Source organism: Calliphora vicina, chromosome 2 (genome assembly GCF_958450345.1).
Source record: "Calliphora vicina chromosome 2, idCalVici1.1, whole genome shotgun sequence".
NCBI classification, from domain to species: Eukaryota; Metazoa; Arthropoda; class Insecta; order Diptera; family Calliphoridae; genus Calliphora; species Calliphora vicina.
The window spans coordinates 143,463,914-143,738,358 of NC_088781.1; the positions used below are offsets into that span (position 1 = coordinate 143,463,914).

Here is a 274,445-nt window from a genome sequence, read left to right on the forward strand (position 1 = left end):
CACGCTAGATTACCTGGGATGTATATAGTAACAAAAATCACATAAGTCTACATATCACATACAAATTACCCAAAATATGTAAATTGGAGTCATTCTAGTGATCAGGCATTAGTGACAATTACTATTTCTAAGGGATACATTGACTAATTGTAAAACTGCTGGGATATGTATTTACATAGATATTCACATACATATGCATGTTTGTACATATGTATGCATGTATCTAGATATCGTTACGAATGAAAATAATTTAAATTTTTTTTTCTTCGTTTCTTACTTTACTTCAGATATTTCTTTATTTTATTATGTGTTAACCGCCAACACCAAGAGACTGAACGGGAACAATATGATATGGATGATATCAAAGGAATACATTTAGAATGGAACAATATGTGCTCATGTTTTTATTTTGAAAATACAAACGTGACGAATTGTATGCATAATGCATTGCATGGTATTCGGCAAGTATGCACTTAAATGGCTTAGGTGCCATTTTTGGTCCTTTAATTAAATAATCGCACATATTATTTACTTGATACAGATCTAAAGTATTGTAAATTGTGTGAAGAAAATCTCAACAATTTTGGCCATTTTAGTGGTTTCTTGGTATTAGAGACTCTAGTTGCAACACTTTATATGAAAGACGCTTGTCACTTCATCACGACGTTATCATTCACGAGGAAAATTGACATTTGTTTTCATATACAATAAAACAAAATCCGATGTAGCTAAAGGAATAATAACTACGGAATTGAAACCATTCTATGTGATTGTACGACAGGCTTGAATTCAAATGTAGTTTTTAGGTGATATGTAATTTAATAATTTCTGATTTATTTATTTAAGTCCTAAAACCGACAATTATTCATCGGTTCTTTAATTTTCAAATATTTTCAGTAGAAAAATTTAGAATTGTTAAATGAAAAAGAAACTTTTTGTTATATTATACGGTAATTTCCATAGAAAAAGCTGACCTAATAAGATTTTAGATCCTGATGATTTATTAAATTTCTCTAAAATCAAATCGAAGTAAAACAAGTAAGAAAGTATGGTCGGTCAAGCCCGACCATATAATACCCTACACCAAGTAAATGAGTAAAAATATTTTTCTTTTAAAATATCAATAATTTATATTTTTTAGTGATTTTCGGAAGAGGGCCTTATATGGGAGCTATGACCAATTATGGACCGATCACCATAAAATTAGGTCGTGTTATTTATGTCTATATTAAAGTTAACTATGTTGAATTTTGTGTGTATACCAACATTTTTAAGCGATTTATGCACGTTAAAGTGATTTTCGGAAGCGGGTCTATGTGGGAGCTATGACTAATTATGGACCGATCGTAACAAAATTTGGTGACATGAATTTTGTATATATAAAACTTATTTGGAGCGAAATTTGTGTAGATACATAGATAAATTAAACTTTTATGACCGATAAAGTCCAATTTCGAGGGGACATTTGTATGGGGGCTAGGTGAAAAAATGGACCGATTTCAGCCAGTTTCAATAGGCTTCGTCCTTGGGCCGAAAAAGTAATATGTACCAAATTTGATCGAAATATCTTCAAAATTGCGACCTGTACTCTGCGCACAAGGTTTACATGGACAGCCAGCCAGCCAACCAGACGGACGGACGGACGGACATCGTTTAATCGACTCAGAAAGTGATTCTAAGTCGATCGGTATACTTTAAGGTGGGTGTTAGACTAATATTTTTGGGCGTTACAAACATCTGCACAAACGCATAATACCCTCCCCACTATGGTGGTGTAGGGTATAAATATCATTTGATTACAAAAATTGCTTCGATGTAGCATGCTGCCTTTCGTAGTTTTTTTTTAGTTGTATCGAATAATCAAAAGTATTATTATGGTATTTTTAAGTGTATTTATATAGCACTTTTCAATATTGTCAACTGATTTCGATTATTTAATAAATTATACCAAAACTGATGAAATCCGAAACCTATCGGTTTTCAATTCTTTAAAGCCGAAACCAGGATTTTAAAATTCGTCGAATCATTGAAAACTAACATAAATATTTATTACACGAATTAGTTGCTTGATGATACATACGATAGTTACAGCCATTAAAGTATTCTTCTCTTTGATAGATAGTGAATTACAATTTGGTTTATAAGTATGTAACGGTTTTTTGTTTTTTTTTTATTAACCTGGCCTTTATAACACCAACAATGGATGGTAGATAGTTCCATTGTTGGTGTTATAAAGGCCGTTAAACGGTGTACTTACTCGTGTGTATTTTTGTGTGCATTTGGGCGTTTACTGCACTTTTTCTTGTTTTAATTAAGTTGTTGTTGTAGTCCTTGCAACGACTACTACCTATTGTTGCTGTTGATGCAAATTTTCCAATGAATCTAAAACTATGTGTAGCACTGCTTATAGGTCTGCAGTTCATTTTGTTTTAATTCTAAAGTGAATAACGCTGCTACAATTTTCATGCATGCATTCATACAAGGGTGATCGAGTATTCAGGTTTTTGATATTTGAAATATATCGGTTGCAATATTAACTGTTTTTCTAAAATAACAGAATGTTTTCCCACAGCGGTTGTTATTATGGCTCATAACCTTTAAAATAAAATTTATTAAATATAATTATTTGGGGAAAACCTTAAGTCTGTATGTTCTGAGTGTAAGGTTTCACCCAAAGAATAATACAAATTAGATACTTTAGAGTAAAAATAGACCTACTCATTAAAAACGAAATCTACACAGGAAAATCACGTCAGATCTAATGTTATTTTGCATAATTTTAATAAATTTTTGTTACCTACTACTAGCTAATGGCTTCGTTCGATCTTACACTAAAATATTTTTTTTAATTTTAACAAACTCAATAAAATTGTAGTTTTCAACACACAAAAAGTACATACAGTGGTGGCCACCAATTTAAGACAAATACTTGAATTTTTTTCATCAACTGAATTTTAAGTGCGATAGAGCCAAAATAAAAGGAACTCTAAGGATATGAAATTTATTATTAATGTTTCTAGTTTCTGAAAAATGTTTGGAAAAATCAGTAAAACATATATGGACAAAGATATGTGGAAATACGTTGACCCACCTCAGCGAACATTCGCTGTTAATAACATGATATGACCGAAACTAATGGAACTAAAAATACGAAATTTGGTCCGAATATTTTATAATAATAAAATTATAATGATTAAATGTGAGAAAATAAGTTTATTAAAAAAAAAAAAAATTTGGTCAAGTTGTAGAAAAATTTTATGTGTTCGTGGTGAATATGTATGAATTAACACAGTCGAATAAAACACGCTTGTGTGTTAAAACAGTCCTCATGCATACATATGTGTGGAAATATTTGAAAAAATAATTGACAATCACGTGGAATTTAGCAAACAATTTTTGTCTTAAATTCGTGGCCACCACTGTACACACAACGAATACATTTTATTAAATTGTAAAACACATGCAATGCTGTCAATTTGGGTGGCAATGATAACCTTCACCATGAGTGGCAAGGGTACATACATATGTAGAGTAACTTCGGGTAATGTGGACTACCGTTTTGTTTTTTCTAAATTTTGGCCATAATATACATATGTATATGGATATTAAAAGAATTGTGAACCAATAAATTATCACACGTATTCTCTAATTGTTTTGTAGTTAAAAATTGTTTGCGTCAAACGAGAACAACAAAAATTGGAGGGTAATGTGGACCAGTATATGAGGGTAATGTGGACTAGTATTTAATACATAAAATTAAGTACATAGTTATTTTCGGGTAATTTGGACCAGTAGTACACAATCAAGTAATTTAAGTGGTCCACATTACACGAACTTGGGTTACAGTGGTAAAAATTATTTTTAGCTAATAATCAAAATGTGCTTAAATACTTACCAAATATGTATTTGCAAAACTAAGTGTCCACTTTAACTATATAAAACAACCAAACATTAAATTCTACCAAGTAACTGTATCAAATTTTGTTACTTGGGCCGAAAAAAATGTTGAGCACGCGCATTAATTTCAATACAAGAACAAAAAGCTAACGTATCAATTATTCATGAAAGTACATGTGCAATTGACGTTTCAATCATACGTTAAAACGTACGCCAAAGCAGTGTTACTATATCATCAACAAGTTCTGAAAAAAGACACTGGTCCACATTAGACGCATAGTCCACAATACCCGATCTTACTCTATTACTTATATACTTATAAGTTTGTTATTCCGTTTGTAATTTCTAGTTTATAAAGTATATATGTATGTATATTCGGGATCGTTATAGATATCAAAGTCGAAATAGCTATGTCCGTCTGTATGTTGAAATCAACATCTTATACTCAAGAGTTTTTTATAGAAAATACATATAAATATGTAGTAGTTATACACAAGATTTTGTATAGAAAATAATTTGAATTTCTGTAGAAAATATTGTTATAAGGGTAAGGCGAGGAAGTTTGAAACAAAATCTTCACTTTTTTCTCTACATAAATAAAAATGCATTTTCAACCTGACGATGTTGAAAATAGGTTGCAGTTCGAAATGGGTAAGTACATACATAACATTGACTTACATAACATAACTTTAAATCATAATTTCGTACACATTTCTATATTTTTAAATTTTTCAAGGTTTTGCTATCATATTTTGGATAATTCAAAAAAGTTATCACCCTAATGTACATACAAATGTATATTAAAGAGTGGTGGCCCTCCTTTTAACTTTTTCCGATTCATATGTCAATCTGTACTACTATTTTAAAAACAATATGATGGTGACGAGAACATTATTTCATTTATTTTATCAAGTAAACGTTTACATACCTTCATATATTAAAGTACTTATGTATGTATGTACAAACAACTAAAGTGTCATTGTCTTTATCATCATTTCCTTATTGATGAAATGAGATTTACATGAACATTTCGATTTGTTCCTGGAGTTTTGTATAAAAATGTCTGAGTATTGAAAATTGTATGTAGTAGTTTGTTGCTTTTTTGACAGGTGTCAAACTTGAGTTTAGTTTCATTTTGAAATGTTTCAGTTTTTATGACTTTAAAACACGAATCCTTATTACAAACATATAAGACGGTCTCTTTATACACGCAGAGAAAAAATATAATTGGGCATGGTTACTGTAACAATTTAAATAGTGTTACAAGATTTTTAAAAATATTATAGTCACAGTAACCATTTACATGATTGTGGTAACCATAATATGGTTAATTTACGATTCACATGATTGTATCAACCATATATATGGTTACAGTAAACAAATATATGTTTGTGGCAACCATATTTATGATGAATAATTTTATCATAATATGTTGTTCTCAGATTATGATAAGCCTTAAGCCGAGAGCACCATAATATGATAAGTCCTTCATCATATGAATGGTTGTCACAAACATATATTTGTTTACTGTATATGGTTGATACAATCATGTGAATCGTAAATTAACCATATTATGGTTACCACAATCATGTAAATGGTTACTGTGACTATAATATAATTAAACAACTTGTAACAATATTGAAATGGTTACAGTAAACATGCAACAAGTTTTTGTAAAAATTTTGCCATTAAAAAATTACTTTTGCAATTTAATTTAAAAAAATAGAAATGTGTACGTAATTGGTCAATAAATGTTAAAGTTATTAAAAATTCGCCAGGCCATTAACGTGTTTCAGGCAACTAGAACAACAAATGTAGGAACAAAATTAACATATTTTGATAAATATTAAAATAAAAGCTAATTTTTACTTAAAATATATCCATATTTACTTGTATATGAGTTTTTGTCTTCGTAGGATACCGTTAACCTATTCGCAGGTATGACCAAAAATATAAAAATTTTTAACGGCAGTTTTAAAACTCCATTTTCAAATTTTTAAAAATTTTGTTATACAAATTTCAGATTTTTTTGATCATCTCATTGGGATTTATTGAGAATATAATAGGGAATAAAAATGTGTGAAAAATTATGAAAATATCTCTTATAAATTTTGAAACCAATTATTTGGCCATGAAAACCAATTATTTGGCCATTTTTTGCGAATGTGCTCTATATTTCCTTACTGTTATGAATTTTAAGTAAAACCTACTCAGAATATTATACTCCAGGTAATTCTAAATACACTCTGAAATTTTTACTATGATTGGAAAACGTTAAACCTTAAATCGTGAAGGTCAAATGTCAAATTTTTCAATATTTGGAATTCCTAATTTAAAGATATAGAAATGTTATTTTTTTTTGGTCCGATTTTGATGAAACTTAAGAAAAATATACTATAAACTCTAAGGTTTATAATAACAGTACACGAATGGAAATTAACCCTTAATGACAATTGGGGTTAAAATAACCCCAAACTTTTAAAATCATAATCTTTTTTATGTCTTAACCCCAACCGATTTACCTAAAATTTTTTCAGGATGATTTTTTTACTAATGTTCACCAAACTGGGGGGTGAGAATGGCCAAAATCCAACTTTCGTTTATTAAGGGCCACCCTTATACATATATGCAGTACTTTTATCCTTAGTACAGTGGTTTTCTCACCCACTCTCAAATTATAATGGTTTTTACAGCCATCATATAACAAGTAAGGAAAGATATTTAATTTAATGAAACTTGTTTCATTTAATTCTGTAATGTAAATTTAATAAGTACTAAACAAATGTTTATTGATTTTTAATTACATTCAATATATTAGTAGATAAAAGTGAGATACATTTTTCCTGTATTTTTACTTTGAATTCAATTTGAGAACATAAAAAACGTAAAACATAATAATCTGCTATAGTTGTAGGTCATTAAAACAAAACTAAACAAACAAAAATTTACACTTTAATGGTTTCTCACATATCGATTTCCATGCGATTTAAAGAAACCTGACATAATAATGAATGAACAATTTATACAAATTTACGTACATATTGAACATATTAGGAGTATAACCAAAATTTTAATTACATGGTAGCCGGTGATTTACTAACAACAAACACCATTTATAAGTTGAACAAATATTTATGGTGAAACAGAGAATCACATTTTATAATTATTAATTTTAATGTTTATATCTTTTTACGAACGTATACGTAAATATAGAGATCATGATGTCGTTATGTTGTAATTTTTAAACTATGTTGTCATTCTAAAATGTGTTTTCAAAAAGTACAATTTCAACTTGCCTTATCTGGGGCCTATTTCACTAAGCTACAAGTTCACAATTACAAGTGTTTTTGCCTGTAAAACTGTGAACTTGTGAATAATTGCGTTTCATCAAAATACAATTACAAGTTTGTAGATACAGGTGAATTTTACAAGTCACAAGTCTACAAGTCATACTTCTACAAGTGGTTTTGTTTCACTAAACTAAATTTGCTCTTGTAAACTTGTAGAATTGTAGAAAAAAAGCTTAGGGTCGACGGAGACCCTCAAGTTACAAGTGAATGATAAATTGAAATAAAATTGGATTTTTAACTATTTTTTAATAAAAATTAGTTAAAATAAACACAAAATCCAAAATTTTTAATATTAATTAGCATTTGGTTACCTTAATATAGAAAGGCCCTAACTCGATATATGATATATGATTGGACCATTTATCGAAATAATCAAAAATCTGGGCTTATAAAAAACACGAATTAGGGGCTTTTTATATTAAAGTAACGATTTATTTATTTTGTTTACTATTAAATAGGTTTAATATATGCAGAAGTTATGCCACCTAATTTTAAGGCGATTGATATAGAGTATCATATGGTCGGGCTTCACAGACTATACTTCCTTACTTGTTTTTTTTTGCCTTTGGGAATAGCCACAAGTGCAAAAAGCTGCAAGTGTTGTGAAAATTTTAATGAAACACAATTCTTCAGCACTTGTAAGAATTAGACTTGTGATTGTAACTTGTAAACTTGTAGTTTAGTGAAATAGGCCCCTGGTATATACATATGTTTGTATAATAATGTTGCGTCCCGGGGGTAATCGTAATAAAAATACTGGATCTTAACAATCAACCGATTCAGAAAATATTTTGGAAATGTTTGTTCTTCAGCCATCTGCTGGCTGGAAATCCATGATCAAACTACAGGTCAGAGCTTTGAATTTAATTCACAAAAATCTTAATCTTAAATCTGAAAATTGTCAACCATAAACAATTTTTAAAAGATTTATACCTTCTTTATATAATAAAATTTTTAATTCGAACTTTTTTCATAAACCTTTGATAAATTCAAAAATTGTTTATGAATCAAAGGTTTTTATTTAAATAGAATTCAGTCATCGGAATTAATTCATAACAGAATTTAGTCAAATTACTTCACATTTAATCTAATTTGCTATGGCCCATAATCATAGTCAAACATTAAAGTCGGTTCTTTTTAAAAATAACTTTAAAATAAAAATAGTCAAAATTAAAGTATGTTTTAAATTGAACCGACAAAATATAGACAAGTGGCACCACTGAACAGCTGACGTAGAAAATTAAAAAAAAAGTGGTAACCAACAAAAGTAACCGGGAAATCTAAAGAATAAAACAGTTTGTGGTGGAAAAATGAAAAAGGTAAGATTAATATCATATTTCGGCTATTTTGGTACTAATTTTATTGATAACTGTTCAATAATTGCAAAATCTCGGCCAATATTTTGTAACTTAAACTTTTTACTTGGCGAAGAACAGTTGATGGTGTTGTTAAATGAATTAAAAACAGCTTTAGCTAGTTTTATTTATACATAGAGAAGACTTTAACGTCAAAAGTATACTTTAGCCTGTCTATGATAGACCTAAAGACGACTCTTAAGTAAAATCGACTTTAGTTCTCTTAATGTATAATGATTATGGGCCAATATGTTTGCAATAGTACCAAAAATTCTTCTCTTCCAACAAAGATTCCAGCAGTAATCTGCCATTATATGGAGGTCCCGTCTTAATATTGTTCTTCCATTACTCGTATATCTTGGTTAAAACTTTCACCGTGCTCCTCACTAAAGTCTCCAAGATTTTCAAGATTTTCACGAGCATGAGCTTAATGCTCATGCTATAGCCAAGATCTCTCAAATTGCACAACATGTTCTGTTTCAACTGATCAACCTTCTAATCGAAAACACCACCTTTTAACATACCAGCACTTAGCGCAGGAAATTTAATTGATTTACATAAAAGCCAAATTATTTTGGATGGATTTAAAAATGTAAATTTAAACTAATGTTAAATGTCAGCGGACAAAAATTTTTTTTTGACAGAAAATTTACATAAATAATTACATTTTTATGTATTATTTTACTTACATTGTTTTCATTTATTTGTTTTGCTTTGCCCCAAAACGGTAGTGTTTGTTCGTTTTCGATAATATACTTCGAGTATATACTTTTCGATAACGACTGCCGTGATCCACGTTAACTACATATATTTCGATGACGAAGAACTCGTTTTCATATGCGCTGATTTACCCCCCTCATCAGATGAAAATATATAAGGATCAGCTATTTTCGTTTCAGAAAATTTAACAATCTTAATTTTGTTGCGCTGAAATTCGGAAAATGTTGTTTTGTACATATCATACATACTTGTACTTTAGATCTATAACCACGCGATCGCAAATGTTGTGTTATTTACGATACATTTTTTTTCGTGTCACTTTGGAATAAAAACCTCACCCACAAAAGCGATTTTTTAAAGTCAAAATTTTCTCAAATTTGTATTACTTTTGTTTTTATTTTTTTATAGTAAAACAGCAGATTCATTCCCGTTACCGCAAATTTTAAATATAGATTCCAACCAGGTTGATATTTTTATATAAAAAAAACTATTTGATTTTTTTTGGATAAAAAAAATAAAATAATTATTTTTTTGATAACTTTACTTTTAAATAACTTTCAATGGCCTATTCCACAATACCAGGGTTATTTTTATATTTGCAAAAAGTGTAAAAAAAGTTATAGCCCTATTGTACATATGTATATAGCATATCGTTACCTCAAAATACGTATGTCGTATGTGAAATTTTTCGATTTTGAGATTACTACATATTTATAATACACTTCGCAATCTCTTTCTACCGAGATATTCAGTATGCATTTCACCGTAAGTCGTATTTTGTCGTATGTGCATCAAAAATAGACATACGACATTTTTTGTATGCAAAATGATGATTTTTCATATTGAAAATACAATTGTTGTAGGTCATACAATTTTATTATTTTTTTTAATGAAAAAGTGAAGAATATAACTAATAAAGAAAATAATAATAAAGAGTAACTTTTTAGTTTGATAAAATTCTTAAAAGAAGTATTTAAAAGATTTAGAAATCACATACATATGTTAAGGAATGCTGAATACGAAAAAAACGTAGCTTACAATTTTAGAAATTCAAAATTTTACGTTAAAAGCAGACACGTGGAATTTTAAACGCATTCCTTTCAGTAAAATATAATATATTGAATACAATAATACAATCATTTATCAAGTCGACTATAGACTGATGCATGTAAGGATGATTTGATTTATAAAACTGTTAAAAAAAAGAAAATTTGCGACACATAGTAGGAGAGAGAGAGATACCGGATAACTTCTTTCAAATAAAATTAAATGATTTAAAAAGCATGATGTGCTATTGTATGATCAATTCACAAGGTCTCCTATCATGTCATAATGTCCTAATATTTCAAGACTCGGCGGCTCGGCTTAACCGCCTCTAGGCGTTCGGCGCAGGTCTCTGCTAGTTGGTTACGATAACACAATAAACATAGTATACAGAGTAGTATCCAAAACCGAAAACCGGTCAACCGGTTGTGAAAAAATTTAACATACGCTAAATGTATTCTGAAGCAAACTGGCTAATAACGCCTTTGTAATTATAAATAATTACAATAAATTTTACTTAGGCTAATAAAAATAAAATATTCAATCCAAAACTGAAGAGAATCCATAGGGCTATTTTGAAGAATTTTTATGTTAAACATTCAAAGCCGTCTGTTGAAAAGTTAACTTTTGCTACATACGACATCCGTACTTTAAGGTAACGATATACATACAGCTGCGAAAAAAAATAGCACCCCTTCATGTTTAATGGTTTTTGTAGTATATTGTGGATTGTATTCGAGTTTTGAGGACGTCTGACGTATAAGCGAGAACCTTTTCCACCAAATTTACTCTCATCTATTCATAAAATATTCATCCACTTTTGGACTGGCCAATTTTGATGTTCCTTTGGGAACTTCATGCGCTTGGCGATATTTTAAAAGATGGGCCATTCTTGGACTGCACGCTTTTAAACTATGTTCTCTGAGACATGTGCGAACTGTTTGTACTGTCGCAGTTATATTAAGGTCCTTTATTAGTTTTGCCGTGAAGCGGGGTCATAACTTGTTTTCTTCCGCGTATTTCAACCTTTTCTTTGTAATTAATTGCGTTGTGAATCATTTTGTTTGAAAACCCAAACAATCGACCAACTTCTCTATAAGATTTTCCATCCGATATTAGTTTATTGAATTTTTCGCGTTTCTTCGCACTGCAGTCTTTTCCACAATCCATTTTATTTAAAATATTAGCTTTTTGTTAAACTTTCTGATCGAAATAATAAAAATAAAAATCAAATCTTTTAAACACGTGCTTTCCATTAAAGCAATTTTGCGAAACAAATCTGTTTTTATAAAAAATGTGTAAGTGGTGCTATTTTATTTTTCGCCATTTTTATAGTGGGGACATGCTAAGCTATTTATTAAATATCAACATTTGAAAAAATACCAACACTAATTATATGTTTTTGGAAAAATAAGAAAAGTGTCCTAGTGGTGCTATTATTTTTTTCCCAACTGTATTAATGTAGTCTAAATTTTTGTTTAACATTCGACTATACGTATCAGAGATGTGCATGAATACCATTCTAATGACATATTTATTATTTTGCAAAAGTAAATATTGAAGTATCACTATACATAAATTAAACGACTACTGTCATTGCATGATTCACCATAGCAAATGTTCTGTAAACTCTTACCGTTCACAAAAGCAGTGAATGAATCAATATGAGTGTTTTGAATATACGCGGATTTTTTGGAGTATATATACACTTTCCTATATGAGTATGTTTGAATTAATTTAAGACCGTACTTAGAAGGATTTTTCTTGCATTTAATTATATTTTTTCAATAATTTTTATTATTTCGCAGTTCATTGTATCAAAATAGGACGAAATTTAATTCTTGAACCACGCACCATAATTTATTTAAAACAAATTAGTGCACTGATTTTGTCTTATGCATTCAACTTATCATGGAGCTTTTCTGAATCATTTGAATACTTTGCATACAAATCAAAACACAGTAATCATTTTTAATTTAAGTTATTGTTAACGGCATTTAAAAAAGGATTGAGGAAATGGCAATCAATTGTGAGAGTGCAAGCCCTGCAAGCAGTGTTGCCGGTTTGGTTATTTATAACCAAAATTGGTTATTTTTTTCCTGATGTGTAGATGTGTATTTATTTTTCATTTTGGTTATTTTTATATTATAACGATATCGTATATATACACCAAAATATGTGAGAACGAATAATTATTTTAAAAGATATTTACGATTCTTGTGATTTAGGGATGTAAATGTGTTCACAATATTGGTTTAATTACACATGGGAAACGAAATTTTGGTAACGGAAATTTCAACTACGTTTTGTACGAGTTGATGAACCCTCAGTACAATGTTAAATATGTTTTTTTTCCAGTCTGCTCGCGTTTTCGAAATATCGCGGTTTTTATATTCACATTACATACCCTATTTTTGGCATTTTTCTTATAAATTTTGGGTAATGCAGCATAGAATATGAAATTTTTTTAGCATTAAACTGGTCTACGTAAACATATGTTTCTTTTGAGTATAATAATTCTGGTGTATGTTTTGGAATATTTGTCTGATATTTCAAGAATATTGAAATGTGACTCCTTTTGCTTTATTCTCACTAAAATGTTATATTCCGAAATCGATAAAAAAAAATAAAAATTTAACACTTCACATTCAAGTGAACATAGTTTTTAATTAAAATTAAAAATTAATTAAAAATGTAATGAAATGTTTGGATAATACCCCGAAATTTTACATCCTAAAAACATTTTTATTATAAATTAATTCTTTAGGTAATTTAAATCAGTTGTGGCAACACTGCCTGCAAGCAATATAATTTGCACATGTTGATGTTTGAAAACACAACAAATGCAGTGATTTCATACATATAGAAAAAAAGCGAATCAACTCATGTATGTACATCTCTGATACGTATTTATGTATGTACATATTTCGATTGTGCAGAAAAATAAATGAGACGCATAAAAAACTCTTTCTAAGTTCAGACACCCAAATCGCTTCTATTTTTGTTTTGTTTTTGTTAGTACCCTACCTACCCCTTTAGAAGAAAACAGACACACGTTTTTATTAATAATTTTTTCTTATCTCAATAATAATTTTATTAGTCTTTTTCATTTCTTATTATTTTCCATTTCTTTGTTTGTTTGTTGGTTTGTTTTTAATAATATAATTTAAATATATATGTATGTATATTGTGGTTTTCTTCATTATACATATTTAATTTAAATTAATTGTTTTATTTTTACTCAAAAATTATATATGAGTTGCTGTTGTGTGTGTTTACGTAGTTTTTTTTTTATATAATTTAATAATTAAATATAATAAAGATAATACAATTATATATGTATATATGTATAATTTTTTTGTTTGTTTTGTTTTTGTTGTTCTTAATTAATAAATGGAAATAATTTTTGAATGCAATGCCACACAGGCAAGCTTTTTAAATGAAATAATAAATAAATTAATAAATGAATGATGAATGGAATAATAAATACTACACTCATTAAATCAAACGATGTTTGTCAAACACATTTATTGTTGATACGAGTATAATGATTTATAATATACATACATACTTACACCATTAACAATAAAAAGATAGCCTGCAGTTAGCATTAAACAAAATTTCAAATTTGTAATTATGATGAGTTTCACATTGTCTTTGCTGCCTCTGAAAGTCCTTTGATGGGGTGATTTTATTAAAAATCAGTATTATTTTTTTATTTTAAAGAGTAATTAGTAGTTATATTTTTAAAAACAATATACATATGTATGTATTTGATTTGGATCTACTAAAGGTTATTACGGTCTATGAATAAAGTCTAAAAATCATCTTCAAATTGTTTTTCAAATCCAAGATATGTTGTTTACTGATACAATTTATTTTATGTATTTGGCAAATGTATGGTTCATTGCTAAAGGACAACAATTTGAAAAATCTCTCAAATATTCTTCAAATATTTAATAGCTTTAATTCGCAGCAAGAATTAAAGCTATTATAATTTTTTTATTTTTTCTGAGTTTGTCGCATTTGTTAATAAAACCGAAAATGAATTAAGTCATATCATTATTTTCGTCTGCATTATCAGGCCTGTCACACATTTTTTTCGGAACCGTCTCAATTCCATAGTTTTTATTCCGATCGATTTCGGGTTAGGTTCTTCAGATTCCGTATAATTTGTTAATTTAAAAAAAATATTTAATAATTCTGCAATATATTTCAGATTTTAAATTGACAGCGTTTAAACCAAAAGGAACGATTTTGTACAACAATTGTATAAACATTTTAGAAAAACAAATATCAATTCCACATTGAAAACTGAAAGAGGTTTCATTTAAAATTTGGTTTGGTACTTCTACCTAAACTGGGGATTTCATGATTAATTTGATGAAGGAATTTGTATTTATAATTTGTATTTAGATGAATCGTTCGTAAAGACATTGATCTTTATATTTATGTGAATGAATCAATTTTCTTTTTTGGGGACAAAATTGGAGATTTCAATTTCGAAATGGGAATTTTTTGGGGACATCAAGGTTGCCATTTTAGTCATTTTTTGGACTATAGCTTCGTTTTATCTAGCCAGATGATATACATAGATGATATATGTTCTGGAAAACGCATTTCAGCATGTTCTGAAAACCACTCGATTTGCTATTCGTTTCAGTATGCACTATCAGAACACCTGTTTGGCGTTTTCAAATCGAAAACGCAAATTTTAAGCGATATGCGTTTTTCAGAACATGGGTGCTAAATATATTTCGAATAGTAATGTATGGATATTAAATGAAAGGTATTTCAAAGACCTTTCCATCGACTTACATAACACCATAGAAATTTCGACCGACAATCGGTCGAAATGGGTAAAAAAAATAGTTTTCAATCTTCATTTTAAAGTGTATTTATTGAGAGCCGGTTATAGCATTTTTACTTGTTATTCGATTTTTTCACTTCTATGTAGCTTTTTACAGAATATTTTCCAAATTTAGAGTAGTAGTTAGTACTAATGCCAGGTTAAGTTTATATTGTTAAAAATATGTAATATGTAGAAACAAAACAAAAATAACTGTGTGTATGTATGTAGTTTCGTATTATAAAATTTAACTATGATTTTTGTTTAATAATGCATTCAATCAGTTATAAAAAATTGTCCTAATAATGCTTAAAAATTAAACTAATTTAACTTATTGTTTTTGTTTTTGGTATAAATACATACAAACGATTTCGTAGTGAGAACCTAATAATTACTTTAACATATTTATAAATTTTCATGAAAATAATTCTACATATTATGTATGTGTGTAGTTATGTGTGTATCTTTTTAAACTTTTTTGTTTTTATAAAAATATTTTACAAATATTTATACATTCATATCGAATTTTGCTTAAATATAATATAATAATTGTTATTATCCATTTTTAATAAATTAATATTGATAAAACTTTAAACATAAATTACATTGATAGACATTAAATAAAACATTTAGATTGTAAGAAACATAGACAGACAGCCACACAAACATTGTTAACATTTACACATTCAAAACTTGGTTTTATTTAATGCAATTTTAGTTTGTTAAGTATGTACTCGTATGTATAATTTAAAAATATTAACAAAAAATATTAAATTAAGATTCATATCGTCACCAGAAAGTTAAAAGGGCGTAACAACCAAAAAAATCAAAATTGAGTTTTTAATGGATATTGGTACAGCGCATCAAGGCACATGTCTTCGCAAATTTTTAGATTTCTATTTTTAAAAATTACGGCTTTATTAAAGAAAGACCATCATATTTGTAACCACAACACTTTAAATTTTTTATTATGTTTTTTGTCTCTCCTGAAAAATATAAAAAAGTGTTGATAGGCCCTTTTGCATTTTAGGCGACGATATAAATTTATAACAAATAATATTAGGTACCTAAGTCGGATGTGCTGGTAAATGTGTTTATGTATGTATGTATGTACCCTGGAGTTCATTGAACAAATAACGCCACGTTTACTACTAATAAATTTTCAACCCACTCGCAACATTATTGACTGGTAAATTTAACATGGGGATGTCATTACAGGTGCTCGATTGGCACACTCTGTATAACACATCACTATTTAATTCAATAGTACAGATAATCCAGTATTTGAGAAAAATAAATTTTTCAGAGAGCGGGATTGAAATCTCGGTTCAATCCCTCGGTTTTATAGTCCAATGCGCTAATAACTAAGCCTTATTTTTACTGTTTATTTATTATTACAAATTTTTGTATTTTCTGGATCAGCCATTCAGCATTACATGTTGTCATCGTAGTGGCACATGTTAGAGGATTTTATTTTACTTTTATATATTTCCTAAACACTCCTACTGAATACGCTGGCGAAATATATTGCAAATGATAATATTGCAAATTGTATAAACTGCTGGGTATTTATGTGTTTATTTAAGAATTATAATATTGAATTTATCAATTCTATCGATTTTAATTATTATAATTTTGTTCTTTAATATTTAAAACAAATTCATACAAATCATAGTTAGTAGTTTTGACGGCAAAGTGCTTGAATTGAATTTTTTTATGATCGATGTTAATGGTTTATATCTTTTTAAAGAGTTTATTTTATGCAAAATGTAAATTATGTTATTTGCAAATAAAATATATAAATTTGTACTGCATACTTTAGGGGGCTTTTTTATTACAGTGGACTCAAAAAAAGTTCGAGTTTTACCCGGAATTTTTAATTTTTTTTCTTTACAAACCATCACCTGAAAATTTCGAATCGAATGAAAAAAAATCAGCAAAATCGCTGCAGCCGTTCTCACGTGATGCAATTACATACATGGACCATTTAATTTTTGTATATATACAGTGGTGGCCAGGAATTTAAGACAAAAATTTTTTGCTAAATTCCATGTGATTGTCAATTATTTTTTCAAATATTTCCACAAATATGCATGAGGACTGATTTAACACACAAGTGTGTTTTATTCGACTGTGTCAATTCATACATATTCACCATGAACACATAAAATTTTTCTACAACTTGACCAAAAAAATTTGTTTTTAAATAAACATATTTTCTCACATTTATATCATTATAATTTTATTATTATAAAATATTCGGACCAAATTTCGTATTTTTAGTTCCATTAGTTTCGGTCATATCATGTTATTAACAGCGGATGTTCGCTGAGGTGGGTCAACGTATTTCCACATATCTTTGTCCATATATGTTTTACCGATTTTTACATTTTTCAGAAACTAGAAACATTAATAATAAATTTCATACCCTTAGAGGTCCTTTTATTTTGGCTCTATCGCACTTAAAATTCAGTCGATGAAAAAAATTGAAGTATTTGTCTTAAATTGGTGGCCAACACTGTAGATAAGATGACATAAAGAAAAAAGTCAAAAATGTATATCAATTCAAAAGTTTTTACATATTTTACAGAAAAATTTACATTCACATGTATGTATATTAGAGTTCTCCAAGATTATATGGACGAAAATAAATTTCAAGGTACAGGCCGCCCCCCCTACTAGAAGAGTTCTTTGTATTGTTGAAACACGTTGTGTAAAATATACGGATGATAGGATAACGTTAACTGGTGGCGCAACGACGCACAGTGGTATGAGAAAAAAAAGAGGGAAATAAATTTTTAACTTCTACACCCTTAGTCCGATTTGAATGAAATGCGCAAAGAAGAAGTGTTGTTGAGTTTATGTTTTGAATTTTGACTGCATGGGCCCACCAGGGGTGCGGCCAGGGGTCCCCAAATAAGGACACCTCGGGTATGTTCAATTCTTAAAACGATCCTATTTCTTCCTAAAAGTATGCTTCTAGTTAAATTAACCAATACTCATTCAAATTAATTTACAAAATCCGGTGTTCACAACCATAAAAATAAGTACACAATCCAAGCGAACTATTTGGTGCTGCTGTTATCTCTGCTACAACCGTTTCAAAGGAAATATTAAGAATTGAAAATAGAAAAAATTCGGCTGTCATAACAAATTTATTTTCTCTGTATACCAATAAAGTGTCAAAAATTCGGTAATTGCAACTGATTTATTTGATAGTAGATGTAACCGACTAAATTCGATTGGCGACAAATTCGGTTGCCATAACGAATCTGTTTTCTCTGTGTACACTAAATATGCTATATTGTTGCAAAATATTCCCATTCGACTTTAAAATCAAATTAATGAAGTTTAAAACACGTGATTTTAGAAAAAAAAATAATTTATAACAGATCGCAAAAAAAGTCTACCACAAGATCTCGCTGATTTTTTACAACTGAGATCATAAAACTCTTAAGCGTGGTACCTTTACCCCTGTGATCTTAGTTTTAGAGAAAAGCAGCTATACCACATTACCCGTCTATACCAAATTATCCGAACTTACTCTAGTATCGCCATGTTTGAATTTTCTTCCACTGTGTGTATGCTTAATTCAAACTTCATATATGAAAAAAAAATACAAAGATTGAAAAAGATTGAATTATTTGAAAGATTTTACATTTCAGTTTGCAGAGTGGGATTGATATTTGTTTGTAATTTATTATTTTTCTAAAATTTTTAATCAATTTCTGTACCAAAAACTTCACTTTGTTTTCGTATAAAAAGTGCTGTAAATTTAATGGTCCTAAAGTTCTTCGCTATAAAATTTAAACTAAGTGAATTGTTTTAAAGATATTTATTAACAGCTATGTTTAAGTTGATAATTAAACAGATCTCTAAAAAATCAGATTTACTCACTTTAAAGATTTTGCAACATCTGCAGTAAATTTTTTAATTGAAGTTGCAAACATTTGTTCGCATCTTTTTCAAATGTTATTTTTAATTAATACCCAATACTTTTTCGTACCTTTACATACCTATAAGCTAGTAACTAAGTTGAATACTTATCAACTGATTTTAAGTTTCTCAGCGGATTTAGAAAGATAAAACTGCGACCTCACGAATGATATATGTATGTATATTAGGGGGGTCGATTTTTTTTTCACGAAAAATCGTATAGCATAAACGCATTTTACGGAAAATTCAAAAAAAATTTCCCCAAGAAACCATAGGTCTAAAATCAAATCCTATCTTGTGCATTTCGTGTTTTATCCAATGATATTTCAGTATTTATTTTTTTAATAGTTTTTTTTTGCATAAGAGACGAAATGCGCAAAATATTTGGAAAATGGTGAAAAAATAAGTACGAAATATTCATTAATTTGTCACTCATGTTCAAGAAAAGACAATTTTAATTTTTGTTGTGTTATGTTATGTTTTCTTCATGTATGAAGAGACAAAAAAACTGTTTGCTTTATTCATTCATGTATGATAGGATTTTTATTTTTTTTTTATTTTCATTAAAAAATGAGAAAATAATAGGAACTTTTTTTTATACACATGAGCATTTTTGAGAAGTAACATTTTTGTAAATTGTTCACAAATGAAGAGCATGAAGTTTTATTTTGCACAAACGTTCAAAAAGGAAAAGCAAACAAATGAAAAATGTTGTTTATTTACGCTGCATACATGAAGATAATAAGAATGCGTGTAATTTTTGTTTTGCTTTGTTGAACAGAGGTTTAGAAAAGATTTTTTTGGAAATAATTCGGTATCTCGCAAACTAGTACATATATACATTGTTACGAAATTTAATATGGTTGGAGTAGATTTCGAGTAGATTTTCAGTTGTTCAGCTTCCTAGGGGTAATGGGGGCCAGTGCGTGGCCCATCAAAGTTGGTCACCTCGTGTCTCACATTAAAAAAAAATCGTTTAAAATCCATATCAGTTGAAGAGATATTTGGGTTTATTTATTTATTTTTAATTTTGCCCGATCTTTTTTTTTGTTTTTTAGACATGGAGGGCCTACGGAGGGTCGATTTTTTTTACATATATGATCAAAAAAACCAACAACATTAATGTGTATGAACATTAATGAGCGCGATGAGAAAGCCTCTCAATTTAGAGCATTGGACATTTTTTATTTCTCACTATTCACATACGTATATGTACTTTAAAGAAAAAAACAGTGTATTCATTTATGTGTGCTTAAAATTCAAAAAATTCTTAGCTACTCATTTTCGAATGTGAGTATAAAAAAAAAATTGCAAATTTCATTCATGATAATTTAACATGAATGAATAAATTTAAGTGTTCATACATGGATTCTTCTGAACCCTGCCATTTTCTAATGTGTTTGACGATCACAAAATAACAAAAATCATTGCATGTTGCAATATAATAAAACAATAATGTTTGGTTTCCATTTTAACATTTAATAAAAAAATATAATGTTTAAACGAACACAAAGAAGGGTAAAATACAGAATAATGTCATAATTTATGCCAGAAAGAGAAAATGCCATAAAATATTCAAAATACTTTTTATTTTAATTTTTACTTTAATTCTTTAATTTTAGAAAAACTAAGCATGCAATTAAAATAAGATTTAGCATGATGTTTCTGACAGTAGTGACTTATGTAAAGACTAAAACGGTAAAAATTTCACGTATGTATGTGTAAACAAAGTTAAAAACCTAAACGTATGCTCCATTTTTTCATGCGCACCCCTTATTTGAAATTAAATAAGTGTTAATTTAACTCCGAAGTTATTCCATTGCATTCACTTCTCTTAATAAATTTTAGAAAATGAATTGATTCCCTGTATAAGCTTTTTCTTTTAAAATAAGCCAAATAAAGTCTTTTAATTATTAATACATTACTGGTACATACATACATATATTCATTTACATACATACATACATACATACATACATACATACATACATACATACATACATACATACATACATACATACATACATACATACATACATACATACATACATACATACATACATACATACATACATACATACATACATACATACATACATACATACATACATACATACATACATACATACATACATACATACATACATACATACATACATACATACATACATACATACATACATACATACATACATACATACATACATACATACATACATACATACATACATACATACATACATACATACATACATACATACATACATACATACATACATACATACATACATACATACATACATACATACATACATACATACATACATACATACATACATACATACATACATACATACATACATACATACATACATACATACATACATACATACATACATACATACATACATACATACATACATACATACATACATACATACATACATACATACATACATACATATTTATATGTTTGTATGTATTATGTACATATTTCTCGTAATATTTATTTTTCCTTTTGTTTTGCTTAATTTTCAGTATTCAATTTTGGTAAAAATGCTAATTTTGTTTATTTTTAAATTATTCGCAATTCATTTCGTTCTTTTTATTGTTATTATTAATATTATTATTCAACAACTCCTTAAAAATTTAATTTTTTGTTCAGCGTTTTAATATACTTTTTAAAATGTATTTTATATATTGTGGTTGGTTTTAATGCACTTAAAAATGTACTTTATGGGTTTTGTTTTAATATTAAACTATTATTTTAATTGTTTGCCTAAAGACTAGAGGTTATTTTGTGTCAGTGTATTTTTCAATATGGGATTTGCTTCGCAAAATTATAAATATTTTTATTATTATATATTTTTTTTATTTAATAAATGGTGACTTATTACAATTTACAGTACGTGACGAAAGTATGCGTAACATTTGTTTATTCTTAATTAGTTTATGTTAGTATACTTTTTTACACTTTTTAAATGAGGTTTATGGTTTTACAAAATAACTTGTTCCTTTCTTTTAATACTTGGAATCATGCTTTAATAGATTATTTTATTTCAATAAGAACAAGCCTCATGAATTTAACTTTTTAGAAAAGTATTTTATTTATTTATTTGAAATTCTGCTAAATCTTTTTTTTTTTTTTAATTGTAAACAAGTTTTTGTTTTTATTAAATGCAAATATTTACATACATTCTTTCATTCCCTTAAGGTAATTTTTAATTCTAAATATTATTTACTCACTAATGAGGGGCATCCTATTTGGTTAATTATTTATTTATTTGTATTCAATTGTTTGTGTACTTTTCAATCAATTACATATTTGTTTAATATTTTTTAACATTATAATTTGAACTTAAAGAGAGGTATTTCTATTTTCCCAAGTGTTAATAATATCAATTTTAGTTATGTTTTATCTATTGTAACAATAATTGCTTTCAGTGCAATAATTTAATTTGGAACATTTTTGAAAACAGTGTTGTATGTATTTATATCTATCTATCTATCTTTCAGAATTCCAACAGAATAGTTTTAAATTTCAACAAGTATTTAATTTCAAAATTACATTGCATCATCTTCAACTGTTCCGTATTAAAATTTTTAGTTTTAAGAATTTCTACGATGAAATAAAACGATATTGAATTAAATTATTACAAATCCATACTTACTTTAAACAATTTTTATAAAAGTATTAATGTCAACATATTTAATCTGGAGAAACAGGAAATGTTTACTTATAACGAGCCGATATCATCAAATTATCGTAAGCGATTTTTGCCATGTTGAAAATATGTTATTGTTGAAAATAAAATTTAATGAATCGACTGATGTTTTAAAATTTCTAAAAAATAGAAATATCGAAAGTCAATGTAGAACATTTGTGTCCGCCACTCTACCATCTTCTGTAATTTTTTTAGTTTTTCGCTTCCTATAATTTGGTGCTTAGGGAGGGCATTTAATGTTTATTGGTATTTTATCGAGTGTTCAATTTAGCCCTTGTCTAACTTTACCGTATGCCTTGGCTGTTTATTGGGATAAGCCACATTATGTTTTATGATGTTTTTCAATTTTTTAAAATTATATTTTAATTAAAATACAATTCCAAATTCAATTTCTTATTACACAGAAAAAAGAAATTCATAATTGGAATGAATTTTGTTATAAATATTATAATCGAACTTGACTTTTTTTCCCAAACTTTTTTCATTCAGAATAAGAACATGTTCATAAATATTATAAAATTGTTCATGACGGAAATTTTTGCTTTTTTTGCATAAATTTAATAATATTTTATAATAAATTGCATTATCTAATGAATTAATTTAAAACTATTTGCTTAATAGCCATATATTGGCCAATATTTTAAGATAAATCAAAGATACATATCTGAAACTTAAAAAATATTAAACATAATAAAATATCCATAAACATTAAAAAAATTTAATCAATTTCGCGCATATTTGCTCATTTTGTATATAATTGAAAATCATTAAAATAAAGAAAAACATTTCCAAAGGAAAATTTCAAACATTTTTCAAAAACAAAAAATATACATACAGTTTGTCAAAAATATCTTTGCACAGTAAACAAATTTTTAAAATTTTATTTTCATTTAAGAATTCCAAGAATAAATTCATTACATTTTTGTTTTTTTTCACACATTCCGTTATTGGACCTATTACGAGTATCTGACTCCACCAACATATTTAAAATTGACAAGCGCGTTACAACACCAAAACAAAAATATATGTTTTTTCAATATGGTTTAATGGTTTAATTTGCATACTGAGTGATGAAAATAAAAAATTGGTTAAATATACTCGAATTTTGTGCGAATAGGCCTTTTTATGAATGTTATCGCATTTGAAAGAGGTTGCATAGTGTTTAGTTAAAAAATATTTTTTTTAAGTTCTACAAGTGACTTTAAATAAAAATAATGGCAGGAAATCGCATTTCGAAAAAGATTATACTTTTTGTATTATAAAGGAAAATCTGCAAGTGGAAAATGATTATGGGCTAAGAGTATCACATGAAACACTCCGAAATGTGCTACTAAAATACAAATATTCTTCAGGAATGGCTAGGAAAAAACCCCTGCTCTAAATCACGACTAAATTTTTTCTGATGAGACAGAAATAATGTTGTACTGTCATGATGGAATCCAAAAAGTTTGGCGAAAACAGCTCTAGAAAACAAAAATTTAATTCCTACAGTTAAGTTTGGAAAGTTTTCATTTATGGTATGGGTTGTATATCCAGTAAAGGAGTAGGGGTAATCAGGATTTTGGATAAAATATTGACGAAATAAGTTTATCTTGATGTTTTAAAAACCGATTTAACCGCTATCATTCTGAAATTCGGTTTTGTTGACCCGGTAAATTCAAACAAGTTTTAATACAAATATTACTAGACAATGATCCCAAACATAACTCTTATTTATTTGGTCGTGGTTACTGTATAACTGTACAAAAGTTATTGATACCCCTGCCCGAAGTCCTGATATTAATCATATCGATAATTTGTGGTTACATTTAAAGAAAAATGTGCGAAAAATATCGCCAAAGAATCAAAACGAATAAATTAAAGAAGAGTGGGACAAAATACCCTTGGAATATGATATCCCTAAGCTAATTAACTCAATGGGCAGCCGTAATTGATGCTCAAGTTGGACACACAATATATTAGCAGCTAAAACCCTGGAAATGTATCACAAACTTAATATTTTGTCGAATGTGCAAACATTTATTTGACAGTATAAAAATTGATTTTTTTTGTCCTTTTTTATTATAAATATGAACAGTTTTATTGAAATTGATTTTTTTTTGTTATCTATTATAGTAATAAACATATGTTTATAAAAAATGTGTTGGAAATAATAAAGAAGTTGATTATTTATATTAGTAATCAATGTTTTCTTTGAAATTTTGTTATTTTTTCTCTATGTGCAAAGAATTTTTTGATAAACTGTATGTATGTAAATGAAATTGAAATTATATTTCAATTTCATTTCAGAAATTATTTATAAATGTTATGAATTGAAATCAATGAAATCAAATCATAATATTTATGTTGAAACTTTTTTCTGTGTAGAAATATCATTTAAAATTCTTATAATTTGTGAAAAATCACTTTAGTTGTAATTTTTTTTTTGGCTGAATAATTGTTTAAAAAAGTCTTCCCTTTTTCTAACTTTGAATTGCGATAACATTTTATGACACACTTTTCGAAAAGTTTATTTGAGATAAGGATGAGGGATACCTTCAGTTGAAAGTTTTTATTTTTGTCCGAAAACTGTTTTAAAATATTATCGTTTACCAAGAAGTTGCTTTTGGGTCCAAAAACCAACAAAATATAATAGTTCAAGAAAAAAAAATACAGTTTGTCAATAAATTGTTTTCAAAACTGAAAATATTCAACATATTTATAATTTAATTGATAAATAAAAACAATATTTTTTTATTTTTTGCAGATTTTTTCTTACAATTTATCTTCTTTATTTATTTTAAAGTAGTAAGACAAAGGAAACCTAAAATTCTAATTATAGTGAGGAAGAATGTAGGAAAAAAGAAAATAAGACAGTATTCAAGAGTGTCAAATAATTGTTTTAAAAATAAAGTACTATGGAATAATACATCTATTTTTAGCGATTTGGTAACGTAATCTTCTAATATTTTGTGCGTACACCTTTACCATCAATCGCAGATGCCAATCTACTCGGCATCAGTTTTAGAATATCGTATACAAGGGAAATTTTTAACCATTCTTCATTAATAAATCTAATTAACTCATTTTTATTCCAAGGGCTTTTTGCCACCATTTTATTCAGAAAATTTCATGTTTGGGAATCAAATCTGTACTTGGGGGAGGTGTATCAATAACCTTTTTGCAGTTATAAAGAAGCACGGTCGTCATAAATATGCACACCTATCGCGAATCAATATTTCACATGAAATATTTTCCCTTTTCCTTTTTTCGTTCATCAACTTTGTTCACGTGAAAAAAATCCCCTTGTTGTGAAATTTTTAGATGGAATTTTGTACACAAAAAACAGCTGTTACAAACAAAATCAACTATTGTGAATGTAAAGTTCATCGTGATATTCCCGATAGCAATTTTCCCTTCGAGGGAAATGAATATTTCATGGGAACAAAATTTCACATGTTATTGCCGATAGGGGTGATGATTTATGTTTTGGATCGTTGTCATGGTATAGTTTGTTTACTTGAAATACAAACCCACACCGTTACAGACAATTTTCAAAATTTGATCGTGGGTATTATATTTTTGTTTTCAAGGGCAGTCAGTGGTTTTCTCCAAACCATGTTTGGTCCACCGGGGCTGTAGAGCATTATTTTTGTTTCATCACAATAAATAACGTCATCCTAACACTCTATTGATAGAAAAATGTGATTAATAGCAAAGTGTAGTTTTTAATCTACATTTTGCCTGAAAGTAACGGCATCTTTATAGTCACTCGCGATGAACATTTGTTTTTATTTAGACATTTTTGAACTGTTTCATGCGAAACTGATAGTCCACATTAATTTTTAAGATCCTTTGCATGCCTGTTTGTGTATTTGTTTCAATAGTTATTATTATTTTCTTTCAGTTCGTTTTGTAAGAGCCTTTTTTCTGCAAGTTGATTTATTTAATTCCAATTATTCTTCCTTCCCAGCACGGTTGATAATGTTATACACAGTTCTTAATAATAATGCAAATAAAACATTTTCTAAATTTTTTTGTGAGATATTTCTTATAATATTGATAATAAACTAATTGAATAATTTTCAAAAAGGTTCACTTCCTGGCATCTTTATATTTTCTTTTTTTGTTACAAAACTTCGTATTGTCCAAATAAGAAAAAAAATTCTAATTAAAATTGTCAGTGTAAAAATTTGAATACAATTGTTTTATTATTGATGTTTTTTCCTATTTATCCTTTTTCTTACAGTTTCGTTTTGATAATAATTTATTTTTTTTCGCATATTCATACTTAAGATAAATAAATTAATAATCGTACTAAGATGAATAATAAAAAAACTTAATATGTGTTAGTGTTTGTCTTCATTCAAATTAAATGCTTTACAATATTTTTGTTTTGAAAACAATTAGTTGACAAACTGTACATATATTTTTTAACAACACAACACAAATTGCTCTTGAGACCGTTTTGTTGCCGCATAAGTTTGGTAATATTTAACTGCATTTCTAAAACATGAAATAGCATTTCATGAAATTTAACAGTATTTTTTAAGGAGATCGAAAAATTCTTAACACACGTTTTTCATTAAAACTTTTAACCCAAGTATTATTTACCCCAAAGTCTGCCGTCAAACTGATTGAACAGCTTGTTCAGGTAGAAGGAATGCTCCACTTGATGGTACCCTTTATTGCGTTTTCGCATCGCACAAAAAATTAGTTTAAAATGATTTTATTTACAAGTTTTGACATTTCATTTTGTCATTCTTCGCTATTGTTTATTTTGTGGTGCCTGTGTTGCTTCTTTATGCGAAAGCGTTTGGGTAGACGACTCAGAGTACCAAATTGTATTCTTCTCGCATTAACCTTTCATATCGAAATTGCTTACACATCGCAATAGAGAGTAACCCCCAGGTCTCGTTTTATGCGATAGATATGTTCCAAAAAATTGCATAAATTGAATTCGCATCGTTTTGGAATTGGTCCAACGTCACTTTCATCACTAGATGATATGATCTCATTGTCATCATATGGTAAAATATCATTTTCATCACTAGAATTAATCTAGTGAATAGGGGACGAGATCAAAGATTTTTTATGGGCTTCAATTGTTTCTTTTCTTGCAAAATAATTTGTCCGGAAAACGGATCAGTCAGTCCGCGGTGAATCTTTAATTCTCTTTCTGTAGCTGGATTTGATTTTGTAAAAAACAAACTATAAAGATTATATCAGTTATGCAAACTTGGTTTAATTTAAAAACGGTAAAGAAGCTTTAAAAAATCTAAAATTTCAAAATCTTTTAAAATTCTAAATTTTTTTTTTCAAAAATCGCATAAATTTTAATCCGCATAAAACGAGACCTGAGTGTAAATAGAAAATATTTTCAAAAGAGCTCCCAACACGAGACGTAGGTATGAACATTTTTCGCAGCTGATGTTGGAGGGAATGTTGTAGAATAGTTTAGGACCCAAAAGCAGAAAACTTTTCGAAAATGTTCTTGGTATGGCAAGCAATATGCAGTTGCGGCAAAATAAGCCAAACATTTGTTACAAATACCGAAATCTACATCAAGGAATGTTTGGTCTTGAGTGGTAAAAGAACAATAATGTTTACCAAGAGAGGCAAATCCTCCAAACTTCATGGATCTAAGGCCAGTGCAGGGATATTGGGTCTTGTTAAAAGATAATTGAAGTGCTCAAAAAAGATGTCCAAAAGTGTGGTAGATTTTAAACGGAGATGGACAACCTTTTCAAAATGTCACTGTTGGTTTAAATACATTTATTAAACTGCAAACGATCTTACAATGTAAAGTCGTTAGTTCAAAGATATACAGAGTTGCAAAAACAGAGTAATATATAAAGTAGCATAACAAGTTTGCAAAATAAAGTGCAGGAGAAATACAGTATATCGTACAAATATTCGTTCATTCTCAACATTCACCACTAGTGATTACAACTATAAAAATATTTTTTTTTTTGTAAATTGTAATAATATTTTCAATCAAATAAAAAAAATCAAAACTGTAAGTTTAGTGGTTTCATTTTTATTAACATATACAGTGGTGGTCAAAACATATGCAACCAGCAACAGAATTTTACAAAAGTGGTTTAAACTAGTTTAAGATGTAAACAAAAATATTCATTTGCTTATAATATTTTTTAATTAATGCTTTATCGTTAATCAAAGAATCGACCCCGAAAATTGCACTAATTCAGATATTATGTTTCAAGGATTGGTAGATGCTTGGAACGCTATTCCTGCAAATTTTATTACCAATTTGATAGCTTCACTGCCTTGCCGATGTAAGGCCGTCATTGAAAATATAGGATTTGCCACGAAATATTAAGTTTTATAGACAGAAATGTTTTAAAAGCAATTAGTTGCATATGTTTTGAACAATGAAATATCAACCCATACGTAGTTTTTTAATTTTTTTTTCTTTTCAATGCAAACAATTCTGAATTAAATTTCATATTCTTATTTTTAAAGCATTAATTAAAAAATATTATAAGCAAATGAATATTTTTGTTTACATCTTAAACTAGTTTAAACCACTTTTGTAAAATTCTGTTTCTGGTTGCATATGTTTTGACCACCACTGTATGTAAGATAAGAATTTTTCGATCTCAGTGCTTAAGTACACTCATGTGATGAATTCCAAATAACAATTGCGCCTTTTTGTCGCGGCACATTCTCAATGTTATTTGAAATCAGTCTGAACAGATTTTTTTTATAAATACACCTCCAATACACCAAAAACAAATTTAAATATTGAATTGCAGTGAAGATTCTAAATATAATTCAAAATTTCGTAAATATGTACAATTATAAATTTATATTCAATTTTTTGATTTCGAAATACTATTTAATCTGGAAATTTTGTTTTACAATTTCCCTTAAATTTCAAAGATGTAAATAAAAAATGTATAAATGAAACAAACGTAAAACCCAATTATATGTACGTATTTTTTAAAATATGCAAAAATGTTTTTTTCTTTATTTAGTAAAAAATTTTAGAAAAAAATTACTTTGTAGTTTATTTTTATATAATTAAATATAATGAACTTGTTATAATAATTTCTTTAATTAATATTTATAAACCCAACTTAACAAAACGTATTATTACAATAAAAATATTTAAAACAAATAATATTTATAAAAAAAATAAAATAAAAAGAAAAACACAAAAATAATAAACAAAACCTGTAAAATAGCCTTCTTTTGAAAAAAAACAATATTTTTTTTATAAAAAGTAATTTTGTTAACTTTCTTACAAGTTTTAAATATTTTAAAAATATTTTATTTATAATCAAAAATTATAATTATTATTTAAATATAAAATGAAAAATTATAGAAAAAACTAAATGACTTAAACTTGTAGACAACATTATAATAAATTTAAGAATATTTTATGCATTTATGTAGTATGTATGTATTACTATGCATATTTTTCTGTTTTGTTTTATACACAGCATATTTTATATATATATGGGGGATTTCATGTCAAGTGAACCAACTTTTGAAATCGATGTCTTCCGATCGGGATGAAATTTGCACCAAGGTTAGCTCTATTGGATAGTAACTCAGACACAATTTTTCAACAACATCGGTCGAGAACTCTCTGAGTTATAGGGGGTAAAATTTTGACAATTTGGTCAAACAGGGGTTTTTTCTTATCCATGTAACTTATTACCTATTGTTCTTAGCAAAATGTGTTCCAAATAGTATAGATAGCTATTTCTTCGATCTTTCGAAAAAAAATATTTAAAAAAAAAAATAAAAAATTTTTAATATTTTTTTTCCGAAATCAAAAACTTTTTTGACTTTTTTTTAAAATACGCTATTTTTTTTTATTTTTTTTTTTTTCTTAAAATAAAGTTTAGATATTTTCCTTGAACACCTACTTGGTCGCTTAGTGGGATGCGAGTGGGATATCTATCAAAATAAATATTTTGTAACTCAAAACATCAAATTTTTGACTTTTTTTGCAAAATCAAAAACTTTGTTGACTTTTTTTTTTCAAAATGGACCCTTTTTTAATTTTTTTTTTTAGGTCAAACAAAAGCTTAGATATTATCCTTGAAGACCCTTTTGGTCGCTTAGTGGGATGCGAGTGGGATATCTATCAAAATAAATATTTTTTAACTCAAGACTTACAATTTTTGACTTTTTTTTTTGCAAATACGATTTTTTTTCCAAATGGGCCCTTTTTTTAAAATTTTTTTTGTAGTCAAAAGAAAGCTTAGGTCCATTCCTTTAAGATATTTTTAGTCCCTTAGTGGGATGCGAGTGGGATATCTATCAAAATAAATATTTTGTAACGCAAGACATACAATTTTTTAATTTTTTTTTGCAAAATCAAAATTTTTTCCAATATGGGCCCTTTTTTAATTTTTTTTTTTGCTCAAAAGAAAGCCTAGGTCCATTCCTTTAAGATATTTTTAGTCCCTTAGTGGGATGCGAGTGGGATATCTATCAAAATAAATGTTTTAACACAAAAATTGTATGTCTTGAGTTACAAAACATTTATTTTGATATATATCCCACTCGCATCCCACTAAGCGATCAAAACCATCTTAAAGGAATAGGCCTAAGCTTTCTTTATAGCAAAAAAAAAAATTACAAAAAGGGCCCATTTTAAAAAAAAGTCAAAAAAGTTTTTGATTTTGCCAAAAAATCAAAAATTGTATATCTTGAGTTACAAAATATTTATTTTGATAGATATCCCACTCGTATCCCACTAAGGGACCTAAAATATCTTAAAGGAATGGACCTAAGCTTTCTTTTGACTAAAAAAAAAATTTTTAAAAAAGGGCCCATTTTGAAAAAAAATTCGAATTTGCAAAAAAAAAGTCAATAATTGAATGTCTTGAGTTACAACATTTTTATTTTAATAGATATCCTACTCACATCTTCCTAAGTGACAAAATAGGTCTTAAAGGAAAAGACCTAAGCTTTCTTTTGAGCAAAAAAAAATTTTTAAAAAAAAGTCCCATATTGGAAAAAAATTTCGATTTTGCAAAAAAAAATTAAAAAATTGTATGTCTTGCGTTACAAAATATTTATTTTGATAGATATCCCACTCGCATCCCACTAAGGGACTAAAAATATCTTAAAGGAATGGACCTAGGCTTTCTTTTGAGCAAAAAAAAAAATTAAAAAAGGGCCCATATTGGAAAAAAATTTTGATTTTGCAAAAAAAAATTAAAAAATTGTATGTCTTGCGTTACAAAATATTTATTTTGATAGATATCCTACTCGCATCCCACTAAGGGACTAAAAATATCTTAAAGGAATGGACCTAAGCTTTCTTTTGACTACAAAAAAAATTTTTAAAAAAGGGCCCATTTGGACAAAAAATCGTATTTGCAAAAAAAAAAGTCAAAAATTGTAAGTCTTGAGTTAAAAAATATTTATTTTGATAGATATCCCACTCGCATCCCACTAAGCGACCAAAAGGGTCTTCAAGGATAATATCTAAGCTTTTGTTTGACCTAAAAAAAAAGATTAAAAAAGGGTCCATTTTGAAAAAAAAAAGTCAACAAAGTTTTTGATTTTGCAAAAAAAGTCAAAAATTTTATGTTTTGAGTTACAAAATATTTATTTTGATAGATATCCCACTCGCATCCCACTAAGCGACCAAGTAGGTGTTCAAGGAAAATATCTAAACTTTATTTTAAGAAAAAAAAAAAAAATAAAAAAAATAGCGTATTTTAAAAAAAAGTCAAAAAAGTTTTTGATTTCGGAAAAAAAATATTAAAAATTTTTTATTTTTTTTTTTAAATATTTTTTTTCGAAAGATCGAAGAAATAGCTATTTATACTATTTGGAACACATTTTGCTAAGAACAATAGGTAATAAGTTACATGGATAAGAAAAAACCCCTGTTTGACCAAATTGTCAAAATTTTACCCCCTATAACTCAGAGAGTTCTCGACCGATGTTGTTGAAAAATTGTGTCTGAGTTACTATCCAATAGAGCTAACCTTGGTGCAAATTTCATCCCGATCGGAAGACATCGATTTCAAAAGTTGGTTCACTTGACATGAAATCCCCCATATATATATTTTAGTTTATAGAAATTTATCAGCATGAAATTAATAGAAAAATAAGCAACAATAAAACAGATTTTAAGACAACTTTAAAAAATAATATATAAATTACAAATTTTACTAAAAAATTAAATAAAACATTATAAACCAAAAATAACATTGTAAATTATCAAAATTTTATTTTCTGGTTATGCTAAATTATAGTATAATAAATTTATTACATTATTTAGAAAAAAAAAATAAAAAATAGAATAGAATAAACAATTATTATTTGTTTAATCATCTTGATTAGTTTTGTGTTTTTAGTAAAGCATTTTTAATGTTTTCAACATCATTATTAAAAAATTAACTAATTTTTATTATTTAAATAAAATATGTATATGTATATATGTATTATAAATTTTCTATAGAAAAAATTATTTACAAGATGTTTTATCTACTAACACATTTCAACAAACATTTATAAGCCCTAATGCCCTAAGATTGTTTTTAACAATTTAAATTTCCCTGAAATATGTAGGACAATCAAAATTAACTTTCACTATTCATTTACTTCATCATATAAATCATATAAAATAACTAGTCTGAGCAACTAACTTTTAAAAAAATCTAACAAAAGTTGAAAATATAGATGTACCTAAAATCGATCGACTCTTTTAATTTAATAGAAATACAAACATACATGCATGTAGTACATTAGACATGCCCTTAAAAAATAGATTTGCTTTGGATGGGTCTTATTTTGTTGATTAGCAGCTAAAACTACAACTAACTACTGCAAAATGTAAGTGCAATCGGATAACTAGAACCCGTGCAGGAAATTGGGTAAGTAATGGTAATTTTTTTTTTGATATCTTAAAAAAAAATTATTAGAATTTTAAGTTATTAGCATTTTCCTATGTCATATATTCAAGAAAAATTAAATTTTTGTATTATTTACTCACTGTTTTGCATGCAAATGTTTTGTAAACAACTATGTTCTACACATAAATGCGATAAAAATATGCAAAAAATCATTCGATATTATTGTTTTATACCTTGTTAGAAAGACAATTTTCTCTAGAATATAAGATTTATTACAAATTTTTAGAAAATATTATTTAAATAGAGCTTTTTTTTAAGATATCGGAAAAAGAACCCAATTTTACAACTTTCAATTGATTTCGGGCACGGGTTCTAGTTATCCGATTGCACTTAAATTTTGCTGTAGTTAGTTTTAGCTTCTAATGCACAAAATAAGACCCATCCAAAGCAAATCTATTTTTTAAGGGCATGACTAATGTACATACATACATATGTATGTTGTATGTATCTATATTAAAATAAATAAATAAATTTTGTGTTGTTCAACATAAACGTGTTGGAATTTAATATTCTTACTTATGTTTTGTTTTCGAAAATGTTAGTAAATAATTTTTGAAGTAGATTTTCAGATTTTTTCTACGTTTATGGATTTTTAAAATTACCGTTTTAAAGAAAATTATCACACTGAAAACATTTTGACATTCGTTTAATTGATATAATTTTTTTTTTTTGCTTTTTTATTTTTTCTGGTTTGTTTGTTTTTGCAATAGCTTTTCAATACAATTTTCTAATAGAAGTAAATATTTTTAAGGAAAATAATACGAAATAAACAATAAAAAGTGAACAAATAAATAACAAAAAATCTACATTTATAAAGAATTTTTTTTTTTTAGAAATTACAAAAAAAATGTTCATAAACAGCCAGACAAAATCATACATATTCATAAAAGTTGTATACATACTCGTACCAGAGCATGCTTGTACGCAAATCGAATTCGAGTACGAGTTTCGAAGGTAAATGATTTAAAATTACTTTAAAAACTTATTATTTTGTGGATTTCCAAACTATAATACATAGGGTACAACTAGAGGCGCAACTGAGAGTAACAATAATTACTCTCTTCATACGTACTTGAGATATGTGAATTCGACACACTTGTGAGAGAATTAAACACACAAAAATACATGACATTTTTACATAGATTTTCGGACTAAATACAGACCGAACCACTTTATTACACTTCTACACAATATTTGGCAAATTTTTTGAATACTTTACAGGGCACTTTTTTCCGAAACACCGACTTAGATTTTTGACAACAGACTTAGGTTTTTTCCCTCTCATTAACTCTTCTATGGATATATTATTCTATGCTATAATGGGGAAATCAATCATTGTTGTGTGATTGTTTTAATTCATTGTCAATATTTCTACAAGTACGATAATATTACAACTTCTAATATGTATGTATGTATGTATATTATTCACTTGTGTGAAAATATAATTGGTCTAACTTAATTTTTGAAATTTGTTTGTATCTTGATTTGATCACAGGTGAAGGGAAAATAATATGTTAACTCACGATATATTTGCAAATAAATTTATGAAAAATATTTTGTTTAATTTTGTTAAAACTTTACAAAAACAAATTTTAATTTAATATTTCATATTATACAATATAATGTATATAAAGATAAGCTCTGCTTTTTATTTTGTAACATTATTTCTTAAATAAAAAGAAAATAAATTTAGAAAATTATTCAAAGAATAACAGAAATAGTATAATAAGATTTTACAATAACATAGATATAATAGAACATGAATTAAAACGTTTTAGACTTTTCATTATTTAAATATGTTTTACTTGTTTGGTATACAGTAGAGTGTGTAATTAATATGAAATTATGTGTCTTAATACAATTTCACGCGTTCTTAAATATTTTTCTTATATATTTATGCATGTATGTTACATATAAATTTACTTGTAAGAGTAAGTAACTTAATTTAAAATAAATTTTGTATATAATATATAATTATTTATTATTTTTTTTTTTAATTTTCATTCGCATGACTGTGTGTGTTTTTTTTTATAATAAATTTGCTATTTTAATATTTAAATACATAATAACATTAATATGTAGTAAATATATAATATATTTTTTATTAATGTTTAAAAATAGGAAGAGGGAATCTGTGAAAATTTGGGACGCAAAAAAAGGTATTTGTTATTTTGTTAGTCCCATAATTATTTTATGTATGTATGTACATATATTTATAATTTGTTTAATATTAAAAGTTCTTAGCATTACAAAAGTATTTAATAATTGTTTTTGTGTTTTGTTTTTTATTTATTTTTGTAGAAAATTACTGAAAAATTATTTATTTTTTTTTGAAAAACCCCTATTTCTTCTAGAGTGCATTATGTTATCTTGCTGTTAAACGTTAACGTAATTTATGAAATGTCAATTATATATTTAAAGATTCAACTGTTTTTAGATAATTTCGTATCGGTTTAAAAAACGTTTTTCGTTGAAGTTCAACCCTTACTTTTAATTAAAAAAATGCAGTAAATTGTTTTTTATTTTCCTTTTTAACTTAATTTTAAAAATGTTTCTCTTTTTTTGTTAGTTTTAAAGGCAAAACAATGAGTGCTGAGTTGAATTATAATTTTGCCTTTAATGATTTATTTCACTAAATTTAATTTAAATAAATGCTAACGCTGTGTCTGTATGTTTTGTGTATGTGTGTGTGTGTGTGTGAGTATATAAGAATAGTAAGTTTGTTTTTTTAGTTTATATATTAAATAAAAAAGAAAATAAAAATAGAAAACGGACTATTGCACCTTATTGTTACGTAGTATGTTGTTGTAGTTGTTGATACATACATATACGATATACATACATATGTATACCGTAAATATTTGTATTTATGTTGTATATGAATGCATCGTACATATGTATCAGGATAAAGTTGTATGCGCATCAGAGTTGTCGGCATTGAATGTTGACACATTAGGGTAAAAATACACTTTAGGGTCACCTTGTTGAGTTGCTACCAAAAAAATCCTCTACAATTATTTCAAATAAAGAAAAAGTACAGATTTAATTAGTGGTTTAGAAAATATGAATTAATTATAATCGTTGTGTAAAAATATGATTAGCCACAAAATTAAAATATGGCTTTAAATTAAGAAATATATTTCTAATTTACGATAAGAGGACACTATTTTAAGAATGACACTCAAACGTGTAAGAATGCCATATACACTGCAATCAATTGAACTAGTTCCTCCACGTCGAATTATTTTAGAATTGTATTTCAGAATTTTGAATTTATACTTAAAAAGTTTCTACACAGAAAAAAGTTTCAACATAAATATTATGATTTGATTTCATTGATTTCAATTCATAACATTTATAAATAATTTCTTAAATGGTATGATTTATTTCATATTTTATGTTTTCAAAAAAAAATCTAGAAGGCTTGAAAAATATTATTTCAATTTCATTTATATTTTTATGTTGTTCAAAAATGTTAGAAAATTTTTTATTTTTTTATGATTTTCAGCTACAAAATGATAAAATATGCGCGAAATGCACTAAATTTTGTTAAAAGGATGAAATGCTTTAATGTTTATTGATGTTTTATTATGATTAATGATATTTTTTAAGTTTCAGATATTTATAATTCATCATAATATATTGGCCAATATATGTCTATTATGCAACAAATTTTTAAATAATTTATTAGATAATACAATTATAATGGAATTTATTATAAAATAGCATACAATTTACGTAAAAAAGCAAAAATTTCCATCATGTATAATTTTATAATATTTATGAACATGTTCTTATACTATGTTCACATTTGCAGAGTTAATCATCTCAAACGTGATTAAGCTCTAATCACTTCAAAATCGAGATGATTATCCATACATTTAAATGATTTGTTAATCACTTCAAATTGATATGATTAATCTTAATCACGTAGAATTAACTGAACATACCTCAAACTGATGATTATGTAGCATCGGCCACCTTTTAGTGTAGTACCGATAAATAAATTTTGACAGAAGTTTTTTTTTTTCTTAAAAAACCTTAAATAATTCATCAATGTTCACAATTTCATAATTAAAAAGTTTAAAATAATCTGCTGATATATTTAATAAAGTATTTATTTCCATATTTAATGCCTTAAAGAAATATAAATTTGTTTGTTGTTTTTTATTTGTCAACTTAATTTTAGTGTCAACTTAATCATCTCAAATGTAATGTGAACGGCTTTGATTAACTTAATCAAAATTTTGCTTAAACGCGTTATACATAGCATTATTCTGAATGAAAATAGTATGGGAAAAAAAGTCAAGTTCGATTAATAATATTTATGTATGTATGTATTACAAAATTCATTCCAATTATGAATTTCTTTTTTCTGTGTAATTGTATTTCAGAATTTTTGTAATTGTTTTTCAGAAATGTCTATTTGTATTTCAGAAATTTCCATTAGTATTGCTATTCACTGGTGTTTACACAACTTTTAGGCTGTGTATATATATATACATATATAAGAGCTTTTGCGACTGAATGAATATTTTATAAATTACAAAAGGAATGAGAAACTTATATATCTTCACTTAAAATGAAAAAATAATTTGTTGTTTTCTGAAACCAAAATAACGTATCATCAATATTAATTTGTATGAAAAATAAAAATTTTATGGTTACATTAAATTTTGAGTCTTTTTTATTTATTTTTTTTATAACTAATAACTATTTACTTAAAAGAAAAACGCAAAAAATAAAACGATTCTACCAAAAATTATGTAAAAACTATTTATTAATTAAATACTATAAAGTAATGGAGTCAGCTTACAGAAAAGATACTCTGTTATTTTTTATTAACCATGAGTAGAGATGCTAATCGGGACTGATAAAGAATCGGGATTTGGTAAAGAATCCAAAGATTTTGGATTTCCCGAAAATCCCGAAAGAAACGTACATAATTAAGTCTTTACAATTGAAAGTAAATTTTTTATTTAGCAATTAATTTTTGTTGGACACTAAAAAGCATAAAATACTTGCATGAGTACATTATATAAGAAGAAATAACATTAAAGTATGTACAATGTACATTGTACATACTGGTAAAATACAGTACCATAGTAAAAAAAATAGTGTTTATTTTAAATAGCTTCTTAAGAATACTATTGCATCTATGGTTTCATCTGCCATTCTGGAACGAATTTTGTTACATTTATTAATAATATCTTTTAGCCTTTTAGCAATCGAAATATTCTCATTTTGTTCGAGCTCCTCATCTGAGATAAAATCAATTTCATTTGAAGAGGATTTAAATTGAGTTTTGTTAGATAACTTACAAAAAAAGGTGAAGAATGGATTTTCTAGAGCCTCACTCAAGGAAACCGTAAATTCCGTTTTCCTTTATTAACTATATTGTAGCAGGAGTTAACAACAAATGCCAATTTGCCCTATATATTTGTGAAAAACGGGATTTGGAAAATCCCGAATACCCCGGGATTTTCGGGAACGGGATTCCCCGTTTGGCATCTCTAACCATGAGTGATGGATGATACGTTTTTTTCGTTTAAGAAAATCACTTGATACTTTTTTTTTAATTTTATTTATAACTTGTTTTGAAGATACGTTATTTCACATTTTAATTGACAATATATAGTTTTATACAATTTATTATTTTATTTAAACATTTATCATAATTTTAAATATAGCAGAAACGCAATCTACGGAATATTCTAGAAAAGTTTCCTCAAGAAACCATAGGTCTAAAATGAAATTCTATCTTGCGCATTTCGACTTTTTTCCAATGATATTTCAGTATATATTTTTTTTCAATAGTTTTTTACTTGATAAAAGTCGAAATGCGCAAGATAGGATTTCATTTTAGACCTATGGTTTCTTGTGGAAAATTTCATAGAATTTTCCGTAGTTTGCGTTTCTGCTATACGATTTTTTATGAAAAAAATCGACCCACAATAATATCAATATTCAAATCATGCCATCATTATGAACAATACGAATTTTAAGCTATCTTAAAATAGGATTTGTTCGATTAAAATGTTAAATAAAATTTTTCATATATGTACATAAGTATAAAATCAGCATTTTTACTTACGTGGATCAAAATTAAAACCCATTGTTGGATCTGGTCCTGGTGTATTTAGCAACGTACTGCCATTTCCAGTACTACTTCCTACTGACGAATTATTGGTAACATTACCACTACTAATTGATGTTTGTGGATGTTGTTGTTGCTGCTGCTGTGTCATGACCATTGAATTCGAACTATTTGTACCTAACATTGGTCCCTGAGAAGTTTGTGGTACATGTGGGCTTTGTGGAGTAGCAACTCGTAAACCGCTGGGTATACCAGCCCCACCTCCTGGGCCATTGCCGCTTCCACCTCCTGGCACACCATTTCCACCCGAATTAGCTGCTGCTGCAGCTCGGCCACTTACAACAGCACGAAGTTCTTGTTTAACATAATCTGAAGAGGCGGGATTACCAGCTAAAAAATATTCAAATTATGAAACACATTAAAAATAAATATTTTTTTTAGTTTCCAATAGATTTATCATAAAAATGCAGCTATTCATGAAAAGGTTTTAACTTTTAAATTGTATATGTATATGTCAGAGACCTGAAATAACTCGTCCATATTATCGAAATACCCAAATTGTGATTTATATTTTGTTAAAAAAAAACTAAAGGCCCAACTATAATATGCATACACTAGTTTAAGTCAGCTTAAGCAACTGTTCGAATACATATAAAACGTATGTGACAAACTATAATGTACTTAAGAGAGTTTCGTCAAGTTTCGTCAAATTTTATTTGCTTAAGCAAAGAGCGAAGCTGGTCGCACATTCCGTAAGTTTGTTTATTGTATACAAAGAAAATAAAGAAAAAATTAAAAGGATGAAGAAAATTAATTTATTTTCATAAAATAATAAGAAATACGTATTTTTTTTTAATTACGTGTTGCACATAAATGTGCAAATGGGGCTAAATTGTTTTGAATGCACATAAGTACATTATGGCCACCTAAAAGTTTCTTCGGATTTTCTTAAGCATTTGACAGTCTTTTCGTTCGGTTTTGACATTAACTTAAGCTAGTTTATGCACATTATAGTTGGGCCTTAATAGTTATGAAAGGATTTTTGTTAACATGGTTTGGTATGACCTTTATTAGTCTTTGTTGTTTATTTAATGCTTTGATGTGGTGATCTTAATAATGATTTACATCAAATGCATTTTTGACATTTATTTTTCAAGTTCTCAAATAAAAGTTAAAACCAGACCTTGGAAAAAAAATCATATTAGCGTTGTTCACTATTAAGTGCGAATGGTCTAGCATCATTGCAAATGCAAAATTTTACAGTAATCCAATAACAAAATACACACAAAATCCTATACAATTTTGCATTTGCAATGATGCAATACCTACCATTCGCACTTAATAGTGAACTCCGCTAATGATTACTCGTGTTTTTCTTTTCTGTTTCTCGCAATCACTAACCTAAAATTTTCTCCTATAAATCACTCTCTCAGACTGTGAATTTACAATTGAAATGAAAGTGGACCCGTTATTTTCGGTCTCTGGTATAAGTATTATTTACATTTAAGGGATTTTTATATATTTATATTACAGTAAGGGAGACCAACACAACAGTAACAGTTTTTGTTTATATGTATACGATATAGGTATAATAATTATTTTAGAAAATGGCAAAATGTATAATTTATTGGAGTGCTAATTTCGATTTAATTAATTATAGAATTGGAAGGCGTGTGCAAAATCGGATTATAAAATTAAATTATTAATCGCACATAATAATGTATAAATTAAAACATAAAATATAAAAATAAACATAAAATATGGCTGGAGTATCGTGAGAGTTTTCACAAAATAAACCGATAATATATTTGAATTAATACTTTACAAAACTTCGAAGTCGATAAAATTATAAAATTGGTATGGTTTGATTGGTGTATTATAAACAAGTGTGTTATGTAGATTATAAGTGGTGTCCCGCAAGGATCCGTTACAGGTATTTAATTTAATTTTCTTTTTATTTGCATTTAAAAAGGACAATCTGCAGGTTTTTCAAAAATGAATTTTTGATACCAAATCCCTTTGAATTTTTTCTTTAAGCTATCTACAAAACATGTTTATTTAAATCGAATCGTTAGATATATTTACAGTAGGGAGCAGATATCAGATTAATTTTGATATTTATTATTTCACCAGATTGTATCTGCCCTATACGAAAGATCATTTGATGAAAACAAGTTACGTTTGTACTATACATATTGTGTACATTAGGCCGGGTCGATTTGTATGGACGATCAAAAAGTAAAAAATCGTATAGCAGAAACGCAATCTACGGTAAATTCTAAGAAAGTTTCCTCAAGAAACCATAGGTCTAATTTCATCTTTTATCCAATAAAAAAACTATTAAAAAAAATATATATATTGAAATATCATTGGATAAAAGACGAAATGCGCAAGATAGGATTTGATTTTAGACCTATGGTTTCTTGGGAAAAATTTCTTAGAATTTTCCGTAGAATGCGTTTCTGCTATGCGATTTTTCGTGAACAAAATCGACCCACCCTAATGTACATACATATAGACTGATTGATATTTTTTTTTAAATTGATTTCGGACTGCATTTTACCAATTAAATATCTAACAACCTATTTGTTTTATGTAAGTTTTGTTCGCATACGTTTGTGTTCAAAAATATCAGTTTAGTAAAACACAAGATGAGTAGCCCAAAAATGTCGAAAGGTTTTAGTTAAAAATTTTACTAAATTAAATAAATAAATTAAATTAAAAAAATTATTGTAATTCTTTAAATTTTATAAGAGGGTTTCATGCGATGACAATCCGATTACACAAAATGTTAGGGATTTCCTTAAATTTCTTAAAAGATATATATAGTGCAAGGAAAAATATTTTAATTGGACTTGTGGCGGTGTGTATGTGTGTAAGATAGAGACAGTGTTTTTTTTATATTGTATAATCAAGTGTTGAAGTAGCACCTTGTATTTATCATTATATTTCTACACATAAGGGGAGAATCATCAAAATATTTCGACAATAAAACAACAATTTCTTACTATGTGGTGTGATTGTATTAAGCTTTGTAGAGATTTGTGATTGAGTGTTATTGACTCATGACAATGCACGCTCATCACCAACAACATTTTTTTTAAGATTTCTCATTATAAAGCTCGAACGACAACGGCAACAAATAAAAACTTATAATTTCTTCCAAACTTAAACTAATAAATATTTTTATTTACTAAACTAAATATGTAGTTAATTTAGTATGAAGATTTTACAATATTACTAGTTTTTCTGATTTTAAATTAGCGGTATTCACAATGTAGAGTACTTGGCCTGGTAATGTAGTAAAAGAGCACAATAGCAAAAAACTAAAAACAAAATACATTAGCGGTATTCACAATGTAGAGTACTTGGCCTTTTGTTTTTAGTTTTTTATATTGTACTCTTTTACTACATTACCAGGCCAAGTACTCTACATTGTGAATACCGCTATTAGAAATTGAAATGTTTGTCAATAAATAGCTTTTCTGCTTTTTTACTAGCCCAAGTACTCTACATTGTGAATACCGCTATTATAGTTTTTTGTTCTTCTGAAATCATATTTCTTTGAAAAACCAACATTAAATAGTTATTTTATTATAAAAAAATCACAATTGTGCTTTAATAATAAACGTATTTACGGATGACAATACTGAGTATTAATATTTGTCAAAAATATGTGTATTGTAATGCAATATCATTGTCTAAACAAATATTCTATTCGACTTTCAAATAATTCAAATGATTTTTTTTTCTGATTTACAGTCGTTAGTCGTAAATGTTTCAAAAAAATATGTAATTCAAAAACTTTTTATTTTTATATGTGTTTTTTACAATGATTTCTTGACAAACCCAATGGATTTAATCAAGGTCTATTAATAAGGTCTGTGCAACTGATCAGCTGTTCATTTTTTGCCCCTGTTTTTTTTACATACTGTGCTTGTCAAAATTTGTTTACATTTTTAGAGCGCCATTGTTTTTTTTTCAAATTTGTTTACTTTTGTGTTGTGAAATTCTCTAAAAACTTTAATAATGAAAACTAAAAAAATAAATTAAAAATATAAAAAAGTAATAAAAATGCGTTGCTGATCTGTGTGCAATAAAAATTATATTTAGCTGACATTTTATGAAAATATACCAGTTTCACAAAATAAAAAAAATTAAATTTCGCAAACAAAAAAATGATATGGTTTTTGTTGAGAAAATTCTGTTGCTGGCCAGATTTCTGCCAAGGAAAACATTAATTTTTTGGACTTTATCCGCTCTTACATCAGCCGCATCAAAATTTAAAACCTACAATTTTTGACCGCACTTCATTAGTTATTATTTCATTACTATTCCCCTCGAAACTGTGCTCCATTGACGAGTCTCCTATGGCTATTAAATCATCTAAACGATTTATGACAGCTGAACGCATTTGTGAACTGCAAGATTCTTCATTATTCTCCAGATATACTCCGCGATTTGTGAAGCCATTATTGTATAATAGTAAATTTCTCATATATTTAGAAAATGATCTGATCATTATGGGTATCATTGAATAGGGCTTCAAAATACCTTTTATATGATTTATAATATGGTACTGTTTATTAACATTGTGAACCAAAAATTCCTTTTTGAATTTATATATATTTTTCAGTACTTCAGAAAATTTTGATATACAGAAAAAGTGATTTTAGCGATGACGGTGTTCGATACACCCCAGAATTCATAAAATATGAATATAAACAGAAAAAAAAAATTATGAAAATATAAACATTAACTGGGACCTTGATTTGTTCCAAATTTTCAATGTGTGATTATTCTAAAAATAATGCTTTAATGCATTTTAAAAGAAAATTATTAATTTTTTTTCTAAAACACTGGAAATATATTTTTTTCTAAAAACAAGTAAGCTATTTTCGGCTGAGCCGAATCTTATATACCCTTCACCAAATTATACTTCAAAATAAAAATTTTAAATATTTTTAGGTAAACAAATTTTTTTTCCAAATGTTTTTTTTAATTTTTTGGGAAAAAATTTTTCTAATTGATATTTAAATTTTAAAAACTTTTTATTTAAATTTTAAATTTCTTTTCTTTAAATTAAAATTTTTTTTTTCAATTTTTTTTTTATGGTGAAAAAAAATTCGGGTTAAAAAATATTTTTTCCGATTTCCACGTCATTGCAAAGGTCTTTGAAATATCTATCATTAGATATCCATATTGTCTATATTAATGACTTAGTAATCCAGATATAGGTTAAAAATCTAGGTTTTTCTTGTTTTTTCCTCATATCTCAACCATTTGTGGACCGATTTTGCTGATTTTAAATAGGAAACTTCTCGAAAGCATGTCTGACAGAATTATTGAAGATTTGGATCCCTAAGATATCTGGGGATTTTAGAAAATTTATTTCAATAGGCAGACTGACGGACATGGCTTAATCGACTCCGATATCAATAAGGATCCAGAATATATATACTTTATAGGGTCGGAAAATTATATTGTAGAAATTACAAACGGAATGACAAACTTATGTATATATAACCTTCTCACGAACGTGTAGGGTATAAAAATACACATGTGTAAATAAAACATTTCTACACACATAAATGGTTCCAGCGGCGCAGCTTTTAAGCCGATTGCAGTCGGCGGCGGCGTGTTAATGAAAAATTTGCCAGCGGCAGCTAGCCGCCGATTTTCAGCCGATCGGCTTGGTTCTCTGGTATGTTGTTTAAAAGAAAATATAATATAATTTTCTTGTTTTGGTATTATAGTCAGCTGTTTTTTGACAAGTTCAGTATAGTTTTACACAAACAAAATGCCTGTTTTTCTTTTTGTTTTTCAATTGTTGTAGAGTTGCACAGACCTTATTAATAGACCTTGGATTTAATAATATTTTTAATTTGAAAAGTATTAACACAGAGTATTGTCGTCCGTAAATACCTTTCGAGACAGCTAAATTATTTGTGAAATATGTCGATTCTTTCCCACTGTACAGACAGATGAATGACAGATACACGATATATACTTTGTATGTACATACATATGTATGTAAGTACATATGAGAATTTTTTTTAATATTTTAAATGTTACGTTTTGTTTTTAATCTCCGCTTACCGGTCTGCATGATGCGACCATAAAAATCATTTGTTGTCGATGATAATGATGACGATGACGACAGTGATACTTGTTGTTGAGATGTGGTAGATGTTGTAGAGTTATTAGCAGATTGATGTAAATTGGTATACATGATGTTATTAGAAGACGTAGTGAAACCGTTTATATTGACATGTGGACCAGTGCCGCCAACAGCAGCGTTGTCATGACTTCCACTACTGCCGTTAATTTGATGAAGATGATGTGAATGCTGATGTTGATGATGTTGGTGCTGATGACTGTTATTATTGTTGTGAATGTGACTGTGATTCTGGTTGTGATTTGTACCAAATGAGCGTGGAGATCCTAGATTTGTTTTTGATTTTACATTAATTAAAATTCAAATTTCTACATTTTAAATTGAAATAATTATGGAAAGATCTTATACATATTTCCTTCGTTCGTCTTAAGTTTAGAGCTTTAATGTTACATATTCATATTACATGAATCAGTATTTGAATTAATCCCAATTGCTATGCCTTAATAATGTAAGTGGTTTAACAGATTCATTGTACATATATTTAAAAAAATGGACTTTTAACTCGAATAGACAATCGACTTCTTTTTGATAGAATTTGGAACCGCAATGTTACATAGTACATAGTTGCTGTATTTCGATTCCTTGAGAAAAACCTTAATATAATAATATCTTACCTGGTAGGTGTTGTGAAGCTTGCGGTATACTTGTTTGTCGTTGCATGCGTTGCATTTGTTGCTGCTGACTCTGTTGCTGTTGGAACACATTACCAGCTCCATACGGAGACTGTGGCGAGGGGGAATTTGGTGTTGTGGATGCAAAACCACCACCGTCATTAGTTTGAAATGAATTTTGACGCTGTAATCCAGCAGCTGCAGGACCTTGTGGACCAGACGAAACACTTGGACCGGACGGTACCGCTCCACCAGGAGAATTTAGGCTTCGTCCTCGTTGTTGGTACTGGCGGGCATTGTAAGGACTAACACCCTGTTTTGGAAAAACATCAGTTTTATTTATGTTATTTGTTGCTTGATTGTAAGTTGCTGTTAACCTACCTGTAATTGAGCACTTAACATAGGGTTATGCTGCTGTAGCGAATGAGCTCTTTGTTGGGGATTAACTGGAGCCTGTGCTGACCACTGTTGTGTCGAAGCATTCTGTGCTATACCAGGTGAAGGTATGCCAGCATTTCCGGGAGTATTAGATCCTTGGTTGCCGAAATGCGGTTGCCTTGGTGATAATTGGGCGGCGTTACTACTCTGGAATGCCATTTGTTGTTGTTGCTGTTGTGCTGAGGCTTGTTGCGATAATTGCTGTTGTTGTTGAGGTGACAAGCGCTGTCCACTTTGGGAATATTGAGGGCCATAGCCTGGAAATTTAGTTTGATGTCACATGTATTATTTGATGACATTTAATTTAATTAATTTATATTTACGTTACCTGGATTAGATTGTGGACTAAAAGGAGCATTTCTGTGGCTCGGACTTAATTGTTGTTGCAGCATGGTTTGGGCAAAATTTGGACTTAATTGTGAGTCGGGTGGCATATTTGTGCGTGACAAGGTAACATTTGGAGCGACAGTGTTGAGCAGAGTACCGATGTTGGGATTTAAGCCTGAAATAATTAATTACATTAATTGAATTAGTTTTTGGAAAAAAAAAAACAAAAATTATAACTGAAAAACTTACACAACTGGTCATTGCGTGCAGTTGCGTTTTCTGGCACTAACATGTGTTGTTTTTGCTGTTGCTGCAACAGTCGTTCCTTTTGCTGTTGGACAATTTGTTGCTGAGCCAAAGTCCGATATCGCTGTGTTGCAGACATTACACCACCTGGTGTTGCTACAGCATTCATAGGAGGTGCCCTACCACGTGCTGGATAATTTGGAGGAGGTCTTTGGAAATTTTGATTGGCTCTCATAGTTTCCAACATTTGCTGCATGCGCATCATTTGTATTTGTTGTTGCTGCAACTGCTGTGGTGTCATGCTACTTGTATTCGCACCAGTTCCTGTCATCATACTGCCCGGGTATGCAGGGGGCTGTAGCTGGGAATGCTGTTGTTGTTGCTGCATTTGTTGTTGCAACATTTGTTGGGCGGTTTGATTACCAATCATGGCATTAGGACCATTTCTAAATGCTGAAGTTTCGACCATAAGCGATTTTTGTATTTCGCTTATAGCTAAACGTTCGTTAATTTGTTGAGGTGTCAAACCGGTAGGGGTAGTGGGTGCAAACTGCTGATCATCGGTTACGTAGTCCATAACACTATCAAGTATTTTGGAGAGTTCGGAATCCCCATCACCCAAGCCAGCTAAGGAGGTACCAATTGTCACATTAGAAGTTGAGGTAGATGTTGTTGAGGGAGCCGTTGTATTTAGAGGAGGAGTGGCAAACGGGTGATCCACCGTGGTTGATGAGGATGAGGAAAATTCCATTTGTCCATGCGTTTGCTGGTGCGACTGAGGTGGTCGTTGTAAATTTGTTCCACCTGGAATAGGATCTAAACCTTGTTGCTGCTGTTGTTGCTGTTGAGTGAGGTAGACGTCGGAAGGCTGTTGTGGCTGAAGCGTTTGCTTATGTTGTCCTCTGCCTCGGCCAGTACCCGCCGGAGCACCAGACCCTGCCATTGTTGTTATTGCTGAACTTTTATTATTCATAGATGACATACTGCCACTACTATTGCATGTAGACGCGTTGCTAAGACCACTAAGAGTCGAGGAAACACGACCGACGGCTGCTGGTACTTTATCAGGAATTATCTTGATACCCGTTTGTATATTCATGGTGATATTCTTTGGAGGATTTCTTAATAAACGTGCCAACATTTTATTGGTTTCACATAATTTCGAGGGGCGATCGTCGCTTCTTTTGGCCGACAGACCATCATCAGGATCATTTAAAGAACGTTTGCGTGTCATTGCAGGATCACCCTGATGTTTTAGGATGCGCCTTAAATCTTCGGGTGACAAATTGTTCGGATTACTATGTGCACCACCATGAGATCCATGAGGTTCATCTTTGATGCGAACCATATCACCAGAACGCCCCATAGATGGACCTCCTTTTTCGTCATCTTCAGATTTAAGTAACTGCAATAAAAACAACGTAAATTTGTGTTATAACTTCATCCTCCAAAAAAATATATGTCTCACAGCTTATTTGATGCAGGTAAATTATTTAATGTTCAAAAAAATGTTCGATTTTCTAAAATAATTTTACCTGCATCAAATAAGCTGTGAGTGTTTCTTAAAATTTCCAAAAGTAAAACTTACCGATAATAACATAGGATTACTTGAATTGGCATTTTTTTGCATACTAAACATACGAGAAGTTCCCATAGCTCCTTGACCAATAGAGCCTTGTCCCATTTTGAACATTCCAGTCATGTTGGATTGTAAACTTTCCTTGTCGTCTTCTTGTTTGTAAAACTAAAAAAAGTTTACGAAAATGTTTAATAAGTTGTCTTTCAAAAACATTTCAAGTTTTTTCAAATCGGGTAGATATATTGTTCAATAAGGTTGAAAAATATAAATTAGATTACGTTCAATTCCAGGATACTGTCAGTAATTTAAAATTAGCTTTAGTTTCCAAGTTATTTTATAAAATTAAAATCTCATAAAGAATGAAGAGGCATGAAGAATTCTCACGCTGTTATTGATTTATGATGAATCACTTCTGATTATTATTTATTTTCTTTTTTTGAACTGATTTGAATTATGACTACTCACATTTCTTACAAGAACAAAATAAATAAATCGTACGAAAAGTTTTTCAGTGTAAAATATCCTAACATTTGGTCGAAACAGTTTCATATACATATATAAATATTGTGGTAGTGACAGAAAACTTAGGTCCCAAAATTTCAAACAGAAATTGGCGCTTACTTTAAACAAAAATGAGTTACAATTTATGCATGCTAAAGTAATATTTTAACAAACCTTGGTATCATCACCATCCGATCCATGTAGAGATGTTGTGGCAGAAGAGTGAGTTTTATTGGTGAGTAAATGCCTTAGCCGTTCTGATTCCGTTGATGGTTTTTGGGTTGTATGTTGTGGTTGGTTCCGTTGCTGTGGATTAGTTGCTAATACGGGACCTCCAGCACTGCCTAACATCATTTGATTACCCCCGTTAGATACGCTTCCAGTCATGCTGACACCACTTCCACTCGACATGTTGTTATTGTTACTACTACCGGTATTGTTGTTGTTGTTTAAATTATCCTTATCCACTTTCTCACTAGTATTTTCGAATGAGGGAAAACCGAAACCAAATGGACCTGGCCCGCCTCCTACTGAAGCTCCCGATTGACTCGCATTCGACTGCGGAGAAGGCAAACTAGCCGCTGAATGTGAAGACAACTGATAGGGTGTAGATGGTGACGGACACACAGCTGGACTAAAGCCATGCCCCGCCGAAGGAGGCCTCGGTGTACTTACAGGTGTAGTCACAGATGCACGGGAATTTGGTCTCGAATCATTCCATGCCGAGACGGATGGATCAATTTCAAATGAGGAATGTGGCAAGTCTAATTCGAATTCATTACTATAAAATGAAGGACCTTCATGTCCAGCAGGTGAAGCTGTGAATGAATTAACTAACGAAGAATTATTAGAAGCAACTCCTGATGTAGTAGCAGTTGTGTAAGCAGATCTTTGGGAACTCATACCAGAACCGTTATTAACAGTCACTGGACCTCCCCCACCGGTACCACTTCCACCACCTCCATTACCATTAATAACTGCCGATGTCATTAGAGGACCACCCACATTTGTTGTTTGGGTCGTATGAGGAGGCATGCCGCCTCCACCAACTAATCCCCCCAAACCAGAGACATTAACCAGAGGTGAGGAAACTGAGTTGTTGTTAACAAACGAGTCCATGGACAAATTGGAAACCAACGAAGATACCAATGAAGATCCAGGAGACATGGCAGCCATACCGGTGGTTAACAGTCCACTGTTTCCAGTCATCATGCCGGTGTTATTACTATTCATATCATTTTCCGTATTTAACAAAGTTTGGACCGACATTATAAAGTCACTTTCTCCAGGTGTGTGATTAATAAATAATCTTGAATTTGCTTTCACGTGCACATAAACGTCTGGTGCACCCAAACGTAAACGAAATGGTTTAGATGTAACATTCGATATGGGTGGATTAATGCCTACTCCACTTCCAGGTGACTGCGACGCATTTATAGAATTAAGGCCGGCGGTGGAATCTTGTATATCACGTAAATGTGTCTTTAAAGCGGACAAATCCTGAGGATGACACAAATCTTGCAGCAATCGCCCTGACCATTGCGATAGATGCATTTTAAAAGGCTCCCTTAAAGTGGTGGCATCTAATGTTATAATTTTTCCATGAATATCAAGTTTAAAGGTTACTTGTTCGATAGTCGGATGTTGAACATGCTGTTGAATGTTCATTTCCAATGGTGATTCATCTTCAGGCCTTGTTATAAGACACAAAACCGAGGACGAATCGCCATCGTCTAAAAGAAAAACAATGAGATCCATTAATAAAAACAATCGTGAAATATCATTCTTTGTACATACCTTTAACAGGAGCAGCCATTAAAACAACTTCCTCATATTTTGGTTTTTGGTCCATTGAATTACTATTATCATTATTTGTGGTTGTTGAAGAACCTGAGGTTTGTGTTGCTGAACGCATATCTTTGACTAGCATTCGAACTTTGGTCGAATTGCTACGCTCCGGTTTACTACAATTACTAGTATGATCCTCCGTTTCACCACCCAGACCCCATGCAGAATTGACATCATGAATGCCACCATTACCACCTCCACTGCTGCCACTGTTCCCACCCAAAGATGATGAAGACATATTTCTTATAATAGGGTCCAATTTGGCATGATCTCCAGGATATAGGTACATATACAACGGTTGACGATATAACTCTTGTTTCTCATAACCAATCAGTTCTCGTATATTTTGAGTACACGATTCAATAATGCCTGCTGAATTAACCTGCAACAGAACCCAGCCCACCGATGAGATGTAATGTTCTAATGCTTCAAAATATGCCGAAATTTCAGGCACTTGTCCGTTTAGCAGTGATGGTTCTGGCAGTGGTGGTTCTGTTGATGACACTTCACCTTGTTGCACCGGATGTATGGAGCAGTTATCAGTGGCACAACGACTGCAACGTGTTGAGGTGTTTTGGTTATTACTGTTATTTTTATTGGTGATCGCGCTATTTGCCGAGGTCGCCGTTGTTAAAGAAATTGTTGTTGTTGATGGAGATGATGTGTTTCCTGCCGATGCCAGTGTTGACGATGACGAAGAAATATCACGACTTTGGCCTCTGTCACAAATATCACGATACTATAACGATAAAAATACAAAGAAATTATAATTAAAAAAAATTCACCAAAAATTGTACATATTTTTAACAAACTATAACCAATTGTAATAAAATCAAAGCGCAATTTTCCATTTTTGTTTTAATAATCGGAAAGAAATAATAAGGGTCCTCGTGTAAACGCATAAAAGCCTCGCAAACTGTGCAATATGTGCATTTTTACACTCTCGCAAATGAACTGTCAAAAAATGTATGGAAATTCGTTTGCACAACTCCGATGAATCAGCTGCTTTTGTTTACTTTTATTTATGAGAAATAAAAATCAAATAAAATACATATGTATAAAAATTGTGTATCTTTGGAACAGAATGATTGGATTGAATATTATTGTGTATGGAAACATTAACCAACAGCTAGAACATAAACAAATTCTTTCAAACTATGTATACCATCGTTTGTTCCAAAGATTTAACTTTCATTCAACATTTCTAGAATTTAAATTTATACAATTTGAAAAACTTTTTTTAAAGCTTTTGTTGAATTTATTTTTTTTTTACATTTTTATCAAATAGAGAGAAATTTAATGTATTAACTTGCACAAAATTGAAAAGGTGGGTTCATGAAACACGTCGCGCAAATTTGCACAATTGAACAAATGGGAAACTTAGTCTGCTTTTACACAGGGCAATTTTTCTTGCCCTGTGTAAAAGCAGACTTAAGCGTTTAAATGAGTACCCTTAATAACAAAGAAAAACATAACGTGATTAAGACATTTAGTAACACTTTTAAAAAACAAAAACAAGAAAAAATAAAAAAAGTTGTATTTTTTTTGTGGAATTTTGTTCAAGTTTTTGTTGTGTAAAAGTGTAAAAAAATCAGAATGTAATTTTCCATTTTTTTGCTAATAATAACCTTATAATATATCCGAAATCGTATTTTCACTCTTTAGAAAAAGTACCAAAAATCGGAATACGCATTACGGATGAAAGAAGAAAATATTACGAAAAATTTTAGTGATTTTAAGAATTATGTTATAAAAATGCGTATTTTATATTCTAAGTATGTATACTAGGGATATAACTACTGACATTTTTTGCAAATATGCAAATTGGCATAGCTTAGTCGGATAGAGCATTACAAAATATGAAAAACCACGGTATTATGTGTAAAAGTGTAAAAAAATCAGAATGTAATTTTTAATTTTTTTTTGAAATTAATAACATTATAATATATCCGAAATCGGATTTTCACTCTTTAGAAAAAGTACTATAACGTTATTAGTTTTTAACCGATTTACACAAATCAAATTTTGTATTTTTTTTAAATTGACAAATAATCACAGTTATAAGAGCGTTTGCGTGTTATAGGTCCTTTTTTAGGACTTGGAACATTTTCTGTTTCAAATCATAAAGTCGAGGTGATAATAAATTTCAAAATGATCAAATTTTAATTATGATTAGCATGAGATGGTTTTTACCAAAAATCGGAAAACGCATTAGGGATGAAAGAAGACAATATTACGAAAATTTTTAGTGATTTTAAGAAGTATGTTATAAAAATGCGTATTTTATATTCTAAGTATGTATACTAGGGATATAACTACTAGGGTATTCAATCGATTAACCGTTAATCGGTTAACCGAATAATTTAAAATTGTCGATTTTCGAATAACAAATAAACCGATTAATTTGTGTCGATTAACCGATTAACCGAAATTCCTTTTTTTGCACTTTAACAGACATATGTTTTTGTACTTATTTTTCCATTTCAATTAAAAAACAAATTTCAAATTGAAATTACATATTTTTTCGAACATTCAAGAAACATTTTTAGTGAGTATAAAAACTGACATATTTAATTTACATGTATTTGAAACTTTGTTTGTATTTACATGTATAGACGAAATTTTTTTGGAAAAGAATTTTTTATCAGAACTTAACGAAACTATTAAAAGTATTCAATATCTAAAACAATCCAAGAAGGACTCCAATGGTATAACTAAAAAAGAAACTGATATATTGGATATTCTTTATCATGATTTCGATTACTCCAACAATACAAGAGAGATTTTCCAAGTCAAGTTTTATTAAATCTAAAGAAAAAAATTGTTTAAAGGAAAACATTTAAATTATATTGTTTTTTTAAAAGATTATTTCAGATGTTTTCATTAAAACCCTAAAAAACTCACATGTGTATACAAAAGGATCTCTAATACCATATTTGCTATTATTTTTTGGTTGAATTGTTATGTTTTTGTACACAAAATTCGTTGTTGTATTTTCAATTTAAAATGAAAATATAAATTATTCGGTTAATCGAATAATTTTAAATTAACCGATTAATAACCGAATAAATCTAAACCACGATTAATTATTTGCTCGATTAACCGATTAAATCAGAAACCCGATTAATTGAATACCCTAATAACTACTGACATTTTTTGCAAATATGCAAATAGGTATAGCTTAGTCGGATAGAGCATTACAAAATATGAAAAACCACGGTATTATTTTTTCGCGGTTGTTAAAAAAAGTTCACGCACCAAACGCAATAAAATTTTTCATTAAATATTTTAAATTATTTTGAAATACAATGGCCCATAATCATAGTCAAACAATAAAGTCGGTTCTTTTTAGAAACAACTTTAAAATAAAAACCTGCTTTTAATTATTTTGCAACTATAGTCAAAATTAAAGTGTGTTTTAAATTGAACCGACTTTAACTGGGTGCCACCTCAAATGTAGGAAATGCTTTCATACAATATGCAACATAATATAGACAAGTGGCACCGCTGAACAGCTGATATAGAAAAATGAAAAAAAAAAAAAAAAAAACAAAAAAAGGTAAACAATAAAAGTAACCGGGACAACTAAAGAAAAAAAGTTGTTTGTGGTGGAAAAATGGAAAAGATAAGATTAATAACATATTTAGGATATTTTGGTACTAATTTAATTAATAAATGTTCAATAATTGCAAAATCTCTACCAATATCTTGTAACTTAAACATTTTTCACATTTTGTCGAACATTTTTACTTGTTAAATGAGTTAAAAACAGCTTCAGCTGGTTTTATATTTACAGTCGACTTTAACGTCAAAAGTATGTATATTTTATCTTGTCTATGGTAGACCTAAAGTCCACTTTTAAGTAAAGACGACTTTATTTCTCTTAAAATATACTTTATTTCTGACTATGATTATGTGCCAATATATTTTATTTTAATAATAACTGCGGACATACTTCAAAAGATAATTTTTAAATAAGGGAAGTATTCCTCATACTTGCAAAAAAAAAAATATAAAATTATTTATATGTTTTTTCAGAAAAAAAAAATTGGTTTATTTATTATATATTGGTTTTTCAGTACTTATACAACATCGGCCATGATTTGGTGGTATTTATTATAATTAGAGACAATTGAGGACATGTCCGTGTTAAAATGACTAGTCACGTTTCTATTGAAGTAACTAGCTCCCACCCTAAATGATGGGTAAAATCACTAGTTCGGTACTGTCTCCTAGAACTGCTGGGTAGTTTTTAAAAATGTTTATGTTCTTTATAAAATCATGAGCCACAAACTAAAACTTCTGCCTATACCACGAAACCGGATATGGTTCTGGACTAACTTTTTAAAACAAAACGTCATATGTTTGGACCTGTTTAGGGTCTTGAGTCATGATAACTGTGGTAAATTTCGTTAAAATCGTAATTGAGAAATCCGAAAGTGCTGATTTCTGTCAGCTTTGTTAAAAAAACTGTTTACTTATTTAATTTAATTTACAGAACAACATTGCTTAATGTGTATATATCTGACTCACTGGTTGTCACAAAGAGATAGAGTAGATACATACGAATATGTATATGTATAAGAGACCATGTGTAGACCACAACAATGGTAATTTAATTAAAAGAATGTATTCATGTAAACGTATCTAATAAAAAATAATAATTTTATCATATTGCAATTTGCCACACGCAGATTAATGTTTATAATAACAATAAAACTGATGGCATACATAAATTTAATTATTTCAATAATTAGATTTACTATGCCATGTCGAACAAACTGCAAACAAATGAAAAGGGATTGTTTCTCCAGAGAGATACGCTTACCGTTTTCACAACTTGATTTAGTATAGCCGCCTTATCCGGTTTGGTTGAGGTCATATCACCTCGTTTATTAAGTTGCAAAAACTCTGAGAGTTGCTCGATATAATTGTTTTCCAACTCACGGCGTCGTTTTTCATTATTGCACTTATTTATTTGGGATTGTGGCTGAAAAAAACGAAGAAAGATGTAATAATTTATTGAAATTTTAAGAAGAATTTTTTGAATATGCGTTTTGCAATTAACTTACCAAATTAGCTTTTGAATCGTTTTTCCTTCGTATTTTTCGATTCGACGACGTCGTTGAATTGGTTGAGATCGGTGATGCCACCGCATTCATATTGGCAGAACGTTGTAAAGCGGCAGCTATGTTGGCAGCTGTTGTAGCAGCTTTATGCAATGAAGGATGTTGCTGTTGATGATGTTGCAAATGCAAGGGCAACAAATTGTTGCTGTTATTAAGCAATGAATTGTTGTTGTTTAAAAATATGTTGTGTTGCTGCTGCTGTTGTTGGTGGTGCTGGTGTTGTTGCTGTTGTAAAGCAGAAAACCTAGCTAAAAACACATTTGCAGCTGCCGTTGGCGAAACGCTGTTAATGGAATCCGTTGTTGTTGTATTGTTTCTATGGTTGGCAATAATTGATGATGTTGTAGCAGCCCCTCCACCGCCTCCCGCGCTGCCAACACTACCTATAGTGGTGGGGAGGGGTACAACACCGGCCGAGGTTGGAATAACCGGTGCCAGCCCTAACACGGTTGAGCCAGCGTTTGAAACCGTTACAGCAGCAGTTGCTGCAGCCGGCGATGAACGCGGCAGATTGCAAATGTTGTTAATGGTTGCTGAACCAGCACCTGTTGCTGACGTTGTGTACGTTGATGCCGATGTGTATGTCGAAATTGTCGTTGTTGTAGCTGCTGCTGGTAGCGTCGAATCTGTTGTAAAATTATTTGTATTATTAAGGGAGTTTGCTGAACAGTTAGTTTCTGCTTGTGTTGTACTTGTTGATGATTTTGTTGCTGTTGATAAAGTTGATGCCCAATGGTCTGGTATGTCAGATGGGCCAAGCCTGTAATCCAAGAAAATAACATCATATTTTATAAATTTCAAAATAATGAAACAAAATAAATGCTAGGCTAGAACATAAATTTAAGTTTAGATACAGTATTGTTCGAAACCTAAGCAACTTTTCCGTATAAAACAATCAAAGTTATTATTATTATAGTTATATAATTATAATTATTTTTAAATTGTTTTATTAAGTATACACATCTGCTCAAAATAATAGATACACCAAAATTTATTTTTTAAAAACGAAAAAAAATAATGGTATATTGTAAAATTATAAAAAAAATTCAGTCGATTTTTATTTATAGTTAAAAGGAGAGTAAAAAACAAAAACAAAATATTTCATAATTAATAATAAATATTATAAAGTAAATTAAATTTCTTAAATTTCGAAAAATTTGGTGCTCATAATAATAGATACATTTTTAAAAATTCTTATTAAACAAAAGCTAATAAATTTTATCTTAAAAAAATTAGTTTATTATTAAAGTAAAGCTAGTATCCAGTATATCCACCTTTGTTTTGTAAAACTTTCTCCACTCTTCTGGGCATACTGGATATCAAGTTCTGACACTTCTCCAATGGAATCTCGTACCATATTTTTTGCGTTTTCTCCCATAAATCGTCTTTATTTTTGAAAACTTCCTTCGAAAGCCTTATCTTTAATTCACTCCACAAGTTTTCTATTGGGTTTAAATCAGGGGATTGGCTGGGCCAGCTTAAAACAGGTACGTTATTCTCCAAGAACTAGTTTTTAACTAATCTTGAACTATGTTTTGGGTCGTTGTCCTGCTGGAATGTCCATATTAATGGCATATTTTCCGATGCATATGGAAGCATTACGTTTTCCAATATGTCTCTATACCCACTAGCATTCATGGTATCTTCTATTCGGAATATCGGACCAACACCATTCCATGAAAAGCAACCCCAAACCATTATGTTTCCCCCGCCATGTTTTACCGTCTTTTTTGTAAATTTAACGTGGAATTCTTTTCCTTTTGGTCGGCGTACATTTCTTTGGCAGTCGTTTCCAAACAAATTTATTTTTGTTTCGTCGCTCCATAAAATATTTCTCCATTTTTTTTCGCCTTCACACCCGGACCATTGTAAGTGCTCTTTAGCAAATTCTAATCTTGTCTTGATATTTTTTTGGCGCATTAGTGGCACTTTTCTGGCAATTCTTCCCGGCAATTTAGCTTGTAAAAGACGACGACGAACTGTTTGTGGACTGATTTCGTTACATAGCTCCGCAGAAATAGCTTTCGATGATATGAAAGGGTCTTTTTTAACCATAAGGACGATCCGCCTATCTGTTTCTGGACTGGTTTTCTTTGGTCTACCGCGAGTTTCTCTTTTTTGTTTTTTAGATAAAGCATTTTGGACAAAATGTAAAGATCTTCCTATGCTCTTTGCTATTTCCCGTAATGATTTTCCTTGATTTCTCATCGTTTGAACAATTTTTTTCTCATCTTCGGTACAATGATGATTTCGTCCCATTTTCTTCAAAAGAGTCCTATTTTTTATAAAATTGTTGCTAAAATTTAAATTAAACTTACTGTTTCACGTAAATAGGAACAAAAAATTGCACAAAAAAAAAATTGTATATAAACAAATTACAAATTACTGATGTGTATCTATTTTTATGAGCAAATAATTTTTTGTAATTCAAATAAATTCGTTTTTAAAAATCAACATGAAAGCAAATAGTTGCCAGATTTTTGACTGACATGACATTGCCAGATAGAAATTTTAATAATATGATGTATTCTTAACGCTTGCGAGGAAATTTTCAATGTTACCGCCATTTAAATTTTTTCCAATTAGGTGTATCTATTATTTTGAGCAGATGTGTATATCTATAAGACATTTATTGTATAATGTACCTACATTATAATAATAAGAACAAAAGTTGAATTCCATTTCATAGGAAGTAATAATAAAACCAAAACAAAAATACCCTTCATTTCTTATGACATCCGCACATCGTTTTGGCATAGATTCTATATGATTTGTTAGTAATGTGATTGGAATTGATTCCCACTCTGATTTTAAGCAATTCATCAGCTTGTGCTTATTTTTAAAACGACGAGTTCCGATACTGTGCTTTAAAATGCAGAAATGGTTCTCTATGGATTCAAGTCTGGAGATTGAACTGGTCAATACAGGACTTTAATCCCATTAGCTGATAACCAATCTTTAGCCAACTTTGACGAGTGTTTGGGGTCATTATAATGCTGAAAACCCCATCGAAGTATCATTTCCCATTCGGCATATTGAAGCATTTGGTTGGCTAAAATGTCCATGCTAACAAAACGATCTATTTTTGTTTGTATTTCAACAAGTCCACACCATTACATTTCCATCCCCATGCTTTATTGTGGCTTTACAATAACGTGGATGTAATCGCTTTCCCTAATCGATCTAATCAAGGTGATATTTTCTTAGGATGTCCGGTATTGTGTTCCTCTATTGTTCCAGTAGCCTTATACTTTTTAATTAATCGCGAAGCTATTGCTATGCTAATGCTCTGTTTGTTAGCTATAGAAATTTGGAACTGACCATTATTAAAATAATTGTATAGTTGGTAGTCTAAATGCTATTCCGAAACGCGTACGCGCCATAACTGCACTTCTAAATAATTGGTACCAAATATGCAGAAACAACCAAAATTTAAATAGTCTTTGTCAAACTAAACGGACCTTAAAGAACTGTTTCAATAATGTTGTTTATGTTGTAAAAAATCATAACAATAAAATAGTTGCTTAAGTTTCGAGCATTAATATATGAGTTCATTTTGTTTTCGTTTTTTATTTCGTCGGAGAAAATGAAATTAAACTGTTGCTGATACTATTTTAAAGCAGGTATATAATATAATAAAAAATTAATGTTTTATATTTAACTAGCTGAACCCGGTCCGCTTTGCTGGTCCTTACAATAATTCTGTTTTATATTGCATCTCGATTTGAATATACAGTGTCGGACAAAAAAAGCACGGACTCCCCCGACTTGACATCGCACCCGAAAAACTGAGGTGGTCATTTGACAAAGTTGTAGCAGATATCTATAAGTACAGTGGCATGCCATTAAGAAAAAGAAACGGATGTATTTAAGGAAAATGGGATATTATATTTATGAATTCATCTTAAGGACAGGGGATATACGTTTCTTTTTTTTTATTTACTCGGGAGCAAACCACATACAAAACATGATTTTCAAAATGTAAGCCAGCAATAGTCAACGATTGGCCTTATGCTTTATCGTTGGAAATCTTTGGTATGCGTGAAATCATTACGTCTTCGCAAAATTGCACGTTCTCACAGCCAATCCGAATTTTTGTAGTTGGTTGTAAGACTTGTGAATACCTTGACGACAAAGGATTGAATATTCATTTGCATTTGGCAGAAGTTCGGCGGGAACGAAATCTGATTTGTCGACGTTGTTTACTATATTAGTTGTACTTTCGGAAATTTTGTTTATCATCGGTTGATAAATATAAAAGCACTTTTATAGTACAATGTTAACAGCGGCCTACTTGTTTTATCGAACGATATGAAAATTTGGTATGTACCGGACATGTTACACCAAATCATTCGCTTCAGAGTAAAATATGCTCTTTTAGAAAATTACGAATAGTGTCGAAAAGGAAGTAAGGGTTTCAATTATTGCGGGCTTTCGAAACCGTATTAAAAAGTCCGAATATTTAGGTTTTGATGTTGTATTATCAAGCATGTTTAATTGTTTTGTTTATCATTAATTATAATACGAATGACTGAAAATCAGCTTTATTTACTTAGAGCCAGCTCACAGAAATTAAAAAAAAGAAGAGAATTTGAAGAAATGTTTAACGATCTGTTAAAAATGTCTTAATCTTAACGGATTGAATGATGATGTCATAATAGATTTAAGTAAAGAATAAACAAAAAAATAAAAATAATGAATAACTTGAAATGAATTTAATTTTCGATTTAGTTTGGAAAATCCAAATTTTTATTGGGCCGTCCTATGTATATGTATGTATACAAACATGTCGCTAATATACTATCAACCAACCAACCATATAAAAACTATACGTTTCAATTCCCGCCGAAATTTACAGGAATTTTTGAATCCAAGAATAGCAAATTTAGAGTTATTACTGTCTTGTCACAAATTACGTTTGCGTATGTTTGTATGTACTCGTATGTTTGCTTCTATAAAAATACGAATTAACGTTAAACAAAAATATCACGTTTTTGACCCTGAAAACACAATTGTTGCGTTTCGTTAATTTTTGACATTGATTTTTTTTTATTCATTTTATACGGTAGTTTTATTTTTCTTGATGATTCAGTATAAAATTTTTATAATCAGTCATAACTTTGTAAATATATATTTAGCATGGGCTAAGATTTGTATATGTAGTTCTGACTAAAAATCTATGAAATTCAAATTTAAAGTCACATATTTTTGGACTCGTACAAGATATAAATTTGAGATCGGAAATTGTCTATTTTGTTTTTCTAAGCAAATTAAACAATTTTGCAATAAAAATACTGCATATTTAGACAACAATTTTAAAATAAGAGAATACAAGACAGCGTAAAAAAATCATTTCGATGTGTACAAACATTTTATAGAATGTTTGTACATATTGCAATTAATTTTTTTTACTATTTAGGAAATGCAAATCGTAAATCCTAAAAAACAAACAAATAAATGAGTACCAATTTTCGCATTTTTGAAATTTCGTTTACAAAGTCCACATTTAATCCGTTGCTGTTAAAAGTATAATATAAATAATTTAGAATACATCATATTATCTAAAAATGTTGCCAATTTTGGAATCGGATTTTTGAGAAAAATACATGAAATTCGGAATGGCCTAGGGAAACTCCCGTTATCATACTGCGTTTTCTACATTACAGATATCATCATTTTCTTATTTATTGTTTAAATAACAAACAAAATTTAATGGAATCATTCATAATCGATTATTTTTGGACTCGTAAAAGATATTGCTTTGAAACTCATATGATTATCATATTTATTATTAAACAATATCATATCTTCAAAAAAATAAACTCGAATTCACTTCTGCTATGCCTAAATAAAATTTCATGTCAATCGTATGAGACAGTTGAGACAGATGACCGTTTTATTTCCAAAATATTTTAATTTTGCCCCACTGTGCAACACTTGGCAATACGAGTACTTTAACAATATTTAATGTGTTTTTCATTTTTAAATAATAAAACACCCACTTGAAATGATTATTTTAAGTCAAATGTACAAATTTAACAAACTGAATTAAGAAGTTTATTTTCCTCTCAGGCTTGATGATTTTATAATGATGAGAAATACAATGAAGATCGCTTATAACAAACGCCGATTATAACGAATTATCGCTTAAAACGAACAACTTTTCCAGGCCCAATAACAAATTTGATAAACTGAGAAAGAAAAATATGAATTATATTTATTTTCATCTCAATTTTACTATCAGTCCTGAAGTTTTTATCAGTACTGTTCTGTTCGCTTTTAATGGGTGTTTACCCATTATAACGAATTATCGCATAAAACGAATAACTTTTCCAGACCCAATGATTAGCTACACGCAACAGTTGGAAAAACTCAATACATTCACACTTTTTCACTAATACAATCTCACTAAGAAAGTTTCATCAAGAAACCATAGATCTAAAATCAAATCCTATCTTGCGCATTTCGTCTTTTATCCAATGATATTTCAGTATTATTTTTTTTTTTAATAGTTTTTTTTTTATTGGATAAAAGACGAAATGATAGGATTTGATTTTAGACCTATGGTTTCTTGATGAAACTTTCTTAGAATTTTCCGTAGATTGCGTTTCTTCTATACGATTTTTTACTTTTTGATCGTCCATACAATTCGACCCGGCCTAATGTATATTGAATCATACAGCAAAATCAAAACAAATAAAAAAAAATACTGAACATTTTTGCAAACACAAAACAATATAAAATATTAACACGCAAAAACAAAAAAATAAAACAAATATACCTATAAATAAGCAAAAATTCGAAATACACTTGAACGTGAGTGAAACAATATTCATGACCCACTTTACAGCGCTTTTTCTTTCATCCATGACCTAGATTTGCAATGAGGCAGTCAGCATAAGCATAGCAGCAATGGCAACAATAACAACAAAAATAATAATAATAGTAGTTGTTGTATGTCGATCGATTTGTCAGTCGTTCGCTATAGTTTTGTATGTAAAAAACAGAAAATCGTAGTCATAGAAGTATTAGCTTTAGCAAACTTTGTTGTATAATTTGAGAGGTGTTTTTTTTATTTTTTATTTTTAACTATTTTGCAGCTTTGTAATTTGCGGATTAGACAACACATGTGGTTGGTTATAAATAAGAAATATTTACGGACGCACCATCTACGGGAACGTAGGAATTTTTGCTTTAATTTCAAGTTAAACAAATTAAAGCAACTAAAATACCATACAGATGTACTGGTGACTAATGAAAAAATAAAAGTGAACACCCCAAAATATGAACACTTGATTGACAATATGTTTATGTATTTTTTAAAAAATTTATTATTTTTAAAATAATTTATGATTTTTTAAATGAATTTACTATTAAAATGAAAGTTGACTCGTTATTTTCGGTTTCACCAAATATTAAAATATGCTGGCTTTATTAGATTGGTCAATCAAACAACTTCTTTTTAATTTAAATAACTTTACATACCGTCAACATTTGTTATGTTACGGTCGTCATGAGACTCATCATAAAATTAATCGTTGTCGTCATCAGCAACATCGCCGTATCTTTGCCTCAGTCACAAAAAGGTTATCGCCCTTTATTCGCCTTGTTTTGATTTTATTCTTGCTGTAAATTTACTTGACTGAAAAAGGCTTCTCGTCTTTTATTTTTGTAGGTCTGTAATGTACAAAAAGTATGCTGTTTTTTTTGATTTACTCTTTAAATAAAAGCTTCATGTATTTCACTACATGACATGTTGGTCATGTCAGCCTATCCTGTTTTTTTTTATATGTAAGTAAGTATGTATTTATATTTTTTGTTATTGCAATACAACAAACTTGTTGTTGTTAATTTTTATTGCATTCTTTCGTCGTATATTTTATTTAGTATTGACGTCATATTCGTTTATATATGAAATGCAGAATACAGCAGTGCAACAGAACATCAGAAAAGAAATAAAAACCTAACCTAACGCAATACAACGCAACAAACTCGAACCAAAACTTGCAATGCAACTAAAAAAGCAAGAACACAAAACATACTTTACACTGCCATTCATTCTATTCACACGTACGTACATACATGAATAAAAACAGTAAAATGAAAATGAATAAAAATAACAAAAACAAAAACCAAAACAATCCAAAGCTTAAATAACAACCAGTGACACATTTACTTTACTGTACAACAGTGTATGTATGTACATACAACTGGTATCTAGACATACTACATACATACATATGTACATCCATACATCCATAGATACATATTCTTATATGCAAACATATCGCATACCCAGTTCAAAAGTGACACAATTCAAAATTTAAATTTTTCAGAAATCGAAAAAAATATACATATATCAATTGAAACATAATGAAAGACATAACAGTTTTCGTTTTAGCAACAGTTAACAACAAAATACACTGATATTTCTTTTTATACATAACCATAGTTTAAGCATATAAACCTGAAAATTAATTTTGAGTTGAGTCACTTTTGAACTGGGTGTGATATATTTGTATGTAACTATATATTAGGGATTCCAAACGGAATTGGATTTTTTCAAGATTTTGGTTATAATTTTGTTATTGCAATAAATTTTTAGAATACGGAGATAAATATTAATATAGTACATACATATTACTACTGTTATCAAACATATTTATATTATATATGAACCACCTTTTCATTTCACAAATTTTACAGGAACAGACGTAGGACATCGTTTATAGTCAACGCGAAATTATTAATAAACTAGTATTTAAGCCTACTAGTTTATTGAAATTTAAAAATCACGCTCTGTTATGATTTGAAGCGCGATTATTAACGAATGATTCAGAAGCTCCCAAAATATCAAAACATTTTTAATCCTGTGATGGGGATCCCTATTAATTGCATACATAGGCTGCTCTGCGATTAACAATAAATACAATGCAACAACACAATGCAATGCTATGTAATGCAATGTAATAATCGTCGTCATTATTACCGTTGCATTCAAATCTATGTTTCCTTAATGCATTCCCGATATTACATACTAACACTCATATACACCCAGCAAAAATGTTGTGAATTTTTGTAATGACAACTAGTTATTTCATGCATTATTTTGTAATGAGTGGTGGTTACCCAGCACATTATTTTATTTACTACAATAAGTACTTATTTTTATACAGGTTGGTAATGAACTTTTGCATTTAGCACAGCTATCTAGTGTGTTTATAAGTATAATTGGAGCAAAGCGATAACTACTTATTATTTGACTGAAACACTACTTACCGTTGTTCGAGATTTTTAAAAAATTCAGGGGTCAAGCTTACAAATGTACTTACAATCAGTTGAGAAATAAGTAGTAAATTCACAACAAGAATATGTAGCTAAAAAAAAAACACAAAAAATATTGCCTTGTGTGGGAATCGAACAGTCACATTATTTGCTTGTGTTTGATAGTCAAGCTGCTAACTCACTGCTCCATGTACGAGTTATTTTATTGTAAGTTAACAATAGTTTTAATATCAACATATAAATGAATATGATATGAACAAAAAAATTAATGGCTTTGACAGGTGGCGAACCACTAACCTCCCGTTTTCCAGGCAAACACACTAGATAGCTGTGCTAAATGCAAAAGTTCATTACCAGCCTGTATAAAAATAAGTACTTATTCTAGTAAATACAATAATGTGCTGGGTAACAACCACTCCTTACAAAAGAATGCATGAAATAACTAGTTGTCATTACAAAAATTCACAAAATTTTTGCTGGGATAACATATTGGTATTATTTATTAGACATCAAAGGTACAAGTTTTAAAAAAAGTATTGGTAAATATAGGAGATTTGTCACATTTTCAACTAAAAATCTTTTTCATTATTAATTCGCCCTTATGTCGACTTAAGCTACTATTCCATATGACCACAGGAATATTATACCAAAAGTGATAAAGTTTTGTTTTTATACTTAAAAACATGATTGATACATCAAGAGATCGGATATAGTCCTGCTTTGGTAGCTATTTAGAATCGGCGGCCCACAAACAGCTGTGATATAAGCAAAAAAACATGAATACTCCGACTTTTTACCTATATCTCGATTACTGAGTCATGTAAATAGACAATATGGATATTAAATGAAAGGTATTTCAAAGATCTTATAACACCATAGAAATTCGTACCGATAATGGTTAAAACTCGGGAAAAATATTTTTTAATTCGATTTTTTTCATTCAGCACAACCGAATTCACTAAACGTACAAATAGTAAAAAAAAAATTGAAAATAACCCAGCAAAAACTTTGTGAATTTTTGTAATGCAACTAGTTATTTCATGCATTATTTTGTAATGAGTGGTGGTTACCCAGCGCATTAATTTATTTACTAGAATAAGTATGTACTTATTTTTATACAGGTTGGTAATGAACTCTTGCATTTAGCACATCTATCTAGTGTGTTTGACTGGAAAACGGGTGGTTAGTGGTTCGCCACCTGTCAAAGCCATTAATTTTTTTGTTCATATCATATTTATTTATGTATATGTTGATGTTGATGTTAAAACTATTGTTAACTTACAATAAAATAACTCGTACATGGAGCAGTGAGTTAGCAGCTTGACTATCAAACACATGCAAATAATGTGACTGTTCGATTCCCACATATTCATGTTGTGAATTTACTACTTATTTCTTAACTGATTGTAAGTACATTTGTAAGCTTGACCCATGATTTTTTTAAAAATCTCGAACAACTGTAAGTAGTGTTTCAGTCAAATAATAATTAGTTATGCCTTGGCTTCAATATTACTTGCTGGCTTACTAAGTAAGTAAAGTTTTTGCTGGGAACTAATACGTCTTTCAACTCAACTTTCGTTTCAGTTGAAAACATGGACACAATTTGTTTGGACCGTCCTATGGATTCCTCTTCTTTCATCAGCACCAACAACATTATTATGATTTTATTTTAAAGATAAATTGCATTTTTAGCACATGTGCTTAACGAATAAACAAGTAAATACAAACACACACAACGAAAAGTGAAGTAGTGCACTGTTGTTGCACAAATTTTTTTATTTTGTTTCATTTTTTAAGCGTTCCTTCCACCATCAGAGGAAGAATAAACAAAACATGCCCCCTACGTTTTTGATAATGTTCTCTCTCCACCAACATTATACATATGCGAACATTGACAATAAAAAGTGCGTTATGCAAGTTTACTTTTTTTTCTGCCCTGTGTGAAAAATTGCTAGGGTTTCACTTTGCAGGCCTGTTTACACATTCTATAAGATCCGATACTATCCCTTCTCTCAGAATGTGTGCTAGAAGGATTTTGCTTCTCCCATAAAATTTCATACACATTCAAAATTTCATTAAAAAATAAAGATTAACAAAAAAAAAACTATATGTATTTAAGAATCAAACATAATTGGTTTTGGAATAATTACAATATACTAGGATCGCCTGGTGGTCAAAATTCGACCACTAATAACGAAATTATACAGTTACTTTTGTTTATACGCAAAAATATTTTTCACGTTTGTGTACAAATGCACATGTATGTATTTAGATGTGCATAAACATGTTGTTGTTGTTTTTCAAGCTAATTTAAAATGCTTTTTATCACTTTTATGGAAAGAATTTTTTAAACAAAAATTTATTTATAGTGTGCACATCTAGAGAAAATAACCTTTTAAACCATATCAAAATTGGTGGACAATAACATATTTAAAAGTGTACCACAAAAAAAAAGTGCGGCCTATTTATATATAAGATGTTGTCTCTATAAAATAAAATTTATTTAGCTCTCTTTGTTATAAACCGTTACATGAAACCAGAAGTGGGTAGTACAGAAGGTAAAATAGTCGTTAATAAAATTGTTTGTGTTGAAGTTAGCTTGAAGTGTTTTCTTTATATAGTATAAAACTACACACGTGATTCTTTATAGTCAATTATTTCAATGGGCTACCATACGTCTGCATAATAAGGCCTTTAAGAAGGCCTCTTTTTTCTGCTAAGTGGTTTCAGCATGCAACACATACGAAGAGATTGTCATTGTATACGTATTCAATAATTCTTTTATGATATTTTCGAAATGCTTAAGGGGTTTTAAACAGTTTTTTATTTTCTATTTACGTTTAAGTATTGCATAATATTTTTGGGGTAGGTTCGTAAATAAGTGCATCAAGTGAAACATTTGAAAAATATTGAAAACATAACAATGCCGGTTTTAATATTTAAACTTAGAGAATACTTCACTGGAAAATTCTGCATCTGGGGTTTTCAAAATCGCCGATATTTAAAAATTATTTTATTTTATTAATTTAAAATTTCATATTGAAACTGTCGACTACAAAATTTGTCTTAATTTTTAGTTTTCATTTCGTTTAACCTTCGCTTTACCAATACCTACCCGGGTGACCACTTCGTTTTTATTGGTTTAATATTTTTTTTTTTTAATTTTGTTTCGATTTAAATGAAATTTATACTCACTGAACAAATTTTAGAGTTCTATAGAATTTAATAGAAACATTTTAAACTTTTTATACGGTTTTTTCGATTATTTAAAATTTCGTTCGTCGCATATATTTATAGAAGTGCAGTACCATGTACATAAAAAAAAACTTTGGTAAAGCGAAGGTTAAATGAGCTTTAAACACGGCTATTAGAAACATTGTGTTCTGGAGTTACAGATTACTAATTTTAAATTACAATTTGAAAATTGACGGTGAACAATTTTTATCTCAAAAAATTTTTTTAATCATAGAGGAAAATTTTGTACGTAGCGATAGTGAATATTAAAAAAAGATTTTTAAACTATAAATTGCAGTATTTATTTTGACAATGAGCATATTTATTTATAAACATCCATCGACTACTATAAAACTATATTATTTTCAATCTACCTAAGAATACGTGTAAAATAATGCAAAAGCTCATTAATTAGGTCATAGCGAAAGACCTACAAATATCCATCAGCAATGTTTTGAAATGTTCTATAAAGAAAACATTAAGTATTAAAACCGCTCCAAGATGTAAAATGTTTCAAAATCAAAAATCGCAATATACATATGTATTAGGGTATTCAAATTATTCGATTTTTCTCTTGTTCGAATAAAACGAATAAGAGATTTAAGAATTAATCGAATTATTCGAATAATTTAAAGTTTTTTAAAAAAGTAGGGTCAGTGATCGGCGGGTTACCTGTCCACCGGTAAATGTTAGATCGGTAAAAAAAAAGTTATACGTGTCCCGGCGTTTCGCTGGGTCAGGTCTAGGAATCGATATATATATATATCGATTTGAAATTAGTATGTATCGTATAGGAAAAATTTTAATTTGTTTGTCTTTTTCATGTAATTTGACCACTTTTTATTATTTTAATATATAGTACATTCTGAATGCAACATAAAGACCAAATTATTTTTCAGATACTCTTATTTTTGCAAAATCTATTACACTCTATAGGTGTACAAATGTCACGTATGATGATATGGAATTGCCCATATACGTTATTTTGTTTAAGAAAATCATGTACTTGATAATACTTTAATTTTAATTTTAGAAGGTAAAACATGAGTAGAACAAAAAAATAGTCAGCTGGCGTTACGCTGCCACCTGGCTTGATTTGTATTAAACAACAAAGTATGTATTTATTAGTGTCTACTAATTTCTCACTATATTATGTCAAAATATGGTAGTATTGAATCCAGTTCAATACAGCGAACCCTACATTAAATACATACAAACTTAAATACACACATACATTTGTCCATGTACATTAGAGTGCTCCAAAAAAATAAAATTGCGAATTTTGACCTCCCCCCTCTAGAATGGTTATATGTATTGTAGAAACACGTTGTGTAAAATATTAGGATGATATGATAACGCTAACTGGTGCCGCAACAACGATGAAGTTTTGTGGTGCATTTACAAGGGGGAAAAATGCACTTTTTTCAGTTTTTGTAAAAATTTTGGCATTAAATAATTACTTTTGCAATTTAATTTAAAAGAATCGAAATGTACACGTAATTGTCGTTCTAATAAGATATAAAAGACAAAAACTGGTTAAAAAATTATAAAGTTATTAAAAAATCGCCAGGCCATTAACGTGTCTCAGGCCACTAGAACAAGAAATGTAGAAACAAAATTAACATATTTTGATAAATATTATAATAAAAGTACATTTTTACTTAAAATATATCCATATTTACTTGTATATGCGTTTTTGTCTTCGTAGGATACCGTTAACCTATTCGCAGGTAAAATTTTTTTCGTCCATACAATCTTGGAGCACTCTAATGTACATACAGCATATTTACCCAGCAGTCTTAATGTATTATCCCTTGGCTGACTCCAGTTTATTTGACACATATGTACTCTTTGTAGTGCAGAGAGAAGACAATTAGTTACATACTTTATACAGCCCAGGTAATCTATCGTGAAATCAGAAGCTAGGTTACATGGGATGTCGCATAATTAAAAAAACTAAAATAAACAGTATGAGAATTATATTAACACAATTTGTATAAAATCAGTTTGTACAAATTACTCACAAGTCCTTAGACTTCAAGCGAGATTACCTGGGATCTATAAAGTAACCAATTGACTTCACTCTGCACTACAAAGAGCACATACGTGTCAAATGACCCAAAATATGTATGTATATAAATTAGAGTCAGCCAAGAGGTAAAACATTAATGACAATTACTGTCTGTAAGGGATACATTGACTACTTGCTTAACTGCTGGGTACATATCAAAAGTATTGTATGGATTGGATTTGTATTTGTATTTAAACTTGTTTATGTATATGTGCGTATTGTACAGTACGTACCAAAGTATACCAAGTAGTCCAAGTCTCAATTTTTTCAAATTACTCTCTCACATATACGGGTACCGTGTGAGCTCAGAGAAATGTAAACAAATGAAATGTCTTGAAATTTTAACTTTTAATTTTTGATAAAATAACGTTCTATTACACATTATTACTTTAACACATATAATTTTATATTTTGTTTAAACACTTTTAGCACATTTTCATTGTTAAAAAGTTTCTATTTTGCACAAATCAAGAAAAAAATATTTTTGGAAATTCTGACATGTAATTTTTTGTTAGAATTTAAACTATAGGACAGAGTTACAATTTTTGGTATTGAAAATTCATACAAATTCAAATTTAGAACATATTTATAAGACTCTGTTGCTTGTGGAAAATTTAAAAGTTACCAACACATGTGTAATTTTGTTACTCACACATGTTTAGAGTTAGGTACTTTTTTACTAACTCATGTATAGAGTTAGGTACTGTTGTCAAAGAGTTGGACTACTTGTTATACTTTGGTACGTACATTTTAAAATTATAAAAGATATTTAAAAAATAAATTAAATGTCCGTAAGTATTGTTTGCTTTAGTGGAGTTTGACGATTTCGAATGAATATAAAATAATAATTTATATTCAAAATGTTTGTTTATGCGATGGGAGGGATTTTTTCTTTCGTTAGCTGCTTATTCTGAAATTCAATTATACGCACACATATAAAAAACATACAGAACATACGCCACATTCAAGTTAAATAAATAAATTTTTATGTTTAAAGATTTATAGCTCAAAAAATATAAATTTTATTTTATTAAAATGCAGAAGATTTTCCCGGTTTAAAGGGGGGTCAGACGGCATGTATTGCTTGTGTTTTGTGCCATGTATTGGGACATTTTTCCATATGTAAACATATACATGCCGTGTGATCCATATGAAACTTTGTGTATGTAAAATACATGTGTATTACTCGTGACATTTTTGGCAATTAGAGCATGTTCTATTTTCGTGTGTATAACAGAGTTGTATTTTGAAATACAACACTGTGTGAGTGCAAAATAAAAAAAACAAAACAAAAAATAGTAAAGAAAAATCATAACAAAATAAATTTCATTGCATTAAATATATATATTGTGATTTAAAAATGTTTTAAATAAATATATTGTTAAAAACAACAAACATATAAACTAATAGAGGTTATGTCACATGCAATTACATATGTACGTTTGAACGTGGAAATTATGAATCGTATGTATAACGTGAATTTTGACATACACATGGAATTCCATATGTATCGAATACATGTCCCAATACACAAGCAATACATGCCGTCTGACCCCCCTATTAACGAACGAATAATGTCGCATAGTCCAAAGGGCGAATAAGTCAATTTAATAAAAATCTTTTCAAATTTACCAATTTTTATGGAAAAATAAAAACTGCATACAAACATAATTACAAATAAGTGTAACATTTAATTAATACACAATGTAATAATTGTCCACAAGACTAAATAAATAATTTATTTTTAATTATTTTATATCTGAATAATAGAATCCATCCGAAATCCGATTTTTAAGACCAAAACGGAACAGCACCAAATAATCGGCCAAAAACTTATTATTCGAAATACTAACAAACTGTAAATTTTTAAATGCTCTATTTATTCGGACGGGCTCGATTAAATAATTACAATTACATTACAATGATTAGATAATGAAACAAGATTTAACTGTGATACACATTTTATTTTCATAGGTACAATTTAATTTTCTGAAAATAAATTACCTTTAAAACGCGATTCGAAGAGAAGATATATTATTTAATTGTAAAATATTAAATTAATTACATTATGCTATACCAAAAATATGCATGGGTTCTGATATAGCAATTCCGTTTAATTGGAGTCCTTAGTATTCAAAGTTTTTCTCGATCACTTCGATAAGTCCTTTTTTTATTAGCAAATGAGTGATATTCTTAAAGTTACCACTTCAAAAAATCATAATTATGTTGTTTTGGAATTTATTTTAAAATTGTTTATTTTATTTAAAAAATATACTACATATGTTTTAACTTTTACGTTTAAGTTTCAAAAAACACATAGCTGACAGTATCTTTTATTGCTTTAGCTGGGGAGCATCCTGACTTTAAATTAGCGTAACTCAGACATTTTCCAACCGATTTTCGGAAATCCTTTTGTTCAAGGTTAAAAATCTTTTCTGACAATCTAAAGAAACAATTTAAAAATTAGTTCCTAAAGAACATATTTATGATGATTTGAAGTTGTAACTTTAAAAGAACCGTTATTTTACTAAAACGAAGTGAATGAGAAAAACTATCAGTCCAATTATGAATAACAAATTGTTTGTTCCCCGGGAGTTTTTTTCCATTGAATTTGAATGGGAAAAATGAGAAAAGGGGACAAAAACTCCCGGGGAATTTTTATTCATAATTGGGCTGTATAAGTATTTTCGTACTCTATTAACTCTAACAAAACAGAATTGCCACACGAGAAGTCCTGGATAATTTTTTCGTTCACTACTTTCTGTGTTATCTTAAGAACCAAAACACAGTTACTAACATAAAAAATTTACTTAAGTTATGTATACAAATTATTCAAATAGGATTTAAAATTTGATTAAACTAATATAAAGGTTATTTTAAGAAATACTTTTTTTCTTTTTGGAAAAGTGATTGAATCGTAAGAAAATAAAGCAAAAATCTTTATTGGAAAATTTTCAATTATTTTATTTGCTAAAAATACAAAGATGAATATAATATTTACCAAAGAATTTTAATAGTTCATTGGTTCGATACACGTACATTCTTGTGTTTTTTTATTTTTTATTTTACATTTTAACACGTACTACATACATTGTAAATAAGTACTTTTATTATTTTTAAATATTGATGCAATGTACTATTTTGTATTTCTAATTTTAGATTCAGCGGATGAGAATATTATGACGCTGGTTCTTGCAAAACTTAGAGCCAACCTAAATGAAGAGACTATAAACATAGTTTATGAAAGGATGTAGGAAAAATGTTATGCCCTATTGCATACGGATCTTCCTGCTGATCACAAATTCGTAAGTAGGCAAAAATCATGCATTAGAATCACTTAGAAATTGTATGAAAAGTAACATTTTTTTTGATTATAATCATAAATTGTAATTATCTATATATTATGTTATGTATATAGATTAGGGTTTCCTACGCGGGAAAAATTTCCCGGGAATTCCGGGGAATATTTTTTTTTGTTAATTTTCGGTAAATGTTTGTCGGGAATTTTTTTATAAGTTTTCTTCTAAAAGTTACAATTTTCAGATTCGTTTCGATGGCCAAATTTGTTGCTAATTAAATCATTCTATTATATCCATAGATTTTTAGGTTCTAGCAATAGATAGACAGTTGGCAAAGAAGTATTACGGTTGAAACAATCGAATTTTTTCAATCAACTCAAGCCACAACAGAAAAAATTGGTTATTAAGAATGAATCTAATTTAAAGTTAATGCTCTTAAACATAGTCGAAATTCGTAAGTTTTTTAATTAAACGAATTTATTGATTTTATACTGATTAAAACTACGACTGTGACAATGACGATATAATGCCACTATTAAATTAGAAGCCCTTATAAAGGCTGGACCAACATTGTACAACCAAATATATGTACATAGTTATTTTATACTTCTTTTAAAACCCTGGAACAATTATAAGTCAATTTATTCGAAAAAAAATTTCTGGTTTTTGGTGTAATTTAGTGTAAAAAAATTCCCGGGATTTCCCGGAAGTCCGGGAAATTAGGAACCCAAAATAAATTTACTTTTCATACATTCTCTAAATACTTACTATATTATTCTAGACCATTACTTCGGATTATAAATAAATCCCAAATATTATACAGCAAATCCACCAATTAATACAATGAATCATCGCTTAGGACCACTTAAAATAATTGGATACCTTAAATACAAATCATCTCATACCCGTCACTAAATCTAAATTAATAACATTCAGCTATGTATAATAACATCTAACCTCGAAAAACTACAGATCCCAATGCTGATCACAGGATCTCTGTAATATGTTGGAAATTACAGGAAAAAACGTATACGATGAAATGTGGAGAATACAAATAATTAATTTTGGGAGATAATGATAATGTAGTAAATAAGTTTGGGGTTTGAATACTTTTTGTAAATTAAGCAACGACAAATTTAATAAAGTAACTATGTATACAATGAAAAAATTTGTTTAAACACCCTAAATTATAAACTATTTTCGGATAAAAATATATTTTTACTACAATTTGAATTTTATTACAATTTAATATTGTTTTTATATTTTCTAAATAAAAAGTGAAGAGATTATTTTCAAACGCGCTTCTTTTATTGATATCAATTTGATACATTGCGACTAGTCTCGATTGAAAATGATTGCGACTAACGGAGGGTTAATATAAAAGTGCATTCTGAATGCAAATGCATAATAAAAGGTGAGATGAAGGTCTACTATTTATATTCATTTTTTTTTAGAATGTAGTCCACCTCATTTCTTCCTAAAAAATTAAACTTTTTTTATTTATATAATAAAGTTTTTTTTTATTTATATAAGTGTTTAAATATTTCTATGTATTTAAATAATTTAAAGAGGACAGCCAAATCCGAACACAGTTTTACAAGTAATGAATACATAAACATACATATGTATATAATTGTCGAATAAAAAAAAAAAAAAAACATGAAATAAATCGCGTGTTTTTCAAAATGGCTCCATATACAGGTACAGGTGCCAAATTTTAACAAAGTCTGAAAACCCTTTGCCAAAGAATCAATTTTTTTATAAATCTTCCATGGAATGAATGATATACATGTGAAAGTATTACAAATAAAAGTTTAAAGTATTTCAAAGTGAATATCACTTTCACGATTTCTTAAGCAATAGTACATTAAAATTAATTTTGTCAATAATGAAGTTCATAAAATATCACCAGTAACTGTTTTTTATATCTAAATAGTTATAAAAACAATAAGAAAATTAAAAATGCTAACACAAAACTTACGTATGTATCACATAAATTTCCAAGTATGTGTACGGAATAAAAGACAAAACATGGAACTTACCTGAAAATAAAAAAAAAATTCATTAGATATAAATTTATAGATAAACTTTGTAATTCAAAACACTGTGTATATACAAGTAAATAAAACTCGCCGAAGAAAATATTCCGAATAGAGAGTGAAGATAAATTCGAATTTATATAACACAGGCAAAAGCACTGTAAAGCACTTTACAGTCATCATAAATAAGTAAATAATAATACATAGAATATATCTGAAATAATTTCAGAAATATAACAAATAATAAAAGATTCAGAATATCAGAAGTAATATTGGAATTAAAATAAATTTAAGTTTTTTGAAAAGAAATACTTATCTGGGAACTTAATGTGGATTACCGTTTTGTATTTTTTAAATTTTGCCCACAATATATGTATATGGATATTAAAAGTTGTGAAGCAATAAATTAGCAAATGTATTCTCTAATTGTTTTTTTAGTTGAACATTTTTTACGTCAAAGGAAAAAAAATTATGCGAAAATATTGCAAGGAACCAAAAAGCCAGCATTAAAAAAATTGGAGGGTAATGTGGACTAGTATTTAATACATAAAATTCACGAACCTGCAAATCATGAATGATTAAAAAATTAAATAGTCAGGTATTGTTAGACGCATAGTCCACAATACCCGAAGTTACTCTATAGTATGCTAACCATTCACCCAGTTCCCAAAATGTTCACATTTCTTCTCAAGCATTTAACAGAAGCTAACGATATTGTACAATGTACCTATCTTCTTCTTCTTCTTTATATATATAATTCTTCTGTACGTGTGTTAGTAACTGAACTCCTCCTTAACGGCTGGCCGATTTTGATGAAATTTTTGTGTGTGTTTGAGTGGGTCCCTGGATGGTTTAGATTCACAATTGATCTATATAGGTACAATGTGCGTGGCATATCCCATATGAAGTAAACATTTATTATTGCATATCTGGAGTACTATTATAGTGGAAATGTTCAAACTTTGTGTGAGCTATGGCAGAACAACGTTTGCCGAGACAGCTAGTTAATTATACATATTCAATTGTATTATGCCCTTCTCCTTTGAAATATAACATCAGCTAAATCTGACTACCTTAAAAATTAAATTATGAAATTTCCCAGATATTTAAATTTTTGTTGTTACTGCACATTTACCAATTTTTATCATGCCGTCTAAAAAACCCATTCTGACAAAGAAAAGTAGTTTGCCTAAATGATAGCAAGTATTCGTTTATTTTCATTACTTTTTGAAATTTTAGGTTGGATTTTTAAAAGCTTACGCAAATTGGACTGTGTCAAAATTGAAAACAGTTTTACTTAGGGACGAGTCTAAATTTAATCCTTTAATGCATATTGTTGCCAATTGTCTACATTCCAGTTCCACTTAATTTTAGACGAATATAATTCAGATTCTAATTCAGAAAAATCAAATGGAGTACGAAAAGTTTCAGCTAACGAAATTCTAAATCAAACTAAAGCTAAATGAAATATAATAATTGGGATTAAAGTCTTGGATTGGCTTATTTTATAATGAAAAGTTGCTTAGGTTTCGAACAATACTGTATATCGAGGGCCTATATTTAAACCCTCTATCTTAAAAAACTAAACTTTTCAAGGGAACCAATTACTTGAGTTATTAAAATTCAGTATTCTATTCTGTATGTATGAAAATGATAACATAGAAGATTTTGCATTTGAATAAAATTAAATTTTTTTGATTTCATTTATTCCATATGCAAGTTTTTAATAATCGATAATACAACATAAGATAAAAACATTAACAATAAACAATATTAAACAAAAATGTCTTTTTTTTACTTTTTTAAGTTTTTTTTGGAGTTTGTTTAAAAGTATACAATTTTTTATGCAAACTCCAACTTTAACCATTTATTTTTATGCCATGGACATTATATTTTTCAAAAACAAAACGGTAAAATATTTTCATGGTAATTCAATTTAGAATCGGCATTCGCTATTTTGATAAATTATAGAAAAATTTATTATTCCAAAAAAAAAAAATATTTGAACATTAATTATTTGAAAAGATAGAGGTGTTTGTTATGAAATTCACACCATAGATGAGGGCTGTTTAACTGGATATCGGGTGATACAAAAAAATTACATTTTCATATAAGGTATAAACCCGAAAATAAATTTAAAATCCTACAAAAATAAGTTTCGTATGAACTGAAAACATATCATACTACTTTCACCACATTAAGCCCACTTCTGAAATTCTCTTTATCGAGATTAATTTCAGGATCAAATTTAACACAGTATTTTTTTAATTACTAAAATTATATGACGTTTGAAATGTATGTGCTAGCGTATCGGACTTTTCCAAAAAATTTCACATTTCACATTTCTTTTGAATTTCCTGGTCTCTACATTAGAAGCATGTAATTATTATATACTTCTAACAGGTGGTAAATTAAATAAACGTACTAATCTAATACGTCCCTAATATTGGTCTAGGCACAATAACTCTAACTTATTGCTAACATTAAAAAGTACAATAAATTAGCAAGTGTTATTTCTTAACAATGAAACTGTTTTATTAAGTAAATATTCTATTTTTCTATTTCTGTTTCCACAAAAAATGAAAACAAAAAAATAATAAGTACGCCTACTTTCATTCGAAGCACTTATGTAATCAAATTAGTTTATATTATATACACAGGTATGTATATTATATCGCACACCCAGTTCAAAAGTGACACAACTCAAAATTAATGTGTCAGGTTATATAAACCCGAAAAATGAATTTTACGCTTAAACTATGCACAATACACTTGTTTATGTATACAAAAGATATCAGTGTATTCTGTTGTTGTTAACTGTGGCTAAAAAAAATCCTAATGTCTTTCATTATATTTAAATTGGTATATATGTATTTATTTTCGATTTCTGAAAAATTAAAATTTTGAGTTGTGTCACTTTAGAACTGGGTGTGCGATATGTATCTAAGTACATACATACTATGTTAACTGATAATAAATTTCAAGTACTACACATAAGTACACCATTTTACAACCTTTTTTTTAAGAATTACAACATTCAATACCGCCTTGTACGCGTAAAGAGAAGAGAGAAATGAGGAAAATAAAAACAAAAAATGTTTAGTGACGTCAATATCAATCGTTGCTCTCCAGACTTGCTTATTAAATGTCCCAGTTGTTATAGTTACACATCGTTAGTTGTTAGTTTTCTAAAATGAATATTGAAATACTAATACATAATTACGAAGTAAATCATGACTTTTTATCAGAGTTCGAAAAAAAAAACACTAACATACCGTACGTTAGTGTATTGCACTGTACATCTTCATGTACAGTACACATACACATTCGCTACAAAATGTACGAAATACCTTAAAAAACTTTTAGAGTTTGCGAACATGTACATATACAATATACCGTACACTACGATTGCGAGATGACGTTCGCAAACACTACGAATAAGGTACGGTACATTGTACACATTCACTACGTTTAGTGTATTTAGCGAAGATTTTGTTGAACATGTGGAGTATTGATGAAGGCAGAAATTGATATATTTGATAAAAAAAAAAATAATGACGGAGAAGTAAGAAAATTGAATGATATGTATTTATAAATTGTAAAATTGTAAATTCATTTCTAATTTTTATGTTGCGAAAAATTTTATAATTTTTTAGGATGTTTGTAGATTTTTACTTTTGAATAGGACTTGAATAAAATATGGAAATTAATTATCGAAAATCATTTAAAGATTTTTATTTTTTAGATAATTATTATTATAATTTTGATCGAAAATAATTTATATTTTGAATTTTTATAGAGAACTGTACATAGAGCGGAAACTAAAAAAAAACACAACAAATTTACATATCGATGGCTTAATATAAAAAAGGCGTAACTCGATTTTTTGTTTCTTTACAGAAGAAGGAAAAAACTCAATAAAATCCATAAAATTTTAGACACAAAAAAAGCTTTAATGCAATTTTTAATAAGAAAAGATATCACATTTTATTTCTCATTTAAAATTTATATTTTTTTATTTTAATGAAGTTATTTAATATAACCCTTTTTTCATTGATATTTTTTAAATAAAAAATTAGTTATTAGTTTTTTATATTAAGCCATCGATATGCGAGTGTTGTTCCCTAAAAAGTTCACTACATGTACGCTAAAAAGAACACTAAACGTAGTGTACATTTCGAAAAGTACATAAACGCTATGAGGTACTGAATGTCTAGAATGTTCCGTACCTTATCGTAGTGTTTGCGAACATCATCTCACAAACGTAGTGTACGGTATATTGTATATGTACATGTACGAAAACACTAAAAGCAGATGAAGGGAATGTGTTCTTTAAAAGTACGGTACGAATAAGGTACGGTTTATTTTCGAACTCTGCTTTTTATACCCTACTTTTAATTTCAGGCAACTGACATTGTCTACACTGTCACCAATTACCAAATTGGCTAAATTCATCAGTAGCAACCTTGAAAAAAAAACTAGAACTAAACCTATGATGCAAATTGTTTCGATATGTACAGAGGTGTAATTGTTTCGACGATATTTAAGTCATTTTGGTCATTTCGCAACCGAAAGAAATTAATATTTCATTTGTTTAGGTTTCAAATTCTGCACGTAAGAATGTTTGCCATAGCCCGACGATACAGCTAAATTAACTCAGATTTCCATAAGGTCTTTGTTTTAAATGAATATTTCTAAAGGTGGCTTAAGACGATAAGACTTTTCGCACGACTTTACAAAGAGAAAATAAAAATTTATATGATCCGTATGCAGTCAGATGATAACAGCTGTTAATTTTTTTCTTTTTTGTTTACGTAAATGCCTATGAGGAATGGAAAATACAATTATCAAAGATCTCAATGAAAGTCGTCTAAAGAAGGACTGTAGAAAGACATATGTATGAAGGACACTAATGTTGAGTAAAGTAAAGCGCATAAAATTGCTAAATTATTATATTTTTAGTCACAAATTATATTTTAAAATATATTTATTTTATTTATGATATACCTCGGTATTATTTTTTCGCGGTTGTTAAAAAAGTTCACGCACCAAGCGCAATAAAGTTTTTCATTCAATATTTTCAATTATTTTGAAAAACAATATATTTTATTGTAATAGTAACTGCGGAAGTATCCCTAACACTTGCAAAAAAAAATATGAAATAATTTATATAATTTTTCAGAGAAAAAAAAAGTTGGTTTATTTTAAAAATTGGTGTTGATTCCAAATGACCTAAAACAATGATTTTCATTATTTATACAATATTGGCCATCACGTGGTGGTATGCCAAAAATATAGCCAAAATTAGTTATATCCCTAATGTACATTAGAGGTGCCCTTAAAAAATAGATTTGCTTTGGATGGGTCTTATTTTGTTCATTAGTAGCTAAAACTAACTACAATAGAACAAAAATCATTACATAAAAAGTGGTACATTTCTAACCCTTTGATAAAATTGAGGTTTAAACATGTAGCAAATATTCAGGGTTTTAGAGTAACATTATTAGAAAAGAATACTGCCAAACTACATTTTTTTAATAAAAGAACACAAAGAAGGGTAAAAGGCAGAATAAATGCATTATTTATGCCAGAAAAGAAAACACCATAAATGTCCGAATATTGCAAAGTTATGTTCAGTAAAGTTGTTAAGATTAACGCCGGTTACAATATATTCAAAAAGGAAACGCGGAATTTTTGGGTTTCATTGAGATAACTAATGAAAAAAAAATATGAAAAACTGATTTACATGGTCCGCAAACCAAAAATACCACTTTTCTTTATTGACTATGTTGTAGTCGGCGTTGAGCTTAGCAACTTTACTGAACATAACTTTGTGATATTCGGACATTTAGATGATCAAATTGCATGAAAAAGGCAAACAAAAAATAAAATTTCCCTATACGATACTTACTAATTTCAAATCGATATATCTCGATTTCTAGACCTGACCAGATTTATATTTTTTTTACCATTCTAACTTTTATCGGTGGGCAGAACCCCCGTCGATTTGAGCTGTCGCACAGCTCAATTAATTAAAAAATTAAAAAAAAAACACACTCAACTATGTTTGTTTATTTGTGATTCTCTAATTTGATGGCCAATATAAATGGTAAATTCTAGGTAATAATTGTATGCATTAATGTCGTCAATCATGTAACTTTACACTAAAACAAATTGAAACAACTCACTAATATGCATTTTATTATTTGTTGTAATAAACCGTAATACATATGTATGTATATGTACATATATGGCTGTACATATTATGTATTTTACTAAAATTCCTTGGCCTTAAACCATGGGTATTTTTCACAGAATGTTGTTTAATATAAATACGAGTTGTTATTATGGCTGTATGTATATAATACTTTTCAAGAAAAACCAGCTTTTAAGCTTAAAGTTGCAGTCGCTACATATCGGAAAATATAAAGCTTTATCATTTAAAGTTAATATGTTCATTAACCGGCTTCAAGTCTGGACATTTAATTTTGGCTTACCATACATTCCGAAAATGTTTGTTAAAAAACATATTTGTCCAAAAAAAAGAAGATTTTAAATATGTAGTTTTATAGCCAGTGTCAATATAATACGACTTACGGTCATTTTCATAATGTACGATTATTTAATTTTAAACGAAAAATTAACTAACTGTCGGTTTGTTTAACGGGGACCATTTAACCAACGGTTACCGATTTACGTTTCACCATCATTTGATTACTTAACAAAAGCATTCAGTAGAAAGTATGGCAATACTTTCTACTGAAATTTTCTAAAAAGGCGGCATAAAAATAATAATTTCTGATTTATTAACGTATGGTGAATAAAATACGAACCGGTGTTAAACTAGTGTTAAAATAAGACACATGTCAATTGCAACTGTCACAAATTAATTTTTTAATTTTGTGAAGATAATACTAATAAAACAAAAAGTGAAATTTTTAGGCAATTATCTACAGGACAATAAACTGTTTAAGAATAACAAATCTATCGAAAGAAAATGTGGATCAGGTCCGAAATGTAGTTTGCAAGACTGCAATGTGGAGAAAATAAAAGCACCTCTCCAGCTGCTGATAATCGTATAGTCTTTTAAATAAATGAGGGCATAGCAATTACTCTAAAAGGATTTTAAGTGTAACTAGGAAGGTAATATCATTCCTAATGGCCCAAAAAAGAGTCGTCGAAGTAAAATTATCGATTGGAATAGCTAAAACCATTATCCTGCTTATTAACGGAAATTTTAATATGAGGTAATAGTTTGGCTTGGCGGTTGAAGCATAGTGTAGACAGGAAGACGACAAAAAAGACAAAATATCCTTTTGAAGGACGAAACTAAAAAAAAAATTATTAGTTTTATATTTAGAATTGACTTCAACATCAGAAGAATACTTTAACTTGTCTATGATAGACCTAAAGTCCACTCTTAAGTAAAGTTGAGTTTTATTCTCATAAAGTATACTTTTTTTGACTATGATTATGGGCCAATATCTTTAACCTTAACCTCGAATAAAATTACAAAACCTTTTTTTTAATAAATAAGATTTTGTTACCTGTTTAAAATCATGTATACTAGTGGCGCTATTATTTTGACAGTAACTGTATGTATTTATATAGTCTGGCTTCATCTACATAGTTATTTTGACTTTTTTACATTATGTATGTACATATAAAAAACATTGTTTAGTGTAGAGTAACTTCGGGTATTGTGGACTATGCGTCTAATGTGGACCAGTGTCTTTTTTCAGAAACTATTGAAGGTATGATACAACTGATTTGTCGTACATTTTACAATTTGTTTGAAACGACAATTGCACATTTGCTTTCATGAGTAATTGATATGTTGGCTATTTATTCTTGTATTGAAATTAATGCGCGTGCTCAACATTTTTTTCGGCTCAAGTAAGAAACTAAATTTGGTACAGTTACTTTGTAGAATTTAATGTTTGGTTGTTTTATATAGTTAAAGTGGACACGTAGTTTTCCATATATTTGATAAGAATTTAAGCACATTTAGATTATTAGGTAAAAATATTTTTTTACCACTGTAACCCAAGTTCGTGTAATGTGGACTACTTAAATTTCTTGATTATGTACTACTGGTCCATATTACCCGACAATAACTATGTACTTTGTAAGCAATCTATCTAAGCCAAGAACGCGACTTTTTAGTTTGTATTAATAAAAATATATTGAAATTAAATTTTTTAATCATACATGATTAGCTGGTTCATGAATTTTATGTATTAAATAGTAGTCCACATTAACCTCATATAGTGGTCCATATTACCCTCCAATTTTTTTAATGCTGGTTTTGGGTTCCTTACAATATTTTCACATAATTTTTTGATCCTTTGATGGAAAAAATTTTCAACTGCAAAAACAATTAGGGAATATATTAGCTAATATATTGCTTCACAACTTTTTTAATATCCATATATATTGTGCCCAAAATTTAGAAGAAACAAAACGGTAGTCCACATTACCCGAAGTTACTCTACTTGCAGCATCTGCGGCATCTTTAGTAATATGTATACAATAAATTAGAAAAACTTGTTTTCTAATACTGAACCATTGCACATAGGTCTGGCGAGCCACTTTTTTTGTGGCCAAAACTAAAATATTCACTTATGTATATACACAAATCATACAAAAGATACAATTAATGACAAAAAACATAAATTTTATTAAGTTTTTAATTTAATTTTTTTCTTGTTTTTTACTTCCACTCTGCCAAACTCTGAGTAAATCACAATTTTTGAAGCAAAAGTTTCCTGAAACAAAAATTGATTTCTTAAAATTAAGCAAAAACTAGCAGAAGTTTTCGTAAGCACAAAATATCACTGTAATTTTGTGCGTTTTTGGTTTCGTTGAAATCGTTTGAAATTTTGTAAGTTATATACTATATTTTTTTTATAAAAAGTTAAAATCACTGATTTTTAGGTTATGAAAGTTTTTTTTATGTAATTTCTTATTGCCAAAATTTTTATTGAATATTTCACTATTAAAAATTTAAATACTTACCATCGTCATTAATATCCATAAATAACAGATTTAAAAAAGTGTTTTTATTTTCGTGTAACATGTGACTCAAATAAAACAAAAACTGGCATGACCAGTGAAGTACAAAAATAAACTGCATAAGTAACAAGATTTTAATTTTCACAGATCATATTTTCGCAGTCCTTGCCACAACAACTCATATAGTACACTGAAAAAATAAAATGATTTTGTGTGGAAATTGGGTTTAATATCTTTACATATTCCCAAATAAATAAAATATATTGTTTATTTGACCACGAAGTCACGGACTGTTCAATTTATCTACATTTATCAAAATCAAAAGTTTTGAATTTTTTTTTTTTTTTCAAATGAGTAAACATACTTTTTTGTTTATAAATGTTTCTTACTAAAGTTTTCTATTAACAGCTATTCAGTTCCCTAGTGTGATTTCATTGACAGATTCGTATGTACAAACATATAAGAAATTATGCTGGGTTTGGCATAGAAAATGTCTCAGAGAGGTCGCAGAGCAAATGCCTTGGAAGCAGTGTTCCCTGTTTTTGCAAGATTTTTGAGATGCAAAAAGTTTTATTTTTTTTAAATAAAGTTTTTTGGAAAATTCTAAATTTATGATATCAATAAGTTGAACCGTTAATTTCAAAATGATAGTCCCCAAATTCATTTACTAAATGGGGAGATTGATTTGAAAATATTTAAAGTAACAGCACTAAATTCACATACATTATCTTAGTCTGATTACATATACACACCGTTACAAAAGTATACATACGATCGACTCATTGGTCTTTTTTGCAAACATCTATTATGTAAAAATACAAGGCCTGACTCATTCACTGACTCATCAGTGAGTGGGTGAGTGAATGAAAGAGTCAGGCCTTGTATTTTTAAATATACAGATGTATAAAAAAGCCCAATACGTCGATCGTATGTATACTTTTGTAACGGTGTGTATGTACGAATTGGGTTTTGTAATTTTTGTATGTACTTAAAAAATGTTTTTTTTAGAAACAAAAAGTTTTCTTCAAAAAATATATGGCAACACTGCTTGGAAGTCAACAAATAAAAAGTAGAATATTAAGGAAATAACTATGTATTAAGGAAATAGTATACTACTGGTGAATTTTCAACCCACGAGCAACGTTATTGACTGGTGAATTTAACATGGGAATGTCATTACAGGTGACACACTTTGCATAACACTTCACTATTAAATTCAATAGCATTTGAGAAAAAATAGGAAAAAAAAAATCATAACCTCTCGTTTTATAGTCAAATGCGCTAATCACTAAGCCACAGAGCTATTATTTTTACTATTCTCTATTTGTGAATCTACTCTCAATTTTTGCATTTTCTGTATCATCAGTGAGTATCGAAATACGAAGGATAGGAAATATACGAATTTATTTTTCTTCAATTTATTTCCTAATAACTAAAGACGGATTTAGCAACCACACAGCGAACTAGCAGTAATATAGTTAGAGTAATGTTTCCAATTGGCACTTTTCAAACTACTGGGTAACTTATAAATACATACATATCGTCACCTAAAATGTAAAATAACGTAACATCACTTTTCATAAGTTTATAGGAGAATCAAAAAAGATATAAAATGAAAAGTACTTGAGATATTGAAACAAAATTTTCAAATCTGAATTACAATGACACTAGAAATATATTTTATAAAAAAAACTAATTTTTTCAATGAACACTTTAAGATATGTGGCTTACGTTGTTTTGAATTATTGTTTTCTGAAACAAATAAACATATCATCAATATAATTTTTTATGAAAAAAGAAAAACTTAAATAAAAATATTGGCCCATAATCATAGTCAAACACTAAAATCGGTTCTTTTTAAAATCAACTTTAAAATAAAAACCTGATTTTTATTAATTTGCAACCATAGTCAAAATTAAAGTATGTTTTAAAAAAAACCAAAAAACGTAAACAATAAAAGTAACCGGGACATCTAAAGAAAGAAAACTGTTTGTTGTGGAAAAATGGAAAAGATAAGATTAATTAATAATAATTACGATATTTTGGTACTAATTTTATTGATAACTGTTCAATAATTGCAAAATCTCTACCAATATCTTGTAACTTAAACATTTTTTACTTTGTGAATTATAAAAAATTGGAATTATAAAAAATCGTGCTACCGTATTCATTTATAAAATCCCATTTTTTGTTTATTTAAAAATAAAACAGAAACAAAAGCAAAAAATTTAAACTAAAGAAATTCGTTTTTTAAATAATTTTAAAATAAAAAAGAAAAAACTATGTGTTTCCTTTACACAGACTCCAAGAAAGAAAAGACACAAAAAGCTACAGATGGCAAGAAACCGAACCAAATTGTGTAAGATTTTGAATTTTTTGTTTTGCAACCAAATAAACAATAGTCTCTCTTCATTAAGATGGACATGTATTATATTGTTAAACACGTCGAAGCCTGAGGGATGCCCCATCATAATGGTCGTCTGCGAATTGATCAAGAATACTTCCTCTGGTTCTAGTATGACTCAAAAAAGCTGCCAGCAAGATTCGGTGAAATCCCGTTATAACTGTAGAAATAAAAGTTTATTTCTACAAACGGACGGACAAGCTCTCTGACGGACTACGCCTCCCCTTTTCTAGACAAATTAATATATATATTATAAAACAAGTTGACCTCCCCGGCTTCGCCCGGTAGCATTTACTAATGTTAGTTCGTCAAGTTTCTCCAACCCTGCCTGTTCTTATTTATTTGCAAATAAAATATCTAAATTTGTACTGCATACTTTAGGGGCTTTTTTATTACAGTTGACTGGACTTAAAAAAGCCGGTTTTAGCCGTAATTTTTTAATTTTTTTTCTTTACAAACCATCTCCTGAAAATTTCGAATCGAATAAAAAAAAAATCACCCAAATCGCTTCAGCCGTTCTCACGTGATGGCATTACATACATGGACCATTTCATTTATATATGTATATATAGATTACAAGGCGAATAGCTAACTTATGTATAACCTTACTTATGGTGAAGGGTATAATAAAATTTTTATATAATGTATTCTGAAATTTATAAAAGTATATGTTAAAATGAATTCTTTAACGTTTATTTCAACATGGACATAGATATATGGACGAAGCAATATTTTCTAAGGTCAGTTTAAATGGTCGCTTACAAAATGTTTTTGATTTTACAAAATCTGGATGGTTAACAAAAGAAAACAAATTCATTAAATAGGTATGTATCTTTTATGAATTAATATAAATTACACATTAAAATTAAAAATTTCTTAAACATTATATCCCTTTTTCCATATGTGGCAACGATTTTTTTTATTGTTTACAAAAAACTGATTTCAAATAATTCCAATAAACTTCAAACATATTTGTGTGAGAGAGAAGTGGAGTAACCTTGTATATTTGAATCATGCTTTAACTTGTCTATGATAGACCTAAAGTCCACTCTTAAGTAAAGTCGAGTTTAATTCTCTTAAAATGTACTTTATTTTTGACTATGATTATGGGCCATTTTTTTTTTTATTTTAATAAAAGTATTTTTTTAAATATGCATTTTTAAATTTTTTATGTTTTTTTATTTTAATTACTAACAGCTACTTTAAATTCTCATAGACTGGAAAAAATTTATTAAAAAAAAATAGGAAACTACCTAAAATAAGGTAAAAACGAATTAATTACTCAAAGCGTATACGTTATTTTGTTTAAGAAAATCGTGTACTTGATGACACTTTTGTTTAAATTTTGGTTATAACTTGGTTATTTTTTATAGTAAAAGTTTAAAATTTTTTACACATATGTATGTAATATGATGTAGTGAATCGCAAACAATAATAAAATCAATTTTGAATTTTTTGATGATACGCTGTTTTGCATTTTAGGTGACGATATGTACTTACCATTATCCATTCATACCAATTTTCTGTTTCCACTTGCTGAGGAACCCTGTTAACATAGTGGTAACTTCAACTTTATCGACAAAATAACTCTTGCAGTTGCTGTTTGTTGTTATTGGTTGACTAGGTCAGGAATGTTATAATATTTATGTTTTGTTGCTATTGCAGCCTGACTGGTTGCAAGTACACACACAAATATACTACATATGTACATAAGTTGTAGATGTGCATATGCAGCAATCAAGTACATATGTATGTTGCATCTACGTATGCATGTAGATTAGGGTGGTTACATTTTGATCAGTTTAGCAAATTGGTTGCCATTGTACATGCCACAGTCTGGTGGTAGAGCATACAAAATAAAAATGTACATCATAAACATAATACTTTTTACCTAAACATATTTATAAAAGTTTACATTCGCACAAACTGATGTCGAGCAGAAATTCAGAGAAAAAGATATAACCGCCCTAATGTACATACTACATATGTTTCAATGTATGTATAAAAGTTGTTGCTATTATTGTAGTCGCTAGCCCCAACATTACAACAAACTTCAACCCAACCAAAGCCTCAGTCATTGCCACAATAACTCACATATTTACAGTTATTTTTGTTTGAGGTTGACTAGTTTGTTATACTCGGCAGCTAAAATGCAAACGGACGTAACTACACTTTTATCTTTTTTAACAGGAGAAGCAAAAAACGTTATACAATCAATAATAATAAAATCAAAGTTGTAAAGTTTAATAAAGTTGTAATTTTTGATCGCAGGGGTCTGAAAATTTGCCTGAGCATGTAGTTTGATAAAAATATCCGTAATATCCGTAGTTATTGATTACTCGATTTTGATTTTTTGTGTAGTTACGTCCGTTTGCATTTAAGGTGACGACCGGTCCATAACAGACAGATTTACTTTGGATGGGTTTTATTATGACTTTATTGTATACAAATAACTGGTGCAAAATCTGATAAAAAAAAAATTTTCAAATAATTCTTTTACTCCTACAACTATATTTCAATTAAAATAATGTTTTTAAAATTTTTGTTTTAATTCTTGTAAAAAACAGGAATCAATTAATAAAAAAATGTAAAAAAGTTATATTCTGCAGAAAATTATCATTCGAAAATTAATGTGGAATAATATTCCCCGACCATATAATAAACAACACGTTTAATTACGTATGTACATTAGAGTTCTCCAAAAGAGTTCTCCTCTTGAATTGTTCTATGTATTGTAGAAATACGTTGTGTAAAATATTAGGATAATAGAATAACGTTAACTGGTGCCGCAACGACGCTGAAGTTTTGAAGTGCATTTACAAGGGGAAAAATGTAATTTTTTCAGTTTTTGTAAAAATTTGGCCATGAAATAATTTCTTTTGCAATTTAAGTTAAAAGAATCTAAATGTGCACGTAATTGTCGTTCTAATAAGATACAAAAGTCAAAAATTGGTTAAAAAATTTAAAAGTTATTAAAAAATCGGCAGGCCATTAACGTGTCTCGGGCCACCAGAACATGAAATGTACGAACAAAATTAACATATTTTGAGAAATATTAAAATAAAAGCTTATTTTTACTTAAAATATATCCATATTTACTTGTATATGCGTTTTTGTCTTCGTAGGACACCGCTAACCTATTAGGATCATCACATTGGGATTTATTGAGAACATAATAGGGAATAAAAATATAAAAAAAGTATGACAAAACTTCCTATAGTTTTTCCGTACCTGCGATTTAAATTTTGCGATTTTCGAGAAAAACTAATTTTTTGGCCATATTTTGGCGAATTACTGTTATGATTTGTAAGTAAAAGCAATTCAGAATATTATAGTCCAAGTAATTTTAAATATAGTCTGAAAGTTTTACTGAAATCGGGAAACATTATTTTCTAAACGCCTACATATACATACCATAAAATTATGATTTTAAGTGTTTGGGTTCATTTTAACCCCAGGTGCTACATAGGGTTAATTTTAATTTTTCTGTCGTTTTTATAAATACTAGGCTTTGGGTTATATTTTTGTTAAGTTTCATCAAAATCGGCCCAAAAATATACAACATTTCGCTCTTTAAATTAGAAATTCAAAATATTGAAAAATTTTACCTTTGACCTTCACGATTTAAGATTTAACCTTTCCAATTTTAGTAAAGCTTTCAGAGTATATTTAGAATTATTTTACTTAAAATTTATAACAGTAAGGAAATAGAGCACATTCGCCAAAAAAATTGCCAAATAATTGGTTTTTCTCGAAAATTTCAAAATTTAAATCGCAGGTACGGAAAAACTATAAGAGATATTTTCATAATTTTTTCCTATTTTTATTCCCTATTATGTTCCCAATAAATCCCATTGAGATGATAAAATTCTGAAATTTGTTTAACAAAATTTTTGAAAATGGAGTTTTGAAACTGCCGTTCAAAAAAATTTATTTTTTTTGTCATACCTGCGAATAGGTTAACGGTATCCTACGAAGACAAAAACTCATATACAAGTAAATATTTTAATATATTTTAAGCCAAATGGGCTTTTATTTTAATATTTATCAAAATATGTTAATTTTGTTCCTACATTTCTTCTTCTAGTTGTCTGAGACAAGGTTATGGCCTGGCGAATTTTTAATAACTTTAACATTTTTTGACCAATTTCTGTTTTTCACGTCTCATTAGAACGACAATTACGTACACATTTCTATTCTTTTAAATTAAATTGCAGAAGTAATTTTTTAATGGCAAATTTTTTACATAAACCAAAAAAAAAACATTTTTTCCCCTTGTAAATGCATCTCAAAACTTTACCTAAAATTTTTTCAGGATGATTTTTTTACTAATGTTCACCAAACTGGGGGTGAGAATGGCCAAAATCCAACTTTCGTTAATTAAGGGCCACCCTAATATACCTGCATACATTAGGCGCATCGTTATTCTTGTTCTATGAATCATTCCAAGAAACTATAGCTCAAATATTGATTTCAAGCCCCCGGATTAGTTGTTGTTGCATTTTATTATTTTGCATCACAATTTGCAGGTAACAAAAGAATTTCGCCTTTTTTAAAATTCCAGTTAATTTTTGTTATCAGTAATAATTTAGTCCTTATTGTGGGTGGTTTTGAAAATCTTTGTGTTACGAAGAATTTAACATTTCTGAGGAATAAATTTGTTTACACTTTTACAACAAGGACAATTCGAATAAATACATTTGTGATATGTTTAATAGATGACGTCAAAAATTTAATAAATTGGTCAATATTAAGCGAAAGCTAAATGGAAATTTACCTCTGAGTGGTCGCCCAAAATTCATGAATGCAAAAAATGAAGAACTAATACTCTGCTCCAGAGAGCAACGACAAACTAAGAACACTATGTATAAATGTAAACTACGAAACAGTCCGTATTGTGCTGAGATTTTTGTTTCAGATAGGAAACGTGTAGTTTGGAGGAAGCCAAATGATGGTTAAGCATGATGGCGGTTGGATGATGGTAATGGGGGGCTGCATCTCTGCCGATGGAATTGGTAATTTATTGATGGAATCTTTGTCCATTCTGAAAGAATATCGTAAATCCAGTGCCGAAAAAGTGGGTCTACATAGAAACAGCTTTCATTTATTTGAGGGTTTTCCTCATTTTACATAATGTCTGTTATAAAGCAGTAGAGGCATAGAGAATTATACATAGAGAAACAAAAATAACGTAAATCATATGTCTGATACAACAACAAAATATGTGTAATATTATAAATCATTTCAAACTTTTGTTTTAATTCAGGATGAAATTACCGTTACCGCTATAACACCGTTGCGGAGATAATCCGAATTAGCGTCTGAATCGGTAGCCAACCTTGAAAAATATGTATTCTTAAGTTTTGTGTTACGATTGTACGATTTTATAAGATAATACACGGCAACTCTGCTTGTAACTAACTACATTTACATTGACAAATTTGTTCTCTTTATTGCGCTCTCTTGGTCATTTAAATTGAAAATCTCTCGCTCATTTTCTTTTTTATTTTATTATTAACAAGTACTCGCTCCACCAAAGCTTTTTTCCACAAAGATTTCATTGTCATTGTGGGGTTTGGCGCTCTAGAAATTGTTCGCCATCGCAATTATCTCATTTTGTCAAGGTATTGGTGTTTGGATTTCATGGCGTTTACGAGTACTTTGTTGCTATTTGCGTCGTTTGTAATACTTTTCGAATTTATTCTCAGTGTTTTCATTTTTGTTTTTTTAATCACAACAAAAACAACAACAGCAGCAACACAAACACAAAAAAGCATGAATGGGTGGGTGAATGAAAAAGTGAAAAAAAAAGTAAAAACAGAATTGAAAAATGCCGGTTGGGATAGGGTCGCGACATAACCCTCATTTTCTTTTTTGTTACATACTATGTATTGCTGTTTCTAATAAGAAAATTTGTATTTATCTAACTCTGTATTCCATATCAGACATATCCCCACATAAACGCCCACAAACATTGTTTATTATGGAGTTGCCGAATGCTGGCAATTGAATATGGGAATTATTCGCATCTGTTTTGCCATTCACATTCGTTCTTTAACACATTCCTTAAAATGTGCAAATGTTTGCAAAATCACAAAATATGAGAACATTATACATTTAAGAGAAAATAAAATCATTAATACGTACAAATATTTGTAATAAATTATGTAATAAGAAATCGCTGTCCTTTTGTTGCAAATTCTTTAATTCTGAAAAGTTTTCAGTTAAATTGAATTGTATTTTTGTACATATTTACTAATGATGGCTCTATTTGTAATGCATGCGATAAATGCGTTCAAAACGAACGGAAATACAAAAAAACTAATGGGCAACCATAAATTTCTGGTTGCCAATTTTTGCAACAGAAATGATATCTGTAATACCATTTAGGCAACTGACAATGCAACTAAAGTTCGGTTGCCATCCATATTCGACCCATAAAAAAGGTGATGGTGATGATCACATTACAAAGAGTTTCATAGATCCAACACACAAGTCGCTATCGATAACACAAACATTTTTAGAATTGGAATCATAAATCAAGTAAAACTTTTATTTTAGTTAGAACGTCGAACGTTATCTTTTTGGTCCATCCTAATGTCCATAAAGAATACATTTAAAAACAACAAACGAAAAGCATTATTAGCTGATTAATTAAAAATTTGATTAATTAAAGAGAAAAACAAACAATGAACCATTTAATATACATATTTATATGTACATATTTCTGTACCCACTTAGTTTTACAGTTACATATCCATACATATGTATGTACAGTGGTGGCCAGGAATTTAAGACAAAAATTGTTTGCTAAATTCCATGTAATTGTAAATTATTTTTTCAAATATTTCCACAAATATGTAAGCATGAGGACTGTTTTATCACACAAGTGTGTTTTATTCGACTGTGTCAATTCATACATATTCACCACGAACACATAAAATTTTTCTACAACTTGACCAAAAAATTTTTTTTTTAAATAAACATATTTTCTCACATTTATATCATTATATTTTTATTATTATAAAATATTCGGACCAAATTTCGTATTTTTAGTTCCATTAGTTTCGGTCATATCATGTTATTAACAGCGGATGTTCGCTGAGGTGGGTCAACGTATTTCCACATATCTTTGTCCATATATGTTTTACCGATTTTTCCAAACATTTTTCAGAAACTAGAAACATTAATAATAAATTTCATACCCTTAGATGTCCTTTTATTTTGGCTCTATCGCACTTAAAATTCAGTTGATGAAAAAAATTCAAGTATTTGTCTTAAATTGGTGGCCACCACTGTATGTATTTACATGTCATATTACATGTTGCTCCACTCGAGAATGGAAAATATCTCACATATTTATATACATTAATTGTTTTCTAATTCAATTTTCGCATCGAATTTATTTTTATGTTTTGAAAATCAGATATTTTTATACCTACCTAGTAATTATTATCTATTTTAAATAATTTTAAATTATAGAAATATTTGCTTGCAATAATGGAAATATTATGGAAATCTACAGTTAAAATGTAATACATATGTATAATACAACATTTGTCAGCATATTATGTATGTAAATTTGTTTAATACAAAAATTAAGTCAGACCGAAACTACCGTTATTATTAAAATACCGTTACGGATATTAACGTCACCTTTTAAACATTTCGAATTTGAAGCCAACCATGATATTTATAAAGGTAAAATTCAATAAGCTGTTTGATTGGATTTGCAAACTATTTAGCTTTGAATCTGCTTAAAATCATTATGGAATAAAGGACAGTAATACATTTGTATAAATAACATAACTTAGAAACCTCCAGAAAACGAAAAATAGGTACATATAGGTATGTATTTCGATAAATAATATGACGATTGTTGTGCTTAAATCCAAAAAATTACTCCTCTCGGAATGATTTAATACCAGGGCTGGCTACCGTTACACCTAAAATACTGTTACCGAAATAAAATGTAAATAAATTTAACACTGAATACCTGAATTATAAAATTTTGATGACAATAATTGACAATAAAATCGGTACTATACCAACCTATACATACATCAAATAAATGATACTATGACGAGATCTCAATATAGAGACATCATCCAGGAGAGACTTCCAAATCAAATTAATCATAATTCCAATGGATATTCAGTGATTAATACAGATACAGAATTTAATAGAATTGTGCTAACATTTGTAATAAAATTACATACAATAAAAGAATTCTAAACAAACATTGATCAAAACTTGTCGGTTTATATAATTGTCAATTTTGTTGTATTCAATGCTCTCGAAGAATACGTAAATAAAAAAGATGCAGAAACCAGTGCCATATAGCAAAACAAAAGCAACATATTTAAGAACAAGTTCTACATAAACAGTTTTCGCATTTGTTTAATGTTTTTGTAGGTATTTCTTCTTTTTTTTGTATCTTTATATTGTTTCAAGCATTTGGCAAAGAAAATACATATTCATACAACAACAAATTGAAGAACAGAGCATAGAAGCAGGAAAAACAAAAACACAGAACAACACGACAAAAACCCCAATATATTTAGAGACAGTATGGAATTGAAACGAATATTTTAACGAAACAAAACTGCAAAATGTCAATGTCCTCGCGACTCACTGACAATTCTACACTCTATTCTAGTGTGAGTATAAACCGAAAAAATACGACAAAACGAGCAAAACAAAATAAAACGAACGGAAAAAGCTTACAAGAGTACGAATACATATGAACGTATTCTATACATACATACATACATGCACATAAATAAGTCAGATACAAACTTTTCTGGTTGCTTCGTTCGTGCTTTCTTGTATTGCGGTGTTGAATTGTTTTGTTTTTGTATTTAATTCTTCTCATTTTTATTCCATTTTGTTTTCCTTTTTATTTCTTTCATAAATGGATTTTTGTACAAAATCATTTTTATTCTGCGTCGCAAGTTTTCTTGTTTTACTAAAACAAATAATATAACAACAACATACGAATGTATGTATATACATATATATATACAAAATATATACATACATATGTATGTACTTACATGCATAGATACATTGTACATACTATACATATGTACAGTCAGCGTCTAAAGAAAGTGTACAACTTGTTTTTACATTTAAAACATTTTATTTACATATTAAAAAACTATTTATTCTCCAGTTCTAGTATATTTAACAAAACATTTAATTGTTCTCTTGCAATATATAAACAAAAAACTAAACTAGTTCAACTGCAACAAAAACAGTAACAACAAAACCAAAAATACTCCATTTTTAATGCGTCAAAAGAAAGTGTACAGTTTAGGGAAATTAGAAGAAAAAACGTGTTTAGTATTTTATTTGACATCTTTTGGGTTTTAAAACAGTTTCAACCCTCCTTGGCATTGTTTCTACCAATTTTGATGTCACCGATGTTGGGATGTTGAACCACTCTTCCTGCAGGATTTCGTGTAGAGAGTCATTGCTGGTAATATTTCGTTTTCTGATCTGTCTGTCCAAATGTTACCACAGATGTTCAATGGGATTAATGTTCGGTGACTGTGGGGGTTGTTCCCGTTGTTTCGGTGTATGATGCAACAACCATTCTTTAACAAGTTAAGAAGTATGCTTCGGATAGTTGTCCTGTTGGAAGTTCCAGGTTCGGTCTAGATTTAATTTTCTAATGATGGGTTCCATATTTTCTATAAGAATGTTTAGGTAATAGGTTTTGCTCATCAAACTATCAATAAATATGAGTTTTCCCATGCCACTTGCCTCCATACACCCCCACACCATCACCTAACCACCACCATGCTTTACGGTGGATAGTACATTTTTTGGTCGAACTCTTGATTTTTGCTTCTCCAAATTTTACTCATTTTTTTACTTCCGAAAATCTCAAACTTGCTTTCGTCCGTAAACAGCACATTATTCCAAAACAATTTTCTTGGTTTTTATACCTGTTTGCGAATTCTCGAAGTCGCTCCTTATTTCGTTTGGAAATGTGGGGTTATTCTCTCGGAACTCCACCATATAGAGCATTTGGGTGTAGCGCTCGGCGAACCGTACTGTTACTAACTCTCACTCCAGACGATTCTGTTAATTCTTCGCATAATTTTACTGCACTTACTGTGAATACTTTCTTCACTGCTCTCACAATCGACCATATTTCAAGGTTGTTAAGGCGTTTTGGTGTTCCGGCACGTTGCTGATCTTCTAAAATTCTAAATTTGTTTGTTTGTCTATAATTTTTTTTACAGTATTATGGCTTCTTCCTATTATAGAGGAGATTTCACGTGACGATTTGCCTTAATTTTTAAATTTTATGACTTACTTTCTTGTTTCAATTGCAGTTTGTTTTCCCATTTTGGTTTTAAAGTTCTCGCGACCAAACAAGAAAAGCTACTATCTTAAAATCTCATGAGACTAGCAGCAAGATCCACAAAAAATTATAATCTAGGCAAAAATAAAGAATAACAATATATTTTTTTATGTAGCTAGAAAAATCTTATTGCAATTCTAAATGTGTACACTTTTTTCTGACGCGTTAAAAATGGAGTATTTTTGGTTTTGTTGTTACTGTTTTTGTTGCAGTTGAAATAGTTTAGTTTTTTGTTTATATATTGCAACAGAACAATTAAGTGTTTTGTTAAATATACTAGAACTGGAGAAAAAATTGTTTTTTAATATGTAAATAAAACGTTTTAAATGTAAAAACAAGTTGTACACTTTCTTTTGACGCTGACTGTATGTATGAATGTACAATATATTTCTTGCTTACGTTTTGCATTTGTTGTTGTCATTTATTATACCCTACACCACCATAGTGGGGAGGGTATAATGCGTTTGTGCAGATGTTTGTAACGCCCAAAAATATTAGTCTAACACCCACCTTAAAGTATACTGATCGACTTAGAATCACTTTCTGAGTCGATTAAACGATGTCCGTCCGTCCGTCTGGTCGGCTGGCTGGCTGGCTGTCCATGTAAACCTTGTGCGCAGATTTTGAAGATATTTCGATGAAATTTGGTACATATTATTTTTTTGGCTCAAGGACCAAGCCTATTGAAACTGGCTGAAATCGGTCCACTATTTCACCTAGCCCCCATACAAATGTCCTCCCGAAATTGGACTTGTATCTCCACAAATTCCGCTTAGTTTTATATACACAAAATTCATGTCACCAAATTTTGTTACGATCGGTCCATAATTAGTCATAGCTCCCATATAGACCCGCTTCCGAAAATCACTTTAACGTGCATAAATCGCTTACAAATGTTGGTATACACACAAAATTCAACATACTTAACTTTAATATAGACATAAATCACACGACCTAATTTCATGGTGATCGGTCCAAAAGTGGTCGTAGCTCCCATATAAGGCCCACTTCCGAAAATCACTCAAAAATATAAATTATTGAAATTTTAAAAGAAAAATGTTTTTGCTCTTTTACTTAGTGTAGGGTATTATATGGTCGGGCTTGACCGACCATACTTCCTTACTTGTTTTTTTTTTAATTATGTTTCTTGTTATTGATTCACATTATATATAAAGTGGAAATGGAATGGAATTGAAACAAAGTACTCATTCTTATTTACATATGTACATAATACATATGTATGTATGTACATTAGGGAGATAACTAATTTTGGAGAAATTTTTGGCATACCACCACGTGATGGCCAATGTTGTATAAGTAATGAAAATCATTTTTTTAGATCATTTGTAATCAAAAAAATCACGCACCAACACCAATTTCTAAAACAAAACAAATTTTTTTTTCTCTTGAAAATTATATAATGTATTTCATATTTTTTTTTGCAAGTGTGGGGGATACTTCCCTTATTTAAAAATTATCTTTTGAAGTATGTCCGCAGTTGTTATTAAAATAAAATATAATGGCCCACTAGCTTGAACCGGTGCGCTTCGCTACCCCTATCGTAGTAAAATAAAAAAATATGAAAAGATTTTATAAAAAATAAATGAATATAATTGCATACCATGCCTTTGCATGTATAAAAAATCCTACGATTTTAAAAAATCTTTATTTATTTTCCTAAGACATTCGCTTTCAATATATGAAAGTAATTTATAAAAAAGTTAGAAGACTCTACATATAAAAGTTGTTTAGATATTCGAAAAGTACTATTTACTTAACATGATCTGATACCACCCATTTGAAATACGTCAAGGTACCAAAATATCTTATGCAAAATATTGAGAATTGCATTATTAGAGTTCTCCAGATATTCGATAATAAATATTTACTTTGTATGGTAGGGGCCAAGTACACCAGATATTCAATTATAACTATTTTTTTTATAAGCCGATCCCACTAAATTACAGCGTAAAAATAAAAGAAAGTGATTCAGACAAAGCTAAAAGACTCTCGGAATTACAATTTTCTTTGTAATGTAGGTCCGATTTAGCCCATTTTTTGCTAAACTTCGTACAGTGGTACTTACTAATCTTAAAGACTTTCACAATTATTGTTCTCCAAATATTCGAAAATAATTAATACAATCCAGCAATTTCAGCCAAATATGTAACTGTGGTAACGAAATAAATCCTTCACAGTTTTCAGATATTCGATAAATTGTCCAGTTCCATGTCCACTATTAATAACCCGCCCATTTTCAGACACATTACGTAAAATTATAAAAAGATGTTTCGGACAAAGTTTGAAGAATCTTGCAATTTTCGTTACCCAGATATTCAAAATTGACTAAGTACCTTGTATAGAAGGGCCCATACGCACTGTTCCAGCCATTTTTAGCTAAACTCCGTACAGTGATGAAAAATTAATTCATACAAAGTTTAAATACTTTTACGGTTACAGTTCTCCAAATATACGAAATTAATTATTTACTTTCAAATGGTCGAATTCCGTCCATTTCATTCGGACAAAGTTTTATGACTATTGTAATTATGGTTCTCGAGTTGTTTAGAAATAACTATTTACTTTGTTTGGTAGATCACTCATCCCCTGCTCCGATCTCTACCATTTTTTGTTAAACCGTATGCAGTGATAAGATATTGATTCGTATAATGTTTGAAGACTCACAATTATAGTTCTGCAGATATTCGAAAATACTTTGCACGGGAGGCGCCTCGGCCACTAAATTAATTTTCAGAGAGATATTCGGACAAAGTTTGAAATATATCGTAATTATAGTTCTCAAAATATTTAGAAATAACTATTTACTTTGTATGGGAGGTGATTCACCCCCAGTTCCAATCCATCAAAATTTTCGTTGAACTTCATGCAGGGATAAGAAATTGATTCGTATGAAGTTTGAAGACTTTCACAATTATAGCTCTCCAGATATTTGAAAATAATTATTTACTTTGTATGGGTGGTATGGGTTTTCGGTTAAACTTCATGCAGTGATGAGAAATTGATTAGTTTGAATATTATCACAATTATAGTTCTGCAGATATTTGAAAATAACTGTTTAGTATGTATGGGTGGTGCCACGCCTATTTATACAATCCCGCCCATTTTGATGCAAGCTGTTCACAAGGTACCAAAATAAATCCCTCAAAGTTTTGCGACTTTCATAATGATAGTTCACCAGATATTCCATAATAACTATTAACTTTGTATTTGTATAAAAACAAAATGCAAAATGGTTGTGTTTTGAAAAGAGCGACAAATATATTTCACACTAGTTGCCTATTGAAAATTGTATTTTTTCTCTCGCTATGCAAATCACAATCATTGAATACTTGTTTGACAACTGTCTCATATCTGTAATAATCTGTGGTGCATATTATAAGCTCATATTTAATAAGCTTTTTCCAGCTAGATTGGCCAACTGTGACGGCGCGAAAAATTGAGAAAATACGATTCAGTTTAATGTGTTTGATTTGTAAATTTTAGAATATACCCTAGTTCGCGGTATGCTAGTTGTTATTGAGTTAGTCTATCAGATTCGGGTTGGATTTACACTAGATGATCTGGTCTGCATCACTTTTCCCAATTAAACAAAAAAAAATAATAAATAGAAGATATAAATCAATTGTGTATGCTATTCCCATAGTAAAATTTGAAGAATAAGAATAACTATAACTCTGTTTGCGAAAAATATTATTTAGAAATACATACGTGTTTAATGCAAGAGAGATAACTTACATACGTATGCATATTTTTCCATAATCTCCGTAAGGACAATTTATATTTTAAATTTCAGCTCATTTAAAATATTATTGGATTTTTGGCGATTTTTTTAAAAATGTGAGACCCGAGATGGCCTGTAATTTTGCTTATTAAGCGTAAAGCGCTTTATTTACAAATTTTGTATCTTTGGTGACCCCCATTGAAATTTTTCGGCAAACATTTTCGTAGAATATTTTAATCCTTAAATGACCTTTTTGAAAGGATTTTTTTTTTATTTTCTCGAAAAAAGTTTCAAATTGACCCCATAAAATTCCACAATATAACTCTGACAATAAAAATTCTCTCAGATATTAACTAAAAACATTAATTTCAGTTAGTATAATGCTCCCTTCGATCAAAAAATTAAAATTTTGACCCACTGTAAAAAAAATTCAGACCAGCTGGATTATAAGTGTATTCTACAAAAATGATCTACTCAACATGCCCTTTGTGACAAAGCTAACTAGATGATGGAATGATTGTTAAACAACAATTCAATTGAAATCAATTTTCAATTTTGTTATTAGGCTTATGTGGTGATGTACTTGTTGTTGCATAGCTAAGGATTCTAAAGCATAAACAAATACTTTTAAGGAGAAAATGTAGAATAATAATAACGTTGGCAAGGAGCGACCATCGAAAACCTATAACAGTGGCAGAAACGACACAACAAATTGGTTGATAGGTTGTTTAATTCAATTGTATGTTCAGTAAATATTTAACAGAGATAGGGATGATGCTTGTTTGTTTAAATGTTTTGCTGTTGTTTTTCGTTAATGGTGTTGATTGATGCTCCTTTTAATGTTCGCTGCTTTATTGGGTGTCGGGTTGATGCCTGCCTGACTGTTTGTCTTTCTGCATCAATGTGTCTTGTTTTTATTTTTCGATTGACAATAACTGTTTTACACGAGCGTCTCAAACGTCTCGTTTAGATCACTTCTGGACGATAGTTGGAATTTTGAAATTTACAAAAACAAAACAAATTTCCGGATGACAGCAGGAAGTTAATTCGAATTTAGCAAAAGCATTACTATCGCCTGAACTACTTCTGAATATGGTTTGGAAGATTGTCAGGAAACAGCAAAAGAACAGATACATGTAAAATCATGTTTTGTTTAGGTATTTATTATGGTAAAAAAAGAAAGACAAACAATATTCAAATTAATGTATGATTATGTACAGCGAATCACAAAACTATATTGCCAAAAAGACAATTTTATGAAATGTAAAGAAAATGTAAAATAAACATTTTTTTTAAATTCATATAAACTAAAGAGGTCTTAAATTAAATTTTAATACTATTTGAGATTTCCCACTTAACATAAATATATCCAGCCTTTAGCGCCTAATTATCGTAAGCGACAAAACAAAATCTTACAGGAGAAGAGATTTTTAGATTTTTGGCTATAATACAAATACATATAACTTGAACTAAGTCAGTATTTTTAAACAATTCTTTTTTTATTTGACACTTACTTTTCTTGTTGGTCCAACAAAAGAAAAATGGAGAAAACCTGGAAATATTTGGGCCCGCTGTTATAAACTGGAGTAGAGTGAGTACAAATTTTAAAATTTAATTTTCAAATGCGAAGTGTGCTAATTTGTGGACCCCTGCCCGCGCCCCTCATGGGCCCATTTAGAACACTTCCTCTTTTTATACCCTACACCACCATAGTGGAGAGAGTACAGGTCGCAATTTTGAAAATATTTCGATCAAATTTGGTACATATACTTTTTTCGGCCCAAGGACCAAGCCTATTGAAACTGGCTGAAACCGGTCTATTATTTCACCTAGCCCCCATACAAATGTCCTCCCGAAATTGGACTTTATCGGTCACAAATGTTTAATTTATATATGTATCTCCACAAATTTCGCTCCAAATAAGTTGTATATATACGAAATTCAAGTCACCAAATTTTGTTACGATCGGTCCATAATTAGTCATAGCTCTCATATAGACCCGCATCCGAAAATCACTTTAACCTGCATAAATCTCTTAAAAATCTTGCTATAAACACAAAATTCACCATAAATAACTTTCATATAGACATATATCACACGATCTTCGAAAAAACCGGTTAAACCGGTTAACCGACATTGAAAGGAATTATTTTAACATTTTAAACAATACAGTACATAGCTTTGAAAATTGTTTTTAGTAGTAAGGAATGGTTAATATTAAATAACTATAAATATGGAAAAGTGCTAAGTCCATTTTATTTTGTAAAAAATTCAAAATTATTATCTCAGTCAACTGTTATGTTATATGTTAATAAATATATACTTGTTTTATTGTTTTATTATTCATTAAATTTCAACCAAAAAATGTAAATTAAAATTTTTTTAATTAAAGATTTGATAATTTTGAAATTTATTATTACTACAACTTTATGATATGAAACAGAAAATGTTCGAAGTCCCAAAAAAGTACCTATAATGCAATCGCACTTCTTAAATGTGATTATTTATTTGTCATTATAAATCATACCAAATAAGTAATAAAACTACATTAACAGATTTCAAAAATATTTAAAATCAAGGGCCCATAATCATAGTCAAAAATAAAATACATTTTAAGAGAATTAAACTCGACTTTACTTAAGAGTGGACTTTAGGTCTATCATAGACAAGTTAAAGTATACTTTTGACGCTGAAGTCGACTCTAAATATAAAACTAGCTGAAGTTGTTTTTAACTCGTTTAACAACAGCATCTGCTGTTCTTCGCCGAGTAAAAAAGTTCGTCGCAAAGTAAAAAATGTTTCAACTTACAAGATATTGGTAGAGATTTTGCAATTATTGAACAGTTATCAATAAAATTAGTACCAAAATATCGTAATTATGATATTAATCTTATCTTTTCCATTTTTTTTCACAACAAACAACTTTCTTTCTTTAGATGTCCCGGTTACTTTTATTGTTTACGTTTTTTGGATTTTTTTTTTTAATTTTGTATGTCAGCTGTTCAGCGTTGCCACTTGTCTGTTTTTGTTATATATTGTATGAAAACATTTTCTACATTTGCGGTGGCACCCAGTTAAAGTCGTTTCAATTTAAAACATACTTTAATTTTGACTATGGTTGCAAATAAATAAAAAGCTGGTTTTTATTTTAAAGTTGTTTTTAAAAAGAACCGACTTTAGTGTTTGACTATGATTATGGGCCAAGGATTTTAGAAAGTATTTTTTCTCTCCAGCAATATTTCTGAAAAAGAACTTAGCACGTTTGTAAACTAAGCGAACGAAATGATTAATAAAAGTCACTTTTGTTGAAAGAAGGTATGAACATCAAATTCAATTTAACGTTTAGTAAAATAATCACTAAGTTTTTAATGAATCTTTAGTAAGGTTTAGCCTAGAATTATTCGGAATTTAATTTTAATTTTTCATAGTTTCATTGTATGTAATTGATTTTGAAGAAGTTTTTAAGTAAACTCAACGTCCTCTAATATTCAGAATCATTGTAATTCTTAAAAATTTATATCGAAAGAGGTTTATATTGTATATCAACAGTTTAAGTTTCAAATCAGACCAAAAAAATCGGTATCTTCAGAATTTGGAAAAACGAAGTTTTTTCGGAAGCTGACAATCTGCTCTACTCCAATACAATTGGGTTTTTCAATTGGACATTTCGTTTTCTCGACAGAAGCGCCAGAAGTTCAACAAATTTTGCATCATATTTTCGTTAAATTTTTTTAATATTTTACTGCTTTACTAAATTACATATATCTCAATTATTTTACCATGTAGAAATTCATACTTCAAAACATAGATAAACATTGATATAGACTTTTATTAAGTGTATATCTTATATTTATGGGCCTCTCCATTTTCCTGTTATAGTCCTTTAAACTTGGGTCTCAAATATACTGATATTTTTTTTCTAAGAATGTTATATAGCTATGACTATATACATCATTTAAAAAAACTTCTGGGGAATGTCTTTATAAATAATTTTTTTTTTTAATTTTTACGGCATGGAATTTTTAGAAATATTTCTTTATTTATTATTGATTAGTATATATCTAGACCCTACTGTAACTTCCAATATAGTAAATACAGATCTTTTTAAAAATCTAGTTTCAGAAACACATGAGAACGTATTTTTTAATTTTTTATTAATGATCTTTATATGTACATATATCTAGACCCTACTGTAACTTGAAAAAAAGTTTATATTGATATTTTAAACATTTTTTTAGAATCGGAGATACCAATTCTATATAAAAAGAGCGCCAAATAATTTTGTCCACCTAGATTTTGATTTGGAACCACAGTGCAAATGTTTGATAAATGATTATTAAAACTTCATAAAAACATGAGATTTATTGATTTTAGTCCCAAATTTTAAAAACCGGTTAACCGAGTGATATAAACCGTATAAACCGGTTAACCGAAAATCGACATTTGAAAATAACCGGTTCTCAAAAAACCGACATTTCGAAGAAATACCGGTTTTTCAGTTAACCGGTTTATAAACACTAGTAAAATGTAAACATTGATATTTTGAGAACTCTAAAACATCAGTCGGTCCATAGAATTTTAATTTCTGGAATAAAAAATGTCGCTTACGATAATTTGGCGCTAAGGGGTCGATATGGATATTATACATGCCCTTAAAAAATAGATTTGCTTTGTTCATTAGTAGCTAAAACTAACTACTACAAAATTTAAATGCAATCGGATAACTAGAACACGTGCCGGAAATCGATTGAAAGTTGTAAAATTGGGTAAATAATGGTACTTTCTTCTTCATTTAAAGATTTTGTCAAAGCTTCGTCGTACTATTGATCAATTTATTAAATTTTTTATTAAACATATCACAAATGTATTTTATTTATGACTGATGTCAAAGATATCTAATGAAATGAATTATTATTTTTATAACAATATTGAGCATTTGAAATAAGAAAATTCGACATTTACGAAACAAAACAATAGTTTTGGTCACATTTGAAAATCACTAAGACGTCAATTCTCGTACTATCATCGTTTAGGCGTACTTTAGCGATAATTTCAGTGGTGCCTTTTGCGAGCGAGGAACAGTTCTTCCCAATGGAAGGTGACTTGGCAATATGATTGGCCATCCGTTTAATAACATTTTATATTGGTGGATTCTGCAATATAAAATGTTTGTCGGGTTGTATTATATGTACGTATATATGTGGATGTGAATGCGAATAATGGATGGATGGATGGTTGATTGGTTGGTTGGATGAATTGTTAGTTGGTAACGTTTGATTCGGTGCGTGTTATTTTCACTTGTACATGATGTTTTGCTAATAACATGGCTTTATTATATGTTAATTATTTTTCATTCATAAATATTTATTTTTATTTCTTTCTAAAATGCACAAATAAAGTGCATTTTGGTCTATAAGTTTTTAATTGTGGAATATATGTATAGAGACCTGTTGTTCATTTAGAAATGTAAATGATTGGTATTTTGCCATTAAATACATATTTAAAAAACTCATTTCATCAAAGATGAAAATATCAGTATTATCTTTTAAAGTTTTTAGAAATAGACAAATATATTTTAATGTAGAATAATTGATATTGTTATATGGGGCATTTCATGTCAAGTGAACCAACTTTTGAAATCGATGTCTTTGGATTCACCAAGGTTAGTTATATTGGATAGTAATTCAGACACAATTTTTCAACAAGATCTGTCCAGAACTCTCTGAGTTAGAGGAGGTCATAATTTGACCCCCTTGAAGACCTATTTGGTCGCTTAGTGGGATGCGAGTTAGGTTATATCAAAATAAATGTTAAATCAAAAACGTTGTTGACTTTTTCTTTCAAAATGAACCCTTTTACAGTAAACAAGTATGTATGTATATGTTTGTGACAACCATTTATATGATGTATATAATCTGAGAAGAACATATTATGATAAAATTATTCATCATAAATATGGTTGCCACAAAGATATACTTGTTTACTGTAACCATACATATGGTTGATACAATCATTTTAATCGTAAATAAACCATGTTATGGTTACCACAATCATGTTAATAGTTACTGTGACTATAATATTGTTAAAATAAAATTGTAACACTATTTAAATGGTTACAGTAAAAATGCACAACTATATTTTTTCTCTGCGTGTATGTTAATATATTATTATAAGTTGTATGTCTAATATAGAGAAAATCATCTTTACATCGATACCATAAGTTTTGCCCTAACTTGCAACCTTCCACATTTATGTATGGTGTTACGTAAACTCCAGTGTACTGTTGCATTAATAAAGTGTATTTTTTTAAGTCCTTACGAAAGGGTTAACTGTCAAACAAAATGTCATACTGCGCGACATCAAACACGACGTATTTTTGTGTAAAATTGGAGTAGTTGGCTTTAATTTCAATATTCTTAATGTTGCATGGAAAATTTAATTTCTAAATTGCAACTGTCGCCAGATTAAAAACATTTGATTTATTTACAACAAAAAACAGCATTTTAATTAATTTCCATATAATTTTTTCAAGAATAATCAAGTGCAACTCTTTAATAGCATCTTCTATATAGTGTTTCTAATATTTAAAACAAATTATCGTTTTTCATAAATTAAATAAATTTATTGATTTCAGTGTTACCGTTTGGTTATTATTTTGAATTAAAATGAGCTAATTTTTTTGTTTATGTATAGATATGAACTTTTGGTAACACTTAAAATTTCATACATTTAAAAAACATATGTAAAAATGTTATAGGTCTTGTACAAAATATTTATATAGAAATTATCAACAACATTTGTACAACTATTGTAAATTCTGACGACTTATAACTCATACGAATGTACAACGTCAGTTGTGAATTGAACAAATTTGTTTAGTAACAACATTTGAAAAATAAGAAATATATAAAATTTTTCAAGAAATGGAGTAAATTTTTTTTTTTCATTTTTGCTTTGTGTAGATTTCAATTATTTAAATATGTATGTAGCACTACAAGAGTTTAACCAGTACATTATTCAAAGCAATACAAAGCTATCGTTAAAATTTAAATAAAATACTTTTTAAATATGATGAGATGACATTGAATTCATTGATGGAAGGTGTATGCAATTTATTACTTTCTTCATGAGACCCATTCAGTCCTGTTTTTTATGTTTAATTTTAGCAAGAATAATAAAAAAATACATACTGCATTTTTATATTATGTTTATTGTAATAAAAAATCACACAGACTCTATCGGAGAAAAATAAAAATACATCTACAAAATATTTTACTACTCGACCAGCAATGTGAAATAATAATACTTTTTGCCTTGTGGTAGGTCGCTCTGGCAGGCTCTTTCTTTAAATTTTATACAACAACGATTGTCCATCACATGTGCAGTAGGGATATAACTTTTGCTTCACGCACCAAACGCAATAAAGTTTTTCATAAAAGATTTTCAATTATTTGGAAATACAATATATTTTATTTTAATAATAACTGCGGACATACTTCAAAAGATAATTTTTAAATAAGGGAAGAATCCCTCACACTTGCCAAAAAAAAATTAAATTATTTATATAATTTTTCAAAGAAAAAAATGTGCAGTTATTATTATTTTTTTTATATTTTACGATTTTTTTATTACAAAATATTCATACCTACATATAGACATGTACACTAGGGTGACCAGATCTCATATAGGGGGAAAAAATTCGGATTCTTGTTCGTCTGGACCCCACAAAATGATTTCCCTTTCCAGATATTGAGATAGCCGAAATTTGAGCTCGATTAAACGACGATAACCCGTCGCTCAAACTTTTGAGGTGCATTTATAGGGGAAAAATGCAATTTTTTAAGTTATTTTAAAAATTTTGCCATTAAAAAATTACTTTTGCAATTTAATTTGAAAGAATAGAAATGTGTACGTATTTGTCGTTCTAAAGAGATATAAAATACTAAAATTGGTTAAAAATTGTTAAAGTTATTAAAAATTCCCCAGGCCATTAACGTTGCTCAGGTCATTAGAACAAGAAATGTAGTAACAAAATTCACATATTTTGAGAAATATTAAAATAAAAGCTTATTTTTACTTAAAATATATCCATATTTACTTATATATGAGTTGTTGTCTTCGTAGGATACCGTTAACCTATTCGCAGGTATAACCAAAAAAAAATAATTTAACGGCATTTTCAAAACTCCAATTTCAAATTTTTTAAACAAATTTCATAATTTTTGATCTTGATTGATTTGGTGACATGAATTTTGTATATATAAAACTTATTTGGAGCGAAATTTGTGTAGCTACATACTAAATTAAACATTTATGACCGATAAAGTCCAATTTCGGGAGGACATTTGTATGGGGGCTAGGTGAAATAATAGACCGGTTTCAGCCAATTTCAATTGGCTTCGTCCTTGGGCCGAACTAATTATATGTACCAAATTTTATTATGATCGGTACATAATTAGTCATAGCTCCCATATAAGACCCGCTTCCGAAAATCACTTTAAAGTGCATAAATCTCTTAAAAATGATGGTATACATACAAAATTCATGATATATAAACTTTTATATAGACACAAATCACATGACCTAATTTCATGGTGATCGGTCCATAATTGGATTTGTAATCCAGTTATTGAGCAAAAAAGGTGAAAAATTGGTAAAAAAAAAATTTTTCCAAAAAATAGCACTTTTGCGATTTTTAAGGCACTGGATGTACTTTTTTCGGATAGGTGTGTTCCGCTTTTTTTTCTCCTATTCAATATCTACAACTTTGCTTCAACCACAAAAGAGATATTCCTTACGGTATACCGAGATATAAAGTGATAAAAATCCACCTTGAGCCAAAAAACTTCGTATGGCCATTAAATTATTATGGCAGCCAAACTTGACAAAACTAATGATGCAGAAGTTTTTATTTTTGGGGCTACTTTCACGTGCAATTGTCAGAATTGAGTCCCAAAATTATGTGTTGTACTGTGTAACGTTATTAATATTTTATTGAGGATTTTTGAAGAATAAAATTGATTTTAACCCTTTATTGTACTTTTGATTTATTTTTTCCCCCTGTAAACGCACCTCAAAACTTTAAGCGACGTGCGGCAAGGGTTATCCTCGTTTAATCGAGCTCAGATCTGGAAATGGGAATCGTTTTGTGGGGTCCAGACGAACAAAATTCTGCCATCGATTTTTTTGGTCACCCTAATGTACACAGAAACATACAACGTACATAGATAGATACGTTTGCAAATACATACATATTCATGAAGGGATTTACAACTTTTTTTATTAGTGTTTTGTTTCAAACCAAACCACCAAATGAAAACGCTGTATGTAGAAATGCTTAAAGAACTTTTATCTACAAAAATAAAATGATTTTCTCTTATGTTTTGTTTTTGGTTACTGTAAAATTTATACCCTACTTACCCTAATTTTTAAAATTTTCTCTTGCGACCCAATCGAGTATATAATATGCTGGATCCTTATATATCCGATTAATATGTATACCCCAGATAACGTATAGTCATTAGAATATGGTATTGCTAGTCAGCAAAATGGTTCAAAAAGTTACTGAGATAAATAAAGGTAGTGTATACTAGAGGGCTGCACAAGCACATTCATTTTGTCGTCTTCTCTGAATGATCTGCTTCACATCACTCGGCAATACTGTAAAATTCCTACACTTGTACTCTATATCATACACACATTGAAAAGTGAATGAGTATTGTGCGCAACAAAAATAAAACGAATGTGAGTTTGTTTTGTATACGATCGTATTATACCATGCCCTGCCGCAAGGCGAATTTATACAAGGTGGAATCAGTCAAACAGCTGATAACTTTTTTTGCTTTTTGTTTCTAACAATTGTCAAAACTTGTTTTTATATTAAATACACACAGTTACTAAAGTATACGTACGATCGACTTTTTGGACCTTTTTTAAAAATCTATATATTTAAAAATATAAGGCCTAACTCATTCATTCACTCACTCACTGACTCATCAGTCATGAATAAGTCAGGCCTTGTATTTTTATATATATAGATTTTTAAAAAAAAGCCCCGAAAAGTAAATCGTACGTATAATTTAGTAACTGTGTGTATCTACATGTCGGTGATATCGAATAAAATGTATAGAAAATTATAATGATTACGAGTGGTAAAACTTGCCCTTTTTACCCGTTTTTACTACACACTTGACGCTTTTCTTCATTTCTAAAATGGCAACACTGGTAACGACAATGACAGACATTCGGTAACTTCCAAAAGCATGGTTGGTATCTTTTTTAACTGTAATGTAAGATTTTTTTATATAAATTCCGATGCACAGAGTTGGTGATTTAACCATGCAGACCAGTGGTAAACATTTATTTAAGAAGAAAAATTATTAGCAAATCTAATATCTTTTAAGTGCTGATTGTGCAAAAACCTCCGTTTTATTAAAAAAAAATACTCATTTCAAATTTTCGCATTTAATGATTTTAAATAAATAGCGGACAAACACTATTTCAGATATTTATTGGCACTTGTATACGTTATCAACTTTGTCCGAAATTAAATAGATCGCAAGGATTGATTGAAAATACAACGGAGACTCTTTATGGGTGAATGTATAAAGTTAATGTCGTTTTAATTTTAAATGTTCAATTATATTTCACCGTATGTTTAGTAAATGTTACTTTTTTAATTAAAGTTTTTGAAAGTACGAGTATGTAGATTATATGTATGTACAGTTACGAACAAGAAAATAGCATTACCACTAAGAAATTTTTTTGAAACGTCGTGCAAGGTCTTTAAAAATGTTAAACTTAAAATTTTGTTTATACTCATAATCGGTCAAGCCTGTACATTTTTTGTGAGATATTCTTTTAAAAAAATAATGATAATTTCGGAAATAAACGCTCTTATATATGACAATATGTATTTTTTTATTAACATTTTTTTTTTTAAAGAAGTCAAATATTTTTTAAGATTAAAGTAAAATTTAGTTAAATATGCTGAATTTATTGTATTTTTAATGTTAAATATAGTTCTTTTTTATATAATTCCTGTTTTAGTGGGTTGCGCAATACATAGCACCATTGCTTAGCGAAAATTAATTTTAAAGTAAAAAAAAATAAGGAAAATCTTTTCCATATTTTCAACTTTATATCAAACGCTATTGAATAGAAAGAAAAAATAGAAAATATGAACTGCAAACGGAAAACTGCACCTCAGGAAGATTGAAATATCGTCAGAATCATCAAATGCAATCCATTTAAACTGGTTTTATTTGGAAGTTCAGGCTGTAGTTTATATATTCGACGTCCACTCTCATTTGTATGTCAAACACAGTACACTGTGAAAAAAGTTAAAATATTTCAAAATTTCTATTACTGCTATTATCTTGTTCGCAACTGTATATGTCAAGTTTATATATTTGAATGGATATTTGTTATAGGCCCACATCTATGTGCATTAGGGTGGTTTTAAAAAATCGATGTCGGATTTTTTTTGGGGCACCCAAGGCATATTTAACCAGGTGGCAGCGTAACGCCAGCTGACTATTTTTTGCTCTACTCGTGTTTTGCCTTGTGAAATGTCAAAAGCTTGTTTACAAAAATTTTTAAATTTGTTATAAGATTAAAAAGATTATTTTATATTTAAAAAAGTGAGTATTTGTCACCCTTTATGTGTATAAAATATTTAAAAGTGTTAAAAAAAAACTATTTCATTTATAAAAGTGCGTTTTTGTGAATTTTTTTTGACACTTTACACGGTTTTGCACAAACAAAAATGATTATTGTTCTTGTATTGTTGTAATTGTTGTAGTTACGCTACCACCTTGTTAATACATCTTGGAGGCACCCGCCTAAAATGTTTAATTTTGTTAGATTTTAAGATTGCCAAAGTTTGAGCACTATTGAAAGATGTTGTAATCTGAGCTTGACTTTTCGCTATTGTGTAGAATATAAAATATTATAAACAGTATGGCCTTTAATTTGATGTATGACACGGCCAAATAGCTTTAGCCGTTCCTGAGATATAGGTCACCGAAGTCGCCAAACTGCCAAAAAATCGAGATTTCATAACTTTAAGGCCCCAGTGACACGGGTTAACATCTTTCAATTGTGCTCAAACTTTGGCAATCCTAAAATCTGACAGAAAGAAACATTGTTTTTTAACCCAAATACCTGACATAAAAAAATTAACGGTATACCATAGCAAACATATTTAAATGAAATGGGATTCCAAAGTACAAGTATTTATCCATAATAAGCAATAATAATACATACAAATAACGCATCTTCGCATTTTTTTACCCTATGAGATAAAACCACCCTAATGTGCATGCATAAACAAGCAGAGTTTAAATAATTTCGGTTTTGCTTTTATTTCATTTCTACTTTACTCATCACGTAAATATTCGTTGTTGTGTTACGATGATAATTTTATATGGCCTACTTTCACTTTCATTTTCTATTTTATCACCACATTTTTTTTATTTTATTTTTATTTTTTCGTGTTTTCTTTTTCAACTGAATATAGTGGAAAGTAATAAAAAGTAGAAAATGACGAAAGTATGAATAAAAAATAAATTCAAACGCAGACAATTAATCGTTAGGCCTAATAAGTTGGAAAACGACCGGTCGACTAGGTCGCGACCTACCGTGGGTTATAGGACTTGCTGAGTACATTACAAATTGTGTCAAAAAATCTCAGAAACACCCTCAAATTCAGAAATTATTCTGAGAAAACCGTTTTCAGTAATGTTCGTCAACTTATCGATCTGTAACTCAGTCAGATCAATTTATGAGTTATTATAAGCAGGGCAAACAAAAATATGCAATATCATATTTTTTGCTGTGCGTCGTATATGAGTTAGTTATTTATCGATTTCAGAAAATTTTAAGAATTTTGGCATTGATTTATTTGTTAGTGCATATTTTTGCATTTTTGGCTCCTTACAGCATATTTTAATTTTTATAGCATATTTTTGCATATTTAACTCATAACTGCATATATTTTTTTTCATTATATTTTTTTAATATAATTTTATTGTTTGCAATGTAATTTTTTATGTATTTCTATATTTTACTATTTTGTTAAAGTCCAATGTTAATTGGCCTAACTAGTTAATGAAAATGTGAGAGTACGCACAATCGACTTATCTTCATTGAACTTAAGGGAGCTTAGTTTCCATATATTTGAATTAAATTAAAAATATACACACACAAATATCGAAAGTAAGAATATAATAAGAAATCATTAAAAAACAATATAAATGGATATCGATAAACGAAACAGTGGATGAGAACTGGAACAAATCATTCCTTTAGAGTTTGTGAAACATAATTAAAATTATAAAAAAGTGCTATTTAAAGCTTTATGTAGAATAGAAACACCTCAAGAAGTTTATACGGAGCATCCTCTCCCTACTGATCCTATAAACATTGGGATTGAGAAAGTAAAATATTATGCTACTATTTACTAAACAAATTTTCAAGTATTAGGCAGTTTAAAGGATGAGTCAAATCAATCGATTAAGATTGTCTAGGAAACTCTACGGAAATCTGAAACAATGATTTAGTTTGAAAATTTAAGTAAACGCCCCCGTATTCATAAACAATTTTTAAATATAAACAACATTTTAAAATCAAATTTTGTACGAAAATTTTGCTTTAAAACATTTGTCCAATTCACAACGTAGTTGTATGTTGTACGTTGTATGATACAACTTTTGTCGTTGTGAACACAGATTTAGCAAAGTCGTATGTTTACATTGTCAAGCCTTGAAAATGCCAAAAGAAACAGATCAAAACAAAACATTCCAGAGTCTATTAATATGTAAAATTAATAGTGTAGCGAACAATAGCAAACTAATGTCTGAATTGTGTAAAAATGCAAAAAATTGACAAATATTTAAAACAAATTATCGTTTTTCATAAATTAAATAAATCAACTGATTTCAGTATTACGGTTTGGTTGTTATTTTACACTAAAATTAACATTTTTTTTTTGTTTATGTATAAATATAAACTTTTGGTAACACTTAAATTTTCATACAACATTCGAAAAACATACAGTGACGGACATTACAATAGAATCACTACCAATATTTCATATAAAACTATGATTTATATATAATATATTAAACTCTATTTTTATTTTGCCTTTGAATTTTGTTATAATTACAATATTAATAACATTGTTACTTTTCAAATTAAATGATATGAAACGAAAATTTTGTTGAATACATTGCGACAATAAATAGAATCACATTTAAAAAATTAAATTAAAAGTTGGCTCTGACTTTTCATTTTTGGATTTTTTTGTTAATGAGAAAATATTTTAATAGTAATTATTAAATATTAGCTATCGGTAATAAAATATTTATCAAAAAATGGGTCGCGCAAAACATTGCACTGAAGAAGAAAGGAAAATTATTAAAAATTTAAGTTGTTCCGGCCGATCCCAGAAATTAGTTTTCAATGCGTTATCCATCCGCAAGCCGCCACGTTCCATAGGAAAACCATGAAAAACTAGTCATCATGAAGATAATTTAATTGTTATAATATCCAAACGAGATCCATTTAAGTCCGCTGACGCAAGTCGGAAGGAGGTTGGTTGTGAAGTATCCACAAGAACTATTCAAAGAAGATTGGTGGATGCTGGTCTGCATGACAGAACTTCAAGAAAAGTTCCTATGCTCACTAAAAAGCACGTGGCAGCAAGAAAGAAATTTGCCAAAGAACATAAGGATTGGTGTGGCCCGGAAAATATAAAAAAGTGGCGAAATGTGTTGTGGACGGATGAAACAAAAATTAATTTTATTGGTAGCGATGGTAAAACATGGGTCAGACGTCCAAAAAATTCTGAATTAGATCCTCGGTATACAACAAAAACGTTTAAACATGGAGGTGGAAATATTATGATATGAGGATGCTTCTCTTGGTATGGCGTTGGCCCAATTTACTGGATTAAGGAAAATATGGATAAGCACCTGTACGTGAATATTTTGGAAAATGTTATGAAGCCACATGCAGAATGGAGTATGCGTTTTTAAGATGTTCTTTAATTTTTATAAGTATTAGACTGATTGATTCTATTTTAATGTCGCGTATCTCATTTAGTTTTTTTAAATTCGTCATAGTTTTTAACATAAGAATGTGTTATTTTTTTATTTTAGTTTTATTTAGTTTTTGAACTAAATTCTGTAGTTTTAATGATTTACTTAATTTTATATGTAGTGATTCTATTGTATTGTCCGTTACTGTATGTAAAAATGTTGTAGGCAAGGTGTATTCAATAAGGTGAAGTTACGAGCACAGCTGATTTATGTTGTGTTTAAAAATGTCAAAAAGTTGTTCGACATATTTAAAATGAAAATAATAAAAAAAACTGAAAATTGTTTAAATATGTATGTATGTATATTTGTTCAAGCAACCAAAAACAATAATATCTGCAAAAACAAAATATGCAATATTGGAAATTGTTTGGTGAAAATGCATCACATTTATAGCTTTTGTTGAATTTCAATACCAAACTCCTTAGAATTTGGTTGTGTATTTTGGACGTGGTTTTGTATTTAAGACAGACGGACATACATAAATGGATAATTTGATAGTTCCGCTGGAATCACCCAGCTTTCTATCCCCGCTCGCAGTTTTTAATATTAAATCTTCAAAAAAACAATAGAAAATACAATTAATTGATTTTTTATTTGTTTGTTTTTTATATTTTTCATACAAAAACTTATAATTTATTTATTTTTTAATTGTTTGTTTTTTATATTTTTTGACATTTTCAATCTCTTGACAAATAACAAATATTGTCTTTGTTGTATTTGTTGCCGAGACGCTCTCACCTGATTAATACGCCTTGGTTGTAGGTGTTGTACAAAATATTTATATAGAAATTATCAACAACATTTGTACAACTATTGTAGATTCAGACGACTGTACAACTTCAGTTGTGAACAATTGTTTAAATTTTTTTTTTTATAAATAAAATTTTATTTAAAATACTGTGCAAAAAAAATAGTGTTTCATAGAAAAAAATTAAAATAATTACCTATGCTCGAAATTGACACTTTTTTCTGTAAAGAGGAGCAGAAAAATTTCGAAATTTTTCAAAAAATATTCCATAATATTTTATCAAAATACATAACTCGTAGTAATTAGCTTCCAACTAGCACAGTGTTATTGTTGAATTTGAAAAATTACGAAAAAAAATAAAAAAGAAAGCGAATCTATTTACAAAAACTTACACAAATTCTTGGAATATAGATTATGCATACATTTTATGAAAGCTTAATTCTTTACCAATCCATAATTGTTTAAAATTTTTAAATCGGTCTAAAAATTTGTGAGTTAAAGGTACTGAAGTACTATGACCTACAGTAAAACAGTATTTTTCAAAATAAATTAAAATGTTGAGGGTGTTTCAAAATCTTTGAAAACGGTTTTAGTATGTCCTCACCTAGGCCTACAACCTCCATTATGTCGCTTTTCAATTTCTGACAAAAACTGTTATTTTATAGCAGAGTGTAATAATTAGAAAAAAATACAAGTTGGACCACCAATGCACTATGTTTTAAGATCAATTTTATTAAGAAAATGTACGAATGACAAAAATGCCAATCAAACTCACTAGTTCACTGCCGGAGGAATATCAAACAAAATCATATACATACTATATAATTTCCAGCGGAGTGGAAATTGTGTTTAGCAATTGCAATAGTATCGTCTATTATTCCAAATTTATCTTTAAAATCATCTTTTTTAAGATAAAAAGTAAAAAGAATTCCTTAAAGTAGGTTTAAAGTGGGATCGAAACTACTTTAAAATTTTTACACTTAACAATTGTTTATCAAAGGCATCTTAAGTAGAGTGTCCAAAAAACCGGCAAATTTGAAAAACCGGTTTCCGGTTTAACCGAAAAAGTGTGTTTTTGAAAAGACCGGTTTTCATTATATTATTTAAAAAAAAACCGGTTAAACGGTTTCGGTTTTTGTCTTCAAAAAAACCGGTTAACCGGTTTATATTCAATTTTTATTTAATATGAAAAAGTTCTCCTTAAATTTATTTTTATTTGTGGACGCTATTGGGAAATGTGTTATGAATTGTGTACTAAATCTTCGGAAATTTTGCATTTTTTAATTCTTAATAATCTATCTTTATGTAATTATTTTATATCTTTTACAAAATATTGTCAAATAAAATATATTTCATTAAAACCGGTTAACCGTCTTACAAAAACCGGTTTGTAAAAAAACCGAAACCGGTGGAGTTTACAATGATGAAAAAACCGGTTAACCGGTTTTCGGTTTCGGTTTTGGATACTCTAATCTTAAGCTTTTAATCGTTTATGAACACAACTTTATGAACATTTTCCTTGGTTTATAAACCTTTTGTAAATTTTTATGGTTGGTAATTAACTAAATTTATTAAAATGAAATGAAAATTATTGTATGTATATTATAAGGAACATATGAGTATGAGAAAGTATAGAAAGAATTTATAATGAAATTTGCTTTCCAATTTTATATTTATTGTGAATTAGTGAAGTCCACGTCCCCATGGAAATTGTATTTGGTCACGAACTAGCATGAATGTTAAAACCATTGGGAAACAACCAGCCAACAAGAAGTCCTACATAGGAGTTCATATGAGTTTCTCTAACAAAGCACAGTGGGGCAGAATCAAATTTTTTTGGAAAAAAATCTGGTATTTCTAAACGGCTGGTCCGATAAAATTTGAAGTGGGCGTAGCCAAGGAGTATTCGAGTTTAAGTTATTAAAATGGGCCCATCCGATTTCAAAGATTTTTATATTTTTGGAAAGAGCTTGGCTAAAAACATGCTTGCGTGAGCTATATATCTCTTATAATTTCCGAGTTATATTTTAGTTTTAGAAACTCAATAAATATGTAATATGTAATACATATTTAACTCGGAAATTATAAGAGATATATAGCTCACGCAAGCATGTTTTTAGCCAAGCTCTTTATTTATTAACAAAACTCAATGAAATTTTCAACATTTTTGAATTTTGTCATTCTAAATAAGAATGTGTAAAAAAAATTGTCCCTCAATTCCTAAAAATTGGTGCGAAAATCCCAAAAATGGTATTTTTTTTACAATTTTACAATAGTGTCCACATTTCCTTCGGGGCTGGGAAAATACTTTGGGGATAAATAGGAAAGATATCAGGGTTTCAAAAGCTGTTTTCCATTTTCTGATCCCAGCTTTGGGATTTTAGAACATATGGCCCAAAGTTGAAATTTTGATAAAAAAATAGGTCACATTCCGAAGGGTGTAGAGGCGACAACTTCGGAAAAAATGGGACATGTTTTTTATATCAGAATATTCTCCGTAAAGATACCTTACAGAAAAATATAAAATTGTTATACATATGTATTGTTAAAAAAAATTTATTTTTAATAAAAAAAAGAGTTAAGTCCCCTTTTCGGCCTAAAAACAGCAAATATTAATTATTTTTTGAATATATAAATTGAAAATCGTTTATTTTTGGATCCATAGTTGATATTGCTTTTAAATCTTTTGTAAGTTATTCGTAATTTAGTTGTCTAACTAACAAAAAAAGCAGACCAAGGTTTCGCAAAATTTTAAAATTTAAATTTTGATATGTTTTTTCAAGACCTAGCCAAGCTCTTTCCAAAAATATAAAAATCTTTGAAATCGGATGGGAAACAAAAAAATACACGTGTTTAAAAATTTTACATGTCGAAGGTACCCTATTTTAATCCCCCATAGCGCCGCCCCTGGATCAGTTTTTGGCTACTTATGACAGATTTATTTCCAAAAATTTTTGATTCTGCCCCACTGTGCAACGTTTCGAGAGAGTTTGCAAAATTACACATTAGACTTTTTGTTGGAGCAACGACAAAAATCGTTTGTATATATACGAGTACAAAACATACAAAATAGTTCAATGTCAACTGGGGATGAAATGTTTAGTTCGCATTCATTTTATTTGTATGGTTAAGGTTGGTTTAATGTAGTGGTAACTCAAAACTTCAGTTTTAAGATTTATTTATGTTTTTAACCAAAAACATACAACGCATTTTGTAATTTAAGACGAAGGCAAACATTTATTGCATTGTGAAAAAATTATCATGATTTTCAAACATTAAAAATGTTTATGTATGTATGTAGGTACGTACGTATGTACGTACGTATGTACATGTACATTAGGTGGCGCAAAAAAGTTGTGGATGTTCCTAACTAAAATAAAAGTGTTACTCATCCAAGTTTCTCGAAATTTCGGCTTTGGCTTCAGTATTTGGAGAGCTGGATCAAATGTTTATTTGATGCAAGTATTTAATTAATATAATATGTTTGCATATGTTAAAATGCAATGAATGCACATTGGTTTAGAAACTATTTGAATGGGCTCGTAGCTCGAATGGGGGGTGGCCTGTTTCAGCTTTTTAAGACGATTAACCGGTTTAAACGAAAAATATTTTCTAAAGCTTATTTGTACATACAGTGGTCGACATAAGTCTACGTACGACCACAATTTTTGCCACTTTATGAGAGAAAACCCGGTAAATAAAAAAATAATAATGTAGTTTTGTTTGAAATCTATTTTTATTGCTATGCACCAAAAAAAATGTTGTTGCAATGTACTTGCAAAATTATTCATAAAAAAACAATAAAAAAAACATTGACAAAAGTCTACATACGACTACAGCATGTCCTGTTTTTTTTTTGAATACTAAGCAATGCAATTTATTAAGTCTACAGATCAATAAATATTCAGTTACTTCGAAAACACTGGTACAGTTAAAAACAAGCCGCGAAGTGGTCGCCCAAAGAAACTACATCGTAGAGATGTAATCTTGATTTTAAAAGAATTCAACAAAAACCCAAACGTAAATACCACAAAATTGGCCGAAGAACTCGCAACAAGATCAGATCGTAAATTAGCGAACGGATCGCAAACTTCGTTTGGAATTCGCCCAAAAGCACTTTGAAAAGGACATGGAATTCTGGAAGCGCGTTTGGTTCACTGATGAGTTGAAGTATAACATATTTGGAAGTGTTGGAGAGAGATAAAGTATGGCGCAAAACAAATACAGCAATGGATCCGAAAAACTTACCTGCTATAGTTAAGCATGGTGGTGGCAGTTTGATGGTTTTCTGGAGTGGGAAAGTTAGTGATTATTGATGGTAATATGGATCGTTAACAGTACAAATCCATTTTGGAACAAATTTTGAGAGCACCAGTTGATATTTTAACTCTTGGTTAAAGTTGGATATTTCAGCAAGATAACGATCCGAAACATACGTCTCAAACTGTCAAAGATTGGCTACTCTACCATGCCCACGACACTTGTACACACCACCTCAAAGCCCGGACTTAAATGTTATTGAGCGCGTGTGGGAAATTCTACAACGGAAGATCCGAAAACATCTTATTACTTGTGAACCAATGTTAAAAGAGAAGCTTCCACAAGAATGGCAAAATATAACGTCCGCAAAACTGTAAAATTTAGTTACTTCGATGCCCAGACGCTTGTATATGCCCGTGGTGGCCCAACGAAATATTGAATTTAATGAAAATTTGTATTCGCTGAAAAATGTTTATTTAGTGTACAGATCGTATGTAGACTTTTGTCAACATATTTGTTTTAATTTTTTGTGAATAACAGTTTATATTAATTATAAATTTAGCGATGTTTTTTTGTTATATTAATAAAAATGCATTTGAAATAAAACTGCATCATTACTTTTACTTATTATGGTTTAGAAGTCCGCGAGTTACGAAAATAATTGTCGTACGTAGACTTTTTTCGGTCACTGTACATATTTTTGAAAAACTTTGATAAAAATATTGCACTATTTTGTAGGCTATCATTATCAATACAAATATAAATATAAAGCCGAATATAGCTCTCTTACTTGTTTTAAACTAATTTTAGTTGACCATCCTAATGTTCATACATTCATACTTAGTTCGTAGTTATTTACTAGTTTGAGAGCTAACAATCAAATTGTATTAATAATATCAAAACTAAAGGTTATTATTAGTTACGGTCTAATTATGAAACAAAAAATAAATTAAAAATATTTAATAAACTTAAATTTGAAAAAGATCTGCTTTTATATAATGTGACAATGTTGAGTAAAGATGTCTTTTCTAATTTAGGCATTCTACTTTTTTATGTCTTAGAACATTTCTTTAAACATTTACCATCATTATTATATTTTTATTACTGTCAATGTCAAAAATTAACTAAGAATGAAAATCAAATAAGAAAAATAAAAAACAAGAAAGAGTCTTATATTCGGCTGTGTCGAATCTTGTATACCCACCCACCATCAATATGTGACAATAAAATATTTTTCAAATATAGGGGTAACATGGGGGTAGGATCAATTATGGACCGATCCCCACAAAAGTTGGAAGACAGATTTAGGTTCATATAAAGCTTGTTTATTTCCAGTTTCATGACTACATTAATTATTATAAGAAAATTATGAATGTTCAATTAATTTTCTGAGAGAGACCTTGTATGGGGATTAGGGACAAATGTTGCCCGATTTTCGCCATACTTTACGATATAATTTCAGGGAACTAATTTGTACAAAATCAGGATTGCCTGGGGCTAGGTGAAATCATGGACTGATATTGCCCATTTTCAATATTAAGCAAACCTTATCAACAGCCATTAAACATCTTTCGTTTGCGCCCAATAGTGTTGTTAACAGACAGACAGGCTGACGGACATAGCTAGAAGTGTGTGTTATAAAAATATATGGCTGTTAAATACATTTGTATTTGTAGAAGATGCATCGAATTAAATTCTATAGTCTTAATTATAATTTTTTTCATAATTTCATGTCACCTACCTGCAAAAACATATATAATATCAAAAAAATAATCAACAAAAAATATGTTTTTTTTCATATTTTTGAAATCGATAGTTTTTGAAGATTTTCCCTACAAAATTAGATTAGATCATTGTTAAGGTACTTCAAATAATTTATAATAAATAGTTTCTCATTATATTATTACAGTTTTCTTTTCATAAAAATTAAATTTATTTACAATTATGTATGTGAATTTGTTTTATTGCAATTATAAGTTTTTACTGCTTTTTCCCCCTCCTACCAATTATAATTGCAGTTGTGTCGACTAATGGTGAGGTTGTGTTTATTGTTGTTACGAATGTCTGTTAGTTGTCAATTAAAACACACAATACACTACATACTGAACTACAGCATGAAAAACTAAACTACTGTAAACAATTACATTTATTTACTTTATATTTCTATGCAAAGCTCATTTTCTATTAAAAAAAACTTTCACTTTCAATGATTACAATTAGAAAATATTAAATAAACTACAGAGATAGATACATTGTGCTGCTCTCATACCGTGCATTGCAACAGACATCAACGAGTATAAACCTACATATTAATTAAAATCGTGAACAAAATTTAGATTTTATCGAAATAAATGAAACCAAACATTCAAATGTTCAAATAACTCCAATGTACGTATATTATTAGTCAACTAGCCTGATCCTTAAATTGGACTTTTCTAAAAACCAAATTCCAATTTTAGAAAAATTCGATGTTTACAGTTTGAACACTTGATTTGATGTTTTAAGTCAAAGTACTAAAAGCTATATTTCTAAAACATTCGAAATTCAGCGAAAAAAAAAAGCATTTAAGTTTTTATTTTTAAAATTCCATAAACGAAATTTCAAACATTTTTAAGAACAACCCTCCTCGTGCAAAAAATCTTTGTTATATAATTTTTTCACGATAAATACAACTATGTGTGGTTTCTACTTTGTCCATGTGTATGGAGGGTAAATTTTCGCTTGACCGACAAACCGGTTTTTTATAAACTCTATCTTATAACAATGAGGATTCACCCGTTCTACATTAAATCATCGGTATTATTAGTTTTACATTATTATAAGAAAATCAATCGTTGTTTGTTAAAACTTACCCTGCATTTTCGGCTGCAGCAATTGACATGTGGTGTTGGGGCTCATCTGTTAGCTGCAGCGTTAGATAAGCCCGTTTATTTATTGTTGAGTGATTTAAAGGTGAATTTATTAACAAACACAAATAATAAACTTTTTATTTAAATTTAACACGTTTACACACTAATTGTTTAAAACTGGAAAGAGAAAAAATTAAAAAATTTACATATTTATTTTAAATTGTGTCAAGAAATATAAAAACATGTAATAAATAGGCGGACTGCTTTTTTAAATACATACTTTAGGGTAGTTCAAATTGTAGGGGACCGAAAAGGCATATCGCACATTCTTATTCCATTCGAATGCATTCCAAGAAACTTTGCCGAAGAAACCGTAGCTCAAAAATTAATTTCGAACCGTCGGATTTCATTAAGAGAATGTCAAATATTCGTAAATTTTCCGCTAAAAAAGTCGATAAAATCCAAAAAAAAATATACGAAAGCATATTGGCTTCAGGAAATAACATTTTTTTATTGCCTCGATTCTTGAATTTATGGAAAAGTGTCTATTTTAAAAATTACGAGGGCTTGCCATTAATTTTTGTGCTATGTTTCTTCGGCAAAGTTCCTTGGAATGACCCGTAGAACAATAATCGCGATGTGGCTTTGTCGCAAACAATTTTACCCACCCTAACATACGTACATATGAATGTATACAATTATTCGAATAGTCAATCGACAAAATTATTATAATAAACGAGTAACTGTCAACAAATTAAATAACCTACAACTTGTGAACTTTTTTGGAAAATAATTGCAAACATATTACACTGTACAACACCAAAAAAAATTACGAGGTCCGACCAATAAATTTTGATAGAGGAGACAAGACACGTGTATCGGTGTTTTGAAAGTTTACATCGGAATTTCATTTAAGGGGGGGGTTAAAGTTTCCCATCTCTGGCACATTCTTATTGTTAATCGTCATAAGAAACCATGTGATCCTTACATTTTAGGCATAAAATGTGTTCAGCAAAGTTATGTAAAATGTTACGGAGAATATTTTTGTGGAATATGTTAACCCTCTAAATCCTCAAGGCATGGGTCTTTTTTGTCCTTCTTTTAAAAATGAGCAAAAAACACCATTACAACAGGGATTTAAGGGGTGAAAATGTTCCGCAAAAATATTATCCGCAAAATTTTACTATAAGTCCCTAAATACACCAAAGCGGAAAATTCAACCCGAAAGTCAGAAATAAGACATAAATTAACCGTAAGCTCTCTTTTGTTGTGTGTTATTTCTGACTTTCTAGTTAAATTTTCCGTTTTGGTGTATTTAGGGACTTTAGTAAAATTTCACGGATAATATTTTTGCGGAACATTTTAACCCCTTAAATCCCTTTTTAATTGTGTTTGCTCTTTTTAAAAAGAAGGACAAAAAATACCCATGCCTTGGGGATTTAGAGGGTTAACATATTATACAAAAATGTTATTCGTAATATTTTACATAAATTTGCTGAATACATTTTATACCTAAAATGTTCTTTAACACATTGACTGCCAAGGCACTTTCAGCAAATAAGATGCTGGGGGCCACAGGCTTTTCTTTGGAATTTTTTATGGGATACTGAGTTAGAAAAAATACTCAGTACAAGTTCTGAAAGTGATGAAGAATGTGAAGATTACAGTTTTGATGAGAAACTTCCAGACAACATCGAAAAAATTCTTAAAATCTAGCACTATTGTCTGACATGGCTAGAGAGAATAAAAGTCGTGTCGGACATATGTGTCCGACGTGGCGTAAACCGCATAGTGCAGTGTCACACATATGTGTCCGACGTGGCAGTCAATGTGTTAAAATAAAATTCTTAATAAATGCGAAGTTAACCCTATGCTCTCTTTTGTTATGTCTTATTTCTGACTTTCTGGTTGAATTTTCCGTTTTGATGTATTCAGGGACATATAGTAGAATTTCACGTATAATTTTTTTGCAGAACATTTTAACCTTTTAAATCCCTGATTTAATGGTGGTCTTTGTACTTTTTTAAAAGAAGGCCAAAAAAGACCCATGTCTTGAGGATTTACAGGGTTAACATATTCTACAAAAATATTCTCCGTAACATTTTACATAACTTTGCTAAACACATTTTATACCTAAAATGTAAGGATCATATGGTTTCTTATGAAGATTAACAATAAGAATGTGCCAGAGTTGGGAAACTTTAACCCCCCCTCAAATGAAATTCAGATGTAAACTTTCAAAACGCAGATACACGTGTCTTTTTTTCTCTTCTATCAAAATTTATTGGTCGAACATTGTAATTTTGAAAAAAATTTGATTTTTTTGTATAGTGTTATTTGTATAAAAACAAAAATTGGTTGAAAAAGAAAAAAAGAACAAAAATTTAAAAAAAGAAAAATGTAGAACATATTTTAATTTATTTATTTAATTTATTTTTAATATGTATTAAATTTATTTTTATAAACATATTTGTTGAGTAGACATTTTAAAAAGTATTACATGTGTAATTGAAATATAAATAGATTTTAACATAAAATATTAAATTTTTTTTATTATTTTTGTAGAACAATGCTACAAATAATAAATAAACTTTTTGACTTTAATTCCATGTGTCATTTCTTTTCTACATAATGTGTTTGTTTACATTTACCATTAAATACAAATATCTAAATTTAATCGTTATTATTTTACCAAAATATTTAAGTTTTGTGGACACTAATAAGATATATGAAATTCGATATTTTTTAATATTTGAGGCGTCTTTATGCAACTATTTTACATCTTTTGCGAAATATTGTCAAATGTTAAAATTTTCTAAAAAATAAATACTCTGGATGCTCTAATGTAATGCTCCACTCTACAATGTTTTAAATCCAAAGTCTATTAAACTTAAAGTTATGTAAGCAGGTAAAACTCAATTTCAGTAGTTTGGTCGAATTCAAAACAAAGTTGAAATTTTATCCGGAAAGACATACATATGTAATAATATGTATAAAACTTGTAATCAAACTGCAAATCACAATTTCGTTTATAACTCGATGAAATTGTGAGGATCGGTCCTTATTTGACATAAACACCTAAATATAATTCTTCAAAAATAACTCCGAAAATCATTATAATTTAAGTGGTATGGATTTATTAAAAACTTTGATTGTATACATATTGCATAAATTCTTATTTCCATTCCGCCATTTTTCATATATTTTGTAAATTACCCAGCTTTTTGTAAAAATAAAACTGGCAACCCTAATAGATACACAAAAATCGTCTTTATTATTTCCTTCTTTTTGAAAGAATTTTCGTATTAACGAAAAAGGTAATAAAATAAAAGATATAGTCATTCGTATACATATGTATTTTCTCTGGTTGAAATGTTGAACGTTTTCGTGAAGTTTGCTTCTTGTGTTTATTTTTTTTTTATTAAATTCTATTACAAAACTTTAGTTTGAAGTATCAAATATAAATAACCAGTTTCTGTTAAGAGCGAAGTTTCTTTTATACATTTTTTTAATCACGTTTTTCGTTTTTTTTTCATTTTATTTCCTATGTTATTTCTGTTATATGTATATTTTCTTTGTAATATTTTAGCAGTGAACTCAGAGTTGCGTAATTTTCTAAAGAATTATTATTTTTTAAGTTTCTTTTTACTCGAACATGAAACGTGTTGGTTGGCCATATTTTAGTTTTATGTCAAATTAAGATTTTTCAATGAAATTATAATTAGTATATTATGTGAATTATACATACATACATACATATAGATTAATTTATGTTAATAGGTATACAGCGTTTAACTGAAATTAGAGAAATCTTGATTAAAACTTAAGTGCATTCAGTTTAAAGCTTAAGCTCAAAAACACAAATCTATTAAACATTAATAATGACAACTATATCGGTTTTAACTGAAAACGAAAATGGATTTTTTTCTAGGTCTAAACCGATCTATGCAGCAGAAATATTCGAAATTTAGAAATGCAAATAAAACTTTTTAATATTGTATAAGGTGAATTTCTATAATATCTCAACTTTTTATAAATTATACCGCTTACAAATGATAAAATGTTCACAATGTTCTTTTAACCAACATAATGACAAGAATCGGAAATCGAAATATTCATCGCAGATCCACAAAAGTATATACATAAATACATATTTATATTCCATGATTTCAATCATATATACATATGTTGATTATGCGGCAATCCTTATAGAATTTTGCACAAATTGGTTATAAGTGCTCTGCAATTATAATGTAAAGTATGACAAAAATCGGGCAACATTTGTCCCTAGTTCCCATACAAGTTCCCCCTCAGAAAATGAATTGAACATTCATAATTGCCTTATAATATAGTGATGAAATTGTTTTATATGAACCAAATCTGTCTACCAACTTTAGTGATGATCGGTCCATAATTGTCCCTATATCAGAAAAATAATTTATGGTAACACATATACAATTTGGGCACAGGCCCAAACACTCTTACTTTTTTTATAATTTCTTATCACCATATGTTTTTAATTACATATTTTGTTTCTATTAGTTTTTCCTCCACTGTTTCAATATTTTCTGCTATGACACAACTTGAGACATAACCAATAAGATAAATATTGATATTATTTAAATTATGTGTGTATTAAAAAAACAAATAATAGAATTTAGAATAATATATGAGAACAATAAAAGTTGACTGGTATGTACATTAGGCCGGGTCGATTTGTATGGACGATCAAAAAGTAAAAACGCAATCTACGGAAAATCCTAAGAAAGCTTCATCAAGAAACCATAGGTCTAAAATCAAATCATATCTTGCGCATTTCGTCTTTTATCCAATAACAAAAACTATTAAAAAAATTAATACTGAAATATCATTGGATAAAAGACGAAATGCGCAAGATAGGATTTGATTTTAGACCTATGGTTTCTTAATGAAACTTTCTTAGAATTTTCCGTAGATTGCGTTTCTGCTATACGATTTTTCGTGAAAAAAAATCGACCCACCCTAATGTACATACTCGTAGTACAATTTTATGTAAAGAACAATCAATCACTTAGCCCCTGTATGTTTATTAAACAAACTATTCTACATAAAGTCTGAAACCATAGAATAAACGCATAGAACCGAAGGAGAGAGGAAAAAATTACTCTCTTTTCACACATACGGGTGATACATCAATAAGGTTTTTGACAACAGACTTCGGTTTTTGGCTCTCAGTTACCTATCTAGTTGTTTTTGTTTTTTACTACATAATATACATACATATATAGGACATTAGGGTAATATCAATATGCTATTTACGATTTAAGTTAATACGTGAATTGAACGATCTTCTGCCAGAAAGACTTTTGTGTAGTTGAAAAGTAAGTACATATGTATGAGGTTCATTTGGCCATTTGGTAATGTGAATTGGTAAAAGAACCAAAAGTTTATAAGTTGTTCAGTTATTTTACGCAATATCATCATCATACAATACCAAAAACATTGATCAATTTTATTTTAAAATGCATCACAATATTTTAAAATATGGTATTGATTTTCTATTTGTTTTATTATTTCTTAATTTCAATACAGATACTATTTCGTTTATTTTTCCATTGTCAGAGTACAAAACATATTTTTTTATTATTAGATAAATGTATGTACATTAGGGATATAACTTTTGAAATTTTTTGCAAATATGAAAATTGGCATAACATAGTCGAATAGAGCATTCAAACCTTTTTTTAGGTAGTATCCTAATTTTTTTTAATAAATGTGTTGCAATTGAATATTTTTTGCAGTCTTAATGAAAATTTAATGAAGAACCTTTTTTAGTTTAAAAAAGTAGTTGTTAATAATTAAAATAAAAAACATAATAAAATTAAAAATGTATATATAAACAGCTTTTATTTAAAATAAAAAACATATTTTTATTTAAGTTTTTATTTTTTCATAAAAATTTATATTGATGATACGTTTTTTTGTTTCAGAAAATAACAATTGAAAAAACCGTAAGCCACATAACTTAAAGTGTGCTTTGAAAAATGTCGTTTTTTTTCATAAAATATTGTCATACAATTTCAATATCTCAAGTAGTTTTCATTTTATATCGTTTTTTGCTTCTCCTAAAACTTATGAAAAGTGATGTTACGTTATTTTGCATTTTAGGTGACGATATGTTGCTCTTAGTTTATGGTTACCACAATCATGTTTTTTCTCTGCGTGTACTTAAATATTTTATTAAAGAGTGCAAACTATTTATTTTATATATTTCAATATAAACAAGTAAACCCCATTTTCTCAATCTCTGGTTATCGTTTTTCGTAACGATATACATACATACTTCGAATTAATATAATTTTTGTATTTCAGTATATTCGAAAAGTCTACATTCGGGAAACCCGACAGCTATAAAGTAGAATTAAATGGTTCCAAAATCGTATGAAAACCCAAGTAGATCACCCTAATATATGTATGTATGTATATTTCTGGTACGTCTTGTTTTATATTTGCCACAATTTTAAAATTTCACTTTAAAATATCTGTTAAACAATTTAGGTCACATAAAACAATATTAAAAATAATTAAATAGTATTAATTGAATGTATTACACATTTATAGGTATGTACATTAGGGCGGAGCGATAATGTATGAACATTTTTTTTTTGTTTTTTTGTTTTCAATGGCATATAACGGCGATATAAATTTTAATGAGTAAGTTAAACGTACGAAAGTTTACATACCTGTTTTGATATTTTGAGGTGCCCCAACACAATTGAAAATCAGAAAAGATGCTTAGATTTAATATTGTCATTAAACAACCTTATTTATACATTATAAACTTTAGTTTATGTTGAATATAAACATTTTTCTGTATTGTTAGATCAATATAATTATATCCAATAATTAAACAAAAAAAAATAAATTCATATTTCATATAGAGGGTTTATATTCAAATAGTGCTATTAGCAAAATCAACATTTTATAGGAGAGCGAAAAAACTGTTTTTTTCTTTAACTCTAAGAGTAATAACGTATGCGTAATGAAATTGCAACAAAACAGAAAACGCTATATTTGTTTTCAACGTTAAAACAAATAATATATACAATTTTGGTCCTTTTGGTATCAAAAATCTGTAATTTTTGAATGGAAATTTTTTCTCTCTTGAATGGCGGGACTTTAAGCTTTAATTCGTATTTTCGAACACAAAAAGGGAATCATTATAAAAAAAGTTAGGAACGTAATTTTTGTATAAAATTGAGATGTTAAGTAAAATAGGTGTTTTTATGTATTTTCTCATTAGATTTATAGGTCTCGCTGAGTATATTAGAAATTGTGTCAAAAAATTTCAGAAACACACTCAAATTCAGAAGTTATTCTAAAAAACCGTTTTCAGTGATGTTCGTCAACTCAGTCAGTTTTTGCTTATTTTGATATGCTTAAACAAATTTATATCAATGTATAAAGAAAATTTAGTTCTTAACAAAACACGGTTTTAATTTTTCAAATCGGAAGAAAATTTAAAAAGTTATTCAACTTTTCATTAACACCTCTTTTAGTATTTTCTCCCCCAGTGCGTAAGAATAAAAAAATACAAAAAACTATAAAAAAAATATTTGTAAAGATTTTAATTTTCAAGGTAAATTTTTTCGAAAAAGTTTAATAACTTTTGCAAATATAAACAGATTTCTGCAAGTGATGTCTCGTTTATTTCTACATAAAATTATGTTTAAGACACTGTGCAAAAAAAAAATAGGTTTTCACAGAAAAAATTCAAATTACTATTGTTGAATTTGAAAAATTACGAAAAAAAAATGAAACAATATGCGAAACTTTTTAAAAAAAACTTATATAATTTCTTGGAATGTGCATTTTATGCATATATTTTATGAAAGCTTAATTTCTTGTCTCTCCTTAATTGTTTAAATTATATTCTTGTTTAATAAGAAATACAAAACTGCCAAGATAAAAAAGCTCTTAAAGTTAAATGTTTTATGTTTTAATTTCTGAGTTGCTCAACATTTTTGCATGCCATTTGTCTATAGGAACGAAAAGGCAGCTAGTTTTGATATATATTTTAGATAACAAGTTAAGCTTTAATTCTATGATAAAAGTAGATCGGCGGCAAACGGCGCCAACAGCTAAAATTCTAGTCAAAGTTGCGTAGGTAAGCCAAAAAGCATTATATATTTCAAATGAATAAATTTCGAATCTGCTAACAACATGTACAAAACTCATAACGAAAATAGAATCTGGACAAGATGCCCTTTCCAGCAAGGTATAACAATCTTAAAAAAATAATTATAAATATTAAAAATACGCTCTTGAATATTGTATAATTTTAACTCCCCAAATCTTTAAAGTCGAAAGTAGTGTGTTTTGTCGCCATTTTCGAATACTTCTTTCTGTTGACATAATAACTATCATTTCTGCAAATAATTATTGCTTGATATCTTAGCTTTACGATAGAACTTGTTTTATGGATAATTTCAAACAAAAAATAATTATATTATATTATCCACTTTGCACTGTATTGGTTTAATGTAAGCAAACAATTTATTTTGTATAAGTAAAATCGCTAGCTTAACATGAAAAGGCTCTAAGTCCATGTTTTTTAGAAAATGAGATTTTAATGCAGTAATGTACAATAAGTAAAAATACATTGTACAAAGAAAAAAATTGGAATTATCGCGCTTTTTGTTGTTGTTTTGTAGTGATGAGCAAAAGCTCTAAGTCCCTATAAAAAGTACAGTTTAACCATTTCTGTCAAGTTGTTCAATGACATGTATTAAAACAAGTTGGTCAAGCCATTTAATTCTCTACACTAAGTAAATGAGCAAAATTATTTTTCTTTTAAAATTTCAATAATTTATTTTCGGAAGAAGGTCTTATTTGGGAGCTATGACTAATTATGGAATTATGGAATTTTTAAGAGATTTATGCTCGTTAATGTGATTTTTCGAAGCGGGCATTATATGGGAGCTATGACTGTTATAGACCGATCGGCATGAAATTAGGTGATATGATTTCCATTGTATAAAGTATTTCGGGATGACATTTGTCTAGGAGTTAGGGGAAATAATGGACCTATTTCAGCCAGTTTCAATAGGCTTCGTCATTGGGCCTAAAAAAGTGTATGTACCACATTTTATCGAAATATCTCCAAAAATAATCGACTCATGAATAGCTATTCTCCAGAACATTGATCCTTTACATCTCCTTTCTAATCCAACAAATAACAATATAGCACTACTGATTAAGTTCCTTAAAAACTCTATGCTTTATAATGAAATATGAAAATACACTTGTAAATATCCAAAAAAGTATTAAAATTATGTAGTATTACTTATACAAACTATTAGTTATATGATATTAATTTTGAGCTGAAGGCCTATCATGTCATTGCCCTTAAGTAATATTAGCTTATAAATTTAATTATAAGTTCAATAAATAAATCGACTCATAAAGTGATTCTGATAAATCTAAAATCTCGAAAATTATAAGAAATAAACGTATATGTATACGTATATGTCTTTACAATTGAAAGAACATTTTTTATTTAGTAATTAATTTTTATTAGACACTAAAAAGCATAAGAAGAAATAACAATAAAGTATTTACATTTGGATGGGTCAATTTTTTTCACGAAAAATCGTATAGCAGAAAGGCATTCTACAGAAAATTTCCCCAAGATACCATAGGTGTAAAATCAAATCTTATCTTGCGCATTTCGTCTTTTATCCAACGATATTTCAGTATTTATTTTTTTTAATAGTTTTTTTTATTGGTATTGGATTGGATTTGATTTTAGACCTATGGTTTCTTGAGGAAACTTTCTTAGAATTTTCCGTAGATTGCGTTTCTACTATACGATTTTTTACTTTTTGGTCGTCCATACAAATCGACTCAGCCTAATGTACATACTGGTAAAAACAGTACCTTATCTTTTATCTTTTAGCCTTTTAGCAATCGAAATATTTTCATTTTGTTCGAGATCCTCATCTCAGATAAAATTAATTTCATTTGAAGAGGATTTAAATTCGTTTAACAAATAACAAGACAACTTACAAAAAAAAAGGAGAAGAATTGATTTTCTAGAGCCCCACTCAAGGAAAGCCAAAAATACAGTTTTCCTTTATTAACTATATTGTAGCAGGAGTTGAGCTTAACAACTTTTCTGAACATCACTTTGTGTTATTCGGACATGTAGAATGTCAAAATGCATGAAAAAGGCACACAAAAATCACAATTTTTCCTATTTATTTATGAAAAGCGGGATTTGGAATCCCGAAAACCCCGGGATTTAAAATTAAAAAATCTCGAAAATCCCGGGGATTCCCCGTTTGCATCTCTAGTGTTAGACTATTATTTTTGGGCGTTACAAACATCTACACAAACGCATTATAGCTAAGTATATTCGGCTGTGCCGAATCTTATATACCCTTCAACATATTGTACTTTAAATATTTTTGGGTATACAAAATTAAAAAAAAAAAAATTAAAATTGTTTTTAAAGTTTTTTAAATTTTTTTCCAAATCTTTTTTCTAAAACTTTTTAAAAAAATTAAAAAAAAATCCAGAATATAATATATACTTTATATAATATATACAAATGAAAAATGTGGAAATTACAAACAGAATGACAAACTTATATATACCCTTCCCACTCATGATGAAGGGTATAAAAAGTAGTAATAAAGAAATGAAAGACTAGTTCTAAGAAAGATACCTAAGTCCATCAAAAAATACAAACTAAGCAATAGAAAAAGCTCTAAGTCCAAAAAAAACCTTTCATCTCTCCTGTAAAATTTTAAAATATGGATCTAGAACAAATTTTTAGTTACAATTATAACTGAAGAGCAAACTTTTTATAAGATCGTCCTCATCTTCTTTATATGAAACCAGCCGACCGCCCCGGCTTCGCTATATATATGATTCATATAGAATTAAAACACAAAAATTTCAGTAAAAGAACAAATTGCTAAATTTTTATCAATTTATTGCTTAAAAAGTTGGTTCTTATTAAGAAAAATGAGAAGTGAAAAAGGAGGCATTAAAATTTAGTTCTTTGAGTTTTCCTACAATTTGTTCATACTTAGTTCTTCAAGTTTCTCCAAAAATGTCTCTTATTAGGAAAAATCTATCTCTTGAAAATTTCGAAGCGAAATCGCTCCAGATGTTCTCACGTGATGCGATTACATACGTGGACCATTTCATATACATAGATATAGATATAATCGTTTGTAACACGCTATAGGGAATTCATTTTGTTGGTTGATCAAAAATTACAACGTACATAATACATACATACATACAGTGGTGGCCACGGACAAATACTTGAATTTTTTTCATCAACTGAATTTTAAGTGCGTTAGAGCCAAAATAAAAGGACCTCTAGGGTATGCAATTTTGTATTAATGTTTCTAGTTTCTCAAAAATGTTTGGAAAAATCGGTAAAACATATATGGACAAATATATGTGGAAATACGTTGACCCACCTCAGCGAACATCCGCTGTTAATAACATGATATGACCGAAACTAATGGAACTAAAAATACGAAATTTCGTCTGAATATTTTATAATAATAAAAATATAATGATATAAATGTGAGAAAATATGTTTATTTAACCCAGATATGCCGAAGGCTTGAGATTGATCATTTTAAAAGTACTTTTATATTATTTTGGAAGCAAATGAGAAATAAAAAACAGTACAATTAGAGTTTTTTAAAAATTTATTGAAAAAAGTGTTTTTTTAAGTAGTCCAATATAGAGAACATTGGGGTCACAACAACAAAACTAAAACGCAATAATGAAACATTCATGCATATAACAATCAAGCTACTCTTCATAAATATAAATTCCCAAAAAATATAGTATTTATTCACTTTTAAATGTACAAAATTTTACTTTCCGTACAAACGAGATATGTCCATAATGACTGAATATGGGCATTATGAAAATATCACAAATTAAAAATTCAATAACTCAAAAATAGTAGCAAAAAATAATGCGATCACACAATCTCCCATGAGGTATTTCTGAGTACTAAGTATGTGAACAAAAACAATGGTATTTGGATAAACGTGACGTATCCTGTAAACAAGAATTACATGTACTACATGTAGTACAGTCGGCATATCTAGGTTAAAAAAATCTTATGAGTTCGTGGTGAATATGTATGAATTGATACAGTCGAATAAAACACACTTGTGTGTTAAAACAGTCCTCATCACTGTTGCCAGATTTGCCGATTTATCGTCATTTTGACGATTTTTGATTGTAAAAATGGCAAAGTGCGATTTGCCGATTTTAGTCCTCAAAATGACGATTTTTTGAAAAGTCTATATTTACATCAAGGTTTTCATATAATAATTTAATTAACAAATATAATAAATACAAACTGAACTATAATTGTTTTTGTAAGATAGAAGATGATATATAAAAATATAATCTGAATTTAAAGAGCGTAAATTACTTGATTTTAATAATTTAATGAATCAAAATGAAAAATGTTTGTTAGATTTTGGAATAAAAATTGTTAAATTTTTAGCCGCGCCAATATATGCGGAACGAATATTTAGCCAAGACAAATTAATAAAAAAATTAAATCGTTTATACAAACAGTTACTTACTTGAAGGATGTCTATAAACCTATACTAAAGACCTTTTAAAATTAATAAAGCCTGATACTTGATTTTTTCGAAATTGACTTATAGTATGTTCGAATATCGCATATGTCTTTGACATCCCTTTCATATGATATATGAATTGTTTATGTACATGACTTAGTATTCGAAATATATGTATGTAGGTGGAAATATGAAAAATACAAACTGAATTATAAACTTATACATAGAGTATACAAATATTTAATATTTGTATAGCAAATATTAAATAATTCTTATTATATAAACCTATTTTACAACATTAATTGTTTAGATATGTGAAGTCTTTATTGGATTGTTAGTTTTTTTCTAAAAAAAAAACTGACAAATTTCACAAAAAAGTAAGTATTTTTATTTTTTCCGATTTTTTGACGATTTCAAAAATATTTTGCCGATTTTGACGATTTTTTAGTCCAATTTTGACGATTTTATACCAAAATTATCTGGCAACAGTGGTCCTCATGCATACATATTTGTGGAAATATTTGAAAAAATAATTGACAATTACATGGAATTTAGCAAACAATTTTGTCTTAATTACCTGGCCTCCACTGTATGCATATGTAGTATGTATTTTAAAAAAACAAATTTTATTATTTTATTGTATACACACATATTTTTTACTCATTTTCGAGAAAATGTTTGATAGCAGTATTCGATATGTTTTACAACCCACATACATATGTCGAAGTGGGTATTTTTATACCCAAACCACAAAATCGTACTTGTAGCATAGGAAAGTGGTCCTAATCAATTGGTTATTTTTTTTACTGATAGTGGACATCCAAGACTACTAGACATAAGGAGGGCATTGAGGACGTCCACTCCAATCGTTTTCTGGAGCCATTTATTTTTTTTTATTTTTAAAATGACGTTGGGGCACCTCTATATGTACCACCCACCAAATAAATTTTTTTGTGTATATTTAGGAGTTAAGAAAGCAACTTTTAACGGGTATTCCAAAGCGATTGCGAAAAAAATCACTCCACCCTAATGTAAATATGATGTAATTTAAAAAATATTTATTTACAACATTCATAACTAACTTTCGTTTGCATTTTAGTATAGAACGGAAAATATTGGTGTTTTATAAAACGGAAATATATTTGAGTTTAGAATCAATTGTAATTGAGTTACCAAGTTAACAAACAACCCAGCAAAAACTTAGATTGAAAAGTAATGAGTTAAAAAGCTAATATACCTACTATTCACTACTTACACAATAGCTTTTTAACTCATTATTTTAACACGGTGATGTCATTGGAGGCAAGTACTTACCACCCTCGCTTACAAATATGCAGTTAAATAAGTTGTTTTGTTGTAGAGCTATTTATAGAATTTTGTATTTGCAATCAAAAAATAAAAAAAAAAAATAAGTCGCAGCCAAGAGTCGAACCAATAACTATCCGTTTGCTAGTCTGCTGTTCTACTCACTACACCACTGCTTAGTTATTTTATTGTGCATCAAATAATGGTTTTCACTCAGTATTATTATTATTATATTATTTTCTGTTTTTCTAAAAATAAACATGCAATAAAATAAATGGGCAAATTGAGAAAAAGTAACTGATTATTTGTTTTGTTTGTTTGTTTAATTTGTTTTTTTTAGAATTTAGCTCATAAACAATTACTTATGTATCAGATTATATGCAAGCCATTACTTAACTACTTATATGTAATGCAGGTTGTATGTAGTAGTCATTGAAAAGTAAGCTGTTCAGTAATTGCAAGTCAGTACCAAGTTTTTGCTGGGAATATTTGGAACAAATTTTTAAATGATTAATTGTTTTTCACATTTGTTTAAAAAATAATAATTTTTGTTTTATGTTTTAGCATGAAAGAAACATGTACATGACATGTACTCACTCATTTAAATGATATTTCTTTGAAAATTTTAAAATATGTAAGTTTAAATGATTGCCCCTGAGTACGTATAGTTAGTTCTCTTTCATAAAATTCAGAAACTAAAGGTATGTTTTTTAAATTTTATAATAAACTAATTTTTAAACAAAAAGTAAAGATGTGTTTTAAAAAAACGTAACATTCAAATGTCTCATACTTGTATCAACTTACAAAATTAGGACATTAAAGTATTATTTTTTTTTCGAAATATACAATAATCTTAAGAAAATAATTCATGACTATTGGAATTATTTTTATACTTACATTTTATTTCAATTGCAAACTATTATAAACAAAAACCAAGCAACATATTTACCTGCAAAGAAAAAAGAGAAAATAATTTATTAATGAAATTATACAAACCAGCATTACGAAAGTTTGACAGGCAAGCCAACAGAATAGTTGAAGAATTAAAAGAAAAGAGAGCTTCAAAACGTTTTTAGCATATTAATTTTATAACACGATAAACTTCAAGCCCAATCGTAAAAAGCTTCAAACAAACCGTACCCGCATTCAACAAATGCAGCTAAACAAGGAAGTAGTTTTTTTCAACGTTATTCCAACAAACTTCGCTGTTGTCGCTTTTCAAAGGCGAACAAAAGCAAAAACTGAAAAATAGTAATAATAAGGGTCTTAACAACAACAATATAACACCTAATGGTTGGTCCTACGTTGGGTTGAGTTCATTATTTCGTCATGGTCTCTAAAGCAGAATGTAACCGGAGAGGACGGTCGGTCGTCTTGGCTTTGCTGTTGTAGTTTGAACAAAATTTGTCATCCCACCATACCCATTCGATTCGATTCGATCCCACCACCAACCACAGTTTGTGTTTCGGTTTTGAACAATTGTGAAACGTTAACTACAATCAACGAAACATGTTTTGCATATTGATTTCTGTTTTATTTATATTTAATTTGTTTTTTAATTTAATTCGTTGAGCTTATCATAATAAAAGCCTAGACGACAGACATTAAATTAACCTTATCTTGGACGGATGACGAAAATGGTGTATTTTAATTCACAATTATTTTCAGAAACTATTTATTGACCAATTCACAAAGTCTGTTTCGCAATTTTGAACTGACTATGAGAAAAATATTTGAAATTTGTTAGTCAGTTGTTTACTATTTTTATCCCACAGATAACACTAAAAATTATTTTTTATATTGTATTATATATTACATTAAATATTTTAAACGGAAACAAATTTGAAAACTGTTGATACCGAGGGAACCTGGTCCATCCAAAAAACGTCTATAGTTTAGAGCTTTTTTGTTTGAAACACAACCACATTTTTTTGTAAACTATTATAATATATTAGGACATTATGACAATATGACCTAATAGCAGAATGTTTGAATCCCCCAAATATACATATATTTTAAATTTCATTTGCCACATCTGTATCTGTTTCCATCACTTAAAAAACAAAACAGTTTATATTAGGGGTGTAAATTATTCGAGTTTAATTTTGATTGAATAATGTATTACTATTTGTTTATTATTAATTATCGATTAATTACTATTGAACTGCAAAAACATGGTCAGTCACCCAACTTCATTCGGTCGACAACTTAAGAAACTAGCGAAAGTTGTTGACGTTGCTAGAAAATATGGTTGTCACGTGAAAAACTCGGTTAAGGGTCGCAAAAATTGTTAACGGAGATTTTATTAACATTGTTCAAAGGTGCCCAAAGTATTCCAATATAATAATGAAATAAAGACAACAAATTTGTGCGAAATTCACAAATGCATTTCCAATAGGACTTAAATATGGGGATAGAATTAATAGTAAATCGACTTCAATAGGCTTAGTCCTTGGACCAAAACAGAAATTTCAACGTTAAACTTTGTTTGTTTGTTTTGTTTAATTCCTCAATATTTCTATTTACATAAACAACTTTTAATATTTTAGCTTGCAAATGAATTTATTCGAGTATTCGATCGAATAATTTTATATTCTAAGCTAGAAAATTTTATTCATTCGAATGTACGTTCTGACGACTTACAAATACAAATATTTATTTGCTTTAAATATTAATTCATTCATTTTGTAGATTTTTTTTCACTCCATCGATTAAAATACAATTTTGGAAGTGAAAACTGGTGTGTGTATGTATGTGTGTGTATGAATGGCATAACAACATGTTTATCTATTTTTATTTAGGAATTTTTTAATTTGCATTTTAAATATGTATTTTATTTTGTTTTTCTACTTTGTTGCTTTTTGTGTGTGTTTTATTTTTTGTATATTTTAAATTCTGTATTGTTATTGTTTTTATATAATCTTAAAATTTGTTGTTTATGTGGCATATTTAAAAGAGAATTATTCGTACGTTCGTACGTACTATGATGCTGTATTCTGGAAATATGCTGCTTTATTATAGCTGCTGCTTTTAGTTCTATCGATGGAAGATGCAGATGACGAAACAGAACGTAAATAAAAACAATAAATGTAAAACGATGTAAAAAAAAAGAATGGCGGATAAAGCCCACCATATACAGAACACCCTACAGCTTTGACAAACGACAATTAGAACCGAACCGTTAAACAATTTTATGAAATAAAAATTTAATAAAAAGTGATTATGTCAACATTGCGTTCGTAACGAATTATAATTAAGAATTATCAACGAACTATTTTACAAAATTCATCCTATCATCTCTCGTTACAGAATATAAGCTTCGGCTTTAAAACTAGACCAACGAATATTCTATTATACATTATTACTCTATACTATACTATACTATACTATACTATACTATACTATACTATACTATACTATACTATACTATACTATACTATACTATACTATACTATACTATACTATACTATACTATACTATACTATACTATACTATACTATACTATACTATACTATACTATACTATACTATACTATACTATACTATACTATACTATACTATTCTATACTACTATAAACTTTTCAGCTATACCAAACACTGATCATCGTTAGATGGACTCAGAATCAAAATTTTGTATGTATACTAACGATCGATTCTTGTATATCTAGGGATATTATTGCTCGGTGTTTTGTTCAACATATAAAAACAACGTCGACAACAATTCGTGGAATGCATAAGTGTGGCATACATATATTAAAAAATTGGATATTTTTTCCAATTAAATCTCTAAGCCCCATTTTCTCAATCTCAGCTGATACGCATTTTATAAAATTTACTTAATATCTTTGGATAGATTGTAAATAAAAAGAACTGAATAAAAAAAAGGTGATACGCATTTAAACAATTATGTGCTCAAATATTAACAAAACTCGAAGAAGTAAAAAAACAACTTGATTGTGCCAAATCGTATTCAAGCACATCATTGAACATCTTGTTGGAATTTGACTTGAAAGCAAATATAATTATGTTTAAACTTTTTTTGGTTTGAAAAATGTAATTTTTGTTACAACAAACACAAGACAAAAAATTTAACCAAAAGTTGCATATTCAATAAACTATCAAATCAGAGTGTAATTTTTCATTCTCCAACCAAACTAATTTTGAAATGAAATGAACCCTCAATATATATTTTGTCTATATCAATATTTCCAAATTTTTAAAAGATTCACTTGTACCTGCAGAATTATATTTTATTTAAGTGAGGATTTGGGTCCACCGAAAATAGTAGTTTCAATCAATTTCAGTGATAGTACATATAACTGCCTAAATTCGATTGGCGACAAAGTCGATCAAGCCGGACCGGACCATATGAGTAAATGAGCAAACACATTTTTAATTTATTTTCGTGTATAATTTTCGAAAGTTGGCCTAATATGTTTTATGTATGTATGGAACTTATTCTGTTGATTTTTATGTGGATACTAGAGTATCCAAAAACGGAACCGGTAAACCGGTTTCGGACGATATACATCGCGATGTATGCCGTCCGACACATTGTTTAAATGACTCAGAAAGTGATTCTGAGGTTGGTGTTAGACGAATATTTTTGGGCGTAACAAACATCAGCACAAAAGCATAACACCCTCCCCTCTACGGTAGTATAGGGTATAAAAATAAAAAAAAAATTGCACAATTTATTAAAATAGTTAAGAGAAACACATAAAACATTTTAAAATATGTATAAGAAATACATTTTTTATAAAAATATTTATTTCGATATCACTTTGAGTGAGACGAATTTTTGCAAGAAATTGGTTTGATTTAAAACATACATTTTCATTCACACATGTGTATACATTGTGTCATGTATGACAAATCCAAAAGACCGAAAATAAAACTTTGAAACCAAATACACAAATAATTTAAAGCAAAATTCAATATAAATTTAAATAGGCGTAATAAATAAAACGAAAACGTATTTCAGGTCAAAATATTAAACAAATTACACGCAAATAATATAATATACGTTCTTCACAAGTCTTAATAATAAAGAATAAAGCAACAACCTTTGTTGGTAGAAAAAAATCAATGAAGAAATGTTCTTAATATACCAATACGAATCGATTGACAGCTTTTTGTTATTGTAATTTCTCACATCCAAGGTTTTAAGAGGACATTGTCTGATTTATTTTAACCCACTTTAAGGTCACCAATACAAGAAAAACACACGTAGGAAATAAAAAATTTAAATAAATTGCCATTTGCTTGAAAACAAAAATATGTACGATTTATTTATTTCTGTAGTTTTTTTTTTATTTAAAAATTATACTGTATACGCTACAAACAGTCATCTCTCTCGCAGCAAATCTTTTATTATTGCCATAATTGTGATAAGTATCACTTTTATCTTTATTACAACAATGTTAAATGTTAAATTAAAAACAAACAAAAAAACGTTAAACAAATAAAATAATACTCAAAATTATTTAATTACAAAATTATTAAATAGAGAAACATACATATTTTGTTCGGCCTTAAAAAAAAAGCAAACAATAATTTAAAAATTTTCCAAAATACATAAAATTATTGTGTAATAACATTATTAATCATATACACATTGCTATTATTTATTAAGTACTAGTGCATACTTATAAGCCTATTTTGCATAATGATTAATTTATAACAATATTCCGAAAATATGAATGATATCATCAAAATAAAAAATTAACTAAACATTTTATTATACCACCAACTTCAACTATACACTATACACAGTGGGGTAGCAGCCCTAACAAAAAACCAGATTAGTCGCCTGTGCCACTTTTTATATACCCTTCATCACCTTCTTTGTACTTACACACAGTTACTAAAGTATACGTACGATCGACTTTTTAGGCTTTTTTTTTAAAAAATCTATTTATTTAAAAATACAAGGCCTGCTCATTCATTCACTCACTCACTCACTCACTCACTCATGACTGATGAGCCAGTGAAACATATAAACAAGAAAATAATAAAAATTATTTCTTTATGTGAAAAATTATTTTTTTTTTTTGTTATGAACCGGTTTTGGTGCCAATTTGTTTCTGATGTGAAAAATCAGATTTTTGGCGAAAAATTTTATAATCTAGATTTTCAGATCCAGAATAAATATACTTATTGTATATGGTCGCAAATAAATATCGTAGATATTACTAACTCTCAAGCTTCAGAACGTATAAAATGAAAACTACTTGAGATATTGAAACAAAATTTTCAAATCTGAATTACATTGAAACTCGAATTATAATAGTTTACATAACAAAAATATTTGTTTCAAAGTACACTTTATGTTATGTGTCTTACGTTTATTTTTTATTTTTTTTTGAATCGTTATTTTCTGAAACAAAAAAACGTATCATCAATATAAATTTTTATGATAAAATTAAACCCTAAATAATGTTTTATATATTGTTATATATACCATATATATTTTTATTTTTTATGTTTTTCATTTATTTTAATTACTAACAACTACTTTTTTAAACTAAAAAAAGGTACTTTATTAAATTATCATAAAGACTGCAAAAAATATTCAATAGAAACAAATTTATTTATGAGAAAAAAAACAGAAGCTACTTTTTTTTAGTGAGTTTGGCTGAAATTGACTACAATATATAAATGTTTGATATTATACAAATAGTTTAGGTCCATGGTAGGCGTTCATATTGTTCATTTTGAAGAGTGCCGGGTGGAATATTGTGACACTAGGCCTAAAGTTAAGTGCTGAAAATTTGAGCCAAATCGGGCAACGATTTCTGGACGCGCATCGAGGTCAAAGTTCAGATATATGCAAAATTTTACTATTTATATGGAATAAATAGGTGAAACTCGTTAAATTTCTGCATTGTTTTCTAGAAATGTATAGATTTATTTATATTAACGAATGTTACATTAAAAAAAAATTTTGGAAGTTAACCCTGCATCTCCTTTGGGTCAAAATGACCCAAAAACTGTATTATCGCCAAAAAAAAAATATAAGCAAATTTTTATTTAAAATATATCCCTATTTACTTGTGTATGTGTTAACCTATTCACAGGTATGGCCAAAAAAATATATTTTTTTAACGGCTGTTTCAAATCTCCATTTTCAAATTTTTAAAAATTTTCTTAAACAAATTTCAGAATTTTTTGATATCACATTGGGATTTATTGAGATCAAAATAGGGAATAAAAATATGAAACATTTATATCAATACCTCTTACAGTTTTTCCGTACCTGCGATTTAAATTTTGCGGTTTTCAAGAAAAACTAATTTTTTGTCCATATTTTGGCGAATGAGCCCAATTTCCTTACTGTTACAAATTTTAAGTAAAACCTATTCATAATATTATAGTCCTGGTAATTTTAAATACGGTCTGAAAGTTTTACTAAAATCGGAAAACGTTAACCTTTAAATCGTGAAGGTCAAAGATCAAATTTAACAATATTTGGAATTTATAATGAAAAGATAGTGAAATGTTATATATTTTTGTGCCGATTTTAATGAAACTTTTCAAAAACTGAAAAATTTGCATTTTTCTTTAATTTTGGCGATAATACAGTTTTTGGGTCATTTTGACCCAAAGGAGATACAGGGTTAATTTCCAAAAATGTTTTTTAATGTAATATTCATTAATATTAATAAATCTACATATTTATAGAAAACAATGCAGAAAGTTAAATAGTATAATTTTGCATATATCTGAACTTTGACCACGATGCGCGTCCAGAAATCGTTGCCCGATTTGGCTCAAATTTTCAGCACTTAACATATAGGCCTAGTGTCACAATATTCCACCCGGCACTCTTTGAAATCTAAAAAAAAATCGGCTGTCACTCTAATGTATATGTACATTAGAGTGTCCCAATTTTAGAACGCATACCCTCTCTTTTTTTATATACAGTCAGAGACTAAAGTTTAAATACAATCTCAAATATTGATTGTTTAAAGAAAAGTAAGAGTTTAAGGAAAACTTAAAGTATACAGTTTTAAGTTTCATAAATAACAAAATACAATAACAAACATAACGGTAATTCTTAAAAAAAATTTTTTTTTTGTAAACAAAAAAATAATTTTTGTAACGGCAGTTTCAAAACTCCATTTTCAAATTTTTAAAAATTTTGTTAAACTAATTTCAGAATTTTTTAATCATCACATTGTGATTAAAAATATGAAAAAATATGACAATACCTCCTATAGTTTTTCCGTACCTGCGATTTAAATTTTGCGATTTTTGAGAAAAACAAATTTTTGGGCTATATTTTGTCGAATGAGCCGAATTTCCTTACTGTTACAAACTTTAAGTAAAACCTATTCAGAATATTATAGTCCATGCAATTTTAAATATCGAGAAGGTCAAAAGTAAAATTTTTCAATATTTGGTATTTCTCATGGAAAAATAGCGAAATGTTATACATTTTTTCCCCTTGTAAATGCTCCTCAAAACTAAATCGCAAGTCGGCACGGGTTGCATTCATGATAGAAGACAAAATTTCATATTTAACTACAGTTTTAAATATATATATAAAAAATAGAGGTTATGCGTTCCAAAATTAAAAAAAAAATTTTTGGTACACTCTAATGTATGAATAAAATGGTCTTATTCGAAACAAGCATGTTATGGAATTATATGGAGAAATATGTATATACTCGCATTAACAATCAATCTGCTTTATTCAATTAAAACAATTCCGAATTTTTTTTAAATAAACATATTTTCTCACATTTATATCATTATATTTTTATTATTATAAAATATTCGGACCAAATTTCTTATTTTTAGTTCCATTAGTTTCGGTCATATCATGTTATTAACAGCGGATGTTCACTGAGGTGGGTCAACGTATTTCCACATATCTTTGTCCATATATGTTTTACCGATTTTTCCAAACATTTTTCAGAAACTAGAAACATTAATAATAAATTTCATACCCTCAGAGGTACTTTTATTTTGGCTATATCGCACTTAAAATTCAGTTGATGAAAAAAATTCAAGTATTTGTCTTAAATTGGTAGCCACCACCAGTGTATATATTGCGTTTTAATCGGCTCAGTAGTTTCGGAGTTATAATAACAAATTGAAGCAAAAAATATATTTTTTACGTGAAAATAGCTAATTTTTTGATTTTAAAAAACTTATGAAAAAACGGAAACGGCAGAATTTGTTCAGGTTTAATGCTTTATCGTAAACCCACATATGAAAGGAACTAAATGAGATATCGATCATAAAAATCGATTGATTCCTTTCGAATTTATTCACAGTTAAGTGAATTCGTTCATTTTCACAAAATTTTACTTTTTTGTTTGATATACATAAAATTGAGAATTGAGAAATCGATTTTTCATGAGTTTCTTAAAACACACAAATTTTCTACATCCACGTAAAAAATATATTTTTTGCGTCAATTTGTTATTATAACTCCGAAACTACTTAGCCGATTAAAACGCAATATATAAACAGATTAATGGTTATGTAAATTTTAACTATTCTAAGATTACTTCAATAATATCTAAGCTAACCCTTTTGAGTTATATTGAAATCTAACAAATATCTGTTTTTCTCCAATAATTAATGGTTTGGTGAGAGAATGACAGAAGTCTGGAAACAGTAGGAGGATTAAAAACATATTTAGTAACTACAAAATGAAGTCGTTATAGGTGAGGGACAAAACAATAGAACTGTATGCAAATAAACGTTTTAGATTTTTATATAAATCGAAAAAAAATTGTTGACGAACTATGAAGCTAGTTCTAGCTATGAAGCTAGATTTTTTTCCTGGTTATCTATCTTTCTAATCAAGAGCAATATAAAACCTTTTATATTTAAAAAAAATGTACTAACACTGAAAAACAAATGAATTTGTTAATTTGGCAACTCTGGATCGTAAATGTATCTTTTGAGAGACATAATCGAGATAGAAAACAACATCCGTACACTCGCAGAAAATTTTTAAATTTGGTCTAAAACGAATAATGACAGCAGTAAAAAAAACAAACCAAACAACTGGCAAGTATTCACCGGCAAATGACAACCAGCCACTGCCAGGAGAAAAATTCGAAACTAAAAAAGTCTGACTGAATGCAAAAAAAAACAAGTAAGAGAGCTATATTCGGCTGTGCCGAATCTTATATACCCTTCACCAAATTATACTTCAAAATAAAAAATTTAAATTTTTTTAGTTGAACAAAATTTTTTTTTCAGTTTTTTTTATTTTTTGGAAAAAAAATTTAAATTTGTTTTTTTTTAAATTTAAAATTTTCCAAAAAATTGTTTTGATTTTTAAATTTTTTTAAAAATATTTTTTCTGATTTTGAACCATTGTAGGTCCAACTTACTATGTTCTTATATACGTCGTTGCAAAGGTCTTTGAAATATCTATCATTAGATATCAAGGTTGTCCTGGTTTTTTCTTCATATCTCAGCCATTTGTGGACCGATTTTGCTGATTTTAAATAGCAAACTTCTTGAAAGCATGTCTGACAGAATTATTGAAGATTTGGATCCCGAAGATATCAGGGGTCTTCAGAAAATTTATTTCAACAGACAGACGGCCATGGCTTAATCGACTCCGCTATCTATAAGGATCCAGAATATATATACTTTATGGGGTCGGAAATGAAAAATGTAGAAATTACAAACGGAATGACAAACTTATATATACCCTTCTCACGAAGATGAAGGGTATAAATAAAAACATCTAATAAAAATACATAGAAACTGTGTGTGTACGTACAAAAATAAATAAGAAGAATCTAAAAATCAAACATTGTTTTGAAATTTAGTTTTTGTATTCTTCATTTAATCTAAGAGTACATATGGACGAACATATTGGTCTGATTTCTGCCTGCCTGCCTGCTCCTCCTCTCTTAAGTTAGATTGGTTATACTAATAACAAAAAACAAACTTTTTTGTTCTTGTTGTGTTGTGTTTGTTTGTTTTGTATTTTATTATAATATAATAAAGCGCGGAAAAAAGTTGATTGCACTCAATTTTTAGATAAAGCTTTTTCAAGGTCATCACCGAAAAAAAGTAAAAAATATTCTTCATGTTTTGCTGCTACCGCTTCTTGTCGCTGCTATTTGTTTTTTTCTGTTTTTTTTTTGTATTATTGTTAATGGCAGTTTATAGCGTAGTATGATTAAAGTTGAGTATTAATTATTTTTCACCAGGTTTATTATAATAACCACTACAACAACTCAATTTTATTTTTGTCGAAAATAATACATAATTTTATTGTATTTTACTTTATTTACTATGTAGTTAGTTAGTAGATAGGAACATACATGCATACATACATACATATGTATTATTTTCCACTCTTATTCTTAACCAACGAAAATGAGCTAAATAGATGCCGCTGTTAATGCGAATACAATGTATGGATTTTTATAAAATAAATGAAGAGATACAGAAGATCAATGTTTTTTGAATTATTCCAATTAGGAATTAATATTGCTGAGAGATAAAGCTATAATTTGGAAACTACTCTGACATTAAAATATTCAGACTAACTATAAAAGCCTTAAAGTCGATTTTAAGTCAATAAAGTTGACTATTATTTTAAATTTCGTACCATAATACAAATTTCAAATATAATTTAAAATGCTGTTTTATTATTTAAAAAAAGCTTTTTGTTTTGAGCTTTTATGTACATTTTGTTTTTTTAATTTTTTGAAATTTCCTTTTTTTATTTACATTAATTGAAAAATATTTTCAATGTACATATATATCACAGATTATTACAGATATGAATCAGCTGTTTTTACGAATATGGCAACCAAAATACAACCTGTAAATAAATGTCAAAATGGTGGTGGTTTGAAAAGAGGGACAAATATATAATAATGTTTGTTTGTCCCTCTTTTCAAAATACGTTACTATCAATTTCAAAAAAAAATCAAACATTATTTATTGTCAATAAATTTAATATTGATTTGTGAAAAAATTGTATTAAAAATTAAACAAATTTAAAATTAAAATTCCTAAAGAAAGAATTCCCAACAGCATCTAGCCAATATAATAGGTAATAATAAAACTTTTCTAATAACAACATTAAAAGTAACAATATTAATTTCTGCAGGAAAGAACTTCCGGTAACAACTACTTCTAACAAATTTCGCCAACAACAGACCTGTTACAACAAATATAAGACCAAACCGCTGTGTTCAACTTTTTCAAAATGCCGTAAGTGCAGCAAATATATTCCTCCGTTCTGCAACACGCTAAATCTAAGAATTTCCCGGATCTTTTTTGCTAATTTTTAGGAACAAGCTTTTTCCTAACAGCCAAAAGTTCACCAGGTTCTTCTTTAATTACATTACATATGTATGTCGTTGGTGGTTCGTCAACCAAGTTTTCTTGCAGTAAATGCTCACCAATTCCATTGTCTCTGAATTTTATTTCTTTATTTGATTTTTACAATTTTATTAATATTTTTTTTATTTACAAAAATGATTAAAATTTACTTCAATGTTTATTTTTGTTTTCATTTTCTTACAGTCATATGTATGGTCTCTCACACTCATTGCTTATATTGTAAATTATATTTTTGTTCTCGCTCTGTAAACCACGACCAAAATAAAATGGTTTTAAACGTCAATATAAACATACGGTGCGAAATTACTTATTTGACACCTATCATTAGTTGCATATCTGTATAATCTGTGGTATATATCATAGAATAAACACAAAGAACGGAAGGAGAGAGTAATATATATGGAAAAATTACTCTCTTTTTACACATACGGGTGATACAATAACAAAATACATGCAATGCATTCTCATGAATTAGATTTTTGACAACAGACTTAGGTTTTTGGCTCTCAGTTACCTATCTAGTTGTTGTCTATGGTATATATGTTTGAAAAAGTTTTGAAGCTTTTTTCAAATAAAAACAAAAGTTATATTTTAAAATAAAGTCGACTTTAACAAAAATTAACTTTAAAATTTCTTTCATAGTTAGGGTGATTTAGTACAAATATTCGAAAGCTTTGTTCGAATACATTTCCCGTAAAACTAGTGAAAGAACAAGTTTAACATTTTCATTGCAATCAAATTATTTTCCTAACTGCCTCATATGACCATCATAATAAAATCATTATAATTTTAAGCATATTTTAAACAAAACCTATTTGAATTGAAAATTGTATATTTTATATTATAATGTTCTATGGTCGTAGTTGTAAAATGTATTTATTTCATTGTTGTTCCAAACATTCGAAATTGTTCATACAAAAATAATTTTTTTTTTTTCAATAAATGACGCTAAAGTTCAAATATATTGGCCCATAATCATAGTCAAAAATAAAGTACATTTTAAGAGAATTAAACTCGACTTTACTTAAGAGTGGACTTTAGGTCTATCATAGACAAGTTAAAGTATACTTCTGACGCTGAAGTCGACTCTAAATATAAAACTAGCTGAAGTTGTTTTTAACTCATTTAACAACAGCATCAGCTGTTCTTCGTCGAGTAAAAAGGTTCGTCACAAAGTAAAAAATGTTTAAGTTACAAGATATTGGTAGAGATTTTGCAATTATTGAACAGTTATCAATAAAATTAGTAGTTATGATATTAATCTTATCTTTTCCATTTTTCCACAACAAACAACTTTCTTTCTTTAGATGTCACGGTTACTTTTATTGTTTACGTTTTTTTGGATTTTTTTTTAATTTTGTATGTCAGCTGTTCAGCGTTGCCACTTGTCTGTTTTTTGTTGTATATTGTATGAAAACACTTTCTATATTTGCGGTGGCACCCAGTTAAAACATACTTTAATTTTGGCTATGGTTGCAAATGAATAAAAAGCAGGTTTTTATTTTAAAGTTGTTTTTAAAAAGAACCTACTTTAGTGTTTGACTATGATTATGGGCCACTGTGTTTAGTGTTTTTACTAATTATTTTCAATATAATAATTTCATATTTATACAAAACATGTTATGTTTAGGAAGACAATATCATTGTTTTCTATGTCATATCTCTATATAAAATACAAAAAGCGTCATTTGATAATAAGAACTAGAAGCTAATGGACGTTTAACACACAAGTTAAAAATAAGTGGAATTAACCTTTAACTTATGACGTGAAAATTTTTAACATAGTCACAGATGTGGTGTATATTTTACACCTTATAATTTTTGCGAAAAATTTTACTTTAAAAAACTTTTTTCGTTAATATTTGCTTTTTAACAAAAAATACAACAATTTTAATTTAAAAAAATTTAAAAAAGAAAGCAAAATGTTATTTGCAACAAAAATGCAGGCACTTTATTTTGCAAGCCTTTTTGATAAAACTTTAAAAAAATTAAGAGAGGGTGTAAAATTTACCACCACCTCATAAGTTAAAGGTTAAACTCGTAAAAACGGAATTAATTGTTGTTAATTTTGATGAAGACGTTGGTTATGATGCATTTATAAAACAAGTTAGAACGGTATATTCGGCTTTGCCAAATCTTAAATACCCTCCACCTGCATACATATTTGTTAGGTTAATATACATATATGGGAGCTATAACCAATTATAGGCCGATCATCATAGAATTAGGTATACCGATTTTGGTATATATGGGGATTATTTATGACGAATTTCAACTTAATAGCGATATTTATAAGATATTTATGCTAATTTAAGTGATTTTCGAAAGTGAACTTTATATGGGGGCTATGGCCGATCCACAAAAAATTTAGTGTTGTGATTTCTTTTAGCACGAAACTTATTTTTGCTGAATTTTGTATGGGTACTGCAATTCTGAAGGCATTTATAGACCATAGAACCATATTTCGGGAAGAAATTTGTATGGGGGCTAGGAGAAATCATGAACCGATTCTTATAATTTTCACCAGAGTTAGTCCTTTTATTATAAAAATAACGTGTGTAAAGTTTTATGGTATATTGCAGATAATATATTTACACAAATAACCAAAAATATGTGAAAAAAAAAATTGTCAATTTTGTTTAGGTTGTCTCACATTTTGGTTCATAGCTCTGGTTCTAATGAACCGATTTTGCTGATTTTCAATACCAAACTGCTTAGGACAACAATAAACATATTTTTTGCAAGTCTACCAATTTTGTTTGCGTATTTTGGACGTGAGCGTGTTTTACACAGACACACATACGGACAGACAGACGGATATGGCTCAATCGACTTAGAATTTCATAAGGATCAATAAAATAATTACTTTGTTGGGTCTCAAATGAATATTTCTCAATGTTACACACGGAATGACAAACTTATATATACCCTCATTCACCACTTGTGGTGGTGGAGGTGTAATATAAAGTACTTTTTTACATTTTTGCAGCAAAAGGTGTCTACAAAATTCCAACGAAAGTGGAAATTTATATTTTAAACAACAACTTTATAGTAAAGCCGGATTACTTTCTATATACAATTGAACAGTATATAAATTCAGTTGATTTTGTTCTTAAAATAAAGCCAGATAAGTGTGGGTCAATTAAAAAATAAAGTGTTTAACAAATTCATATAGCAAATTTATTTTTTTTATTTGTTGGTCATTATTTTCAAGTGTTTAAAATCATCTTCAAAAATGAAAAGTACTAACTTGACAATGCATATATTGGTATAAAAAGCAAAAAGTAGAACAAATGTACTTTTTACTCGAGTCTACATCACATAAAGTAAATCTGCCAGAACCTCCACCGTCTGACTACACAATACATACGTTTTTTCAAGAAGTACTATTTAATGGAAACAACGCTGATCTACAAATGGAATTGTTAATGAAGGGAACACATATTTAGCAACGCAACAAATGTTGGCAGATCTTCATCAATATAAGTACGTATTTACATATAAATTAAAAAAAATTGTATTAAAATAAATCGTGATCCCAACAGAAAGCATAAACCAGTAATTTTAATACATGGGGCATTTCATGTCAAGTGAACCAACTTTTGAAATCGATATCTTCCGATCGGGATGAAATTTGCACCAAGGTTAGTTCTATTGGTTAGTAACTCAGACACATTTTTCAACAAGATCGGTCGAGAACTCTCTGAGTTAGAATAGAATCGGTTATGTAGATTCTTATTATGCAATAAAAAAATAATGGTGTATAAGCTTATACACTATTGTTTTATTGAGAGGGCGATATGTCCTTTTTTGGGACTTGGAACATTTTCTCTTTCATATCAGAAAGTCGAGGTGACTTTCTTTAAAAAAAATTGTGATTTACATATTTTGGTTGAAATTTAATGAAGAAACCAATAATTAAAACAAGTATTATATATTTAGTAACATATTTATATTATACTTAATTCCATTTGAATGAGATAATAATTTTGAAATTTTTACAAAATAAAATGGACTTAGCACTTTTGCATTTTATAAAAAAGCCCAATTTTCGGTTAACCGACAAACCTATAAACATAATAATGTATAATGTAATTTAATGTATTTTAAATGACTAATAAAATAATTAGAAAAATTAATATTTTTCACTTTATTTTGATTCCCTTTATTGTGTAATTCCCCAAGTCCACTTTATTAAGCTAAGATTCGGCAATGTTGGTAGAGCTTGATGTATAATTAGAGATGCCAAACGGGGAATCCCATTCCAGAAAAATCCCGGGGTTTTTAATTTTAAATCCCGGGGTTTTCGGGATTTTCCAAATCCCGTTTTTTCATAAATAAATAGGGGAAATTGGCATTTTTGTGTGCCTTTTTCATTCATTTTGACATTCTACATTCCCGAATATCGCAAAGTGATGTTCAGCAAAGTTGTTAAGCTCAACTCCTGCTACAATATATTTAATAAAGGAAAACGGTATTTTTGGAAGTTATCTAACAAAACTCAATTTAAATCCTCTTCAAATAAAATTGATTTCATCAGATGGGGAGCTCGAACAAAATGAAAATATTTCGATTGCTAAAAGGCTAAAAGATATTATTAATAAATGTAAAAAACCCAAATAACAATAACGAATCCAAATTATAATGTAGATTTGCAACTTGCAAAAGAAATAGATCATTTTATTTCAGAAGGAACAAGAGGAAAATACTAGCAGATTTGTTATAAGTATTTGCATACGGGTTTTCCAATGTGAAAGACGAAATGTGAAAGAAGGTTTTCTGCAGCAGCATATGTCGGAAACAAAATTCGTTCCAGAATGGCAGATGAAACCATAGATGTATTCTTAAGAAGCTATTTAAAATAAACACTATTTTTTTGATTAAGGCACTGTTTTTTACCAGTATGTACATTAGGCTCGGTCGATTTTTTTCATAAAAAATCGTATAGCAGAAACGCATTCTACGGAAAATTCTAAGAAATTTTCCCCAAGGTCTAAAAACAAATCCTATCTTGCTCATTTCGACTTTTATCCAATAAAAAAACTAATAATAAATATATACAGTGGTGGCCACCAATTTAAGACAAATACTTGAATTTTTTTCATCAACTGAATTTTAAGTGCGATAGAGCCAAAATAAAAGGACATCTAAGGGTATGAAATTTATTATTAATGTTTCTAGTTTCTGAAAAATGTTTGGAAAAATCGGTAAAACATATATGGACAAAGATATGTGGAAATACGTTGACCCACCTCAGCGAACATCCGCTGTTAATAACATGATATGACCGAAACTAATGGAACTAAAAATACGAAATTTGGTCCGAATATTTTATAATAATAAAAATATAATGATATAAATGTGAGAAAATATGTTTATTTAAAAAAAAAATTTTTTGGTCAAGTTGTAGAAAAATTTTATGTGTTCGTGGTGAATATGTATGAATTGACACAGTCGAATAAAACACACTTGTGTGATAAAACAGTCCTCATGCTTACATATTTGTGGAAATATTTGAAAAAATAATTTACAATTACATGGAATTTAGCAAACAATTTTTGTCTTAAATTCATGGCCACCACTGTATATACTGAAATATCATTGGATAAAAGTCGAAATGTGCAAGATAGGATTACATTTTAGACCTATGGTTTCTTGAGAAATCTTTCTTAGAATTTTCCGTAGATTGCGTTTCTGCTATACGATTTTTTACTTTTTTATCGTGTATACTTTTTTATCGTGTATACAATTCGAAAATTTACTTTCAATTGTAAAGACATAATTATGTACGTTTCTTTCTTATAATTTTGGGGATTTTAGATTTTACGAAGAAAAAACTAAAGGGTTTTGTAGATTGTTCGGGAGTTAATCTGATCAGAATATTTCTGATGAAAAATTAATGATGGTCTTTGTTTTCGAATGTTTTTTAACATTATCAATACGTTATTTTTTATTTTTCTTTTACAATAAAATATTAAAAAACCGAAATCAAAACTTCATTCTTTACTTTTTTAAAAAAATTTATATTATTCGAATAATTCGATTAATTTTAAACTTCGAATTATTCGTTTTACTCGAACAAGAGAAAAATCGAATAATTCGAATACCCTTGTAATTACTACTCCAAATCACGTTCTTTATATCCTAATATATATAATATATAATATAATAAACAAAATATAACAGAATTATTACCACATCACGAGATTTTTATAAAAAAAAATAAATTTATATGTATATGTACAGACATACATAAATATAAGGGTATCCAAATTATTCAGTTATTCCGTTGTTCGAATAAAACGAACAATTGGAATAAGATGTTTAAAAGTAATCGAATTATTCGCCAAGTCGTACGTAAAGCTGTATCGTCCAAACATCACTTATATACATTTAATGTTCGTCGTCTAATTCAACACTGTCACTGTCGAAAACATTTTCTATATCATATTCACCATTACTAACGTCCATATGTATAGCGTGGTTAATATATAATTACGATTCCACCAATATTTCAGCGCTATACAATTCTGGTTCAAAAATTCTGATTCTAAATAAATTCCATGATGACACCAAATCATTTATGTTTATGTGTTTCTGAGAAAAACTTGGTTAATAAACACAAACCCTGAATTTGGTAAAATCTATTCGTTTTTATTTTATTACTTATTTAAATTAAGAATTATGAAAAATTCTTAAAACTGTTCGAATTAATGGTAATTTTAAAATTATTCGTTAGAAATTCTTCGATCATTATGTGAATGGATACCCTAACACATAGAAATAAAGTAGATTATTTTAGTATGAAGACAGACAAAAACAACAGTGAAAATGTTACTGAGCGAAAATACAGCCATTTTTTGATTTCGTAAAATAAAAAAATAAATCTAATGAAATACATACAAAAAAAAGAAGCAAAAATCTATTTAGAAACTGAAGTAGAAACTAAACAGCAGTAGAGAAATAATAAAAATAAAACTTAAAAATAAGTAAATTAAATAACGCATAATTATAATTAATGGGTGACTTGCGGCCAATATATACAAACTAATATATGTATTAGAATGACAATCAGTTGTAAGGAAAAAAATTTTTGTTAAAATTTTAAAGAGTGCCGGGTGGAATATTGTGACACTAGGCCTAAAAGTTAAGTGCTGAAAATTTGAGCCAAATCGGAAAACGAGATCAAAGTTCAGATATATGCAAAATTTTACTATTTATATGAAATAAATAGGTGAAACTCTTTAACTTTCTGCATCGTTTCTGGGTCAAAATGACCCAAAAACTGTTTTATCGCCAAAATTCGGAAAAAATGCAAAATTTTCAGTTTTTGTAAAAATTTTGCTACTAAATAAATACTTTTGCAATTGAATGCAAAAGAATCTTCATAGAAAATTTTCTTTAAGAATAATGTAATAATGATCTCATTTAAAATATATTTTTTTTCTTTTAATTTTGTAAATCTTTATACATATATATAATTCTTCTGTACGTGTGTTAGTAACTGAACTCCTCCTTAACGGCTGGGCCGATTTCGATGAAATTTGTTGTGTGTGTTTGAGTGGGTCCCTGGATGGTTTAGATTCAAAATTGACCTATATAGGTACAATGTTCGTGGCATCTCCCATATGAAGTAAACGTTTATTATTACATATCTGGTGTACTATTACAGTGGGAGTGAGTCTCAAACTTTGTGTGAGCTATGGCAGAACAACGTTTGCCGAGACAGCTAGTGTACCTACCCAGCAAAAATGTTGTGAATTTTTGTAATGACAACTAGTTATTTCATGCATTCTTTTGTAAGGAGTGGTGGTTACCCAGCACATTATTTTATTTACTAGAATAATTACTTATTTTTATACAGGCTGGTAATGAACTTTTGCATTTAGCACAGCTATCTAGTGTGTTTGACTGGAGGTTAGTGGTTCGCCACCTGTCAAAGACATTAATTTTTTTGTTCATATCATATTCATTTATATGTTGATGTTAAAACTATTGTTAACTTCCAATAAAATAACTCGTACATGGAGCAGTGAATTAGCAGCTTGACTATCAAACACAAGCAAATAATGTGACTGTTCGATTCCCACACAAGGCAATATTTTTTGTGTTTTTTTTAGCTACATATTCTTGTTGTGAATTTACTACTTATTTCTCAACTGATTGTAAGTACATTTGTAAGCTTGACCCCTGAATTTTTTAAAAATCTCGAACAACGGTAAGTAGTGTTTCAGTCAAATAATAAGTAGTTATAGCTTTGCTCCAATTATACTTGCTGGCTTACTAGGTAAGTAAAGTTTTTGCTGGGTATATATTTTCATTTAAAAAAAAAAACATTTAAATTCATGCCAAATAGTTGAGCCTCATACGAAAATCTACCTCAACAATAATGACTGCGAATGTGTAGTTTAAATAGCAGTTAGCCAAACATCTTATTATTATTAAACAATATTACGTAATTCTCAATTTATTAGAAACAAAAATACCTAAGCCAAACAGAATTTGAAATGAAAACAATAATGATAACAAAACTTGTATCGTACAACCATTCCAACTTGATTCTCTTTTCATCAGATGGAATATTTAGATAAAATACTAAATCTGATAATTTCTTTACATTGTAATTATTGTTTTTGTAAGCAATTACATAAATTTTTACTTAACTGAAACATCTGGCTGGGCCTTTTATAGACAACTAATCGCTCACAAAACAAGCAAACAAAGAGACAGACAGACAAACAAACAATCAACGAACATATTTTCGCAGACAGTCGAATGTTTTTTTTATTTATTTATTTTACTTTTTCAACAAATTCGAATTTACTATGTAGACATATACGTATGGATTGATGTAAATACGAGTACTTACGAATGAGTATCTATCTATTTGCGAATATATTCAAACACATACACAAGGCGAATTCATATAAGGTGGAGTCAGTCAAACAGCTGATTATTTTTATACACTTCACCATGAGTGGCAAGGGCCCAGCGACGAAATTTTTGGGGCCTTCAGCTATAAGGCCTTCTGTAAGACCTTCCTAGACCTTTTTTAGATCCAGTACTCATGCTCGTTTGCTCTTTAAGGAAGACCTTATGGAAGGCCTACCTGCTCCCTTCTTTTTGTTGCTACAAACGTAGTACAAGCAAAAAACTCACATTCCAAAGACAAAACAACAAATGCAAAAAGAAAAAAGAAGTAAACTTAAAATAGTTTTGCTTAAATTCTTTGACAAAACGGTTGTGCGTTGTGTGTATTTTTTACGTGGTCATAATTCAAGTTTTTATTATAAAAAAATTAAAATAAATAAAAGATCGCTTAGGCCTGATGACAGGCCTGTTGAAGAAGGCCTACTATCAGGCCTGTTGAGGAAGGTAAAGCAGAAGGCCTTGGCTGGCTAGGACATCGTGTGTAAAAAATGTATGAGTATGGAATGGGGCAATAATTCCTTGTGCCTCCTAAACAAGGCCTTCCAGAAGGCCTGCTTACTACTACATGTATGTATGTATGTATGTAAGTTTGTCATTACGTTTGTAATTTCTACATTTTTAATTTACGATAAAGTCTATATATTCTGGATCGTTATGGATTGCAGAGTCAATATAGATATGTCCGTATATCCGTCTGTTGTGTTTTTTTTACCTATTTTTGAACTATGTATATCTGGATTACTAAATTATTCATTTAAACAATATAGATGATATCTAATGATAGAAATTTCAGAGACGTATTTAAAGCTATTGTAATTCGGACTTACAATAGGTCAAAATCGGGAAAAATATTGTTTAACCCTATTCAGCAAAGTCGAATATATTTGGATCTATCTGATGTCAAATACTTTTTATATATTTTAATATCGGCGCTATTCTAGCTTATAAAAAAAATACTTAGTTTTTATATAAATAATCGTACTTAAACCACTACTATTCAAATATCCACAATACATATTTTAAGTTTTAATACATATTTATTTAATTTTTCATTTCTGTTTTCTAACATTTGCTAAGACCAGTTGTTGTTTTTGTAGAACTGCCGCCACCTTATATAAATTCGCCATGCATATACGAACACATAATAAAGATGGTCAGTTACTCTCTCACTCTCTGCATACCTATCTCTCACTCGCTCTTAAAACTGTTGAACTACATTTATGGCAAGCAGTGTTGCCAGACAAATATTACATCTTGTCGCCAATCGATATCCCCATTTCAAAATTTAAATCCTCAAATTTTGTCCAACAAATTTTATTATTATAGAAACATATTATTTTTGAAAACATGAATTCTATTAAAAAATAAATTTGTATACTTTTCGACTATATTTTCTTATCCGAAATCTCTCACGGTGATTAAAATAAAAACTACATATTACCCAACAGAGTATATTTTTGAAAACTTTTTTTTTACAAATTACATACAATTTTATTTTTCCTAGTAAAAAATAAAACCAAACGGTTCGTTTGACAGTTAACACTTGGATAAATTGCTTGTAATATCCCTAAATCTATTCCCACGAAATTCTGTCATCTGGCTACACTGGTGGCAAGTTAAGTTTTCGATTATTCTTTTAAACTATACAATGAAATTATAAAAATATCTATGTAATTAACCAGTGCAATTTAACCAGGGACATTCTTATGAAAGAACTTTTCGTGGATCCATGTTCAATTTGTTATTTGACAGTTTTTTCAATAAAATTCACTGAGAATTGCAAAGTTACCGAAAACATTTCCATAAGTACATATTATTTATATCTATGTATGTGGGTATGTATGAATGGATGTGTGCAGTATATAATATATATTTTTAGTACCTTGTTAAATATTCCACAAAATTGTTGCAAATAAAAGAATCCAGCAATTAGTTGTTGCTACTTGTATTGCTTGCTTAAGGGAATGACAGTAAATGAATCCGATTTTAATTATAAATTTTCCATTTTAGTTTTGCCAATAGAAGAGCAGCAGTGTGTATTTGAGAATTGTATTTCAAGTAATGTTTAATTGTAAGTAACTATGATTAATTTATTTTTGTTGTAAATATAAATACACTTTTTATTTGGATAACAAATTGTAATAATTGTGAACAAATTTATATGTATATTTTAATTTGTTTAAAATATTTAGGCGACTTTGTATAAATATGAAACCGTTGCAATTATAGGTATTTTATACCCATGTATGTATATTTTTATAATTTGTATTTTCGACACTTTTTTATTTAAATATACGTATATTTTCAATTATTTATGACCTTTTTAAATACATTTTAAAAGATTTCGTAGATATGAAAATATTTTTCAATAGATTTTAAAATTTTTTTTTGCACTTTATATATGTATATGTATATTTTGTTAAATATTATATTATTTTGTAAATATACACTTTTTATAGAGATTATTTATTTTTTTAACTTTGTATTGATTTTCACTAATATTTGTAAGATTTATTTCAACATTTTTTTTTATTTATTTTGAACAAAATAATATTTTAACGAGTCATCAAAATCTGCGAAATAAAATTTATTGTTATACGTTTTTTTTTTCTGGAACTGAGAAATTTTTATAAAAATACGTCAAGAAAATGTACATATAAAAATAATATTAAAACAAAAATAACATTTATTGAGAGAGGAAGTAAATTAAAACTCTCTCATACTCATAAAAAAAAAGTATAAAGAAATCACAAGAGTTACGAAACGGAAACGAAAGCAACACACGAAATTTTTGAGTAATTTCAACACAACTCAAACCACATTTTAATTTTTTTTTTAATATTTTGATTTACAAAATTAATTAATTAAACACATCTTCATTATTTTTATAACTAAATGAATTTATTTATTATTTATGCCAAACTATATTTTTTATATTTCGGTTTTTGTTCTGAAATTCTCAAGTAGCAACACTCTCTCAATTTCTCAGAGAGTGGGAGGAGGCTTTAATACGCGAAGATAACCTTTAAGTTAAAGGCGTAACGGAACGATGTGGTATAAGAAACACTCAAAAATTCCGTAAAGTAAAAAAATAAAAAAGAAATCACAAAACGACAAAAAAAGTTTCTAAAACCGAAAAATATAAAACAAAAATTTGCGTTTTAGCAAAAAAGAAAACAGCTAAATTCACTTTATATTTAGTATATTCAAAAATCTTTATCAAGTGAAAATCTATAAACGATAGTAACGCGTTACAAAAAAACTAAGAAAATATTTCACAATTTTTTTTTGTTTTCTCAATATTTTTCACAAATACAAATGTTCCTTCTTTTTTTATTTTAATTATATAGAATATATTATGATAAAGTCGCGTACGCGCGACACGTCAACTTCATCCCATCCGTACCAAACGAAATACACACTCGAACTAAATATTTCAATAAAATATTGTATACGAAAAATACACACACACACGCACACACAAACACACTCGAACCAGGGATGGCAAAGTTAGCTAAATTGTACTTTTTTGTTACAATTCGAAACTGAAAAGTACAAAGGAACATATACCAATAACGAACTTGAAATTAAATTGAAAAATTACAGTTTATCATAAATAATATTTTCTACATTGATTTTTTAACAGATTTAAATGTGACGAACTTTTTTTAAACCAGATATTCCGACTGCACTACATGTAGTACATATAGTTCTTGTTTACAGGCTACGCCACGTTTATCAAAATACCATTTTTTGTTCATATACTTAGTACTCATCAATACCTCATGGGAGATTGTGAGATCGCGTTATTTTTTGCTACTATTTTTGAGTTATTGAATTTTTAATTTGTGATATTTTCAAAATGCCCATATTCTGTCATTATGGACATATGTCGCTTGTACGGTAGGTGAAATTGCAAGTGAATAAATACCATATATTTTTTTAATTTATATTTATGAAGAGTAGCGTAATTGTTATATGCATGAATGATTCATTATTCCGTTTTAGTTTTGTTGTTGTGATCCCAATGTCCTACATATATGACGACTTAAAAAAACAATTTTTTCAATATATTTTTAAAAAACTATAATTTTATATATATATGTATATATATATATTTGAGCACATTTTTCTGTGGAGCAAAAACGGTTGAATATACTGCAAATCTGATTTCACCAATGGATTCTGCATCAACAATTAATACAATTGATGTTTTTTGAATCCTTAAAATAGTTCCACTAACCCACAACAGGGGGCGCAAATCTCATAAAAAAAAGAATTTTTAATTTTTTAAACATGCACGATGAAAATACATTTTAAGCTTATGAAAACGGTACCAATATTTCCTTTCTATGACAACCCGTTAAAAAGTTATGTGGCTTTAAAAATGTTTTGCTAAGGCAAACTAATAAAAAAAAATTCTAAACTTTTTTTTACCAAATTTTATTTTCTTGTAAAATAAATAACTTTTATATATGTATGTATATTCCAACCCTTTTAAACGAACCGCAAAATGAAGACACACGCATAAGCAGTTTAAAGTTATACCTGTTTCGCCATAACTTTTTATAAATTTTAAATTTCATTTGCCATCCCTGATTTAAACACAAATGTATCTATAAAATACAGTGTACATATAATACACCATCACTTGCACTCTACTTGCTCTATACAACTACAATGCTAAGAAATAGGAACATAATGCCTCTCTCAATCAGTGTTGCCAGTTAAGGGGATTTATCCCCAAATAAGAGACTTATCTGTAAAATTGTGGGGAATGACAAAACATTATTGTGAGACTTTTGAACGCAAACATTAATGTTAAAAAAAAAATCTTTTAAATTTTAAAAATTTGGTTATGTAATAGTATGTTCACATTGGCAGAGTTAATCATCTCAAACGTGATTAAGCTCTAATCACTTCCATACATTTAAATTATTTGTTGTCATTGACAAATTGACATGATTAAAAAATAATCACTTCATACCGACTATTATGTATCATCGGCAACCTTTCAGTGTAGTACCGATAAATAAATTTTGATAGAAGTTTTTTTTTCCCTTAAAAAACCTTAAATAATCCATCAATGTTCACAATTTTATCATTAATACGTTTAAATAAATCTGCTGATATCTTTAATAAAGTATTTATTTAAATATTTATGTTAATTTTTACTTAAATTTAAGTGGTATTTAAATACAGTTTGAGTTTTTCAGTACTACATATATAATTTTTCTTATTTAAATAAGATAAAAGTATGATAGCACTACTAAATATCAAAAATTTATCGATAGTTTTGCATAATGCAGCTGTTCAACCAAAACTAAAATTGATACATTTTGCCCAATAAGAAAAACTATTGAATTGTTAGTAAGAAAATGCACAAAAGAAGCTCCAATTGCCCCGCATCGGAATTGTAGTTTTTGTAAGACGCTGTAAAAAAAATACAGCGCTACAATAGAGTAAATAAAAACCAAACAACAAAAGTCAGCTGTCAAAAACATATGGTAGTTTATGAAACTTAAATAGAATTTAAATGGCCAACAACTAACCTGATATTCATGTAAGTAAACATGTAAGTCATACATTTTCACAACCATTGCATTGCACTGTAAGCATAAATTAATTAGTATTACTATGAAATTCCATTGCCAAAAAAACAAATCACAGATTCAACTCTGTCTCTGTTTGATGTTTTCATTTGTTTATTTTGAATTATGAAAAGAAACAAAAGAAAAATATAAATTAAAACTCACCAAACAATTCAGCAACTATGAAAAATAAAAGTCAAATGATAAAAATTAAAAAAAATACGTTAATTTATCAATCAGCTGTCGAATTATTCGAATAATTTAATTTTTTTTTAAAAAGTAAATAATGAAGATTTGATGTCGTTTTATTAATATTTTATTGTTAAAGAAAAACCAAAAATAACGTTAAAGTTAACAATTCAAGTATTGATAATGTTAAAAAACATTCGAAAACAAAGTCCATCATTAAATTTTCAAAAGAAATATTCTGATCAGATTAACTCCCGAACAATCTACAAAACAATTGACTAGCAAACCCTTTAGTTTTGGAGCTATGCTTTAAAAAATTGGAACTAGTTGGACATGATCCTGAATTCAAATACAATATAAACGTATTAAGATCTGCTTTATATCGTTCATTAATTCGGGTTTTAAATTGAGTAACTAATTCTTTAGTAAATTAATCATTCACTATTTCTAAATTATTTATAACAAATTGTATTATACATCAAGCTCTGTCAACGTTGCCGAATCTTTTCTTAATAAAGTGGTCTTGAGGAATTACCCAATAAAGGGAATCTGTCCAAAGTTTGATATCATCAAGTCAGGCAGTGCATGATTGACGCATTTACAAATACGCAAAAAGTTTAGTACCATGTTAGACAAAGATGCTCAACGATGTTCAAAATCATGTATAAGACGAACTCCATGCTTTTCTTGCAACAAAACGTTAGTTTGCAATATTTGTGTTTATCATTCGATTTATTAAATATTTTGCAACACTTACGTACGCTGTTAATAACATCACTTATATACATATATTTTAACATCATGGCCTTCATTTATTTCAATGTAATCATTATAAATATCATCCTCAATACCACTTTCGACGACCGTTTCAAAATCACATTCTCCATCACAGTCAACTCCACTTTAATCTAAGTTAATATTTTGATTATTAGTTGCGATTCTTCTAATATTTCGCCAGCTAAGTAATAAATATTTCATTCCGTACCTTTTATTTTCATTGGTTCAAGTTAACAATTTTGAAAGATTTGTTTTTAGATTGTAACTTCTTGCAGTAATATATATATGTTTATAGAATATGTATATATGTTTATACGGAAAAAAAGTACATGAACAATAGACAAGTTCTTGCACGTGTACGACAAAAAAAGAAGTACATGAACGTAACATATTGTGATCTGTAGAAGAGTGCAGTGCACAGTGGCTTAGAAATGTTTTTTTTTTGGAAATAATTCGGTAACTATTGGAGATATTGTTACGAAATTTCACATGGTTGGAGATGAAGTGTTTTGAATTGATTTACAGTTGTTCAGCTTCCTAGGGGTAATGGAAGCCAGTATGTGGCCCCTCAAAGTTGGTCACCTCGGGTGTCAATTTTTTGTCATCAAAAATACGAAACGGAATATTTTTTTTTGACACTAGACCAATGCAACATTTTAAGAACTCTTCTCTTTTTAACGTTGTGTTTAATTTAGTTGGAGTACTTTTTTTGGTAATACCCCTTGGAAGTGTCTCCACTCCATCAATGACAATTTTACTCACTAGTTTATAGTGTCGTTTAAGATTTCCATTAGTTGTTGCACTCAGTTCTTTTTTTTGCAGGTTTCAACGAGACATGTAAATTTTTTTGTTTCGTCATTAAAAGTTGCGAATTTTTTAAAACAAAACTTTTTTATTTTATTGCTTTCCATGTTTTCACTAGTCAAAGAAATATTTTCAAATAATTCTTTAAAGTTTAAAACACATAAGCGAAGTTCATGGCCTACCAAAATTGAAAGTGCAAAAATACAATAACAAAATACACACAAATAACTGAAAAATTTCGGTTTCGTAACGTTACTAAACCATTCGCATTTAACACTGCACTCTTCTACAAACACATGTACTTTTTTGTCGTACACGTGCAACAACTTAAACTTAAAAAGTACATGAACAATCGAACATGTACATTTTTTTGAACACGAACAATCGAACCTGTGTATTGTACATGTACTTTTTTTCCGCACACGAACTTAAAGTCTATTGCACATGTACTTTTTTTCCGTACACGAACTTAAAGTATAGCTACACTCGAACATGTGTGGTTAAAGAGTGTTCCGATCGAACAGTACGTGTACTGCTCATGTTCGTGTACGCAACCAAATATTAAAACATTCATGATTGCGGTCGGTACTGTTCAAAATTTAGAGACACACATAAATGATATGAAAATAAAAAGATGTGTTGGTTGCTTTTGAACAGTCCATTGTGTGTACGGTGAGTGTGTTTTCAGAACCCTGGTAAATACTGCTGAAAATGTCTACAATTTTCATTAAAATTTTGTCTGATTATTAATTCTGCCTTTATGAGATCAAACGACATTATATTTCTGCCTTTGGTGTACAAATTATTTAGAATGCTAAATGTTCTTTCGCAATAAGCACTGTTTATTGGAATTGAAAATACAAATGATATTTATACAGATTTTCTAATTTGTTTCTATCACATATTTTAATGATGGATGTGTCTTTTAATTCTTCAAAAACTACCCAAAGGCAGCAGTAATCTGCATACAGCATATCAGTATCAATTAAATTTTTAAAATATTTGACACCTCTGTTAAATTATTCCATGACAACAACGAGTTTTTAATATTTAAGACAGAAATTTGCTTAAAAACTGATTTTTCTCCAAAATCACATATTTTTTTAAATATTTCTAAAATTGCGTTTTAGCTTGACAAATGAAATTTTTGAAAAATCACGCATTGAAAAATCTTGACAATCAAGCCAAATCAAGCCCGTCTGGCAACCCTAATTCTCTATGATTGTAAGTTTGACAGTCCGTATGTAATTTCTACAATATGCTTTTGAAACCCAATACAGTAAATATATACCGGATCCTTCTATATAGGAGTGTAGATATAATGATGTCCGTCTGCCTGTTTCTTGACCAACATCCCAAAAACAAAAGTTTGTTTAAGTGAATTGCAAAAAGTCTGATTGCAAAGCAATTTAAAAAAAAAATCATGTGTTTCTAAATGCTACTATACAAACTTTAACAATGTTGTATGTTGCAAAATGTATGAATAAGTAAAAAATAAGTTTGAGGTTTTGGAACTCGCCCATTATAAAAAAAAAATTCATAAAAAACCTACTTTTTACCAAAAAAAAAAAATGTTTTACCCACATGATTTATTAATATTTTTGGCACAGCCTAATATCTCTTACTTCGTTGTTACTGGTTACTTTAAACCGAAATTGTCTATCAATCTCTTTATTAATAAAATAAGCAGAGTATCGAGAATGCACGAATTGATTTCATTCACGAGCGAATTGAATCGAAGAATTTAATTAGAATTTTTCTTTTCGATTCGCGAATTCAAAACATACAAAATAAAATAAAGAATGCCAAATTGATTTCATTTTTGAAGTTTTAAGAACTTTTTGCGAATTTCATTTCTCTACAAGAAGTATGTGAATAAGTATCTGGACTATATGTAACCGGAATGTGAATCCAATGCGTTGACTACTTTGGATTAGCTATCCGACAGTGAGCTTAAGACACGCACGTGTTAAATGATATGTAATATCACTAGTTCGGGATAGTCTCCTAGAACTGCTAGGTACTGCACGTTTTGCATTCGCCGGCAAACTGATTTTATAGACACATGTAGTAAACAAAGAATTTACATAAAAATTATATATTTATAGTTGGACAAAGTCGGTGATCCAACCTTCAATGTTAATACATGTGGTGGCATTTCGGCTGGTTCCAATGAATTCAAAAATTCTGTAGGATAATTGACGGCTTATTCTTCGTTCATTACTGTATCAATCGATTTGTATTTTATTGATTCGCCAGGCACTTTCAATTCTATTTGGTCATCGAGCTTGTTAACATCATAATTTTTTGATGCCAAAATTGCACGTTCCCACAGCCAATCCGGTAGCGATTTGGCTTCTAGTCTTTCGATATGCTGTTGAGGTGATTTTCGTTCTCTGCGGCTCTAGACGTAGAGCAGCATAAACGGAAACAAATTTTATTTGAAAAAACTGTTATTTTTTATTAAAAGTGGAATGCGGAGAATTATTTAAAAATTACTTTTTTTAACAGATTTCATATGGATTTTTTCACGAAAAATTGTATAGCAGAAACGCATTCTAAGGAAAATTCTAAGAAATTTTCCCCAAGAAACCATAGGTCTAAAATCAAATCCTATCTTGCACATTTCGTCTTTTATCCAATGATATTTCAGTATATACATATATATTTTTTTAATAGTTTTTTTTTTATTGGATAAAAGGCGAAATGCGCCAGATATGATTTTAGACCTATGGTTTTGAGGTAACTTTCTTAAGATTTTTTACTTTTTGACCGTCCATACAAATCGACGATCAAAAAGTAATAGATACGTCGGTGAAATAAACAACAAAATCAAGTTCAAGGCAATATCATTAGCAGAGTTGGGGGCAGTGCACTAGCACTAAATATTATTTTAAAAAATATATTTTTAACTAATTTTCATCAGCTTTAATGGTAGTGAGGCTTATATTTTTATCACTAATATTTTTTAGTGATAGTGATATTTTTTTTAACTATAAATCAATTGAGTGGTAGTGTAGAAATAAGCACTAAACTCAAATAGTTAAAAAATTTAACAATAACTAAAAAAAAAAGCTTCAATAATTTTCTTTGCACTAATATATTCAAAATTAGTGATCATGAAGTTATTCCTGTTTAAACTAGAATATTAAATATACAGATGTTTGTTGAGCAAGCTTCAAAGTGTTTTTCATCATCCGAAGAAACAATAACACAAAAAAACACTGATAATGTAGGATTCTTAGATTTTGGGGAAATTGACAGTAAGTGAAAAAGTTATTGAAGAAATTACTTAGTTTATTAACATCTTCAATATTAGGACCTTCGACCTTTGTGCAGAAAGATGGCATAGAAAGTGAAATACGTGCGTTCCTTTTAAGCTCGGACACTGATATTTGCAGTCTCAACAAATATCCAATAATAAGGCAAATGTTTTTTAAATTTAACACGCCTTTGGCTTCTTCTGCTCCAGTAGAGCGGTTATTTTCTTTTAGTGGAATGGTGTATTCTCCTCGGAGAAATAAATTAAGTGATTCGAATTTCGAAAATCTTGTTTTACTAAAAGCCAATAATCGCTAATTATTTTCTGTGTAATTGCTTATTTCTCTTTTTATTGTAATTTGTGTATTTATATACCGCTTTTACGTTTTTTCCTTAAATATATTAACTTAAACTATGAATAGAGTAAAACATTTCTTTGTTGAAAAAAATAGTGCAGGAATATTTTTTTAACTAAAAATTTTAGTGTAGAAAAAATTATTTCATTAGGCTGCAAAAAAAAATATTGTAACTACATATTTTCAAAATATTATTTGTTAAAAAATTTTAACTACACTATCACTATTATTGAGTGTGGCTTATATTTTTCAACTCATCACTAAACATTAAAAAAATTAGTGAATTATTTTACACTACCACTAACTATTAGTGATAGTTAAAAATTAGTGCACTACCCCCAACTATGATCATTAGAAATGATATGAGTACTTTGTTAATACAGCATTTAAGGTGTATTTTGTTTAATTTGATATTCTTCTTGAATATCAAATAACCGGTTTTTTTTGGTTAACTCGGTTTCGGATTTTTTGGAAAGCTCACATTTCGAATATCGAAGAATAACCGGTTTTCTAAAAGTGTGTTTTTATGAGTTTTAGTGTATTAAAATCTTAAAAAAATATTCAAAATCCAAAAAACTTTAAAAGAAAAAACTTTAATTATTTTAGAAGACTTTAGAAAAAATGTCACAAGCGATCTATATTATATTTTATATATGTATTTTTCCATTTTTTTTAAACCTAATGCAGTGGTTGACTTTTGACTTAAATAAAAATCGTGAAATATCAACCACTCATTTTAGAAAAAACTCAATTTTAATTTCAAAATGTGTAAAATTTGACCCGAATATCTTAAGAAAACAATAGCTTTGGTATTTACAAGGGAAATATAATGTTCAGCAAGTATGACGAAAAGATACGGATATATGTTAGTGCTACCAAAGCTCTGAAAACATTTAACTTAATTGTGCGTAACAAAAATTTAAGATTTTAGCTCCAGGTCAAATTGGACCCAATGATATTTGTGTTTCTAAAACGTACATAGTTGTATTTTTGAAATTAAATAAAATTCATAAAATATCAAAAATATCAACTACTCACTTTAAGAAAAAATTCAATTTCAATATCAAAATGGGTCGAATTTTACCCGAAGACCTTGTGAACGTTAAATGAAGTAATCATAATTAGAATTAAAAAGTATTTAAGCGTTTTAAAAAGGCATATTTTTTGTAATTAGAATACATGTATATTATTTATCATGAGATCTTTAATATAAAATAAATAAAAAAATGTTCTTCTTATTTCTAGGCTTTTTAATATTTTGCCAAAAACCCGGTTAACCGGTTATTATTAAAAAAACCGAAACGGAAACCGGTTTATATTAAATTGCAATTTTTCGAAGAAACGGAAAAAACCGGTTTCTAAAAAATGTCGAAAAATCGATCACCCTAATAGATATGGAAACTTCAATTTATGAATACGCGACAGTCAGCTCCACCATAGTACTAAAAACAAGTAAGAAAGTATAGTTGATCAAGAGCGAACATATGATACCATACAGCGAGAATATTTTTATAAACAGTTTTCTTTTAAAATCTATATGAAAGCTTGAATAATTATGAATCAATCGCCATAAAATTAGGTGGCATGTCTTCTGTATATATGAAACGTGTATTTGTGTAGAATTTTATTTGGATACTAAGATATTTTAGAGATTTATTTTCATTAATGATCTTGTATAAAATAAAACTTACAATTTACATTGTAAGTAAATAGTTGGCTTAACATGCAAAGCCTCTATTTACAGGAGAGACAAAAACAATCAAACTTTATTTGGACTTAGAGCTTTTTCTTGTGTATGATCATAAGTGAAATAAAGTTCTAAAATTTACTATGAGTCCTTGGCACACAGTTTATTAATACAATTATAATAATACATATACATACATTTTGAATGTGTTCTTTGACCAGAATAATATAAGTACAATTACAAGTTTAAGATTGAGGATATATGGAAGGTAGGCGAGTCCTTACATCGATTTTATTGAAAATTAAAACATTTCTTAATTAGACTATCAGACACTAACCTACCAAATGGGACGGTCAGGCGGACGGACGGACGGACGGACGGACGGAATGTCGGACAGACACGCTTAATCGACTCAGAAAGTTATCCTGCGCAGATTGGTATACTTTATGTTGTGTGTTGGGGCAATATTACAGCACGTTACAAACATCAATACTAGCCCAATATACCCACACCACTTAGGTGGTGTAGGGTATAAATATGTCGCTATCTTTTCAATAATATTGTACAAAATATAAGAGAAAGACACAAGTCACAGATAAATTTATATTATGTATTTCCGAAGAGGAGAAAATAATTTTATCTTAAATTCTCTCCCATTTATTTACAAACCACAGTAAAAATGTAGTCATAACGCAAACGATGTAGCAATGTTCCATATTTCAATAAATTCCTAAAATTAATCACTTTTTTTGTGACCCGAAACAGAAAACAGCTGTTTTTGATTTATTTTCTTCGGTACGAAAGAAATGAAAAAATAAACCTGGTTAACAAAAATTAAAAACTTACTCCAAACATACCAGTGTTACCAGGAGTTTGTTTGAAAATGTTACGTTTTACATTTTTTATGGACAACTTATTAAATAAAGTATTTTATAATTTTAATTGAATTGAATTGAATCCTCGTAATAGGGAAATAAAACTAATTAATATTTGGCTAATAAATAATAATAAAAAAAACCGATATTGGATATTTTTCAGTATTTCAGTGACTTATTTAACAAGTTGGATAAGGATGAAAAAGTTTTCCAGCTTGATATATGTAGATCTTGGTGATTGATACGGTCATTAACGTCCACACATTTTTCATGAAAAAAATAATAGTAATTGATGAAAAATGCAATAAAAAATAATGTTCTGTAATAACGATGAATAAAGATGAAATGTATGTATGTATGTAAAAAAACTGAAATATTGTGTTCATTAAAAAATTTACATCGATTATTTTTTTAATATTTTTAAGAGCATTTATCTAAACGAATGAAACAAACTTTAACTATATCCAAAAATTCTTAAGCCAGCATTTTAAAATACTTTATCTGTAATGTAATGAAATGAAAAATAATTACTAGTTCCAAGTATGACAATTTCGAATAAAAAACAATGTTGAAGAGCTGATCTTAAGAACCGTTCTTAAGAAGTTGTATTTGTTATATGTATATCGCTTCCGTTGAACTATCATTAATTTGACAACTGTTCCAGAACCGTTCCAAGATAAGGGTAATTACTGTAATATCATATTTCGGTTATTTTGGTACTAATTTTAATGATAACTGTTCAATAATTGCAAAATCTCAGTCAATATGTTGTAACTTAAACATTTTTGACTTTTTGCCGAACTTTTTTACTTGTCGAATAACAGCTGATGCTGTTGTTAAATTAGTTAAAACCAGCTTCAGCTGGTTTTATAGTTACTGTCGACTTTAACGTCAAAAGTATACGTCCACTCTTAAGTAAAGACGACTTTATTTCTCTTAAAATATACTTTATTTTTGACTATGATAATGGGCCAATGAATTTCAGAACGAACGAATGAATCGAGTTTTGGGTTTTATAAAACCCAAGAATTTGACCATAGACAAAAAAAAATGTTATTGAAATTTTATTGATGTTTTTTAATTTCTCTATCATAAAAAAAGTTATTTCTGAATGAAAAACACCCTATCTTTTTGAATAATTACTTTTTTGAAAATCGAACTGGCACACATACATTTTTTTGCAAAACTTAAAAGGATTGGTCGTAGATCGCTAAAATTTGGCACCGAGAATTATAAGAAAAAAATAAAATTTTATCAAAATCGACCACGCCCACTGCCCATACAATCCAATGATTTTTTCGCATAAAATTTTTCCGATCCAAGTAAAAGTCTAGAAATTTGGTACATACATTTTCTGAAACAAAAGAAGAACGTATGCTAAATTTTATTAAAATCGGCCATAACCCACCGCCCACCGCATGCGCACCGCATACCGCCCATGCAATACATATTTGTGCAAAAATTATAAGGAGTGGTCGTAGAGCATTGAAATTTGGCATCGAGAATTACAGTGGTGGCCAGGTAATTAAGACAAAAATTTGTCAATTTTTATTATTATAAAATATTCGGACCAAATTTCGTATATTTAGTTCCATTAGTCTCGGTCATATCATGTTATTAACAGCGGATGTTCGCTCAGGTCAACGTATTTCCACATATCTTTGTCCATATATGTTGTACCGAATTTTCCAAACATTTTTGAGAAACTAGAAATATTAATAATAAATTTCATACCCTTAGGTCCTTTTGTTTTGGCTCTATCGCACTTAAAATTCAGTTGATGAAAAAAATGCAAGTATTTTTCTTAAATAGCTGCCACCACTATATAGACTAAATTAAAAAAATGAAATGAAATCAAAATCGTCCACGCCCACTGCCCATGCAATCCAAAAATGAAAAATGAAAAATCGGTCCGTCCACCGCCCACGAAACCCATACATAGATAAGAATTTTTTGATATTTCGTTTATTATTCGACAAAAAATTTTAAGTTTTCATCCTGTTCCGAAAACTAGTTTTTTTTATCGAAACAAGACACTTCCAAATTTTTTTTCTCCATGGAAAATCAAAAATAAAATAATTTTTAGAGACTTATAGATTTGGGCATATCTTCTTAACGGTTTATGATATCCCCATAATATTTTTTATTGATGGGGAAATGTTATAGTTTTCAAATATGTTAAAGGTATTATTATGGTATTATTAGGAAAATTATACATATGGGCAATTGATTTAGTAAAAATAAGAGTATCTGAAAAATAATTTGGTCTTTATGTTCCATTCAGAGGGTACTATATTTTAAAATAATAAAAAGTTCTTTCGAAACATTGTTGTCCAAAATATCGAGCGAAATAAGGGTATATCGTAAATGACATAAAACGAAAGTCATTTTGAGGTACATGTAGAAATATGCGAACATTTTCGAATCGTGAGAGGCTTTTTTTCTTTTAATTTCTTACACTAAACGAAATATTTTGCCTTTACAATCCGTCATATTTAAATAAAAACAATCTTTGGATAATTTTATAATAAATAAAATGTAATATCGTACGTGACAGATTTTTCTCTTATAATAAAACAATATATATTCTGTAAATATATGTATACAAAAACAAAAAAAAATGAATATTTTAGTGTTTTATTCTATTCAAATCATCTTAAAAAAAAAGTTTCAAGGGTTTTTGGGTTTTCGGTCGTGGTAGTCATTCTCGTGGAATTGCCCATATATAAACCACTGAATTGCGTGAAAATATAAGTAAATTTTAGCATAACACCCTTGCATGGACTTTACTTCAATTTTTTAAAAATAAAATTTTTTCTTAAAACTAGAAGAATTTTCCGCTGGAAATTTTTAAAATTTTATTGCAGATTCTTATTTGGAAAGGCGACATTACTAGACTAAAGTGCTTTCAAAATTATTACTCCTTCTACGAGAAAAATTATGGGACAAATGTGTCCCATTCGTCGGCAAAGGTAAAAATTTGGGAACAAATGCATTGAACAATTAAAAGATTTTTTCGTTTCAAAAATTAGAGTACTGCTTTATTTACATTGCAAAACGAATGAAATCGAACAATGGCATAAGGTGTTCCTAAAGCGGCCAAAGAATTTTAAGTTAAACTTCGGAGGAAAAAAGACAATCAAAATTACGTTTTGAAAGCTTATACCGACCCTGATTGCATATACGGGAAAGTTTTATACCCAAAGATATTTTAGATTTTATTATTATATAAACTTATCAATCGAAGATCAGATTTTATGATCGTCTGTTTTTTGATGGCTGTAGCTGGACATTATCAAACAAGATAGAATGGAGGAGTCAGGACAAAAAACTGAATTGATAGTCGAACAAACACAATTTGTTTCGCATGTAAAAAACCAATGTCTCTTACTGGAACAGAAATTGTTTTGAATTTTATCACAAATAAGTTCGATTTTGATTTAGATTTTATGAACCATATACAGGATCTCATAATTTTAAATGAATATTTAGTGTTTTTAATGTTTTTTACTGAATTGTTTGTGTTTTCATTGTTTATCAATTATAAAATATTAAATAAAATAAAAAAATTTGAAAGAAAAAACTTTTTTACCTTTGACGACGAATGGGTCACATATGTCCCATCATATTTTCTATCCCCCCAGGAAAAGCATAGAACCGATTAAAAATGCGTTGGTCAATAAATTTACATAAGGCATTGGTACATCTAATACTAAAAGTTTATCCAACAGTATCAATTAGAATTCGAGATATAAGAAAACAAAAATTGTCCAAAAAAATACGAATTTCTGACTTTTTTTATCCAACAACACCGCTTAGATGAAAATCCAATGAAAATTGTGGCTGTAATGACGAAAAAAGCAAATGGGACATATGTGTCCCATTCGTCATCAAAGGGTTAAATATTTCTCTACAAAACTGCTTCATTTGATTTTTGAAATTTAGTGTTGGAAAAATTTACTTTTTGACATCAAAATCCCTCTGTGTGGCATGCTGATTCTTTTTTAGTGTTTTAAAGTCTAGCTGCTTACTCACTGATGAGTTATTTTATAGAGACCGAAAATAACGGGTTCACTTTCATTTCAATGGTAAATTCTCATTCGCAGCCATTTAAAAATAAGTTTTTGTGATATATCACTGAAAGAGTGAGAGTTGAGAGAAACAGAAAAGAAACAAACACAAATAATCTGGATGAGTGATTTATAATTTATTTTTTTCGTAAATGTCAGCTTGTGACTTATATTTGCGAACATGAAAAAATAAATCGCAAAAATGCATTTGATGCAAATCAACGCTTAAATATATAAAATTTATCAAAAGATTAATAACAATTTAAATAAAAATGCTCATTTCTGTTACTCAGACTTCATTGCTTCATACTTATCATATTATGCATTTCCATAATTTGTTAACAATTACTAATAATATGTTTTTGTATGTAAATAAAAGAGAAAGTAACAGTTATTAAGAACAAGAACAAATGCATTTTTTATCTCACACCAACGAATTATTTTCGATCTCTGTTATTTTATCGTAAGTTAACAATATTTTTAACATAAAGATATAATTTAATATAATATGTATGGACAAACAAATTAATGGCTTCGACTTTAAATAAAATAATGTCCTGGCTAACGACCACTCATTACAAAATAATGTATGTGGCAACAAGTTGCCATTACTAAAATTCACATATTTTTAGTCTACGGCAACACTGATATAGACTCTATATTATAGAGAGTAAACTGAAAAGAGAAGAAATATTTTATAACAAACATTTCGTTAAAAATCAATAAAAATTATTTTACTCAAATACGTAAACCTAAAGATTTTTTCATTTATTATTTATTCGTATACCTATTTACTAACTTGTGGATACGTTACTCATTATCAAATTCTTTTTAATTTCTTAAACACTTTCACTTATACCGTTGAGAACTGTAAAAAATATATATTAAAAAAAACTAAATGAGTTGAAAATATTTCTTTGTGAATTGTTACTGTGTCGTTGTTACACCTGACTTACAATGTGTGTGTGTTGGTCTACGCTCGATCGTAGTCGTCAACGCCTTCTTTGTTGCTATATATTTTGTTTTTTTTTTAATTTATAAAAGCGAAAGTATATTTTGTAATTTCTATTTCATTGCACTGATCACCGTCACGATGTTAAACTGACCGAGTGGCTGTGTGACGAGCCAAAGCATGGAGTTCGATCATGGTTTAATACGTTTCAATTCAAAGTATTAAGAAAATGCCGTTTTTAATCATGTGAATTAAGTTAAGTCCTAAAAACCATGCTCCGCTTTTGGGTCAAAATGAAATATATGCTCAGTTATGTACATCTCACAAAAAAACTGATGTAAAAATTTCAAGTTTTAAATGATATACATAATTCTTTTGGATACTCTGTAAAAAAGATTTGAACTAACTTAATTTTGGGTCGTAGAATCCAATGATATACGGTATAAGACGAAAAAACAACTGTTAATGTCAATTCAAATTTATTTGGAAGTTATGTAAACCAAATATATAAATATAAAACCAACAAATGTTGCGTTTTTTTTTTTTTTTTTTTTTAAAAAAATTCAACAAAATTACACCAAATTTTGCGTCAAAATATTTCTAAAAAACTTTGTTAGCGTTCAATTGCCAAAATATTGGAAAGAAAAAATAGATACAAAAAATTAATGTTAACAACCCATAATTAGAGATAAAATGCTGATAATATATAAATATATTCTATTCTAATTCGTGAAGCAAAATATTTTTTATGAAATAAAACGTTCTTTTGCAAAATATACTTTCAGTAAAATAAATCTTTGAATATGGATTCTATTACTCGAGGTGTGTATTTTTAACTGTTGTAAAGATATTTTGTAAATGTTTGTATTTAGCACTTATTTTGATGTTTTTACTGGGTCATCTTTTTTGTGAAATTGTGAATAGTGCTATCGTCTTTTGTGGAGTAGAACTCCTGTGGATAACAACCGTGGACCGCCAATTTTAACTCAAATCTAATATTTCGGCAGTAGTGTGACGATATTTCAAAAAATTGATTAAAATAAAAAAATATTAAGAAAGAAGCTACCTTCACACACATAACAGACAACTCTGAATGAGTGGTATCAATTTGTATTTCCTACACCACCATAGTAGGGAGGGTATTTTGCGTTTGTGCTGATGTCAGTAACGCCCATATTGGTCTAGCACTCTCCTTAAACTATACCGAACGACTCAGAATCGCTTTATTTTTTATATACAAATAAAGCACATCTGAAGACTTTGATGTTAAGTGCATTTATAGCTACCACGTAAGTAAGGTCCATTTCCGAAAATTACTACGAGCGAAATTATCACTCTGGAAAAAATCAGATAGGGTATTAACGGACTATACTTTCTTAATTGTTTTGTGTGTATTTTATAATTATTTACGCATAATTCGTTCAAATAATGAAATTGTAATATATATAGTACTAGCTGTCCCGGCAAACGTTGTTCTGCCATAGCTCATACAAAGTTTGAAGACTGCCACTATAATAGTACTCCAGATATGCAATAATAAATTTTTATTTTGTATGGGAGGTGCCACGCCCATTGTACCTATATAGGTCAATTGTGAATCTAAACCATCCAGGGACAAACTCAAACACACACAAAAAATTTCATCGAAATCGGCTCAGCCGTTACGGAGGAGTTCAGTTACTAACACTCGTACAGAAGAATGCCATATCTCCGGAACTACTATGCCGATTTCGTGAAAACTTCACATAAACCATCTACAGACCATTCCCAACGTACCCTGAAATTTTGGTTGAAATCGGTCGACCCGTTTGTGGTGACGGGTGGTGACATCAAAATGTACATTTATTTTTATATATAAGATAAATCAAAATTGTTTCCCTTAAAGTCCCATTTATAGATTCCTAATTATAATAAACTTTCGATACAAATATTATCTGGAATGGAAATAAACATTAATTATTTAAACAAGCGAAGCCCTTTAAATAATAAATATACATACATAACGACGGCATTTATCCAAAATGGTTTATCTGCAGATTTTGTAAAAATTAGTTTTTGATGCCAAACTATTCCCCGTGATGCACTTTTCCTATGGTATGAATTTCCGATCAAAATGTTGATTTGTTTGCGACTTATTCACATTTTTTGTTTAGTTTATCTACATACAAAATGGTTTATCTACAAAGTATTTGCGAGATTTTCATAGCTGTCGTATATTAAAAATCTGTAAGAACGTAATTATTTTCAAACGTATTCAACTTCTCTAATGAATATTAATACGCTGATTTAAATATACTAGCATAACCCGGTGCACTTCGCTACCCCTACCCTAGTAAAATTAAAAAAATATGAATGGAAATGCGAAAATAACACATACAAAATTTGAGAATCTCTCAATTACAGTTCACTTGATAGTCGAAAATAACTATCTAATTCTGTATGGGAGATACCACTCCACTGCTCTGATCCCACCCATTTTTAAACCTTTTATGTAAATATCAAGCTTTACTTTAACTTTCCTTTATAAGGGAGGGGTCATTCCTACTAAGCCGATCATGCTTAGCTAAACTTCGAACAGGGATCAGGAATAAATTCGTTTTTAGCTAGAATGGTAATAAATTGATTGAGTTTAAATTCTTTTAGAATTATAGTTCTCCAGACGTTCAAAATTAATTATTTACTTTGCGCCATAACCACTAATGCAATCCCGACAATTTTCAGCCAATCTGTGTCAAATGGTAAGAGAGCTATGCGGACAAAGTTTGAAGAACCTTGCAAAAATTATACAAAGTGGGAGGTGACTCACATCCTTTTCCGACCTCTCCCATTTTGGGTGCTATGCCCTCTAATCTAATTCCGTCTATATTCAGCTAAACTCCGCACAGTAATAAGAAATTAATTCGCTAAAAGTTTAAACACTTTTACAATTATAGTTCTACAGATATTCGAAATTAATTATATACTTTGTATAGGTTGTGCCACGCCCACTATTCCAATCCCGAACAATTTCAGCGAAACTATGAAAATTTATAAAAGAGCCATTTAGACTAAGTTTGAAGAATCTTGCAATTATATTTCACAAAATATTTAGAAATAACTATTTACTTTGTATGGGAGGCGACTCACCATTTTTTCCGACCCGTCCCATTTTTCATTAAACTTCATGCAGTGATAAACCGTTGAAAATCGTCACAATTATAAAATAACTATTTACTTATCTACAATTACATATTTACCCCCATATGCATAAACAGTTTTTTAAATTTGTCAAAGGTTTGATAAATTTAAAAATTGTTTATGCATATGGGAGTTAGAAAATAAAAAAACACCTTCAAAATATATTTATTAAAGCGAATTTAAATTACTAAATTCTTCTTCTTTGTTTTCTATAACAACTCTCACTTAAAACAGAGCGAATTCAATACTGTTTAATTGCTTCTCCTATTTATTATTGAACAAACACGCATTGCTTTGTTTACATTTTAGCTTAAGGTTCACATGTACACGTTTTTGCATATGTGTTTTTAAACGCTTATAACTCCTAAAAAACTGAACAGATTTCAATAAAATATATATTCTGCACTTCTGCGAATAAATCCCTTTAAAATGGTATATTTCTTGCCCAAATTAAATGTATAATGTGAGAGTAAAAGGGGTCTAAAGAAATCGACTTGACTATTAATATTCGCCCTTATTCTGGATGTCGTCGTCGTCGTCGTTTTTGAGTCGACATCACGTTCTGTCGACGTCGACGTCACCTCGACACTATTTTGGTATTCTGTAACCGTATTGTGTCGACGTCGACTGTTTATCGAAAAATGCAATAACACAAAACACACATCTCTAATATTTAAGTCAGCTGATTCATTCTGTTTTATATTTAACAAAAAAAAAACTTTTATTTCTATTTTAAATTGTGCGTTATTTTTTAAAAATGTTTTATGTTTATGATTCAAAACAATAAAGAAAACTTAATTTTACAAAGAAAACAACTCCTGCAAATTCTGATATCTTAAAACTTCCAGATAATAAGTGAGAAAAAAAATCAAAATATGATACCTCCATATTGCTTATTATATTTTTTTCAAAAGGTTTGAATGCTACTTTCGACTAAAAAGGCAGCCTTTAAGAATGTTCTGGAAACAATATCGCTTATTGAAAGATGGAATTAAATCATCATATATTTGAAAACAATAAAATTGACAACAACATTAAGATTTCTGGCACAGGGTTCGTATCAGGTTAGTGTTGGAAACGATTTTAGTTTGGGTTTGTCGCAACCTGCCATTTCTGGCCGAAACTCTGGATGCTTTAGAAATGAGAGTTTTTGGAAACAGAACTGGTTCTTTTCCTTTTCGGAGTACAATATTCTTGTTGAGGATTTGAGCTTGAAGATACTGAATCCACGTTATTTCGCGATGAAGGTCCAGGTATCTCTTGTTCAATGGGGGCATCTATTGTGTCCAATTCAATAACATCAGACGACACTCCTTCCAAAAATCTTGCCAACTGTTTAAATCTACCGCCACCTCTTGCATTACACTCACTTCTGTTAGTTACCATTTTTTTTTTTTTAAATTTAAATTTTAAATCTCTCCATACCTAAAAAATATATATTTATGATACATATACATATATAAACATCTAATAATTTCCATACATTTTGCCATCCATCGGAAAGTCTCCTGGGTGGGCCAAGATCATTTAAAACTTTGGTCATATCTTCTCATTGAACTTTAAAATTGCTTGGAACATTTCCTCGATTAAATCCTCATGCGAGAGATGGATTTTTACGCAACTCCTCAACAAGTTTTTCAAATTGGTAAGAATTTGATTTTCAAAATGTTTCTATCTTCACACAGTTTAACGAAAAAAAAAGTTCGATAACTCGGATGTGTGTTTATTACTTTAGCCATAAATATTATATGTATGTTAACATAGTGTTTATATAATATGTGGAGACACTTTGTTTTACATTATTTTATTTAATCGAAGTTGTTTTTTATTTTATTTTAAATTTGAAAATAAATAAAATTAATTTAGTTTTTGTTATAAAATTCAAGAAAATGTATCATACATTTATTTTCCCAAAAATATTATTGAGCAAAAATATCTGGAAAATGGACACACTCAGATGGAATGTGACAGTTCACATGCAAAAATTTAAAAAAGTTGAAGGACCAATCCATATATGTATGTATATATAACGAACGAGGCGCGGAAAAGTGTAATAGTAGGTGCCAAAAAAAATAAGCAAACAGCAATTTTTTCAAAAACGTCAGCGATGAAAATATTTTACGCTTTTCCAGAATTCGTCCTACGTAAAATACAAAGTCAGTTTAAATGATGAGTACAAAGATCTTCCAATACGAATGAAAAAATACATAGGATATATAGATCCACAATCACTTCATCAAGAATATTATTTGGACCTGAATAAGTATCATTTTAATCCTACAATTTTTTTTAATCCGAAAATTATTTAAAAGTGAAAAACAACAGTATTTAAACTTAATTTTGTTTTCAAACAAAATGGTTTATCTACTCATTTTAATATTTACATCGAAAATTTTCTAAGACAAAATGGTTTATCTACCGTAAAAATGCGAATAACGGGTTTTATTTTATAATTTATATTTTAGGGAATTAGTAGAAGCCTATCAATCATATTGTAGAAGATCGATTTGTTAAATACTCACTAGTTAGGGAATTAAACAGTTTTTCGCTTCTCCTGAACAATCAGAGTTTTGCAGATAAACCATTTTGGATAAATGCCGTCGATATGTATAAACAAATGTAAGTATGGATGTATGTATCGTTCATTTCTATTATCTACTCAAGACAGGTTTCAAAAAACATAAAAAAATACAAATAAACAAAACAAAATACAGAAAAACGTACATTTAAAATAAAATTTATAATTGTATTAATATTTTTTGCTGACTGTACACAATACCACAAAAATATAAGTATAATACTTGAGCTTTTCCTACACTACATAGAAATCATAGAAAATAACTAGAAGCAAAGGTGATAGTACATAATTAAAAAAATACTCTTTTCACAGCTACTGGATGTGCTACAATGACAATGAATACATAATAGGTGACTTTAATACACCAAAAAATAATTAAATACATAAGTTAAAAATGGTGTGTAAATAAATAAATTGAAGACCATGTCTCAAAGACTAGTCTCACCCTATAACAAGAAGGAAATGTTCCATTGTCCTTTCTATGATCTAGTTGGTGTTCAAAAGGACCATAGAAATAATTTTGCAACATCGAATTATGTTTTTTATTGTCCAGGTATGAGTTTCTATGCCGATTAAATGGATCTTGAGTATTTTGGTTTGGTTAAACTGAGAGTTTTTCATACAAATTTTTTCGACTCATTTTTCTTTCGACATTGTGGAACAGGCATTTACAATCTGTCCAAAACGAATAATAACAATATTCCATTTATGAAATGATCGCATATAAATGGCAACACTGGTCAAAGCTACGGCCAAGCGTGCGAGAGTTGCCAACATAAATAGTTAATTAATGTAAATGTTGACATTTGAGAACATTATTTTCATTTAACATACATATGTATATGTATTTATTATTGGCCCACAATTAACCTTTACAAAAACTGTATGATGGCAGAGAGAAAGAGAGCGAGAAAAGAAATAGGCGATAGTTGGTTAAATTTGTTTCTATGAAAAAATTATCCCGAGTTTTTATGTGTTTGTTCTTTACATATACATATTTTGGAAATAGTTTAGTTGTCAAGAAATTGTAGACAGCAGTCGATTTAACAAAAACAAAGTTATTTGCAGTTATTAGTATTAGGGCCATTATTACAACGTTCGTAATAATAAAAGTTAACTTTAAGCAATAGAAAAAGGTACCCTTAAAGTTAACTTTTACTATTACGAACTTAAAGGCAAGTTGTAATAATAGCCCTAAAACTTATTTTTAAGTTCTCGATTTTTATTATTTTTTTTTTTTGTCAAAAATATTTGTCAGTTTTTAATTTTTATTTTCAGACTTTGATTTTTATTTTTTTGTCAGAAATAATTTTTATTTTTTTGTCACACATATTTGTCAGACCATGATTTTTATTTTTTTGGCAGATATAAATATTATTTTTTTTTTATTTTTTGGCAGATATAATGTTGCGAGAGATATGTTTTTGACAACAGACTTAGGTTTTTGACAATTACGTCTCGTCTCTATGACAAATATTCTTGACTAAAAAATATAAATCAAAAACTGACAAATATGCAGTGTTGCCAATTTAGCCCTTTTCAATCTTGTTTAGCCACAAAAAATTTAATTTAGCCTTTATATATTTACTCTAATGATCTGAAATTTTTGCTGTTGAACATTAGTAAAATCAGTTCAAAAAATTGGCAGGAATATTATGACAAAAATTAACTAAAAATGTTGAACCAGCAAACAATTTAAACGCATACAAATTGTTGGAACCTTCCATACATTCTTCAAAATTGCTCCAGTTCTCAAATTATATCTTTAAATTTTTGCTCAAACATTTTATTCAAAATACATATTGTATTCTTGCATGGTTGCTCAGGATTGTGTTTCAACGGCCAAAACTCTGTAACTTTTGAAACGATTGAGATATTTTTGTATTTTTTAAATAAATTTAAAACAGATAAATTCTTGAACACCAATAGTTAAATGGTCATAAAATCATATATAAGACTCATAAATATGAGCAGGTAAAATAAAAACGTCTACAAAGATTTAAATTAAAATGCCATAACTAATATAGAGAATAAAAATGGTTAATATTAATATTAATGTTCAACGCGCGAGTCCGGGCGTTTATAAAATTATATATAGGTTTAAAGAGAATAATTTTTAAAATATTTTTTCTGTATTACATGAGAGGCACATTTTCTCCATCGATTTGGAAGTTATCACAAAGGATTACTTTATATATACTTTGTCTTTCATATACAAAACTTGCCAAGGAGCATTTTGCAGGTCAGGTGATAAATACGAGTTTTATAAATACTGATAAATACTACAAATCATGTTATTATATGAAAATATAGTTGAAAACGATCCAAATGGTATGCTTGACTTGGCTCTCCGATTTTTTCTTGTTATGGCTTTTTTCCTTTGAAATTTCAAGAATAATTATGATTTTCGGTCCCTGGTTAAAATACCTTGCCAGAAGCTTAAACAATATATTTTTTAATGTATAAGAACGATATTCAGAAAAGATGGGGGTTACACTTTATCGCTTTTAAAACTAGATAGTTTATATAAAATAAAAAAAGTGTATTTATTTAGAAGAACATTAGCAATATAAAGCAGTTTAACATTTAAATCTGAAAAAAAAATGATTGGACATAATATAAATACAACACGTGTATTCTCTTTGAAGAGTTTAGAAAACATACTGCATGCAGCCCACCGATGTCGTTTATAAATAAATTTAAAGCTTGTAATTTATGTGACAAAGAGATAAATTCAAATTTTAAGAAAACAACTTCTTCGGTAGCGAGACGATTCTTGTATATAAATATGTTACACGCTTCAACAATTAAATAAAAGGGGGGAAAAGTAGAACTTGACCGAACTAGTCTTGTGTTAGTCATATCCTTCGGTTGGCAAACTAATTAAAACTCTAAGTAATTTTAACGCAAAATAGCAAATAAGCTTTTTTAAACATTGACGTTTATTACTTTTTAAACTGATTTTCGTGGTTTCAATGTTGAGCTCAACAGACCATTTAATACTCTTTTAACAATAGTATTCCATAACGCTTTTTAAATTTTGTTAGCCAACCTTCACTGGCACAAAACTGACCATTGTAGAATATTTTGTGCAGCTCCACAGCTTTGCATTTTAATTGTTCTCCACCGACTGTGATATGTAATTTTCATTGAGCTAAAAACCACTCGTAAAGTGCATCCTCCATTTTTTAAAATCACCACTTGTAAGTCTATACCGATTTTTTAACGAACTCATGGAATTATCCAGCAGTTGCGTTTTTTGTTTAATGATTGTACATATAGCGGATTTGGATAATCCATATTTATTTGAAATTTCAAACAACGATGTTTTATTTTCGTGGTCTGCTATAATTTTTAATTTATCTTGCAAAGCAATTGGCCCATAATCATAGTCAAACACTAAAGTCGGTTCTTTTTAAAAACTACTTTAAAATAAAAACCTGCTTTTTATTAATTTGCAACCATAGTCAAAATTAAAGTATGTTTTAAATTGAACCGACTTTAACTGGGTGCCACTGCAAATGTAGAAAATGTTTTCATACAATATACAACAAAATACAGACAAGTGGCAACGGTGAACAGCTGACATACAAAATTAAAAAAAAATCAAAAAATCGTAAACAATAAAAGTAACCGGGACATCTAAAGAAAGAAAGTTGTTTGTTGTTGGGTTAGCCGACCGTTGATGTAATGTAACCGTAATGTTGACTTAACGTAACACTTTAGTGCGATTATAGAACATTAAAAACGTGTAATATGTTTTTGACATAAACAAACAAATTTAAACAGCTGTTTGAAAGTGTTATCAACACAATTGTTTTAAGTACTGTTCAAGCGATTTTATAATTTTTTTCTGCGATTTTAAAAAAAAATTATTAAACTTTTTTGGTAATAGTACTTACATATAAACCGTATTTTTTTACACATAATGTATTCATCATCATTGTGAAGTGCTTCGAAGTGACAGCATATATGTTTATATTAACCCATTAGGAGACAATTATAAATATTATTCATTACCTTGTCATACAGACTTTATTTATTAAAGGTCCGATAACTTAAAAATTAATTAATATTGTATTGTACTTTATACTAAGGGCCATTATTACAACTTGCCTTTATGTTCGTAATAGTAATAGTTAACTTTAAGGGTACCTTTTCTATTGCTTAAATTTTCACCTTTCACTATTTCGAACATAAAGGCAAGTTGTAATAATGGCCCTAATTTGTTAATTTAATTTGTCTATACAAAATATTAATTTAATATTTTCAAACTTATTACTTTCGACTATTATTAGTATACATTTTATAAATGCTTGTGTGAACTAATTTGTATAATAAGTAAATATTACCATAACAATAAAAAAATTTAGTTTTTAGTAAGAATTGTGCTAAATTTCCCAATTATTGATAAATTCACTGACATTTATTGTTGTGGGATATGCTAGTTCCTTTGTCCCCTTTTACAATGCAGAAATTGAAAGGCAGACATTTTTCTCATTCTCTTTTGAACTAACCTAAACCTGTGTAATACACACTGTACCTCTTCAACACCTCGCCTTCAAACTTCGTCTGTTTATCTTTTCTTACATTTTGTTTTTTATTTATGTATTTATATTGAAATATTTAAAACATTTTTAGAACATTGAAAATATTGTTAAGCGTTCTGAGCAGAAGTATTTTTTATACAAGACTTTTAAAATCAACAAGTTGACAACACCGTTAGTAAATGTCACGTTGAAACGTAAAGAAATTCTGTTTTTAACAGGTTCAGACGTTACAGTTACGTTACATTTTGTCACTATAACTGCTTTAACTACTTTACACACAATAGAAACCCTTAACTTTGTGACGAACTTTTTTACTCGGCGAAGAACAGCTGATGCTGTTGTTAAACGAGTTAAAAACAACTTTAGCTAGTTTTACATTCGACTTCACCGTCAGAAGTATACTTTAACTTGTCTATGATAGACCTAAAGTCCACTCTTAAGTAAAGTCGAGTTTAATTCTCTTTATTTTTGACTAAGATTATGGGCCATTGTCTTTTTTTTACATCGTTTTACTTGCAACATTTTGACAGTTAAAAACACAAAACGCTTTTAAAAATAAAAAAAAAAACTTCACAATAACTTCGCTAAACGTGGATGACCGCGAAAGAATGAAGTAAAAACATAATAAAAACTTCATTCATACGTAAATAAAACAAAAATTCTTATAAGAAACCACCATTCCTACTATCGAATAGAAAAAATGCCCATCTGTTAGTACTATAGAGTAGTCAATGCAAAAATTTTGCCATTCGTATTATTGGAAATTCGTAATAAAGAGCGTTCGTACTACTGGACGTCGACTGTACATAACTGACGAAAAGGTAAAATTTTTAAATTTAATTTGTCATCCCTGATTGTCATACACAGATTTCTATGCATTGAATTTATTTGTGTGTACCAGTGTTGCCATGGGTAGCTTGGACAAAAGTTAGAACTTTTCTCATTAAATGTTAAATTTTTTCATAAAAAATTACGTTTACGAATTTTCCCAAATAAATACTACCTACCTACCTTAATATAGAAAGGCCCTAACTAACATTTTCCTTACTTTACAGGCGAAGGAAACAACTTAATAAAACTTAATGTTCTGCAGATGCGATTTTTTTAACACAAATTTTTATGAAGGTCTTCATCCAATCCGAATATCGAATATCGAATAACGAATATCGAATAATTTTCTTATTCGAGATTATGGCATTCGATATCGAGCAAGAAATATAGTAAATTTTATTATAAACCGTTGAAAAGTGCTAGAGTGTATGAAAGGAACTCCAAATATATTTTTGTTATGCCGATGTTTAAACAATCAATTCTCCGCGACAGTAGGGATTTTCAGCGAAAATTTGCCTTTACATCTGTGTGTTGCTCTAGAGTTCCGTCTACACTTGTTTTAAATGAAATCTATCTTAAAATTGTATGGTTGTCTAATTAAAAGAAATGTTTGTATTTTGAAATTTATATAACATTTTGGAGTTTCAACAAAAATATGCCGCGATATTTCTCATCATACCTCAATCTAACTTCTAGCATAATTTTAAGGCCACTAGGTGACAGCTATTCGATTTCGTTTTAATTCCAAAAATATTTCATAATTCTATATTTATACCCTACACCACCATAGTGGGGAGGGTATTATGCGTTTGTGCAGATGTTTTTAACGCCCAAAAATATTAGTCTAACACCCACCTTAAAGTATACCGATCGACTTATAATCACTTTCTAGGTCTTCTAAACGATGTCCGTCAGTCTGGCTGGCTGGCTGGTTGTCTGTCTGTCCATGTAAACGTGCGCAAAGTACAGGTAGCAATTTTGAAGATATTTCGATAAAATTTGGTACATATACTTTTTTCGGCCCAAGGACCAAGCCTATTGAAACTGGCTGAAATCGGTCCATTATTTCACCTAGCCCCCATACAAATGTCCTCCAGCAATTGGACTTTATCGGTCATAAATGTTAAATTTATATATGTATCTACACAAATTTCGCTCCAAATAAGTTTTATATATACGAAATTCATGTCACCAAATTTTGTTACGATCTGTCCATAATTAGTTATAGCTCCCATATAGACCCGCTTCCGAAAATCACTTTAACGTGCATAAATCTCTTAAACATGTTGGTAATTCCACTTTCGATCGGAATGGAATTCTGTGACAGGCCTGAATAATTACATACATTTTCCGCAGACTTCTTTAAGTGTATAAAAACAGAGTTACAATTGTTGTATCTGGCGAAATTTCGCATTTCCAGAGTCTGTCTCAAAATTATATAAACCTAGTTGGTAATAAATTACAAATAAGTCACACTCTTGTTTTAGAAACATCAGTGGCACCACTGGTGTGTACATATTTATTTTAAGTGCATAATTCTTTATTTTGAACGTTTTGCTATATTTTTCTTTTTTTTCAAATTTTATTCGTTTCAGTTTTATTGGTAAAATTGTTTCGTATCTATTTTGCTTCATAAGCGTTATTTATTTATTTATTTATTTATTTATTTATTTATTTATTTATTTATTTATTTATTTATTTATTTCGCTCTAAATGCGGAAGTTGTTTGTTAAGGTTTTATTTTTGGTGTTGATTGTATGTTCATAATTATTATTATTATTATTTCTCTTTTTTGTAAATTATTTTCGAGGTATTTTGACTTATTGTTAATGTTGTGCAGCGGTATTATATTTTATTATGTTGGTGCAAATCTTGGCTTGATACTGAAATTTAGTGCAGCGTTGGCACTTTGGTTCAATTGGACCAAAATTGGTAGTTTCAAGTTACTAAATTGCCTTGTGGTAGTTTGGTTGGTTTGTTCCGTTTTTTTATTACATTTTGGTAGGTTACGGTCATAACATAAAAAACTCTGTTATGGCAAAATAATATAATTGTGTGTAAATATTAGAGTTGTCAATTAATCGAGTTTAATTTTGATCGAGTAAAAGTTAAATTTTTTTATTATTCAAGTGATCAATTAATTTTTAAACTTTCTTCGATTATTCGAACGAATAATAAATAAAAAATATTCGAAACACTTTACAAACAGAGCAGGAGAATAAAATATTACTCCCATATGCATAAATAATTTTTAAATTTATCAAAGGGTTATAAAACAAAATTTGCATACGAAATTTGATTTATAAAACTTTAACAAATATAAAAATTGTTTATGCATATGGGGGTAATATTTTATTCTCCTGCTCTGTCTGTAAAGTGTTTCGAATATAACATCAACTTTTTTAGCCTGTGGTTTTTTTCTAAATTGATAAATCCATAATTTTTTAATTATTTGTAATTGTTCTATATGTAGGTACTAACATCAAATAAAAAAATATTTATTTTGGGCAAAATAAGTAGGCAATAATGGACTTTGAAGTATCCTCTATATGCATCGGTATTTTTTGGAGAAAAGAGCGATTTTTCTAAAACTCTTTTTTTAATATAATTTTGCAATAAAATTATTTTTTTTCATGATATACATAAAAAACATATTATTTTATGGAAAAAAACATAAAACAATCAGGGACCGTAACGGTTATAAGGGATATCAAAAAAGTTATTTTATAACCCTTATTATGTGACTTTAAAAATAAAAATCGATCTAAAACTGTTATTTTTCAACGTAAAAATTAAAGTTCCGATGAAACTGTTAAAAAGAGTTTTAAATATCCGTCATAAATAAAAGTCTTTTGAGGACTTTTATTTTTTCCGTCAGAAAAAAAACTCATTTGAGGACTTTTTTTTTGTCCGTCATAAAATAAAAGTCATTTTATGTAAATTGCTTGTCGTTGGTCAGATCATTACAATTTGTAAGCAACTTGCAATTTTTAGACAAATTAGAACGGCGTGAGCAAATGCTGCTAAATAATCCAACATTTCTTGCAGCTTTATATTTGGATCCGCCTCTTCATTGCATCATAGCGAAAGAGCCTTTAAAATTGATGTGTGTTCGAACTCATCTTAAAGAAGTGATTGTTCGGATTTTTCAGTTGGAGAAGCAAGTGAGTTTTAATATATATTTAATAATTTTTTCCTAAAAATGTGTTTTATTTGGTTTTTTCTTTGCAGATAAATAATACCCAATGCGATGATCGACCATCGACAAGCAAGGAAGCTTTACGATCTTCGCCGGATGATTGCGATACATCTCAGTCTCGTACATCGCTTTTGGGGCAATATTTGAACTCCCTAAATGTAGATAGAGAACAAGAAAGTGAAGACAATGATAATAAGGATGAAAAACAAGCTTTCTATGAAATAGATAACTTTTCTCCAAGGCCCTTAACAATTGATAAATCTCTTCTTGAGTTTTGGGAGGCAAAAAAATTACATTATCCGTACTTATATAAATTGGCAAAAACTGTACAATGTGTTCCTGCAACACAGGTAAGCGTGGAAAGAGCATTCTCTGCTCTTAAATTGGTTTTGAGTGTACACTAAATAAACATTTTTCAGCGAATTCAAATTTTCATTAAATTCAATATTTCGTTGGGCCACTACGGGCATCTACAAGCGTCTGGGCATCGAAGCAACTAAATTTTCCAGTTCTGCGGACGTTATATTTTGCCATTCTTCTGGAAGGTTCTCCTTTAACATTGGTGCACAAGTAATAAGATGTTTTCGGATCTTCCGTTGTAGAATTTCCCACACGTGTTCAATAACATTTAAGTCCGGGCTTTGAGGTGGTGTGTACAATTGTCATGGGGCATGGTAGAGTACCAATGTTTCGGATCGTTATCTTGCTGAAAAATCCAACTTTAACCAAGAGTTAAAATAACAACGGATGCTCTCAAATTTTGTATTTGTTTTGCGCCATACTTTATCTCTCCCATCACTTCCAAATATGTTATACTTCAACTCATCAGTGAACAAAACTCGCTTCCAGAATTCCATGTCCTTTTCAAAGTGCTTTTGGGCGAATTCCAAACGAAGTTTGCGATCCGTTCGCCAATTTACGAGGAGTTCTGCTTTAATTACCATTATTATTTAAGGTTCTTTGAATTGTTCGTGGATGAACAATAACTTCTGATCTTGTTGCGAGTTCTTTGGCCAATTTTGTGGTATTTACTTTTGTGTTTTTTTTTTACTTCTTTTAAAATGAAGATTACATCTCTACGATGTAGTTTCTTTGGGCGACCTCTTCGCAGCTTGTTTTTAACTGTACCAGTGTTTTCAAAGTTACTGAATATTGTTTGAACTGTAGACTTAATAAATTGCATGCTTATCTGTTAGAATTCACAGGACATGCTGTGGTCGTATGTTTTGTCAATGTTTTTTTTATTGTTTTTTATGAATAATTTTGCAAGTTTACATTGCAACAAAATTTTTTTGGTGCATAGCTATAAAAATCCAAACTGCATTATTATTTTTTATTTGCCTGGTTTTCTCTAATAAAGTGGCAAAAATTGTGGTCGTACGTAGACTTATGTCGTTGTTCCATATGGAATCAAAAACGGCTCGACCGATTTTGATAAAATTTTCACGGAATCTTCAGAAAAGCATAGCGGGTAACACTGTATAGTCAGATTTTTGACGGAATGGCGTGGCAAAGTGGCTAGTGACATAAAAAAAGATTATTGTAAAATTGTTGATTTTCAATTCAAAAAAAAATTTGTTGACCAAAATTTTTTTTTTTCAATTCGAGAAATACATAAATATTTCTTTTTTTATTTCCAACGTTCAAACAATGACAATTTTCATTTCGTTGCTTAACATCATTCTAAAAATGAATGATTTGGTGTAAGCGAATTATATTATCAATCTATGATAAACTCTTTTGTTTGCTCTTGCAAATTAGGTGCATGAATAAGAAATTTCCATATGAAATCTATTAAAAACAAAATATTTTGAATAACTCTCCGCATTCCACTTTTAATGAAAAATAACGGTTTTATTCGAATAAAATTTGTTTTCGAAAGGGCATCTTCGTCTAGAGTCGCAGAAACGTGAAGAGAACGAGAAACACGGCTTCAGCAAATGCGTCGCAGTGCATCTTCATCGAGTGCTGCAGAAACACCTCAACAGCACATAGTTTTTCGCTCCCGAATGGCTCGATCAAGAGAAAGAATCGAAGTTGCCGGGATTTTATTACAATAAGTATGATGACTATAGGCATCACAAGGATGCAACGATTGGCGCAATGAACAAACATTACTTACATTGCAGCATTTTTGAGTTCCCTAAGGAATCCCCGGGAATGTGCTGTTCGAACGGTAAAGTTATTCTGCTACCAGTTATTGAGCCGTCTGAGCTGCTTCTAAGTTACATTTCCGGCGCCAATCCTATTTCCAAACACTTCCTTCAAAATATCCAAAAGTACAACTCATGCTTTCAAATGACGTCGGCTTCATGCACACCTTTAAAGTTCAAGGCCAAATGTACCACAGAATTGGATCATTGCTCCCGCTCCCAATGACGATACGAAGTTCCTTCAAATTTATTTCACTGGAAATGAAGCTACAGAAGCCGAACGCTATCAACGAACATGCGTGTGCATTTGCTGCAATACCCTTCTGCCGAAACTGTGGGAACATGCAGTTTTGGCACCAACAAAAAGCTCAATAAACAATTGAAACTGCCTGGCGAAACAATAAAATACAAATAGATTTTTTTTGGAATTCATTGGAACCAGCCGGAATGCCTCAACATGTATTAACATTGAAGGTTGGATCACCAACTTTGTCCCACACTGTATATTAAAATCGAAATGCAATATAAAACAGATGTTTTCTAAGGGCCAGCAACGAGGGCCGGGTTCAGCAAAGGTTAAAACGTTTTCGATTAAAAAAACTATTAGAATCTTTCAAAAGTAATATTTAAAATGTTTTCAATTTAATGTAGTCTGTAATTCTGTCTGTTAAAAGCATTGTTCCAAAAATGTATAGTGCATTGTTAAATTTATAAAATTTTCTTATTACTAATATGTATAAGAATGTCGCTAGAAAGGATTTTTAAATACCTTTAATATATGGTCTATATACATAACTTAGTATCCAAAATAATATATACAAAAATATAATGACAATGTAATGTCCAGGGAAACCAAAATATGCAAATGCATGTTTTTTCTGATGAGTCTAATGGGCACATGGATAAGATATTTACACGTTTCAGAACTATTTAAGAATTTTGGCATATTTATGTCATATTTTTGCGTTTTTAGAGCATATTTTACTGTTTAATAGCATATTTTGACTTTATCAAAAACAAATTTTGTTTTACTTATTTTTCGCTGTTGTGTTACATTACAGGTTTTTACTTTCTTTGTTTAAAATTCAAAATTGAAAAATAGATGGTTTTTTTGTAATATAAAATAAGCACTATTTTAATAATAGCACCATATAAATATCAAATTTGAGTTCTAATTCAAACTTAACCGTTCTTTAATATTAAGAGAATGTACAATAGTTTTCATGGTTTTCATCGTTCGTGTGAACGTATATGGGACTCCTACAAAAAAAAAAAAAAAGTTAAAAGATTAAAAGCTGTTAATTATTACGCCAACAATTTGAAAAAAATTGTGAAGTTATCAATGTTTTAAATGCTGAGGAGTCTCATTTTATTAACATTGCTAAAGATGCTTTAAATATACCTACAATAAAATTTTGGATTTATTGAAACATTTATTAAAAAACTTCAAACAGCTGGTCTTACAATGACCGAACGGTATAATTTAGTGGAACAAACTTTTAAAAATATTGATAAAATACCAAATTGTGTTAAAACTAATATTAAAATAAAATTTGAACAAATAATAGGAAAAAATTGAGGATTCAAAATTATAGAAAGCATTTGTAAACAGTTTAAAGGACTTTCCTCAAATCAGATTTCAAAATTAAGAGTTAAAGAAATATTATCTTTTAAATTTGCTCCTATAACATCAGTTGATGTCGAAAGGACATTTTATATGTATAAAAATGTTTTCAGATCCAATAGACAATGATTTTTATTTGAAAATTTAAGTCAGCATTTTGTAATTTATTGCAATAATAACCTTAATTGAAGAAGTGTCTTCATATTTATATAAAATATCATTAAAAAATACCTCTCGAGGCCTTTTCATAACTTAAGTTCCTATTGTTTTTGTGTTGTATTTATTTCTTGTTATACTTGTTTTAGTTCTTGTTATTTTTGTTTATTTTATGTTACTTTACCTTTTTAGAAATGTATTGTATTGATTTTTTTAAATAAAAGTATATTTTTTGGTTAAAAATGATGTAAAAGTTGGTTTTTTAAGAGCATATTTTTTAAATTTTAAGATCATATTTTGAAGTTTTTACTGCATATTTAAAGCGCTTAAAATGCTTATTTTAGATCATATTTCCGGTTTCCCTGGTAATGTCTAATTTTTCGACCTTTTTTATTATTAATTTTATTTATTTTTTATTTAAGCTTGAGGACACTTTTTTTATAAATAATTATATTTATTTATTTTCAATATTTCGCTACTCTTTGTGTAATATTTAAAATTTTTCATTTTGGCAATTTTTATTGAAATATTGAAAAAACAATTTGTTATTATAATTAATTTATTAAACTATTTTCCTGATGATGCTACACAAAGAGTAACGAAATATTGAAAATAAATAAATATAATTATTTATAAAAAAAGTGACCTCAAGCTTAAATAAAAAATAAATAAAATTAAAAATACCTTTGAAAAAATTAACAAATAAACTAAATTTCCTATAGTTTAGTAATTATTGTGATCTTGAGTGAACTTTATTTGTTTTATTTCACCTAGTACATTTTAATTTTTCCTTATTAACGAACCAAGCATCAAAAATCTATTAATAGATTAAATAAAAATCAAGCCGGACTTAAAAATTTTTTATTGAGAAGGTTATATTCACTTGATATATATCTTCCATTTTCTATTAGAATGCGTGTCGCTAATGCTTTATTAATGCCACATATTTATAGTATTTTCTGGTACTACGGGTCGTGTATTTGCTACATTTAAAATAATTTTCAATAGAATCGTAAGATTTGTTTTTCATTTGGGAATACGTCACCATGTAACTCCCTTTGTGGACAGATCTTTTTACACGATTTTTGTAAATGGTTTCCCTGATTATATAGTAGACAACTTTCATTTGATAAATTCTGATAGGAACCCTCAATTTTTGTATCCACTTTTTCATTCCGCAATATTTGAAAGATCATTCCAGATAAGATTATCAAGAATATGGAATACACTACCTAGGGATCTAAGATGTTTCTCATTTTCACCTTATGCCTTTCGAAGGAAACTAATGAATTATGTAGTTACACATGATTTATAATTTTTTCTTCTTCTCTTTAACTATTCCTCAAATTTTAAAAGATATGCACTTTCATGCATTATAATTTTTGATTATCTTAATGATTTTAAAAAAAGGGTCTGATAAGTAAATTTTTTTTTATATTTGTTATTAAATTATATATACATTTATATTTATTTAAATGTTTGCTTAAAAGAAAAAAAATGTTAATAATTTTGTAATTAATTGTTTTTATGTATACTATTTTAGTTAAATGTTAATATATTTAATTTAGTAGAATTGCGCGAATTGTTTGTTATTAGCAGTGTTTAAAAAGCTACGATAACTAACAAATTTTTAACTGTTGCTACAACTACTGCTTCAAAAAAGTGTATGTAGCGGTAGCAGTAGCATTTGTCTTTTTTCGTTTTCTTGTTTTTTAAAAACTACTGCTACCTTCAAAATATAAAACTCTTAACAGAGCAGCAGTAATAAAACATGAATTGTAAATGGAGTAGTAGCATAAAAATACAAATCATTGCTACTGCTCTATATCGAGTTTTAATTTTTAAGGTAGCAGTAATGTAGCAGTTGATGTAGCAGTTAAGGTAGCAATAAAAGTAGTCAAAAAAGAAAATCTTCAGTCATAACACCAAAATTGACAGAATTAAACACTGTGTGTTGTTGTTTCTGTTTTGAGAGAGTTTGAAAGAATTATTCGTTTTTATACGTCTCAGATGTTCGTGTTGCTAACAGAAAGATAGTGTTTTCTGTGTGTATAACAAAAAAGCCGAACTTTTGTTTACAACACGACCAACTTACACAAATATACATTCACAACAACAACACATAATATACATTTTTGGCTGAAGATTTTTATTTTTGACTTATTTTATTGCTACCTCAACTGCTACTTAGCTGCTACTTCAACTGCTACTTAACTGTTACTTCTTCTACTACCTCAACTGCTACTTCTATTACTACTAAATTTTAAAAGTAGCAGAATTAAAAAACTAATGACTGGTACATCAAAACTTTTTCTTTTTTAAGGTAGCAATAGAAAATAAATTACTCTGCTACTTTTAAATTTTTCTTTTATTAGTACTACTACAACTATTGCTACCAAAATGTGAAGGTAGCAGTAGTAGTAGTAATTATTGACTCCGAGTTTTTATTAATTTTTTAACTAGACTACTTGCGTTTTTTCGTTGCTACTGCTACTTGTAGTCTAGTTTTTTAAACACTGGTTATTAGTGCAAGTTGCAGCGCCTCTGGTGGTGAGATGGCGCATTAGTCAAGCCAACAACCTATATTTAATTATTCTACTTCGGTGGCGTTTTAGTGTTATACCACCGAAGGAGGGCGCCGTGATAAATATTAGTTATTAGCAGGGAAACCGGAAATATGCGTTTTAAGCCCTATAAATATGCAGTAAAAACTTTAAAATATGGTCTTAAAATTTAAAAATTATGCTTTTAAAAAAACAAACTTTTACATCATTTTTAACCAAAAAATATACTTTTACTTAAAGAAATCAATACAATTCATTTCTAAAAAGGTAAAGTAATATAAAATAAACAAAAATAACAAAAAATAAATACAACATAAAAACAATAGGCATTTGAGTTATGAAAAGGCCTCGAGAGGTATTTTTTGATGATATCTATATATATAAAAGAGTAACGTTACTGACTGATTCATCATCCCACAGCCCAAACGACTGAAGCTAGAATCATGAAATTTTAACTGTGGGTTCCTCCCTCCCCAAAACGATCCTCCCTCCCCAAAACCACAGCAATGGGGATAAAAAAGGTACCAAAAAGGGGATAAAATCGGGAAAATACATTTTATTGCAAATTATTAAGCCGATTTTGATAATTTTTTTAACATTGGTTCCTGGATTCATACAAAAATTAACTAACGGGTTGTTATTTGGAACTTGAGTGCCATGGTGTATTTTAGGCCAAATCCGGGTAAACAGTTTGGTACTTTTTTTAAAACATATTTATTATTGGGAACATTAACACAGATTTTAATCGATTGAGACATGTCTGTAGCATAAACAACTTTTGCAAAATGGAATATTTTTAAATTTCAAACTTGAGGGGTGTTCAAGGAGGAAAAGGGAAATTGGTACTTTTCTCCTAATGGTACCTTTTAGTATTTTAAATTATTTCACTTATCGACATTAAAGTTAGATGATATGTATCTGAGTGAAGTTAGTGTTAGAAATAAGGGATTATATTTAGGTACCAAAATGTGAGAACTGAACTATAGGTACTTTTTCATTCTTCTAATGGTACTTTTTGAATTTTATATTACAATGGACTTAGAAACATGAAATTAAGCATATATGGTCCTAAGTGAGTGAGAATTCTAGGGGGAGACTTTTTGGTACTTTTTCTTTATTCGAATGGTACTTTTTGTAATTTCTTCACCAATCAACCTCGAAACATGAAATAAAGCTTACATGGGCCCGAGTGGGTGGGAATCCACAAGTGGCTGCTTTTTGGTACTTTTTCAATATTCTAATGGTACTTTTTGAATTTTCTATTATAATGGATATGAAATTAAGCGTATATGGTCCTAATTGAGTGAAAATTCAAGCGGATACTTCATGGTACTTTTTTTATTATAACGGTACTTTTTTAATTTTCTATAATAATGGACTTAGAAACATGAAATTAAGCATATATGGTCCTAAGTGAGTGAGAATTCTAGGGGAGACTTTTTGGTACTTTTTATTTATTCTAATGGTACTTTTTGTAATTTCTTCACCAATGAACCTAGAAACCTGAAATAAAGCTTATATGGAACCGAGTGAGTGGGAAACTACAAGTATATGTGGTCCTAAGTGAGTGAAAATTCAAGGGGATACTTCATGTACTTTTTCATTAATCTAATGGTACTTTTTTGAAATTTCTATAACAATGCACTTAGAAACATGAAATTAAACATATATGGGCCTAAGTGAGTTAGGATTCTAGGGGAAGACTTTTTGGTACTATTTATTCGAATGGTACTTTTAGTAATTTCTTCACCAATGAATTTAGAATTTAGACCCAAGTGAGCGGGAGACTTAATAGTACTATTTCTTTCTTCTAATTGGGGTGGCGGAGCGCACCGGGTCAGCTAGTTTTATATAAATATAAAGTCATTTCTTCAATTAAGGTTATTGCAATAAACTACAAAATGTTGACTTAAATTTTCAAATAAAAATCGTTGTCTATTGGATCTGAAAACATTTTTATACATAGAAAATGTACTTTCGACATCAATTGATGTTATAGAAGCAAATTTAAAAGATAATATTTCTTTAACGCTTAGAACGGTTAAGTTTAAATTAGAACTAAAATTTGATATTTAGATGGTGCTATTATTAAAATAGTGCTTATTTTATATTTAAAAAAAGCCATCTATTTTTCAATTTTGAATTTTAAACAAAGGAAGTAAAAAAACAGCGAAAAATAAGTAAGACAAATTTTTTTTTTTTTTGATAAAGTCAAAATATGCTATTAAACAGTAAAATATGCTCTAAAACGCAAAAATATTATAATAAATATATGCAAAAATATGCATTTAAGGGTAAAATATGCAATAATATGCACTAGCAAATCGATGCCAAAATTCATAAATAGTTCTGAAACGTGTAAATATCGTATCCATTGGCCCATTAGACTCACCAGAAAAAATATGCTTTTGCATATTTTGGTTTCCCTGGTTATTAGTAAACTAATAATTATTATAAGCTGATGTTGTTAATTGGCAGCGGCTGGGAATCGAACCCAGGCCACAAATACCATATCATGCTTAATGATCAAACGCAACGCTAACCAATTACAAGTAAATGAATTCCTTGTTTTTCATCATAGTCTACTGAATTTTGGATTTTAAGTAGGAGGACTATTTTAAAGTTAAAAAATGACAAACATATGTAAAAAAAAAAAATTGTGAAAAAATTTGTTACGTCCTTTCTTTTTTAAGCCGACGTTATTATGTAATTGTAACATATGATTAAAATGACTTGCTTAAACACCACAGGAGGTTGATGGATATTCAGGATACTGTTTGGAGCAGCTTTTCAATGACAAACAAACACAATAATAACTGTGTAGTTAAAAAAAAACAAATAGATTTTGATTTGACAGTTTGTTTATTTATTTTCGCAATGGCAGCCTTTATTACTCTGTATTCTTTGGCTAGAATACAAGCACAATAACAAACCCGTGGTGATTAGAAGAGCTTTTTGTAATCAAAAGTATAAATATTCGTGTGTCGTTTTGTCATTGATAAGTATTTCAAATATTATTCTTTGACCTACAAATCTTCAAGTGATGTAGATAGATGCTGTTTTTACGAAGAATTTCAACTAAGTATACAAAATTGTATGCACATTAGATCTGGCCCTACAATCGATTGTCGGAGTTTTATAAGCTAGCTCAAAATCAAATTGACTTATTGCTAACACATTTACAACTGACTTCTGAAGTAACTCAAAAAACATGCAGATATGAGTTATTCTTTTTTATTTCAACATCTGACTTCTTTCGGATAACTTAAACTGATACAGAGCTAACTCAAAATCAATTTGACTAGAGCTAACTCATTCACAACTGTCTTTAAAGTAATTCAAGCCTCTTAGTCACTTGTGACACATTTCTGATTGATCATAAGTTAGTTTTAACTTAACTCAAAGTCCGACTGGGACAATTGGTCTTACTAAAAAAATATCAATATCAATAAAAAGTCAATAACTCAATTAGATTAGAAAATATACCACTTTAAAACTCCGTCCTTCAAAAATATTGCACTTTTTCATATTTAGTATAATATGTCACAATAATAATGTTGAATAACAAATTAGAAAATTTTTTATTTCGAGGGCCTATATTAGTGCTTATAAACCGGTTAACCGAAAAACATGTTTTTCATCGAAATCTCGGTTTTTTGCGAACCGGTTAATTTAAAACGTTGATTTTCGGTTAACCGGTTTATATCACTCGGTTAACCGGTTTTTAAAATTTGGGACTAAAATCAATAATTCTCAAGTTTTGATAAATTTGTTAAAACATTTGGTCTGATTTGAAACCTAAACTGCTGATATACAATATAAATCACTTCCAATCAATTTTTTTAGTAATTACAATGATTGTAAATAGTAGATGACGATGAATTTACTTTAAAACTTTTTCAGAATCATTTATACACAATGAAACTATGAGAAATTAAAATAAATTCCGCATAATTTTAGAAGTTTAGGCTAAATCTTATAAATGATTTATTTAAAACTTAGTGATGATTTTACCAAAAGTTCAATTAAATTTGATATATCTCCTTTCAATAAATTTGACTTCATTAGTGTGTTTTGTTCTTAAAATTTTATTGTATTTATCATTTCGTTAGCTTAGTTTACAAACATGATGAGTTCATTTTCAGAAATATTACAGGAGAGACAAACGTTCTAAAATCATTGATTTTAAATATTTTTAAATCTGTTAATACTAAATTAAACCAAAAACCATTAACATTTTTTTCGAATAAGTAGTCTTAAAATTTTACCAGCGTTTAAAAAAAAGTATAAAATAACTCTATTTGGTTGTACAATCTTAATCCAACTCCTTTAAGAGTTTATACTATAATAGTGGCATTTGAAATGTAGTTGCATTTGAAATGCAGTCACTTGTAGATGCCCACCCACTCTGGCCCATGTATGCTTTATTTCATGTTTCTAGGTTCATTGGTAAAGAAATTACAAAAAGTACCATTCGATTAAAGAAAAAGTACCAAAAATCTCTCCCTAGAATTCTCACTGACTTAGGACCGTGTATGCTTAATTTCATGTTACTAAGTCCATTGTTATAGAAAATTCAAAAGGTACCATTATAATATAGAAAAAGTACCCACTCGGGCCATGTAAGCTTTATTTCATGTTTCTAGGTTCATTGGTGAAGAAATTACAAAAAGTACCATTCGATTAAAGAAAAAGTACCAAAAAGTCTACACCTAAAATTCACACTCACTTAGGACCATATATGCTTAATTTCATGTTTCTAAGTCCATTGTCATATAAAATTCAAAAAGTACCATTAGATGAATAAAAAAGTAACTATAGTTCAGTTCTCACATTTTGGTACCTAAATATTGTAACCTATACCTTGGCACTCGATATACACCTTGGCACTCGAGTTCCAAATAACACCCTGTTTGTTAATTTTTGTGAATCCAGGAACCAATGTTAAAAAAATTATCAAAATTGGCTTAATAATTTCAAATAAAATGTATTTTCCCGATTTTATCCCCTTTTGGTACCTTTTTTATCCCCATTGCTTTGGTAAAATTTTATTCAAATAAATTTCTGTATCGTGGTGGGAGATCATAATAAAATATTCGTATTTACATATATGTCAGATTATAGAAAAACATATTTTATGAAAAAGTACCAAAAATAAACACAATTTTTATCCCTTAGGGTTCGAATTTCCAAAAAGTACCAAACTTATATTTTTTATTTTTTGATAATTAAAGAATACGATTTAAAATTTGTTTCTATGTTTATTGGTTTAAAATATACATAGGGTGCAAAAAAAGTACCAAAATACACCGAATTTACCCGTTTTACCCTTTTTTACCCCCCAAACGTTTGAATTTCCAAAAACCCCTTCTTGTCGGATCGTTTTGGGGAGGGAGGTACCCACAGTTAAAATTTCGTGATTCTAGCTTCAGCCGTTTGGGCTGTGCGATGATGAATCAGACAGTAAATAAAATAAAAATTATTTTTCTCTCTTAAAATTCGATACGAATATTAACTCTTTTTTGGTTTTTTAAAATTAGTTATTTTTTTTTAACAGCTAAAACTTAAAAGATAAAAATAAAATGACTTGCTTCATAAACAGTCTTTAAAGATAATCAGTCAAAGAATATAAAAGTAAAAACATTTTTAATTATTTGCCTTATTTTAAGCATGAGGCTAGAGATGCTAATCGGGACTGATTTTAGAAAATCCCGGGGTTCGGGATTTGGAAAAGAATCCCAAAATCCCGACCCGGGGTTTCGGGATTTTCGGGAAAACTAAAACCCCGAAAATTATAAGACGAAACGTACATAATTATGTCTTTACAATTGAAAGTAAATTTTTTATTTAGCAATTAATTTTTATGACACTAAAAAGCATAAAATAAAAATACTTGCATGAATACATTTTATAAGAAGAAATAACAATAAAGTATGTACATACTGGTAAAAATAAGTACCTTAGTAAAAAAATAGTGTTTATTTTAAATAGCTTCTTAAGAATACTATCGCATCTATGATTTCATCTGCCATTCTGGAACGAATTTTGTTTCCGACATATGCTGCTGACGAAAAACAAACCCGTTTGCAAATACTTATAACAAATCTGCAAGTATTTTCCTCTTGTTCCTTCAGAAATAAGATGATCTATTTCTTTTGCAAGTTGCAAATCTACATTATAATTTGGTTTCGTTATTGTTATTTGGGTTTTTTACATTTATTAATATCTTTTAGCCTTTTAGCAATCGAAATATTTTCATTTTGTTCGAGCTCCTCATCTGAGATAAAATCAGTTTCATTTGAAGAGGATTTGAATTGGGTTTTGTTAGATAACATACAAAAAAAAGGTGAATAATTGATTTTCTAGAGCCCAACTTAATGATAACCAAAAATACCGTTTTCCTTTATTAACTATATTGTAGCAGGAGTTGTGCTTAACAACTTTGCTGAACATCACTTTGCGATATTCGGGCATGTAGAATGTCAAAATGCATGAAAAAGGCACACAAAAATCACAATTTCCATCACATTTTCGAAACCTTCCTGCGGATTATGTATTATATATTGAATTCTTCTTTACAGCCTCGAGAGATTCATGAAAATCTTTCAGATACTATCGTCGATTTTCGAATTTTTTACCTTTATGGAACATATTGTCTGCATACATGACGTAGCAGTTTACAAAAGCATTATTTAAATTTTCGTCAGCACTTTTACTCTATCTCCCAGAGAAAAAGTCATACTACAGTTACTCTTCGTCGTTGCGACGAGTACACACTAGAGATGCCAAACGGGAATTCCCGAATCCCGAAATTCCTGGTATTTTCGGGATTTAAAAATCACGAAACCGGGGACTTTTTAATTTTAAATCCCGGGGATTTTCGGGATTTGATAATCCCGTTTTCTTTTAATTTATTTTCTCAATACTAATATTGTTTTTGTACATTCTGTAAAAAAATTAAAATTTTTGATACAGCCTGTTAAGAACATTTTAAAAAGCAACTTTATTACACTGTTGTCTATAAATACAAATTGAAAACTTAAGAAAACAAAAAGAGAAAATAAAATTTAATTTATACAAAATAACAACGAACTATGAATTTTGTCATAACTGACGTTTACAAAAATGGTGTATCAGCTTTTCTTCATTTAACCCCATCAAAGAAAAAGGATAGCGATACATTTTTCATACATATTTGCTATTCCTTACTTACGTTGGGGTTAAATGTGTGATGCCACTTTGATACATTTTAACACCGTGACGTATCTGCAAGGGTTCGGTTTGGCATCACTTTTTGGTTGACTCTAATGGCTCTCCGAATGGCAAGTTCAAATTATGCCACAAAATCTTAAAAACCAGTGGCGGATCAACAAAAGGTCTTTTAAAACACATAACCTGTGTAAGAATATGGCAAACAAATCATTGGAATAAAAATAATAATATACATATATATATTTTTAGGTTCATTTAATTAAACTTCAAAAAACAGTTTGTGATGAACCACAGCGAAAGATTAAAAAAATTACAGATTTTGGATTTTTACAGCATGAGGACACTTTTCCTGCGGTTATAAGTCGGTTGGTCGCACTTGATGGTCTACCGTTTTCATTATTTATAACATCCAAAGAGCTGCGTAAATCACTACAAGCTCGTGGATTTGATGTCCCAAAATCTAAAGAAACCATCAAAAGCAAATTCGTGGAATTCTATTCCAAGTGCAAGGAAAATATGAAAGAAGAAATTTGTAAAATAAAAACTGAAGGTAATAAGTTTAGTATTACATTTGATGAGTGGACGTCCATTTCAAATAAACGGTACATTAATATTATTGCTCACACAAATGGACAACTTCTTAATCTGGGTTTGGTTAGATTAAAGAAGTCCGGTACGGCTGTTAATTGCATAAATTGTATAATTGATAAACTCAATGAATTTTAAATTTCCCTGTCATCCGACGTAGTCGCTTTTACCACTGATGGTGCATCTACCATGCAGAAAATTGGGAAGCTTATAGCTCCAAAACAACAACTTTGTTTTGCCCACGGTTTGCATTTGGCGTTAATAGATGTTATTTATAAAAAAACTGCAATTATATTTCCAGAAGAAGAATTCTCATCTGATGATGATGAGGATGTTGGTGAATTGGAAGTTGTTAATCCGGAAGATAATTTTAAATTATGTTCATATGAAGAAGAAAATAACATTACTGACAATTTTCATGTTAAGCCATTAATTGACAAAATAAGAAAAACAGTAAAAATATTTAGAAAATCGCCTACAAAAAATGATATTCTACAAAAATATGTGAAAGACGACAAGGGAAAAGAATTAAAATTATTAATTGATTGCAGAAGAAGATGGAATACTTTATTCGAAATGTGCCAAAGATTTTCAGAATTAGAAATTCCTTTAAAAAAAACCTTCATAGATTTAAAGTGTGAACAATTTACTGACGACGAATTTCGTTCAATTAAAAAAATTGTTAATGTTTTAAACCCAATAAAAATCACTCTAGAGGCATTATGTCGCAGTGACATGACGCTATGCAAAGCTGACGCTGCTTTGACATTCATGTTGAATGAAATATCAGCAATGAAGTGTGATATGGGCGATAATTTATGTATATCCCTTCGAAAAAGAATCGACGAAAGACGTTCTGTATATTCCACAATTCTAAACTTCCTACAAAACCCAAACATGAAGTCCATCTTTGACAAAAATGTGGATATCACCAAAATAAAATATGAGATAAAAAAATTAAACTTAAGTTTAAATCAAAATGAAAATTCTAATGATTTGAATGCAGAGAATGAAATAAATATTGCATCGGACGAAGAATTAGAATGATGATAATGTGTCAATAGCGCAAAAATTGCAAAATGCTATTGATCAATGCAGAAGCCCCATAAGACAAATTAGGAAGTCTGATGAGGATGAGTTCAATTCAAAGCTAAACAACGAAATCGAAATGTTCGTATCTGAAGGTATAAGGGGACAAATTTTAGATACCACATACAAATACTTGCACACTATTTTACCTACCAGCGTAGAGTACGAAAGGTGCTTTTCTACAGCGGCCTACTTAGGAAACAAAATACGTTCCAGATTGTCTGACGAAATGCGTTGATTTTTTTAAAAAATTATTTAAAAAATTAATATGTACTTTATTTTTTCTTTAATTTTTAATTAATATTTATGTAGATCTCCAATGTGATTTATGAAATTTGAATTCTTATTTAAAATAATTATTTTTTGTTAATACTTTTCTAATTTTCACTAACAAATATTAAAATATTTACTTTATTCTTTACATTATATTGATGTAGATCTCCAAATGTGATTTATGATTTTTTAATTTTAATTGAAAAATAATTTATGTTAATGTTAATGTAATATTACATTATTTTTCGTTTTTTTACATAATATTTAAAAATAATAAATTTTTTTTAATAAAAGTGAAATATGTTATTTGTTTTAAGTATTTTTCACATAAAAAAAAACTTTTAAATAAACATTATATAAGCAAAAATTCTGTTTTTCTGTTAAAAGTGATAAATTTCCGGAATTTTTGTTCTGGACTTAGAAAAGAGCGTAATTTGAACTCACATAGAAAAAGTTATATGATAAAGAGTAAATGGGTTATTGCAGTTTTATTAATCATTCGATATGATTTATAATGACAAATAATCACATTTAAGAAGAAGTGCGTTTGTATCTTGTAGCTCTTTTTTTGGGACTTGGAACATTTTCTGTTTCATATCAAAAAGTCGAGGTGATAATAAATTTCAACATTATCAAATATTTAATTAAAAAATTTATGATCTACGTTTTTTGGTTGAAATTTAATGAATAAACCAATAATTTAAACTAGTATTTTATATTTAGTAACATATTTATACTCAATTCCATTTGAATGAGATAATTTTGAAATTTTATACAAAATTTTCAAATTTTTTTTTGGAATAATTTGTGAATGAATTTTTTATTTTTTTTTTTTAAATTTATATATATGTATTTAAATATAATCAATTCATTAAATTTTAAAATGTTTTTGTTTTTTTAAGTATATGGGTACTTCCATATATAACCAAGCAACAAAATATACATTGTGGACTTGACCCTCTCCAATCTTGACGAAATTCGGTATAAAAATTATATTCTACATGATTAAGACAAATACAAACTTTTGGATTACTGGACCAAATGGTTCCGGAGATACCAGGTCATGAAAAGTGAAACAAATATTTTATGTTAATAGAATAGTAAAAGTGTATACACTTGGAAAGACCTCGTTCGTACCTTTTTAATGTCGTCTGAAATATTAATATCGGTTAAATAATGACTGAGTTTCAAATGTTTTAATTTGCGGGCCCAGACAAATATACTTTTGCTCATATCTCGGAAATTTGAGGGTGTATTGGAACTTTTACCTAGACCTACAACCTGCACTAGGTCATTTGCCAAGTTATTTTTGAGTGGTGCACAGTGTAATTAACTTAAGGTTACGCAACAAAATTTGGAAAAAAAAAATTTGTAGTCCCCAAACAATTTCGAAAATATTCAAATATAGGTTTTTTTAAATAAAATTATGATAGTTTTTATATTATATCGAAGAAATATTTGTATGTACTAGGACCGCTTGGTGGTCAAAATTCGACCACTAATAACCAAATTATACAGTTACTTTTGAGTATACGCAAAAATATTTTTCACGTTTGTGTACAAATACATATGTATTTAGATGTGCATAAACATGTTGTTGTTGTTTTTCAAGCAAATTTAAAAAGCTTTTCACCACTTTTATTTAAAGAATTTTTTAAAAAAATTTTATATTGTGCACATCTAGAGAAAATAACCTTTTAAACCATATATGTTTCATCAATATTGGTGGACAATAACATACTTAAAAGTGTACCACAAAAAAACGTGTGGCCTATTTATATATAAGATAATATAAAAAGACATAACCTGAGGGAAACGAAATACACAGCTATTTTCTTAAGTGCTTTCCTTAATGAAAATGTTTTGTGAACAAAACAAAATTTAAACTTGTGTTAAGTATTAATTTACAAGTTTATTTGTCAAAATAAATTCCAATTAAAAAACAACAAAATACACTACTTTGCTGATTCTGAAAGGTAAATGACTTGTAATGAAAGAAATATCTACAAAAAATAGAAAAACAAATTAATATACATACAAGGTGGCGCAAAAGTAATCCTCCTATCAGAAAATGCTATAAATTTGCGATTGGCCCCTAATGTCAGTTCTGTTTTGACATTTGTATAGTAAACACATGCGAAATACACGTTAATAAACAATGTTACGCTACACTGCTCCACTACACAAATGTCAAAACAGAACTGATATTAGAGGCCAATCGCAAATTTATAGCATTTTCTGATAGGAGGATTACTTTTGCGCCACCTTGTATATGTATGTATTTTTTTTAATAGTTTTTTAATAGTTTTTTTATTGGATAAAAGACGAAATGCGCAAGATAGGATTTGATTTTAGACCAATGGTTTATTGGGGAAACTTTCTCAGAATTTTCCGTAGATTGGGTTTCTGCTATACGATATTTTTACTTTTTGATCGTCCATACAAATTGATCCTGCACATATATATGTATTTATATATAAAAGAGTAACGTGACTGACTGATTCATTCATCATCGCACAGCCCAAACCGCTAAAGCTAAAAACTTGAAATTCGGGTAATGGGTTGCTTTTATAACAAATAGATCCACTAAGAAGGGATCTTTGGAAATTCGATCGTTAAAGGGGATAAAATGGCCAAAAACTGGTAAAACCTGTTCCTCTATACCTCCATAACAAATAAGCCTAGAAGTAACATTCTAAATGTGTCCGCCTTTAATAAAAAAAAAAAGCCGACAGGTGTCTGGTACTTTTTGAAACTTCGAAACTCAATTTGTCATAAGGGGTAAAAATAGTCCCCGCAGAACCCTCTGTTAACATGTAGGTATATCTCCTAAATAAATAAAGGTAGAACAAAAGTTACATTTTCGCATCTTATAAAAAATTGGTTTTTTGGTATTTTTATAATATTTGGGTTGAAATCTTCTAGAAACAATCAAGTCAGCAACATTTTTTTAATTTTTTTACTAATTAAATGGGTTCTAAAAAATTTGTACTTAACAAAACGTACAACTCTAGTAAAAAACGAAAAAAAAATTATTTAATTTCAATGTGTAATTTGTTTATATATTAGATCAGGATTAAAAACATTCATTTAAAAGCCTTCGAGAAAAGGTTTCCTACTATACGTTTTTTATTAAGTAAATTTACTATACATACAGTGGTGGCCAGGTAATTAAGACAAACTTTTTTTTTGCTTTTTTTCAAATATTTCCACAATATGTATGCATGAGGACTGTTTTAACACACAATTGTTTTATTCAACTGTGTCAATTCATACATATTCATCATTCGAACACATACGATTTTTCTACAACTTACCAAAAAAAATTTTTTTAAATAAACATATTTTCTCACAATTATATCATTATATTTTAATTAGTAAATTTACTATGTTCGTGGTAAATTTACTATGTATGTGTAGTAAAATTACTATATAAGTGGTAAATTTACTATGCATATTTACTATAAAGTGTAAAATATAATAATATCAAATTTAGAATATAAATTTACTACTAATCAGGGTTTCGATATTCAGCTGTAGCAATATATTTCTTACATTTGACTATGTAATAAATATGAAATTATCTAATTTCATCATAATCTACTAATATAAATATTCATACTGTTCGTTCGTATTACTATTAAAATTGCAATGCTAGTCTGCAATTTTTAGTAGCAAACACAATCCATTGCACATCCACCAAAATATGTGTTCGTGCTTTAGTAGCACACACAGTTTTTTGTGGTGCTAATATTGCACGTCATTCGTTTTATTTTGTTATGCTGTCAAACTTTTATAGCAACTTTACACACTTCTGAGGTTGTGATATAGCACAATTGACATTTTTGCAATTGATGCTATTAGTTGTTGTTAATGCTAAGTGTATAACAACATATAAGTAAACACACCCAATGCACAGTTGGGCTGGCTACTCGCCTAGGTCTTGAAAAAACATGCTCGCATGTGCTTTTTATCTCTTATAATTTCCGAGTTATAGACATTTCAAAATTGAAATTTTAAAATTTTGACATACCTTGGGCTCAAATTTTTTTGTTAGTTAGACAACTAAATTACGAATCACATACAAGAAATTTCAGAGCAATATCGATAATGGATCCAAAAATAAACGATTTTCAATTCAGATATTTAAAAAATAGTTGATTTTTGGGCGAAAAGTTGACGTAAATCTTTTTTTATTAAAAATAAACTTTCTTTAAGAACATATAACTATTTTATATTTTTCTGTAAGGTATATTTATGAAGAACATTTTGGTATAAAAATACATGTCCTATGTTTCGAATATGTCGCCCCTACACCCTTCGGAATGTGACCTATTTTTTATCACAATTTCAAATTTGGGCCACATATTCTAAAATCTCAAAGCTGGGATCAAAAAACGAAAAGCAGCTTTAGAAACCTTGATGTGTTCCCTATTTATCCCCAAAGTATTTTCCCAGCCCCGAAGGAAATGTAGACCCTATGGGTAAAATTGTAAAAAATACCATTTTTGCGATTTTCGCCTAAATTTTTAGGTATTGCGGGACCTTTTGACAAGTTTTTTTACACTTTATAATTTGGAATGACAAATTTAAAAAACGTTGAAAATTGCATTGAGTTTTGTTTATAAATAAAGATTTTATTACATATTTATTGAGTTTCTAAAACTAAAATTTTTATCAACACTTTAATAGGATTTCGAATACATATTAGAAACAATTTGATCCACATTTATTCCGAACAATTTTTTTTTTGTTTAGATATGTTAATTTTTGGTCTTACAAAAAAAATTCAAGTCAATATCTCAATTAGATTCAAAAACATTTGCTTTAATGAATAATCGTTATTTCGTATTACATATTTGACAATAAAATAACTAGCAGCAACCAAATAGCAAAAAAAAACAAGAAATATCAATGCAACCATAGCAAAGCAACCAAATAAATGTAAATTGCTGCTAGAGAAAATTGCTAGCACAATAAAACAAAAACGAATGCTGACGCGCAATATTAGTTGGGCAAAAAAGCTACAATAACGAGTTGACAACTGGTTGTATATTAGAGTGGCTCAATTTTTTTTCTCGACAAAGCAGTTATCAAAATCGTAATCTACGATGAATTCTAAGAAGTTTTGCCGAAGAAACCATGGGTCTAAAATCAAAATGGAGCTTCCCATTTTTAACGCGAAAATTATCCTTTCGTATTTTATATTTTTGTTTAAATATGCTAACATTTTATTGAGCCTTTTTAGAAACTTGACTATGTTTGGGCTTTTTTAAAGGAAAGAAAGGCAAAAAATATGAATCTTTGCAAAAGGAGAAAATTAACAATAAACTTCACCCGAGGATGGTTACAAAATCTCATATTGTGGTTGTGCGAGAACCTAAAACCGAGCTTTTGGGTCACAGTGGGGGAAATTTTCATTTCATAAAAAAGGTGCAAATAAATTTGTAAGTTCTAAACCGATAATCCGATTTTAATAAAATTTCTCACGGCTATAGAGGAGTTGTTACTGAGCTTAAGTTTTAAATTCAGACTTTCAACATTAAGGTGGGGCGGAGCCTCTCGGGTATATTAAAAATTAAAAATGATGCCAAATTTTTGTTCTCTATCCGATTTGAAAGATTTGTACATATGTAGAATCTACAAGACAAGAGTTACAAAACATACTACGATAACTAAATTTAAAGTTTTATAGTTTACGAGATATTTACCATTGAAATTTAAAATTTTATATTTTTTTCCTACCTTGGTCATTATTTTTGCAAATACCGGATCCAAATCTCTCTCGATGTTTTTCAAATATATATTTTTTAATTAACAACTAACTTAGTATCGATACCAAGTCAAAAGTTATGTGCACTTAAATTAAAAAAAATTAAAAAGAAATTTTTTTTCGCGATTTTTTAAAAAATCCCAAAAATGGTATTTTTTAGATTTTTGACTCTGTTGACGGGACCGAGATGCGGGCTATAAATAGCCTTTGCAAAATATTTAAAAACATATTGGGGCCTACAAAAGAGGATTTAATTTTTTGAAAGCAGCTATGCGATAGGAGAAAATTTGGCATAAATTTAAAATTTAGATAAAAAACAGGTCTATTTCGCAAGGCTCTTGACCACGCACTATTCAACATTCAAATATTGAAATTACTTTTCTTCTATAGTACTTCCCAAAATCTTACCGTTGAGAAAAATATAAACGCATTATTTATTTTGTTGTTATTTTCTGTATAACTAAAAATTAATGTAAGTACTTTTTTCGAAAAAAAATCGTGAAAAAACAATTTACAATATTTTTATTTTTTTTAATTTAAGTGCACATAACTTTTGACTTGGTATCGATTTTGAAGTTGGTGAATATGTCGTAAACTATTAAAGATAAAATAATGTTATGGTAATGTTTTTTGTAGCTCTCTTCTAGTAGATTCCACATATATACAAATATTTCAAATCGGATAGAGAACAAAAATTTTGCATCATTTTTAATTTGTAATATACCCGAGACACCCCAATTTGGGTTCTTGAGACTCCGCCCCACCTTAGTGTTGAAAGTCCAAATTCAAAACATAAGCCTAACAACACCTCCTCTATAGTCGTGGGAAATTTTATTAAAATCCGATTATTGGTTTAGAACTCACAAGTTTATTTGCACCTTTTTTTATTTTTCATTTCCCCACTGTGACCCAAAATATCGGTTTTAGGTTCTCGCACAACCACAATATGAGATTTTGTAACCATCCTCGGGTGTAGTTTATTGATAATCTCCTCCATTTGCAAAGATTCATCTTTTTTTCAATTCTTTCCTTTTGAACAATCCCAAACATAGTCAAGTTTCTTAAAAGGCTTAATAAAATGTTAGAATATTTAAATAAAAATATAAAATACGAAAGGAAAATTTTCGCGTTAAAAATAGGAAGCTCCATTTTGATTTTAGACCTAGGTTTCTTCGGCAAACATTCTTAGAATTCATCGTAGATTACGATTTTGATAACCGCTTGTTGCATTTTTTTGGCTCCATACAAATTGACCCACTCTATTGTATATGCTACTAAAAATTGCAATTTGTATAGTAATATATGAATAGTAACAGCAATTTATATTAGCAGAGTTATACAATATTATAATAGTAACTATATTATTAGTACGCAGATTGATAAAAATGTATATTTACTACAATTGACGGCTAATACAGTAGCATTTGTAAACCCTGCTACTAATAGTCAATTTGAGAGAAATTTACTATCAGCCCAATTATGAATAAAAAATCCACGGTATTTTTTTTGTTTCCCGAAATATTCTTTTGGTGAAAAGTACTTTCATTCCTCCTTATTCAACCTTTTGATGTCATGATTTTTGCTTCATTTATGTAAATTTTCTATCTTCTGATGTTTTTAATTTTTTTTATTGTAAATCAATGCAAAATTATATTTAGCGTATAAGTTTGTTGAGTATATTAAGATTTCAGCCAAAGAAGACATAATACACTACTAATTTTTATCTGACTTTAATATATTTTAGCATTAGTGACATTTATGGTACCATTTTATATTGATTTGGTGATATTATTTATTCATTAATTTTATTGGAAAACTAAATTTTCTACATAGATTTTAACAAAAAAAATTCTATAAAAGAGACAGTATTACTTGGTTATTAAAAAAAAAATATTTGTTTTGGTATTTGATTCTGGATATTTTCAGAAGGTACTTTTTGTTTTTACTAAACAAATAAACGAAAAAACATGGAAATTCATATTTAAGGCATAAGTGAAATTAGAATGCAAATTTAATGAACTTGTATGCACCTTTCGACCTTTTTGAGTAAGGTAACAAGCTGCCAAACGATGACTTAGTAGCACTTTTTCCCGTCTGATTGTATATATCTCTAATGTGTAGTAATATAATAAATTAGTATTAATGTGTATTAATATCCCATTTATTGATTTCCCTGATTTATGAACTTAGTAACATAAAATATTCAAGGTGTTTCAAAAATATGGCAATAAAGACTAAGTTGCACACTATCTTCTTCTAAATCCATTAGCTTTATATGTATTATACATACATATGAGGAGCCTCAGAACAAAAGGTTTTTTGGTATTTTTGTAATATTTGGGTTGAAATTTTCTAGAGACAATCAAGTTCGCAAAATGTGTAAGTAAATGGGTTCTAAAGAAATTTGTGCTTAACAAAACACTAGTATAAAACGAAAAAAAAATATTTTTTAGTTTCAATGTGTAATTTGTTTATATAAAAAACATACTTTTTAATTATGTTTTTAACAAAACGTACTTTTTTATCTTTATTTTTTAACAAAAGGTTCTTTTTCCGATATTAAAATGGTTTTATATCAAACATCCTTAATATTTAATGTGGTGACTTATGGCAATTAGATGTATCTATTGATAAGTAAGAAACTAGTTACCATTTCCATGTTCATGCAGTTTTTTAAGGGGGCGAAATAAATAAAACTCAATTTCCCAAAAATTTGAAATGAGCGAAAAAGTACCTTTTGTTCTGAGGCTCCTCATATGTACCTAAGTTTAGTATGGTTATAGGTAAAACGGACTTAATATTGTTTTTTATCAGAGACTGATTTATTGCATTAATAAATCTTCAAAATTGATTCTTCTAGAAACATTTACCATATACAGGTTTGCGATGTAATATAGTATTTTTTAACCGCTACGTCGTTAGCGAAGCATAAACGAGTTAAAAACTACTATTTCATAAAATAAAACAGCTACAAACCTTAAAAGCATAAATACACACTAAGAAAATTATATGGATTATTTAAGTCTTCAGCTGTAGCAGAAAATAATAATTAATGTGCTGTTTCACTTTAGTCTATAGGAACTTGTAAATTAGTCTTTATACATAAAATACTGAAAATTGTTTCATTATTATTATATTGATTGAATCTCAAGATATGAGTACATTTGTAAAAAGCTTTTAGTGCATTTTAGAGAAGAAAATAAGTTATAATGTTATTTTCTTCAGTGCCGAATCTTATATACCCAGCACAATTATAATACACTCATTTTGGACATTTTGTATAGAAACATTTTTTAAACAGATTTTACCTATTTTCAATACAAAATTTTTAAAGGATACCCCTATTCTATAGAGTAGACATATTCCGAGAAGATATTTGTATGGATGCTGGGAGAAATCATTGATCGATTCTTAACATTTTCAACACTAATTGTTATTTTATAACAGGAATATCAAAGTGTTATCTGCAATACATTTAAATATAATTGAAAAAAGTTTTGAATTTTTTCTAAGTATTCTTTGTTAATCAGAAATGCTTCGTATTGAAAATGGGATAAATCGGACAGGTAGAAACATAGTTATGGACCGAAATGTAAGACAACCTCCAAAAAAAGTTGATATTTTATTGAAAATTTGCACACTTTTTCTGTTATAAAAAACAATTTGTGTTGAAAATAGTAAGAATCGGTCCTTGATTTCTCAAAGCCCCCTACAAATATCTTAAGTGCTATAGAATAATGGTGTCCATACAAAATTTGATATAAAATAAATGTTTTTGTACCTAATGTACAAACATCGGTCTCGATTTATTTAACCACATTTCGAGTAGGGGAAAATCCAACGTATCTTTGATATTTTTAAAAATAAAGCTTTCGTATCCGTAGTTCTAGTTCTCTCTATAGTTTTATTTATATAATGTCTTTAGCTTACCTAAAACCCTTGTGAATAGTTTTCCTAAAGATCTATGCGTATAGTGACAAATTATAAATAACGCGAACACAACTAATATCTACAAATGTAGAATTGCTTCTTTTTGGATCGGCCTCTAATAATTAGAATTATTAATTTTTATAAAATAGATATCGGAACTATAAAATGTGATAAAAATTACATATAAAATTTTGTTAAAATTTTTTATTCATACATTATTATTTATTGCATTTGGTTGCTTTGTGGTAACTTAATCGCTATTTTGAAATAAATTCCCAGAATTGTGTTGGCTAAATTTGAAAATCCTCTTTCACTCTTTCACAAACGATATTTTTTGTCAACAAATACATTTTTTTACTAATTATAGTAATAGGATATTATATTTAAGGTGCTGTACATTTTGGATTAATCAGCAGAAAATTAGGACAAAGCACACGTTCACATGCAAGAAAAATTAAAATTTTATTTCACAAGCAAATTCATAATATGTATTAGAAATCTTAAACCAAACAAAGTAAACGTTGCATTTATGTGTTAAATGATAAAACCATCAACTCATTTACCATGAGTGGTAAGAGTGGACTTCTGCTTAGTATTTATGTAGTTTAATTCAATGACAGATCATTTTAATTCATAGTTCAAAAATAAACTAGGTAACTCTTCTAGTTATTTTTTTTACTTTTTTTACTATCCCACTAATAGTGCTCCATTAGAAAACCCCTGGGATACCAAACCTACATAGTGTGTAACGTACACATTCTAAAATTGGTAATTTTTACCAATTATCCTTTAAAGTATTTGTATTCGATACAGTCATCGAATTTGCATATTCCATAAATATTTCAGTTATTCCATTATTAGTAACCTCTTGGAATGACACACTAGTTTTAGTTATAGAACTGGTTCCAATCTCCTGTACCTAACAGTACACTGTTAACTGCAAAATAAGCTCTGTTACAAAATGTGACATTTGGCTCTGCTAGTTAAATACGAATTTGCCTGAACACTAGGGTTCCTAACTTGTCGGACTTTTTTCTTTCCCGGGAGGAAATTAACAAATTGTTTCATTCCCGGGAATTTTTTAACACTAAATTAAACAAAAAACGAAAAAATTTTTTCGTATAAATTGACTTATAATTTTACCAGGGTTTTAAAAGAAGTATAAAATAACTATATTTGGTTGTTGGTCCAGCCTTTATAAGGGTTTCTAATTTAATAGTGTTCTGATCGGTATTGTTACAGTCTTAGTTTTAATCAGTATAAAATCAATAAATTCTTTGTTTAATTAAAAAACTTTTCAATGTTAAATCTATAAAACATGCGCAGTTAGAGAAATGTTTCAAATCTGATTGTAGATAAAAAAAATTTAACCACTATTATTGTAATTATTTTCTCTAAATAATTCGTTTAAGAGCATAAACTTTAAATTTGATTAGTTGAGTGAAAAAAATTCGGTTATTTTAACAGTAATACTTCTTTGTCGACTGACTATCTGTTGCTAGAACCGAACAAATCTATGGATATAATAATAATTCAATTAGCAACAAATTTGGCCATCGTAAAGTATCTGAATATTGCAACTTCTAAAGAAAACTTATTAAGAAATTCCCGACAAACATTTTCCGAAAATTAACAAAAAAATATTGCCGGGAATTCCCGGGAAATTTTTCCCGCGTAGGAACCCTACTTCACACACATGTTCGACATACCTCAGAGTTTAGAAGCATTCAAGGCCATTGAAAGGAAACTATTCTATGCGAAGCACACATCCCTTCAGCTGGCCGTAGGCCGCTTTTCATGAAAACAACTTCCAACACTGGGTTGATAATACAACAATGAATGCAACAGCTGTAAACAGCTGAGCTAATGAGGGAGGCCACTTTTTCCAATTAATTTGTTAGAAAAATGAATAGACAAATTTTATTATATACCGCTGTTGCAAAAATAAGGAATTTGTACAATAATTATTTGTTGGCTAAGACTTATATGTATATCATATAGCATTCGAATTTTATCTAAAATTATCAAAATTAAAACAATGGCTGTGGGACAAGTCCAATCATGCCATAATTTTGAACATAAAGGCATTCTTCAAATATTCTTCATATGTATATATTTGTATAATAATAAAACTTACCATCTTCGCCAAGATTATAGTTTAAACTATTTCCACAAAACACTTTATCATTTATTTCTTTACTTAATCTATTTTTTCTTAAATGTTGTCTTTGCATTGGTGGCAGGTACCTTTTGTGTGTGCCTTTTCTTTTTCTTAACACTATAAAAAACTGTAATTTTATATCGTTATTGTTATATAAAATTATTTAAAGAATTTAGATAGACTTTCAATCAGTTTTATCGTGTTTTAATAACTTTTTGCTTCTATTTTAGCATATTCTTTATTGCACTTTTTCACTTGTTAACAAAAATATATTTTCTGCACTTGAGAAATTTTTTGTTGTTTTTTTATTTCCCAAGATAATTTGACAGTCTACGTTCCTATATATGACGCTAGGTGGCGCCAGATCACACCACATAAGTTGCTGCTTAAATCAATAAAATCTATAGAATTTCCATAAAACTACATGAGAACATAATATTTAACTTAATGATTGATCTTTTATTATAAAATATCCTTTGTTACGTATCGAACTTTTCCACAAGTACGTCGTTAACAATAATACAGTTCAGGGCACATTTAAAAAAGGTGACTGCGATGAAACAGCTGATTATTTTTTTTATTCAGTTTGAATTGTCAATTCACATGTGGTTGTTCTGTCGAAAAATACAACAAACCCAAAAGCAACAACAACAGCCAACTTTGACAGTTCACCTACGTTTTAACAAAAACAAAGTACCAGTTGTGTATGTATTGTTGTAGTGATGCAGTCACCTTTTTAAGTGTGACCTGATACAGTTTTAGGCAGCCGAGAACGGAGACCTGCGCCGAGCCGCCGAATAATTTCACAAGCCACCGCCGCCGAAAATGTTCCGGCTTGAAAATAGCCGCCGTTTTTGATAAAAGTTGCTTAGTAATTTCAGAAAATTTTCGGAATTTCAGTTTTTTAAATTTTTTACAATTTGAGTAATTATTTTTTAGTCGGCAGCCAGCCTGCATTGAGCCGCAGCCGAGAATTTTTGGAGTCAGCCGTCGCCGCCGTAAAATTTAGTCGGCACAGATCTCTGGCCGAGAATTCATTTTTTTTACTCTGGAAGATAATTTGACACTAATAGTTTACAAGTCTACAGATGGGTGGCGCCACCATACATTACAACAGCGTGATTCATAAAACTATTAAATATATGAGATCAATATTTGGTTCAATAGTCAAAAGTAGACTTTTTCCATTTTCCAAGTCGATTTTTTGAACTTTCGACTGTTTTAAATAGACGACTTTTCGCCTTTTGCTTATTATAGTAGTCTTCTTTTTTAAAGGTATTATTTCCCTTTAAATCAAAATAATTTGCGGTTTTCGTTTTTTTTTTGTGATATGGTTTTAGGGAAATGTTTTTAAGAAAGTTGACAACAGTGGAATGCAAAACGAAAAGCAGTAGAAAAGGAAATATATGAAATGTCAAAAGAAGAGACCGGAAAATACCAAAAATAGAAACATTTCTTAACATCTTTGAAAGTAATTAGAAATTTATTGTGGACAAAATCCTAGAAGAAAAATATTAAGAAATATAAAACAAATTAACATATCCACAAGTATAAGGAAGGGTATTGTATTGTAGAAGCTATTGCATCAAATATTCAATGGCTGTCTCTAGCAATTTTGCCACATGGCTGAACCACAAATTAAAAGAACTAAATACAGATGAATCCGTATTTGGTTCTTATATATTGGGAATATTAGAAGGTGATGAAACTTATGAGGATAAGCATGAAGCATTGGAGGGAATTTTAAGTGAAATTCTGGTAAATACTAAGTAAATATATTGAAACTAAGAATCTTATGAGATTTACTTTTTCTGCTAGACCGATAATATTGAGGAGGTCGTCCAAAGTATTTTGAAAAAGTGGTCAGAGTGCAATGAAAAAATAGATGAACCTTCAAAGCAGATCTTAGATTTAAAGGTAGAAGAGCAACTGGTAAAATTATTGGAGACGACCAAGGTTCAATCTATTGTAAAAGAACGGCAATATACGGAAGAAGAAAAGAGAATACGGGAACAAATTTTGGCCCAGTACTCACAGGTAAATATTTTAAAAAAAATTTATCGAATACGTTACAATTCGACAAAATGCTGTCAAGTGTTGAATTGTGGATACCGAATATTATTTGTATACATTATACCGCCATAGTGTGGAGGGATCTATACGTTTGTATTGATATTGTAACGCTAAAAAATATTAGTCTAAAATCAACCTTAAAGTATTCCTCAGTACTTTTAGAATGTTTCCGTCTAGTTGGCCATAGTAGGTGGGGTATTATTTAAGGCCCACTTCCGAAAATCACTTTAATGAATGAATAAATGTCTAAAACATGCTGATAGCTAAATGAATATTTCATATGAAATATGTTCCCTTTTCCTTTTTTCGTTCATCAACTTTGTTCACGTGCAAAAATTCCCCATGTTGTGAGAATTTTACGATAGCAACTTTCCCTTCGAGTGAAATGGATATTTCATGGAAACAAAATTTCACATGTTATTGTCGATAGGGTTGAATGGTTTTATATAATACCAATAAACGTCAATACGTTAATATACAGTTTGTCAACTAATTGTTTTCAAAACAAAAATATTGTAAAGCATTTAATTTGAATGAAGACAAACACTCACAAATATTAAGTTTTTTATTATTTATCTTAGTACGATTATTAATTTATTTATCTTAAGTATAAATATGCGAAAAAAATAAATTATTATCAAAACGAAGCTGTACGAAAAATGATAAATAGGAAAAAACATCAATAATATGGTGTCAAACAATTGTTTTCAAATTTTTACACTGACAATATTAATTAGAATTTTTTTTCTTCTTTGGACAATACTGATAATGCCAGTTGACATATATTAACTTTGAACTACAGCAATCAATATAACGAAGTTTTGTCATTCCCACGACAGCCGGTTCTACGCACCGGAATGACCCGAGTTCACTCGGCCAAGGGCTGTCAACTCAGCAAACACTGCTGCTACAACAACAACGAAGTTTTGTAACAAAAAAAGAAAATATAAAGATGCCAAGAAGCGAACCGTTTTGAAAATTATTCAATTAGTATTTTATCAATATTATAAGAAAAATCTCCTAAAAAACTTTAGAAAATATTTTATTTGCAACTAAGAACTGTGTATAACATTATAAACCGTGCTGGGAAGGAAGAATAAATGGAATTAAATAAATCAACTTGCAGAAAAAAGGCTCTTACAAAACGAACTGAAAGAAAATAATCACCCGTATCGGCAATAACATGTGAAATTTTGTTCCCATGAAATATCCATTTCCCTCGAAGGGAAAATTGCTATCGGGAATATCACGATGAACTTTACATTCACAATAGTTGATTTTGTTCGTAGCAGCTGTTTATTGTTTACAAAATTCCATCAAAAAATTTCACAACAAGGGGAATTTTTTCACGTGAACAAAGTTGATGAACGAAAAAAGGAAAAGGGAAAATATTTCATGTGAAATATTGATTCGCGATAGGGGTGAATAACTATTGAAACAAATTCATAAAGAGGCATGCAAAGGATCTTAAAAATGAATGTGGGCTATCAGTTTCGCATGAAACAGTTCAAAAATGTCTAAATAAAAACAAATGTTCATCGTGAGTAACTACAAAGATGCCGTTACTTTCGGGCAAAATGTAGATTAAAAACTACACTTTGCTATTGATCACATTTTCTGTTAATAGAGTGTAAGGATGACGTTATTTATTGTGATGAAACAAAAATAATGCTCTACATCCCCGGTGGACCAAACATGGTTTTAGAGAAAACCACTGACTGCCCTTGAAAACAAAAATATAATACCCACAATCAAATTTAGAAAATAATCTGTAATGGTGTTAGTTTGTATTTCAAGTAAACAAGTGGGATAAATTAGAATTTTAGAAGACGTAATCACCATCAAAAGGTTTACTGACTATTAGTGCTCAAAAATTCGGTTTCTTTACCGTGAAAATGACGAAAAATATAAATACAAACTATACCATGACAACGAACCAAAACATAAATCATATTTATGACGACCGTGGTTTCTTTATAACTACAAAAAAGTTATTGATACACCTCCCCCAGTACAGATTTGATTCCCAAACATGAAATTTTCTGAATAAAATGGTGGCAAAAAAGCCCTTGGAATAAAAATGAGTTAATTAGATTTATTAATGAAGAATGGTTAAAAATTTCCCTTGTATACGATATTCTAAAACTGATGCCGACCAGATTGGCATTTGCGATTGATGGTAAAGGTGTACGCACAAAATATTAAAAGATTACGTTACCAAATCGCTAAAAATAGATGTATTATTCCATAGTACTTTATTTTGAAAACAATTATTTGACACTCTTGAATACTGCCTTATTTTCTTTTTTCCTACATTCTTCCTCACTATAATTAGAATTTTAGGTTTCCTTTGACTTACTACTTTAAAATAAATAAAGAAGATAAATTGTAAAAAAATATTCTTTTTATTTATCAATTAAATAAATATGTTGAATATTTTCAGTTTTGAAAACAATTTATTGACAAACTGTATGTATTTAAAAATTACTTGAAAAAAACGTAGAGAATGGATAATTTTTGTATATGCTTTATGTATATATTTTTTTTACTATATATTTTAGACCGAAGTCTCAGATGAAGAATATGAAGCTGCACAATCAGACGAGGAAACGGAAAAGCATGGAAGTAGCGTTAGTAAATCTTCTGGATTAGAACGAAACACGAACTTTTCGGACGTTGTTGCACTACAAAAAGAAAAACGAGAACAAGCTCGATTGGATTCGGCTGCGAAAAAGCAAAAGGATAAAGAAGATAGAGAGAAGCAGAAGCAAATGAGAGAAGAGAAGAAAGAGAAACGTAAAACTGTTAAAGGAGAGCGCAAACGGTAGCAAGTAGGCTTGCTTTTTTCGACTGCCTCTATGTTTTATTATTATTTATATCATAAAATTTAAATTCAATTTAAAAATTGTTATTAAAAATTATAAGAACGCAAAATGCATAGTACTAAAATTTTAATTAATGGAAAAAGCGATTAAACAAATTTTGTCTAATATCTGGGATTGAGTTATTTTTAGAAGAACATGTATCATATTTATCATTGACACTTTGTAAAGTTTACATTTACGAACGAACGCTCCAAATTTAATTATATTTTAAAATCAAATTGTATTTTGAAAACTGTGTTTTTAATATTTATTTAGGAATTCACAAATTAATCTATGTTTTGTTAATACCTAATTTACATATATGGCAGTAATTATACTAAATCAATACTGTTTTTGCAATAAGAAAGTAATGGTTCATTTCAGAGAGCGGATTGAAAACATTCACGTTTTCTGCCCATTCATAAATTCATTGCTATTGCATTGGCTTTAATCGACAATAACAAATATATGCCGAACTATGCCATATGAAAGGATCTAAAAACATTCACACCATTCGTTAAGTATTCGTTGACATTTGTGTGTATACATACATATCGTCACCTAAAATGCAAAATAACGTAACATCACTTTTCATAAGTTTATAGGAGAAGCAAAAAACGATATAATTTTCAAATCAGAATTACAGTGACTAGAAATATATTTTATGAAAAAAAAAACAAATTTTTTCAAAACACACTTTAAGTTATGTGGCTTACGTTTTTTTGAATTGTTATAAAATATAAATTTTTATGAAAAAATAAAAACTTAAATAAAAATATTTTTTTTATTTTAAATAAAAGCTGTTTATATATACATTTTTAATTTTATTATGTTTTTTTTATTTTAATTACTAACAACTACTTTTTTAAACTAAAAAAGGTTCTTCATTAAATTTTCATTAAGACTGCAAAAAATATTCAATTGCAACAAATTTATTTAAAAAAAAATTAGGATACTACCTAAAATAAGGTAAAAACGATTTATTAATTAATTCCTCAAAGCGTATACGTTATTTTGTTCAAGAAAATCATATACTTGATGATACTTTAGTTTCAATTTTGGTTATAACTTGGTTAATTTTGATAGTAAAATTTTAAAATTTTGTATACATTTGTAATATGAAGTAGTGAATCGTAATCAATAATAAAATTAGTTTCGAATTTTTTGATGATACGTTGTTTTGCATTTTAGGTGAAGATATGTAGTTTGTGAACATACAGCATCTTACGGAATTAGTATTTTGTTTTTTTCTTCATGGAATTAGTAGTTTTTTCTTTTTTTCATTGTTTTCTGTCCATGTCAAAACGGACAGAAAACTGTTATTTTCGGATTTGACATCTTCCATTTTAATGAAATTTATCGGAACCCTTTACAAAATAATTAAGAAGATATTTGGTCATCTAAAGTGGGTTACTATATTTTGATATCGACTATGCGATTTGAAAATTTTTTCCCTAAAGTTGAATTTTACATAAAAAATAGGCGTTTTTTGGACGAACCTGGTCTCCTCGCTATCAAAATTTTGTAAATTTTTTTTGTCATTTAAAATATTTTTGTAATGTTAGCTTTTCAGAAAATACAAATTCCTTATACATCTCTTAGAAATATTTTAGATAACTTAAAAAGAAAAAAAGTACTTTTTACCTCAAAAACTTGCGAAAAATCACTTTTTTAAATTAAAATGCATATCGCAGACCCAGTTCAAAAGTGACACAACATTGAAGTCGGTCATGATTTTTAAACTATTCTTTTTCTGTTTAACTTATACATACATGCATGCATCATTTTTCGTTACACTCCATTTTATGAATAATGTCATGCGTTGCTTTACAGAATTAATGTGTATTGTCAACAAAAGGCTAATTTTTTGTGAATGCATTCAAAAGCACAACATAGAGCATTCAATCCGTTCTCTGGTTCATTTGTGCGACACTAGAATGGAGGTTGTAGTGAGTGATTCAGTTTTAAATGTGTGAAATGAAATAAAGAATTGCTAGTAATTTTTAAATGGTAATTTAATATTAAAATAAAGTTAAAACAACATTGTCTCATGCCTTATAGAGTTTATTTTAGTTTGAACATTTTAAATTTTATTTTAAAATATCCATTTTCTTGATTACTTATGGTGAAATACATACAGATTCAATTGTGAATTCCATAATTACAAACATTTTTTTAATTTGGAAACATTAAAATCTAATTATTTTTGAGTCATTATATATTATCTCATATCATATATTTGGCATTTTCGATTTTACTACGTTTTATTTAAGCCTCTCGCATCTTAAAATAAATTTCTTAAATTTTGAATACTGAAAGAACTAATTGTTCTTTATGTGATTAAAACTACTCGTAAAATAACAACTAAAGTTTTAATTTTAATTACATACATACATATATGTATGTTAAAGAATAAATGTACATTGTTCGTAAATACATAGTTTTACGTATAAATCAGTGCTTTTAACGGAAAATTTAATATGTATAATTTTCAGTATTCATAATTTTTCTTAATTTGAGTTTTTTTTTTTTTGCTGAGCATAATTATTAATACATATGCTATTTTATTTTCTACAGTTTTGAAAGAGTTATTCGTTGCTTATAATCGATAGTTGTGGTATTTTCACTCTTTCACTTGTTCATATTCAAGTCATGTTGGAACTAATCGTCATCACATTCGTCATCTTCTTCAATATCGTCGTCGTCATCTCCTTCTAAGTCACAATCATCTTCCTCCTCATCATTTTCTTCTTCAACTTCTTCCTCATCATCATCTTCGCCTTCTTCATGATTTGTTGGCACAGTTTTATATGTTTTCTTAAGATTTTCCTTGGATTTTACATACATTTGTTTGGCCTCCTCTACGTCCGATTTTTCATCACTTAAAATATCATCGTCACTATTGTTTTTATTTCTGTGTGCCTTAAGGTATATTTTATGCAATTCGGATGGATTTATTATTTTAACACGTCGATTAGTAGAATCTACGGACTTGACTTTGACATCGTAGAAGTCGGTAATGCGTTTGTCGTCAAAACTCGAGTACTAGATAGGAGAAGTAAGATTAAAATGTATACATTTTATGCGATATACCAAAACTTTTGGAAAGAGATATCATACGTTCATAGCCTAGCCAAATTTCATGCAATTCTAATGAAATGTACATGTAATGAACATTAAATTAATGTTTTCTACATTTAAAAAAAAGTTACATAAATACTATAAAGGATTGAATAATTTGTTTAAGCTGTCACTACATGTGCACTTAATTAATATTGAAGGGTCAAAATGTGAAACATTGTTCTCTTAAGACGATCAACATATGCGTATATGAACCGTATATCGTGAGATATTGACATTTGGTCAATATGTTACGTGTGATATCTTGAACTACTGTAAATATAGTGAATGAATTAAATTAAAAATGTAAATGTAAAATGTATAACTCACCACTGAGCTTGATGTAAAGAGATATTGTTCTGGGGACGTCTTAACACGTATATATTTTTGAAGCAAATTATTGTTATCCTTACGCCATAAACATAAACGATTATTTTTATTTAGATCTGTTCCTGTCAAGTCCTTAACGTATACTAATAAATTTAGAGTATCTCCAGTCTCATCATTACCTTTAGCCAAAGTGGAGGAATTCTTATCAGAAAATTGTTTTTTTGACGATAAGTTTGTAGACTTTTTTCCTGATGGACCGGAAATGGTTTCGAAATCATCGTAGTCATAGTCATCTTCACTTAGTTCATCTACCTCATCTTCTTCGCTTTCTTCGTAGGCTGCTTTACGTTTTGAGTTTTTATTACCTGGCCCTGAAGAACTTTTACGTTTACGGCCCCTCTTTGCTGGACCACCACCACCACCACCGCATTTCTGTTGCTTTTGTTTTTTACCATTCTTACTGGATGCTGACGGTCTCCAATCTTCTTCGGAATCATCGTCATCACTGTAGTCTTCTTCGGAATCCACAAATGTAGTAGTAACCATTTCCGTCCGACTGCGCATTTTATCAGACTGGATTTTAAACAAAATTATTAGAGTCCGACCGGGTATTCGGTTTCGTATTAAGCCAAAAATCGACAAGTATTCTGGTCACAATTTGACCAAATACCGAAACTTTTATAAAGGAAAAACAAACATGGAATTTTAAAGGAGAAACAAGTTTTGAATGTCATTAACGGAATACAAAAATTTATATTTTAATGTAAAATGTCCAAATATTATGTAAAAACTGTTCCGTCAAAAACAAGTTTCAGTTCAATATGAAAAAAAGATCGGTCGGACTCTAAAAATTATATTTGTAATTGTGCAAAGTGGTTTTATGAAAAAAAAAAATATATAAAATTATACACTTATATAATTAAGAACTGTTTAAAATAGCAAAAATTTATATTTAGTTTTTGCACTTAAACTAAAAAACATATTACATATTTGCATATTATATTGCAAAGGTAGCCCTGTTCCATGTCCAAAAACAAATTCAATTCACTTAAGTGTTCTCATTTGCATCGTTAATAATTCTTTAAAATTGATTACCTTAATTATTTCACAGCTTTAATTAATAACGATTATTTTCACAAATATGTAGTTAAATAAAGTAAAGTAATTATTGTTTTTCCACTTCCTCCGTTTTGGTACAATATCTACATATAATATTTATATGTATATATAATGTGCGAATGTGCGTATGCATGGATGTGACTTCGTCAATAAGCTGTGTTTTTAGTAAAATTATTCACAGATACTTATATTTGACATTTCTTTTACTTTTTAATGATTTTTGTTCCCTTCCAGGACATTTCAAAAGTTTCTATTTTATTTCACATTGTTAAAGAAAGTAATTTTATGTTTTGTATCCTTGAAAAAATACATACCATCACTCGAGTTTATGTTTTGTGAGTGTCTACATCCTTTTTGGGATTTTTTTCACATTCTTTGTTATGGGGGATGATGCGTAAACATCGTCGAGAATCGGGCAAAAAAAAAACAATGTCTGTTGCATCGTTTTACGAAAAAGCTCTGTAAATAATGTTAACACTTCAAGACGGATGAGTTTGTGTGTTTTCTTTATTTTTTGGAACTATGTACATATTTTGCTGATTATTTTCTGGTTTATGTGAATTTTTAATTTCATGATTTAAAAATCCTGAGCTTTTTATTTAGTCAGGTAACAAACCGAAGGGAAGCTTTCTAGCCATAACTAAACTTTTATCAATTTTTAAAACTATATACATACCCAGCAGTTTGAAAAGTGCCAATTGGAAACCTTGCACTAGCTATATTACTACTTGTACAACTAACTAGTTCGATGTGGCTGCTAAAGTGGTAGTTAAATGGTTATCATTTACACTACATTTCACCAGCATATTCAGTAATAAACAATAGTCAGATATTTGTCTTTAGTTTTTGAAAATAAATTCAAGAAAAATAAAATCTTCTAAAGTATACCACTTCGATGGCCACATGTAATGCTGCACCCTCTAGGGAAATAACTAAAATTACTTAAAAAGCACTGGTACAAGTAAGTGTTGTTTTTGGCTCTATACAGTGTTCACAATTTTAATTTTTTAACAACAGACTTAACGTTTTGGCAGCAAAGTTTCTTATCAATGTCTTCCTCTATGATTTGATACATATTAATTAACAAATTTGTAGAAAGAATATGGTTTAAAAGAGGTTCTAAAATGTTTATTTTTGGAGTGTTCAATATAGAAACACAAATAAGTTACATATCCTTTAACTTATGAGGTGGTGGTAAATTTTACACTCTCTCTTCATTTTTTTAAAGTTTTATCAAAAAAGCTTGCGAAATAAAGTGCCTGCATTTTTGTTTCAAATAACATTTTGCTTTCTTTTTTTAATTTTTTATATTAAAAATGTTGTATCTTATTGTTAAAAAGCAAATATTAATGAAAAAATGTTGTTTAAAGTAAAATTTTTTGCAAAAATTATAAGGTGTAAAATTTACACCACATCTGGAACTATGCCAAAAATTTTCACGTCATAAGTTAAAGGATATGGAAATAAATCAGTTGGAAAGTTTCCAAACAAGTTATCAAGAGAAGATTTATAGAATTCAAATAGTCATAGATAATAATTGTATTCTGGCCCAAAATCATCTTTCATTTGATTAAAAATATATTTATTGAATTGTGATAAATTTCTCGAAATGTTTCTAGTTTCTATAGAAATATAAAGCGTTAAAATCCACATTTTTATCATTTCAATTATGTTTCAAAAACTATGCCAAACCATGTATGTATATTGTTTTTTAATTATTTATTAAAATCTTTGTTACAATTTGTGTAAATCTATCAACGTGCTTTGAACACTAGATTTTCAATGGACCTTAATATTCTGAACATTCGTTGAATAGTTGTTTAAATTAAGGTAATTTTATATTAGTGGTAATCTGTTAATGTCCAAACATAACTGTCTCAAGCTACCTTACCCCCCGTCTACAACAGACACGAAATGCTGTTAAAACATGATGTTCTAAGAGAGATGTTAAAACACATGGCTTAACAACCGTGTTAAAACATTAATAATAGACTAAAATGATGAGTATATACCCAACACTAACATCATGTTAGTGTTAATGTTAAACATTTATTTTTTTAAATGTATCCAAAATAATAGCATACAATTTTTTAATTTTTTACGTATTTTTCATTAATATTTGAATTTTGAAATTTATGTGTGTATATTTTTAATTTAATTCAAATACATATGGGTATTTCCTGGAGTCACGAACTACATACGTTTGTACGCTTTTGATGTCCAAAGAATTAAGAAAAAAATCTTTTCCTAGCATTTTTTTGCGATTCTATAGCATTTTGGTAGCTCTATGTTTAGTGCAAAAGATGGATTCCATCGGCTTTAAGTTTTCATAATGATAGTTATAAACATGTGGTAACGAACGTACCACAGTGGGACAGAATCGAAATTTTTTGGAAATAAAACTGACATTTCTAAACGGCTGGTAAATAAAATTTTACGTGGGCGTAGCCAAGGAGCATTCGAGTTTAAGTTATTAAAATGGACCATACAAATGCTTCAGGGGCGTCGATATGGGGGCTCAAAGTTGGGTACCTTCGACATGTAAAATTTTTAAACACGTTCCATTTTTTTTGAAAAGTGCTCGGCTAGGTCTTCAAAAAACATGCTTGCGCGTGTTATTTATCTCTTCTAATTTTCGCGTTATAGGCATTTAAAAATGTAAAATTTGGCCATTTAAAATGTTGCTCTTTTAAAAATATAGGGCGTATTTTTGGACCGAATGGACTCGAATTTTTTTGTTAGTTAGACAACTAAATTAGTAATAATATACAAAACAATAATAATAAACAATTTTCAATTTAAATATTAAAAAAATTGTAGACTTTTGCTGTTTTTTGGGCGATAAGGTGACTTAACTCTTTTTTATTAAAAAAAAAAATTTCTTTAAGAACATATAACAATTTTATGTTTTTCTGTAAGGTATCTTTATGGAGAACATTTTGGTATAAAAAACATGTCCTATTCTTAGAATATGTCGCCCCTATGCACTTCGGAATTTGACCTATTTTTTATAAAAAATTAAATTTTGGGCCACATGTTCTAAAATTACAAAGCTGGGATCAGAAAACAAAAAGCAGCTTTGGAAACCTTGATGTGCTCCCTATTTATCCCCAAAGTATTTTCCCAGCCCCGAAGGAAATGTGGACCCTAGAGGCAAAATTGTTAAAAATTAAAATTTTGGGATTTTCGCGCCAATTTTTAGGAATTGCGGGATTGCCTTTGACCTTTTGACAAGTTTTTTTACACCATGTTATTAAGAATGACAAACATAAATAGCGTTAAAAATTTCATTGAGTTTTGTTAATAAATAAAGATTTTATTACATATTCATTCAGTTTCTAAAACTAAAATTTATATCAAAATTTTAATAGGATTGCAAATATTAGGAACAATTTGATCCACATTTATTCCGTGCTATATTGTTTTGTTTAGATAGGTTAATTTTTTGGTCTTACAAACAAAATTTCAAGTCAATATCTCAATTAGATTCAAAAATATGCCACTTTGTATTAATGTAGGTCTATATCCGGTATTTACACAATAAAATATCTCTATTGGTTTTTGTTTAATTGGCTTAAGTACCGGTATCGAACGTACGATTCTTCCATATGATTTATTTTATTATTATCATCATGCATTTTCCCATAAATATCTTCAAATTTCCTTAATTAACATTTTTCTTTTAAAATATCAATAATTTATATTCGTGAGTAATTTTCGAAGTGGGCTTTATATGGGAGGTATGACCAATTATTGACCGATCACTATGAAATTAGGTCGTAGTTTATGTATATGTGAAAGTTATTTATGTTGAATTTTATGTGTATATATTTTTTTACTAAGTAAATGGGTTCTAAAACTGGTCCTTAACAAAACGTACAACACTAGTATAAAACGAGAAAAATAATATATCTAATTTCAATGTGTAATTTGTTTATATATTAGATAAGGATTAAAAACAATTCATTCAAAATATTATTGTTTAAAAAAAATGCATATAAAACGTACTTCTTAATTTTGTTTTTAACAAAACGTACTTTTTTTACTTAATTTTTTAACAAAAGGTTCTTTTTCCGATATAAAAATGGTTTTATATCAAACATCCTTAACATTTATTGTAGTGACTTATGGCAGTTAGATGTATCTATTGATAAGTAAGAAAGTTATTACCATTTTCAGGTTCATGCAGTTTTTTAAGTGGGCGAAATAAATAAAACTCAATTTCAAAAAAATTTTAAATATGAAAAAAAGTATATTTTGTTCTGCGGCTCCTCATTTACGGAAGCGGGTCTTATATGGGAGCAATGACTAATTATGAACCGATCATAATAAAATTTGGTGACATGAATTCGGTATATATAAAACTTAATTGGAACAATATTTGTGTAGATATCTACATAAGTTAAACATTTATGACCGATAAAGTCCAATTTCAGGAGGACATTTGTATGGGGGCTAGGTGAAATAATGGACCGATTTAAGCCAGTTTCAATAGGCTTCGTCCTTGGGACGAAAAAATTATATGTATCAAATTATATCGAAATATCTTCAATAAAACACGATGATTACCAACATTTTATTTTTCGATCCTGGTTGACTAATCGTATATATGGAAACTAAGCTCTCTAAAGTCAACGAAAATTCAATGATGATAAGTTGATTATGGGTACTCTCATTTATTATTTAAGTTGCTTAGGCCAATTATCATTGGACCTTAACAAAATAGTAAAATAAAGAAATGAAAAATTACAACACAAAAAATAAAATTATATTAAGAAAACAAAATAATTAAAAAAAAAAGTATGCAGTTATGAGTTAAATATGCAAAAATATGCTAAAAACGCAAAATATGCAGTAACAGATACAGATCAAGAAATATTCAGTTACTTTGAAAACACTGGTACAGTTAAATACAAGTCGCGAAGTGGTCGCCCAAAGAAACTACATCATAGAGATGTAATCTTCATTTTAAAAGAAGTCAACAAAAACCCAAAAGCAAATACCACAAAATTGGCCGAAGAACTCGCAACAAGATCAGAAGATATTGTTTATTCACGAACAATTCAAAGAACCTTAAATAATAATGGTAATTAAAGCAGATATCCTCGTAAATTAGCGAACGGATCGCAAACTTCGTTTGGAATTCGCCCATAAGCACTTTGAAAAGGACATGGAATTCTGGAAGCGAGTTTTGTTCACTGATGAGTTGAAGTATAACATATTTGGAAGTGTTGGAGAGAGATAAAGTATGGCGCAAAACAAATACAGCAATGGATCCGAAAAATTTACTTGCTACAGTTAAGCATGGTGGTGGTAGTGTGATGGTTTGGGGTTCTGTCGCTGCTTCTGGAGTGGGAAAGTTAGTGATTATTGAGGGTAATATGGATCGTTATCAGTACAAATCCATTTTGGAACAAAATTTGAGATCACCAGTTGATATTTTAACTCTTGGTTAAAGTTGGATATTTCAGTAAGATAACGATCCGAAACATTCAAACTGTCAAAGATTGGCTACTCTACCATGCCCCACGACAATTGTACACACCACCTCAAAGCCCGGACTTAAATGTTATTGAGCGCGTGTGGGAAATTCTACAACGGAAGATCCGAAAACATCTTATTACTTGTGAACCAATGTTAAAGAAGAATGGCAAAATATAAAAGCAGACAATTTTTCAAAAAGTTCTTAGTATGGCAAGCAATATGCAGTTGCGGCAAAAGTAGACAAACATTTGTTACAAAGGGCTCTAAATACCGAAATTTACATCAAAAGGATGCTTCCATTCATAAGACTCCTTAATGTGTCCACTTATTTTTGGCATTATTTGGCATCCTGTCACTATGGTAAGATAGGTCTGGAGTATGGTTCCTAATTTCCCGGACTTTTTTCTTTCCCGAGAGGAAATTAAAAAATCGGTTCGATCCCGGGAATTTCCGGGAATTTTTTAACACTTAAACCAAAAACCAGAATATTTTTTTCGAAGTATAAAATAACTATATTTGGTTGTACAATGTTGGTCCTTTATAAGGGTTTCTAATTTAATAGTGACATTTGAGAGGTATTGTCACAATCGTAGTTTTAATCAGTATTAAATCAATAAATTCTTTGTTTAATTAAAAAACTTAAGAATTTCGTCCATGTGTAATCTATAAAACATGCATAGTTAGAGAAATGATCAAATCTGATTGTAGATAAACAAATTTCGTTATTATTTTCTCTAAATATGAATCTTAATAATTCCTTTATTATATATATATGTATATTATATAATTCGGTTATTTCAACAGTGATATGTACTTCATGGCCAACTGACTTTCTGTTGCTAGAACCGAAAAAATCTATGGATATTATAAAATAATTCAATTAGCAACAAATTTGGCCATCGAAACGTATCTGAATATTGTATCTTTTAGAAGAAAACTTATGAAGAAATTACCGAAAATTCCCGACAAACATTTCACGGGAAATTTTTCAATTAAAAAATTACTTTTGCAATTTAATTTAAAAGAATAGAAATGTGTACGTAATTGTCGTTCTAATGAGACATAAAAAACAGAAATTGGTCAAATAATGTTAAAGTTATTAAAAATTCTCCAGGCCATTAACGTGTTTCAGGCAACTAGAACAACAAATGAAGGAACAAAATTAACATACATATTTTACAAAATTAACATAGAATTTTTTGATGATCTCATTGGGATTTATTGAGAATATAATAGGGTATAAAAATAAATAAAAATCAAATGTCGTTCGTTGGTAATTGCATCAGTAGAGAACGGCCGGAACGATTTAGACAATTTTTTTTTTTTAAATGTTGGTCATAGCCTAACTTAGGTTTTTACGGAATGAAAAATTAACCACGCCTACTTTTACGCCCACTTTATTCGATTTATATAAAATCGGAAATCGGCTACATCGATTAGGCTAATTTTTTGTTTAAATGATCATAGTAATCAAATTTAAGTTTATACTGAAAGAAAAATTTAACACGCCAATTTTATGTCGATATATCTTAAATCGCAGGACGCCTATAATAGCTTAAATCAATAAGCGTTTAATCAAGAAAAGGAGCTCGATCTGTGGTCACTCATATTTCTGAACAAAAATCGATTTTTTATATAAAAACTCAAAATATCTGAATTCGCTAATAACTTGGCCAATAAGCGTTGAATCAAGAAAAGCACGTCGATCTATGATCACTCATATTTCTGGCCAAAAATCGATTTGTTTATATAAAAACTCACAATATCTAAATTCGACATTTGACCTTCACGATTTAAGGTTTAACGTTTTCCAATTTAAGTAAAACTTTCAGAGTGTATTTAGAATTATCTGGACTATAATATCCTGAATAGGTTTTAATTAAAATTCATAACAGTAAGAAAATAGAGCTCATTCGCCAAAAATGGCCAAATAATTAGTTTTTCTCGAAAATTTAAATCGCAGATACGAATAACTATAAGAGCTATTTTCATATTTTTATTCCCTATTATTCTCAATAAATTTCAATGAGATCATCAAACAATTCTGAAATTTGTTTAACAAAATTTTTAAAAATTTGAAAATGGAGTTTTGAAACTGCCGTTAAAAAAAATTTTATTTTTTCGGTCATACCTGCGAATAGGTTAACGGTATCCTACGAAGACAAAAACTCATATAAAGTAAATATGGATATATTTAAAATTAGCTTTTATTTGAATATTTTACGTACACATTTCTATTCTTTTAAATTAAATTGCAAAAGTAATTTTTTAATGGCAAAATTTTTACAAAAACTGAAAAAAATGCATTTTTTTCCCTTGTAAATGCATCTCAAAACTTGCGGCCCGATTTACCTAAAAAATTTTCACGATGATTTTTTTTAAAAATGGTCACCAAACTGGGCGGTGAGAATGGCCAAAATCCAACTTTCGTTTATTAAGGGACACCCTAATGTATACCCTGTAGCCAGCCTAGGACCATATGTCTCTATGTCAATACTATTTCTCTACAGACAATTGCACAAGTTAAAATGTCGACAAACTTTCCTTTAAGCGTCAGTAGAAATACATTAGAGACAACAGTTCTAGTGCATTTTTGGTGACATTGTCGACGATCGAGTCAATAGTTTGGTTTTTTTTTATTATGCTGTGTAGTCAATAGGTATAGAAAGTAATTACCTAGTCAATAGTGATACAGTCTACTGGTGGATTTTCAATGACAAGCTAATGTTAAATGTCAATATGAGATTTCATTGGCTGGGGTACATATGGTAGTAATGCTACTGACAATGTCGCTAGTAAGTCACTACAAATTTACTATTGGCATTCCCTGCAGGGTATGTATGTTAAAATTTTTTCGATCTCAGTCCTTAATTTCATATTTCAACAAATTATTGTTTTAGATTTTAATATTTTAGTGCACTAAATCAGTAGGGTTGTGCATTCACTTTTCAGTTTCCACTTACATCTAGTGGTAGTGCATGCTTCGATACAATATATCCGATAGTTCAGGAGATACAGAATTATTTCCAAAAAAAAAAAAACTTATCTAAACCTCTGTGCAACATCTGACTGTATAGTTGTTGTTACGGGGTTGACAACATTTAGCTGAGGGTTCAATAACATAATATTATGCAAATATAAGCAAGTGTACTTACCAGTTTACAATTTAAAAAATTATATTTTAGGTCTGCTTTGAAATAAAACATCGTAATATATATTCGTAAACGTTTATTAAGTTTATTGTTGCTCTATTGAGTAAATCAAATGCTAATACATATTTGAATATTATAAAATACAAAAATACCCAGCAGTTTGAAAAATTCCAATTGGAAACCTTGCACTAGCTATATTACTACTTGTACAACTAACTAATTCGATGTGGCTGCTAAAGTGGTAGTTAAATGGTTATCATTTGCACTACATTTCACCAGCATATTCAGTAATAATTCCCAGCAGTTTGAAAAGTGCCAATTGGAAACCTTGCACTAGCTATATTACTACTTGTACAACTAACTAGTTCGATGTGGCTGCTAAAGTGGTAGTTAAATGATTATCATTTGCATTACATTTCACCAGCATATTCAGTAATAAACAATAGTCAGCTATTTGTCCTAAGTTTTTGAAAATAAATTCAAGAAAAATAAAATCTTCTAAAATATACCACTTCGATGGCCACATGTAATGCTGAATGTGGCCGTTTGTGTTTTCATTCTCAGTGATGATGTAGAAAATGCAAAAATAGAGAGTAGACTCACATGTTATTCTTAATAAAAATTAGAGAGCAATACAAATAAGAGCTCAGTGGTTTAGTGGTTAGAGCATTTGACTAGAAAACGAGAGGTTATGTGTTCAACCCCGCTCTCAGAAAAATTTATTTTTTCTTTTTTTCTCAAATGCTGGAATATTTTCACTAGTGAATTTAATTGTGAAGTGTTATGCAGAGTGTGCCAATCGGCCACTTGCAATGAAATCCCCGTGTTAAATTCACCAGTCAATAACGTTGCGAGTGGGTTGAAAATTCACTAGTAGTAGTTCTTAGTGACCAACGAATTCGACGTAGCGGAACTAGTGCAATGAACTGCAGGGTATTTTAGAGTTTTTCAGTACAACATTAATATTGTAGTTATTATTTTTTTTATTTTGTTACATAAATGTTGTTAAATCTTACTTCAGACTAAAATACTATAATTTAATGCTACAATCTCGTATTTTTCAAATATGTAATAATAAGAGCTCAGCAGCTAAGGTTTATTTAGTTTTGACATCTCGTAAGTATGAAAGCTACATGTGTATGTATGAATGTGTTTGCACTAAGTATATATTGTATATAATATATATGTAATACATATTATGTATACATCCATACATTATGGTGGGTGGTTTCAGAAACAAAATTTTAGTGGGCCCCCGGAAATAAACTTTTTACAGTTTTTTCAAGATATTTTTTCATTAATAGAAACTGTAAAATGAAAGATCTATTTAAAAACATAGATGTCATGAATAAACATATCGCAACTATGGTGAAATTTCACGAAATTATAAAAAAAAAGATTTCTTTTTGACAGATTTCTTAAAATTTATTTTACATTTTTATTTATTTTTTCCTTTTTTATATTAAAAAAACGACAAAAAAAATATTTAATTTCAGTGTGTTATCGTTAAAAATAAACTCATAAAAAACATACTTTTTAATTTTGTTTTAGCAAAACGTATTTTTTTTTATTTTTTAACAAAAGGTTCTTTTTCCGATATTAAAATGGTTTATAACAAACATCCTTAACATTTAATGTGGTGACTTATGGCAGTTAGATGTATCTATTGATAAGTAAAAAACTTGTTACCATTTCCAGGTTCATGCAGTTTTTTAAGGGGCCGAAATAAATAAAACTCATTTACCCAAAAATTTAGTTCTGCGGCTCCTCATATCTTATGACATTTGTATATATATTAAATATTTTGTGAATCCTCATAAAAATATGAAATTTTTAGGGGTCACTAAAAAATTGTTATGTTTCTACCCACTTTAATATACATACTAGGGTGATCGGCCCGGTTTTTAATAACCGGTTATAACCGATTTTTTTGGTTAAGTCGGTTTCGGTTTTTTTGAAAAGCTCACATTTCGAATATCGAAGAAACCGGGTTTTTTCCTCGAATAGCCGGTTTTTTCTAAGAGTGTGCTTTTATGAGTTTTAACAACAAATTCAAGATTTTTGCTCAAATATGACCCAAAGACTTTAAGTGCAAATAATTGTATATATAATTTTATGCCAATTTGTTTTTCTAAAAACCTAACGTAGTTTTTGACATTTGAAATTAAATAAAAATCACAAAATATTTATAATAATTTATAACCGATTATGGCCAATAAGCAGTTATTGAAAATAATAAATAAAATAAAAAATATCAACCATTTTTAGAAGACCTTGTGAAGGTTAAAAAAGTAATCAAAATTAGAATTAATGGCTTATTTTTTGTTATTAGAATACATGTTTATTCTATATCATAATTATATGATTTCTTTTTTCTTTCGTTGTGTTTTTCCATGAACTGTTTTTGTTTTAATAACTATTATTTTAATAAATAAAACTTTTTTTCTTCTTATTTCTATGCGTTTTAATATTTTGCCAAAAAAAACCGGTTAACCGGTTATTATTAAAAAACCGAAACCGGTTTATATTAAATTGCAAATCGAAGAAACCGAAAACCGGTTTCAAAAAAATGTCGAAGAATCGATCACCCTAATACATATATGTATATATATTAGGCTTAATTTCAAAAAATTCTGTATTTGGATTTTGTGATCACTGATCTGCAGGATATCTGCGGCTAAAACAACTGATTTTGAGTGACAGTTTTTTTCAGAGCAAAAACAGCTGAATATTTTTAAAATCATAAATTACCATTTACTACACGAAAAAGTAAACTTTATTCATTATTGTTATGACGGTTTAAATTTTTATATTGCTTGAAGACGCAATATTTAAAAAACCATGAAAGTTAATGATCCAGAAAATGATCATTATATACGTTTTATATGGTACAGTATTACAGTATTACATTTGTACATTTTATTAAATTCGTAGGTGATGAAAATTAAACGTATTAATTTTCATCTTCATAACTTTTAAACGGATCCTAGTTAATTAAAAATTTATCTGAGCGGACTGTATATTTTCATTATTTTCTGCAGAGTGTAGTTTTTAATCGCTCATATATTGTCAGATAAGGCTTATTTTCCCTACACCTTCCTATAGAATCGTATGGTAATGTCTAATTTTAAAATATATTCAGCTGTTTTTACTTTGGAAAAACCTTCTAAAAAGGTATGATATTACAAAATATGTATGTGTATTGTATATATAGTATAAGTTGTTGTATGAGTTTCAATCCGTATTTTTGTAATTGCATATCATATCATCGTCATTATACTAATTTACTAATTTTAATATTTGGTGTGGTAGTATTTTAAGTATACGATTTAAAGATTTTTGTTTATTTATTTATTTATTTGCATGAAAGAGTATTTTTTTAGTAATTTGTGTCCTAGTGTTAATTGCAATAGCTTTTAGAAATTAAAGTCTATTTTTTATTGTATATTAGAAAAAAAAAACTTAATAATTCTTAACACTAGCATAAAAATGTATATTTCATAATAATTATATTTTATTTCACAGTTTGTATTTACGTCGATTTTTAGAATACATTTTATATTCGTTTATGTGTATAATTGAGACCAATGGTCAATATATGTATAAAAAGTAATCTAGTTTTGAAAATTTCAATAATGGATCTGTTCGTTTGCATGCTCGTTTTTACTATTTCTTTACATTGTGAATTTTCAATAAAAAAATTGGAAAATAGTAAAAAAAAAATAGTAGAGAAGCGAACAGACTGAATATAACAAGTTGGAAATTGCATGTCCCTACTAACATATCAAATCAAAGTCTATACATCCCGACCTGAAAATGTGAGCAGGGACGTGAAAATTCTAATTTGTAATATATATGTATATACATATCGCTCATTTGCTGCAACAACCTCATAATTCCAAAAAAAGTCGTTTCGAGAAAAACGACTTTGAATGTTTTATGACATTTTACTACTTCTTAAATAAATGCTCAACAAATCATGTGATTTCAGAAATAAAACCTGATATGATACTAATATCTTTCTAATCTGTATTTAACCCAAATTTTTACTTGTCAAATATATGATAAAACATGAATTTTCATTTTGACGTTTACAACAAAAAAACACTCTCATACAAGAAATAATTGACTTTTTTTTAAAACTGATAAAACTATATGAAAGATTAAAGAACGGCGCATATTTTGTATTACTCAGTTCAAAACACCCGGATTTTGAGTTATGAAATCGTTGCAGCAAATGAGCGATATGTATATTTTTAAATTTACATATGTGTATAAAGTAGGGATGTGCGATTAATCTAACATCCTGAATAATCAAACATTTTGATTATTCATATTCAAAATTAATTGAATAATTTTGATTTGGATTATTCAAAGCAAGGAATATTCGATTAATTGCACAACCCTCTAGTATAAAGCAATATATTTTTTAATTTCATTGTAAATATGTAGGGGAGATGGGGGCACGTTTTAACAGGGGCACCTTTGAACAATGTTAATAAAATCTCAGTTAACAATTTTCTCCGACCCTTAACAGAGTTTTTCACATGGCAACCTTGTTTTCTAGCAACGTCAACAACTTTCGCTAGTTTTTTCAGTCGTCGACCGAATGTAGTTGGGTGACCATTAGGGTATTCAATCGATTAACCGTTAATCGGTTAACCGATTAATTTTAGATTCAAATAACAAATAAACCGATTAATTTGTGTCGATTAACCGATTAACCTTGCATTTAAAAAAATGCTTTTGTATTTATTTATCCGTTTCAATTCAAATACAAATTTCAAATTAAAATTAGATATTTTTTGAACATCCTATAAACATGATTAGTGAGTTGTATAACAACTGACATATTTAATTTGCATGTATTTGAAACTTTGTTTATATTTTCATGTATAGACGAAACTTTTTTTGAAATGAGTCTTTTATCATAAATAAACGAAGCTGTTAAATTAATCAAAATCTAAAACAATCCAAAAATGAATATTCTTTATCATGCTTTTGAGACTTTTTTTCCAAGAAAAGTTTTATTAAATCTAAAGAAAAAAATCGTTTAAATTATATTCTTTTTATAAAAGATTATTTCAGAAGATCTCACTAAAACCCTAAGAAACTCACACATCGCTAATTTGCTGCAACAACGCCATAATTCAAAAAAAGTCGTTTCGAGAAAAACGTCTTTGAATATTTTATGACATTTTACTATTTCTTAAATAAATTTTCAACATATCATGCGATTTCAGAAATATAAATTGTAGATGTTAATATCTTTCTAATCTGTATTTAACCCAAATTTTTACTTATCAAATATACGAGAAAACATGAATTTTAATTTTGATGTTTACAACAAAAAAACACTCTCACACAAAAAATAATTGACTTCTTTGAAAACTGATAAAACTATATGAAAGATTATAGAACAGCTCATATTTTGTATTACTCAGTTCAAAAAACACGGATTTTGAGTTATGACGTTGTTGCAGCAAGTAGGCGATATGTATACAAAAATTATCTCAAATACCTTATTTGCTGTTTTTTATGTTTTTGTACACAAAATTTGTTGTTGTATTTTCAATTTGAAATTAAAATATAAATTATTCGGTTAATCGAATAATTTTAAATTAACCGATTATTAACCGAATAAATCTAAACCTCGATTAATTATTTGCTCGATTATCCGATTAAACCAGAAACCCGATTAATTGAATACCCTAGTGACCATGTTTTTGCAGTAAATTTTGTAAATTTTTTATTTTTTGTAAGATAAAAAAATATATAAATCGAACTAAAAATAAGTTACTTGTAGACTTAAATTAAAGCTAATTTCCATACATATTAGTTAAATTATATAAAAAGTCAATAATTTAAAAACATAAATTTTTATTAGGCTTGAAAGCAAAAAGTGTTCAAAGGTGGCACCTCTCCCCTACATTAGGGTGGGTCGAAAATCGTATAACAGAAACGCATTCTACGGAAAATTCTAAGAAATTTTCCCCAAGAAACCATAGGTCTAAAATCAAATCCTATCTTGCGCATTTCGACTTTTATCAAAAAAAAAATATACAGTAGCGAGCATAAAAAATGCAACGCCATGCAAAGGTATCCAATTGTCAACCTCTGCTGTTTTTATATTCTTATTGATCATAGGCAATATTGTATAACATTTTGTCCAATATTTTTTTACGTAAGGATAATTATAACATTTTTAGTATAAACAAACAGTGGTAAATTATGCGTGCAAAAAAAATGCAACTCTAAGAAAATTGACTTAATTTTTTCGAATTTTTAAAAAAAAATAATTATAAAAATTGCTAAAAAAACTATAACAAAGTTGCATTACCATCATTTACTATTAATACAAACAAATTTAAGGACATTAAAATTCAAAAGGATAAAAATTTTATCCAAAAAACGCCATATATATAAAAATTTATATATAATTAAGAATTGTGTTATGATTAGAGTGCCGAAATAATTTTGATGGCTAGTTTTGAATTGGATTTTATTGAAATAAAACTAAAATGTTAGACATTGAAGTAATCAAGGCTGTGTTACCTGATCCATGGTATCATGGGATCAGGAACACATGTTTGGGAAGCAAACATGTGTTCGTTTGCTTCCCAAACGAACACATGTTGACATTTATGAATATTGCAACCTATAAAAGATAATTTAATGATGCAAATATAAAAAGGAGAATCCAATTTAATAAACCATATATTATTTACAAAAATAAATTAGGCGCCTATGATTATGGAGGCAGGTCCTTTATGCTTAATATAGTGTAGTCGTATGATATGGAAGGTCAATTAACGTAATTTTAAATTTTTCGAGTCTGATAGTTTAGATCTGTTACTCAGGTCGTCTGGTCAGAGATATTCCCTTAAATATTAAATTAAAATAGTAAAAAATTGCGATAGCTTAGTAATCACGTAAGCTAAATATATGATTCTATGAAATAGGAACAGTGTCTAATTTAATATTATTTACAGTTGTCTTCCGCTGTTTTGGAATTCGTTTACTTACCAAAATATATGGATATTTGAATATGATTCCATTATTTGTAATTTTTGAAGACCACATGATGTCATATGATTGTGAAAATATTATTTTAGCATTAAATTTCATCACCCATCTAACATTAACTAGTCATAACCTTTTGATCTTGAGCTCTTATACACTCAGTTTTATGCACACCACCACAATTATTTGTTTTCCTTTTCATAGAGAGTATCCGCAAGATTTTAAACATAGATGGGGGTAGTGCACTAATTTTGCAGTTTGCACTAATACTTAGTGATAGTGCAATCATTTTGTTCATATTTAGTGCTGAGTTGAAAATTAGCAGCCTCACTAAACATTGGTGATAGTGAGTTAAAAAATTTTGCACTCAAAATTAAATTAGTTGATTTAAAAAAATGCAATCATCAGTTTATTGCAACTTTTTTGTATGCACTAATTTGATTGCAACTTCAAATTGTGCACTAAATTTTTAAATTCAAAATGGTTTAAGTTTATTTCTGCACAGAAAAAAGAAATTCATAATTGGAATGAATTTTGTAATAAATATTATTAATCGAACTTGACTTTTTTTTCCCAAACTTATTTCATTCAAAATAAGAACATGTTCATAAATATTATAAAATTTTACATGACGGAAATTTTTGCTTTTTTTACTTAATTTTTTTAATAAATTGCATTATAATTGTATTATATAATGAATTATTGCAAGAATATTTGCATAATAGCCATATATTGGCCAATATTTTAAGATAAAAAGGAGAATATCTGAAACTTAAAAATTATCATTAAACATTCATAAATATAAAAGCATTTCATCCTCTTAAATCAATTTAATAATTTTCGCGCTTTTTATATCATTTTGTAGCTGAAAATCATAAAAAAACTAAAAATTTTCCATGAAAAATTTCAATCATTTTTGAACAACATAAAAATAAAAATGAAATTGAAATTATATTTTTCAAGCCTTCTAGATTTTATTTCAAAACATAAAATATTAAAAAAATCATACTATTTAAGAAATTATTTATAAATGTTATGAATTGAAATCAATGAATTCGAATCATAATATTTATGTTGAAACTTTTTTCTGTGTGTATACTAATTTAAAACTTAAGACTAATATTTCATTAAAAATAACAAAAAATATTTAAAATTTTTATTTTTCGAATTTGGATTCAACAATTTCATGACAAATCATTTTTGAAAATTTAGTGATATGTAGTATGTTTAATGCAGCTTTTTTAATTAATAGTAGTGCAGATTTTTGCACTACAATGATAAAAATATTATCACTATCATTATTTTTTTTAGTGCTAGTTAAGAAATCATTAAAACTGATAAAAAATAGTGCAAACTAAATTTTTTGCAATTTTAGTGAGTGCAATGCTGATTTCAATCAACATTTAGTGCACTACCCCCAACTATGATTTTAAATTGGTAAAGAAATAAATAAAAATTATTAAAATTTTCGAAAAATTCACCATATTGAACAGAAAATGCATCATTCGTTAATTCTGTTATCCTTTGCAGGTTTCATATCCTTGAATTTATTAGTATTAACAGTAAATTACTGTATTGTAATAGTATTATAGTTTTTAACAATTTTTTATAATTATTTTTTTCAAAATTTTAAAAATCAAGTCAATTTTCTTAATTTTGCATTTTTTTTGCTTGCTCCTTACGTAAAAAAATATTGGACAAAATGTTATACTATAATTGCCAATGATCAATAAGAATATAAAAACAGCAGATGTTTATAATTGGATATCTTTCTGAACAAAATCAGTGCTGTTGAAAATCACATTGCATGGCGTTGCATTTTTTATGCTCGCTACTGTATATACTGAAATATTATTGAATAAAAGTCGAAATGCGCAAGATAGGATTTCATTTTAGACCTATGGTTTCTTAAGGAAACTTTCTTAGAATTTTCCGTAGATTGCGTTTCTGCTACACGATTTTTTACTTTTTTTATCGTCCATACAATTCGACCCAGCCTAATGTATATAGTATAAAATACGAACATATAGCTTGTATGAGTATATTTTTCACATAGTACATGGGCAGATCTTACGTATTTATGTATGTATATTGTGATTAGTAATAATTATATAAGTAATAACTATTTATAAATTAATATTTACTAAAACCTGTTTTATTTCCTTTTAAATAAAAAAATATATTTTAATATTTGTTTGTATCTTAATACATATTTAAATTTCTTTGCAATCATCCGCCTCATTATTGTTGCAACATTTCCTTCGAGGACTAAATCTTTAACCGCTATACTCTAGTTGGCGTACCAAATATGGGATTCACGTTATTCCTCCTACTGGTTAAGGGCGATGGATTATTATTAACACTGCGTCTTGGCGGCATTTGTTGGCAGTCGGAATAAGATCGATCTATTGTTTTAAAAACCAGTGTATTCTTTTCATTATGTATTACAATATATGTATGTATGTATGTATTTCAAAACTGTTGCATTTTATTGCTTTTTGTTTAATATTTTTATTTAGTTACATATTTTGCTTGTGATTCATGCTTCAGCTTTTGTTTTAATTTCTGTTTAAATTTTATGTGTGTAAGTGCGATTGTTTGGTTATTTTGTAGGTGTGATTTGACGAGTATTGTATTTTTATTTCGTATAAGATGTGCAGGCATGCGTTTATTTTTAAATAAAAAATTAAAATTATTTATTAGTTACATTAAAGAAAAATTATTTTCGTAAAAAAGTAATTGGCCTGTTCGGTTGACGGATATTTTTTTACTACAGAAATGCAAAAATTAAGAGTAGACTTATATGCAATTCTTAATAACAAGTAGAGATCAGTACAAATAAGAGATATGTATGTGGCTTTGTGATTAGCGCATTTGACTATAAAACGAGAGGTTGTGAATGAATTCATGTGGAAGTTCTACTGCTTTTACAGGAGAGTTTCCGATTTACGTGTATTTATGGTAAAAACTAGCAAGTCAAACAAATAGAATGACTGAAATGGAAACAAGAAAAAAAACATACAAAATAGTTTGGGTTTCCGTTTTTGTATAAATATTTTCAGTCATAAATGTTCATTTTATATGAGTCGGTCGGTAATGTCCACAACAGGGATGATAAAGTCAGTACAATTGGCATTGCAAAAGTACTGTAGTACTCCAATGGCATGTTCAGTACAATTTAAAAATTTCAAATGCTTTAACTCATCTGCGCTGTTTTTTCTTTCCACCACTAATAAATAAATTATATAAAGCTCATACATATTCAAACGATTTAATTCCATTTAATTTATACATTTTATTAAGTGCGACTAAATATTTTTAATTGCCTTAATGGATCTAGAAGAAGCATCGTAAATTTGAAGACAAAATAAGTGGATTTCAATATGTAAAATATGTTTTTCATTGTGCTTCAGAGAAGCATGGACCAAATAATTTCCGTGGATTAATAAAGACGGGGCCAACAAAAAATGTGTTATTTTTAATATTTCTATTGCAGGTGGAATAACTCATATAGAAAGACATGAGTCCTGTGACAGTCACATTAGAAAAATTAATGCAGTTAAGACCACACGAAAAATAAATAATTTTGTAAAAACAACCACATGTCCTGTGGCAGAATCCGCTAAAAAACTAGAAGCTTGTTTGTTGCGGAACACAACTTACCATTTTCAATTCTGGACATCTAAACAATGTTATTAAAGAAGGTGTGACGGATTCACAAATTGCTAAAATGTTTACAATAAACAGGCCAAAAGCTCAAAAAATCATACTAATATTACTGGTCCAGAAAATATTAACGAAATAAGTAATTTTTGTAAAGAAAACTATTATTCGTTAGTAATTGATGAAAGTACATATTGTTCAGTTTCTAAAAATTTGGCCATAATAATAAGAATTTCTGATAGTCGATGCCGCGATCGGTTTTTGGAATTGGCTCCAATAGAAGATTCTACAGCAAATGGAATATTTGATGCTACAGTACGAATACTAAATATAAATAATATTCCATTGGACAATATGATTGGTATTACCAAAACTAGTAAAAAATATTGTTTTGCGTTTTAGTACAATTAGGGTAAAAAAAGTACAATTTTTACTGAATTATGTACAATTTTGAAAATGTCATTTATAATCCCTGGTCCACAACTAGATCATATTTGTAAATAAATTCTTCAATCTAGATTCTAGAACGATACTGCCGATGGCGTAAAACAGAGAGAAGGACAACTGCGAAATATGAATTTTTAAATGTTAACTACAGCTTTGAAGAGTATTGAGTAGTATCGAGTTCCCAAAAATGTATGGTCAAGTATATTTATTTTATTTTTAAATCTCTTTAAACAGAATATGCTGTATGTTATTTTTTAGAGTATGTAGTAGTCTTCAGTCAGTTTAGAAAAAAAAAGTAGTTCACATGCTACATTCACCACAATCTGCTCAATTTGTTCTTCAACGTACCTCGGAACTTCATACCCTGAGCTTCGTTAATGATAGCCGCCAAAGCAGGATGTTGATAACGTTCACGAAATATAGAGGAACCATTCTGCACATTTCCGTTAATAGAATTGTTATTATTATTATTGTTAGCAGTATTTCCGTTACTGTTACTACTCGCTGATTGGTACTGATGTTGCATTTGATGACTGTGAGAATGTAAATGTTGCATTTTTCCAGGAGTATGTTGAGGTGTCATCGTTATGGGCGATTGGTTATCATTCTTATAGTAACGATTTTGATTTGGATCGTACAGTTCATTGTGGTTCAAACGATTTGCTGATTTTATCGATGAACAATGTTCTTCTTCGTTGCGTATTTTTAAAACTCGTTCCTGAACATTATAACGAGATCCATGATGAGCATTGACTTGATTTAAATTGGAGATTTGCTGGACATGTTTAGCTCGAAAGCTACCTCCCGGGGAATTCAACATGGTTCCACGGGATGAAGATACTGAGGTTTCCGTAGAGTCTCTGGGGGACGCTCTGGCATGATTGTTATGTTGGGGTTGCTCGCGATAACTCGACGGACGGTGTGTTGATGGTGGAGTGTCTAGTCCACTGTCATGGGCAGAATAGTCCAAGTCGGAAATTAGTTTATTTAAAGATGTATTATTGTGAGTAGGTAACATGGGTTGTACTATAAAATAAAACAAAAATATTTCGTTTAGTTTAAAAAGTTTAAAACATAAATTGCATGCAAGAATTACCTGAATGCCGCATATCTGTTGGTGCCTTTGGCTTGCGATATAACCAATCACGATCCAATTCGTTACCATTTTCCGTACTCAAGTGTCGGAAAAGGCGAGGACGTCTCAATTCTACTTCACCATCTTCGGCCTCTTCGTCAACAACATGTGTCGAACCGAAACTACTGTTGACAAAGATACGCCGAGGTGAGCCGTACAAACCATTGCAATTGGAAAATGAACTATTCTGTGAGGTATAGCCATTTGAGTAACGACTACTATTACTACTAGCTGAATATGGTATCTTCTGAGGAGTCGAATGATTTGTTGACATTCCACTAATGTGATTATGGTTTTCATTATTTAAAGCACTTAAATCAGGCACCGAATCAGAAAATAGGAATGGATTCATGCCACCATAACCACACATACTATTTGTAACCAACTTTTGACCTCTGACTCCACACATGCCACTTCCATTCGCCATAAGCCAGTCATCTAAGGCACTCGAATAAGTGCTCCCCAGGCCAAAATGGTTACTCTGCAACGAAGCATGAGATACTGGAGCGGCTAGTGATGCTCGAGATCTAGGGCCTTGGGCCATTTTCAATGCTTTGCGACGTTCCTTTGACGTAATTGTACATTCCTTAAATTAAATAAATATTAATAAAAATTAATATAAAACGAGTCTTTGAAAATGGTTTTATGCATGATAAAAATATAGAAGGTAGTTTCAATCAAATTTTGTTTTTTTAAATAAGGTTTTTTGAAGTTTCCTTATTTTGTGAGAATTATAAAAAGCGTTGCCACATTCCTAAAAATGATTCTGATTATCGAGACATTTATTACAGAAAATGTGTAATTTATAATTTAGTATTTAAATAAAAATGTATTATGTTGTGTTGGAAGTTATTTAATTCTACAAAAATGGAAATTAACCCTTAAGAGTACTTGGGGTCAAAATTAATGTGTTTTTCGTGATTTTAAAAGTTGAGGGTCATTTGGGCCCCAAGTGCTATTAAGGGTTAATTTCCATTTTTGTACTGTTATTGTGAATACTAGACTTCATTTTATATTTTTCTTAAGTTTCATCAAAATCGGCCCAAAAATATATAATATTTCGCTATCTTTCCATGAGAAATTCCAAATATTGAAAAAATTGACTTTTGACCTTCACGATTTAAGGGTTAAAGTTTTCCGATTTTAGTAAAACTTTCAGACTATATTTAAAATTACCTGGACTATATTATTCTGAATAGCTTTTACTTAAAAATCATTACAGTAATGAAATTCTGGTCATTCCCCAAAATATTGCCAAAAAATTAGTTTTTCTCAAAAATCGCAAAATTTATATCGCAGGTACGGAAAAACTATAGGAGGTATTGACATACTTTTTTCACATTTTTATTCCCTATTATGTTGTCAATAAATCCCCATGTGATGATCAAAAAATTCTGAAATTTGTTTAACAAAATTTTTAAAAATTTGAAATTGGAGTTTTGAAACTGCCGTTAAAAAAATTTAATTTTTTTGGTCATACCTGCGAATAGGTTAACGGTATCCTACGAGGACAAAAACTCATATACAAGTAAATATGGATATATTTTAAGTAAAAATAAGCTTTTATTTTAATATTTCTCACAATATGTTAATTTTGTTCATAAATTTCTTGTTCTAGTGGCCTGAGACACGTTAATGACCTGGCGATTTTTTAATAACTTTAACATTTTTTCACCAATTTTTGTCTTTTATATCTTATTATAACGACAATTACGTACACATTTCGATTCTTTTAAATTAAATTGTAAAAGTCATTATTTAATGGCAAAATTTTTACAAAAACTGAAAAAATTGCATATTTGCCCCTTGTAAATGCACCTCAAAACTTCAGCGTCGTTGCGCCACCAGTTAACGTTATCCTATCATCCTAATATTTTACACAATGTGTTTCTACAATACATAGAACAATTCTAGAGGGGGGGACGGTCAAAATTCGCAATTTTATTTTTTTGGAGCACTCTAATATATATAGATATACGACCCATATTCGTGATAGGGATAAGTTAATTTTTGTTTAATATAATGTTTATTAATGTAAATTAAGTTAGATTAGTAATATATGATCTGTCAAACTTTATACTAAAATCAATTGGCCTTTATTGGCTTAAGATTGAGCATGAATAAATAAAATAAATAAATAAACAATCATATTTCGAACATCTGAATGATCTATTTATGATTGCTGTACATTTTGTTACTGTTTTTCAAATAAATCACTTTTTAATCATTAATAGGAATCAGTTTTTAAGCATGTTACTTACTAATCAGTTTTAGGTCATTAAAACTTATCAAAAAATACTTAGCATTTCGATTAGTCACCCAATCTGTAATACTAAAAAATACTTATACATTTAATATAATAAACCAAATGAGAATTATATGAACTCATTTTAGCCCAGCCAACATCTTTTGGCGTATCTTCTAAAAGAGTCTTTTATGAGCCCCTTTTCTAATTACTTTCGACTGATATTTGATAAGTATTTAGGAATAATTTTTAAGTCTAATTGTTGTTGTCCTGTTACAAACAAAAACAATAGTACATGAAACAATTTTTGATCTTCCAACTGCGTGAAATATAATTAAAAAAAATATTTGTAAACAATCATATTTACAACATCTCAATGATCTATTTATGATTGATGTACATTTTGTTATTGTTTTTCAAATAAATTACTGTTTGATCATTGATGGGCATCATTTTCGAATCATTTTTTAAGCGTACAACTTATTAATCAGTTTTTGATCACCAAAAGTACTCGAAAAAGACTCGGTTTGGTGATTTTTGAAAAACCAATCTTCCAAATGCTATGTGGGTGCTAATTTACTACAATTGCCAATTGGAAAAAAGTGTACAGGAGTTGTTGGTGATGTTTTTGGCAACACGAAATATAATTTATAGTGTTTGAGAACGAGCTGACCCAGCGGGAAAAACTGATAGGACTTCAGTTTGTAGGCCTTCTAAAAGGCATACTTACTCATTCTAAAAGATCCGGTACTCATTCCACACTGCCTGCTCTTAAAAGGTATTCAAGAAGGCATATGAATCCCCTTCTTATAACAAGCGGTTAAATAAAAATAGTCTACATCAAAAAATAAAATACTCTGCATCTCTTTGATTAACTCTCTTTACAAAATTTACAACAACAAATTGCTTTATGTGGCTTCTTATTTATTTTTGTTGTTGCTGTTTAAGTATGTAATTAGAAATTATCATGTTCTCTTCTAATAAGACTTTAAATAGGTCTTCCATGGTAGACATTCTATAAAACTTGAAAATGCACGACTTTTCATAGGCCGGCCTTTAATGCCTTATCCTAATGTTATTTTTTCTCTTTTAGGCACTTTATTAGGCCTTTTCATGTAGCCCTTCCATAAGGCTTTGTAGTACTCCTACCTTTCTAGGCATTCCATATGACATTGACTCTACAGGCCTTTCATTAGATCAGTAATAACAAGTTTTTGTACAGGCATAAGACCATATAGCAGCCCTGCGAATAGCCCTTCCAAAGTAGCTCTTCCCAATTAGGCCTTGTAGAAGCCCTTGCAAAGTAGACCTTCTAGTAGCTCTTCCTAAGTAGGCCTTCTCTCAGCACTCTAACAGCAGCGAGTGTGCAAGGCCTTGGCTCGCAATGACACGCCGTGTGAAATTGAAATGATTTAGCAATGCGGCTAGAAGTCCTTGTGTCTGCAAAAGAAGACACTGCATATTTTTCTTGCTGGGGAAATGAGGGTAGAGGAGCGTTAAAATGTAGTGGTAGCCCTAGACCTAAAATAACTGTGCGCCTAATGTCAGACTTCATTAAAACGCTCAGATTTCAACCAGAACTCTTCCGAGAGAACTTAAAGAAGAATGTGATGTGGTCATTTCCCATGAAACAGTTAGACAGGCCATAATAAGAAACGAATATTCAACCAGAGTAACATATAAAAAACTACTGATTTCTGCACCAAATGTAGAAAAACGTTTTTTCTTCGCGTCGCACAGTGGGTTGAATGGTACCCAAAGTGGTGATTAATTCATAGAAGCCGTAGTTTTAAAATATTATATTTTTTTATTGATGAGTTATTATAAGCACATAAAAACACAGCATTTTAGAAAAAATGCTGTGTTTTTATATATATATAAAAGTCAATGTGTGTTTGTTTGTATGTATGATTTATAATATTTAGAAGCTACATAAAAGAAAAGTGCATAAATGGAATGATTTTTGTTTTATTGTGATCGTTAAAAATGCAACACATTATGAGGGTATGGGTAACCTTTAATAAATGGTACAAAATATATAGGCAACATTTTGTGTCAGAAAAGAAAACACCATAATTTCAGATAGTCTAACCCCCATTTTCTCAGTATCTGGTTATCGGTTTTCGTAACGATAAACCTCCAATTAACATTTTTTTGTATGAGAACTGTCAGTTTATCGTCACGATAAAAAATAACCAGAGATTGAGAAAATGGGGGTAAATATATTGTAAATCTTTACGGTATGGGAAGCGAAGCACACCGGGTTTTAGCTAGTTAATGAATAAAATTGGAAATTAAAGCATACTTCATGTGCTACTAAAAAAATAAAATTATAAATTTATTATATGTATGTATTTATATTAGTATAAATTTAATTTAAAATCCAATTCTTGTTTTACACAAAATTTTATAAATGTACAAATTTTTTTAATAAAGTCACAAAAGAGAATATTATAATATTTTCGTAATGAATAATCATAAATACATAAAAACACAGCATTTAAAATAAAAAAAATTAAAAAAAAAAATTTTAACGCGTTAAGCGCATTATTGTTTTTTTTGGAAAAAAAGACCTTAGTTCACAATTTATACTGTAACTTTGGAATGGAAAGCGATAAATTAATGAATTAAATTGGAAATAAAAGCATACTTAATATGCTATTAAAAAATTCAAAACATAAATTTATTATATGTATTTACATCAGCATAAATTGAATTTAAAATCTAATTTTTGTTTTTCACAAAATTTTATAAATGTACAAATTTTTAAAAAAAAAAGCCACAAGACAATATTATAAATTTTTGTAATGAACAGCTTTAAAAAAAATGTAAGAAAAAAATGTTTTAACCTATTTTGTATCAGAATACATTTGTTTTTTAGCAAGAGGAGTTCTTTCACTATAACTTAAATAAGTAAAAAACCTCAATAAACCCGCACGATTTTTTTCTGTATATAGAAGCTGAAAGTTCATATTTTAGGAGCATTTAATGGAATTTACCCGATCTCTGATTTTTTTTAAACTCAATCTATATATCGAAAAAACCCCAATAATGGAGAACTTTAAAAAAAATCTTAAAAAATATTTTCAAAACATTTATCTAAACAAAAATTATTTATTTATGTTCTCAAATACCTGAAGTTGATGGTTCCATTTTAATATTTCTACTTTTAACACATTTAACAAAAAATATAAGCTCTCGAAATATCACAATTTGTAAAAATTATTTGACTTTGACCTCTCACTGCCAATAAAGTAGTTACTCACAACTGTAATTTTAGCAGTTTGTGATGTATTATTTAATGCACTTTAACCCAATACCAAACATGACTGAAACAGATAAAGTTCAGCTTTTGAATTAATCGCCACTTTTGGTACATTTCAACCCTCTGTGCGTCGATTATTGGGATGACGTTATATTATGAGACGAGACTTAAATGATCTCGTATTACAACGAAGTGCCATCTAGAGTTTGATGAAAGGTGTTACTTAAAAATTTCTATTATGATATGGGAGTATATCTCAAGCAAAGGATTGAAAGACTTATGTTTTACTGAAACAATCATGGTCGCGGAACTCTGAAGAACAATTTGCTAAGAAATGCAACTACAGTTTATCAGGCCAATAAACTACAATACAAATTTTATCTAAACTTAAATTGTATATCGTGGGGATGTGGCTTCTGTATAATTTCGGCAATGTTATAGACATGACAGCAAAAGGTCTCATCGTCAATCCAACCGAAAGTTTTAGTGGTATTTAAAGAAAACTTTATCCTAAGCGGAGTAATACCAAATATTAAAAATGCCAAATAAGTAAACAGATTAGTTATTTAATTACTAAAAACTCACTTCTTGTAATTTGTGAAAAGAGTTAATTGACACTACCAAAATTTCGAGTTCCTTTTCGTTTCTTTTACATTGGACTTGTACTTTTTCCTTATATACGATTTATGTATTTACATTAGGGTGGCCCTTAATAAACGAAAGTTGGATTTTGGCCATTCTCACCCCCCAGTTTGGTGAACATTAGTAAAAAAATCATCATAAAAAAATTTTAGGTAAATCGGTTGGTGTTAAGACGTACCGCAAGCCTTCTGAAGTTTTGAGATGCATTTACAAGGGGAAAAAATGCATTTTTTTCAGAATTTTTTTATCATCTCGACCTTCACGATTTAAGGGTTAACGTTTTCCGATTTTAGTAAAAGTTTCAGAGTGTGTTTAGAGTAACCTCGACTATAATATTCTGAATAAGTTTTGCTTAAAATTCATAAGAGTAATGAAATAGAGCTCATTCGCCAAAAAATTGCCAAATAATTGGTTTTTCTCGAAAATTTCAAAATTTAAATCGAAGGTACGGAAAAACTATAAGAGATATTTTCATAATTTTTTCACGTTTTTATTCCCTATTATATTCTTAATAAATCCCAATGAAATTCTGAAATTTGTTTAACAAAATTTTTAAAAATTTGAAAATGGAGTTTTGAAACTGCCGTTAAAAAATTTTTATTTTTTTGTTCATACCTAAGAATAGGTTAACGGTATCATACGAAGACAAAATCTCATACACAAGTAGATATGGACATATTTTAAGTAAAAATTAGCTTTTATTTTAATATTTATCAAAATATTTTAATTTTGTTCCTACATTTCTTGTTCTAGTTGCCTGAGACACGTTAATGGCCTGGCGAATTTTTAATAACTTTAACATTTTTTGACCAATTTCTGTTTTTTATGTCTCATTAGAACGACAATTGCGTACACATTTCTATTCTTTTAAATTAAATTGGAAACGTAATTTTTTAATGGCAAAATTTTTACAAAAACTGAAAAAATGCATTTTTTCCCCTTGTAAATGCATCTCAAAACTTCAGAGGGCTTGCGGCACGTCTTATCCCCAACCGATTTACCTGAAATTTTTTCAGGATGATTTTTTTACTAATGTTCAGCAAACTGGAGGGTGAGAATGGCCAAAATCCAACTTTCGTCTATTAAGGGCCACCCTAATATACATATACTGTGTATATTCATAATAATCCAAAAAAGTTTATGTATCGAAATAATAAATGGTTTTTTCTTGCTATCAAAGTCGAAAATATAATTATTTTTCAATGTGAAAACTCATTCTTGACATACTGTATGTAGGCATTGAAAACAATTTGTTTGCGTTAAAAAATTAAAATTTTATACCACCTGTATAACTAGGATTTATAATTTGAAAATATTTAAATACTTACAATTGTCTGTATGTAAATAGAATAGTCAATGGCAACTTACCTCCAAAAGTTCAAACCAATCTTCGAGACCTTCATCACAACGTAGTAAAACTCTTCCTTCACGTCCAAGCAGCAAACCAATAGCACTATATGAACGACGATTTAACCATTCCACTTTTTCAACATCAACCAATTTGACCTGTAATCACAAAAAATATCATTTAAAGAAACCATCTACATACATATGTATTTAAAACAAAATGTATAGCAGTTTGTGCCAGTTTGAAAAGTGCCTATTGGACACCTTACACAATTTTTGTATCCCTTCCAAAAAATAAGTTTTGTCGGGTTTGGAAATAAGAAGTAGTCACTCGGGGCTAAATGCGGAGAATATGGAGGATGAGGGAGCAATTAGTAGCCTAACTCATGGATTTTTTGCCATGGAAACTGCACATGTGTGCACCCGATTGTGAGCAAACACGGCAGACATATTGCAGAAGCTTTCTAATACCCAAGTGATCATTCACAATGATGGCTGTAAACAGGAGCAGTGTTGGGTTTTAGTTAAAAGGCAGGAAATTCAAAAAGTCACGGACTTATTGACCTGCCCTCGTACAATAAACTAGTTCGTTGTGGCTGCTAAAGTGAAGCGTATTCTATAACAAATAATAATTTTAGATATTTAGAAAAATCTAAAATGTTTGTTATGACAAATGGCGAACATACATATTTTAAAATAAATAATCAATGGTCACAGTTATTACATGTAAAATACACCATGTAGAAAACAACATGTAGATTTTTTTGATTTTTTTTTTTCAAAAAGGTTTTATTAATTTATATTAACAAAATATTTACGTTTACAAATTATTATTAGCCTCAGCGTCTTATGACAATAATTAATGAGACGAGTTGGCATAATAATTATATAGTAAATTAAATAAACTAATTAAATAATATTGTATTCATATTTAAAGATGAAAAAATTATTTTTTAATTAAGCAAAATAATAAGTAAAATATATTACATTAAGAGCATTTCCAAATTATTTAACAAAAATGTTTTTAGATTATGTTTAAATGTTGAAATTACGTCTTGAAATAATGTCTTTTAAGCTTTGCGGTAAATTACATATTATATTCCACACAACCAATATATTCAATTCTTTGCTTAGCTGATTCAAGTCTGCATCTCGCAATTCTTAAATTTTAATTGTTTCTGGTTCTATACATAGTATTATGACCAATATTGTGCAACGATTTAAAAACAAAAATATAATTGCTTTTTGTATATCCCTCTTATAGGTAGTATATTTTTGGTAACTTCTTGGTATAAATTTAATGTAGGATATCTAAGAGGTAGATTAAAAACAGTTTTGAGTGCCTTATTTTGAGGTTTTTGGAGAGATTGTAGTTCCTACTATTTTTACATGCATACACTGACACCAAATAATTCAAATGGCTTTGAATTAATGCTTCATATACAGTGACGGACAATACAATAGAATCACTACATATGAATTCGATTAAAGCGGTAAAACTACAAAATTTGATTTCAAAATTTAAAATTTGTTCATTATACATATATTAATGCTCATAACGTAAACAATAAATAGAAAAAAATAACACATGCTTATGTTAAAAACGATGTCAAATCTAAAAGACTAAATAAAATATGCGACATTCAAATAGAATCAATCAGTCTTACGGCCATTTTCACAATGTACGATTAAAAGTTAACGTGAACTTTAACCGCAAGTTATGAAGCTAATATGAATTTCACAATGTACGATTAATTCTTAACTGACACTATTTAACAACAAAGATGCTGTTAAATATAACAGAATAAATTTCGCCGGTTAGCATCTTAATTGTAAGAAATAATAAAAGAACATGGAAAAACATTTATATTTTTGTAATATTTATAATTTTTAAAAGTGTAAAGCGACGAAAAGTAAATTTTGCACGGGGTGATCCATATACCACCCGGATATTGCACTTTTTTACAGTTAGGTACCTTAATATTTTTGAGTTTTATACGTTTTTTATTATACCACTAGGAAACACACAAATTATTATTTTTTATGCCGTCTTTTAGACAATTTTTTATATTTCAATCTTTCATTACACTATTTTTCGTAAACAAATGTATGCATTATTGCCATACTTTCTACTGAATGCTTTGGTTAAGTAATCAAATGATGGTGAAACGTAAATCGGTAACCGTTGGTTAAATGGTCCCCGTTAAACAAACCGACAGTTAGTTAATTTTCCGGTTAAAATGAAATAATCGTACATTGTGAAAATGGCCGTTAAAATGATTAAAAATAAAAAAATAAAAATAAATCAATTATTTCTAATAACAGCATCAAATCTTTTGGGGATTGAATTTAACAAACTTTCGCATGTAGATCGGGAAATTGCATACCATATTTCCTGAATTTTCTGCCGAAGTTCTTCCTTGTTTTTAAATTTTTCAGGTCCGAGTTTGTCTTTTACTATTTTCCATAGGATTTAAGTCTGGTTATTGAGACGGCCATTCCATAACATGAATTTATTTATATAAAAACCATTTTTTGGCAAGACCTGATGTGTGCTTTGGGTCATTATCTTGCTGGAAGAGCCATTTTAAGGGCATATTCCATTCTGCATGTGGCTTTATAACATTCTCCAAAATATTAACATACAAGTGCTTATCCATATTTTCTTTAATCCAATAAATTGGACCAACGCAATACCAAGAAAAGCATCCCCATATAATAATATTTCCCCAACCATGTTTAAACGTTTTTGGTTTTTGCCATTTTTTGGACGTCTAACCCATGTCTTATCATCACTACCAATTAAATTAATGGTCGTTTCGTCCGTCCACAGCACATTTTGCCACTTATGATTGCTCCTAGTTTTAAATTAAATATTGATAGTGATTCTATTGTAATGTCCGTCACTGTATAATAAGTTAAGTTCTTTCATTAAATTTGTACAATATTCCTATTACTGGAGATATTCTGAATTTAATTTCATGAATATGTATGTAAATTCCACGACAAATTGCTTTGCAAGGTCACACCCAAATATTTTATTGCGTAACTTTCAGAAATTTCTAGTCCGTTTACAAAAACACTAAAATTGTCATTATTATTTAAATGTGGCTTAAATCTTACGACCTTGGTTTTTGATGAATTGAGGATTAATTTGTTCAATCTCATATATTCCAATATTAAGGCAGCATCTCTTTCCATATACACTTTTAATACAGTCTCATGTTTGTAAGAGTAAAATAGGCATACATATGTATGCCGATTTTTCCAGAAAGTCCAAGGTCGTTAATATCATTTATATAAATTGAAAATACTATATATTGCGTTTTGGTATTTCTCCAACAATTGATTAACTTGTTAACAATCTTTAGATAGTGCTTAAAAACCATGATTATTGTTTTATTACACTTTTTAAAGTGTGTTTGGTTTTCATTTACATTGAAATGTAGTGCATAATTGTTTAACCGTCCCTTATGAGATAATTACAATTATATTATGTATATTGTGTGTAATTCAATTCATACATAATTGTTTTCCCTTAAGGGCTGTTTTCATTGATTCAATGAATGATTCTTTGTTAGTTTTGTTTCACTAATGGTTTTGATTACCATAGTTTTTCCTCGCGCTTTTACTAAAAATATTTTTTGTTTAGTGTGTTTTGCTGTACAATAAAAAATATATAGCAAATGGAAAAATTATTTTGTATAAAAAAAATTGGGTAAAATATTGTAATTAGGTATCACTCCTATAGAGTAGACTAATTCTGACAGAATTTTGTGTCACTGAATTAAGTGTGGACAAATTCTGACAGCAGAGAATCATTCTGACAGCATTATTTCGCAAACGTTTAGAGGAGACAAATTCTGACAGAATTATGTGTCACTTCTTTACAGGAGATTAGTTTCGACTGAATTTATCTCACTACTTTAAAGGTGATTAATTCAGACAAAATTATATGGGAGCTGCATCCAATTATGTTCTTTTAAGAATTTTTGTGATAATTTTTGATCAACTGTTAACGAAATAATATAAAATTCCGTTACTTTTTAACCGTTTTGAATCGGATGTTGGGAGAATTATTTTCGATTAAGGAGTGAGATCGAAAAATTCTTAACACACGTTTTTCATTACATTTTTTAACCCAAGTATTATTTGAATTTTTTTTTGATCAAGTTACCTTTGAAAAACATGTCAGTTATTATGTGTAATGTCAATTATATTAATTTTTTTGTTAATCTGATTAAAATGAGTGACCAGAAAAAAGTGCGTACTGAAATTATTAAATATTTTCAACAAAACCCAACTTGGTCTTACAAAAAGTTGGCCAAGCATACAAAGGTCTGCCGTCAAACTATTTCCAATGTTATTAAACAGTACCGGGAGAACTTGTCAGTTGATAGAAAACCTGGTTCAGGTAGAAGGAATGGTCCACATGATGTTTCTAAAGCCAAAAAAATAGAACGCATTTTCAAAAGAGCTCCCAACACATCCGGTAGGAAAGCAGCCCGGTTAGCTCAGTGCTCGGACTATTTGGTACGAAAAGTTAAAGCTAATGCAGGTTTAAAAACATACAAGGCTCAAAAAGTTCCTGACAGGAACGCTACTAAAAATTTAGAGGCCAAAAACAGAGCACGGAAATTGAAGTCAAGTTTTATAAAAAAATATTCTTGCTGCATAATGGATGACGAAACGTATGTTCTGGCAGATTTTTCGCAACTTCCAGGTCAAAAATTTTATGTTGCTGATGCTCGAGGGAATGTTGAAGAAAAGTTTAGGACCCAAAAGCAGACAAAATTTCCCAGAAAGTTCTTGGTATGGCAAGCAATATGCAGTTGCGGCAAAAGAAGCCACTCATTTGTTACAACGGGCTCTATAAATACCGAAATTTACATCAAGGAATGTTTACAAAAAAGGCTGCTTCCATTCATAAGACTTCATAATGTGTCCACTTATTTTTGGCCTGACTTGGCATCCTGTCACTATGGCAAACAAGCCCTTGAGTGGTACAAGAACAATAATGTGGTATTTGTACCAAGAGAGGCAAATCCTCCAAACTGCCCGGAGCTAAGGCCAGTGGAGAGATATTGGGCTCTTGTTAAAAGAGAATTGAAGAGTACAAAAAAGGTGTCCAAAAGTGTGGTAGATTTTAAACGGAGATGGACTACATGTTCGAGCAAAGTGACAGAAAGCACTATAAAAACGTTAATGGAAGGGTTTCCGAAAAAGGTTCAAAATTTCATCACTAGTGATTAAAACTATAAAAATAATTTTTTTTGTAAATTGTAATAATAATTTCAATCAAATAAAAAAAAAATTAAAGCTGTAAGTTTAGTGGTTTCTTTTTTATAAACATATATGTATGTTAAGAATTTTTCGATCTCACTCCTTAGTACATATGTACTTCAATTTTTCTAACGAAATACCTTTACTGTTTCTAATGTATTGTAGTAATACAAACATACAGTACTGTGCAGGACATAAGATAAAAAATTAGGATAAAATTTTCAACAAAAAAATTCTTGTTGTACTCGACAAAATCTACCAGAAATCTAGTATCACCTGCCAGGTATTTATACTTCATTATTATTTGTATCACTGTTTTATTAATTTAAGTTTTATGTTTTTGTTAATTCTTCAATATGTTCACACTTTTCTAAAATTATTTTTTTTGTAATTGTAATATGTATTCTAAAAATATACAGTACTAGATGACCCGGTGCGCTTCGCCAGCCCAATTAGAAAAAATAAATAGTACTATTAAGTCTCCCATTGTGAATTTAATTGTAAATGTCTAATTTCATATTTCTGGGTCCATTATTATAGAAAATGCAAAAGAAAGTTACCACTAAAGTCACCTTTTGTGAATTCAAATTCATTCAGAATTTTTTATTTTTATTATTATAAAATATTCAAAAAGTAACATTGCAATAAAGAAATAGTACCATTGATTATCACTTTTGAATTCGCATACACTAAACCATAGTGATTTGTTTAGCATTTCCTATATTATCAACTAATTTTGTTTCTATAACACTTAATATTAAATAAGTTATCACAAAACCGAAACCGATCGGTTTTAAATTTTTTAAAGCAGCCACTTGTGGATTCCCACTCACTCGGGTCCATATAAGCTTTATTTCATGTTTCTAAGTTCATTTGTGAAGAAATTACTAAAAGTACCATTCGAATAAAGAAATAGTACCAAGTCTCCCCCTAGAATCCTAACTCACTTAGGACCATATATGTTTAATTTCATGTTTCTAAGTCCATTGTTATAGAAATTTCAAAAAAAGTACCATTAGATTAAAGAAAAGGTATCATGAAGTATCCCCTTGAATTTTCACTCACTTAGAACCATATTATATGTCCCTTATTTTTCGATATCGTTTATTTTTTGACGCATACCCTCTGAAAACTTTCGTATTGACCTAAAATACCACCAAAAAAATTTTTTAGCTTGTTCTAAGGTGCATTTACAAGGGGGAAAAAGCATTTTTCAGTTTTTGAAAAAATTTTAACATTAAATAATTACTTTTGCAATTTAATTTTAAAGAATCGAAATGTGTACGTAATTGTCGTTCTAATAAGATATAAAACACAAAAATTGGTTAAAAAATGTTAAAGTTATTAAAAAATCGCCAGACCAACGTGTCTCAGGCCACAAGAACAAGAAATGTAGGAACAAAATTAACATATTTTGAGAAATATTAAAATAAAAGCTTATTTTTACTTAGAATATATCCATATTTACTTGTTTGTGAGTTCTTGTCTTCCTAGGATACCGTTAACATATTCGCAGGTATAACCAAAAAAATTTAATTTTTTAACGGCAGTTTCAAAACTCCAATTTCAAATTTTTAAAAATTTTGTTAAACAAATTTCAAAATTTTTTGATCATCGCATTGGGATTTATTGAGAACATAATAGGGAATATAAATATGAAAAAGTACGACAGTACCTCCTATAGTTTTTCCGTACCTGCGATTTAAATTTTTCGATTTTCGAGAAAAACTAATTTTTTGGCCATATTTTGGCGAATGAACCGAATTTCCTTACTGTTATGATTTTTAAGTAAAAGCTATTCAGAATATTATAGTCCAGGTAATTTCAAATATAGTCTGGAAGTTTTACTAAAATCGGAAAACGTTAACCCTTAAATCGTGAAGGTCAAAGGTCAAAATTTTAAATTATTGGAATTTCTCATGGAAAGAGAGCGAAATGTTATATATTTTTGGGCCGAGTTTGATGAAACTTAAGAGAAATATAACACAAAGTCTAGTATTTACAAAAACAGCAGAAAAATTAAAATTAACCCTTAATATCACTTGGGGTTATACCTGCGAATAGGTTAACGGTATCCTAGTAAGACAAAAACTCATACACAAGTAAATATGGATATATTCTAAGTAAAAATAAGCTTTTATTTTAATATTCCTCAAAATATGTTAATTTTGTTCCTACATTTCCTGTTCTTGTGGACGGATACACGTTGGTCTGGCGATGGCCTGGCCAATTTTTGTGTTTTATATCTTATTAGAACGACAATTACGTACACATTTCGATTCTTTCAAATTAAATTGCAAAAGTAATTATTTAATGTTAAAATTTTTACAAAAACTGAAAAAATGCATTTTTTTCCCCTTGTAAATGCACCTCAAAACTTAATCGCAAAGTCGGCACGGGTTGCCCTTCTTAGAACAAGCTAAAAAATGTAATGGTGGTATTTTAGGTCAATACGAAAGTTTTCCGAGGGTATGCGTCAAAAAATAAACAATATCGAAAAATAAGGGACACCCTACCATACATATATGCATAAACATATATGAAACATGAAAATGTTTCTAAGTTCATTGTTATAGAAAATTCAAAAAAGTTCCATTCGAATATAGAAAAAGTACCAGAAAGTCCACACTTGTGGTTTCCCACTTACTCGATTCCATATAAGCTTTATTTCATGTTTCTAGGTTCATTGGTGAAGAAATTACAAAAAGTACCATTCGAATAAAGAAAAAGTACCAAAAAGTCTCCCCCTAGAATTCTGACTGATATAGGACCATGTATGATTAATTTCATGTTTCTATGTCCATTGTTATAGAAAATTCAAAAAGTACCATTAGAAGAATTAAAAGGTACTTATAGTTCAGTTCTCACATTTTGTTACCTAAATATAATACCCTATTTCTAACACTAACTTCACTCAGATACATATCAGTTAACTTTAATGTCGATAAGTGAAATAATTTAAAGTATTAAAAAAGTACCATTTGGAGAAAAGTACAAATTTCCCTTTTCCTCCATAAACACCCCTCAAGTTTGAAATTTAAAAATATTCCATTTTGCAAAAAAATTTTATGCTACAGACATGTTTCAAACGATTAAAATCTGTGTTAATGTGCACAAGAATAAATATGTTTTAAAAAAAGTACCAATCTGTTTACCCGGATTTGGCCTAAAATACACCTTGGCACTCAAGTTCAACATGTTAGTTAATTTTTCTACGAATCCTGTAACTAATGTTAAAAATATTATCAAAATTGGCTTAATAATTTGCAAAATGTATTTTTCCGATTTTATCCCCTTTTTGGTACCTTTTTATCCCCATTGCGGTGGTAAAATTTTATTCAAATAAATTTCTGTATCGTGGTGGGACCTCATAGTAAAATATTCGTATGTCTATGTCAAATTATAGAAAAACATATTTTATGAAAAAGTACCAAAAATAAACACAATTTTTATCCCTTAAGGGTTCGAATTTCCAAAAAGTACCAAAATTATATTTTTTTATTTTCTGATAATTAAAGAATACGATTTAAAATTTGTTTCTATGTTTATTGGCTTAAAAGATACATAGGGTGCAAAAAAAGTACCGAAATACAGTTTTTACCCGTTTTCTCCCCTAAAAGGTTCAAATTTTGAAAAAGTACGAAACAACTGTCAGCTTATTTTTTAAATGGAGTAACATGCAATTTTCAGTTTTTTTGTATCTTTATTAGTTTTGAAGATATAAGGTTACCGAATTTACCCGTTAAACGTTCGAATTTTCAAAAATCCCTTCTTAGTGGATCGTTTCGGAGAGGAAGGAACTCACAGTTAAAATTTCATGATTCTAGCTTCAGTCGATTGGGCTGTGTAATGATGAATCAGTCAGTCATTCAGTCAGTCAGTAACGTTACTCTTTTATATATGTATATAGAGTAAGTTCGGGTAATGTGGTATAAGGTGGGTAATGTGGTATAGCTGCTTTTCTCTAAATCTTAGTTTTAGAGTCTAAAACTAAGAGCATAGGAGTAGCGGTACCAAGCTTAAGAGTTTTATGATCTCAGAAAATTAACATTGGGTGAGTGTACTTCATTTTTGCAGGTCATGAAAATAGTCAGTTGTAAAAAATCAGCATTATCTTGTGGTAGACTTTTTGTTGTGATCTGTTAAAAATTAATTTTTTCTAAAATCACATGTTTTAAACTTCAATAATTTAATTTTAAAATCAAATGGGAATATTTTGCTATTGAAAAACACATGCAACAATATTGCATATTTAGTGTATATGTTTAATTTTATAATAATTACAATAAACCACGTGGTCGGCTAATGTGGTATAGCTAAAGAATTTCAAGCAAATAATATGCCAAAGAAATGTGAAGTATGAAAGTGGGCAGCGGAAGAATTGAAGAACGCTATCTGAGCTATTAGAAACAACAAATAGACATTTTTCGCATCAGTCATTAAATGTCTCCTACGAAGCGAAGAATGTATTGAGGAGCTTCTGGTAAGCTTGGTCAGCCGCCAACTTTAACCGAATCCATTGAAGATGATTTAAACAAAACGCAACTCATTTACAAATTAAAATACTATGCATCGGTTATGTGGTTTAGTATACAATATTAAAAGAACATGGTATACCACATTACCCGCCAATTTTTTCAATAGCTTGTTTATGGGCTTTTTCTCTTTTTCCCAAATTTCTCTAAAACTTGAACTTAAAAGACTTTTTTACTTTCATGGATGTAAACCTAACACCTGAGGTAGAACACCAGCTGAGAACTGTTCCAAAGACTTTTTTACTTTCATGGATGTAAACCTAACACCTGAGGTAGAACACCAGCTGAGAACTGTTCCAATCGAATTAAGATTTTAAAAATTATAGTCAAATAAAAAATAGGTATACCACATCACCCGAACTTACTCTAATATAGATTGGCCATAACTGAAGCACCCCTCAATGGATTTTTTCAAAGTATAATTTTTTTGATAAAAAAGTCTTTTTTGGGATGACTACGCTACTGCATATTTGCAATGTGAGTTATCGGGAATCACAATGATTGCATTTTAAAATTTCCAGGCTCGTTTCAAAATTGTTTAAGAGTAGTAGTAGCCCGATTATTCAGCTGACGACCAGCAAAAAAAAACATTTCTATCAGCAAAGAACAAGAAAGCTAGACTGAAGTTTGCCAAAGCCCACATCGACTGGAGTGTCCAAAAATGGAAGACACTACTGTTCCCTGACGAATCCAAAAACAACTTAAAAAGTTCCGCTGGAATAGGGCGTGTACGCAGACCAAAAGGAGAAAGACTGAATCCTAAGTATTGAAAAGGAACAATTAACCATGGAGGAGGCAATGTAATGGTCTGGGGTTGCTTTTCTGCAAAATTAATTAAATTTTTTTAACTATAATATATCCTTGAAGGGGTGCTTTAGTTTGGTCCGTTTAATTTTCTACCTTAAAATATTTTTTGATTTTAAGTTACCTCTTATAGAAAGGTTAACTTTGAAAGTATTTGTTTATCAATAATAAATATATTAACAAATGAAAATAATACATACATAATAGATATTTAAAACATTGTTTTTATAAAAAAAAATACCATATGAAAGAAATGCTTTAGTTATGGCTTTGATGAATGAAATTTCACATGCGCAAAGAAAAAGTGTTCTCGAGTTTAAGTTCTGAACGTGGATCTCATTTGCCCACCAGGGTCGCGACCAAGGGTCCTCAAAGTAGGACTCCTCGTTCTCAGAATATCAAAATTGTTAATAACTTCAAAATTATAGGGGGTAAGATTTTATCGTAAGTCAATGTTTACATTTTACAGTAAACGAATTTTATCGTAAGCGACACATAGTGGTATAGAAAAAAAGAGGGAAATAAATCTGTAACTTCTAAATGGTTAGATTGGTTTGAATGAAATTTCACATGCGCAAAGAAAAAGTGTTCTCGAGTTTAAGTTCTGAACGTGGATCTCATTTGCCCACCAGGGCCACGACCAAGGGTCCTCAAAGTAGGACACCTCGGGTATATTACATTTTTAAAATGATCCTATTTCTTCGTTTGTGTTCCGGTTTCAAAAAAAAATCTTTTCATCGAGTGCTGCAAAAGACCTAGCTATCAATTGTCTCTTATACCTTAGGTGATATTCGCATTTGAAAATTAAATTTTCAACATTTTTATCCAACCTACTCCAGTTTTTTGATAACAGCGTATCCAAATATTTTCCGATTTTTTTTTGTTTAAAAATAATGACTAAGTCCAAAGTTATATGCATTTGAATTTAAAAAAATTTCCATTTTTGGGATTTTTCAACACTTTTTTGGGAATTGTGGGATTGCTGATAATAAATTTCAAAATTCATTTTAAATATAAAATGTATGCATAATTGTGAAATTTCATTAAAAACTATTCATAAATAAATATTTTATTTCAATTCGAAAAATTTGTATCTATACAAAAATTCAATAAATATTTTTTGTCATATTTTTCAATAAAGTATTCCATGCATTTTTAATTGTCAAAAGTTATAAATATTTGTGAAAAATAGACAAATAGCTTGAACGAAATTATAATATAAAATTTTTAATTCTATGTATAAATTTCAAAATAATCAAAAAAACCTTCTCCTGTAAAATTTGTGTTTTGTCGCTTACGATAATTTGGCGATAAGGGCTCGATATATGTATGTGGTCAAGTTTAACCGATTAACCGAAATTCCTTGTTTTTTTCACTTTAACATACAGTATTTTTGTAATTATTTTTCCAATTCAATTCAATTACAAATTAAAATTACAGTGAACTCGCGATAATATAAACTAATTAAAACCAGGCCAGTTCACTTTTGCAAGATTGTTCATATTTGCGAATGTCATCTAATTTTCCCATCTACAGCTAGGGAAGTCCGAAAATTATTAAGCAGTTGAATTAAGATTTCAACTCTGTGTAGATAAATAAAATACGTTGAAAAACAAAAATATGTTCATATTTTAGAGTACCCTATGAAAGTAAAAAGTGTTGATATCTTGGGGTGTTCATATATTGGGGTGTTTAAATTATCGCGAGTGCACTGTATATATTTTTTCGAACATTCAAGAAAAATGTTTAGTGAGAATAACAACTGACATATTTAATGCAAAATCGGTTCAGTAGAACCAGAGCTATGAACCAAAATGTGAGACAACCTAAAAAAAATTGACAATTTTCACATATTTTTGGTTATTTGTGTAAATATATTGCAGATAATACCATATGTTTGTGTACACAAAATTCGTGGTTGTATTTTCAATTTAAAATTAAAATAGATATTATTCGGTTAACCGAATAATTATACATTAACCGATTATTAACCGAATAAATCTAAACCTCGATTAATTATTTGCTCGGTTAACCGATTAAACCAGAAACCCGATTAATTGAATTACCACTGGGTATACATTTAGTATCTTTTCAAATTACTTACTGCTTTAGCTGTAGAAAGTTTTAGAAAACTAAAAGAAATTTAACATTTGTATTGTGTTAAAACTTAAACATTAGCTTACAAAATAATCGCATTACAGCAAACGATCATTGACCCCTATTAAAGTTAAACTTTTTGCTATTTGTATTTTCTCCACTAAGTGGTAATAAAATAAAACTAAAATGGAAAATTTAAATAGCCATTAGGTCTTTCGGTCATTAAGTCTTGCCAAATTCTTTAACATTTGCTCTAGACTGTAGCTAAAATACAAGACGATTGTAATTATGATAAAGTACTTTAATAAGTTTTTACAACATTAGTATCACTGCGTATTTTTTTATTTATTTTAAAAGTCGTTGTACAAGCCCTGTCGGACTTTTATGAGCTGACTCAAAATCAACTTGACTTATTGCTAACTCATTTACAACTGACTTCTGAAGTAACTCAAGATTGATGCAGAGTTGAGCTATTTGTCTTTTAAAACATCTGACTTCATCTCGATATGTATTCAATTAACTTTTGGCTCCCTCAAAGCTGATGCAGAAATAAACAAACATTAAAGAGAGCAGCGAGAGTAAAGGGCAACATAACCAGTGTTGCCGTTTTGGTTATTTATAACCAAAATTGATTATTTTCTTTTCCTGATGTGTAGATGAGTATTTATTTTTCATTTTGGTTATTTTTATATTATAACGATATCGTATAGATATATTCACATTACATACCCTATTTTTAGGTATATTTCTTATAAATTTTGGGTAATGCAGCTTAGAATATCAAATTTGTTTAACATTAAACTGGTCTACGTAAACATATGTTTCTTTTGAGTATAATAATACTGGTGTATGTTTTGGAATATTTGTCTGATATTTCAAGAATGTTGAAATTTTACTCTTTTTGCTTTATTCTCACTAAAATGTTATATTCCGAAAACGATAAAAAAAATAAAAATTTAACACTTCACATTCAAGTGAACAAAGTTTTTAATTAAAATGAAAAATTAATTAAAAGTGTAATGAAATATTTGGATAATACCCCGAAATTTTACATCCTAAAAAACATTTTTATTATAAATTAATTCTTTAGGTAATTTAAATCTAACTGCAGCAATAGAAATTTGAGTTTTTTATTTACGTGATATACAAAAGTTAAAAACATGACGTTTCCAATAATTTTTTTTTGGTTATTTTTTTTAGCATTTTGGTTATTTTTTTAAACAAACTTGGTTACAAATATTTTGAGGTTGTGGCAACACTGAACATAACTGCAAAATTGTGTATAGATGAGCTATTTTATTATAACAACTGACTTCATATCCAGTGTGACCATTTTGGCATTTTTGCAGCTAGATTTAGCATTTTTTATTTTGATTTAGCTGCAAATTTTCGATTTAGCATTTTTTTTTAGCATTTTTTTTAATTTGTTTAGCATTTTCTAGCTTCAATTTATTTTTCTGACAGTTCTCATACGAAAAACGATAACCAGGTATTAAGAAAATGGGGGTGAGTTTTCGATTTTTAATGTTTTAAAGAAATTTAATTTAAATATTTCGAACATGGTGGGTATAGGCACAGACCAGGTGGTACCAGGTGGTTGTTAATTGAAACAGCTGTAAATCGTATAGAAACTCAATGGCTGGAGCTAAAAACCCATTTTGAAATTGCTGTCTCTTCAGAATCTTGTCATCAAGCTAAAAGTGTTATATACCAGGGTTGTCAGATTTGTTTTACCTCCATCGCCAAAAGCTAAACGAAAAATCGCCAAATATCGCTAATATATTTTTTTTTTGAGTTTTTAATTGTAAAATACATACATACTAATTTTATGTATTATAAAGTCAATTTATTTCTGTTTAAATCTAATTATTGTTTAGTTATTCATATTAAATTGGTATCAAAAGTATACATTGTATTAGAATTACAATTTTTTAACATTTTATCTGTAGGCTGAAATAAATTGCAACAAAATTTATTAACGTTCATATAACTTACTATTCTTATCAATGAATATAAAAGTTAATTTTAAAATTCCCTTTCTACGCAAGCGTTGCTGGTTTTTAAAATTAACATATTAAGAACGGCCAAAGTGAAATGTTCCACCTGCATTTCAACAATTGTAAACTTGTGGCCAAAAATCTAACAAAGTTTGTTGGAATTTCACCTTTAAAGATCTCAGTCCAATTTATATATGCTAATTTTGATCATTGCAATTCATATTCCACTGCAGATACTTTTGGATTGAAAAATAAAGTTAATGAATTTTGAACTACCTAAAATTTCCATTTCATTTCAATATTGAAAATTCATTATTTACTTTAAAAAGAGCTATATTTTCTGGTAACTGTTTAAGCATTTCTTTTAAAAGCTTTTTAAGTACAAAAAACAATTTTCTTTTAAAATTTCTATATCATATTCCTCTATTTTTATATTTTGTAATTCGATTTCAAATTCTGTGCCAAAATCGATAGATTCCTGATTCCAAAGAATCCGTCGAACCAATAGCCAATTTTAATGAGCAAATTAAGTTATCAATATTTCCATTATCACTTGAAAATTACGGCTTAAACATTTTAGAAGAAAAAATTAATATTGTTGAAACTATTTGATCATGTATGCTACCTGCATCCATATTATCAGATTATACATGATTAATTTTACTAACTATTGGGTTAATAAATTATAAAGCTATTAATAGCTTATAAAGCTATTAAGAGACTATTTTTGTTCTCTAAAAGTATACATACATACATACATCCATACATACATACATACATACATACATACATACATACATACATACATACATACATACATACATACATACATACATACATACATACATACATACATACATACATACATACATACATACATACATACATACATACATACATACATACATACATACATACATACATACATACATACATACATACATACATACATACATACATACATACATACATACATACATACATACATACATACATACATACATACATACATACATACATACATACATACATACATACATACATACATACATACATACATACATACATACA

The 274,445-nt window shown here is 28.8% G+C and overlaps 4 protein-coding genes across 6 annotated transcripts in view; 1 reads left to right on the forward strand and 3 right to left on the reverse strand.

The window, feature by feature from the left end:
- Window positions 1–35,789: 35,789 nt before the first annotated feature.
- On the reverse strand, window positions 35,790–162,486 carry tai (taiman). Its single transcript, XM_065502396.1, has 13 exons — window positions 162,212–162,486; window positions 125,148–125,321; window positions 56,666–57,482; window positions 56,422–56,583; window positions 51,543–52,332; window positions 49,920–51,478; window positions 49,254–49,409; window positions 47,669–49,070; window positions 47,421–47,594; window positions 47,036–47,349; window positions 46,658–46,967; window positions 39,863–40,255; window positions 35,790–36,776 (listed from the first exon to the last, which is right to left on the reverse strand). The coding sequence occupies exons 2-13, from the start codon at window positions 125,174–125,176 to the stop codon at window positions 36,745–36,747; spliced, it is 6,138 nt and encodes a 2,045-aa protein (XP_065358468.1). The 5' UTR covers window positions 125,177–125,321; window positions 162,212–162,486; the 3' UTR covers window positions 35,790–36,744.
- Window positions 162,487–222,283: 59,797 nt separating this feature from the next.
- On the forward strand, window positions 222,284–225,756 carry LOC135951153 (coiled-coil domain-containing protein 43). The gene is made up of 3 exons (XM_065500740.1): window positions 222,284–222,507; window positions 222,568–222,786; window positions 225,384–225,756. Exons 1-3 carry the CDS (start codon window positions 222,346–222,348, stop codon window positions 225,648–225,650), a joined length of 648 nt encoding a protein of 215 aa, XP_065356812.1. The 5' UTR covers window positions 222,284–222,345; the 3' UTR covers window positions 225,651–225,756.
- A 2,490-nt stretch (window positions 225,757–228,246) lies between these two features.
- On the reverse strand, window positions 228,247–230,336 carry LOC135951453 (uncharacterized). The gene is made up of 3 exons (XM_065501110.1): window positions 230,232–230,336; window positions 229,137–229,709; window positions 228,247–228,731 (listed from the first exon to the last, which is right to left on the reverse strand). Exons 2-3 carry the CDS (start codon window positions 229,698–229,700, stop codon window positions 228,348–228,350), a joined length of 948 nt encoding a protein of 315 aa, XP_065357182.1. The 5' UTR covers window positions 229,701–229,709; window positions 230,232–230,336; the 3' UTR covers window positions 228,247–228,347.
- Window positions 230,337–248,069: 17,733 nt separating this feature from the next.
- Window positions 248,070–274,445, reverse strand: part of LOC135952455 (uncharacterized protein DDB_G0283357) — a 133,216-nt gene continuing 106,840 nt past the window's right edge. Inside the window, exons 5-8 of one of the 3 annotated variants that reach the window (XM_065502400.1) lie at window positions 258,680–258,817; window positions 251,121–251,745; window positions 250,373–251,050; window positions 248,070–248,319 (exon numbers count right to left, since the gene is read on the reverse strand). In XM_065502400.1, coding sequence (XP_065358472.1) covers window positions 248,198–248,319; window positions 250,373–251,050; window positions 251,121–251,745; window positions 258,680–258,817 — 1,563 coding nt within the window. In that variant the 3' untranslated portion in view covers window positions 248,070–248,197. Of the gene's footprint in view, window positions 248,320–248,374; window positions 248,465–250,372; window positions 251,051–251,120; window positions 251,746–258,679; window positions 258,818–274,445 lie in introns of those variants that run through there. The other 2 variants (XM_065502402.1, XM_065502401.1) reach the window with 2 other exon arrangements.

What these genes read in the sequence shown, in the direction of transcription:
- LOC135951153 (XM_065500740.1), top strand. Translation starts at nt 222,346, where the DNA reads ATGGCTGTCTCTAGCAATTTTGCCACATGGCTGAACCACAAATTAAAA. An exon ending in GAATTTTAAGTGAAATTCTG is followed by an intron (nt 222,508 to 222,567) that starts GTAAATACTAAG and finishes TTTTTCTGCTAG; the next exon opens with ACCGATAATATTGAGGAGGT. An exon ending in TTTTGGCCCAGTACTCACAG is followed by an intron (nt 222,787 to 225,383) that starts GTAAATATTTTA and finishes TATATATTTTAG; the next exon opens with ACCGAAGTCTCAGATGAAGA.
- tai (XM_065502396.1), bottom strand. Translation starts at nt 125,176, where the DNA reads ATGTCAATTGCTGCAGCCGAAAATGCAGG. An exon ending in TAAATCAAGTTGTGAAAACG is followed by an intron (nt 52,333 to 56,421) that starts GTAAGCGTATCT and finishes TTATCGTTATAG; the next exon opens with TATCGTGATATTTGTGACAG. An exon ending in CGGATGGTGATGATACCAAG is followed by an intron (nt 49,410 to 49,919) that starts GTTTGTTAAAAT and finishes AACTTTTTTTAG; the next exon opens with TTTTACAAACAAGAAGACGA.
- LOC135951453 (XM_065501110.1), bottom strand. Translation starts at nt 229,700, where the DNA reads ATGCGCAGTCGGACGGAAATGGTTACTACTACATTTGTGGATTCCGAA. An exon ending in TCTTTACATCAAGCTCAGTG is followed by an intron (nt 228,732 to 229,136) that starts GTGAGTTATACA and finishes TCTCCTATCTAG; the next exon opens with TACTCGAGTTTTGACGACAA.